The 274,299-nt window shown below is 48.3% G+C and overlaps 10 protein-coding genes across 26 annotated transcripts; 4 read left to right on the plus strand and 6 right to left on the minus strand.

Moving 5' to 3' along the window:
• Window positions 1–631: 631 nt before the first annotated feature.
• On the plus strand, window positions 632–34,329 carry MNT (MAX network transcriptional repressor). Its single transcript, XM_071448194.1, has 6 exons — window positions 632–823; window positions 9,256–9,817; window positions 11,927–11,968; window positions 12,646–12,757; window positions 25,906–26,098; window positions 27,618–34,329. The coding sequence occupies exons 1-6, from the start codon at window positions 751–753 to the stop codon at window positions 28,322–28,324; spliced, it is 1,689 nt and encodes a 562-aa protein (XP_071304295.1). The 5' UTR covers window positions 632–750; the 3' UTR covers window positions 28,325–34,329.
• A 1,531-nt stretch (window positions 34,330–35,860) lies between these two features.
• On the minus strand, window positions 35,861–73,704 carry SGSM2 (small G protein signaling modulator 2). Of its 6 annotated transcripts, none has more exons than XM_071448188.1 (24): window positions 73,561–73,704; window positions 66,948–67,023; window positions 56,702–56,864; window positions 54,783–54,944; window positions 53,207–53,274; window positions 52,581–52,726; window positions 52,103–52,237; window positions 51,540–51,664; window positions 51,177–51,244; window positions 50,658–50,818; window positions 50,033–50,162; window positions 48,535–48,669; window positions 45,857–46,007; window positions 45,238–45,302; window positions 44,731–44,876; window positions 44,179–44,307; window positions 41,492–41,674; window positions 40,832–41,185; window positions 40,051–40,175; window positions 39,546–39,628; window positions 38,965–39,074; window positions 38,443–38,539; window positions 37,597–37,764; window positions 35,861–37,300 (listed from the first exon to the last, which is right to left on the minus strand). In XM_071448188.1, exons 1-24 carry the CDS (start codon window positions 73,615–73,617, stop codon window positions 37,212–37,214), a joined length of 3,126 nt encoding a protein of 1,041 aa, XP_071304289.1. In that variant the 5' UTR covers window positions 73,618–73,704; the 3' UTR covers window positions 35,861–37,211. The 6 variants fall into 6 exon arrangements, with proteins under 6 accessions (XP_071304289.1, XP_071304290.1, XP_071304291.1 ...); XM_071448189.1 differs by having other exon boundaries at window positions 48,535–48,645; window positions 50,658–50,821; XM_071448190.1 differs by having other exon boundaries at window positions 37,597–37,671; window positions 50,658–50,821.
• A 326-nt stretch (window positions 73,705–74,030) lies between these two features.
• On the minus strand, window positions 74,031–83,849 carry TNFAIP1 (TNF alpha induced protein 1). Its single transcript, XM_071448200.1, has 7 exons — window positions 83,735–83,849; window positions 82,034–82,542; window positions 80,411–80,580; window positions 79,680–79,769; window positions 79,541–79,593; window positions 78,757–78,952; window positions 74,031–78,397 (listed from the first exon to the last, which is right to left on the minus strand). Exons 2-7 carry the CDS (start codon window positions 82,248–82,250, stop codon window positions 78,179–78,181), a joined length of 945 nt encoding a protein of 314 aa, XP_071304301.1. The 5' UTR covers window positions 82,251–82,542; window positions 83,735–83,849; the 3' UTR covers window positions 74,031–78,178.
• Window positions 83,850–83,920: 71 nt separating this feature from the next.
• IFT20 (intraflagellar transport 20) lies at window positions 83,921–85,876 on the plus strand. The gene is made up of 4 exons (XM_071448202.1): window positions 83,921–84,053; window positions 84,272–84,357; window positions 84,915–85,018; window positions 85,444–85,876. Exons 1-4 carry the CDS (start codon window positions 83,927–83,929, stop codon window positions 85,523–85,525), a joined length of 399 nt encoding a protein of 132 aa, XP_071304303.1. The 5' UTR covers window positions 83,921–83,926; the 3' UTR covers window positions 85,526–85,876.
• Window positions 85,877–86,530: 654 nt separating this feature from the next.
• On the minus strand, window positions 86,531–89,471 carry TMEM97 (transmembrane protein 97). Its single transcript, XM_071448201.1, has 3 exons — window positions 89,313–89,471; window positions 88,017–88,161; window positions 86,531–87,491 (listed from the first exon to the last, which is right to left on the minus strand). Exons 1-3 carry the CDS (start codon window positions 89,430–89,432, stop codon window positions 87,241–87,243), a joined length of 516 nt encoding a protein of 171 aa, XP_071304302.1. The 5' UTR covers window positions 89,433–89,471; the 3' UTR covers window positions 86,531–87,240.
• A 453-nt stretch (window positions 89,472–89,924) lies between these two features.
• NLK (nemo like kinase) lies at window positions 89,925–126,762 on the minus strand. Of its 5 annotated transcripts, XM_071448198.1 has the most exons (13): window positions 126,328–126,474; window positions 125,494–125,948; window positions 124,925–125,360; window positions 104,918–105,047; window positions 103,809–103,864; window positions 98,910–99,016; window positions 98,155–98,240; window positions 97,077–97,286; window positions 96,615–96,716; window positions 94,062–94,148; window positions 92,846–93,044; window positions 92,216–92,309; window positions 89,925–91,630 (listed from the first exon to the last, which is right to left on the minus strand). In XM_071448198.1, exons 3-13 carry the CDS (start codon window positions 125,347–125,349, stop codon window positions 91,576–91,578), a joined length of 1,551 nt encoding a protein of 516 aa, XP_071304299.1. In that variant the 5' UTR covers window positions 125,350–125,360; window positions 125,494–125,948; window positions 126,328–126,474; the 3' UTR covers window positions 89,925–91,575. The 5 variants fall into 5 exon arrangements, with proteins under 5 accessions (XP_071304299.1, XP_071304298.1, XP_071304297.1 ...); XM_071448197.1 differs by lacking the exon at window positions 126,328–126,474 and adding an exon at window positions 126,643–126,762 and having other exon boundaries at window positions 124,925–125,948; XM_071448196.1 differs by lacking the exon at window positions 126,328–126,474 and adding an exon at window positions 126,603–126,691 and having other exon boundaries at window positions 124,925–125,948.
• Window positions 126,763–126,894: 132 nt separating this feature from the next.
• On the plus strand, window positions 126,895–152,107 carry LYRM9 (LYR motif containing 9). Of its 6 annotated transcripts, none has more exons than XM_071448206.1 (5): window positions 126,895–127,023; window positions 137,624–137,696; window positions 149,475–149,730; window positions 150,312–150,404; window positions 151,426–152,107. In XM_071448206.1, exons 3-5 carry the CDS (start codon window positions 149,605–149,607, stop codon window positions 151,441–151,443), a joined length of 237 nt encoding a protein of 78 aa, XP_071304307.1. In that variant the 5' UTR covers window positions 126,895–127,023; window positions 137,624–137,696; window positions 149,475–149,604; the 3' UTR covers window positions 151,444–152,107. The 6 variants fall into 6 exon arrangements, with proteins under 6 accessions (XP_071304307.1, XP_071304311.1, XP_071304305.1 ...); XM_071448210.1 differs by having other exon boundaries at window positions 149,483–149,730; XM_071448204.1 differs by having other exon boundaries at window positions 149,589–149,730.
• A 102-nt stretch (window positions 152,108–152,209) lies between these two features.
• On the plus strand, window positions 152,210–182,659 carry NOS2 (nitric oxide synthase 2). Of its 2 annotated transcripts, none has more exons than XM_071448185.1 (27): window positions 152,210–165,424; window positions 166,633–166,809; window positions 167,448–167,544; window positions 168,124–168,246; window positions 168,337–168,485; window positions 169,920–170,082; window positions 170,475–170,566; window positions 170,939–171,080; window positions 171,465–171,604; window positions 172,154–172,328; window positions 172,666–172,767; window positions 173,348–173,542; window positions 173,893–173,975; window positions 174,266–174,410; window positions 174,642–174,746; window positions 174,912–174,961; window positions 175,054–175,228; window positions 175,680–175,812; window positions 176,199–176,277; window positions 176,722–176,900; window positions 177,527–177,690; window positions 178,454–178,664; window positions 179,001–179,088; window positions 179,473–179,594; window positions 179,919–180,067; window positions 180,769–180,963; window positions 181,873–182,659. In XM_071448185.1, exons 2-27 carry the CDS (start codon window positions 166,703–166,705, stop codon window positions 181,951–181,953), a joined length of 3,444 nt encoding a protein of 1,147 aa, XP_071304286.1. In that variant the 5' UTR covers window positions 152,210–165,424; window positions 166,633–166,702; the 3' UTR covers window positions 181,954–182,659. The 2 variants fall into 2 exon arrangements, with proteins under 2 accessions (XP_071304286.1, XP_071304287.1); XM_071448186.1 differs by having other exon boundaries at window positions 152,210–165,326.
• Window positions 182,660–187,428: 4,769 nt separating this feature from the next.
• On the minus strand, window positions 187,429–234,392 carry KSR1 (kinase suppressor of ras 1). 2 transcript variants are annotated; one of them, XM_071447501.1, is made up of 20 exons: window positions 234,033–234,392; window positions 208,324–208,464; window positions 200,688–200,835; window positions 199,403–199,799; window positions 199,175–199,179; window positions 197,354–197,414; window positions 196,336–196,419; window positions 195,698–195,759; window positions 195,483–195,589; window positions 195,029–195,197; window positions 193,838–193,879; window positions 193,242–193,296; window positions 192,534–192,579; window positions 192,046–192,425; window positions 191,864–191,960; window positions 191,482–191,615; window positions 190,946–191,077; window positions 190,534–190,669; window positions 190,072–190,205; window positions 187,429–187,709 (listed from the first exon to the last, which is right to left on the minus strand). In XM_071447501.1, the coding sequence occupies exons 1-20, from the start codon at window positions 234,255–234,257 to the stop codon at window positions 187,631–187,633; spliced, it is 2,634 nt and encodes an 877-aa protein (XP_071303602.1). In that variant the 5' UTR covers window positions 234,258–234,392; the 3' UTR covers window positions 187,429–187,630. The 2 variants fall into 2 exon arrangements, with proteins under 2 accessions (XP_071303602.1, XP_071303601.1); XM_071447500.1 differs by lacking the exons at window positions 193,838–193,879; window positions 199,175–199,179; window positions 199,403–199,799; ... (1 more) ...; window positions 208,324–208,464; window positions 234,033–234,392 and having other exon boundaries at window positions 197,354–199,025.
• A 20,697-nt stretch (window positions 234,393–255,089) lies between these two features.
• On the minus strand, window positions 255,090–263,241 carry WSB1 (WD repeat and SOCS box containing 1). Its single transcript, XM_071447678.1, has 9 exons — window positions 263,003–263,241; window positions 262,335–262,503; window positions 261,191–261,459; window positions 260,196–260,327; window positions 259,673–259,773; window positions 257,381–257,553; window positions 256,972–257,085; window positions 256,695–256,802; window positions 255,090–256,205 (listed from the first exon to the last, which is right to left on the minus strand). The coding sequence occupies exons 1-9, from the start codon at window positions 263,040–263,042 to the stop codon at window positions 256,046–256,048; spliced, it is 1,266 nt and encodes a 421-aa protein (XP_071303779.1). The 5' UTR covers window positions 263,043–263,241; the 3' UTR covers window positions 255,090–256,045.
• Window positions 263,242–274,299: the final 11,058 nt, after the last annotated feature.

Genomic DNA, 274,299 nt, shown 5'->3' on the forward strand with positions numbered 1-274,299 from the left:
AGCCACGCGTGCCCGCAGCCGGTGACCGAGGGCAGCTCGGGGAGGGACGGGACACGACCGGGGAGCGCTGCGGGGCACAGCGGGGGCGGGGGGCCCGGATAGCAGAGCGGCCGCTGCCGGGCGGGTTTGTTTGGCGCGGTTCCGCCGGTCCGGGCCCGGTGTGCGCGGGGCAGCCCCGCCGGAGGCGCGGGGCCCGCACGTGCGCGGGGCGCGGCGGGCGCGGCCCCTTTAAGGCGCGCGGCGGCGCGGGGCGCCCATGTGGAGGGCAGCACGCGTGTTGTGCTGCGCGCCCATTGGCCCGAGCGCGCTGACAGCGCGCCCCGGGCCGCGAGCGCACTGCGGGGGGAGCGCCGCCCGCAAAACGCGGCGCCCGGATCGCGCCGCCGCCGGACCGGACCGGCCGCCGCCGCGTCTCGCGCCCCGCGCCCGCTCCGGGGCCGGCCCGGGTGGCGCCCGCCCCGCGCGACCGGCGGGGCTGCGGGTCCGTGCCCGCGCGTCCCCGGCCCGGGCCGGCCGCCGCGTCCCCGCGCGTCCCGTCCCGTCCGGGCGGCGCCCCGAATTCCACTCCACGTCTTGGCGCCGCCCGCCGCGTAGTAGCGGGGCCGCGCCAGCGCCCGCCTGTTGTGTTTCTGTTGCCACCCGCCATCTTGTCGCCAGCGCTGCGGCCGGCGGGGCGAGCCCGGGGCGGCGCGGGCGGGGCGGGCCCGCGCTCCGGGCGGCGGCGGCGGCGACGGCGGCCGGGCCCGCGCCATGAGCATCGAGACGCTGCTGGAGGCGGCGCGGTTCCTGGAGTGGCAGGCGCAGCAGCAGCAGACCGCACGTGGTGAGTGACCGTCCGCCCGCGCCTCGCGGGGCCGCGCCTGACAGCCGCGGCCGGCCGGGGCTACCCGGGCACTGGCACTAGGGAGGGGCGGGGGGGCCCCGGCGCGGGCTTTGCGCTGCCGGGGGCATCCGGCCCAGGGAAACTCGGGGCGGGCGGGGCAGTGTCAGGGCACGGGGGGGATTCGGGGACGGCGCGGCGGGGGCTCCGTGCGGGCGGGGCTGCCCCGGGCCGGGCCCCGCTCCCGCCGGGGGCGCCGCCGCCCCCGCCCCGCGCGCTGCGTGTCCCCGGCCGGCGGGAGGGCGGGGCCTGGCGCGTCACCGGCTCGGCCCCGCCCGCCACCACGTGCGCGCGGCCCCGCCCCGCGCGGCCCCTCCGGGGGCTGCGGGGCCCGCCCGGGGCGGCGGGAGGGGACGGGGGAACCCCGGAGGGGACCGGGGAACCCCGCGGGGCCGCCCCCGCACCGCCCGCTGCTTCGCACCGCCCGCGCCCCGCGCCGCCGCTACGGCGGCCCCGGCCCTCCGGGAGCGGCGATCTGTGCCCCGGGGCCGCGCAGCAGCGGCGGGCGCGGCGGGGCTGCCGCCCGCGCGTGGCTGCGGGACAGCGGCGCCGGCCCCGCTCCCGCGGCGCCCCCGGCGCGGGGACTCGGGCGGAGCTGCGGGAGCGGCGCTTTGTGCCGCCGCCCATTGTGTCGGTGATGAGTCACGCAGCAGACGGGGATGCGGTGCTGAGGGGCCGCGCAGGGCCGGGAGCATTCCGAGCGCGGAGCACAGCCCAGGCTGTGCAGATGGCAGGGGCTGCCCGGTCCGCGCTCCCCGCCGGCTGGGTTACAGCTCCGGTGCTGCTTCCCAGCCCTTGACAGTCTCCTTGCCACCGCCAGCCTGTGGTGGTCCCGGCTCCGGGCTTACAGGTGGGGGCCGTGCTCAGGGTGCAGCAGTAAAACACCCAGGGCTCAACCTCTGCAGGTTTGGGTTTGTCTTCTGCTGCTGGGAGACAGCTCCCGCTGCCAATCCCGCTGCCAATCCCGCTGCCAATCCCGCTGCCAATCCCGCTGCCCCACGCTGCGGGAGCATCTTGTGAGTGGGTTCAACAAGCTGTGCTCTGGGTTACAGAGGAGCAGGAGGGACCTGCCTTGTTGTGCTGGACAGCTTCTGAGGCAGGATTTACTGCTGAGCAGGGTATATGGGCAGGGTAACACAGCAAAGAAAAGACAGCCTGCAGGCTTCTCAGCTCCAGGAGCAGTTCACAGGGATGTGTGGGGATGCGGTGTCACACAAAGCCACCACGAGCATGCCCCGGGCTCTGGCTGCTGCTGGGGGGCACAGACACGTAAGGGCTGGGCTGGGTGCAGGGCCAGCAGCGTCAGTGCAAACGTGGCCACTTCAGGGAAGTCTGAGCACCAGGAAGACTCTGGCAGAGAGGGAGGAGCCCTGCAGTGACCTTTGGGTGGCAGGAAGATTTCAGGGGAGAGCACAAGCACAGGAGCAGCTGGGAAGCACTAGGAAGTAATAAGTAAGAACAGTAAAACTGGGTTGGCCTCTTTGCCTTGTGTTCTTCCTCTCCTCCCCCTTGAAATCTTGTGTTCTGCAAAGTGTTATGGTCTGTTATACCCCCAGTTACACTGTGGAACTCCAGGGGTCCAGTATGGCCTGAAAATCAATCAGTTTGGGGAACAGCATTAAAAAGTATATACTGCACTCATCCAAGGGCTGCTGGGTCTGCAGCTGACAGCAGTGCCTGCTGCTGCTGCTGCTGTAACCCTCTTGCTGTAAGCATGTGCCTCCCAGGCATGTAACACTCGTTTACATGGGCCCAGACTCACAGCCTGGGGTCATCAGCTTTCAAATCTTTCTCTCTCTGTTGTGTGCAAGCTCCAGAGACATTTGACTTGAATTAGAGGGTGCTGATTGCTTTGAATTTAGATTAATCCAGGAATGTTCCATGATCTAAGAAAAACAAATTTCTTTATAATTGAAAGTAACTGATACTTGTTTTCCTAGGGTTTTTCCCATAGATGCTCATCTTGCGATGCTGCACAGTTCATTCACACCATTCCTTTCCTGAGTGATGCCTGTGCAGGCAGTGACCCTGCAGCAAGCACAGTTCTGGGCTTTTCCATCTCACCTCCCTGCCATTTGGGCACGCTGAATCGCCTGGGAGTGATAATGGTGTGTGGTGGTCAGGAAGGTTTCCTTTGGCTGTGGTGCCACTTTCCTTTTGCCAGTGGGTGAGGAGGAGAACCTGCTCAGACCCTGTGCCCGTGGCTGGGCAGTGGCTCAGTGCTGTGCTCTGCGTGGTTTCTCACTGTTGTCTTTCAACAGATCTCATCACTATAATGTTGGGGTGCATCTCCAGAAACCTTGTGGGGCTTTTTGCCCACCACTGGCTTCTGTCTCACTGGGGTGCTGTGTGGCTCAGCCTCGGCCTCGCTGGCTGCCACAGGCAGCACACCCACCTGGGGTTCTGTCGGGGAGGTTAAAGCACCTCCCAACACACAGTGTGAGTTTATCTGTTTCCAGAGGCTTGCAGGAGAGCTGCACTGCAGTTCTGAGGACAACAGTGCCATAGTGACATAGTGACAATTAGACTTTGACTTCAGGAAGAGCCTTGCTCTGTGACACAGCAATGTCTGAATCTCGGGGGTGGCAAGGATAATTGTTGTGGGATTCCAGGCATAACTGCCTTGGTGCAGCCAGTTCAGGTGATAGTGGTGACTCCCTGTTTTGATGGGCAGATACCCATCAAAATTGATTCTTCTTTCTCTTTCAAGTATGGAGATAGTGTTCTAAAGGGTAATCTGCACATTTCCATTCATTTCCTTGAGAAGGAAGCTGGCTAGAGTGAGCAGCCTGTGGAGGCAAGGCCTGGTGCAGCCCTGGGATGAAGGTGCAGCAGTGAGCCCTTGTTCTCGTCACAGGATCGAGGAATGTTACCTGGAGCAAACACGCTTACCTAACAGGCTGGCTGTTATCTGCCAGATCCAGTTTTGCCATGACTCACTGAACTCATTTCACCTGTCTGTGCTCCCTTGCTGGCTGTGTGACACACGAGCTGTAGACTCAAGGCAGGCTGCAGAGCTCTTGCCAGCAGTGGATGAAGTGGGGTCTCAGAGTTTCTTCTGAGGGCATATCTTTGGGCTTTTTGGTCTGTTTTAAGGATACACAGTCTGTTTCTAATACTGTTTATTAAGTCAGTTCATGTTTACTGTTCTTTTCCAACCTGTACATTTAAGGCACGTCATGGTTCACTGTTCCTGTAGTGTGTGCCTCTGTCCCTGGGCCAGAGGCAGGGACAGCAGCGTCCTCATGTGCGTGGGAGTGGGTGGGTTGGGTCCTGCCTGTCAGCCATGGCACTTTTTGCTCTGAACTGTGACACAGAAGCTGTTCAGGTGACAGAAATACATGCTTTTTATCAGAGTGCATTATTTTGTCTCCTTGTCTCTTAAAAACGCTGATGCCCGGGGGAGAAGCACAGGCCCATCCTGTGTAGGACAGCTCACCTGCTTGGCTGCCAAGGTGCAGCTCCTTGGATGGTGGAGCAGGGTCAGCATGTGCTGTTGATGCCCACATGGCCTGTCAGAGCCAGTGCTTTCTTGCACTTCATCCCAAATACCATGGAAGGGTACAACAGGAGCTGTGCATCCCTCCGGCCCACCAAGGTGTGATGCTGCAGCTGTGACAGTGGCACGCTTGGCATCCTGGTGACATGATAGTCCTGGGGTTTCTCTAGAGTTGAGACTCTCCATGATGGTTTTGTTTTTTTAGCAATCTTGATCTGTTTTCCTTTGTAGTGCTGCTAAATCCTCACCCTTTGTTTCTTTCTTCTGTCCACAAAGAGTTAGTTGTAACTAAAATGCAGCTAAAATTACTCTAGAGCTGATTCAGGGTTTCATTTAATCACTGGAATAGCTTATTAAAGCTATTGTAAATGTAAATTATCTGTAGAGAGTGGAGAAGCTGTTTTTAGAAATGTCTGCCAGGTATTTATTTAGTTATTGTTGATTGTTCTTCTGGTTGAGAAGGTGGAGATCTGAGTATTGCAGTTGTTAGCAGTGAATGGTGACCCAGTCTGCAGACGAGGTGTGAGCCTGTGACAGCAGTGGCAGTGCAGCAGCATCGCTCGGCAGGGAGGGTCTCAGGTAGGGGTGGGGGTCTCTGAACCCCTGAAACTGACCCCAGCTAGGCTGTCCTAGCTCTTGCTTCTCTGTGGTGTATTGTGAACTTCTGAGTTCCAATCGTGCAGCATTTCAGGTTCCTTTGTGAGCAGTGTGCTCCTGAAATGCAGTTCAGTTGGTGTTTGAGGTGCTATGAGGCCCGGTGTGTGTGGGGAGGAGAGGAGTGGGCCCGTTCGGTGTCAGCTGCAGTGTGAACGCAGCACTGGGAGCAGCAGTGGCCACTGGCCCTGTGGAAGTGTCACCGGGGGCCTGGCAGCCAGCTCTGCACTGAGGGCATGGCCAGGAGCCCAGAGGGCTTTGGGAAATGGTGCCATGTCTTGGGTCTGCTGTGGTACCAGTGGAGAAACAACAGTGCCAAGGGCTGGGCACCAAACTGCCAAATTTTAGCTAAGATGGGAGAGAAAAGTGGGGCTTGTGCTGTTGTCAACCAAAATTCAGAAGGAGTCAGAAAAGTGTCTTGATTTTAAAGGGTTCTCAGTCCTGTAGGCTTGTTCCTAGGCCTGGAAGTGCCTGTGGCTGTGTGCTGCAGCCTCTGGTGTCAGCAGCATTTGCTGTGACTCAGAGCTTGCTTGGCTGATGCTGAGCTTTGCTGGGCTCCAGTTCTGCTGACTGTTCTTATCTCCCCCTTCCTGGTTCTCCCCTGCAGAGCCAGGAACTTGCAGAAACACAATCTAACCTCCAGGCTCCAGCCTGCCCTTCCTCTTGGCATGACTTGTCCCCCCCAGGGCAGCCTTTGGAGTAGTAAATACCTGGAGACTCTTCAGTACGCAGCACTTTCCTGGTAGGAGCCTGCAGTGACTCCTGCAGGTGACACTGCTGCGTATCCAGAGTGAGTGACACCCAAGGCACTCCTCTCCAGGGCTGTAGCAGTTCAAGGGATGCAGGATAAGTTCCCAGAAGCGTTGAATGATTCAGAAAAACACTTCAGACCATTCAGAAAACAGCACCACCGAACTGCCTCACTGTTCCTGGAGTGAGAGATGTTCTCCACTGAGCACGCACAGAGGTGGGATGCTGGGCTATGCAAAGGCAGACACTGTTGATAAACTCTGGGTACTGATGGTGTCCCTAGTGAAAGGTGGGAGCACTCAAAGGGCTCTGGCATCCCTCAGAGCCTGCTCCTCCAGCAAGGCTGCGGGAGGCTGGGGCCATGGCCTGGCTGCTGCAGGCCCACTCTGCCAGCCCGAGGGCTCTACCCGCTGCTCCTGGCTGGCCTGGCAGCAGGGCTCTGACAGATGGGTGGCATTTCCAGGGCAGCCAAAAGGGGCGAGATATATTTAAACACAGCAGATTATTAGGTAACAAAGAGTGCCTGGTGCTGTGTACTCAGACCATCGAGGCCCTAAATAGCACCAGACCAGTGGTCAGGGGTGCTGACCCTGTTTCTGTGTCCTCCCAGGACAGGATTTGCTGTTCTGTCCCGTGGCTGCCCATGTTGCTGTCACTGCCGGGGTGGTGTGGCCAGGGACCTGAGGTACCTGCTCTCACCATGTGAACCTGCTGGCAAGTGGGGTGGTGTGGCCAGGGTGGGATTCCAGGACCCCTCGTGCTTGGGCTGTGGTTGAGATCCCGTGGGAGTTTTCAGGACTGGTTCACTCCCATGGTTTGTTCTGTCCTCAGTCCCCTTGTTAAGAGTGTGAAGAACTAGTGGAAATTGCACATAACTTTGAGGTGCACCTTTGGATTCAGCTATCCTCTTGGCCGAGGGGATGCCCTGAGCCTTGGCTGCTTTCTGTGTATGGGCTTGCAGGAGATCCTGTGCTGGGTGTGCCACGGGGGAGGGAATGAGCCTTGCATGTGTCTGGCATGTGCCACGCAGCGCACAACATGGTGATCACACCTCCTTGATCTGTATCTGTGACCAAACGTGGGTGAGCCTCCTTCACATGAGAAAATACAGAGCTTGGGGGAGCTTTCTTCAAAGAGCATCTTTGGTTTGTGTGCAGGGTGTGAGTGCAAAGCGAGCAGGAGACAGACCTTCACCACCCAGTGGGAGGGTTTCTGTCCAGGGAGGTGGCTCAGGGCCCTCCAGTCCTTTTGCTGAGGCTGGGAGCATGGGTCCTACCCTGCCTGTGGGTAACTCAGACCCAAGAGGACAGTGGCTCTTCAGTGTTAGATCCTGGCTAAAAAAATCCTTGAAATAAACTCTTTAGCTCAAGGGAGCAACACCAAAGGCCTTGCTGGCAGGTTGTCAGCAGCCCGAGGGCTGCACCTGCTTCCAGAGACATTTACATAAATACTTGTGATCAGTAATGACTGCTTTAACCTTGCTTGGCTGTTCTCTCCCTTCCCCACGAGTGTAGCTGGTTGCAGGAGTTCCAGGCCGGCTCCTGCTCCCGTGCTGCCCTGGGTGCAGATCTCAGGTGTCCTGGCTGGGAGCTCTGCTCTGCTGTGGCTGTGTCACCTCCAGCAGCCCGGCAGGTCCTGCTGTGCTCTCCAGGCACTGCCCCAGCTCCGCACTGGTGACTCCTTTGCTCTGAGTGTGCCTGGCCAGCGGTGCCGGCCAGCCTGCGGCCGCTCTCTGTCCCCGGGGCCGGACGTGCTCAGGGAGCACCGTGAGTCAGCAGGTCCTCGGGGCTGGGTTTCCTCATGCACCCTGTGCCAGGGCCATTGCATTGGCTCTGGCTGCGAACCAGCAGCAAAGTGGAGCAAGAGACCTGCAGACAAAGGGCTTTTCTTTATTAGTTATTAATGTCGTTGAACTGAAACACCCCGAAATTGTTGGTAGCTGAGATTTGTGTTTGCATCAGGGGATTCCTGATGGGGTTTTTGCCACCCTGCGCTGCTTCGCTTCTTCCTTTAAGGAACTGTTGATAATACCCTGAAATATTTTGAGAAAATACAGAGAAATGCAACTTTAAGGCTCAGCTGCTGCTTAAGCAACCTCCCTCCTATTTTGGAGTCAGTCAGATCGTTTGCTCACTCACCCTACTTGTGCTGCAGAAGTTGAAAGCAAACTGTGGATTTGAGTCTCGGGCAGCCCTGGGAAGAGTGCTGTATGGATGTGAAACCCTTCCTGATGACAGAATTTCACATGGTGCTTTTGTGACTGCTGCAGGGTCAGAGGCTGGGGCTGCAGCCCCGAGCCAGAGCTCGGTCCAGAGGGTGGTTTGTCCAGGTGTGGGTTCAGGACCGTGTTTACCTTGGCAGCTGGCTGCTTGAGCTGGCTCATGCTCTCCAGGGGAGGTTGGGCTGTGTTTGGGCTGCTACTGCAGCTGAACTTCAGTAAATTGTGTCAACTGGATCTGGGTCGGTGTTGCTGTGCGGTCACACGTACCAAAGGGCATTCAGAATCGGGAGTAAGAGTTTTGTTGCCTTTTTTGCTCTCTGTAGTTTTTGCACCATACCCTTCAAAATCAAAAGATGGAATAGAAAGTATCCCAGTAGTGTCAGGGCCCCTCGGGGGTGGCCAGCTGGGCAGCTCTGTGCCTGGTGGGGCCCTGTTCCCTTGTTACGTCAATACAGATTGTCTTGAAGATCACTGGGGGATTGAAAATAACCTGGTCATTCCAGGCGGCAGCATACATGCTCTTCTCTCTAATTTCCTAAATACATGTTCTGACTTCGGTGTTTCAGTCGAGCCAGAGCTTCTCCTGGGAGAGGCTCTGTTGGGATGTTTCTTAGAGCTTCCTCTGAATTACCTGATTTTGGTGACTATATAAGACAGAACACCCAACTGTCCATGTCCTTCCCCTAATCCCTCCCTTGATAAATTAAGGTTTTATTTTCCATATATTTGTATATTACTGTGCAGAGGTTGCTGCACCACCTTTCGTTGCAGCTCCTCAGAGGTTGTCAGGAGCGGGATCTGCTGAGCCTCACGGATGGTGGGTTTGGAGATATTTGATTAAGGCTGCGCAATGTCTAGATGCCAGGGCCACTGGCGCCACAGGACTTGTATAAATAAATTTTGTTTGTGCCATGTTCACGCAATTAAAGCCAGAGCCCTGGATTGCGTTTGATGAGGTTTATTTTGCTAGTCGGGCCACATAGATTTCATTTACTTTGTCTGGTGTTCTGGAAACATATAGGAACATACACACATCAAAGCCAAGTTTAAGAGCTTGATTAAAATCCACAGCAGTAAAGAGGTGCCCTGATGTGTTTGTATCAGTGCAGTGTCCATTGAGCTGGGGTTCACTCGGGATAGTATAAAACCCAGGGTATTTTAACTTAGAGATCCTGCCCCGTGCTGTTTGTAGGCCGCTCTCAGGGAAGGTCAGGGAAGCGCCATTGCTCACTGTGGGTGTTTCTCTTTCAGAGGAGAATGAGAAGCATGAGAAGCTCTGCCTGGAGAGGGAGCAGGAGCAGAAGAAGGCGGGCAAGGCCAGCGTGCCACGGGCCAACAGCACCCTGTCCCCAGAGGAGCCCCGGAGCGAACTGCTGGTGCCCATCTCGCCCCCGGGCGCAGTGCCCCTGCCGCCGCCGCCCCTGGCAGCTCCCATTTCAGTCATTCCCATCCCCGTGGTCACCAGCTCCCCCCAGCAAGCCGCGCAGACCGCCCTGTCGCCGCCGCTGGTGCAGCGCCACCAGCCCCTCGTAAGCACTCCCAGTGTCCCCAAGGAAGCGCCCTCGGTGGCACCGGTGATCCAGCGGCCGCCGGGGCCGCACCTGCCGGACGGGAAGGCGGCCACGCCGCCCTCGGGCAGCCCCAAGCAGCTGCCGCACTACACGGCGCCCGTGCTGGCCATCTCCCAGCACCATGTGGTGCCGCAGCCCATCCAGCCCCTGCAGCACCCGGCAGCGCCCGCGCCCCTCGGCGCCCTCAAGCTGGCGCCGGCCGACGACATGAAACCCATCGAGCTCAAGAAGAGAATTGGAGGGTGAGTGCACCGTGTGTCCAGGGGGGACAGCCAAAGCTGCATCCCTCTGGAGCGGCTCCTGCTTGTGCAAAGTGTTGTTGGATCAGAAATGCCAAGACCTGTGGATGTTTAATGTCTTCGAATTGCTGAGAGCAGGGTTTTTTAGCTTGATGGGGTTTTATTTCCCTCCCTCACTCCATACTGTAAGATTTTGTGTAAGGATTTTTTTTTTGCAGGCCAGAACTGTGTTAGGAAGCAAATCCCAGCCCTGCATGTCTGATCTCAAGTGGTATCTCGTGTTATGTTTGGCAAAAGATCACTGCTTGTACTGGTCAGGGAAATCAAAGTGCACTGCTGCTTGTGGGAGCTTTCTTGAAAACTGGAATGGGATCTGGGAGATGTTATTCTGAGGACAGAGATCACCAGTTTCTCAGTGCTGTAAGTGCTAAGGGCCTCCTGCTTGCTCAGAATCTTGCAGCTGGAAGCGGCTGAAGACTATGTAGTCTGCCCTACCCTCTGACAGGACTTGTGGCTCTGATGTTGCTCCGGGTTAGTGTTTTTCTGGCTTGTTCTTAAGGACTTTGGCTGGTGGAGACCCTGCCTTCTCTGTAGGTGGTTGTTTCCAGACCACAGTATCCCAGTAGGGAGTCTGGTATTACTGCTTGTGGACTGGGAGAACAAACCATTCCCTTCTTTGCAGCAGTTTTACCTGTTTCCTTTGGCCCCTCAATTTTCCTGCAGCATAAGTGACCTGGATCTGTGCAGTCTTCCCTCCTGGCTGTGCTGTCTGGGCCCCTGTTCTGGCTGCCTGCAGCAAGGGGATGTCTCCTGGCAGTGGTGTTAGAGATGGTGGGTGAATGCCATGGGGACTGGTGGAGATGTATAGTGGACAGAAAAAAGGTTTATTAGGATGTACAGATCCCAAAATGCATAGAAACAGTGAAAGTAATGCAGATAGGAGTTTGTGAAGATAAAGGCTTCAGTAAAATGCCAGTGTAGTTCCTCTAAGCAGATTGAGATCTTCAGAGCCTGTCTGCTGCTGGAAGGGTCTGTTGGTCTGTGCACTAATGGAGAGAGCCCATCACTGAGGTTGTGTGGGTTCAGGAGCTGTGGAGGAGGTTTCTGCTGGCACATGGTGCCAGGGCAGGCTGCACAGGTTTGGCTGCCTGGGCTGTGGGCAGTGGGGTGGCTGCAAGTGCACCCACAAGCTGCTGCTGTGCTGCCAGACTGAGCTTTGCCCTGGGAGGTGGGGGGCTGTGGTGCCAGTGTGGAGCACAGCATCACCACTGTCTCTCCCCAGAAATGCTCCATAAGCACAGAAAAGATATCTTTTTCAGCCTGTAAATGTTTCACGGGGAAATGCTGTCAAATATTGGTGACAATTTATTAAATATTATTACCTCAATGTCCTGTACCATAATATAATTACTTTGCACAGTGTATGAAAGATTCTTGAAATCTCCACATCTGCTAATGTACCTTATCACTGAAAAACTGAGCTGAAAAACTGAGATAACATGAATTTGTTTGGCTTTTCCTAAAAATATTCCTCTGATTCAGAGAGTGTGTGGACTCCAACCCCAAAACCAGAAACTCATGCTGGTTTTTTCTTCAGCAGTGACTGGAGAATCCCTGTATTGCTTCATTCCATGTTTATCCTCATCTGTGTTGTTTCATGCACAGTAAAAATCCAAAGTTGGAAGTGTCTGCTCAATCCCATACGCTTGAATATGGAACTGCACAAACCTTGTCCCACTGGAGTGTAGGCATAGATCAGAACCAGGTCAGAATCTGGGCTCTCTGGGTCTGTACAAATACTTAAAATCCATACTTGGTGTCTTTCCCTGTTGGTAGTAGCCATGTGTGCACATATACACACACATCACACCTGTTTGTATCTTCTGTGCACTGTGTGCACAATGCTTGGTTCCTCTGATGCATGTGTAAAGTGTGGAGTTCATCTTGAAACAATGTAGGCAGGAATATATATGTACTTAATGTTAAACCAGTAATACATGAACACTTCTGCTGCTTTTGCATCTTGACATACAGACACTGCTGCAGGCACAGGTGCAAGGCAGGAGTTTTCAACCTGACACTGAGCTGATCTTTGTTCTGTTTGGGTTACAGGGTTGGGACCAGGGAAGTACATAATAAATTGGAGAAGAACAGGTGCGTAGAAAGCCAGGGGTTTGGGTTTTTTAATCGTAATTCCCCTCCTTTTTTTGGTCTATTGTCTGTCAATATTTGTTTGGCTTTGGCGGGTTTTTGTTTGTTTGCTTGCTTGTTTTTTAAACAGATAACCTGAATAAAATTCTTAGTGACTATTACTGAATCTTGCAGTATTGCTTGGCTTTCTTATAGCTTAATTCTGCATTTCTTGCTTCCCAATATGTTCTGTTTAACTGCACCATTGCATCCCAACCACCCTGATCCTGCAAAGCAGTAGCAGTGCATAACAGTGTGACTCTTTTGATTTAAAAAGAGTAAAATACCCCAAATGAGGGGTCAGTGTACAGTGTGAATACAGAATAAACATCAGTTTCTGACCCAAGACTCTACAAGCCTGACTAGCTAAATTGGAAGTATGGTGACAGTGAAAGTACCAGCACAGTGAGATGAGATATTTTATTTAAGGCTGCACGGTGTTCCTAACAAAGCTGGGGTAGAGCCCAGGCACAGCCCTGCTGGGTGAGCTGGCTCAGCTGTGACAGGCTGTGCTGGGGGGGGCTGCTATGCACAGGTGTAGGTGCTTTGCTGGATTAAGGCCCCAATTAAGCTCTCCCCTCCGTGGAATTGATTCCTGCTGTGTCTCCTGGCAGCTGACGACCCACCTGTGTTTTCTTTAGACGTGCTCATTTGAAAGAGTGCTTTGAGACATTAAAGCGCAACATCCCCAACGTGGATGACAAGAAGACCTCAAACCTCAGCGTCCTCAGGAGTGCCTTGCGATACATCCAGGTACGTGCAGCGCTCGTGGCGCTGGGCAGAGCCCAGAGCTGACTTGGGGTGCACAGAAACTCCCCCTCTGGGGGTTCTGGGTTAGCCCCACATCATCCTTGTCTGAAGTGGTGATGGCAGGGAGCAGATAATTCACGTGATCTTAGAGACCCAGGCTGAGTGAACTTCAGTTGTTTCCTTTTGGGCCCAGGTGAATTTTAATATGTATGGTTTGGGGAGGTTTTCTGTTTGCTTAACCAAAAGACAGATTTCGGTAAAGATTTGGTATGTCTCAAAATTTTGATGAGGGGGACATGTGAGTACAAGTCATTTGCTTGGAGGCAAGGAAAGCTGAGAATCTGAGGCTGCAGCAAGAGGCTGTAGGTGGATGGGGCACCACCAGGAGTGAATCTGGGAGAAAGCACGGGCGAAAATCAGTTGTGTTTGTAGCTGGAGGGAAATAAGTGTTAGTGTTTGCTTGTTTAATGTTTGGGAAAGTGGTTAATGGTAGCACAAAAGAAATTGTTGTAGATGTCCCCTGTGAATGTGAAATCAGTAGTATGTAAGGCAGTTAAAATTCATTTGGAAACTGGAAGAGTTGCTGCAATTACAATGCAAATAGAGACCTAGTACACCTTGTACATTTTGACTGGAATAAAAGGTGCTGAGGATTGATCACAATGGTCTTTTCCACAGTAAAATGTAATCTTTTCTCACTTTGTTTCCATTTTTCCTCAGCCACTCTCAAACACCATTTCCCTCTGGTGTTCCGAATTGATTATTCACTTCAGCTTTGCTTTGGAGAGTCAGTAATGCCTCAGAGTAGTTCAGCCCTCCTCTTAGTTTTCACCAGCAGCTTCCCTCGGAGAGACTTTGGTTGGGGCAAATTCTGACTGTACCCATCCACTCTCTGTGTTGCTCAAAAAAGTGGTTTTTGGGGGTGTGGTTGTACTGAGGCCTAATGGGCTTTAGAGAAGATCTGAGCCTTTCTTTGGGTTTTGGCAGGCTGATGTTGTAGTTTGCAGGAGGAACCTCTCTGACGGCCAGTGTGGGGTGCACAGTCCTGGCCAGGACTGCCTGGCTGTGGCTGTCCGTCGGTCGGTGCGCAGTCTGTCCGTCGGTCGGTGCGCAGTCTGTCCGTCGGTCGGTGCGCAGTCTGTCCGTCGGTCGGTGCACAGTCTGTCCGTCGGTCGGTGTGCAGTCTGTCCGTGGCTGTCGGTCGGTGCGCAGTCTGTCCTGGCTGTGGCTGTCCGTCGGTCGGTGTGCAGTCTGTCCTGGCTGTCCGTCGGTCAGTGTGCAGTCTGTCCATGTCTGTCCGTCGGTCGGTGTGCAGTCTGTCCTGGCTGTCTGTCGGTCGGTGTGCAGTCTGTCCTGGCTGTCCATCGGTCAGTGTGCAGTCTGTCTGTCGGTCGGTGTGCAGTCTGTCCTGGCTGTCTGTCGGTCACTGTGCAGTCTGTCTGTCGGTCACTGTGCAGTCTGTCCTGGCTGTCTGTCGGTCACTGTGCAGTCTGTCCTGGCTGTCTGTCGGTCGGTGTGCAGTCTGTCTGTCGGTCGGTGTGCAGTCTGTCTGTCGGTCGGTGTGCAGTCTGTCCTGGCTGTCTGTCGGTCGGTGTGCAGTCTGTCTGTCGGTCGGTGTGCAGTCTGTCGGTCGGTCGGTGTGCAGTCTGTCCTGGCTGTCTGTCACTCAGCCGGGTGCTCCCACAGCCGGTTCTCTCCGGGCGTGGCAGGGAAGGTCACGCTGCCCTCGGGCCGTACCAGCGTTTGCCTCCACGTGTGTGGGGAGCACATGGCGAGCACACGGCCCTGCTGCTGTGGTGTGAGCTGGCACTGACCCGGCCCCCAGGCAGGGCTGGCCGGCTGCCCACGGGCGGTGACGTTGTGTAAGGTTGTGTAACCTCCTCGCCGCATCGCCTTCTCCTCCTCATCCTCTCTGGCAGCTGCTCAGGGAGTATCCCGGGCACTGTTTTCCTTGGCAGCACCAAAGCCGTGGGTCTGTGATTCAGTCACAGGATTCAATTGTGCTAAAAACCCAGATTACTAGAAATCTGATTTGAAATTTCAGCATTCAGAAACAAAACTTGTCTTTTAAATTTTTTTTTTACTGCAGTTTGAATTCAGGTTTGATCTGTTTCAACATAACTAACATCTATCAGTGTGGGGATGGCCGCCAATCATGTGCCAGGCTCCATGTGTTTCACTCACAGGCTCAGTTTTTCCCTTGAAAAGAGAACAGGGCAATTGTACAAAGGAGATTTAAAAGTAAAAGCTCTTACTCTCAGGATAGCAAAGTAGTTTTTCACTAAAGGGAAAAAAAAAAGCTCAGGAAACTCAAACTCAGATGAGCCTCGCAGGGGAGGGGTACAGCACCAGCCAAAGCTGCACGGCGGCTGTTCTGCTCCTGCAGGCACTGTGACAGTACACTGATTGTTGCAGCCTCTCTTCCTACAGAATCCTTCCTTCCCCCCTTCCCAGCTGGAACTTCTTAGAAACAGACTGTTTGTTTCCTTGGCTGGATTTAAATATTTGTATCTGCATCAAATCAGATAAGTTAGAAAGTTAAATTCTGAACTTCCCATAGAGCTGTCATTTTAATTTATCCTTGGACCTGGGCTTGTGCTCTGCTACAGTAAATTAGAATTTGCAATTAGGCACACTGTTGCACAAAGGAAATGGGGCCCAACGCAGCTGGAAGTTAATAATCCCTTTAGCTGGTGATTCAGCCTGAGGCAGTGTGGGCTGTTGTGCTGCAGCTCTCAGCTGAGGAGGGTGTCCTGTGGGTCCAGCAGCACGGTGGGCTCCAGACCCTGGCACACAGCTGCAGCCAAGTCTGTTTTATGTGGGCCACCTCGGCTCTTGGTCTTCACTTTGCTGCCTGCACAACCTGAGTGGAAATGTGGAGACCTCTGGGAAGTTTGTAAGGTGCATGGAGCGATGTGGAAAAAAACTACAGTGAGAATAAAATGCTGTTTGCTTTGAGAGAGCAGTGCCCTGTCCCCTGGCTGTGTCCTGAGCAGTGTCCCAGCAGAGGACAGGCCTGTCCTCCCCGGAGCCCCTCTGGCTGTGCCCATGCCAGGAGGGCAGCAGGGAGTGCCCAGCCTGGTACATGTCAGATGTGGCTCACAGCCCGTGCAGCTGGGCTGGCTTTTGCCCTCTCAGGAGGATTCCTGCCCCCTGGGAAATGGAATCATCTTTGGAAGCTAACTGAAGCCCTGAAGCAAGGCTGCTACTCCGTGTTCTCAAACTGTGCCTGTCACTGGGGCACCTGAGCACCCTCCAGTTTTGGGGGTTATTTTCTGCTGTACATGTGGTGTCAGATGACATCCAGGTGATTTGCTCACCAGGTGACACTGGGACAACTGGCACACAGCCCAGCCCAACCCATCAGTCTTCAGTTGTGCTGCAGGTCCTGCTTGCTGGCCAGTTTCCCCAGTACAGTTGAAACGCTGACTAAATAACAAGGTGCTTTCAAAGTCTGAGATGCAGCTGAGCTTCCCAGGGCATGCAAAACACAAAGAGCAAAAGTCTTTGGAAGGTGTGGAAGCAAGGCACTGCTGTGATCCCAGCCCCTGCACGTGCTGCTCGGCTGTGGCAGAGGCACTGGGGGCTGCTGTGGTGGCAGATGGGCCTGGTCCTGCAGAGCAGTTTTGGCTCTCTTTGTGAAATAGACTTTGCTTACTGATTCACAGAAGTCCTCTGGCAGCCCTGCTTGTAGTGTTAGAGACAAAACGTAGCTGTAGTGAACTAAGGATTTCTAGTATGGCCAGTTTGTCATTATTACCTTGGGAAAGGGCAGGAAGGATGAAATTTCCTTATGCCTTACCTGTGCTCACTAGTGTTGCTAATCATTTATGGTGTTGAAGTTGTTTATCCTCACGTCATCTCCCTCGTCTTCTCAAACTGCCTGCACTAACAGTTGTGTCCCTAAGAGAGATACAGTTTCCTGTTCATGCCAACAGTAATCAACAGATTTGACTCCCTTCGGGGTAGAATGAATCCAGAGTACTATCCAAGGATGCCTTAGTGCATGTAAAAATCCTTTGTGAAGCCCTTTTTAAGCTGATCTTGTGGACATGTGAACAGACCAGATACTGGTTTTACATTGGTTAAATTTTCCTTTTAAGATTCACAGCATCTCTTTGTCTTCTAGTTTGTTTTATTTATCGGTCACTTCACTGGTGCCTGAGCACAGTCATTCATCCCTGTCTGTGTAGAGAACCAGAGCAAGGCCAGTGAATTTTTGGGTGCCATAGCAGTGCCTGATTTGGGCGTTGATGGGTGCAGAGGGCCCTGCAGCTGTGCCAGCTCCTGGTGCAGGGAGGTGCTGGACTGCAGACACAAACCACAGGTCTGACAATGGTTGTGACTAAAGACCAGAACTCATTTACATTCAGGCACTGTTGTGACTAGATTATTGATCAAAATGCATAAACCAAACTGTGCTGCTGAATCCTGTTAAGTTCCCCACCTCGACGAGGATGGCTGTAACTGTTATTTTTAATTCTGTGCCAGCTGTGAGGTGAATAGACTCATCTTCTGTAAAACTTGTCTAGTAAGAGTGGGGTCCATCAGTACCTGCCATGCCTCCCACACGTGAGCAGTGTTCAGATGCCAAGCTGTGCTGCTTCATGGTGTTTACCTGACCTGATCCGCTGATTCTATCTTGTCTAATTAGCCTGAATCTCAGTGTCAGTAATGAAGGCCTGCAGCATCCATGGGCTGTGGCCATGCAATGTGGTGTCATCTGTAGATTTCAGAAAGTGACAAGAAATAAGACCTTAAAAAAACCCACTGTTTAATTCCCTGCTGTTCCTCCAGCTGCAGCAGGACCTGTCTGTAGGGAGGCTCATCCAGGGAGCCATCAGGGCATTTTTATTTGCAGGATTGGCCACAAAACATGTCCTGTAATAGTGATTAAAAATGTCCAGCATTTGGAACTTGTTGAGTAATTTGAGCTGTTTCTTAACCATTGCCAAGAGGGATAGTGATTTTTTTTAAAGTATCTCAGTCATTACTTGTACATGAGAATTTGGAAAGGGTGAATGGAATTATAAATCTGTCAGTGTGTTTGTAATTGTCAGAGAATCCACACCTGTTCCACTGCTGTCATTTAAGTAGTAGTTTAAGAAGCACTCGGGGTTGTAAAAACCAAACCAGCCTGTAAGGGGACTGCAGCCCAGGGTTTGGGAATGCTGCTGCATGGTAGCTGGTGTGTTTGGGGGCTGTTGCTTGTTCTGGTTGCCACCTGCTGTGGGAGCTGGCATGGGAGGAGAGACAGCGCGTGGGCCCTAACGAGAGTAGGGATAATTACAGCGTGGTTGCATGGGCTCTATTTTATGTGTGACGTTGCAGGAGTCGCCTGTCTTTGAAACACAGCAAAAGCCCCAAACAAAGCAAAGGCAGCCCCTCAGCCCAGCAGAGGAGCTGCAGCGAGGGCAGCAGGGGCATGTGGGTGCCACGGCACGGAGGGCAGCTGTGCCAACAGCAGGGCAGCCCCACTCTCCTGCACAGACAGAGGTTTGCACCCAGGCACAGCTCTGCCTCATGGCCTCACGCAGGTGCTGGAGTGGGTTTGCCTTTAACAGCCGGGTTTGTGTCCTCCCACTGCCACCGCGGCCCTGCCAGCGAGGGAGAAGGATGGAGAGCAATCCTCTGGTGACCCAGATCTGCTCTGTGGGCCGTGGGTGGAGCTGCTGGGGTGTGAGTAAGTGGCACTGACCTCCTTAGGTGCATGGGGAAACAGGAAGGAGAGGTGGTGCGGAGGATGGCGCATCTCTGAGTCACCGGCCCTCGGACCTGCTGCTGTGCTGTGGGGGAGTGCTGCTGTCAGAGCCCTTGGCTCCTGGCACCAGCATCACCTGCCAGAACTATTCTGGGAGAAGCCCTCACTTCCCTGCTCCCTGGACAGGGTCCCTTCAGGTGTGCAGCTTACCTGTGCCGTGTGCCTGTTGGCTGAGCCAGGGTGTAGGAATGGGAACAAAGGGAGGGCTGCGCCCAGGACCCATCCAAAACTCTGCCTTGGCTCCTGCAGCAGCTGCTCAGATCTGCCTGCAAGGAAAATACAGAAGCACTGCAGCAAGTGGATGTAGGGATAAAGTGTCTGCTCAGAAATCTCCTCCTCACGCCTGGCAGACAGCTCTGGCTGTGGCTCCAAGGCATAAACCCGCCTGTTGCCCTCTGGAGCTGCTGTCCATGCATCATCACAAAGGCTTGGGAAGAGCTTTGGGGTCCTGCATCCAGCAGTCGTGTTGTTAATAATAATAATAATAATCCCTTCTTGAGATGCAGCATGCTTCATTTCGGTTTGCAGAAAATGATGACACTTAATCTCAAAAGCATATTTCCCACAATTCTTTTTCATTTCAATTTTTTTTAAAATTTAGATGTGCAGAATTAAATTTGAAATTAAAAATTATCAAGTTTTAATTTCTCAAGTTATTTTAATTTTTTTGGGATCATTTTCTAAATAACAAACACACCATGGTATTTCAGGGTCTTTGGGGCTTCTGGAATCCACTGGAATCATTAGAAATATCTCATTTGTTTCCTGAACAACAGAGACTGGTTAAAAAATAAAAATAGGAAAAGCAAAAGACATGGCCAAACTGAACACCAAGTGATTGCAAATCATACTTCAGTTATTGTAAAATTGAATTTCTTGTGTCCTTGGGAGTCATATCAAGGCATTAAACCACATCTGCTTACCTGGTGACAGCCAGCATGGGGCCAGTAACTGGCCTGGGGATGGCTCTGCTTTTCCTTGCTTTGCTGTACTGTGGGTTCCAGTTGGTTACTGCCTTTTTGTTTTGCTTTTTGGGGGTTTTTTTGGTGGTTTGTTCGTTGTTTATTTTCTTCTGAATTTATTTTTTGTCTTCCTGATTTGGATCATTCCTGCTCTCTGCCCCAGTGACTGTTTGTACTTTGTCCAGAGTGCGGTGCTTCAGGAGGCTGACTCTGACAGGTCGGTGCAAACAGCCACGTTCCAGCCTAGTTTTGATCACAGATTAAGGCCTGATGTCTTTTTTTATCAGGAGCCTGAAGTGCAGTTATCAGTGCGAAATGATAAATGTAAATACCAATGCATGTTCTCGTTTTCCATGATTGCTCCAGGCGTATTTCCTATTCTTGGAAGTATTTCTGTCTAGAAGTTCATCCCTACGCCTGCAGCCAGGTTGAGCAGTGGTGGGTGGTGCCCACCCTGCTGGGACCTGCTGAAAGGTGGGTCCAGCCTGTGCAGTGAGGATGGGCTCCTTGCCTCTAGTCCCTGTGCTCGTGGGGCTGAGGTCACCTCCCAGGACACAGCAGCTCTCCTTGGCTGCTGTCCTCGTCCTGGGCTCGGCCACTGGGAGTGCTGGGTCACGAGGCTGCTGGCAAACACCCACGGCCTGGCTGTCGGTGCAGGGCTCGCACTCACGGGGAGCCAGGGGCTGTCTCTGCTTCACCTTGCAGGCTTTACTCTGGTTTAGCTCCTGGTGTGAAGTTTGAGTTTGAAATCTTGAGAGGCTGAAGCTGGGGCACGAGCACTGGGAGCCTGAAGTCCTTGTGCTGTGGCTGCCCCCATTTGCACACAGTCCCCTGGGGACCGGTCATGGTGAGACCCTCGCCCCGCTCTCCGGCGCTGAGCACAGTCTGTTAACATCTCAGGGCTTTGGGTCAAGCCCCTTGTGATTTTAGCTTGCGTTTGGGGAAAGCAGGACTGTGGTCCTGTGCTGGGCGGGGGCTCCTGAGGCACGGGCTGCAGTGGGGTGTGGCTGTGGGTGCTGGCAGTGCCCGTAGTGCTGACATGCTCTGTGGTGGTGCCCTGGTGCCCCACCTGTGCTTTGCTGTCAGTGGTACCGGGCCAGCACATCCGGCATCACTGCGGGATCTCATCTCTGAGAGCCGGCAGAATGAAGCAGTTGCCATGGAAACCATGGCTTTGGTTCCCGTGGCAACCAGCCGGGGTTCACACACGGCTGCTTCTTGCAGACAGAGGGGCTGGTCGGCACCGGCGGGCAGGGACGGGGTCTGGCGGGTGCTGGCACCTTGGAGGGTGCAGGGGTGGCTGCAGAGGCTGGGGACGCCGGCCTGGTGCCGGGGGAGCTGGCTCCTCACCTTGCCAGCCCCGCAGGCCCTGCTCCTTGGCAGCAGGTCGGGTGGGCTTGGGGCAAGCGCTCGGTGTCGGTGCTGTGCCGTGAACAAACTGCTTGTGGCAGCTGAGCAACACAGACAAATTAGCACCATTCGAATCAGGAATGCCCAGAGTTCATAGGAGTGATGGAAAATCCCCAGATCCTACAGGTGAGTGCCTTGGCCAGTGGAGTTTTGGCAGCTGGGGCTGTTTGGGTTCCATTTGGGACTCTGTGGGAGCAGCTTGTTCCCCAGCATCCCTCTGGTCCTGGTTGGAACATTTTTGGAGTCAGGCTGGTGGATTCTTGCTCCTGCTGTGAATCTCCTGCACTATGGCAGTCCCAGCAAGAATAAGATCCTTAGGATGTAGGTTTTTCTCCATTACATATAGGAATCAAAGCTCTGTGCAGCAGTGGAGAGCCTGACCAGCTGGTCTGGTCTGTGCTGGAGGTCCTGCAGCTCAGTGGCAACTGAGGAGCCCCTGGCTCAGCATGTCCCTTTCTCTGGCACCAGGTGTGATCCCCAGAGCAGAGAGTTAAAGATTATCTGGCTCAAAATTGCAAATCACTCTCCTGATTGCTTATTGATGAGGTATTTTCAATCAGCAAATGTTACAGAAGAAAAGAGCTGAAATATGCTTTGGAAAACTCATAATTGAAAGTGTGTTTTTAAACGGCTAATAAAATGTTTATGAGGGGAGCTGTGTAATAAGGCCTTTTAAACCTCTCCAATGCCAGCCACAGGGCCAGCAGCATTCCTGAGGCAGGTGCAGGGAAGGCGTTGGGGGCTTTATTTCTGTCTTGACAGGAGAGTGAGCAATTTAATTACAGACGGCTATAAAATGGAAAATTCTTTGCAGTGACAAATGACTGTTGCTATACAAGGAGAGCAGGAGTTGGTGTATGGTTTGTTTACCAAATGATGACAGGGAGATGCACACAAGGACCAAAGAGTGGCTGCAAACCAGCCAGGATAGTGGGCACAAAGTGGGGAAGAGTTACCAGTGGAATTGTGTCAGGCCTTTGCTGTCACTGCAGTCATCTGGTCTCGCTTCAATAATCCAGGTGCACAAAGGCTGCCAAGGAGCTGACAGGTACAGGAGGAGAATCAGATACTCTAGGGGAGAAAAAGCAAACCCACATGTGGATTTTAATTTGGTTGCTGGTGTTTAAATAAAAGATGAAGGGACTCACCACTGCCCTTGTGTCCTTGTCACAGCTTCCACCTGCTCATGGAGCAGCCCCTGCTGTGCCCGTGGAGTGCTGCCTGCCAGGGAGGGCCAGGCCCTTGCTCTGCTGCAGAGGGCTCACTCAGCTTAAGCTCAGCAGAACTGAGAGTGTTCAGAGAGGAACATATCTGCTTTCACCAGAGCCAGCAGTTGATTTGCAAAATTTACCAAGCATCAAAAGCCATAGATGGATTCACAAGAGTATGAGGAAATCCATTATTTCTTCCTGGGGTAGCTCAGCTTCCCCCTTGGCATGGCCAGGGCCTACTCTTTTAAGTGATGATCATGTGGAATTTATTTTAAGGGTGAAAAATAAAAGAGTTCTGAAGTCATAGCTTCTGTAGGTTCCTCACACTGCAGTGTAACAGTTGCCTGGGCAACCAGGGTTCCCAGTTGCTTAACAGGAAAAAAAGAAATGCTGCAATGATGGAGATGCAGACGTAAGAAGGAGGGTCTGTGCTGGAGCCTGGTGCTTACAAAGAGCAGTCTGGGATGGGGTGGCCTCAGTGAGAGGCCACCCCCAGCTTTGGGCTGCCCTCTGCAAACAGAACAGAGCTTGAGGGCCATGCCTGGCCTTCCTGGGACCAGCCCAGCCTGGCCTCTCCCTGAGGAAGTGGGAAAACAGAAATGCAGGTAACTTCAGTGATTTTTCTGCTGTGGAGAAACAGGATCAGTATTTCATGAGCCAGGTTAAGTGTGTGTCCTTCAGGATCTTGGCAAGCACCTTAACTGTCCTCCCAGGTGCCAGCACCAGATGTGAACCCTTGTCATGGTCCTTCCCAGTGGCTCTGGAGGTGGGTCAGGTGGCAGCTCCTGCCCTGCAGCTCACCCAGGCCTCTGCCTTACTGAAATTTCAAAGGAAAGGTGGTTAGGCATTTGTATGAATTTGTTTTATCAAAATTTTATTCTCAATTACTGTGTTGTTTGTAGTTTTAGGATCCCCTCTTCCCTTCTCAGTGCTACCATTACATTCCCATTCTGTTGGAAAATTGCAAAGGCTTGGGTCTGGGGAAAAGTGTCTGTGTGGTTATATGTCATTTTAAAGCATCTGGTTTTGTATTGCATGGGATCCATGGTGATAGTGCTGACAGAAACTCCTGTTTTGGAAAAACATCCTGGGGATCAGTGGGAGTCTCTGAAGGTTTTGATGTGCCAGGGCAGGTCAGTGACCGCAGTCCCAATGACTCAGGGCTGGCTGTCACTGTGGACTTTGTGTTGACTGACGGGAAATCCTGGCACCTGATGTGGGCAGGATGACTTGCAGAAAATAATCTGCCAGGAGGCAGGTGCCAGGAGCTGTGTGTGCCCGCAGGAGAGCCACGGAGGCACAGGGGTCCCTGCTCCCTGTCCCTCCACGGGTGCTCCTTTCTGCAGTGGGGCCAGGGCTGTTCTTGCTCCAAGGCTCAGCTCCCAGTGCAGGGCACACTCCCAGTCCCTGCAGAGCCTGGGAGGGGACTGCACCCAGGTGTACCTGCAGAGAGTGGGCAGTGCTGGGGGAGGAGCTCAGAGGAGAGGGAAGAGGGCTCCAGTTAATCCCGCCCAGTTCATTATTAGGCCAGAGCAGCTCAGCCTGGAGATGCATCTTTACCAAGTGAGCTCTGGTGAATTGCATCCCAGAATAGGTTTTGAAAGATTACGTGTGCCTCCAGCCCATCTGCTGCTCCAGCCTCCCCAGCAGCTCAGCTCCCCTTGGAGAGCACCCAGCCGTGCTGCAGCCCTGGGAGGAGATGCAGACCCAGCAAGGGGCTGCCGGGAGCTGGCGCCCAGTCAGGAGCTGGGACTGCTGGCACTGAGGGAGGCAGGGCCCACAGGGCTGGGCTTGGAGCAGTGCCATGTCCCAAGGCCTGTGGAGTGCCTGCAGAGTGACACAGTGAACTCCTGGCGCTCTTGGCTGGGAGACTCGTCCTGTGCTTGCTAAGGGTTTGCCTGCCTTCCCGGTAATTAAAAGTTTGTAACTAATTACCAGCTGCCCTGCTCATACTTTGCAGTAGTGCTTTCCCCCGGTGCTGGGAGTCTCCTCTGGCAGCAGGGAGTGAAGCCAGATCTGTTTGAATATGCGTGTGCTGTGCCCGCTGCGGGGATTTCTGCCTGCTCCTCTCCTGTCCTCTCGTGCCCTGTGTGGAGAGCAGCTTTGGGGAGATGCTGCAGAGAGGGACTGGGCTCATGTTTGCACAGCAGGTTTAGTCTCAGCCTTTCTTCTACTTGCCTCTTTCCTGATGACATAGTGAGGGGAAGACATTCAGACAAGTTGCATGCAAGTCTTGCGTGTTTAAACCTGATCCAGGAGTATGCACCTTCCTCATCATCTTCCCTCCATCACTCCCTGTCTCACCCACACCCCTTTGCAAGGCAATCAGAGCACACACAGCACATGACTTTTCTGGGTCAGGCAAAATGCTTTGGCTGCACTCAACAGGAAACAAACTTTAAAACTAGCCTGTGGATTTGGGCCTCAGCCACATGGGAATCTCTGGGCTACAGGTCAGGGCTGGTGCAGAGCCAGGATTCCAGGAGTCCCCATCCTTCCTTTCTGGCTGTCCCCATGGCTACTTCCCTGCCGTGGGCTGCTGGGCTTGCCCAGGACATGGTGTTGGTCTCTCTGCTGCCTGTTCGGCTTGAAAAGCAACAGGAGAGAATGAACTGCCCCCTTTGCCTGAAAACCCTCTGTTTTGAGGAGCTTTTAGCTGATCTGGAGGGAGAGGAGCTGTCTCCATTGATGCACCTGCAGTGGTTGTGCCCTGCTAACATACATTGTTTGGCTCTTTTAAAAATACTTCCTTTATTGCTGTTACTGGGACAAAGGTAGCGGCAGGAGCTGCCCTAATCTGCGTTGCCTTAGGCTGCATTAAAAGCTGGCTTTTAATGGCTTTAAGGTCCTTCCCAGCAAACCTGAGAGCTACAACACCAGCAGATCGATTGAAAGGCGTGAGGTCAGGCTCTGATTGTACTCATCCTGGAGAAACTGAGAGAAATAAAGAGATGTGTTATACCATGAGCCTGGTCCTCTGCCAGGTGTGGGGTTTGCTTTTGAGCTCAGTGCTTGCTAGCAGTGAGGGAACAGGAGCGTCCATGTGGGCTCTGTGTGGCTGGTATTTTCAGAAGTATGTGTGGGATTTAAATTCCCAGTGTTGAAACTTAACTTGAGAAAATGGAGAGTCTGTATGTGGTTTTACAGATTTCACCTAATTTTGTCTCTTATGCATATAGTAAGTGTGGCCCTGGGCTGAGGGACCAGGTCCCTGACTGTGCAGTGCTATACTGATTTAAAAACTCATAAAACAGGCCTTGGAATAGTAGGTCCCCCTTGGGGAGTGTGGTTTGTATTTCCCAGCAGTAATGCTGGGCAGTGTGGGGCATTTCTCTGTGTTGTGCTGACTGATGCAGCAGCTCCCCTGACCTTCCCAATGGATGTGGTGATTGCCAGCACCAAGGGGCATTAGCAGGAGAGGACAACAAACACCCTTCCTTCCTGTTTGACCTCAGGATTTCCCCGTGATGCAGGGGCTTGTACCTTCCACCATCTCCTCTAGGTCAGGAGCTCTTGCTCAGAAGCTCATCAGTACTTAGGCTTTTTCTTTCCTTCTAAGCATTTCCATTTTGAGGGCTTACCAGTTTTCCCTCAGCAGATGTTCAACCAGAGCAATACTTTATGTGCCAGCTCTTGTCCTTCCCTTTCTGCCCGCATTTGGTAGGTGTAAATGTACCTGAGCATGTTTTACACCAGCATAACTGGCAGTATGAAATAATGAGCTGTGGACATGGGAGTGACCAGATTAGTGTAGGTTATTCTTGTCTTTGTTCTCATGATATTTCTTTTTCTTTCCTTCGACTTCAGACTTTAAAGAGGAAGGAAAAAGAATACGAACACGAGATGGAGCGGCTGGCGAGGGAGAAGATCGCCACACAGCAGCGGCTGGCAGAACTGAAGAACGAGCTGAGCCAGTGGATGGATGTTTTGGAGATTGACAGAATTATTCGACAGACAGTTCAGCCAGAGGATGACCAGGCATCTACCTCGACAGCATCAGGTACCCATAACTGTTCTCTTTTTTTCGTAATTATCTTGGAATGTCATTGACACAGTTACATGGAGTGGTAGGGATCTTCATTCAGCAGCATCAGGGTTTCTTTGCATTCAGAATAAAGTAAAAGGTTTTGGAGTTTTTGTAATGATTGATGTTGCTAACAACACACGGCTGCTCATGTGAAGTAAACTGAAACTTGTGCATCAGTGTCAGGTAGATACAACGTGCAGGTTTGCACATCCAACCTGCTTGTGGAGATAAATCCTTGCTTTCCAAACTTAGCTCTTTTCTTGCACAGTTCTGCAGCCCTGCTCATTAGAAGTGGGCATCCTGGTGTATTTGTGTGGATGTGTGAGGGTGTTCAGCACATACAGAAGAAGGATTTGGTACAGGGAGGATCACCAGAGCATTTGGACAACTTGATGAGCCTTCACATTGCGTGAGGAGGATTCACAGTGAAGATGAAATGACACTAATGGATATCTGACATGCGGTTCCAGTGAGAGTTTCTGTGAGATAGGAGAATGCACGCTTCTCTCCACGCCAGGGATCTGCAGCAGGAAGAGTAGGCAGTCTGTGGATGTAGAGCTTTCCAGAGACACGGAGGCTGTAGCAGTGCAAAAGCATTCCCAGCAGTTCCTTCAAGTCAGCATTTGCTCCTGGCATGCCAGACAGATGATATGGCAGGTTCTGGGAAGGGAAGACCTGAGTTTGTTCAGGCTCATCACCTCTGATGGTAGGAGCAGCTCCCGGTGTAGTCTGATGGAAGTTGAGAGTCCCAGTGCTTTGTCCTTACAAGTGCCAGCTGTTCCCTCTGCAGTGGCCTCTGCTGAAAGTGACCACATCAAGCTGCTGCTTCCCAGAGCTTGAGAAGGGGAAGTGGCTTCCTGGTGTTCCTGCTGCTTCTGTGTCTCCTGAGATTTTTATTCTTTGCTGCATGGCTGGCACTAGAACAGGCAGTGCAGGGTGCCGGGCTTGTCTTCCTGATCCCAGGGCTTGTATGTTCCTGTTTTATGCTTCCTTAGTTCCTGGACTAGACAAGAGTCCATTTTCCAGAGCCAGATGAGAGACTTGCTGCCATGTTTCTTCATGGCAATTTCCTTCCTGCTCTGGGAGCAGAAGGAGTGGTGCCAATCAGTGGAACAACTGGCCAGGAAAGGAAACCCTGTTCCTCTTCCCAGAAGGAGCCCACTTCCGCCCAGACAGCTCAGCCAGGTGCTTTCTGTCAGCCTCTGCTCATGGTGCTCCCCTTGCTTGCCCAGTGAGACCTCTCAGCCTTTTGGGAGCACCCTGCTCTAGCTGGGTTTTTGAGCTGTCACACTTGCCTGGTCCTTGGCCCCCAGGCCATGAGGAGTGGGCTGTGCCATGCCATACCATACCGTGCCATTGTGCCACCAGCCTGTAGCTCAGTGATGCCTCCTGTACGTCTCTTCTGCTGATGCTGCCTTCTAGGGAAGCTCGTTGGTCCGGTTCGTGCTCTGCTTGCGTTGTTATGGGAGTTTCTTCCTTTCGTGTTTTCCAGAGGGTGAAGACAACATGGATGAAGATATGGAAGATGACAGGCCAGTGAACTCATTACCAAAACTCACCCAGCGCCAGCACCCAGAGCTGCTGAAAGCCGTCCCCCCCAGTGCTGCTCCCCCCCTGCCCACGGTCCTGCCCCCACACGTGTCCATCCAGCAGAAGCCCCACGCCCAGCCCTCCCTGCAAACACAGGCACTGGTCCCGCCGCAGGCGATCGTCCCCGCACAGACTCACATCGTGGCGGCCTCGACCGTGCAATCGACTGTTATCGCCCACACGGCCACCACCCACGCCTCGGTCATCCAGACTGTCAACCACGTCATTCAGGGGCCACAGACCAAGCACATTGCTCACATTGCACCTTCCACGTCCAGCCCCGTGCAACTCACCACTGCTGCTCAGCCCATCGGCCACATCACTGTGCACCCGGCCACCATCAACCACATGGCCCACCTGGGCCCACAGCTGCCCATCTACCCCCAGCCCGTGGCCGTCAGCCAGCCCGTGGTGAGCCACATCGCCCACACCATCTCGCACCAGCAAGTGAACGGCACGGCGGGCCTGGGCCAGCCGGCCGTGATGGCCAAGCCGGCCGTGGGAACCCAGGTTGTCCATCACCCGCAGCTGGTGGGCCAGACGGTCCTAAACCCCGTGACTATGGTGACCATGCCGTCGTTCCCGGTGAGCACGCTGAAGCTGGCCTAGAGGGGACGCTGCACGGCGAGGTCTTGTTGGGAACCTTTCCTAAGGAAACTCCGTACATTCCAACCACGCCCGGCCCGGCGGGAGGAGGCGCGGAACGCCCAGGGCAGGGCGGCGGGGCCGGGCTGTGCGGGTGCCCGGGCTGTGCGGGTGCCCAGGCTGCCCCCATGCCCAGGCTGCCCCCGTGCCCGGCCTGCCCCGGTGCCCGGCCTGCCCCAGCACCCAGCCTCCGCCGGGACGGGGCCGCGCCGCGCTCGGGGCCGCGCCGCTGAGAGACTTCAAAGACAGTTGTTCATGGTGATTTTTTTTCCTTTTATGTGTAATGAGTGAACTATGGATATGATGTTCTTAAGACTTTAATTTCGCCCTCTTATGTGTTGCTTCTTTGTAGAATAAAAATTGCTGATCTCTTTATTGAGACATTGCGTAGAATGGGAAAAAAAAATCATAGAAGTCTATATTTATATATATGTGTGTATGTGTGTGTATATATATATGTATATACATATATATATAAATATAACATTTGAAGGCCTTTTGTAAGGTTGATTATTTTGCAGGATTATGAGACAAAATTCATTTTTGGAGGAAGAAGCCAGAGTGTCCTCTCTAAACAAGAAACTATAAGATAGATGGTTTGGTGGACCAGAGTACAGTGACAAAAAACCCCCAACAACAAACCACGAGTCAAACCATGTTAAAGGTATTTCCCATCAATATATTACATTTCAAAAACCATCTAAAATCACTGTGACTTGTTATGGCATTTTAAGGAAATTCTCTGTCCTGTCTAATAAAAGGAAAAAGAATACACAACCAGACTTGATTTGTTGCCATTTTATAAATGACTTGATTTTATAGCTATGTCAAAAAAATACTGGTTTTTATTACTTTAATGATTGACAGTGCTTTGTTTGGATGTTTTTGGGGGAATTTGTATTTTGTCTGGCTTGGTTTGCTGATGCAATAATTGGTTTTGCAGATCTCTGTGCATGGCATGGCCCTGGTCAGGGTCCCTCCTGCCGGTCCAAGCTCCCCCAGGTTTCTTGGGTTTGTTGTTTGGCAGAGGCACACGCTTTGTGCTGGCAGCTTGCAGGGCGTTGCTGTGGCCTGGTGAGTGGAACCTGGGACAAGAAGACATAGAGAAATGAGGTAGATTTGCTGCATGGGTTAATGTTTGTTAGTTTGTTCTGTCCTTACCACGCTTTGGTGTGGGAGCTGGTGGGTTTGAAAGGGATAAAAGGGGATGTGGTTCCCTTCCAGAGCGCAGGCAGTTCAAGCAGCTTTGTTCCCTTTGACAGGGAAGCAGTCTCTCCTTATGCAGGATAAGGCTTTGCTGCAGGAGATCAGTGTGAGCTCATGTCTGACCGTGAGACGTGCACCAAAGAACCCTCATCCCTCAGGACCCTCCTGTTCCCCCTTGCCAGGGTTGGGGCAGACCTGTCTGAGGTCTGTGGCAGATCCCAGAGAGCCAGGAGAGGAGGAATGCTGTTGGGCTCTGCTGGTCTCTGCCAGCCTGCCCAGGAGGCTGCTTAGGGTGTGTTGTGCTGCTCTCTGGATGTTCTGGTCCTTGCACAGTGTGTGTAGCTATTGCTGTGAATGATCTCCATTCTGTCTTCCTCTCTTTTTAAAACAAATATTCCACAGTCCTTACTGCAGGCAAAATGCTGCTGTAGCCAGCAGCCCTTCCCCTAGGGCAGGATGGGAGGATGGTCCCACACCTGCCCAGGAGCTTTGGGAGAGGAGGAGGGGGTGGCTGAGCACCTCACAGCGCTGTGTCCTGTGTGGGGCTGGGGTCTCCTGCAGGAAAACAGCATCCATACTCTGCCCTAAAGACCTGTTGACTCTGGCAGGACTTCAGCCTGTTGGGGACTGGTGTGAGCAGTGTCAGGGATGTCATTGAGAACATCTGCCTGTTCTATACTGTCCCCAGATAAAACTGGTCTGGAGGCAGGAGAGGTGACTGCAGAGGTCAGGGGTGATTGTGCCTTCTGAGCAGGTGTCACTGGGAATTCTGTGAAGTCTGTTCATAAAGCCCCAGTTACCACTTGTTTTATTTTTCTTTCATGTATTCTTAAGTTCAGGAAGATCTTGGCTGTGCTTGCCAGCACAGCTCCTGCAGAATGGACAAACCTCGAAGGATTTCTTTTCATAGAACCCCATTTAAGCAGATCATTTGTTCTCATTCCAGTGCATCATTAACGCTGGGGGGTTCTCAGAATTGCCAGGACTTTGTTGTCCTCTGTCCCTGCAGGTGCTTTCCCAAGGAGGCCATTGTGTGCCAGTATTTGAGAGATAGGGTTGAGTATGGCTCAGTTTCTCCTCATCAGGAACTCCTCAACGCTGAGTATGTGCAACAGGGTCACTCCCTTCTCAGGAGGGAGTGGGGCTTTGCCCTCTGCAGCAGTGTCAGGAGGGGGAGGCCATGTGCTTCTGCCTTTTTTTACTGTTCCGACTCACAAAAGAGCCAATTCTCCTCATTGAAGGAGAAGGAGCCAGGTTGAGAATGTGCTCAGTGCAGGAGTGTTGGCTGAGCCCCAGGGAGATGAGCTTGCTGCTGGGTTACTGAGTGGCCTGTGCTGTCTGGACAGGGGTGCTGCTGCCCTCATCCTCTACTCCCTTATGGTTTGGAGCAAAGAGTGCCCCTGCCTTGCCTAGTCCTGTGTCTTGGCCAGTTTTTCTTTCCCCTTGGAATTGTGCCATGCAGTCTGTCTGTCTGATCCCCTTCATGGGTGTTGGCCTCCCCATTAGGAGCATCCCCCTTGGCCTGCCCAGGAGCTGCTCCAGATGTTGTGTGTACCCCTGTTCCCATCTGCGTTTTTCAGGGCTACCAGAAACATTCTGTGGGATTTTTCTTTTTGTTTTTTAAGTCAGCGAACTTCTCTCTATCTGTGGGAAGAAGAGCAGCCACAGCCCTTCCCTTTCCACCTCTGTTATTCCTGCTCAGAAACTTTGGATTTACACTGATGCTCTTAGAAATCCCATTCAGTACTGTATGACAAGGGGCACTTTAGGAATGTCTCTCCTCCTTTGATATATGTTTTCCCTATGGAGAAAGCTATATATAAATATATATGTACACTTGGGGATTCCTAAGATCTAATTTGTCCCCCAAAAAACCAATAAATATATGAAGTTTACAAGAAATCTCTTCTGTTGTTGAATAATATTAGTTATTGGTAACCATGCCACAGAAACAATAGAAAATGGGGTTTCTGCATAGTAGTTTGAGAGGGTTTTCTGTCCTGTCACACCTGGCTTGGAGCCTGTTGGTCAGTGGAGGTGGTTCTGCCGAGGGCACAGCAGCCCACACGCTCCATGTCCTGCTGCCAACAGCCAAATGGTGCTCAGGAGCTGGAGCTGTGCTTGGAGCTCAGGCAGCACGGCCGGGGGCGTTGGCAGCTGGGCAGATGTGTGGGCACTGTGTGGGCACGGAACCCCGCCATGGCCTCGGGGGAGCCTCGTGCTGGGCTGTGCCTGCCAGAGCCACTGCCAGCTCACCCGCCAGGGGGGCAGGCAGAGGGCAAAAACCCAAACTGCTGCTTTAAAATGATCCTCAAAAGAGCTCTTAACGCTGACACTTTAGATACAGGAATGTATTCCTGACCTCACCAGTAGAAATTTGCCAGATCTGTGTAGTTTATCTTAGGCAGGGAAGTGATCTGATTTCCCGTGTTCTCTGCAGTTGCTTGTGTGGGATCCAGAGGCAGTGGGTCGTGTGTCCCTGGGGACAGCTGGGGACCCACATTTCACATGGGGAAATAAGGCTGGAGCCAAGCTGCTGCTGTCGGGGTTTTTCTGCATGTGTGTGTGTACGTCCATCTGTCTGTCCGTGCTGGGGCCGAGTGTTGGATGTCAAGGCCAGACAGGCTCCAGTGTCACCACTGGGCCCCTGGCCACTGGCATGGCTGAGTTTTGGTTTCTTGAGCAGAGCTGGACAGAGGGGACGGCCCTTGCAGAGGCCTCTGCTCTCGAGGTGCCCACGGCATGTCCGGGGCGTTCATCATCCCACTGAGCCAGCTGCTGCCGCTGCTGTTGGGCTCCTTGTCTTTTTTTTTCTTTGTTTTATTTCAAAGTGGCCTTCTGTAACAAAAGAAACAAAAAAAATGCCTTTGGGTGGTTTAGGTGGAGGTGAGGTGTCGCTGCTGTGTCGGTGTCGGTGTGGTTGTCCGTGCGCACGCCTGGTAGATTCCTGTAGACATGCAATGCAAGGCTTATTGTGTCTGGTTTTTGTATGTAGCCTGTGTCTCTTTGGACTGGTTTGCATCCTGAGGGCGTTTTTTGCATTTAAAGAAAAAAAATGAGAACTGTTCCAGGTTGGGTGGGTACAAGGGGCTCTGGGGACCTCCCGTGTGCCAGGGGTCGGGGGGAAGGTGTCTTCTGCCCCTTGTGATGATGTGGTCAGGGCTTGTTTGGCCCCTTTGCTTTCTGTGATGGGTATCCAGTGTCCCCACTGTGTCTGTGGGGTGAGCAGCCTTGGCCAGATGAACCAGGTGACCTCGGCTTACCTGAGCAGGACTTAGGCTCAGCCTGTCTGGGTGTTCAGGCACTTGCTTAATTAGCTTAGTTAGATACGTGGCTGCTGCAGAGGGCTCCTGGAGCTGGAGTGGAGGTGGGCAGCTCTGAGCACTCACAGGTGAGGCTCCTCTGAGACTTGGCATGTTTTTTTCTGAACAGTTGTTCATTCCAGTCTTATTTTGATTCTAAAAGCTATGGGGGTGAGGAGATGAAAACCCTCATACTTATGGCCTGTTTTCCATCCCTTGTTATCATTTGGGACAGATTAAAATGGATTATAACACTGTCTTTAGGTTATTTCCTCCCTGAGTGAAACATCAGTTGTTAGAAGCAGATGTTTAGTTTTAAGGAAAATAGGCTGTGGGTAGAATCAGTCATGGCTTCTTTCTGTCCCTGTTATACAGAACTCGATAATCCAAACTTGAACTATTAAAATATCAGCCCGAGCCCAGCACTGGATGGTGCAGGCTTGGCAGAGGTTGTGTTTGGCTGTTCCCAGGCTGGCTCACTCCTTGCCTGAGGCTGCTGATGAGTGAAGGAAGACCCCATGGCCTCTGTCCCTGCACTGTTCGGGCAGGGACAGGGCTGTTCTCTGCTGGGATTTGGTGGGAATGGGCTGTGGGATGTCATGGTGCTCCTCATCAGGACGGCATGGCTGGTTCTGCTCTAGCTCTGGATGAGGCCCATTGATTCACCCATTCCTTGTGCTTTGAATAGGAACTTGAGTGTGAGGGAGCAGAAGTCACCAGCAGGGAAGTGCCCCAGACTCCCAGCCTGTCTCTGAGGCTGTCCCTGGCAGGCAGGCAGGGCCTCCCCAGGCTGTGCTGCTGTGGAGCTGCTGTGCCACAGCCCTGTGTGATGCCTTATGGATGCCTTAACAGCCTGAGCCAGGAGGGTGCTGGGGCTTGGCAGAGCCAGGGGCAGGGACTGACGGCGACCGCCCAACCATTTATTGGCTTCTGCTCAGCCCCAGCCTGGCCATACTGGGTGAGGAGCCGTGGTGGGAGCGGGGACCCCCTGCTCTGTCACTGCATGTGACCCCCCCTCCTGCCTAAAGCATTTATTTATTTCTTTAGTCTCGCTGTGCTCCCCGCGTTAGGAATGTGTCACTGGAGCTGCTGCCTGAGCCCAGTCGCTGCCATCGCTGGCCCGGAGCCCCCGTCCCTCCCTGCACCTCACAGGAGCCCCCGTGTCGCGCTCACCTGGGCAGGTGCAGTCTGTGTTTACAGTGAGGACGTGTCACTGTGTTACCAATTTACTGAAATACTGAATATTGACAAACTAGACTGTAAAGATTTTTATGTGTTTGGATACATCTGCTATGTGAAAAAGCAACTAATTTTGTACATATTGTATTTTTACTATTCAGCTGTACAATACTGGCTCTTCATGCTCCAGAATTTAGGTATCCAACATGAATGATATCCATGTAATAAGCACTTGCCTGAAATAAATATAAAACTGAAATAAACATGCACTGAAATTGGAAACAGGTTTCTGCATTTGCTTCCCTATGCTTTGCATGCAGCTCCCTCACTTTGTTTGTGATTTCCCAGTTGAAGAGTGAAGCCTTCCCTCCCTCCGGATCTGCGGGGCTGGAGCTCACCCAGAGCAGGCCCAGAGCTTCCCGAGGATCCAGCAGTGCTCTGCAGGGGAAAGCAAAGCCTTTGCAGCTTCAGCAATCTGTGAGAACCCAGCAAGTGGTGCCGTGTCCTGTGCCCTGTCCTGTGCCCTTCTCCTGCTGAGGAGCCCATCCCAGCCCTGCTGCAGGGCAGAGGGGCCCCAGCAGCCCCATCGAGGCCCAGCAGAGCAGCCTCGTGCCCAGGACCCTCCTGCTGGGCTCTCCCAGCCCTCCTGGGCAGCCCCACCGGGGTGTCTGTCCCTCCTGTGCCGTGGGCTGGGGCTGCCCAGGGCCAGCAGGGATGGGCTGAGCAGCGCAGCCGCACCTGCCTCACCTGGAACTCTCTCTCTCCTGCAGGTGCTGCTCCCTCTCCCTCGTCTCCAGCAGTGGATGTGACAGACGTGGATCCAGCACTGGGCAAGTCAAACCCCAGGGTGGTGTTGGGGCAGCAGGGCAGGGGGGGGGCTGGACCCCAGGTGGGCTTGGGCAGAGGGGCTGGGGGGCAGCACCAGGGTCTAAATAACTGCATTAAAAATTATTGAGGCTGTGCAAAGGACAGGGTGGGGACGTGTGGGAAGGACAGAGGGACAAGAGCCAGCTGTAACCCCAATTGTGGTGCTCAGGTGCCCTGCCCACCCCAGTGCCACCATGTAGACAGGTGACCGCAGAGGACACAAGGGCACTGGAAGTTTATTTAGGCCAACATGTCCTTGGATGCACTTCATAAAGGCCTGATCCTTGTTGATAGGGATAAATACCTGATTAGCAGCTGGAACAAGCAGTGTCTGAAGGAGAGCTGCACCCATGCCAGCACACAGAGGCCTTTGTTGGGCCCTTTTGTGGTGGAATGAGAAAATGATCTGTAACTCCCCAGGGACTCATCTCCAGGCAGGCCTATTTAGCCTAAAAACCTGGAACACTGCTGCAAAACCTGCAGCCAAGCAGCCAGGTGAGACTGAGGAGGGACCATCCCTGCTGCAGAGGAGACATAGCCAGAGGAGTTTAAGGGCTTTGAACAAGGACTGGGAGTGATGGAGGAGGATCTCTCCTGGAAGTCCAGCAGCTCAGCTGGATTCAATGAAGCTGCAGCACAATCAGGCCTAAAATTTCAGGATGAAACTCTTACTTTTTAACACTTGTGATAAGCTTATTTCTGTTCATGGCTGGGCTGGCTCAGGCTCAGCCAGTGGGTACATGAAAATTACCCTTAAAGTAATTTAAGGGACCTAGGGAGTCTACTTAATGGTGACCTATTTATTGCCTTGAGCACTACAGCCCGTGCAGCTCATCAGAGAAACATTAATTACATCTTGCCCTATCCTCCCAGACAGCCTCATCCCTGTTCTGTGGCTGGAATCACCTCTGGGGGAGAGAAATCGCTCCCAAAGAGCTCCATGGGATGCCTTGATGATAAGTATTTATTCATAAGTTACATTTAAACATAAATAATTGAGCAATAAAGAGAATAGTCTGCTCTCAACAAAAATAAATAATACACAACATTGATAAAATCCAATCAGACAGAATGTTCTAACAAATACAGCAAAGTTCACAGATTGGATTTGTGTGAAACAGCTGTACAGAACATTCCAAACATACCAGAGGAAAATAGTGCAGTATTATCTGTACATCCATCACTCCCTGGGCTCTGGGAGTTGGAGGTTTTTCTGACTCTTCTCATTCTTTTAAAAAATATTTTTCCAGTTTTCAAGGGGACAGACACAGGGCTGGGCAGGGGCTGGGGCACACAGAGGGCTCCACACCCGAGCAGGGGCTGCAGCAGCAACTCAGAGCCCCCCAGGAATTCCAGCTCCTTCACCTGGCAGGGGCTGGTGAGAGCAGAGCCTGGTCTGTGTCTGCAGCACCCCTGACAGCTCTGCAGGGCAGGGAGGAGGAGGAGTGTGCACTGAGGGCTCAGGAGGAGGCTGGGCACTGCCCCCTGCTCTCCGTGGCAGGGACAGCCATGGCCTGCACAGCCCAGGGAGCAGGGGCCTGGCTGTGGGCTGAACCTGCTCACCTGAGCAGCACAGGGCAGCGCCTGGCAGCTGGGAGTGGCCAAGGGTGAGTTTGCAAAGCAAAACAAAGGCAGGTCTGTGTGGGCCATGAAGAATGAGCAGTGAGAGCCAGTCAGCCAAGGCCAGACTGGTGTTTTAGCTCATGAGCTCATCACTGCCCCCATGAACTGTGGCATTTAGGTTAAGGCCATTCTCCCAGCCAGAAACCTTATCAGCTTTAATCACTGCTAAATACAAACCCAAATGTTTTAGCAACATGAGCTCAAACACATTCTCTTCCATGTTCAAGGCAAAGACAGTGAGGCAGGACCGTGCTCCTCCAAGGACCCAATCCAGGGCTTGCAACAGTGGGCCCAGCCTTGCCTCCACGGCAGCTTCTGGCAGAGCACACAAGGTGCATCCAGGCTTTACAGGTGCAGTAAGTCAAAACAGAAATGGTGCAGTTTGTCAAATTCCCCCTTTCAACACCGCAAAGATGTAGGCAGATGTCTTCTAGAGAGGGAAATAGAGAATGCAAAAAGGTTTTGTCTAGAAATACAAAGTCAGTGTAACAAGGACTATCAAACACCAACCTCATCTGGTGAAGGGAAAGTTTGGGTTTTAAAAGTCTGTTACTATCTCCTCACTATTTATTACATTTCATGGAAGATGCAATTAAAACACCATTTGGAATTACAGTGCAAGGAATGCTCCCTCCAGTGGCTCACACGAGGCCCCAGGCACGGCCTGTCCATGGTCACTTGTTCTCAATCAGTGTCTGCACTTTGTAGACAAGGTCTCTGGCTATCCTCAGGATCTCGGCAGCATCGTGGTGCTCAGCCATTTCTAAGAGACACAGACAAACATCTTAAACTCGCAGCACCACCTTCCTGCCCTGGCACTGATATTCATGTAGCATTAGCAATAATTAATTACTGTAACAAGCAGCAATCCCAGAACATTCCAGGGGGTTGGTTTTGGAGAATTAAAGAAGTGGATTAGTCCCTTGTGCTGCAGGACCTGGCATTGAGACTCAAAGCTTAAAATGATCATGAGTTTGTCACAACAAGAACTGCACCAGACAGTCCCAGGAAGGGAGAAGGAGCAAAAGTCTCATTACTTTTTATCAAAATGGCTCTTACCATTAAAAAACTTGATAATATCAGTGAAGTCCATGTTGTTATCACGGATAATCTCTCGATAAACTTCCACAAGTGCTAAGGCAATGAAAAGGACAAAATGTTCTGAAGAGATGTGCTTTGCTGCCCAAATAACTTCCCACACTGTAAATACATCCTCGTACAACAATTCTGAATGGGAATAAACATTACAAGAGCATCTGATTATTCAACTGACCATGTCCCTCCTCTCTCACCAATGTCTACAGGCCTCACTCAGACATGAACAGACCCTGGAGACTCCTCCTTTCCCTCTCCCCTCTCCTTCAGCCAGCTCCTGTCACTTGTGCACGTAGGGCACAGACCTGGCTTAAAGAACAATTCCCACAGCCCAGGAAGGAGCCCGAACCACGGGGACCATGTGAGAGCAGCACAGGAGGCCTGGGTGTTCTGCAGGGGGCCTGTCAGCACCAACCCTCTGTGGAGTGTGCTTGTGCAAGGGTCCTGGGACCAGGGCTGCTCCCTCACTCCAAGTACAGCAGCTCCTGAGCTACTGCTGAGCTGCTCCTTGTTACCACAAGGATGAGACAGGAGGTATCAAAGCTCACAGATGAGTAGGATCACCTTTTTGAGCAAACAGGCATTTGAACTGGGCAGGAACTTGGCTTCAATCACATCATCAGGAATTTGCACTCCCCTTTCTAAGCCTGGACTTGTTCCAATGCTGTTTCATCTCAGAGCTGCATTACCTTTCCTGGCTACAGACTCTGATCCCAGCAGCCACTCACCATCTTGACAGACACTCACATCAAAACACAGAGCTGCTACAGTTCTACACAACCCTAAACTACAGGCACAGAACATTATTACCTCTTTTAAAGTCAAGCAAGAACCAGCGATAGCAGAAGTAAAAATGAGTGTAATCTCCATTCTGGTGCATCAATTCAAAAAGTTCTGAGTCCAGAATCTAGAATGGAAAACATCAGCTGTCAGGATGTGGTCTGAAAGCAGCCAAGGTCCGAGGTGCTGGACTCCCTCTGCTCCTCATCCCGTGGCCAGAGCAGCTGCTCAGCACAGGAACAGCCCTTTGCTGTGTGTGCCAGGGCTATGACCTGGGTGCCCTGAGCTGGGGAGTCACAGTTCATCTTCACCATGACTTTAAAGGGCCAAGGAACAAGGTGAAGATCCTTCTGATTTCCAACAAGTGGCAAATGTCCATCTCTACCTCCACCCTGCTCTCAGGCTGTAACTCTACAAATCCACTCACAACTCCTCCTCCCCAGCTCTGAAGCCACACCTGAGCCCCTGGAGCCCCTTCACTGTGGCATGAGGTGAGTGCTGAGCCTCTGGCACAGCCTTGTCTTCCTTCAGATCCCCTCAGACCAGACTCACCTGGATGAGGGACCGCATGTTGGCAAAGTGTGTGTCCATAGCCCCTCCGTTGGGGAAGTTCTGGCTCATCCTCTTCATCAAGTGGCTGAAGCAGCTGTAGGCCAGCTGATCTGCAGGGACAAGGCAGACACTCAGTGCGGGTAATTGTGGGACTTCTTGAACCAAAATAATAGAACTGCAGGGCTTGGGAAAAACAGGGTCTTCCCCTTTGCTGTTCTCTGAATCCCAGAATTCAGATGAAAGAGAGGTTGGTTCCTGACTCTGGACCATTTTTACTAGTTATGTTTCAAAGATTCCAGCCTGCAGTTGACTTTTCAGCATCAGCAACTCCCAGAACACAGTAATTTTACTAACTTTGGTAAAATTTAATCTGGAAGTCAGTGAGTGACATGGCAGCCCCGAGACACTAATGTTGGCCATTTCAACAGCCACGGGTGGAGAAAACACAAATCAGGAGCTGTAGGTTTGATTTTGCTGGTGACCCAGCCCTGGTTAGTGCAGACAACTCCTTCTGAAACAGCATTTCTAAGGAAAGACCTCACTAAGGATACCAGCATGTCCCAAAGGAAAACCCTTCCTACCATTGTCAAGAATAACCATCAAAGGAGCCAGGAGGTCACACATGCCTTGGACATAACCAACTTCTAGGTGCTCCCAGACATAGCTGTGGAAAGAAGAAATCCTTGTATTGAAGGCTGATTCCATATGTGAGATCAAATCCTAAGCAGCTGCTGAAGGTGTGAGTCCCAGAACCTTCTGACTCTTCCCAGAGTATTTCACAGCCCTTTACTGTTTGCTGCCTGGATAAAGTAGCCCTCTGAGCTTGGAGGTATCATCTTGATCAGGAGAAACCCAAACCTCAGAGGACATTCAGAGAACAGTTCTCTAAAACAGGGTCTGTCACTTGAGAAATCTTCTCAAACCTGCATTCCAAACTTGGACCCATGCTCTAACCTGCCATCCTTCTGGCAAGTTGTTTTAAAGTCATTAGTGAGAATTCTTATTGACTGTTATTTGCATATTATTACAGTTTATAGATTAGCTTATGGATTGTGATGAAAGTAGTTGGGTTTACAAGCTCATTACCTGCACATGACATTTCGGAGCTTCTCCAGGTTCTCAGCAGTAAAATACCAATAATTCCGGTCACATCTCTGGACATCTTTATCAATTCTGTGCAAATTTAAGGCAACAGTGTCCAATAACTCTATCTAGAACAGAGAAGTTTTAGTTAGATCTGCCAAGTTTACAGCATTCCCAGGACTCTGTGCAAATTTGCTCTGAGAATCACCAAACCAGAAACAGTACAATTATACTCTGAGCAGATGAGGGCATCGAAATACTCAATTACTGTCAAAAATGCCAGGTAAAGCACATTTGTTTTCACTGGGAAATGTGCCAAACCTGTCTTATTTCCAAATGGCTATTTCCAGCTAAATAACTTCAGCAGAGAGAAGCAAAAACTATGCTGCTGGGTGACAGCAAGAGTAACAGAGGTGGTGGCATCTTGAATCTAGATTTAGGTTGTGGTTCAGTTTGACTAGATGGAGGCTTTAGCTTGATTTAAATAACATTAGAATCTTACAAGCAGTTCATTGTCCACACTCCCAGGCACTGGAAAGTTCTAACTGCTACAGATGTACCACACTGATTGTCTTGTCCTCCTACTTAAAAAAAACCACCCAAATATTTCCACTCTAGCTCAAAATCCAGATGAAAAGATTTGGATGGAAAAATCCTCAGTTCTCATCCCACCCGCTGTAGTTCTAGTTTGGGACTCTCTCTCATGAAGTCCTATCTGAAAAGTACCAGTGTTTGCTAAAAAGGCACTGCTGTGCAGAGGTGATGGTGCTTCATTGTGACCTACTGTGTAGGACGCGGCGCAGACCGAGGCCACATCCACCAAATAATCCTGGGAGCCCAGCTGGGAGCCCGGCTGCTCCTCCGGGACAGAGTCCTGCGGCTGCAGCAGCCCCGGCTGCGCTCTCTGCCCGGTGCTGCCCCCCTCGCCCTCCTCCTCGGGCCCATCCTCGAAGGAGCCGCCCTGGCCGTCGTCGATGCTGGACAGGACCCCCGAGGCCACCGAGTAGTTCCTGGACGAGGGCAGCCCCGAGTCGGGAGAGTCGAACTCGGCGGCCGCGGGCGGCGCCGTCAGCGCGGGCTCCTCCTGCCCCTTGGGGTCCTGCTCCGCCGGGTCTGTTTCATCCACAGAAATAAACACCTGCAAAACCAAACACACGCCTCAACATGTGCTCCGTGCTGGCTCGGACGAACGGAGCTGAAAGGAGGAGGTCTGCAGAGCTGTTCCTCTGCTGGGAGGGGATCTGCCTTCCTAGGTGAGCCTTAGAGCCCCTTAGGCACGTCCTGCTTCACAACAGCTGTAGGCTGCCCAAAATTCAGACCTGCCCTTCACTCTAATGTGGGCACACCACAGCTCCAATCTCTGCCCAGGATTCAGGAGCTGTGCTAACCTCTGCAAATGCTGAGCACTGCCCACCCCAGAGGCGAGTGGGCAGGGAGTACCTACATCATTGCTGATGGTGGAGTCCCTGTGGATGAGCCGCTGGACGTGGCTGTCAATGCTGCTGCCCGATGAAAACTTGGCCAGCGTGGCTGAGTGCGACTCCTTCTCTCGCTGCTTCACTATGACCTCGCAGGCCTTCCACTCAGCCATCACCTTCTGGTACCTCAGAGCAATGTCTGCGTCCACCTGCAGACAGACACACGGCCTGAGACACTGCCCTCCTTGCCAGAAGGCACTGGCACTGGCAGGAAACAGGAGGGACAGCTCTAAGGCAGCTGCAGGGTCTCACACTGAAAGCCCAAAGGGTGCTGAGGCCCTCTTGCTGCAGCAGCACATCCCTGTGACTGGAGAGGAGTACTCAGGTGTTGGGTATTAAATGCAGGGAATTAATAACACTGTAGGCACCAGAAAGGGTCTATATAAGCAGGTGTATACACTATCAACAGCACTGTGCCACTGTGACAGTGACCCAGGACAAAACAAAAGATGTCATGTGAAACCTCACACAGAGGTCAGATGCAGTCTATGGAGAAAGCACTGCCTCTACCTGCATTATCCCTAATTCTATCACACCTCCTTCCAACTCCTCTGTTCTCCCTCCAACGTAGCCCTTGTGAAGAATTCCAGGTCACAGGTTCATAGACACCAGCCTGTACAGAGTCAGATGCCGGGAGAAACTCTGGATCCCAGCTCCCACAGCCCGTCCTGTGGCTGCACTGTGCATGGCCAAATCTATCCACACTGGGCACCACAGGAATAAACCAGATCTTTGTCACTGCTGGCTTTCTCTTTTAAAAGACAGCCACAGAAAGCCCCTTGAGCTATTAAGGGACATGTAGCAATTTTACTGCTCTGTCACTTGTCAAGAGCTGAAGAGAAAGCACAATTGTGAGCTGGCTGAGCTGCTACCCAAGCGTTGCTGCTAAGAGCTGCAGGCTCTTTGTCACTTGAGGTAGCTGTCGAGTCATAAATCATAAAATACAGCAGTTAGTGGAGGGCTGGAGGACAGCCACATCTGGGAGTGCAAAAATACCATCAGAAGACAAAGATGATAAATCACCTGCAATGACTTCAGTTTAGGACACAATGAGTTTCCTGTACGTGCAGGTGTTATGACTGTTTTCATGTCTCTCATTTAACAGACTCCTACATTCAGTGTAAACTAGGTCTCCAACAACCCATTCCTCTGAGGAGGCAGCTATTACTTGTGTTTACTACTGGCGTGAGTAGCTCCTTACAATTCCAGGTAAGTTTGGAGTACCCCTGGGTTAGAAGGGTACACACTCAGGGAGAAAAATCTTCTGTAGGAGCCTGTGTTCTGCAGATCAGATATTTTCTGTCTTGTAACATCTCTGTATGAATTTACTGTAATTCCTATCATAGAGACTCCAGTATTTATCTCTTCTTGCCAAATCTCCTATGTTCTAGCTGTACAAATGCACGTGCCCTTTGGAGATGGGGCTAGCATCCATGAGAGATGGCTTCACATCTCCCACTCAAAACTAAGCATCTGCATCCTCTTGTTCATTTCCAGACAGACCTTTTATTTCTACACGTGGATCATAAATCTAATAGTTCATATACTTGTGGAGATCAGAGACAGCAAAATGCAGTCTATGCAAGAAACCTCCAATATCCTTGCCTTTCTTGAAAATCTGAGATCAAAAAAAGAATGGAGCACTGCTCAGTAGAACATTCCTGATGTACACACTACAGCCAGAAAATCTATAATAAACCTCTACTAAGATGACTGGATTCAGGGGGGACAGTCTGGACTGTGACCCAGTTTGAACAGTGAAGGGCTCTGTTTCTCCATCTGTGTTCAGAACTGGCTTTTAAAGATTATTGTGAGTAAAACAACTCAAACTGCCACACCAATGTTGGTTTAGTGCCCCATTTGCAAGACACTGATTTGTCCATGGCAAGGCTCGAGGTCAGGCTGTCCTTCTGCTCTGCAGGTGCTCACAGGGATATAAATTACCCCTTGGCATATAAAGTAATTGGGAGTTAGCAAATGCCAAATGTTTTGATATATAAACCCCTCCTTATCAATTTAATCCAGAACAGAATCAGCTACTGCATGAGTGCTACCTCCCTGGTAATAACACTAACTGAAAAGCTGATTAATGTGTTAATTATATTCCAGGCCAAATCTCATTACTGTTCCATCCAGTTCAGCCAATCTTTGGGTGATGTCACAAAAGCAATGTTTTACCACCATACAATAACTCCAGAGGGTCCATCTGGGCTGTTCCCAGCTCCAGAAATGTCCATGCATGCAGATGCAGCACCATGGAGAAAAGGTAGTTATTTCAAGGAGCAGTCTGAAGTATAATTCAGCTAACACACCATATAAAAGAGGGGTGAGTAGAATTCCCATCCAAATGTCAATGTCTCCCCATTGTATAAGTGACAAATCTGTGCACACAGGGTGTGCTCAGGGCATGTGCCTGCCACAGACAGAGCTGAATGCAGGTTCCCTGACTGAAAGAAAGAGAGAACTCTCATTTAGTGGCATTCAGACATTAAAACACAGTATCAAAACCCCTCTGCTAGCATGTGCTACTAATGTTTTCAGTAGTGTTTTTCCCTTGGGAATATAACAAAGTAATAAAGACCAACAGTTGCTATTCAGAAAACAAAATCTACTCTGCAAATGTAACTCAGATTCCACGGAAGCTATGGCTTACCTGGTCCATCTCCTTCTTGGCCATGCCAAATTTGTAGTGACCTAACAAGAATGGCCACACTTCCTTTCGAATCTCATGCTGGACCCCACCATAATAGACTCTTCTTAGTAATTCCAGTTCCTTGTAGTTCTGCAGTGGCCAGGAGAAAGAGGTGTTGAAGGCAATACATCAGTATTTAACTCAGGTACACTCAGAGACACTTCACACTGAGTACGGAGACAGTGAAATACATGCAGGACACTAAATAAATTCTGCAGCTTGAGCCTTTAGGATCTTAGCTGAAATCCAGCCTAATATAGGTTGTCATGCCTTCCATAAAAAAAATCTAAATTTGAATAGATCAGTTGCTTTGATAATAATTTATATCTTTGCCATCATCAGAGAAGCAAAGGAGAGAAGAGACGGCAAGAACTGACTCTCTCTGACGAGTTGAGAAGTGCCCCTGGGGTTGAAGACCTTCAATATTTCGAGGGGCCCAGTGCAGGGGATGATGTCCTGCCCAGCGCAGCAGCGCGGGGAGCCCGTGCACGCGCGCTGGGGACTGTCACTGACCTTCCTGTCCTTCTGGTACTTGCTCCAGAGCTCCTTGGTGAGGCCGGCGGCGGCGCAGGCGGGGCGGTCGGGGGGCACGATGCTGTGGTTGACCAGCGCCGAGAGGTGCGTGCGCACCGTGGACAGGTGCCGGCAGTGTGCCAGCCCTGCGGACACCGAGGGACAGCTCAGCCACGGGGCCGGCCCAGGGACGGCCCTGCCTGGGCTGAGCTCGCTCTGCACCGTGTCACAGTGAGCAGTTACAGCAGAGCCAAAGGCTGAACAGATGGACACGGACCACAACATCCACGTCGTGGTTCCGCTGCCCTGTAAAACTGTGTTCTGTCTCCACTGGGCATCATTCCTCACACTGCCAGCAGCAAACCCCACAAATACTGAAACCCACTGCAGCTACATCCACCCTACTGCCCTGAATTTAGGGGCAGACTGCTTTCTAAGCCAAACATCCCGTGTTGTTTAGATAAACATATGGATACCACATGGGCCAGATACAGAAGCTGCACTTACATCCATAAAAGGCTCTGGAAATGATCTGCCTCTTCATGCTTTCACACAACATCTTTAGGGGAGTTCTGTGGAGAGGCACCAACAGAATAAGAGCAGGTTGTGAAGACAGAGAGCATCAAGAATTTCATGCTGATCCCTGTGTCCTACACACAGCAATTTCTTCTCTGCACCAAGATTTATTTAGTTAAAGGACACAGTAATAACAAACTCCAGTTATTAAAGCATTTCCCCCCCACAACCTTTTGGCCCCAGACAGATTTCCCCCTGGCACACACAGCCACAATTGCTGTAGGTGCACTGTAGAGGTCTGTGTCAAATGGAACTGTTGCCCTTCATTCAGTCATGAATGACTTGTTAAAGATAACGTTCCCAGAGCTGAAGTATTTTACACTAGACAAAAGAACTAGATGAATTTTTTCTATCAAAATGTGGCTTGAGCACAGTTTAATAGGTTAGTTCTAATAAACTAAACTTTTTGCTGCCTAACTTCATCTTTTTATATTAGAAACTACTTGAAAATTGTTACTCTTTGTCTTGAGTGCTGCAACCACTCAAACCTTCCTGCTTTTAGCTGTGGCATGCACACAGTGCCCAGGTAAGTTCTGCCCAGCCTGCTCACCTGTCGTGGATGCAGGTGCAGCAGCTGGGAATGTCGTAGGGAGAGCTGCCCATGGAACAGGAGATACAGGAGGAGCCCTGGCTGCAGTGCTCCAGCTGCCACGACAGCAGGTTTGCCCCAAAGCCTTGCATCTCTATCATCTCACTGGTGTCTGTGGAAAAACCAAACAAGACAGAAGGACATCAGCCTCTTCCATTCTCTCCCCCTCCTCCTTCTGTGCATCCTGATGGTTCATGCTTCACTCCTCAACAGGCTCTGAGCCTTGGTTCCAGAAACAGGAGAGCAGCATCCTCAGAATCACTGCTCTGGACCTGCAGCATGCTGTGCAGGGTCCCTTCCCAGGAAGCCAAACCCCTTCACCATTTGCCCCTCTCTTGCCCATGCACATCCCAATTCATGTTTCAAGAGAATAGAGAAAAGGGTGCCGCAGTAACAACTAAACTGGTTCTTGTGTAATATTATGGAAATGTTATTTATGGCCAGAAGAGATAGTCTAGCCCAACCTTCTATTTAAATCAGGTCTCAGAATTTCATTTTGCAGTTCCTGGAATCAGCCATAGAACTGCTGGTCCAGCCAGAGTGAAAGCTGGAGCATGAAAGAAATGAAGGCAAACGGAGTCAGTTACTTTCAGAAGATGCTTCTTTCCCCCTCAGAACCAGACCCTAAAACACTTAGCACAGAAGGACAGTTCCAGTCCTGCCAATGTCCACACTATATTTATAAAAGGATACTCTCTGCAGGAGTATGTGATCCAACTGTACAATGCAGCTTCCCGAGTTATCCCTGCTCTACCAAATCTATTTGCTTTTTTAACCAGTTTCAGAAAGGCAACTCAAAAAATCAGCAGCTCCCTTCAGAGAGCTTGGCTTCAGCTCTTCAGCCTTCCCAGCTGGCATTTGAACTCGTGGGGTTTTTGGTTTATAATAAATAACTGGCCTTTCAGCTCACCCATGATTAAAATTAAGGCAAATACAATAATGTATGTCATAAAGTATGCCACTAAATTAACATTTACAAGCAAAATCCAGTCCCCTGGGCCGTGCTTTTAAAACAGATATTTGTTGAGTGGTGGGGAGGGGCAATTCCAAACCATCTCATGCATTTTAAATCAAGGTAGCACAAAGCATTTTAGGAGTGCCTATTAGAAAGTGGGCAGAGGTGAGGGAGGAGTGGAGTAAACCCATTTGTTAACAGAAAAAGCACAGGCTCATGCGGAAGCAGTCATGTGTGTTTCATTTCACAAAACAAAGTGTGATGCAAAAATGCTCTTCACCTTAATTCTTCAGGAAGGAGCTGAACGACCCAGTCTTTATTGCAGCTTCTTATTGGGTTCAAATAAAAACCACTGGATAAACATTTTTAGATCATTAGTTTTTGCCTCCCCTCTGTAGACAGGAAAATTGGGTTTTTCATTTCTAATTTTTTATTCTGTTTATTAGAGAAACAAGGAAAGAACCCCACAGAACCTAAAGATTCAGATGAAAGGTACCTGAATTAGTGAAGAATTAGAGTGAACAGCATCTTTTATTCAATTGTAGTGGTGTTATCTGTAACTTCAGCTACATGCAAAAGTCAAGCATGTTGCAAAATGTCAAAGCAGATGGCTGGCAAACCTGCTACAACAGTGTTGTCATTATGGGATGGGGCTGCTGGAGAGACAGCAGCCCAGACAGGCTATTCCCAGGCACATCCCTAACTCTACCAATCCCCTTCAAGATTAAATAACCAAAAGCAGACACCTGACAGCCATTCTAGTGGGATAACTTACATGTTCTATAAACTGACTAAAAACTAAGTTGTGTTCCTTATGGTTAATGTATATGTGGCAATTAAATGTCTTCCTTCCCATTTTTGCCCATATCCAGGCACAGTCAGTTGGGACACACTGAAACTTCCTAAAACAGTCTTTTATCAAGGCAACACTATTTTTGGAACTTCTTTCCATCTATGCCTTCCAAGAACTCTTTATTAACTTGGGCTGGGCTTTATCAATTTCCAGGGGCTGCTCCCTTGGGATAAGTGTGTGGGCAGCCTAGAAGAATTGAGGCTCTCCTTGGACACCTGTTCATACCCTGTCTAACCCAGAACTTCAGCACTGTACAGAGATGCAGGGCAATTACTGTCTCTTGCAGTCAGTCCCACCAGTCCAGGCTGTAAGAGAAAGCAAGGACTTCTCAGAATTCAGAGCTAAACTACTGGATGCCAAATGCACACACATCTTGAGAATACCAACTTAAATAATATGAAGAAATAGATGACAAATTTGTGGAGGGGTGGTGGAGCTCACAGCTGATGCTCTGAAGCCCACCCAGCCTATGGATGCGAGTGGAATGAAAGCACTGACCCCAGACAGGCACTGCATCTCCACACAGCCTTCTCTGCACACTCTGCTCCCTCAGCTGTCACACTCCCTCCTTCCCCCCTGAGAACCTGCTCTAGTATCCAGCCCGGATGGAGGTGGGGCAGGAAGCCCCCTGGGAGAGGAGGTTTGCTGCTCAGCAGCACACACACCCAGGGACAGGGAGGATGCTGTTCCCAGTCCCCACAGGCTGTGAGCCCACTCCCAGCCTCTCTGCACATCCCATGTCCTTCCCTGCAATAATGCCAACACTGTTGTATGCATCAGTGGAAGGAGCTGCAAGAGAGCTCTGGGACACAGGGGGAGGAGGATAAAAACCTTTCATCCTATTAGGAGCTGTGAGGTTCCGAGAGCAGATCATTGATAGCATTGCGTGTAGCTTATCTTCCTCCTCCTCATCATCGTCAACAGAGGTAGAGCGGCTGGCAGCTAAGTGGTGGTAGTTAATAGTTACTGCTCAAAGAAAATAGTGAAAGAGGAGCATAAGAAGAAAGAACTCAGTGCTGTGGGAAAGCTCAAAGGACATGGTCAGCAAAGACAACGGACCTGAATCCTGCCCTCTGCTCGAGGGCACAGCTCTGTAAATGGCTGTGAAAACTGAGTTTCTTACAGAAACAAAGCATGCTCCACCAAACCAGGCCAGCCTTTGAGTGTCACAGGCTGTGAGAGCACATGTGGCACACCACGGCAAGGGACAAAGATCCCAGTGCCAGCCTGCAGCAGCTGAGTATGCTTTTGAGCAAAGCTCCACAGGAATTCTAGGCTCCAGCTAGCTTCTCTCCTTCCCTGTGCCCTAGCAGTGCTGTGGCCCCTACTCTGAAACCTGTGCCAGACGCATCTGGACAGCCAAGGTCACTCCCAGCTGTGTGTGGCTCCGCAGACAGGCAGAGTTCCTGCTGGCACAGCACCTGCAGCTCCTGCCCCACGAGCCCCAGGCCCTGCAGCCCTCCCTCCGCCAGGCACAGGCACAGGGTGCTCTGCTGCTGTGTGCCAGACTCACCAGTGCCAGCCCAGGAGCCCTGACAAAGCCCAGCCAGCACTGGGGTCAGGGTCAGGAGGCTGCAGAGGAGACTCCTGCTTTCTCAGCTGCACTAAGTCCCAGTGTGAGCAGTAACTCCAAATCCCCTGTAAACTTTAGGGTCTGATCTTCCCAGGGAGTTCTTGCTTCTTTGCCAGGGGAATAAAACTGAATGTGCTGTTTGAGAACTAGCTTAAATGCCTTCTTGCATGTAAGGAATTTGTATTCACTGATGACATGAGGTGGTTTGGTGCTTGGGAATTCAGTTCTTTTCCTTGGAAGGGCCTTTATCCATTGTTCAGTCTGTGCTTCCAAGCCAGGAAAACTTAGCCCAGGGAGTTCTTGGGGTACTTTTAAGGGTTTATGGTTGAGGGGTTTTTTTCCTAATAACAACATTATGAGCAAGCATTGTGGCCAGTAAAAATATCCTCACTTCAGGAGCAAAACTGTTCTTGGCTAGTCAAGCAATCTTTTTTGTTTCAGTCTCAGTTTGCAAGCCCAGGGGAGTATTTTGAAAACTTGCTCTGTAAAACACAGAGTAAATACAAGATTCCCCACCTCAACTCCATTTCCACTAAGATAGCAAGTCTCACTGCATTAAGGAAACCTAAGTTGTACCTGTTGATCACAATTATCTCTCAGTGAAATTTATTAGAGGTTTGGTTTTTTTCCCCCTTACAAAAATGTGGCTTGTCACGTGCAGGTACTTCCCAGGATATTACTTCAAGATTTTCTCAGATGCTTGATTTGGTTTCTCATTTGTTTTTTTTTCAAACAAAGCAGAACAGAGGCACTTACTGTTATCATGCTTGTGTCCAGGATAAATAATTCTGAAGACATAATCTGTGGATGTGTCCTCAGCTGGCATCTCCTCCAGGTCCACTGATTTGTTGCTGTTCCGTTTTCGAAGCTTTGGAAACACCTTGCCCTAGAGAAAATAATAATTCCATACATTCAGCTATGAGTGACTAACAGAGTGCAACAAACTAAGTACTACAGTCCTTTGGCATCCTTCATCTCCAAACTTTCAATGTTGGGAGGAGGTGAGGGAGAAAACAGTGGAGTCATATACAGGTGGTGGTTGTTATGGGGTACTTAATACTATTTTTCTGTGTGCTGCAAATCAGCCTTTTCTTGTAATCTCTGGGAGCTGGGCACCCCAAGCCTCTGGCAGCAGCTCTGTCCAGTCCATTGTGAATCTCACTTCTATTGTGTGGGTTTGTATCTTGATGCAATGGCAGATTCCAACTCATTGCTCAATGGGGTAATGAAGGTGTGAACAATTTTTAAGGACCACGTGTATAAGAAGCAGACTGGACTGAATGGAGTTGTGTCCTACTTTACCATAAAGCAGTTTGAAGTCAGTGCCTGACCCGTGGAGCAGAGATACCAACAGCAGCCTCACCCAAGAGCTCAGCAGTACCTTGCCCTGCTGGGACCAGAGCGGGGGCTCCAGCTGGCCCCGGGGCAGGAGCCCATTCTCCAGGCAGGACAGGAAGGCAAGCAGGTGCCCTCCCTGGGGGAAGTGCAGCGGAGGCCTCTGGGTCCCATCCTGGCTCACCAGCACCAATGTCCATCTGCTTTCTGCTGCAAGGAGGACAAGGGGAGTCCACACTGTTACATCAGAGCCTCAGTTTTCTGCTCTTACCTTCTAAGTAAATTTTATTTGGGATCATGTCTAAGTAAATAAATAAACCTTTGTAAGGCACAGTGTGATCTAAGGCTGATATCAGCCCTTCAGTCCTAACAAAACTCAAGATACAAGCAAACTATGAAAGCCTTATACAGTTGTCATCCTCTATCAGCTGGGACTGGAGATTTTAACACTCATTCCCACATGGCCAGAACTAGTCAGAGGTGTTCCTGACACTGAGGGAGGAAAAGCAATCATTCAAGTGGCTCTCCTGTATTTTTAAGGAATATGCTTAAGGGTTATGCTTACGTTGCTGGTGGCAGTGGATGCAGACGATCTGGCTCAGTGGCACAATCAATGCGTAGTCCCAGTAAACACTAAAAAGGAAGGAAAATGCAGGAAACATTGTTTTTTCCATATTCAGGAATGCTTGCAGTTCCAAGCACCTGATAGAAAGAACTCTGCTAAGTTAATAACTGCTTATTAAATTTGGTCAGTGAAAGTAAACTATTAGTCAAGTAAAAGGCAAAGGAAAGCTAGTTTCTCCACACTGGATATTCTGGCACCAGGTTTGTACAACCTCTGCTTCCCTCTTCCCCTCCCTTTCCTCTTTCCTGGTGCCCCCCAGCAGGTTACACAGTTCTTCCCATCTTTCCTGAATGCAATGAGTACCTTTTCTCCAGTTCTGAATCTCCAAGGGTTCCATTCATCAGCTGGTTTGGAGTCCATTTCAATGTCAAACTATCTGCTGATTGATGAAGGGAGAGATATCCAGGAATTGCCTCCAAGTCATCTTTCTGTTCACAGAAGCAACAAACAGACAACCCAGGTGACTCAAGTGCACAAAATATCTGCATGAAATACATGCTTCAGTCTTTCTGTGCCATGCAAGTTCCACAGCTGCAGTATCTGGGAAGTGTGGAGGGAAACCCTAACAGCAGAAGTACTGGCATACAATATTGCTACTAGCAAGAGGGGAAAAACCATGACACAGTCAGCTGGTTTATGAAACACAGTCCAGTATGTTTGCTCCTGCCTACAGCCCACTGCTCACTTACAGTGGTCAGGCAGTGAAAGCATTTGTGATGTGTCAAATCTACCCCAGCCCTGGAGAGCCAAGCAGAAGGCAGCTCTGTGCTGAGAACGGAACACAGCGAGCCCTCGCCAGGTCAGAGCTCTACCCCAGCTCCAGCCCTGCCTGCCCCAGTGCCAGCCCCAAGAGCTGCTGCACTCACCGGCTGCACCAGGACGTTGTTCTTGCCGTAGAGAAGGTGGGTCCTGGAGTTCTGGTGCAGGGACTCCACGTACTCCCGTGCCGAGGCAGCGAAGCGATCTTCTGACGTGCTGCCGCTGGAGTGGCGCTTGCGGATCTGCACGCACAGCAGGCAGGTCAGCCAGGGCACAGGCAGCAGGGCAACTCCTGTGCAGCCAGGGGCTTGGCAGAGAAACTCAGCCCTCATCACAGCACCTCAGAATTTCTTGTGAACTACCCGGTCAGATCACAACTGTCAAATGCCACAGAATTTAGTGCTGGGTCTCAGACCTTTCTACGTACAGATAAAGAGGGCACTGTGGCCCAAATGGAGTTCTAATCTGTGATAAAGCTCCACTACAGAAGAAAGGCTGTTCCAGATTCAGGTCCCTCCCTCACGGGGCTGTTTTTATTCCCAGCCCATGCCCTGGCTCAGGGACAGGCACAGAGCAAATACCTACTCCCAGGGCTGGGCGCTTGGAGGGCGAGTCCTGGCGGCCGTGCGCGCCGTGGATGCGGTGCCGCTGCACCAGCTCGTCGGCCGAAGGGTCGGTCCAGTAGTGGTCAGCTGTCTTCAGCTTGGTGTACTCCAGAGCACACGGTCCAACTAGGAGCAGAGACCAAGGGAGGAACCCTCTGAGTCTGTTCAGAGACACACTCACTGCTATCCTGCTGGCTGAGCACGGAAGGTGAGATTTCCTTCTCAAACCAAGTGAATAATAATGCTCACTGGTGCCAGGGGATCAGCCCACAATACAGACAATATAATAATGTATCACTCCCATTATCCAGGGCTGTGTAAGAGTATTCCTGTAGGACACAGTACCCTGCCACAGCAGCATTAGCAATTAAAAACAGCCAGCAAGCATTCAGTAAAAATCCATTCCCATTCTGCTTTCTAATCCCACCCGATGATCAGTCTCTTCTGGTCTTGTAAGGAACAAAACATCTTCACTGTAGCTCTGTTATAAATAGTTAACTACATACAAGATACAAAATTCACCTCTTGTAACACTGTTATAATGCAAAATGCTTTAAGAAACAATTTACTTTCTTCAGCATAAAAAGTAACTTTGCAAGAACTCACCTAGCAGAGAAGCCAGTATTGGGCCACAAACAGGATCTGCCAGTAAAGCTTCCTTTTCATAGTATTTACTACGAATAAAAGATCAGAGCTCAGTTAAAAACAGTAGTTAGTATGAACCATTTCAAAGCTTGGCTTTAGCTACAGGTCTAACACAATGGGCCTCTTGATATGCTCATTCTCTCTCATCTATTTTCCAGCTGAGCTCAGAGAGGCAGGAGCTTGCCTTGTGCTCAGTGTGTTTACCCAGTATATTTGATTTGGGGCTTTGGGCAGAATTGCAATATGGGAACAAACAATAGTTCTCTGCAAGCAATTTTGCCCATTTTCCACAGAGACAAAACAATCCACACATTCTTAAACATGCCTTCTATCTGTGAGGAATCATCTTGAAACACTGTGAAGAACTATGAACTACTACATTGCTCTTGCAGTGACCCCAAAGTCTTGCCATTGCAGCAGGCAAAGCTGCTTTACAAAACCACACAGCCAAAAAATCCAAACACCCACAGTTCTGGAATGCCACTGTCCTCTGTGGTCTGTTCACTAGATGGGGCTCAAACTCTAAAGCACCTGCTCCTCCTCCAGGACAGAACAGCTGAGGGATGTGAACATGGAGCATTTGAGCAGTAATGACACAAAAATGCATGGTAACAAGCCTTATGAAAAGGTTTGTTTTATTCACCAAGTCAGGTTCTCAAAATCACACACTTGCAATGAAGGATCTGATCCTAACTCATCCGAACGGATGGGGAAGGCAGTGAGGTGATGGAACAACTGAGAGCAAACTCCCCTGATGTGTCTCCTGCAGATTATGTGGAAAAGAAATTAAAACCCCTTGTACCCATGTATCTGCAGACACTGAGGCAGCGGGCTAAAATGCTTTCATTAACTGTGTCTCTGGGACATGGCCAACCCTCCCTCTGTCTCTTCTGCACACAGCTCATAAAATCCAAGCTGGCATTACATATCCCAGAGCAACAGTTTGCTTGAACAGCACAAAGACCTTTCTTCCATTCTCTTGCTTTTAGTGGCAAGATACATCATGAAAGCAAAGCTGATGACAAGGAAAACAGTAACACAAACTTGGAAAATACTGTGAAAGTAAGCTGCTTTGCCCTTAGCTCTCATCCTTGTTCAGACCCATTGGCTTTGGATGAACAAGAATGTGTTGCCAGTGCAGAACGACAAGAGCACCCTGCCAGCAAACTTCCCTTGTGGGACCACACCAAGCTTTAGGGTCCTTTCCTTTCTCTTTTTATGGGAGACTGTCCTCAGTGTGCCCCATCAAGTCTTCTGTATCATGCCCATTACAATACGGGCACCTGATATACTTGAAGTTACATTTGTAGCTGATTTCTGGAAAGCTGAATGCCTGTTCATGTTTTTTTGTAAGCCTGAAACACTGTCAGTGATGAAAAGCTAAAGTACAAGTTTTCTAAATGCCTATGTAACCGGTTTCATCTTACCAGAAGCCTGCATCACAGGGGTTTGCCAAAGACTTTTGATGAAATCCCTTGCTGCAGACACCTAAATGCAGCAATCCAACAAAGCCCTGTGCTTCTGCTGCTTTCCTTACCTGCAGTTATCAACAATGTACTGCACAATCTTGTCCAGCACCTTCTCAATCAAGGCTGTTCGAACCCAGATGTGCTTGATAGCCTGAGGTGTCAGGACAGGTGTTTTGCTTGTGGTTGATCCCTGCCTTTTGAGGGGTTCCTGCCCATTTGGCTGATTTTTCCTGCAAAAGGTGATAAAATAAAAGTAGTCAGAATTTGCACAGCTGCACCATCCAGTGAAACCCATCCTCCTGCATCAGGTAACACAGTGCAGCTGCAGGAGAAAGGTGGCTGCAAAGCACAGGGGCACCTGCCTTGGCTTTCCACACACTGCCCTGGGCTGAGGGGAACAGGAACCCCCTCAATGTCTTTTCCAAAAACCTCCCCCTTAAAATAGAAGAAGATTCCATTTTGCCTCAATGAGGAAAGAAACCCTGACATCTTCAGGTCCTTTGCCAGCACTTGAGTCCCCTTTCAAGAAACTGTTCAGTTAGACAGAGTTAATCCATTTGTTTGGGGCGGTTTGGGTGAGATCTGTAATCACCCCTGCACTGACAGGGTCCCAAGTCCTACAGCAGGCCACGACAGCACCCCTACAGGCCAGGAAGACACCACTGACACCAGAACAATTTGGATGTTTAGCTGCATCCCAAACAGGGGTTTTCTTAAGCCACAGCCTCAGGAACAGTTGGGCTGTTACAGCCCTTCTGCCTCATTTCATACATCCAGCAGAGCGAGTCCACCCCCTGCAGTATTTCCCAGTAGTATCTTTTCTGTGTGTATTTTCTACAGCACTTAAATTTTGTGGCTGTTAATAGCTGAAAAACACACAAAATTTGTCCAAGAGAAACCACAGAATTTAAGTTCATTTGCTCCTCTCGGTTAGAGGATACAGCCAAAGTTCTCTTGTGGTTAGAAGGGTGTTTGTGTGGGCTCTTAACCAAGAGAGAGGCTGGTGAATTTTCAGTAGAAAGCATCCTTCTTCCCAACATTTAAAAAACTAAACTTAATAAAATCCCTGTCTGCATCAGTAGGCCCAATTAAAAATATATCAAAAATAGGTACATATCTGTCAAAAACTACATAACAAAGTCTGATAATTATAAGTCTAATAAAGATTAATGTCAGAAAATTACACAGAAATATAAGTGCTAATTTAAATAATTGTCAGTAATGAAAGACAAGCTCTCTCACAAAGCCCTTCTTTACAGCAAATTGCTCAGAAGCTAAAAGTTCCTACAGTGTAAAAAGAGCTCTCAGGGCTCAGCAGTGCCTACAAACAGAATTAAAAATGCTCTTGTCCTGAGCTTATAGGACAAGACACTCATGCACTGTGATTTCATCTACAGAACAACATGGAAAATTTTAACTTTGGTACTCACCACCAGCAAGAAGTCTAAGACTTTCAGTAACCTCAAGTCCTTGACTCCAGGATTCTGTTGTGCTTAAGTCCAGTCTGTACTGAACAGCTTTCCTATACCATCCTTCTTCCCATCACTCTTTGTATCCATTAATTTAACTGTCTCTGCTATGATACCTAGAAATTTGCTCCTGGTTTGGGAGGAGCATGCCAAAACAGCTTTTCCAGTATGTCTGTTCTTGAGTTCCTCCTTCCACCCCCTCCCATCCCACCAACAGTCCAAGCTGGTCCACCATCCCCAGACTGTGAGCCCTCTCTGCAATCACCAGTAATTAGTCACTTCTGTTGCTGTGTGTGGGCTGAATGTGCTCCTCTGCTGTACTGAGACACAAAATGAAACACCAAAGCCTCAGTTCCCCACGTCTGTCCCTTTGCACTGCCAGCTTGATCAAACACCAACACCTACAGGTGCTGACAAGACAAAGCTGCATCACCTGAGCCAAGCCCTGTGCCCTCACAGGCAGTCTGTGTCCAGCATCCCCTGCATCGACCTGGCTGACAGACAGAGCTCAGCCTCACCTGCTCTCTACCTGCTGCTGCAGCTCCTGCACCTTCTTGCACACGTCCCCAGCTATGGCACAGGTCTTGCCCACCTTGGTGAAGAGCGCGGCCACCTTGTCGGTGCGCAGGAAGCCGGCAGCCCTGCGCTTCAGCATGTGCAGCAGGCACGCCTCCACCACACCTGTGGAACAGACACAGCGTTATGGTCAGCTGCCTTCTGCCTCCCAGCGGCCAGCACAGCCTGCTCACTGCCCCGGGCAGGGGTGGGTCAAGAGCAGAGCTGGGGGACAGACAGACAGACAAACACCAGCTCAGAATCAGATGATGGCAGCGTGCGTATCATCTGCTACTACAAGCGCCTTGTAAAGTACAGATAATGGCAGTATATCATGAACTGGAACCTCTGAGTGTTTTCACCCCACTTTACATGTGCCACACAGAACCCCACTAACATTCCCTGATGGCCACCACTGAAACACTGCAGTGCACTATGCAATAGTGCAGCAGAAATCTATCCAGCTCTCTGTAACCTGCTGCAGGGCAAGGAAATGAGAAATACAAATTAAAACAATCACAACAAATCTAAACAAAAAAGTAAGCCTTCCCTGTCTATCAGTTTCTGAAGTGAGACTGCAGATGACTCACAGAGTCATACAAAGGGATGAAGAACAGACCAGTTCATTCACAAGCAAGGGGAAAGACCCAGCTCTGTGTGCCAGGTGTGTGCCCAGGCAGGGCAGCCTTCACAGGGCTCTGGGTGCAGCACTGCACAGGGCTCTCCTGTGCTGGGTGGCAGCAGGCAGCCCATGGGGACAGGTAGCTCCCCACCTTAAATACTGGTGACAGTAACACATGGCACTCCATCTGCTCTGACACAGTGGCTCTTTTTGAGAAAAGGCAGCATTTTGTTGCACTTTATGCCCAACACGGTCAGGTGCTGAGCATTTCCTGAAGACTCCTCTCCTTATTGTACTTGAAGGCTCCAAATCCCATAACACCTGAAAGCCTGCATCTGAAATAGACCTGTCCTCACTGTTCGGGCCCTGAAAGCTAACCCGAGTCGCAGGCCGGCTGAGGTCACACAGAAACACCTCCTGCTGAACCCTGAGGAGCCCCAGCCCAGGGCACAGCACAATGGGGCAATGCCTCTGGCATGCTCCTGTTGGCTCAGGACAGCAGCGATGGCTCAGACACAGACAGCGAGCAGCAGCTCTGATGCTGCTTCCCATGCTGGGGGCACTTCCAGCCTGCCTCAGAAACCATCCACCCTCCAGGCACAGCAGCCTGTGCACGGCACTGGTCCCTGGGAGGAGGAGCAGGGCACATCCCTGAGTGACCCCTCTGTGCCATCAGAAATGTCCCCTGAGCTCAGGACACTCGTGGGTGGCACAGGCAGAGCCCATGGTCTGACAGGAAAAGGAGCCTGGTACTGATGCCATCTCTGAGTGGAACCAGGCTGGTTCATTCCCCAGCCAGGGGAAGGAGCATCCCTGCAGGAACACCCCTGGTGCCATCTCTGAGTGGAACCAGGCTGGTTCCCCTGCCAGGGGAAGGAGCATCCCTGCAGGAATGCCCATGGTGTTGATGCCATCTCTGAGTGGAACCAGGCTGGTTCCCCTGCCAGGGGAAGGAGCATCCCTGCAGGAACACCCGCGGCGCTGCGGGGGACAGCAGTGATGACAGCACAGCCAAGTTCTGCACAGCACGGTCTAGCTCCTGTCTAGCAACCATCACAACAGCTCTTAACCCAGCAACTGTTGTGCTCTGTCTTTCAATTAGAAATAAAGAAAAAAGAAAAGCAGCTTTCCAGATGCCTGGAGCAATGCAGCAATTTGATTCCAAATCTTAGATGAAGCAACCTGCCTTTAAAAATAACTGCAAAGAAGTGCATTGCTGTTGCTTAGGAAACAGACTCTCTTCCCACCTTCACCACTTTTTTTTTTTTTATTTCTTTAAAACAATAAAATATTAATGAAACAAATTTGGTGAAAAGCATAGCAGGCACAGCTTTAATTATTAATAAATGCTGCAGCTGCCCCTGAGGGCAATTTCCCCTGTGACTGTCCCTAGAGCCCCAATATTTAATTATTCCATTGTGACATTTCTCATCACAAGAACTTGGGTAAGATCAGTCCCCAGCTGCTATAATGCACACATAGGGGTCATCTGCAACGGGCGAGACACTGGAATTTGCTGCTGGATTGCCTCAAAATGTATTTTCCACAGGACAAGAGATTAACACATGTCCACTTCTATGTGTAAGGAGCCCTTGGATTGGGGGGCAGGTTACAGCCCAGCCTGTGTGACCCTCAGGTCACTTCATTCTCCTACACTTCAACCCCAGAGTGAGACTACCAGCACTGGCTGGCAGCACTCTTCTCTCCAGGCTCCTTTCTACAAGAATTATTCCAGAACAGCTGGAATACATTCACATCTGACTTGATCTGAATGTGCTTGCAAATACACCGTGGCTGTTACCCACTTAGACTACAAAACAGGCAAGCAGGGCAGCACATCTTGCGGCACAGATGCCATCCCATTCCAGCCCAGGGGACCGTGTGGATGCCACCCTGGTGGCACAGGACAGCAGCGAGGGATCCCTCCCATCCAGCAGGAGAATGGCACAGCACTGCAGGAGGGAGCAGCTCCTGGCAGAGCCCCCAGGGCTTCCCTTTGGCTCCGTGTCCAAGGCAGGCACTGATCTCACTGCACCTTGCCAGCATCGCCCACGGCCAGGCTTAGTCAGAGAGGAAACCTCACACATCCTGAACAAACTGGCAGAGCAGGCACCTCCCGCTGCAGAACCTTTCCAAAGACATGAGAGGACCTTGGCTGTGGTGCTTTTTGACAAACCAAGCCCAGGTGATCCCGGGAGTTACAAACTGCACAGCTCACTCTGCTGCCTAAAGAGACAACACAAACTATTTCAGGGGTTATACTACAAGAACCTTTGGGACAGGGAAATGGGGTTATTTACCCATTTCTGGGAAAAGGAACCATTGTTCCCTTTTTGGAATCTGACACTCTAAGAAGATCTAAAAATAGATGATTCAGCTGTTCCTGGAGCAACTGCTAACATCAGCAAGGCATCACTGGGTGGTTTTGTGTACACACAGGTAGTTGTATAAATGTACACACGCTTTTGGCCACAGGCATGTGTGCACAGGTAAGGAACTACTGCACAGCCCAGTGTGACCCCAGCCTGCCTACTGCCACTCTACCTGCAACAAACACATACAAAAACCAACCAGATAAAAAGGCAGCAACTCATCACACACAGTGGAAGAGCAGCTCTGCACTGGGGATAAATCAGCACAGCTCAGGTAATTCTCTTGTATGGTTCAGCTGACAGCAGCCATCTAAAAATTCATTAACTCCGGACAGTTTTGAGGAACATTCTCTGCAGTATTCACTGCTGAATTTAATTGAGTGCAGATATATTATTGATTTACAGTTCAAATAATCACAGTGCCCACCAGGCTTCAGGAAATGTCACTTTTTTATGACTACACCACAGCTACTTCTTCCAGGGTCAGGTGAACAGGTTTGGTTTTGTCCTTTTTTGGCTCTATGAAAATTCTGACATGACTTAATGGACTGTGAAATGAAAGTTCTGGGGCTGGAAGGGTGGTGAGCAGAGAAAAGAAGGCCTGTGGAAGGATTATTTATGGGGTGTACTTAGCAGATGAGATTTTCCTTAGACAGGAAGAAATACTGCAGCTAAATACCTTGTTTTCATGGAAACTGTGCACAGGGAATTGAATTCACGAGGCTGAAGAAATTAAAAACAAGTGAAAAGAGGAGGATGATAAAGAAGCCATCAGATGCTCATGATCTCCAGCTGCTATTGCTTTATCCTAATCACAGACCTGCCCAGTTTGAAACCAGTTTTCCTGCCCAGTTCCAGCCTGCTGTGTCACTGGGAGATGCTGGTACCCGGGTGCAAAGGGCTGCAGAGGAACACCCAAACCTGCCCCTGTGCCCCTGCACTCAACCTGCTTCTGTGGGGCTGTGCCACAGAACATCCCATGTTCAATAACTCCCTCGAAAATAGTAATTTTAAAAGTATCTAAATGGACAATTCCCAGTTCTAAAGGGGCTGGGAAACTTTGGGGCTGAAATTTGGTGACTGCTCCTCTTTAAAACTGTGATCATTAAGCTTCAAGGATCTCAGCAACCTTCAGAGAACAGAAGTGTTTTCATTAAACACTGTTTAGGGCAAATCAAAATTACGAAGTTTCTCTAAATATTGAAAATTATCCAATTTGATGACCAGGATCAAAGCAAAATATTTAGCAGAGTTCTCTAAAAAGCACAAGAGATTTTATTTCACTTCTCAAGCTAAAAACACATGCAGTTCAGAAACTGTTTCATTTCACATCTGAGCTAATATTCACTCTGGTTTTTTCCTCCCCACCACAGCACACCACTCATTAATTCAAGCATCATCTTTGGAGCACAATCAAAAACCTTCTAAATGTGCATGAAAAAATATTTGCTTCCCCCCAGTTATGATCATCTCTGGTACACTCTCTGGGTAATGTGTTTATCAAGTGAGGTAGAATCTCTGTAAACTATTTTTTAAGCATTATTCATCATTGAAAATGTTTGTTTCCCAAATAGGAGCAGTAATACAGGGAGACTTGTGTTTTGTTTGTGAGTGATCTGCATTTCCATAGCTGATAATCTTCATTTTTTTTAAATATCAATGTCAAGGGTAGAAAGCCAAAAGAATTAGGATGATAAACTGTCAGGTTGGGCAGTGGTTATTTACATCTGTTTCTACAGAAGTTGCATTTCTGTGAGCTAAGGAAAAAAGAGAGAAAACTGAATTCTTTGTTTTCTGTCAAATCTGAATATGGTGCTATTTAGAAGCCTCAAGGCAATCAGCTAAAAATCCCAAAGCATAAGGCAGCTCTTCCTAATGGGGTTGGTTTTCAGAAGAATTGGAATGCTGTCACTCCAGCTGAAAGTGATGGGAACAAAATTGTGTTGTCTTTCAAACACAATTAACTTTGTGCAAAAATGGGATAACAAGTCATCCTGAGGAAGGAATTAACCCTGGGCCATTAGCAGTGAGACTAAACCAACACTGCTGGGCATTCCTGCAGCTCAGGCTCCAACCATCCCAAATGACCCTGGGTATCTGCCCTCCAGGAGTCACCAGCCATATTCATGTTCCAAGGACTCCTGGTTTTCCACTGCCAGTGTGGATGGAGACTGACTGATCCCTCACCTCAGCTGAAGCTCTTTGATTGTGCTCCTACAGACGTGCAAGGCCCCAAAATTTCACACCTTATCAGATCTCAACTACAGGGCTCCAGAAAATGCAGCCACACAAGTGCTCTCCTACTGCCTCCCCCTCCAGAATGAATGGAGTGCTCATCTGCTGGAAGTAACTGTTGAACTGTTCCACACAAAGTCCAATCTTAGTGTTTTGCACATTCATTAACAACAATCCTGTCATACACTGGATTGGCTCTGAACTGTGAAGAGGACCCAAGAGCCACTCTGATTCCCAGATCACACCAGTCCTTTTGCTGTGAACAGATACTCAGTGACACAGACCTATTTCAAATAACAATTCCCTCTACTTATTTTTGAAGAAGGAAGCATCTTACACTGATGATTATCCAAGTGTAGATGCCCCAGGGCTCTGTGAAAGGAAGCTGCAAGGATGGATACGGGGGGCCCACACATCAGATCTGGAGTGTGGAATTACAGCCTGAAGCACAGACATCTCAGGAGCACTTGTGGGTGAGAGCTGTCCTTGCTCTGTTTCTGAGAACAATAAATGCTCACGCAGTCCTGATGTACACAGACACTGCAGGAGAGCAGAAGCACCAGCATAAGACACAAATGCCAGCTCAGGAGTGCTTCACAAAAGCAGCCATGGAGTCAGGCTCCAACCTGCCACAGCCTGGCACAAGTCAAGGCTGTGTTTGAGTCTCTGAGTGAAGGAAACACAGGAAGCTGAAAGAGCTGCTGTACAACTTACAGGAGCACCCAGGAGAAACTGCATGAGAAGAGGCAGCACCACAGCACTCCCCTACCACCTGGCACATGGTGCTTCTAGACCTGGAGGCCACCACACAGAAGGATGGACCCTGCAGAGCTGACCAAGGGCACTCACAGCACTGCAGGGCTCCTGCATGGACCTGTCTGTGCATGGACCTCCTCAGCCGCCACGTCCAGAACCACCAAAGGGTTCACACTCTTTCAGACAAGACCTGACTGGCACCAGGGCAAGCCAGCACTTGGCTGTGCTCAGGCAAGTGTCCCTTCTCTCTGGGTGGCAGATGTCTGCTCAAAGGCCTCAGGCCACCTCTCTGATGCATTATTCACACAGAGAAAGCACCAAGGACTGCTTACTAATGGGAATTCATTACCTCCCAAGCTCCCCCGGGCAGGCACCACATCCTTCTTTTGTTTGAAGGGCTGCACATATGACTAAACACAGTCACAGACCCCATACAAACACCTTCAGTTAATATCCAGATCCAGCTCTGCAGTCAAGCCCTGTCACCTTTCCCAGTGCATGACTGGACAGATCGTGATGTGGTTTTGTTCTTCTTTTTTTTAAGATCTGTGTTATTTAAACACACCATTACCTAGAAAAAAACCCCGTCATTTTCATCAGTTAATAAGAGAAGAAAAGCAATACACATAATGGGGATGGAAAAAGAAAAAATTGAGGTTAATGCAGCTAAATCAATGGGACTGGTTCATCCCCTAGGGCTGAGCCAGCCCAGCTTCCTCAGCTCCTCCGGGAGAGGCTCCCTGCTCCTCTTCTCTGCACCTGGAATTGCAGGCTCTGCAGCAAAGATCCTCAACAGATCTATCAGCACAGAGCAGTAATGTAACACCCAGAAACAGCAAATTTTCTCCTTGGGTTCAAAAGGGGAAAAGCATTTCTGGTCTGTAAGTCTGGTCTAGACACAGTTTTAGAACATATTTGGAAGGCAAAGATTATTCAATGACACTGAAGGAAAGGAAAACCAAATACCTCCGATTGTCTTTGAAGTGAAGAACTGTAACCAGTTAGTAACTGAAGATGGGAAGAAACAGCACATGCCAAGTATCCAAAGTATACCAAAAAAGCTCCAAAGCATCAAGAAAACAAAAAGAAGATGGGGATTTTTTTGTTTTCTTTGATAGAAGAGCCTCAACGTGTTACAGGATTTGAGCTCAGATTCAGGAACAGGAAAGGACCTGCCACAACCCACCCACAGCTGCACAGCTCTGGTGCATCCCCCAGGAACAGCAGTGGAATTCCCCAGCTCCCTCCTCGCCCTCACATCCCAAGGGACACGTGCAATGCCATCCTCAGGCAAGGTTTACAAGAAGCCCCAAGCACAACATTAAATACCATTCTGCAGCTCGAATCAGAACTGGCCTTTTCTGTTCAGCCACAAAGGGATTTTGCACATTTTAATTAATGGGTTTAATTACTGGTAGCAGGTTTATTATTCAGGCCAAAAAAAGCTTTTCGTGCAGTTCATCTCTTCCTTAATTTGAACTGAAATCTCATTGAAAAGTCAAATTCTGCATGTTTAATAGTGCCCAAGTTACTATTTTTACTCACATTTACTACTAACCTTTCCCAAAACCATAGTAAGTATATTCCCTCTGCCAAGCTGGCATGCTGGATTTATTTAAATAACATATATTTTGATTGTGACACACACTAACTCTCCATAACCCACCTGAATTCTATGGTGATTAGTTTACAGCATGGGGAATTCAGGATTATTTAATTTAATATACTCCAAGTATTATCCTAAGAGAGCAAACTACTAAGACTCATTTCAAAGTAGATATTGGAAATGTAGAGATCATCTGGGTAACCATGTCTGAGGCATTCATGAATAAACCCTGTTTGCAGTATGAAGCTGACTTAAACAAGTTTTTTAATTGCTTCAAGCAGCGTGTTACTGTCAGACTAAAGGTGGGCAGCCACACAGAAAAGGCTCAGCAAACTGCAGGCAGCTTTTGGACAAACACTGTAGGCGTAATGTGCTGCACTGGAAACCCTGTAAATACACTTGAGGTGAGTGCAGAAACAGAGATGCTTGCTTTGCCTTCCCCTTCCCCTCAGAACTGCAGAAGGGGGCAAGGGCTGGTGCAGCTGCAGGGCAGAAGGGCAGGAGGAGCTGGGGCAGAGAGAGGAGCTGAGGGCAGAAGGGCAGGAGGAGCTGGGGCAGAGAGAGGAGCTGAGGGCAGAAGGGCAGGAGGAGCTGGGGCAGAGAGAGGAGCTCAGGGCAGGCTGGGCAGGAGGAGCTGGGGCAGAGAGAGGAGCTGAGGGCAGAAGGGCAGGAGGAGCTGGGGCAGAGAGAGGAGCTCAGGGCAGAAGGGCAGGAGGAGCTGCCCTGGCCCTGGTGCAGAGCTCCACCAGCTCCACGTCAGTGCAGCTGCCGTTCCCAAGGAAACATCTCCCAGAGCCCGGCTGCAATCGGCCACAGCAGCCCCCAGCAGAAGCTGCTCCTTGGCCACAGCCAGCCCCCAGCAGAAGCTGCTCCTTGGCCACAGCCAGCCCCCAGCAGAAGCTGCTCCCCAGCCACAGCCAGCCCCCAGCAGAAGCTGCTCCCCAGCCACAGCCAGCCCCCAACAGAAGCTGCTCCCCAGCCACAGCCAGCCCCCAACAGAAGCTGCTCCCCAGCCACAGCCAGCCCCCAGCAGAAGCTGCTCCTTGGCCACAGCCAGCCCCCAGCAGAAGCTGCTCCTTGGCCACAGCCAGCCCCCAGCAGAAGCTGCTCCTTGGCCACAGCCAGCCCCCAGCAGAAGCTGCTCCTCAGCCACAGCCAGCCCCCAGCAGAAGCTGCTCCCCGGCCACAGCCAGCCCCCAGCAGAAGCTGCTCCAAACACCCTCAGCGCTGCACTGTGCCCTGGGGCTGGCCACACGGCCCAGGTTTGCTCCAGAGCAAACCTAGCCCAAAGGAATTCAGAAGTGATGTGTCCCACAGTGGCACACATCAGCCACGGGCCTATGGAGCTGCTGTGGCTCTGAACCAGAGCCAGATCTCCTGGAGAGCAGAGGGGATGACAGAGCCCTGGGATGTAATTTAAGTTGGTTACACACCGGGTTGGGAACAAATACAGAATCTCCTGCACTCACTGCTTCTCCACAAGGATGAAAACATGGACACTGCTCTCCTTCTCCCAGAGCACCCAGGCAGGGAGCATGGACTGGAGCAGAGTCCTTGTGGTTACAAATCCCTCCTGCTGGATGGATGAGCACAGGCACCATTCCTGTAGGGCAGCAAGGGTGGCACAGAGCTGGAGCATCTCCCAGGACAAGGAGCACATGACATTTAATTGGCACCTTCAGCCATCTAGGACCTAGGGCAGCTACAACCTGTTCAGCTACTGATGCAGAGAGACCCTGAAATCAGCCATCAGGTATTTAAGAGGCTCTTGCTAAACTCAGCCTAGCAGGAGAGTAAAATGATTCACAAGAATTCTATATTTATAATGAAGATTCACCAAAAATGACTCATGTACTGAACCAATCTAATTTTAAATAGAAGGGAAAAACCTCTTGAAGAGTCACACGAAACTGGAGTGGGGGAGGGAGGAGAACTGTACACACAGGAGAGCACCAGCCAGGAGCTGTTAGCCAAATCTGCTGGAAGGGATTTCTCCATTCAATCAGCCAAAGGAAAAACAGAACATTCAGCTTCACCTTCTTCTGGTTTAGAGTTAATCAAGGCCTCCATTCAAAGCAGCAGCAGGCTGGAGTCCTGCTTCAGGACAGGCAGGATTGCTGGGCAATAATGAGGCGGCTGAGTGCAGAGTCATTAGTTCTTCAGACCATGAAGAATTAGAACAAAACCAACTGGAATCACAGTAGGAGGACGAGAGAAGTATGAAGACTTTAAAGTATTCCTAATTTTGGCCAAGCAGAGTCTAACAGAAAGAGCTGCCACCCCACCACCTGTAACACCAACAATGCAGCACAGCTTCCAGGACAGGATTCCAGGACCAGAGAGCAGGCAGACCACACTGGGAGCTCCCTGGAACACACAGCCAGCCTCCAGCAAAGCCACCTGTCATCTTGGCTGGGTGCGTGGACAATGACATTTTACTAAGAGTTACTTTACAATTTGTAATGTAAACACACATGTAGCAAATACAGAGGTGAAATGGGCCTGAACACCATGATTTCTAGTATCTAAATCCCTGCATTTACCTCTGACAGCAGAGAAAATAAATGTCTAGAGGAAAAGTAAGGTTAGGTAGCATTAGCTCTTGGCGTGACATTTACCACATAAGGCGATGATGTGACTGCTGTCTTCATGTACAAATTTCCGGGTGACAGCTTCTTCCATGATCTGCTTTACCTGAAATGAATAGAGAGAAATGATTGCACGATACCAACAAAACCAGCACAGCACTTGGGAGTTTCAGTTTCAACCACAGCTTGCCCCTTCCCCCTCATCAACAGACAACTCCCTCACATCACATTTTGCAGGGAAGAATGGATTTAAGGAGGGAAGCACAAACAAACCTAAGGGGCCTATAACAGCATGAGGAAACCTCTGGCAGAACAAGGACAGGTCTGTTAGGGGTGTGCCCCCATAGAAGGCAGATTTCAGTGTGCCCACAGTACCCACCAGAGAACTTCTCCAGCATAACTTTTGAAGAGCTGTGAAAGACTTTTTGTATGATTCATCCTTGGCCTTCACAGTCTCTTCTGCTCATGAAACCAGCTTGTGTAGCTATGTCCCATTTCCACTTGTGCCATTCTGCTCCTTTTCAAGCAAAAGCATCCCTGAGCAACACGGGCACACATTCCCAGAGAGGTTTAGGGCCACTTTCCCCCTGCCTGGGAAACAGGGAGCACGCCACAGCAATTACAAATGATGCCTTCGAAGCTCTGCTGCACCAGACAGTGTACAAAATTATTACAGTACCTACAGAGAAGGCAGCGCCTTCAGTTTTCACTTCAAGACACGATTTAGCAATTGTAGCAAATAAAACTACACTTATCACACTTTTTAATGATTTAAAACAAAGTTCCTTTCCGGTTTCAGGGTTCAAGATGTGTCAAGCTCCAGAGGGAAATCATTGCAAACTACTGACTTTCAAAAATTAAAGAAGAAACAGACAATTCTTACAATGAGGCTCTTGGCAAGGGGCTGTAGTCACCCTCCATTCATCTGCCAGTGATTTCTCCCCAATGGCTTCCTCAGCCTGACACCACATGAAACCTCACTGGTTTCCAGCTCATCACCAACTCATTTATCAGACACTCATTTCCTCCTGGCCGTGGAGAGCTCGCTCTCTTCTGTGTACAAATTAACCATAATTTTTGACTTCTCTCATTTGTGAGCTACAATTACAGGGTTATGACACTCTGACTAAACATATGCCAATTCACTTTCAATACATGAAAGTAAGTGCTACCATGGCAGAAGACTCAACCAGACACTCCCTTTTTCCAGCATTCAGAGCTAACTGGGTACCACTCATGGCACTGACAGGTCCCAAGGTTTTGGGCTTTTCCCCTTGGTGCTGGACCAGGAGAACTGCAGGTGCAGTGCTCCACTGACAGCTGGGCTCTGCAGCTGCCTGTGGAGGTGCCTTCTCCGGTTTGAAGGGCGTCCTCCTCCAGCAAGACCATCTGTGAGACCAATTCTGGATGCTGTAATTAAACATCCCCTCCCCCAGAAATCCTCCTGGGGCCTCTGTGCCCACTCCTACACCCCCAGCCCGGCTGGCAGCAGGCTGCAGCTCTGGCACTTGCTGCACGAGCCTTCCAACACGTGGCATTTGCCTCGCTCCAAATTCTGGATCAAGTGGATCCTCCAGAATTTGTGCTCCTTATCAAACAGGAGCCCTCTGAGTCGCAAAGAAAACCCTGGAGGGGAAAAAGGAAGCATCTAAGAGGTTTTGAAAGGAGAACGTGTTTTAGAGCTGAGGATTTCAAAACAAGTCGTTTGCACTCTATAAAACCTGGCTCCTGCTCACACCTGAGGCCTGACAATATAAACTTTGAGCCAGGCAATTTGGGTTTTTTCCTGTGGCTTTTCTGACATGGCTGTTAGGACCTCACAGTGAAGCAGCTGGAGGTGGAGGAGTAGGAGGGGATCAAGGGAGAAGCAGAGGTGTGAGGAGGTCTCGTGAACGGGCACTCCCATCTGGATTATCCTGTGTGCTCAGCAATCCCTTTGGCACAGTTTCATTCACCCAAGGAAAGGGCTGATGTACTACTGGCAAAAAGCAATGAGTGCCACTGGGCTGAGGGCAGACAGAGTCTGTCCTGGTGCAGCAGTCACCACGCTGGCAGGGCCACAGCAGCCTGAGCACACACAACTCAACATCACAGACATCACTCCAGGACTGCACACCATGAAATCAGTCTCAGCATCCCAGAGAACATCAACTTGAATTCACATCCTAACAACAGGAAGGAAGAGGAGTAGTTTCAATGAGCAAGAGCTCAAGTGCTCAGCAGCCAATTCATTGCTACACACATTTCCCAGGCACACCCCAATCAGCTCAGTATGTTATTTAGATCCCCATCAACTAAAATTTTAAGTGTATAAAAACTGAGAAAGAAAAGTGATTCAGATTCAATAATCAACCCTACTTTTCTAGAGCAGCACCATCCAGTGTCTTTGAGGAGACTTTAAACCCCAGACTCCAGAGCTAAGGACACAGAGCAGGCTCTCTGTGTGTTCCCCACTGCCAGCAGATGCCAAGGAAGCTCCCTGCATTTTCTGGAGAGTGACTGAATGTTATTAGAAAACATTTTTAAGGCATAGACAAGGATATGAGAAGATTCAAAAGCTGGAATGCAATGTTCTTCAATCCCACGTCATCCCTCACTGCCACATAATTCATGGATGCTCCAGGCAAGGAGTTAAAGCAAGTGTTTCTGATCAAATGGAACACAAGCTTTTTGTTTGCTTGTTTCCTTAATTCCCTTGCAATATTGCACAGCTCTTCATAGGGAATTCTGCTGCTTTGTCTGTTCTTAGGAGGCACTTGACAATGGAGCTTTTTGAGCACAAGCCTCCACACACACCCACTGGCAGCTACCAGCAGACCTGCCCAAACTGCAAATGAATCTCTTTAACAGAAACATCCCCACCTGCCCCCACAAGGAAGGGATGGAGGGCAGCCCCCAGAGCCTGCAGAGGAGCCTGTGCAGGTGGGAGGCAGTGCTGGGGCCAGCTGTGACACCGGCTCAGGTCCAGCCTTGGAAACATCATCCACCCTCTGTGCCTCCCCTGCAGAACTCAGGAGCCACTCACCCTAGCCAGGCTCTCATCTGGACCTGCCTGGTGGCACAGAGAGGCACATGTGTCACTCAGTGCCACTGTCCCTGAACCAGCTGCAGCCCTGGGAACACCTGCTCGCCCTGGAACAGGTGCCAGGCTCTGGGGACACACCTCTGCCACCCCTGACAGCAGGGACAGGAAAGCTCTGCCCAGCCAGGTAAAGATGTCCGTGCCTGAGGAGTACAGAAGATCCTGGTGGCAGCATTATACAGGTAAAGCAAAGCAAACTCCTCAAAGAGAAGCTGCTCAGCATGTGCAGCATCTTCCAATGGATCACTGCTCTTTCTCCCACATCCTACAAGGGCTAAAACTTTCAGAAGCAGTCAAATACAACCCATACCATAATACATGGATTATTTATTAAGTTTCATTCAAGAAATACACAAGAGAAATGCCTTTATGTTTAATTTTTTTTAAATTTTATTTAAGGAAACTTTAAAAATGGTAAAGAAGAATGCTCATAACATACCACAATAACCAGGAACACAGTTGAAGCCTACAGCATTTTTTCCTTAAAGGAAAAAACCTAATGTCCACCATCCATACCTTCTTCAGCTTGGGCAGCTTCTGCTCACCTTCTTTATTGACAGCTCCTACTGCACTGACTCCTTACTCGTGATTTCTGTCTGCCAGTGTAATAAAAGCTGTTCAATAACTATTGCACTTCTGCTCAGAAGCCCTTACATTTCAGCTGCAAGTTGAGCAATTGAGCTTCTGAAGTGCCCTGAAATCGTTCAGGGTAGAACTGCTAAGGTTATTGTTATCCTGTTTGTTTCACAGCTAGAAAGTACTGTTTAAATCCAGAAATGGCAAAACCCTCCATTTCAGGAGGCAAAAGGAAATGGCCAGAGAAAAAAGCCTGTTTTATGAGTCTGCTTGTCACAACAGATTTTCCTGCAGAGAGAGATAAATGCTTGAAACGTGAACTTCCAAGCGGCCTCAGCATGAATCCCAGCAGTTACATTTTCAAAACACATTACATGTCTTCCTTTCTGTGAGAGCCAACAAAATACATTCCCTACTAATGGGAAAGTCCATCTGAGGAAAAGCAAACAGCATTAAATTTCCCAAAGGAAAAATGCAGAAGTTTTAGCTGAGTGAGACTGAGGCAAAATAAAACTTTGCACCAAATTACTTTGGAGATAACTGTTCTATACTTTGCAAAGACAACTGAATTTTACCAGGCTTGGTGGGACAGCCCACAGAAAGAATCCACTGCCTATGAACTCCTTTCACTATTGAAGTTATGGGAAAATCACTCAACAGGAAATAAGAGTCTGGGTTTAAAGGACAAGGAAAGGGGACCAGGGCTCTGAGAACAGACATGGACACGGAGTCAGGTTTTCCCAGCAGGCAGGCAGAGGTGGCTGTATGAAGTCACACATGATAAAAAATGAGGTTGAAAATTCTATTGGAGAAAGTTACATACAGTCATTAAGGGCAGCATTATCCGGTGGGCAGTTACCAGTGGCTCGTGTTCAATTTCTGCCTCTTTGTCAATTGAAGACAAATAAAATCTCCATCTCAGGGTCTCCAACTGTGACCTGAGCCAGACAGGGGCCCTTCCACAGGTCTGTGAGGGCACAGGTGAGGGGTGTTACCTCAACCTGCTTATAATCAACAAAGGCTCTCATGGTTACTTTAGACTGGAAAGCTCTGGCCAACCCACTCTAAGTGCTCTGAAAGAGCATTGGTGAAGACTTGGAAGAAGGAAAAAACAAACCAGAGACAAAACAAAAATGTAGATGACACAGAAGGTACAAATAACACTTTCAAGCATTATTCAAGTCATTTAAAAACCAGAGTCCAATTAAAAACATTTTAGAGACTTTAAAAACAAATTAGCCTCAGATTTTTTAATTACACACCACTACTTCTCCTCAGCTTGAGCTGGCTTGGGTTATGAAAATCCATTTCACTTTCCATCTCATGCATTAGCACAAGATTGCAATGTTCACACTTGGAAAACATTTATCAGATTTATTTATATATTTAAGCATCACTCAGGAGAGCAAGCACACCCACTTCTAAATAAAACCTTGCACTGCCTCAGCTCAGAGGTTCTGGTTCAAGCAGAAATTTCTAATCGAAGTGGCACGTTCGTGGCAGCATTCAGCAGGTACCACCTGCCCAGAGCCAGCTGCTGGGACGCAGTCCTGCTGCTCCCCATAGAGACTGTCCTTGTGTCTGTCCCTGCTCTGCCCCTGCCACGCTCCCCACCACACCTGATGTGTTCTGATTCCAGCATTAATGAGTACCAGGACACGGCAGTTGGGCTCAGGAACCTTGGCCACAACAACTTTAGATCTGAACTTTGACGGCTCCTGCTGCTTCCCCAGCAGTGAACTGCAGAGGGGAAGGAGCAGGAGGGCAGGTACCTGTTAAAAAAACTTGTTACTGCTGTGAGGGATGAGCATTACACCTCCGCTTCACGGCTGTGTAATAACCGGCAGCTACACACGCAGCTCACCACAGCCAGTGCCACGAACCCGCAAAATCCGATATGGGCGCATGGGGAGAGGTGGCCGCAGGGAGCCCCCGCTGGAACGCGCCCATGGCCCTTGGACACCACCGGCACCTCCTCCCGCCCCGGCAGGAGCCCTGCTCTGCGGCAGGAGCTGCTCCAGCGCGACACCGTCCATCCATCCATCCATCCATCCATCCATCCATCCATCCATCCATCCGTCCGTCCATCCATCCATCCATCCGTCCGTCCGTCCTGCCGAGCCCCGGGCAAGGAGCACCTCCCGACAGGTACGGAGCGGTGCCGGACACGGAGCGGTGCCGGGCAATGCCGGGCACGGAGCGGTGCCGGGCACGGAGCCGTGCCGAGCACCGCCCGCCAGGTATGGAGCGGTGCCGGGTACGGAGCCGTGCCGGGTACGGAGCCGTGCCGGGTACGGAGCCGTGCCGAGCACCGCCGCGCAGCCCAGGAGCGCCGTGCGAGGAGAAGCGGCGCCGGCCCGGCCGCGAGTGTGACCGAACACCTCCGGTCAGGTGCAGGGCTGGGCTCTTCGTGTACACACGGCTCTGGCTGCCCCAGCCCGGCAATGTCACACAGGTGTGTGCAGAACAACCACCCAAATTAACCCTTCCCTGTGGCACAGGTGCTCTGGCATTGGGAGTCAGCTCGGCTCATCCACGGGCACCTTAGAAATACCTTTCTTACCTCCGATTTCCCCCCCTTCTCCTCTAAAGCTCCCAGTTAAGGAAAAAGTCATAAAAAACGAGTGCTGCGGGAAACACAAACGCCGGGAAAGGGAGCGGGAGCCGATGTCAGCCTCCTGCCGCGGCACAAGTCCGCGAGCGGCATCCCGGCTCCAGGTGCGCCCGGGGTACGAGCACCGAGGTTCCCGAAGCCGCACCGCCCGCAGCCCCGCCGGGGCACAGCCGCGTCCTCGGCGCCAGCCCGGACGGGCGCCGAGGCACCGGGAGCGGCACCGGGAGCGGCATCGGCCCCGGCCCCGGCCCCGGCCCGGGCCTCAGGGCGTTCCCCACGCGGCGCGCGCTGCGACCCGCGGCCCCCCGGGGCCGGACCCTGGAGCTCTGCCCGCCGCACAGCCCCGGGGCCTCCCCCGCCGCCGCCCTCACCTCCTTCTTCACGTTCCACAGCAGCTTGTCCTTCACGGCGTCCGCCGAGCAGCTCATGTTGGCGGGCCCGGGGCGCTCACAGCTCCCGACCCGGGCCCGCCGCCATCTTCACCGCGGCGTGACGTCAGCGGGCGGGGCGGGGGCGCAGCCCGGCCGCGGGGGGGCGCTGTGCGCGGGGAGAGAGGCGCGCGCGGAGCCGGGGGGACAAGGGGGGGACAAGGGGGGGACAAGGGGGGGACAAGGGGGGGACAAGGGGGGGACAAGGGGGGGACAAGGGGGGGACAAGGGGGGGACAAGGGGGGGACAAGGGGGGGACAAGGAGCAGGTGGGACACAGATCCCCCGCTCTGCTGCTGGCCCCGCTCCAGGAGCTCCAGCCCCAAATCCTCGGTGGGGATCGCATCGGCCACACGGAACTGAAGTTCCACAGACCCACACTACCAATAAAAAGTAATGATGTTGGAGAAAAAATCACAGAAGACAAAATATAACACTTTATTAAAAATTAGTGTTCTATTTCCTTTTAATGCACTGGTGAAACACTTTAATCAACAGATAATTGATTAATTACTGCTGTAACTAGGTTCTTTTTCTGTAAAACTGACCCTTAAAAGTTAGACATGAAAATAAAACAAAGACTGAATCTCTATGAAAATAACTTGATCACAGAATGTCAATTTAAACAAGATCAGCAATCATATTTGTTATCCTCTGGATATAAAATATCATAGAAATCCAAAAGAATCCTTTACTCTCAATAAACAAATTAAGTGTCAGCCACCCTGTGAGGTAGGGGAGGGTCTTACTCGTTCCATGGGATGAGGAGAAGTGCCACACATGCAGAAAACAGAGCCTGTCCCTGAGGGAGGGCAGGGCTGGAACAGGACTCTGTCCCACAGCACGGGGAAGGTGGCTGCGAGGTGAATGCCAAGGATTGTCACAGAACACAGCCTCGTTGTGCAAGGCAGGGGCTGCTGGGCAGACCCATCCAGTTCAGGTGTATCCCCAGTACTGCCTGGAGAGAATTCTGTCTGAAAATGAAAAACCTCGAGAAGAACAAAATCAAACCAAGCCACAGTAAGCAATGCCCGTTCAAATGCAGCTCTCAGTGACAGCACAGCCCCTCCAGCACCCTCCCTGTCCATCACTTGTTTTCTGTTTTAACCAGCAAGTGCAAAAGATCAAAGTCACTGGAGTGGAACACTGCAGCAGGATAAATGTCTCCTGTCCAAAAACCAGCATGTCAAGGTGAAGGTTAAGCCGTGCCTTTTGTCTGGGCGCTGAGCAGCAGGGGGAGCTGAGCCCTGCAGAGCTGCCCCTCTGCCCCGAGCCAGGGCTCCTTCCCTCCCTGCAGAGGGCCCAGGGCTGGCAGGGCACAGCACTGCAGCCCTCGGGCACAGGGCTGGGCACGGCTGGCACCCAGAGGCTCCAACTCGCTCCCTCAGTCAGGGCACTGCTGCATGCACAGGGCTTTGACTAAATCGAGGAGTGAAGAGACAGTGAGTCCCGTAAGAATGACAGCTGATGTAGCTACAATTCACACCCTACAAGCGGGGCAAAAAGGCTCTTTTTTCTCCCAAAGGCTACTCCAAATTCCTGTTAATGCACCCACTGGTGATGGTCCGGGTGGAAGCCAGTACAAGTCTCCACTTGCAGACAAACACATACAATTAGAAACCTGTATTGTCTTAATATGTGCTTAATTTGAGTAGAGATCCTTGGAGAGCTCACTGCAAACCCACCAATGCTGCCTTTAGACTGCATCACCCTGCTCCCTGCTGCTGCTTCTGCATACACTGGCTGTAATCTCATGTTCTAGAATGCCTAGAACACTCCTGTCACAATAATTAATAGCCTTCAGTTACGTGAAGACTGATTAAGGTGAGAATACAAAGCATGTGTCACATCTCAGCTCCAGTAGTCGAAGTGAGCAGAACCTGGTGGGACAGAGACTGGAGCAGGGCATGATTTCGGGGCAAGGCAGACTCAGTGACACCCCGTGCTGGAGCAGCTCCAGACAAGCAGGGCTCAGGGGAGCCTGCAGTGAAATGAAAGGATATCTGCACGTATTTCAAACCTGTACACAGCTGCTGACAGTTCCTACTGATCCACATTCCACAAACACCAAGAAGATCCTTCACGCTTGGTAAAAGATTCTCACAACCCAGATGGTTCTCATAACTGTTTGCTTCCCGGGTTAATTAATCTAAATTCAAATCAGAAATTAATACTACTTGTTGGCTGTGGGAAATAAGGAAAGGAAAACTAAACCAAAACACGGGCTTTTCTCTGCTTCTTACAGTGTAACAATTCACGAGTTGGGTCCATTTTGTTAATGAATCCTGCGAGTACAGAAAGCCTCTGGAGTAGCACAGGGATCTGACATTCTCTTTCACACATTCCTTCCCACACCTGTCCTCCCCAGAAAAAATAAAAGCAAATATGACATTTTTCTGCTTATAACATCATTTAAACACAGTTTTGCAAGGCGATCAGCATCACTTACTTAATGCTGTTAACATTCACTACGATAGTAACAAGAAAAAAATAATATAAATCATTTTCCAAGAAACAGAAGTGCCATGTGTTTTTCAAATGGCATCAGCCTTTGTTACAAGACAGAAAAAGCACAAGATAATAACTCGAATCTATTAAATGCAGCACAAAGACCCCATCACTGCAGCCTCTGCTGGTGCCTTCTAATTAAATAGCATCAGTGGAGGGAAAAAAATTTAAAAATCCGCATCACACTCTAGCAGAATTAGAGAGAAATACCAGAAAAATCTTTGTTGAAACTAAATCTCAACAGCTGTATTTTCCCTGGCACAACAGAATAACCAGCAGGAAAACAAAAACTTACAGAAAGAAGTATAAAAGAGATTGCTAGGATTATTAGAGATTTCAAGAGGCCTTTCACAAGAAGGCAGGTGCATCCCTGTGCAATGCTGCTTCCTGAATGTGAGGAGAATGAAGTGAATCCTGCCACGTGTAGAGGCAAGAAAAGTCTGTTAGTGTTTTCTTACTAACCCACAATATTTTAATTTTCAAAAACCTAAATGAGTGCAAATAATTTTTTGTTCCCTCCCCTGCTTCTATTACTCCCAAACCATCTAGATCTCAATTCTCCTTAGAAACTCCCTGCAGTAATTTGGGATCATTTTGTTGTCAGGGTTTTGCAATAATTTTCTTTAAATTTTACAGGTGGATTTGGCACTGGTCAGAGCAGTTCAGGACTGACCACTGTGGAATCTGGAGCTTCGTGACCAAGTATGATATGGGAACACAAAGGCAGCTGTGGAATATATCCAAAATATCCCTGGCTCCAGTGAGCAGCCAGCAGGAATTACCATGACAGTGGCAATACTGCTACCTACACTCAAACATACAAGCAAATGTTTAAAAATACAACAATGGCTTTTCATACTGAACTTGAAACTGTTTCCAGAAAATTTCCAGAAATTTCCAAATTTTCAGAGCAGACTTGACACCCACCTCCTGAAGTGCCCTGTACAATCAGCACCCAGCCAAGCACTCAGAATAAAAGTGATTATTTCAGTTTAAAATCCAGTATAAGTCACCTCTCTCCTGTGCCCAAAGCCTCTCGCAGCTCCATGCTAGAACAGTATTTTCACAGCTGTTTTTCCTCTTCAAATTCTACCCTCTAGAAGGGATTCAGGACCCAGAACTTGAATTCACATGTTCTAGCCTTAGAAAACACTGTTTAGCCTGTACTTCTCCAGCCACTGCAATTTTTCCCCTGCTGCTTGAGAAATTTAACATCAAATAGCACTTTTAGGCCACAGGAGGAATGTAAAAACCAATTCCCCAGATTGCCCTTGTTTATATAAACAGGATTTCACAGTGACAAGCTTCAACCAGAGCCACAATCTGCTCAAGTTTGCTTACTTCAGGTTTCTTCCCTCACCATACTCATTTCCCCCTCTCCCAGGACAAGTCATTATCTACACATTTACATTTTCAGAGAATTCCATTTTTCACATGGAGCGGCTGATGGCTTGATTCTCACCACTTTGGAAGAGCTTGCCTTGGAATCAATGAGTTTTAAGGACACTGTCCTGGAACACAAACCTTTGCAGGTGTTCTGGGGACAGGGGTGGGAGAGCACAGGTGCAGCTGACTGGCCAGCCAAACGTTTCTCCTGGGGGTTATCCCGTGTAGGGTCTGCCAAGAGCAGCCACATTCAAGTTCTCTCTTCAGTCTCTTGATTTAACAACTGCAAGTTCCATTACACAAGGCCCTGAAAGGAGAGCTGTCTGGAAAGAGCTTTTCAAACCATCCCACCTGACTCAGGAAGAGCAGTGCTGCTCACGGCAAGGGGGGAACCGGCAAATTGTTAGATAGGAAAGAGCAACCACAAACCGAGAACCAGCGCTCCACATCCCCCTCCCAGCAGGAGGAGGGGCCAGCCTGCAGGTAAAGCACAAGGTGCACGACTCACACCTCAGTTCCCCAAGGCCTCGGCCTTTAGTGCTGCTCTGTGCACACAGATCCCCGCTGCCCTTCCAGGGGGCCAGGGCGCCCTGTGAGGATGGCTGTCCAGGGGACCCCCCCCTGCCAGGGACAGGAGGGCAGCTGCAGCTGCTGCAGGCCCAGCCCCGCTAGTGGCCGAGCTGGCGGTCATCGTAGGTGCTGTACCTCTTGACGTGGATGCGGCGCACGCGCTCGCGCAGCTCCAGGCCCTCCTCATCCTCGCTGTGCGAGGCCTGGCTGCGGCTGCGGCTCGTGGCCTCCAGCAGGGAGTTGTCTGGGACTCGGGGTGTCTCGTACAGCAGGACGTTCAGTGTCTCCTCATAGATCCGCGCCTCAGGGAACTCAACCTGCCAAACACAGCACGTGTGCTGTTCCTCAGCCAGCCGGGATAGCAACTGCAGCACACACCCGCACGCGAGCCGTAAACCCACACATCATAAAGAGTAAAAAATTTCTGGTGGAGGGCTACTCCCACCAGTTCACCTCCCTCACCTGATCTTTTACATTGCTCTAGAAGGGAATACAGTATCTCAGTTTCTTAACATTGGACCCTGGTAACCTCAGCTGCACTACTGCAAATTCAAAGGTAACCCCTGAAGTTAGAGAAGCTCTGCAGACTCTGCAGAGCTAATCACAAGCTAATCACAACCTGAAGCTAATCACAACCCTTTGTATCCCACAGCACGGGCAGGTGAAGCTCCATTACCTTGGTTTGCTTCTTCTCGGTGGCGTAGACGATGGAGGTGCAGCACACCTCGGCCAGCTTGCGGCCCTGCCCGTAGAAGGACCAGCAGCAGATCTCGTCCCCGATGACGTCCTTGATGAACAGCACTCTGCCGTTGAACCGCAGGGACAGCTTGTCAAACAGCTCAATGTTCTTCAGCAGGTTGTCATCAGAGTTACTGAAACACAGCAATAAAAGCAGGAACAGGGCTTTTCATGCAGCCATCTCTGCCTGTTCCACCAGCTTTCAGCACTGATCCAACTGCAGAATACAAATAAGTAGTGACTCACTGCCGCATGCTGCCAAGAAAAGAGGGGTAATAGCCCATTTCAGATACAAATACACTGCTCTGACCCCATGAGCAAACACAGCAGCCTTTAGAGTCAACTTACACAATTAATAAGGACAGCACAATGTCCCAAACCATTACATGAACTATCCATGCTCAAGATGATCAAACCCCACTTCACTGAAGTTCTCTGGCTTGATGACAGCAGAAGTCCAGAGTCAGTGTGTGCTGGAAGGCCATGTGCTCTGCATCCTGCACACCACAGACACACTGCCAGCATGAATACGTTATTTAAAAACCTAAGTTTTACTGACAGACATGCAATGTAAGGCCCTACTTACTTTTCAAAGCAAGATAGTTGTCAAAACCCAAAACAAACCAAAAGAAGTGAAGTTAGATCATTCATCATCATCTTCCACTCCCACGGTCAAAAAGCAACTTTTCCACTGAAGTGAGGGGAAAAAAGAAGGGACATACCTGGTGTAGGAGTATTTATTGTTGCTTCTATTATACAGCAGTTTAACAACAGGCTGTTGGGAGCGAGAGGAAAGAAGAATAGGTAAGTTCTGTGTTTCAATACACTTAGCATAAATCCACAGTTGAAAAGAGCAGTTACTTTCATTGATGACTCTATCAGTCTCTCCTCTTCTTTTGGAGAGGTGATAATAGGGATGCTGCACACAGGTTCATACAAGTCTTTCTTGTCCTGTTTTAATGAAAGAAGAAAGAGAGGAAATAAGAAAGGAATGCTAAAGCTGACGTTGCTGCTGCTGCCTCCCTCAGCCCCTCCAGCCATGTTCCCAAACGCTGTGATGCACAGGAAAAGAGCTGGGTTGCTACAGTAACCACACAGCTTACCTTGATCTGCAACCCAGAATCACAGCACAGATTTCTTATCCCCGGAAGGCAGCCGTAATTGAAATATTGGGATGCAGGTGGATGTCCTCAGCTATAGCCAGGACAAGGTCTAGTCATACTTGGTTTGAGTGGGTTTAATATTACATCCTTTCTTGAAGAAAAGGATAGGAGGAGTCTGCAGTAGTTTTAATCAACTCAAACCACTGCACAGATGAGCATCAGCCACTGTGAACTGAGCACCTGGCAGAACAGGATGTCACCAACATGAGCCAGCCCTCAGGGACACAGAGCAAAACCCAAGTGTGGGCAGGACAGGCCGTGTCCCCAGATCCCTCACCACCTATTTACTAACTCATATTTTAAAAATGCCTTGCACATCTCAAACTTGGTGCCATCTCTAAGGCCATGAAATAATCTCTCAAGTTGTCTTAAGTAAATTTTATAAGCAAAACAGCCATGAAACACTTCACAGGATACTTCTGCTCTTACCTGCAGGGCTGCTTGGCACATGTCCACTAAGCCCTGGATGAGATAGTATTTGGCTTCTGCCATCAAGGCTTTGATCTCCTGCCTGTGTTTTGGAAGTGCAATCGTGTCATCTCTGAGATAGTTTAAAATTGTTCCAAAGTGCTTCCCACAACGGTCTATAAGGATCCAGCCTGAAAAAGAGCCAACACATTTCAGTCACCTCAACACAAGAGGCAAGAAAAAGCTCCCTGGAGAGGTTAAACAGCACTGAGGTCTCCTGACACTGCTCAGGACACTTCTCCCATTTCACCCAGTGGAAGTCTCTACTGCCTTTGAGCAAACTGAAGCTGGTTCTGAACAGAACCTGACAGTGGAGCCCCTTTGGTATTGCCCAGATGTTCCCGCTGCTTCCCAGCACCCCAAAAGCAAAGCCCCAACCTAAAAACACTCAGCTTCCAGCACAATGCACTGAGATTGCTGCAGGAACCCAGCTGCAGGGCTACACTGTGATGCTGGGCAGTCAGAAACTTCTGAGAGCCAAGGAAGGACTAGAAGAGAGAATTCACCAACGACTGCAACAAGTAGATATGGATAAGTTCCGTGGCCTAATAAGGAGGAGTTGGCAATTCTCCAAACACATCTGCTGCTGCTGTTTGGAGTTAAAAAGAGAGAGAAATGTTCTGAAGATGCTAAAAGGCAGATCAGCCCAGAAAACCCAGTGTGAGGGAAAAGCTGTTCTAGTCCCCAAAGAGGAGCAAAGAACAGGACAGACAGATCAGGAGGAAGCACAGAGGGGATGAAGCAGAGGAAACAGTAGCAAATGGACAAATTCTTGCAATTTTACAAAATCCCTGAAGTCACATTCTCTAAGGAAACAGGATGTCTGATTGCTGCCAAACAATAGCAGTGTAGGATGCACGCACACACAAGGCTTAGTATGGTGCCAAACCCTTTCCCATAATGTGGAAGACAGGAAAAAAATGTTATTTTGGAATCTAGGTACAGAAAACAACCTAGGAAAGTACGCTAAACTCCTGCTGGACTCTCCAGCTGGAGCTATCAGAACATGACTCTCATTTTCCATCCAGGCTGAGGCTCTTATACAAAATTGCTTGTTCTGCCCTTTATAATGTATCAGGGATTTAAAATATCCTGTGTCCAGCTGGAGATGACACACTGCCTGACTGATCCCTAAATGCTGCCATGGTACCATGAGCCACAACTGAAACATGCTGCTCAGGAAAAGGGAAAAAAAAAAATTCAACAAAGCAAGGCAGGCTATTCTGAGCCTCAAAGCTGAAAACTGCACGTCCCTCCTTGCGTGCGTGGTTTGAATAATGCCACTGCTTGATGTGACAGAAATGACAACCCACAGACTGTCTGTTCAGTCTTTACAACACCAACACCAACCTGCTCACCAGCTGTGAGCACAGGAAAGAGGACCAGTCCTTCCCCAGTTCATTTGAGTAACAAAACCAGGTATTTTTGTAAAGCCAAAGGATTGCTAGCACCAACAGGACTTGGCTGCCTAATGCTCCCAGTTATTTTTGGCATATATCATTCTCTACACCCTTAACGGAGTAAAACCACCACCAAACCCCAGCTGTTTTACAAAACTGTCAGCAATGAAAGCCACACCCTTACCTTCCTTGTCGGTGAGCACCTCCATCCTGCCGCTGAACATGGCCTTGAGCATGGTGTCGTGCCTGGTGAGCACCTGCACCGTGGTGTAGTACAGGGAGCCCCCGACGTTGAGCCGCACGTACTTGTTCCCCAGGCCGCCGCCCTTCAGCCCGCCGGCCTTGGGCTTGTGTCCCGCGGCCGGGCACAGGGCGCTGCCCAGGCACGTGTCCCCCGACATGGCCTTCTGCAGGTAGATGACCACCCTGCAGCGCGTGGGCCGGGCCGGCCCCGCCGTGGTGCCGCCCTCACGCCTCAGCCCGCCAGGACGGCGGGGCAGGGGCCGGCATCACCCGCGGGTCAGCACGGCCGGGGGCCAGCACAGTGAAGGGCCAGCACGGTGTGGGGCCAGCACGGTGTGGGGCCAGGGGTCAGTGAAGGGCCAGCACGGCGAGGGGCCAGGGGTCAGCACACGGAGCGCGGTCAGTACACGGAGCCCCACGGCCACTCCACACACAGACGAGAATGTCACTCTGCGGAAGAGACACCTCCTAAGGACACAACTACACACATCCTGACGAAACACGATTTAACCATTTTTCAGACAATTGATGCAGCCAGTGCTGTGTCACACTTCTGAGGCACGTGAAACTCTCCTGACTTCCTGTTGTCGGATCTCCAGCCAACACCGCAAACAACACCCGGCAGGAGGGCCCGGCTCACACTCTGCTGGAATTCAGCTCCCCCTCGGCCTCCCAGCAGAGCCCAACTCTCTCTGAGCCCAGCTGAAATGCCCTGAAGAGCTTCCTGCACCTCCTTCAGCTGGGGTGTGTGTGCATCCCCCTGAGTGCTGACTTTAAACTGGAGACACAAATGTCTCTTCAAATGCCTCAACACTGAAAAGATGGATCACAAGGTTCTATTTTCTGGTAACTCCTTTCATTCAAAACTCTCCTGCATCCATCCTGGAGCCCTGACCAGTGAACGTACTTCTAATTTGAAAACAAAATAAACAAGACTCCCCACCACGTACACCACTGTTTGTCACTGATGCCCTGCCTTGTTTTAAACACTCAAAATCCCCTTTTAGAACAGTGGCGTGTTTGTAACAGCAGCCAGACCGAACCCGTGAGGAGACAGGAATCCAGCCTGTCCGACCGAGCTCCTCAGAAGGGTTCGCGGTCAGTTCCGTCCCCCCAGGCAGTTTCTCACTGCTCGGACCGAGGAACGAAGCTAAACACGAGCAAAGAAGCTAAACCCCCTGCCCAGCCAGCGCAGGCAGGAGCCAGCACAACTCCTGTAGGTGGCCACGGAGGAGCTCTGAGGCCTCTGCTGAAAACAGCCAGAGATCTTTAATTACCCCTTTTGACACGACCGAAAGCTCCCCACATCCCTTCCCGTCCCTTCCTGCCCCGCGTGGGAGGCAGGACGGGCTGCGGAACAATGGCTCCGCAACGGGACCCGCCCCGGCCCAGCACCGCCGGGACAAGGAGCGACCCGAACGGCCCGGGGGAACGTGAGGTACACGGGCAGAACGGGAGCCGGCCCCGCGCGGGTCACACCGAGCGGCCCGCGGGCCCTGCCCGGCCCTGCCCCGGCCCCGCTCCGCCCGAGCCCCCCGGACAGGCTCCGTCCGCCCCGGCCGCGGGGCAAGCGAGCAGAGGCGGCGCGGCGCGGCCCGGCCCCGCTCACGGCCCCGCGCACCGCCCGGCCTCTCTCACTCACCCGCCGCCGCCGCCCCTCAGCCCCGGCCCGCCCGGGAGCCGCCGGCCCGGAAGAGTTTCCCCGGCTCCCGGCGGGCGCAGCGCTGGCGGAGGCGGGGCCGGGCCGGGCGGTGCCGCAGGAGCCCGAGCCCGGCAGTGCCGGCTGAGGCCGCGCTCCGTTCCGCTCGGTTTGGCTCGGCTCGCTGCCCCGGCGATGGCGCAGGCGGCGCTGGGCGCGGCGGGGCTGCACTTTGACGAGCTGAACAAGCTGCGGGTGCTGGAGCCCGAGGTGGCGGCGCAGACGGCGCAGCTCCGCGAGCAGTGCCGGGCCTTCGTGGACAGTGAGTGCCGCGGGCCGCGCCGGGCACCGGGCACCGGGCACCGGGCAGCTCAGGCTTCTCCCGCCCCTTTCATCTGATTCCGCCCGAATCCTAAAACCTTCCTGTTTACTGTAAACGCTAAACGTACAGCTGCGTCTAAAAACTACACGGCAAAGCAGGAGCATTCGATCTCTTTAGGGAAGTTGTGGGTATCACTTGACGATTTTTTTTCTTTACAGAAACAGCAGAATTTCAGAACATAGTGGGCAGCTTGATTGAGCTCGTTGACCAACTGGCCAAAGCTGTAGAAAGTGAGAAGATGAAGGTACTGTGCAGTAAATTCTTCGCTTCTCGTGTGCACTGTCCTGTGTGGGGCCTCTCTATCCCTCCCTCCCTTTACAGCAGAAGCAACGATTCTCTGTCAGCATCCTGCTGGCCTTCCCCTGGGATAAACTGGGCCTTTAAAATTGATATCAGTGATAATATTAATCAATAATAATGAATTAATGAAACTTATGAGTGTCACATTGCTCACACATGCACCAGTCCTGCTTTCCCTGCTTGTCTTTATTTCTGCACAGAAACAGAACGTGTGCTTTTTAATCACTCCATCTTGGTAGAATTTGTCCTCCAGAGGCAGGAGAGGCCTCTGGTAGCCTGAGCTTGTCTGGCTGTTGGGCCAGTTTGTGTGTCAGAGGAGTCACTGACTTTGTTCCTCGAGTTTGGGGAACACCAAACTCCCACCCACCCCTCAGGAGCACAGCATCTCACCCTCTGTTATTGCTGGCATGGCTGAAATGTGCCATAGTCAACCTGCTGGGAGGGAAGGGGCTAAAGGAGTTAACCAAAACCCCTCCACACCTCCCTGCCCTGTCCTGCCAGGCCATCGGGGCACGGAACCTGCTGAAGTCGATTGCAAAGCAGAGAGAGGCTCAGGAGCAGCAGCTCCAGGCTTTGATAGCTGAGAAGAAGATGCAGCTGGAAAGGTGAGTTTTGTGTTCGGTGCTCTGGGGTGTTGTGCAGGCTGGGAAGGCTCAGGGTGGACACAGGGCTGACTGCCTGTGCTGTGGGACCCTTGGCTGGTTCAGACCAGCCCCACCTGCATCAAAGGTGTGTCCTGAGCACATGGGAACAATTCCACAGGCCTGGAGTTACCTTCAGGCCCTGCAGTGACCCAGGGAAGGTTCATCCCTGAGGCCTTCAGGGCTGAACAGAGGCAGCACGGGCCGGGGCAGTGCAGAACTCTGACAGCTGTCTCAGCCTCGTGTCTGGCTGATAAAGAGCTGCTCTGTGTGACTCAGGCACCTGCTGCTTGCAGTGACTCACACAGGCAGCCCAGCTGCCCTCCCAGCTCCCGGGGCTGCTCTGACCCCCTCACACGGGGCCCTGGACCCTCTGTTTTGTCTCGCAGGTACCGGATCGAGTACGAGACCCTCTGCAAAATCGAAGCGGACCAGAACGAATTCATCGACCAGTTCATCTTCCAGAAATAGAGGGTTTTAAGATAAAAACCAGCTCACATGGAAACTTGACCATTCCAGAATCTTGAGAATTTCAGAAATATGCAATTTCCACTGTGCAGGAGTGCAGATGGTTTGTACAATGGAGGGGCTGTACCTCACTTTGAGTGTACCATGGCAATAAGAAGGGCTGATGGCTCACAGCTGCACAGACTGTTCTGGCCTTTGATTTTATACCAGTTTTGTACAGTCAGTAGTTCTAATTCAAATTCCAGTTGAATTAATGCTACTGGTGCTTTGTTGTGTTGCTTTTTGAAGTCTACAGCTCTTTCATAGAAATCAGAAAATAAATTATTGTTCTCAGACTGTCTGGCTGTACCAGAATTAGTTGCTCCTTCTCTGTTATTTTTCAATGTAAAGGTTTACACACAAGCAGCAGTATTGGATCTACATCTGCCTATGGTACTTTTTCTATAGAATTATTAAAAAAAAGACAGAAATGTATGATATCCAGAATGGACCGATTACAGATACAGAAAAGCAGAAACTACATGAGAATTAAGAACTTTGAACTGTTCCTGAGGAATGTCCATTCAGGACTGTTGTAATATGAGAGCTGAATCCTTTTATGGGCATTATTAGGATGGAACACCAGACTGATGAGGGAAACCATTCTGAGTGTCAGTGACACCAGGAGTGCACCAACTGTAAACTACAAACACAAGTGTGAACTTGAGCCTCGTGTTGGAAGTGCAAACATGCATTTTGTGTATGTGTACAGCACTTCAGTACGGAAACGCTGCCCTTTCCAAAGCCTGGGGAAGGCTTCAGCTTTACACAGTGAATAAAACCTGCCAGCAGTGCCTGGGCAGCTTCACGGGGCCCGTCACCTCACCAGGCTCCAGATGAAAACCAACCCCAACCACACAACTTCTACCTGTAGCTGTAACTTACGCATGGATTTACTCTGTGAACTCTCCACCATCTCGTGGTCACTGCAAGCTCCTTCAGCCACTCCCTGAAGAAGACTGAATGCAGTTTAATGCGTTTAGTTATTTATTTCCATACCAGAAATGATTTTGGGGAAGAAAGAAATTTCCAACTCCTTGGTTACAATTCCCGAAGTACTTCAGAATCCTCTGGGCAGTACTCCTGGTTGTCAAGGGTAACTTTAAGCATTCATGAATCCAGATTTTGGCACATTAATCATTGATCAGACATTTATAATTAATCAAAATGAAGCAGAGCAAAGGCAGTGGAAATTTTAAAGGAAGGGGCAAGGAAGTTAAGAATCATGATATGATTTGGAATGCTTCAAAAGAACAGCTTTGCAAATCGGTGTGTAATGGGTTAGGGATTCTTCAGAATATGTGGTTGGAAGACAGATTTCCTACTTGAGTGGTTTCCAAACAGTCATCTTGGGAAAAGGGACCTTGGAAGAACAGTATCAGCTGCAGAGTGTGAGTGAGTGTGTGTGTGTGTGTCCCCTCACAGAGTTACACATCAAAGGGTTAAAAGACCATTTTCCTGGGAGAGAGGCCTTGCACAGACCCGACCCCTGGCTGGCCCAGGCCCCTGCCAGAGCTGTGTGTGGTCGAAGCAGGGCTGTGCACTCCAACCAATTCCATTTTTCCTTGCAGCAGCCAGTGCAGCCAACACGAGGGAGACGTTTGTCCCAGAGGACTCCGGCAGCGCAGGGTCGGAACCAGATGCAGCACAGGTGTGGTGTGTACGACCTCCAGAGCCAGCTACTTCCTTTTCCTCTTCTCCACGTGTTTGTAGTGGGGGTTGCAGAGCATGGTGAACAGCAGCAGCAGAGGGATCAGCAGGTAGGGCAGGTAGATGGAGAGCAGCGCCAGGCGCTCGCGCAGCGTCTGAGGCCCCGCGTGCTCCGCCTTGGAGAAGTCGTGGAACAGGATGTGGGCCAGGATGGCAAACAGAGTGGTGGCCACGTGGGTGGAGTAGATAATGGCAGGAGTCCTGATCCATCTGCAGCCACCTGTACAGAAGCAAAAAGAAAACAATATTTAAGTATTTTGAAACAACCGGAATTCCGAGTGACAGAACACTGCTGCCTCTCTGCCAGGGTAAGCCATCACTCAGATGGAATAGGGAGCAGAAAAAACCCTCAGTACTAGTAGGAACCAAGGAAATTTCTCTCCCCTGATGGCAATTTAGAACAAAGGGGTGATCCTGAAAGATCTAAAGTAACAAAATGAGTACACGGGCTTGACCCAGACCTTTAGCTGGCCTGGAAATTAGCCAGATGTCAAATGCTGATGGTGGTTACACAAATGGCTGCACCTGACAAGGGCCTGTAGTTACAAGGTTTTGTTTCTGACAAACTTCATTCTGTGCTGCTTTCTCAGGTAGAACACTCGTGTGGGCCCTAGCAGCCCAGCCCTCCACAGTACCTCCCTGAAACCCCCTAATCATGATACAGAAACATTCTCTGCTGCACAGCAGCAGCTGTCCTGCAAAAATGCCCCCAGGACATGCCCTGGATCACCCTGGTTCCCCCCACCTTTCAGGAAGGCGTAGGCAGCGATGGGGAAGAAGGGCAGCTGGAGAAAGGCTTCGCAGTAGATGAACGCCTTGAACCACTCTGGGGGCTGCAGCATCAGGGGGTCCCTGAAGGAAGTTGCATACTGCTGCAACAGGTCTGTCAGCTGAAAAAACCCAAAACAACAGTCAGTCACTGAGCATCCACCAGAGCAGGGCAGAGCTCCTGGTTCTCTATGGGATGAAGCCACCAGGCTGTGAGCACCTGCTCCTGAGCAGGGCTGGGGCTGCTGCAGGGGAACAGCTCAGCACCAGGATTTGGGCTCAGGCAGTTGCAATTAGTTTCTGACAGAAATGTAAACTCCAGCACAGCTTTACATTGGACTTTGAACAGAGAGATATGCATTGAGATCTGCTGGTTAACTATTAATTGGAAATGGTTCCTATACTGGAGTAATCTTACAGGCAGTTCCGATGGTAAAAACCAAATCACCAGTTGTAAAGCTCAAACAGGAGGTGACACCCTGATGATGAGGGCTGAACTAATTATCTGCCATCCAACAGTTATTTTAATTGATTTTATGATGTTCATTGTCTTCTGTGATTTTGTTCAAAACCCAGCAAACCAGAGATTTTTACGAATAAATTCATTAATTTGGCATGCCTGCTCCTGCTGCGGCAACAATTCCCTGTTGCATTTTTGGCAGGGATTTGGGGATAGCCCGGGATCGGAGAATGCCCGGGGCCGCAGGAGCCACGTCCGGGGCACGTTGCGCGGGCCCCGCGCTGCCGCAGCCTCCGGCCGCTGGTGCCGAGCGCGACAGCGAGGGGACAGCGAGGCCATGGCCTTTCCATGGCCACGGAAAGGATGTCCTTGGGCAGTTGTGAAACAGCCACAGCCCGCTCTGGGCAGAGGAACATCCCCACCGCCCGCTCCGGGGCGAGCAGTGACCCGCACCAGTTCCCGGGGCCTCCGGGGGACACAGAGCGGCCGCCACATCCCCGCCACAGCTCTGGGCAGCAGCATCGGCCACAGCCGCCGGACGCGCGGGCCAAGCATCCCTCTCCCATTCCCACTCCCGTTCCCATTCCCGCTCCTCCCCAATGAATGACCCGGCTGTGACTCATCCCGTGGCACCAGCACCGCTTCTCTCCCAGACGCTCCTTCACGCTCTCGCTGCAGTTTCGCTCCCCCTCTCCCCCCCCGATGTCTCCACACACGAGATTCGGCGCAGGCCGCCCCCGGCCCCATCAAACCGGCGGGAGCCCCTCACGCATCGGCGGAACGAGCCCCGGCCCGGCCCCCGGCCCCACTCACGGCCCGCGGCGCGATCCCGGCGGGCAGCAGCGGCTGGAGGTCGATGAGAGCCGTGATCGGGATGTGCGAGATGAAATAGAGGGCGAAGAGCCGCTCCCGCCACCGCGGAGCCGCCGCCATCGCCGCGCTGGCCCCGCCCCCCGATGGCCCCGCCCCCCCGCGCCCGGCGGCGGCCACGTCCCGCGGCACGGCCCCGCCCGGCGGCCACACCCTGTCCTGGCCCCGCCCCGGCCACACCCTGTCCTGGGCCCGCCCAGCGGCCACACCCTGCCCTGGCCCCGCCCCCGGCCTTTTCCCCATTTCCCCGTTCTTTGCCCCTGCTCCCCCTCTTTCCCCGGGTGCCGGCAGCCGCGCCCCCGCCAGCCCGGCTCTTGGCCCCCTCGGTCCCGCACCTCGGCCCCGCCGTTTCTCCCCCGCACGCGTGGACCCGGAGCTCCAGAGCCCAGGAACGCCCGCGTCCCGTGAGAGCCCGGCCCGCACCGCAGGGCTCCGGTTCCGCCGGGCCCCGCTCGCAGCCACGGCTGCAGGAGCCGCCCGGAGCCGGGAGCGGCGCCTCCCGCCCCGCTACAGCCCAGAGGAGAGCGGGCAGGAACGAACGACACCACCGCCGCATTTTCAAATGTCACATTTAATGTTTTCACCACTGTACTCCAAATCTACATTTTACAAAGTGACCAGCAAGTGTGCCACATTAACTGACCAACCTCTGAGATTTTACCTTTCATACCAGTGTCTTCTGGGGCTCGATAATTAAACACGTTTCTCATTCAAGTGAATTGAAATGCTTCAGTTGGTTTTATTCTCAGGAGCCTCATAAAAAACAAAGATATTGCACCATCTTTGTTCAGTTATTCAATGTTTGTCTCTTTCACAGCAAATAATTACTTCATTGAAGTTAAAACTTCCAAACATAACTTACTAATAGTCTCCAATTCCAGCTCAGATCACTCTTGTTGAAAATACTCTGCTAAATACAGATAACTTACAATAACTTTAACAGTTAATTGTCCATAACAAACACCATGGTTTCTCTCCAGACCAAGGCTCAAATTTTAAGACCACCTTTTAGTATTCCTTTGTACAGGTGAAAAACAGTCTTCAATTTTCTAGTCTTGTTTTAAATACAAAAGTTGGAAGGGACATTCAAGTTTCAAGTCTCCACACTAAACTTAAAAAAAAAAAAATCATGTGGAGGTAAACAAACCAAGTTGTATACTCCAGGAGGTAGAGGCCTTCAATTTGTGTTCATATATACATATGCACAGAATTCAGTGTTCCAACAGAAAAAGAATTAGCCAAAAAGTAATAAAAGTTATTTACTACTGTGACATTTCAAGACTTCCACAGCTCTGCCTAAAGACACGAACACAATTAACAGAATTCCCTATGTGCTTTTTTTTTGTCCTTTTCTTTTTTTTTCTCTCAACTGTCCAGTGCAGGAAAAAGTTCTCACAAAATTTCACAGACCTAAAATGTGCAAGCTAGTTTCTCTCTATACAGCAATGATGTCAGGGATCTCTGAAATTAGCCCATAAATGGAATTATTTACACACATAGAAGATGCATGCTGGGGGTTTTATGTAAGAAAGAGCAGAAAAACTTCTAATAAAAATAGATTAAATATATATATATATTTATACTGGGTAAGGAAACAGAAGTTTAGTCTCTCCTAGTCACAAACTCATTCTCTCTACTCACAACATTTGATTTTAGAACAGCACACATCACCATCACAGCTCTAGTGAGAAGCTATTTATAGGGTTGGGCATCAGGGGACGTGGCCACTTCCCATGGCCACGGCCACCCAGAGGGACTTCATGATTGGTCGCAGTCAAGTTTTCTGTATTCCTTAGTTTTAGAAAACCCAAAATCTTCAGGAATGGCTCAATATCAAAATGTATGTCTGTTTGTACAATCTCACTTCAATTAAAAAAAAAAGGGAAAAAAGGGAAAAAAAAAAGGAAAAAACCTCCCCGAATTTGGTTCAATTCTGTTTGTTCTGAGCTGAGCCATCACAGCTGCACTAGAATTCATAAAACACGTGCAACTCTGGGTAAAATATTTTCTTCTAAAAGCACAACCACTTTACAAGATTAAAAGTCTAGTACATTTCTAAGTATTATTCATATTGTACAAGTAGTGGTTGTTAATTTAAAACTTCATTAGTAAAATTACAGTACAAGCATGATTAACCTCCAGAATTGCAAATCCCAGGCTCCAGTGGAAAGCTACATTACATCTTCAGTAGTACGGGGCGCTCGGGTCACTCCCACACCAGCGGCGACGGCGGCATCTCGGAGGGCTGGGCGACCGTGGAGCTGCACAGGCACAGACACAGGCACAGACAGACAGACAGACACAGGCACAGACAGACACAGACAGACACAGACAGACAGACACAGACACAGACACAGAACTGCTCAGTGCAGGGCCCAGGGACACAGCTCAGTGCCCACTGCAGGCCCAGGGACACAGCTCAGTGCCCACTGCAGGCCCAGGGACACAGCTCACAGCCCAGGGGGACCAAAGCCCCCAGTACCAAACCCCAAACCCAACCCGAGCCACCAGCACCCACAGCAAATATTCCTTTATCTGTGCATTTCCACCCCTCAGTCCCTCCTTTCAATGCCTTCACCCTGCAGCTCCACAACCAAAACTCAACTTGCCAACCTTCCCAATTCCAGTTTAGGTCTGACTTCTGTTCTTTTGCACAAAACGTTACTTGAAACTTTTTTTGCATGTTTTACTTAAAATTCTAGAAGAATTTATAAATACAGTTCACAAGGGTTTTATCTATGGGCCCTTCCTAGCTCAGGAACTGAAAACATAAAACATTCTGGCTGTGTGAATTCTGTACCACTAATAAATGGGAATTAATATCAGATGTGATTACATACAGTTACCTAATAAAGCTCTTAAAAGCAGCAGACTGAGGGTTGATGCAGAGAGGCACTCTGTTTCCTTTCTGCTGTTCCAAAATGAACTGATGAATTATTTCTGTACACAGGAGAAAAATACAAAACAACACAGCATTAACACTTCTGGCTTCAGTAAAATGCAATGTCAACTGGAGGGAAAGAGAACTTCCCTTATTGAGAGTACATTTTAGGGAGGATAGAAGAGCTCCAGCTTCCCTAAATCTGACTGCTCAGCTTCAGCTCCAGGCTGCAGGACAGCTGTGGAGGTCACACCTCACAGCCCCAAACGGCCACACTGTGATTTCCCCTTCATCCAGAGCCATCCTTCAGCAAAAGGATGAGGAACAGGGATGGGCACTGCTGAGGTCTGAAACCCACAGATTTCTGCAGGTCAGCTCACGCTTGTGCCACTGCCTTATCTCAGAACACTTACAATTCTGTTCTTTTGGTGAAAAGAAATTATTTCCAGTGTCTACTACGGAAAAATACCTAAAAGAAACCAGCACCGGGGTCACTGTGTGGATGCAGAGCACAAATCCCAACTCCCTCCCAGCTCCACCCCATGTCCCCCTGCTGCAGGGGACAACTGCACATGCAAGGTTAACTCCTGCTCACCTTTAACCTGCCGAACAGAACTGAGGTTCTTCTCAAAAGTGTCATCGAATTTGGGATTAGTGATGGGTTCAAAATCACTGGTATAAACTCTGCCAGTCGAAGTGGAGAAACAACACTTGCACATGCAGGTGTGGTACCGCAAGCGGCCCTCGTCCAGGTAGGGGTGAGCTAAGGCATCCTTAGCAGATATCCTTTTGGACTGGGAGCAGCATGGGAGGGAAGAGAGCAGGCGTGAGGTCAGGAACTACTCATCACTTCATCCTCAGGGCTGAACAGACCCGCGGTGGTGTGGAGGGAGCTGCCACTAGAGGGGAGCTGAGGCTCACAAACCAGCCTGGGTGGCACCGACCCGGCTCAGCCACCGCGGCACACAGCTCTTAGGAACTTGCCTTTCAAAGGCTTTTTTCTACAGATAACCTTACAGCTGTGACTCCTGCAATAAATCAAAACAAGCTGGGAAAGACAGCATTCTAACTGTTGAGGGAGTCAGAAAGGAATTTTTGTTTTTTAAGTGTGGAAGTTATGGTTTAACATTTCCATGGTTCTGCTCAGCAAAGCAATCTTAAGGTTTAAAAAAAATACACTCCAAAGGCAGTGCTTCTAAATGCTTCATCAACCCCCAGCCTCCTCCTTTGCACTGCAGTCACTCTGTTTTACATTTGCGATACTGGGGGGGTTCTGTGGGAATGAAATAGTTAAGATTATCAATTGCAATATCATATTTTCTTGTGACAATTCTCTACAATGTCCCAAGAAACAAAATCAAAAATCCACAGCAGCACATTTTTATTAGAAAAACAGATGCTCAGTGGAAAAACGATCCTGTTCTGTGATTGGGGATGCAGGAGGAATTTTTTGTGTGTTGCAAGACCAGGAACACCCCCGTGTCCCTAATTAGAACTGCATCAAAGTAGCTGATGTTCTGCTACCTACACCCAGCTCGGAAAAGAGCATGAGTCATGCACAGCCTCATCCTTCCCACTGCCAGGCTTCCTTCCCAGGACCACTCGGTTTGAAACCTGAAACCCCCATTCCAGGGGGAATTGATCAGCCAATTATACAATATTTTTACTTTTTTCATGGACCAGAAGTACTGCAATGCCATGTAGAAGGAAACCAGCTAAAGCACTCCTTGACTTACAACATTCATTTAAGCATCAGACAACAAAAACCGTTCAAAGCAGAAGCATTAGAGGTGATTTTCAGTGCTACTTACTGGATCAAAGACCAACATCCTGCAAAGGAGATGAACTGCTTCATGTGTAGCTTGACTGGAGAGTGTATATAGGACAGGAAGGGATGGCTGTAGGGGGAATGGGAGGAAGAGAAGCACAGAGTGTCCTGTCAGATCCATCAGCAGGAGAACCCCGTTCCCGCACGCGCTATTCCAGGCAGCAAGGACAAACTCCTTGTTACAGGGGACAAGTGGTACCTAACGCCTTCCAGCATGACAATAATCACCACTGCAAAACCCAGCCACTGTAATAAAGGTCCAATTGATCACTGCTCCCCTCAGTTCAGGTGTAATCCCTGGAAAAACCTGCTTTTCTTTCTGTATTTTTCTCTACAGACACCACTCCCAGCTGTAGCTGCTCCAGGGTTGGATTAACTCCATCATTTCCAGTAGTTCCTTTTTTAATCTCAATCCATGCCAAATTATGGATTACTTTGCTTTTCCTTGCCCAGGCAATCCACAGCTGACTGACAGTGACCAACAGGGACAGTGACAGAAGGACTGTACTGGATGTCAGGGTTGCTGTAAATTTCCCAGTATAAACAAAAATTACACCTCTAGAGTGACATCAGTTGAAGTTAACCCTGAAGTGCCACCCAGAGCCCTGAGCACTCCCCAGCCTTGGTTTCTCAGGGCAGGCTATGGAATATAAAGCTGCAGTGCTTGGTAACTCTCCTCCTCCTGGCCTGCTCTCCCACAGCAGAGGGATCACAGCAGGCAGGGGATGGACCCCACACGTTTTCCTTTGGGAAGGGGGTCAGCAGGAACAGGGACAGCTCGCTCACCCTGGGGCTGCCAGGGACAAAATTCACTTGAACTTTTAAATACCAAACTGACAAAGTCTACAGAGTATGTAAATACCCATTTTGCCAGCACACAGTGGGGTAGGGGGGGTTTAATCAGAAACTTCTGGCATTAATCTATTTTTGCACAGAGCAGCAAAATGCCTCACCCCTCTCTCCCACTGCGCTCACCTACGGCGAGTAAAAATAGTTGGTGTGACAAAGCAATCGCCCGTTTCTAACTTGGGCTTCTCTCCCTGTTAGTCTAATTAGGAAACCAGCAACGTTTAACCACTTACAACCAGCAAAAGCTCCATTTCAGAATATGAAAAGCCAGAAATCTGCACTCCAACATGAAGTGTGCTTCAAGTTGGAAACAAAAATACCAATCATCACCTGAATGCTCTATATCCCTGGTCTCCAAGGTGCAACGAGCACACCAGCTCCCAGGGCACTCCAGGGAGAATGGACATTGTTTTCCCCAACACACACATAACTAACTCTTAGAGTGTATTTCTTACAACTTTGTGGGTACAGGACATTAAATCTGTAGTGGAAACTTTTTCTACCATTTCACCTCGCTAGCTTTTTAGGATTCTCATCCTGTGGGTCATGAGACACTGGCTTTAGGAGTCACAACTCTTCTAGCACACAACAGCAGAAAAATAAACTTAACTTAAAACTGGCAGAGAAAATCTGAAGGAAATCCTTCTGTTATTAATGCTCAAATTAAAAAATCCTGTCATGAAATGGAACAGCGACAACTTTATGTAGTGGATCCAAAGTGCCAGGGTGGCAGAGCTCCCACATGTCAATAATAAAGCAGAATATACATGCAATGCTCATTTCTATGGTAACTACTATTGTAGTGAGCAGACGTGAGAAATTACTTCAACATGCAGAAAATAATGATGCAAACTTAACTACTGGAGCAAGTACAGGCCAATAATTTTGTTAATTTTGCTAGCAATCATAAAAATGACCCTATTGGAGAGCCACAGAGCCTTAGCCCTGCACTAGAGATGCCTGCACAAGCATTTCTTTGTATCTGTTAACACTACATTGCATTTGCCCTTTTTATTGCCCAGTCAGCACAATGACTCCATCCTGCCTTTTTCCTTTGGTTTGGTGTCTTTTTCCAAGCTAACTTTTACTCCAGTTGTGTTGAATGCTGTATCTCAGCTTTCAGCCTCTCACTGGGCCTTCCTGAGCAGCTCAGGTCTGAGCTCAGGTGTGCAGGGACCCTCTGGCCTTGGGGTGCTGGAGGTTCTGCCCTTGGCTCTGGGCAGGGGGTGAATTCCAGCTCTAACACTGCTGAGCCTGGCAGTGCAGCAGCCCTCCAGGGCTTTATGAATTATACTGTCAATTTTAATTTATGTCTCTTGCCAGTACTAACACTTAAATTTAACATCTTCATTCAAAGTAGGTATCAAAACACTGCTGCCTCAGAAAGGGACTTTTACCTGGGTCATCAAGTCCAACAATCCCCCAGGGCAGAAGCTACAACTGCCCCTGACTGGTGAAAAGCCCCCTTGTCTCCACAGCAGGTGGAGTCAGCACAGATCAGCCCCCATCCCAAGCACCACAACCCCCTGTGCCCAACTCAGCCCCGAGCGCAGGCACGGACAGCTCTGAGAGCAAACAGCCAGGCCGGGGTTCTTGACCAACAGGCCATGGGCATTCAGCCAGGATGGGAAAGCCTGGCCCTGCCCCTGCCTCTGGGGCTGTGTGGCTGCAGGCAGCCCTGCAGTACCTGTTTATGAGGACCCCTGAGTATGTGTGCCTTGGCGCCTTCACAAGCCGTCCTCATCGCCTCCAGCGACGGCGTGCCCAGCAGGTCTGTGATCAGATCCAGCTGCACAGAGCACACGGGACACAGCTCAGACACGGGGCTTCTCTCCACTGGAGCAGCAGATTCCCCACTACCACAAATCAACATCCTGTCCCCGTCCCCTGGGAGCAGAGCCTGACCCCCCTGGCCGTCCCCTCCTGGCAGGAGCTGTGCAGAGCCAGGGGGTCCCCCCTGAGCCTCCTTTGCTCCAGGCTGAGCCCCTGCCCAGCTCCCTCAGGAGTTCTCCAGCCCTTTCCCAGCTCTGCTGCCTCCCCTGGACTCTGCAGCCCCTCCCTGTGTCCCCTGAGGTGCAGCTCTGCCTGCAGGGGCAGGGGCAGCAGGAAGGCTGGCAGGGAGAGGTGAGGTGGATATATCCAGAGGTACCTGCTGGATGGGACTCTGTGCCTGGAACAATATCCTTCTGCCAAGCAACTCTGCAAAGATGCAGCCAACAGACCAGATGTCGATGGCATTGCTGTAGTGGCGGCTGCCCATCAGGATCTCCGGAGCACGGTAATACTGAGTGACAACTTCCTGAGTCATGTGCCGGGATTCGTCTAACTCTTCCACCCTGGCCAATCCAAAATCACAAATCTAAATTGAGAAGGTAAATAAGAAAATTAAAACAACCAAAACACCTTCTGCGTTTCAAGTAGGCAACCTTCTGGGAAGGAGGCAGGGGATCCCCAACCAGCATTTAAATACATCAGATAATCTGCTGTAGCTGCATAAGCCAGGGGAGAGGGGATAGGAGGAAATCGTGTTGCTTTGCTCCACAGCCATTTAGACTTCCTACAATTTGATTTGAAATCACAGTACATTTTAAGTTGGCATTACAATATTTATAATCTGAAAGATTAAAAAGCTTTGCACTACAAAAAACCCAACCTCTGGGTACAGAGTATTTCAACTCAAACAAACTTCACTCGCTCATGACATGTCTCAAAATACTAAAGATTCATCTCTACTCATTTGGGCTTGGAGAATTGTTAAAAATGTCTTGAACCACAAGGGTTAAGAAAACTGACCAAACTTTGCCAATTAGAATTCTCAGCAAATCCCTGTAAAGAACACAGAATTTTTGTGTTTGGCAGAGCTGTACAACACACCTCAGTGCTCCAAAATTCCAAATGCCCAAGGTTAATGGAAGTGCCTTGGGCATTTGGTGTCATCTTCCCCTGAGGAGCACAGGGACACTGAGAACCCCCTGCCCCTCCCAGGCACAGGACATCCCACCCCAGCCAAACTCAGGAATTCTCTCTCTCTGGCCTTCAGAGATGTGGGGAGAGGCAGGGAGAAAAGGGGGAAAGACAGATGCTTGCTCCAATTCTACTTTTTAAAAATTCTGCAGGATTTTCTTCCATTTACATGGACTTTCAGGGGAAGTGTTCACACTGAATGTTTTTTGTTTACAAATTAACAACATAGACACACAAACATCTTCAATAAATGTAAGCAGCACCTTAAGGACACAGTTGCTGTTCACGAGTAGGTTCCCTGGTTTAATGTCTCGATGTAAAATGCCAGCAGAATGTAGATATTTCAGACCTGAAATGTTAAAGAAAATTTAATTTTTTTTTCTCTCTTTTAGAAGAAGTTCAAGGTTGACAACATTTTCCCAAAAGATCTGGCAACTCCTGATCAGCAAAGGCTTTGCCTGTGCCTCTGTTTTAAAATGAGTAACTCCCAGCCACTAGTGCACACTCAGTCACTTAATGACAGGGTAAAATTATGGAGTATATAAAATAGGCAGAAAAAGGAATTTAGCAGTCTTTTTATAAAAACCCCCCTCCCCCCAGAAACCCAACAAACAACAAATCAAAAGCAAAGCATCATCCCTCTGATTATGGCATGGATACTCTGCTAATCCCCACACTGGAATTTTCAGATGCCTCTTCCTGCTCTGTTTTTCAGTAACAATTTTTGCCTTGAGGGGATATAATTACACATATTTACCCATCTGGTTCAGTCTAAGTGTCCTTTTTGTTCCATGATTCTAAAAGCATGACTTTTCTTTCCCTGACAATGCTTTAAGGCAGCAGGGGTGCCATGCTCTTGTAGCTACAATAATTCAAGCTTGGTATTTATTCAAATATGAAATTAAAAGAAGTTCCTACAGGAAGCTTATTCAAGATAAGAATGTCTTGAGAATAAACATTAAGGAAAAAAATACTTCTACTACACAATTTTCATTAAATTTAGAGGAAGAAAAATTACCTCTTAAAATCTGGTAAAGAAAAACTTTGACATGATCCGAGCTGAGAGGCTGAGGAGAGACGATAATTTTATGGAGGTCACTCTGCATCAACTCAGTGACAACATATCTGCAGTTCAGTGGTTAAGGAAAAGCACAACAGGCACAGAATCTCTTGAAACATTCACTAACTCCTACTTACTTGAGCTCTTACAGGTCAGAACTATTGAGTTAAAGAGAAGAAAGCTGCTCTAGAGGTCAAATTCTTACAGGAATGAAAATAAAAAACAGCTTGTGAAAGAAAACGGATTAGTCCATGAGAGTTTGCATGAAGGTAGTTGTACAAAGTTACTGGAAGGCAAATTACCAGTGAGACTGAGGGGAGGTGGCTCCAGAGGGGCCTGTGTGTGCTCAGGGGGGTTCCAAAGCAGTGAAATAGGGTGAAAGCTGCACCCTATAGGATGGAGACCATCCTGACAATGTCCTGGCTGTGGGGCAACAATGACAGACAGAGAAATCATTCCAATAAATACTGAGGGAAATACAGGCATCAATTAAAAACATCACTGCTTTAAAAGCTTAGTTTAGCAGTCACATTTGAAACAGAATTCTGCTATTATCACATTTGTGGCTGAAGGAGGTAAAACACATTTGCCTCATGTTAACTGATACAGCCAGGTATTGAACGCTCATTTTCCTTCATCTCTACCCAGTCAATGCTCTGCTTTCATCTGTTGCTCTACAAACCCTCTCCAGCTAAATCCCTGTTGGCCAAAGGGTTCATCTGCCAACAGAACACCACACAAAAACTCATTTTATAAATTAAATATCTCCAACTTTTTGAGGAAAAAAATATTAAAATTGCATTCATAAAGAATTCATAAAGAAAAAAACCCAACCCTGCAGCACCATAATTTGTAGTCCTCTAATTTTTCTTTTCCTTTAGCAAAGACCCTTTTAAATATTTATACCAGACTTTTAAAATCTGCAGTTTACCTTATACCTGCAACAAATCTTTACATTCAATTTAATGCAAAATACTTTTAAAAACCCAAAAGCATTACTCTGCACTTTATTACGATAAGATTTTTGTTTTGCTACGCCACAAATCCCCCTAAATCTCAATCCCGAGCATAATGTCTCCCAGATGTCTCAACTAGTTGCCATGCCAACTAAAGCAGCTTAAATTAAATGAGGGCCTGAAATGGCACCTGCACCACGGCAGGTCTGGGGCGCATTAAATCAAGCCCTTGACAGGCTCAGAGGTGCCATTAACCCCAGCAGCAGCAGCAGCAGCAGCAGCAGCCGCCATCTGATCATTGTCTCTGCTAACTGAGCCAGGGCTGGCGGCAGCAGGGTCTGCCGTGACCCACGGGCCCCTGCGGCTGCTGGGACCCTGCCTGCAGCAGCCACTGCTGGGGACACGGAGCCAAGGGCCCCAAGGCCGGGGATGGCAGCCCCTGCTCGCACAGGTACCTCAGTCTGCCCTTGTCAGCGCCACGGCGGGACCCTGCCTGCAGCAGCCACTGCTGGGGACACGGAGCCAAGGGCCCCAAGCCTGGGGATGGCAGCCCCTGCTCGCACAGGTACCTCAGTCTGCCCTTGTCAGTGCCACCGTGGGACCCTGCCTGCAGCAGCCACTGCTGGGGACACGGAGCCAAGGGCCCCAAGGCCGGGGACGGCAGCCCCTGCTCGCACAGGTACCTCAGTCTGCCCTTGTCAGTGCCACCGTGGGACCCTGCCTGCAGCAGCCACTGCTGGGGACACGGAGCCAAGGGCCCCAAGGCCGGGGACGGCAGCCCCTGCTCGCACAGGTACCTCAGTCTGCCCTTGTCAGTGCCACCGCAGGCCCGGCCGCGGGGCGGCCGCTGGCGCTGAGCACGGCACTGCTCCCGCAGAGAAATTGCTCCTGACAGCAGTAATTAGTTAAGTAGCTGTATAAAATTAGATCTACAAATGTACCAATTTGCCTCAGAGTAATTATCAAAGCAAATGCGCGGCACAAAAGAACTCGGCTTGCTCTGCTGGCTGGGACCTGCTGAGTTGGTGAATTTTATAAAGCGACAGATGAATGTTAGGAAGGGATGTGTGCCCTGGGTGATGTGGCACCCTCATTGTGGCTTGGACTTGGTCTCTGCACCTCTCAAACCCCAGTTCTGTGGCTCAGAGTGACCGGGGCAGTCCCTGCCCAGCTGGTTTGGGTGCTGGCCCAGAGGAACTGGCTCCAGCGATGGATCAGAGGAAAACCCTGTCCCAGGGTGGGCATGCGCTGCTGGTCCAGCAGGGCTGGCACTGCCCTCACTGCCTGCAGCAGCCCCTCACCTTGCTCCTCTCCACCCTGCAGACACCAGGATCTACCCCAGAACCCACCAGAACACAGCTCTTCCATCTCTCTGTGCATTTACTGCACGTCTTTGCTTTTACTGCTATTCAAACCTTTCCCAGACCCCACCCCTGGAAAGTGGTGGCTTTTCAGCAGCTTCTGATACCCACTTTAATGGACAAAGTTTTCAAAAAGTTACTACAGAAACTTTGGATGGTTCTTAAAGGAGAACATCCGTGGATCTGCAGTTACTGAATTCAGTATTACAGTCAGCTGTGGAAAAATGTTGTAATTGGAAAAAAGGGCTATCAATCATTCATTTTTGCACTAGGTGATATTGGCAAAAACATCAATACCTGTAAGATTCAATGTGGCCACAAAGATTTTCAACCAAAAGCCTCATTATTAATTCAAATTATATCAATCTGAGTGTTTGCCAGGAATTTCATCCTAAACAAAAATCTCACTAGATTAAAATTCCTTTATTCATCACCGGTTTCCTTAGAAATCTTTTAATTTACCATTAAAATGTAAAGGTGGTTTTATAATTAGTTCTCTTTAAAAAATACACTCTGCAATTCCTACGAAACACTGAATAATTGAAATGAACTCTACCAGCTCATTTGCAACACATCATTCATATCATTTTAGTCATTCTTTTATTACATTTCTTTCCCCAAAAAGGGCACTACAACTCTTTGGAAAGAACAAAGGAAATCACTCAATACCAACTGGAGCCCTTTAGGCTTTTATCACTGCTCAATATGTCCTACTGCAAAAATGGAACAACCCTATGATCTCACTGGGAACTCTACCAGTGGACCAACAAAAGAAGTTTTCACACCTACACCCCCCAAAATCTTTACCTGATCTTTTTCAAACCAATCTCTAGTAAGTTCTCTTTACACTACAGTAAGCAGAAACACATGCAATTAAAAATGGGTATATAAATCAAAACATTTACTAACTCATTCTTTTAAGGAATGTAAGGGTCCTAAGTGCACTTAGTGTAATTATTTCAAAAGAAAGGACAAAGAAGATTACACATAATCTTCTGTTGTCAATATTAGAGTCAAGAAATTAACAAAAATATTAAAAAAGGCAGCTCTATAGAACACAACTCAGAATGACTTAAAGTCAGTTAGCCATGAAGGAAACTAACATTTTGGTTTTATATTCAAAACTTGGCAGTAGCTAAGCTCATAAAAATAAGCTTATCCCATTTAAATATTCTTGATTGTACAATTACACGGAAGGAGTAATCCTTAACCTAGATCTGATTTATAACTCATATGACTTGTTCTAAATGAGGGCATTGAACTAGTGCACATAACCAAAATCCAGTTTCTGAAGACTACTTATATGCTCTTCACGTGAAAGAAATATCAAAGCAGAATTTTAAAGCTTTACCTAAACTCATATGAAAAAGCCCCAGTACAGCACAGCAATATTTTCAACTAAATGTGTTTCTCCACCAGCAAGTTGTGCTGTACTTTGGTTAAAACTACCACGTTGATTACACCTACTTTCTTCACCAATCAATCCAAGGTATTACATAAATAGATCAAACCATACTTCAAAAGTTCAGGTTACCTAAAAATAATGACAATTTCCCACCCATTAACTGTAAAGTGGGTCATACAAAAAAGCAGCTTAGACCCACCAGCACCAAAACCCAACCTGCCCAAGTCTAACCACAGGAGTGGCAAAGAACTTCTCCTGCCATGAGAGTCAGAGCCCTCCCAGCTCAGGGATTCACTTTTCAGTACTCCAGAAAGCAGAAATTCCCTCCTTCACAACCAGAAGACAGCCCAAGCCAAGTTAGAAAAGGAAAACAACCAAACCAAAACATGACCCTCATGTGAAGTTTTTCCCTCAAATTCACTGCCAGAACCCAGTTCCCCACAGGCAGCTGGTACCTGTGCTGCATCAGTGACACAGAACGTTTGTGGGACACAGCTCTGGGCAGTGGGCTCTGCACCAGGACAGAGCTGACTAAGGAAAGCCACAGCCCTGCCAGTGCCCTGAAACCTCTCTGGTAACTCAGGCTTCAAAGCCTGTGAAGGCAGAACTCTCTGAAACCACCACAGAGTCTTTTAAAATACAAATACCTGAAAGGAGATTAATTACTGGATAGTTTTCAGAAAAATGTTCTGGGGGGATCCCCGTGAGCAGCAGCAGCTGCAGCAGGGCCTGCTGGTCAGTCCCACACTCCCTGCACACCCTGGCCCAGTGCAATCACAGCTCAGCTCAGTCCTGCACCACCCACCCCAAAGCTCAGCTCAGCCCTGCACCATCCCAAAGCTCAGCTCAGTCGTGCACCATCCACCCCAAAGCTCAGCTCAGTCCTGCAGCATCCCAAAGCTCAGCTCAGTCCTGCACCATCCCAAAGCTCAGCTCAGCCCTGCACCATCCCACCCCAGCCCCACCTCACAGCTCTGGATGCTACAGGTTCACTCCTGGAAATAAAACTGTCCACATGCAGGCTCGAGGCTTCTGTGGTTCCATTTCATAGATTACACCACACACTGGCAGCTTCTAAGCTAATGAAAATCACATCTACCTCAATTAAGATGTTCTATTTTTATATTTAGGATACATTTCTTCAAAATAGTCGATGTGTGGAGGCTGGAGGATGTCGAGGGCAGAGAGTACCTAGGAAACACCACACAAGGTGAAGGTCTATTCCAGAACAAATCCCTTTCAAAAAGACAGACTGCACATTTCTCACATGGCTTCATTTGATTCTATCCCACAGACAGACCAATGTTCTGTCTCACCAGGTATGTAAATTTAATAACCCACCATGTCAGACATTCTGTACATTCAATGTCTCTCTCTTTTCTAACTGAAGGCATTTTTTCCAGCTGTTTGAGTAGTAGTTTGAAAGCACAAATTTATCTATCCAATAAAAAGTGGTTTCTTTACAATATATATGAACATAGAATCTTTGAAAGAAATAATTCCAGAAAAAGAAATGTAAAAGCAGAAGATATTACACTTTGTTCTGCCTTTAGTCTTTCAGAGTTTTGTGATTCACTGCTTCCACATGGGAATTGAAAACCCCAAATTTGTTCCCATTCTGAATAAGCAGTTCAGTGGTACAAAAAGCAAAAAGTAAAAAAGGTAGAAAAAAGCAAAAACACAGAAAAGCAGCAGCAGAGAATTCCCATCCTCTCACAGAGAAAGACACTCCTTGGTGTGGTCATTTGGATACTATCCTGGGAAGGTTCATGACATTTGGGTGAAGCACCCAAACTTCAGATGCACTTCAAACTTCATAGGTCAACCCAAATAGTGTTTAAATGTTTTAACTTAAGCTGACTGATTTTACCTAAAGCAGGTTTGGGAGAGGACCAGCAAAGGGGACAGCACCATGGAGCACAGAACAGCTCAGGAGGAACAGGGTCCAGCTGACACAGCTCTGTGCAGCCTGACATTTATTCACCTGAAGCCTGAAATAAGGCTGGGCAGAAGTGTACCCACTGTGTGTTTGCAAACACCTTGGAGGGGAAATGATGAGTATCCTTAGACTCTTGACAGTTTCATTTTTATAGTGTCTGCAACAGTAATATCTGAGTTTCTAGAAAATCTGATCACTGAAAAGCATTTTAGATATTCTGTAACAAAACACACTTCTGTTCCAGAGAGCTCCATTTTACATTTAAGTTTTCTCAAAGATTTCAAGATTACTTTGAATTTACTTACATTGTCATGCTTAAAAAAACACAACATCTTCAACTCCCGGAAGACCCTTTTACAAGAGACCAAATTTTGGAAGACGTTGGGCATCTTTTTGAGTGCAACTCTCTTTCCATCTCGTGGATCTGTTACTGACCTACAGAAAGAAAGATAAAGAACATCACATACTCCTGTTAGACAGTTTGCTAAAGAAGAAAATAATATTTTAAAGTTTTTTATTGTTCTCAGCTCAGTGAGTCAAAACAAAGTGAAGCCAATTCTAGGGAGAAGAGCACTAATGTGAGGGCACTGAGCAGTGTCCTGCAGAGCCTGTGTCCCACAGATGTGACCATTCTGTGGATGGAGCACACACCAGCCCAGCAGTGCCACACATACAGCTCATGGTGACATCAACACCTGCAGTGGATGTCAGGACAAACATCCTCTTCACCTCCCAAAAATGCCTCATTAAAATGCTCTCAGTTACCCAGATCAGATTTTATCAGCTCTATCGCTCACTTCTTCCTCTCCAAAGAGGGTAAAAGATCTAATAATCCTGTTCTGACAGAACACTGGCAAGTGTAAGACTATTTATTGGTTTGTCACCAAATCACATCTGGAGAAGCAACAGCACGTGGTATCCAGGTTTGCACAAGTGTAAAACAGGCATGATACTGGTCCTTCTCCCACACAACTTAAGGAATGCAAGTATAGTAGCTCAGGAATTATAAGGTGCTTTGCACATGGCAAGTATTTTAATTTAAAATAATTGGATTCTGAAAATAGAATTTTATAATGAGAACCATAAAACTAGAGCAAGGAGATTATGGTGCCTCAATTCCCAATCCCAGTTTTTAAGGTGAGTTTCTCAAACTACAGAATAGAGTATATGCATATTTTTACTGGGATGACCAAAATAACTTCAATCTCAATGCAGTGTTGAACCCACAGAAGAATCCACATCCAGCTATGCAGGCCTGGTGTGGCTGCTCTGCTCCTCCAAATGTCTCCATACAATAACCATTCCTTTGGGTGAACAGTCCTTTGCTGGTCTCTCATAGAGGGAGGAGTTCAGTGGGGTTGCTGTGCCATTCCCATTTATGACCAGTTTCCTTTTTCTTTTAAACAACCCCCTTTCACAAACAAGTGATGATCCCCTGCAGCATCCACCTGGAAAGCAATTCCTCTGCTCTTTCCCCCTCAGCAGCAGCAATGCCAGCCTGCCCCTCACCTCCCTGCCTTGGGTTGGGAGCTCTGTGCTGCTCACCAGCAATTTCACTTCAAGGGGCAGCACAAAACTAACAATCCAAGTTCTGAACATCAGAACTGTCAGGCCTGCATTCCAAAGAACAGAAACAAGAAAGGAAGAAAGGCAACAGCCTGTCTGAAAACCTGGTATTTACAGCATCCAAAAAAAGATGCTGAAAATGTTGCTTTGTGTTTGTGTACAGTACCTACTTTGATACTAGTAAAATAATTATTTATAGCAGTATGCTATCGGGTCACATATCCCCAGGAGAAACTAGAAAAGCAGGAAGATCTCCTAGGAGCTAATTGAGAGAACAGCTAGAAAGGCAGCTTTACTTACTGCTGCTCTCAGAAGAACACATTTGAATTCCCTGCCCTGCTTTGTGAGGACATTCCAGCACGGGTGAATCCCGCAGCAAAGGGCCCAGCAGGCAGGAGCCATCCATCACAAGGCACTACTGAAGCCTCAAAGGGTCCACTTACCAACCACCAACTGCAGCTGGGATAAAGAGATCACAGACCGAGATTCAAACCCAAAATAACCTAGCAAAAATTTATATATAGGTATGGGGCAAACAATAAGTGATTGAATCTTGTGGCAAGGCAGCGAGCTGAGCTCCAACCACGCCTTTGGGAGTGACACTGAGCAGGGACCCTGAGCTGGGGGATCCAGCACTGAGCACTGAGGGTGCAGCCAGCCCCAACGCCAGCCCTGCAGGGACACACGGCTGGGACAAAGGGCCAGGGCATCCTGGGGGCAGAGCACAACCACAGCAGCCGAGGGGCAGCAGCAGAGCAGCCCTGGGGCCAGCACGGGGATGGGATGCATCCCCTGAACTGCAGCGGGTGCCCTGTAGTGGCAGCAGGGCCACGCTCCTGCCACCAGAAACCCTTCTGTTCTGCTGATTATACATAATGTATGTATGTCTTGCTAGATTTAAGAACTACATAAAAAGCTTTTAAAATAGTCTGACATAAAACACATAAAGAAAACGATACTTTACAGAACCTGCACCTTCTATTTACTTTGCAAGCTAATCACACCAGAAATAATACAATTTTAAAAAGTAATAGGACTACAGAAGAGATTAATGACACAACCCAGACCTCTAGTTAAAATGTTTTCAAAGACAATCCTTATCTCAAAGAATCCTTGCAGGCATTCAGCCGTTTCAATTACGCATTATAAGCCTTTAGCAACTCTCTGCCATGTTGATGGCAAGTTTTCAAGGTGGAGTCTATGCCAACAGTGACTTTTTCTCTCCCTGAATCCAGGTCAAGGCATACACATTGTTCTGTAGTTTCAACTGGTAGAAAAACAAGTTTGTGACTGCTCCGTGCAATTATTACACAGGAGCAAGATAATGAAAGAATGTTCTTGGGGTGGTGTGGGAAACTGCTGGTGGAGTTTGTTCTATCATGGAAACAAACCTTCCTTCACATTTATAGAGAATATCTATAAATTTACATCAGGACTTACCAGAAGGGAGGGAATTTAATAGGATTACTCTGCAAGTTTTTCTTATTAGTCAGTGAACTTTCTTCCTCAGTTGCTTGGCTCTTAATCACACAGGCTTTTCCAGCAAGCCTTACTTTGAGATATGTAAGTGGCCTGGTCCCACAAGCATTTCAGCTGCTCACCCAGGCATGTTTGATGTACCACTTGAAAACAAACAGCACAGCTCATACTCAAGGGCATGTGATCCCAATATGCCACTTTTTCAGCACACAGTATCGCAATCAATCACATCTTGGCATATTTCAAAATATACTTGAGCATGGGATGATATTAAAAATCCCTTAGAAAAGCTCACAAACCCACAAGATTCCCAAGACTGAAGTGGAAGGGCAGGGAGAGGCTGTGCACTTATCAAATCTCTTATCTGGGAAATGCTTGATTGAGTACATAAAATTTGCACACAGGCACAGGCCATGAGACCAGGCCCTGCTCTCTGCAAAGTCACTGCCAGGCACTGAGCCCGACCAAAATGTGACAAAAACTGATCCACAACATTCAATGGACTGTTGGGTAGCAGAGGGGAGAGGTGAGGAAAATAAGGACATAAGCGTGAAATCCTCAAGAAAACAAACCAATATATATATGTGGATTTAGCAACAGATGTCTTACTGAAGGAAAAAAATAAATGCATGCACAGTGGCTGAGTTTTTACGCAAAGCAGCTGCTTTAGCAATTTACCATTATAAAGATTCAAACACCAGGGAGACAGGCCAAAGGTGATGTTCCAGGCCCTGCAGTGACCTTGCCTACTGTCAGCAGTGTTTTCTCCCCTCACAGACTGCAGTCCGTGTCCCACACTGCTCCTGACCCGCACACAAAACTTGTTCTGAAGCCCTGTGACAATTCCTAATGGAAGTTAAATTATTCACATGCTAAATGGCTCTGTCTAGCTTTAGTAGCTGAAAGTCAGTTTTCCAGCCCAAAGCTGCGAGCCAGGCGCTCCTGCCCCGGGCAGGGGCTGCTGCAGCCCGGGCTGGCCCCAAACAGCTGTGCTGGCATGGTGACACGGCCAGCAGGGAACAGCCCCAGACAAAGGCAGGACAGACAGACGCTTGTTCAGGAACAATGGCAGCCCAGGCATGTGTCAGAGAGCATCTCAGTCAGTCACACTGCCTCTGCCAAGTGAATAAGGAGAGGGAGAGGTGGGATTATTCTCTTTTTGAGGGCTCTTGGGTAACACATGAACTGCTTCTCTAGAGGTGCCTCACCCCAGCAGTGAATGCAGAGAACCAGCAGAGCCTCCTCGTAGATAACCAGATTCCTGATCTGAGGACCCCAATTTTCTAATTTCATGAGTCTTTTCTCCCAGTGTGTTGCAGCCAGGGCCTGCTGAGTGCCACAGCCCCCTGTGCACCCTGTCCTGCCAGCAGGGTGACCTGGGCTCCCCTCCAGCAGTGCTGGGAGAGGGATCATCAGGAGCAAGGTTTTGTTTTGGCTGGATTTCTCACAACAAGAGAGTTTTAGCACACACACTCATGCAATTAGCATGGCATTATAATGGGTTTTACCCTCTGGCTGTACATGCATTGTCTGAAAGATGCAAAAGCTGATACAATCTCGTTTAAAGGAGATATTCATAGTCATTTCAGCTATAATTTTTAAAAGAAAAGCCACCCACAGATTCATTAGGAAAAGGAGGAAAATATTAGAGCAGAGCAGTGCTCAGTCCTCTTCACTTTACTGCCATGACCAGAGCTCTCTGGAAGGCTGCTCTGAACTTGCAGCATGAGGCCTGTCCCCAGGAAGGAGCAATGAAACTGGAAATAGGAGCCCTGACAGGCACAGCAGCAGGGAGGCTGAAGGAGGAGCACAAGCCAGGGAAGCACAGGGAATCCCAGGATGACGCCAGGGAGTGAGAACTGCACTGACCAGAGGAGGGTCCTGCAGCCACCCACCAGCCAGAGACACAGCTCAGAGAGGAAGCACACCAACCATTCCCTGTTAAACCACACCATTGCCTGTGAAACCACACCATTCCCTGTGAAACCACACCATTGCCTGTGAAACCACACCATTCCCTGTGAAACCACACCATTCCCCGTTAAACCACACCATTCCCTGTGAAACCACACCATTCCCCGTTAAACCACACCATTCCCCGTTAAACCACACCATTCCCCGTTAAACCACACCATTCCCCGTTAAACCACACCATTCCCCGTTAAACCACACCATTCCCCGTTAAACCACACCATTCCCCGTTAAGCCACACCATTCCCCGTTAAGCCACACCATTGCCTGTGAAACCACACCATTCCCTGTGAAACCACACCATTCCCCGTTAAGCCACACCATTGCCTGTTAAACCACACCATTCCCCGTTAAACCACACCATTCCCCGTTAAACCACACCATTCCCCGTTATCCCACCTGTGAGTTACATTAAACACCTGCTCACCCCGAGGAATTCAGCAGGGCCCACAAGACACACTGACATGTGTGGCCACCTATTCACATCAGCAGTTTGGGGACTTAAAAAATATTCCAAAACTTGCCATAAATCATTGCCTACAAAAAGTCCCAGTAGCTGCAGCACAGAAGAGTCTGAAACACTGAGGCAGAGTTGTTAGTGACAGCAGAATTTTTAGAACACGAGCACAGAAAAATAAGGTTTCATTGTTAAAAGACATTATCAAAAAGAACAGCTGTTATTTTTCGAGCTATTTAAGCACTGGATGTGCTGTTGATTTTCAGGTCACTATTGCTCTGTAGCAGCCTCCAGCTGGCAATACTTCAAAGATCCTAAAATGAAATATTTACAGTGGGTAAAAAAAAAAAGACAAACTTTGAGAGATATGATATGAAAGCAAACTGCAAAAAGATAGCTAAGGAGATGCTACTGAGCAAAACTTGGATTTCACTTGGATTGAACTTTGAGGCAGAGAAGCCAAGTCACAGAGTTCCCTGTTTCACCCATCCCTGGGGATCAGCTGACACAACTGAGCGCCTGACAAGGAGCCATGGGCTGATATGGATTGACAAAAGCTGGGTGAAGGTGTTCACAGACAAAAGTAAAAACTGCTTACACTTTTAGACATCTGGGACCTAAAAAAATATACTCCACCTGCTAAATATTTTCTTAATATTTTGGCTAGTAAAGTAGGTTTTGCATGCAGGAATCTGCATGTGAACAACAATTTGTGTTTGTTGGAAAGGCACTGAACAGAAAATAAGTTACTTAAGAAGATTACACAAAAAGACAATTTAATTAACTGACTACCAATGCGCATTCTCAGCATTTCATTAAGTTTTCTCAACATTCTCCATGGAATACTGTAAAGTAATCAAAAAATACCCAAAGGCACTTCAAGGAAACCTGTAAGTTATTCCAAATAGCAAAGTCTTTCTAACACATATCCTCAGGAGCTGGTCTTTTAAGTGGTATGGGATCTGCTCAGGGAAAGAAGTGGCTGAATGCAAGCTAACAGATTTCATGTAGAACTTTTCATGAGCCTGAAGAAAACATCCAGATCTCATTTCCACTTACAGGTATTTTAGGGGAAAGGGTTAAGCAACTTCAAAGGTGTGCTTTACTCCCTCCTGCTAAATGCAGACCTCTCCAGAGCTCCTTTTCCAGCCATCCATGTCCAAAAAAAGCCTTTTAACGTTGGTTCTAATCACACCCTCCAGCATGTGTGCCATTATCACTTATTCTTTACAAATCAGAGCTAAAAGCAAAACTGATTACTGCAAGAAATCTGTCTCCTTGAACAAAAAGTGATTCAGAGTATCTTACTTAAAAGAAAGGAGTGAAAATTAAAGGGATACTGTTATGGCTAATATCTTTAAAAATGTTTAATTTGTCTTCCTTCATGGAAGCTTAAAATTGAAACTGCTTTCCAAATCAAATTTATTTTCCCACTTATACAAAATTTTTTGAGTCTGCTTCAGACCTTTTTATTCACTTCTCAACTGCCTATATGAACCACAGCTACAATAAATTACTACACTACACATGACATTTATTCGGATAATGTTTAATTTATTTATTTTTTTTTTTTTCAGCCAGTGGCATAGCTCTGGATGTGATGTCCACAGATAAATAACACTCCCAATAAACACATAGAGCTCCATGTATTTTTACTTTCTTTCTTCTTTATTTTTAAAGCTTTTACCACTATAACATGCACATTCCTGCCCCAATTCACTGACCTCTATTCCCATTCCCACCAGCCAACCAAGAAAAGCCCAGATGAGAAACCTTCCTCTCCACGTCCAACAAGGCTGCAGGCCTTGGCACAGTTCCTGGAGTGTTCCTGCACCTCCAGAGCAAAGTAGGTTAATAAGGTCTCTGGTCATATCCTCGCTTCCTGCAATAACCACCCAGCAGCTCTCCCTGCACCTCTCCCCAGGCCAGGACAGAACAAACCACAGCAAACGGCACCTGAGCTCCTTTGTGCACAGCAATCCCTGTGAAGCAGCTCAGCACCTCATCCCCATCAATACCTCAACACTTCCTCTCCCAGGGGAAACCTGTCCTGTTCCAGCCAGTCCATCTTTCACCACAATCATGTTTCCTCACACAGGAGAAAACCAGAAGAGGATTCAAACCAAAGTGTACAAGAAATATTTGAAACTCAGTACTTCAAAGTAATTACACTGCAGTGTTCCCTGCAAATATCTCCACCAGGGAGATATTTGTACCTGTTGGTTAAGGATTTAGCCTCAGGACTTTGATGTATTTATATATAAATACACAAATAAGTAGGTATATATGTATGAGGCTGAGGGTACCTTTTAATTTTATGAATTACTGCTATTTATATTAATGTCCCCAAATTCTGTAGTGATTATAAATACATGAACATTCATCAAGATTTTTAGCTGGAAGAGCCAAATCTTATTTACTGACCTTTCAAGTTTCAACTTACTCCGCCCATTCCTTATTCAAAGGAATTCTGTATTCTACAATAGTACAGAACACAGAATTGAAACTCAGAATGCTTCGTAGCTGACACTTTCTCTTCCATTCTCTTTACCAGAAATTATTTTAGATAACAGTGTTTTATTTGTCTTGCATAGGCATGGATGTTAGAATCACCAAACTTTAAAATATTACTTTAAATACACACCAAGCCTATAAGATGCTGTAATTCCCAAGCCCAACACTTCACAACAGCCAAAGTAAACACTGAGCAGAGACATCTCAATTGCTCTGCTGCTGAACAAACCAAAGAGCTGAGAGCCAAAGGAGCAGCACATCTGACATGAGCTGTGCAGCTTTTCCCATTGTGGCAGCTCAGGATCCCCCTTTAGGCTATGTGACAATGGTGGCAAAGGCCCAGCCACATTATAAGCTGTGTCCTTGTAGCTGTGCACAAAGCATTTCACATCAGCTTCTCTAAGGCTTCCTCTGCACGTTTTACTCACGTAAATTATTGCAAACTGCTGCCATTTTTTTCTATGTAAAGATTTCTATGTGCTCAACCCTGCCCAGTCATTCCTTCTCTGAATTACTGTAGGAACAGAAAGGACATGTCAAAACACAAGTGTGAAATAAATAAATTCATAACCTCTACCATCCAAAAGTCTATAACGTGTCTCAGATGGGGTATTTTTGGAACATGAAAGAAGTGCTTTATATTTTATTACATGTTAATGAAGATTTAAGAAAGACCCATAGCCTTGCAAAAAAGAAGGAAAAAAAAGGTAAAAATCAGTCTTCTATTTATTGCCAGGGCATTTAAAGACACATCAGTCTCCCATTACCATGGGCCAGTGAAGTGAATGATCCTCTGTCACATACCATCAAGTCTCACGGTGCTGTAAAAATTCCACCTATTTCCTTGACAGTCTCAATTACACTGGAGCCGTAACCACTCCTTTTCAATAGATTCCAAAGGCAATTTCAGAAATCCAGAGACATTGGAGTGACACACTGAAGTGGAGAGGTGAACAGCACCTTTGAGTGAACAGCCTGCTGAGAGTGGGACGAGACTGCTCAAAATTCTTCCCTGTCTGCAACAGCAGAACTGTAGCTGATGAATGTCTGTGAGAGGTCGTTTGGCGACTGTTCAAATGTCTGAAATACTGTAAAATTGGCAAAATCTAAATTTTCAGGTAAGCCAGCCAACCCTGTTCATGTCTTGGTGCCAGGGCCAGGGGACCTGTACCAGGTGCTGGAGGCAGCACAGCTCCAGTAATCCTCAGCCCTTTCCCCCTCCTAAAACTCACCCACAAAATGTCATCTTACAGAACTGTTTAAAATATTACCAGATCTTCAAGGAAAGTGTGTCTCTCCCTCTTCCCACTAGAAGAAAACCAGCCTGAATTGTTATAAACCAAATTAACCTATGTGCTACAATGCAGTTGGTTTGGTTTCACATCTCCATCCACAGAAACACCAAGGTCTGACCTGCAGGACTCCCTTTTGACCTCCTCCTTTCACAGCTGTATTTAGCTTCCAGTGATCTCCATGAACTGACAGGAAAATCCTAATATATGTTTCTCTATTCTGTGTCTGTCAAAAACCTTGTGATAACAGATGGAATCACTACCATGGGTGCAATTCCAGGGGAATGAAATTAATGACTCTAAAATACTTCAAACTCAAAATTTAAACAATAGTTCAGGATGAAATAAAATTATTACAGAAGAATTCCCTTTACTGGGTCATTTGGTAAGTGACAAAATCTCCTTGGGAACAACTGTGGGAGTGATGATATATACATTTAATATTCAAATTACCAAACACCTGTCAGTTCTCAATGTTTCAGATGAGGTTTCACATGAGTAAACAGTAGCTTAAAAATGATAAGGTGACATGCCCAAGACAGAGATCAGAAAAAAAGCCACAAGTAGGTCAAAGCTGGTCCTGATTCTGTCAACATTCACCTACTTTTCCTCAACTGCTTCAGAAAACAATAAGCAATCCAAACCAAAGGAACATACATGCTTTGTTTCTTCAGCAGGGGCAGAAGGGAAGCTCAGCTCAGCTTACAGGCTTGGGTGAGGATGTGAATGCCCTGCTGGTAAAAGCACGGTGCAAGTCCTTGATCCTGACTTTTCAAGTGCAATCAATGAACAAATATGCTCAGAAAAGCACTCTGATACCTTGAGGTATCTACAATAATTGAAAAACCAAATCAAATGTACTTTCGACTTCATAATTAAAATCTGCTTTTAGTTAAGCTCTTAGGTAGAACTCTTACTGTCTTCAATTAAATCAAGTGATCCATGGTAAAACAGATTTTCTAAAATACATTTTTGCCTCTCAGAGTGGCTGTAGGACATTCTCTTTTAGAACAGTGGTGCACAAAGACTGGCAGAGTGCAGGATCTGGGCTGGTCTTTAGTCACTGACACAGAAGGATTCCCCAGCCCACACAGACACTCCCCTCTCCACACAGTCCGGATCTACAAGGAGAAGATAAAATTCTTTCTCTGCCAAATCATAAATGGCAATTTTCAATGGCTTTTAAACTTAAACATAGCAGGTCTTAATGTCACATCCTTTTGTTCCAGCTCATCATGTGAATATTCACTGGTGAAGCAGCACTGGACAGAGCACTAATGATGCAGGCCACTGTCCCTTTAAATTAACTGCAATTAATACGTGGGAGCTTCTGCCCCCAACAATTTGAATTTAGACATAAGAATAAAGTAGATGCTAATCATTACTCACTGCCATTTCACTTTAAAAGCTGGGTATTATTTTTATACTAGCCTTGGTTGGTTCTGTGTTTGGTAGTTGGTTTTTTCTTTCATTTCCATATGCTGAACTACAGGAAAACAAAAAGCACTAAACCCCACTGGTCTTTACCTGTACATCTTGTTAACAACAGCGGCTCTGAGAACAATGACTTAGAAGACACATGCCCCTGACAAAACTATTGGCAGATCTCCATTTCTGGGTCCATTCCTACCTGTCCTTGCAATTGAGATTCGAGCTGTGATTTGAAACATGCGAATTGATTGGGAGACTCCCCATTTCTGCTCAAAACCAGGAACAGTATCTCAATTCCCCTAGCGTTGTTTTGACTGTCTTTATTCTGTTTTTTCCAAGAGCTGAGAGCAGGCCTGAGCTGCGCCCCTGGTGCTGGGCACCCCTGCACACAGCCCACGTGTGACCTTGGGCAGAGCTGCTCTGTGCAGGCTCACGTGAGGAGCACACGGCTCCCTGTGTGACCCACAGCCCTTCCTCCAGCCACAACCACGACAAAAACAGTCCCTCTGCTCCAGCATCACACCCACCAGCTACAAAGCAGCAGCAAGGAGGCCTGGTCTCCTCTTCAAACACAACACGGACAACACGGGCGAGCCAGAGAGCACTGAGAGGCTCAGGAAATTCTTTTCTTCATTTTACCAAAAACCCTAGCCTAGGAATTGATAAAATTAAGAAAGATGGATGGCAAGCAGCCCAGAAATAATAATGCCTTCTCTTCCTTGTCCTGAAAAGAAATCCTCCTTCCAAAGACTGCTCTGAGCGAGCCAAGCAGAACTTACAGAAACATCCAAAGAGAAGTTATACTGCAAGATGAGAACAGCCTTTAAACAATGCTTTTGTGCTGTCACTATGCAATCTCTGAGGGGAAAAAGCTCTAATTGAGGCTTTCAAATGGTCTCACATGGGCTGCCAAGGGCCTTTAAAAACGCAGGCAGGAGGAAGCCAAGCAGGTCCCAGTTAAAAGGCAGAGACACACTTGTGCTCAGAAGCCAGTGACCTGCAGCTCTACTCCAGACAGGAGTGCCCTGCATCAATCAAGGGCTTCAGAATGGGCTGGGAGAGAACTTTTTCTGTATTTCCTGTAGTATACCTTAACCCATTAGGAACCAAAAGCGCAAAGGCTGAATAGAATGGCTCTGAGAGAAAGCCAGAGCACGTGGCAGGCCCCCCTCCCTCACCCAGAGCCAGCACACACTGCAGCAGCTGTGCACAGGAGGAACGCTGCTCCTTGCTGAAACCTGCTACTGCCCCATGGAGCAAGGTTTGCCATTCATAGACAAATACTCTTCCATAGTTACATGAATTGATATCAAACAATAGTGCATTACCTGCAATAGCCAACTCCACACACAGCCAAGGAGAAGGCAGAGTCAGTCACTCTTCAGAAAAAGCATAATAAACTATCTCAAACCCTGAGTAAGTACTTGGCCACCAGCTCAACACCATCCCCAGCTTCACTGGTCCCATTGAGCAAAGGCTCTACCCTGACACCACAAAACTCAGCAAACCCTAAGAGCACCTCCTGGTGGTACCCGGAAAATGGAGACAAACTGCAACGAACCAGGAGCAGCTTGGGGATCAGCACCATCCAAAACGACACGGAAACTGAAACACCAGCTCCTCTGGTGAGCAATTCTGGGGTTTTTTGCAACTATTAAAATGTGTTTTCATGTAACAGAGAAGGGAGGAAAGAAAATCCTCCTCTGAAGTCCAAGGATTACAGTTCCCAGTATATTTCACTTTTCCACAAAATTTCCTGTAAGAGTTTTTGAACAGAATGCTCTGAAAAACCATTTCTTTCTTCTAATCCCACATAAGTACCATCATATTATGTTCTAAGAAAATTTAAAGAAATAAGAGAATATGTATTTTACACAATGATTCTGCTATAACCATTCTGATGTTATATCCAACAGCATTAAGAGCATAAAAATTCCACTCACACACAAATGCTTCCAAGCCTTTATGGAAAAACATCACATCAGGAAATTAAAGAATGATACTACCAGGACACACTGATTCTGCCACAGCCCTCAAGATTAAAGCTCAAATTCTTACTAAGCATTTTTAAAGACTGTACATGGCCATGTTCCAGAGCTGTAGCCATGGAAGTTGTTTCATATCAAGGCTGGTGTGAGTCTGCCTTCATTTATCCGTCACGATTGCATAAGAAAAGATGATGCAGCTTTAAATACTGAAATGAAGTCCAGATTATTCTGGTAGGTTAGGTGTATTGTTCTGGTGCATTCTGAGCAGCATTTTGGTACCTGGCTGTCCTCCCCTGCAGCTTTCTGCCCTCCTGTCCCCACACCAGCCTGACCAGCACCACGTGCACTCACTTCACACACCTGAGTTCACCTGAACACGACTGGCATTTTTCCACAATTACTGAAACCCCCCCAGGCAATTTGTAGCAAAACCAGGGAACTGTGAACCCAGAAAACTGAGCTGACAGTTTTGTTGATCGAGGCTCTCAGCAGACTTACCATACACAACTGAACCTTACAAGCATCAGCACCTCAGTGATTTCAAGGCATTTGTGACCATGGGCAAGTTGGGGATTTCCCCAAACAAGACTCAGTTCTGTGATCCACATGCTGGAATCACAAGTGTTCACCCAGTGGCACCCACAGGCTGCAGCCCATCCATGTGCCCACAGGACACCCTAAGGAAGGCCACGTGTTCTATAGAGGAGATGACTTTGCTCTTTTCCAGGTTCCTCCTGCAGTGCACTATGGATGGAGCTCCAGTGATTTCCACAGGGAAATGTTATTTATTTTCTACTATTTACCCCTCATCTCCAAACACTACTGTTTTCATTTAAGCATGCTGCTGGTAAGCTGCACTTCATACCAAGCACCACAGACAATGGCAGAAAATGAGAAAAATTGGCAGAAGTGATGAAAAAGTCAGAAAAGACAGTGGGGAAATAAAAATTAAATAAAATATATGACCTATGTTTTAAAACAAAGTACTGCTACAACAACATTTGTTTTTATAACCCCTCTTAGACAGGTGATGGCTGTGGTTTGTACCACCTGTAGCTACCACCCATTCAGTGCCCATCCCATCCACTTTTTCCCTGTTACTGCTGATTATGAACAAATACTATCATCAATAAACAAAGCACTGATCCCAGAAGTCTCTATCCTTTTCACACATGTTTGCACTGCCTGCCATCTGCCACTTTGATTTAAGCATCTCCCACCTTACTCAGGGGTCTACTTTTACAAAACAGGTGCAGTAGTTACTCTGACTACCAATAAACCAAAACTTACAGCATCTACTGCGAGGTTTTCTAGCACTTAAAACTCTTTGTGGATTTTAACACACCTTTTAAAAAACATCACCAATTATATTAATGAACACAAATTCCATTTAAGCAAACTCGACACACCTTTGAGCCAGCTTTTCTCACAAGAACAGCTGCACATTATCCACTCCAGACCAGGAGGCAGAACTTTCCAGAGGATTAAAGATACATGAGACCCAGATACAACCATTACAAGTCATCAAAAAACACTTCAAACATATCCCCAAGGCTTCCTCCACTTCACCTGCCCAAAGCTGTTCTTCCTATGCCATTGTTCCCTGAGAAATGGAGCAGCCCAGTCACACCCAGCAGCCTCTCCCCAGACCCTTTCATGGCCTTTATCTCCTGCTCTGGGGGATCCCACACTTTGGGTTGCACCCTCACACCTTCACCCCCCCAAAACACCAACAGCTCTGCTTGGGATTAGGGAATTCAACAACTTAAATATCCCTTAAAAAGAGATGAAAGAGTCGGGGGGAGAGAGAAAAGAACATCTGAAATATGTCTTCTGGAAAATCAATATTAGACTGCAGATCCAGTCACAAGCTGTAACATTTGCAGAATTCAGAGGAAGAAAGAAAAAACACTGAATGCTACCAGGATCTAACTGGATTATCAGCATCCAGTCCTGTGTGGATACAAACAACATCAAGGTCTGCAGGTGCTGCAAAGCAACTTGCATTTCAAGTGACCTCTGAAACGCTGACCTTGGCATAATTTACAGTGAACTAATTTATCCCAAATGGTCCTTGCCCAACTTTGAGAAAAAAAAATGTTATTCACATTCCTTCTTTCTTGCATCATGTTACAAGACAATAATGAACAACTCATATATTACTTGGATAGAATTTCACCTAATCCAACGTCTAATTTGAACGCAAGGAGTTATTATATCATTTTCATTTAATTCACTCCATTTGGGAAACAGTCATTTAAATGTTAACAGAATTTTTCTTTTCAGGAAATCTGAAAAAAAGCCCCAAATACTCAAACACATAAACTTTGCAAAATTTCCCATATAGAAAAACCTGAATAAGGTCATTGTTCTACTACATTTCTTCACAAATAAGGTCAGAATCCAATTTAGATAAAGCAATCCTATAAAAAAATTACTGACATAGGGATCTAAGATCATCACCTGCAGCTCCTTCCATTGTGATGGTGAATGTGAAACCCCATCCCCACTCTGCTCCGTGCCCACTGCCAGTGCTGCCTCCTTTGCCTTAGGCATCCTCCTGGTTCCCTCCAATAATGGGATAAAAATGACTCTGCCTCCTTCTTATGAAATCAGTGTCTATCTGCATCAGACAACAGCAGAACTCACTGAAGTAGAACACAAAGAGCGGGAAACTCGTGGTCCAGGCCTGGCCCCTCAGAGCTGGGGGAAGGCTTGGGGAGACAAATCCCCCAGTGCCATCAGCCCTTCTGTGCCCCTGCTCTGTGCCCTGGGCATGGGCCTGGAGACAAACACCCCAGTGCCATCAGCCCTTCTGTGCCCCTGCTCTGTGCCCTGGTGCCATGGGGCTGGAGCTCCCCAGTGCCATCAGCCCTTCTGTGCCCCTGCTCTGTGCCCTGGTGCCATGGGGCTGGAGCTCCCCAGTGCCATCAGCCCTTCTGTGCCCCTGCTCTGTGCCCTGGGCATGGGCCTGGAGACAAACACCCCAGTGCCATCAGCCCTTCTGTGCCCCTGCTCTGTGCCCTGGTGCCATGGGGCTGGAGCTCCCCAGTGCCATCAGCCCTTCTGTGCCCCTGCTCTGTGCCCTGGGCACGGTTCTGGAGCTCCCCAGTGCCATCAGCCCTTGTGTGCCCCTGCTCTGTGCCCTGGTGCCATGGGGCTGGAGACAAACCCCCCAGTGCCATCAGCCCTTCTGTGCCCCTGCTCTGTGCCCTGGGCACGGTTCTGGAGCTCCCCTGGGCCCCAGGGACCGAGCCCCTCGTGCACCCAGCTCTCTCCTGTGGCGTGGGTGAGCAGCAGCACAGCACCAGCGCTGCTCAGCAGGAACAAAACAGTCACTTCAGACTAACACAAAATGGTCAAAGCTAACCACTGTCCACCTGTTCATTAGCAGAGGATACTTCCTGATGGTCAAGTACTGTCTTCTGGCAGGTGAGGTTTGAGGGACTGGACAAAGATTATACAGACAGCTTCAACTTCAGAAAAAACCTCTCCCATCAAAAGTCCTGTTGAATTCATAAAAGAAATGTCTATAGTTCAGCTTTTGCTAAACTTTTCTCACTTTCCAGCCTAGGCATCATTAATAGTATTAACTATGCCAAACATCATTGTGGTTTTCAGCAGTGTCAGATAGCAGAAGGGGAACTTCTCCTGCCACTTCTCAGACTTCTCTGAACCCATAACACCTTCTTTTCCTTAATATACATTCTGGCAATTTTGTCCCAGACACATTATCCCCACTGCATCCTTGCTCAGCAGGACACACTCCTTTAAAGGAGAGGGAGATTATCAGTTTATCCTGGGAACGTCTTTCCTGCTGCTGTGCTTAGTATCAGTGCTGGGATAAAACCCTCTTAAAATAGTTCCAGGGTCCAGGCAACAATCCATTGTATGCAATATTCTTTTGGGTTTTATGGAGCAATGACTTTGGCATTTTCAGGCCTTTGCAGGCCAGCAATGAACAGTAGATTAAGGCTAAATTATTTCTGCCCTTAGAGTTATGACAGCCTGAACATGATGTCCTGTCTCAACACCAACAGCCAAACTGTTTAGAACACTGTACTGTCATGTGACCTCCTGAATAAAAAGGATTAGAAGCAAGTACTTTAACCCCCACACACAATTTCAAATGGGGTAAATCGGGAATTTAAAAAATATTAATTCAAATACTTTCTTCTATTGTCACTTGTAACAGCTTTCCCACTGAGATGCATTTTAACATGGATTTGACATTATTAAGAGAGATTGCTTGGTTCCACAGTTTTTGATGAACAACAATAATTTTTCTAAATTAAGAGACACAAGGAAGACAAGCAGAATTCCCCCACACCTTACATTCCTATCCCACTGGAGTAGATCTATCCCAGCCAACAGGACATTTCCACATTTCAGCAGCAGTGTAACCACCATGAACCAGCAGCAAGAGTTGTCGTTCCCTATCTCCCTCCTGCAGCTGCAGAGCCTCTTCACCAGCTCAGGAACCCTGCATGGAAACAGCACCAGCACCTCTTGCAGAGGGACTGAGGCTTCACCCCTCACTGCAAACCTACCAGCCTTGGCAGGTTCAATCGATACATTTTTTTAATTATCATTATTATTATTTTTTTAGGAATCCCACCAGATGGCAGCAGCATGTCTCCCCAGCAAAACTGGGAGCACTTCTCCAAAGGACAGCTCCTCATTCTTGGAACAGACACAAGACTTCCCAAACTCAGCCCTACTCAGTCTGAACCACAGGACACAGACAGAGCTTGTCGCTGACATTAAAATCTGGATTTTTTCAGCACTATAGGAACATGAGAGCAGGGAACACTCCAAGAGCAAATCACTCTGCTTTTGGCAAATGAGGAACACGACTGGGTTTGCATCAATTCACCAAACCAGAGCGTGGGGAAACAAACCTGCGGGACCTGGGGAAAGTCCCTGCACACCTGCCCCTGCTCAGCAACACCCTCCCAGCCGCAGGGCAGCAGGCAGAGCAGCTGCTGTGCCAGGACAGCCGATTTCCACAGCAGAGGTGCCCAGCTGAGCGAGGACACGGCCTGTGCGCACAGACCCCTGCAGCAGCAGCACCCGCCCGCAGGGGTTAATAACCAAAGTGCTGAAGCACCAGGCTTTGGCTCTTCACGAGTGAGAAACTCCAGCAGCACATCAGCCACCCCGAAACATCATCGAGCAGCAGACAAATGAACTAATGACAAATGCTAATTCAACTGCCAAGAGAAAATCTCTCTCGGTGAGGTAACGGGAAGTGCAACGCCACACGCTGATCTCTCACTGAACTGAGCTCAGGTCAGCTGTGCCTCCCCAACAAAGCAGTGACACACCAGAGCACAAGATGAAAGACTTCTGCAAATACCCCAACTGTCTATGCAATAACATCCATTTCCCTCAGAAGCACGCATAAAAACTTTTCAGTTACCTATTAGCACAAATAATGCTCAGACAAGGTACTGAGAAACAACAAATCCTCCTTCCAAAGTCACTCAGGCTTTGTGAACCCAGTGTCACGCCTGAACCCAAGTGCACATCGCTCATGTCCAAGTCACCTCAAACTATAAATACTCAAGTCAGTGTTTACTTTATCTCACATAGCTAAAATTCAATTACATGGGCATTCTGCCACATTTTGAATGAAACTAAAATTCAGTTTAATTACTGCTTACAGACTCCTAAATTGAGTCTGCACTCACCAGCAGAAGTTAACGTGGAATGCCAAAAGCTAAGCAGTGACCACTGAATTCAAACACACGTGAGCAAAGAGGAACTCACTCCCACCAATGACATCCTGAGCCAGTGCAGCCGGAGGGATCCCAGCTCCCAGCTTCTGCTTTTAGCTGACACCCTCCCCCTTTGTTGTTTTCTCTTTCCCAAGCTGTTGTAAGCTCCAAGCAGAGCTGTAGTTGCAGCTCTGCAGGCACAGTCCCTCAGGGGCAGGTCCTGCGGGCGGCCGCAGGTGCGCAGCCCAGGGCTCAGGATGGGCAGATGCTTTTGGCACTGCCTTTCCTACCTGATGTCAGTCAGACCCTTCCCTCTACTCCTCCTTTCTCCCCCTAGCACCCTTAATGATATTATATTTAAATATGCAAGCGTGACCTTTCATTCTACTGAATACTGTGGAAGCAGATCTCTCTCTGCACCTTGTTTTTTGGTGAACAGAACTGGGAAAATAAAGACCTGGAAAATGCAGAGGCAAACAAAACACCAGTAAAAAGGGCTGATCTTACATAACGACATGAATTTAAGCAAAGACCTTAACAAATTAAGTTATAAAACTCCATACTTTTAAAAAATATACAAACTGATGGAAATACCTTCAGATAATTTTTTTAAGCAGATTCCTTGTCAGTTTTCATTCTTTTACACCCACTTTTTAATGCTGTAACACAGCCAGAGCACGGCAGTGCTGACTGCACAACAGCTCCCCTCCGACAGGGAGAACTCGGCGTTTAAATTAACTCCCCAGCTCTGAGGGAAGGCACACGAGAGCAACCACAGCACTGACCTGCACCTCGCTCCTGCAGCTCCCTCGGCCTCCTCAGAAAGCACCATTTGCTACCAGCACTGGGCTGGTGACGCGTGGCCACCCTGAAGGGCTGGGCTGCAGGCAGAAGGGGTTCTGCTCTCCTGAGGCCTGCCCTGCTGAGCCCTCTGCCTCTGCCTGGCACACACCGTGACCCGGCCACTCCTCCCACTGAAGCTGCAGCTCGGCCACTGCCTAAGGCAAAACTCCTGGGGCACCCCAGAGGCTGGGCTGGGAACGCTGCAGAGGGCTGGGACACCACACACAGCTGCAAACTTTGCATTCGTGCTGCAGGAAGTGCACTGCAACACGCCTGCTCTCCAAACAACCCCCTGCCAGCCTTCATGCTTCCCAGCACAGCTCCGAATAGGGCATGCTGACAAACATTTATATACAAATATATATATATATACACTGCTGCCAGCTTTGTGTCAGCGCTCCTGAAGGGCACTAATTACATACATGGCTCTAAGGTAGTCACAAAATACATTAGGAGAGATTCCACTCTGCTGACAGACTCCTCTGAAACGCGGCTGGGGGATAAAAGGGCCGGAGGCAGAGCTACAGTGAGGCAGGAAATCCCATTTCCATTTTTGAGAGGGGAGCAAAGTTCAGCTGTGCTGTTTTAGGTAGCACACAGCACTACCGCAGGTCAAACCGCCGTGAGACAAAGATCTTGACAGGTGACTGCACAAGGAAGACATTTTCATACGCTTTTCATTTCTGACTCTTAAGCCAGGTCAAAATGAATATTCTAATGCTCATTTGTTAACCTGAAATTTTAGGAAGCACGGCTTAGCTGCACGGATGCACGCTCTAATTAAAGGTACAGAAAGGGCATAAACAAGCTGTATTGTCTCAGAAGAGAACGGCAGGGTGGGCTGTTAGTCAGAGGTGGCTCCTCACCACCGGGAACCTCGTTCTGCCAACGCAAACAAGCGAAGCAACTTTCTAAGAACGGAGAAGAACCAGCAAAAAAGCTCTTAGTAAGCAGCTCTCTTGTATTCTGATTCAAATGACAAAAACAAGGATGAGTTATGACCAGGTAAAGAATGACAAGGAGGTATCGGTTCACTTTTGTCTCTACTCACCAGACAACACCAAAGGCTCCGTATCCGATGGGTCTGTCCGGCTCAATGTCCAGTTGCTGCTGTGGATGTTGTGAGTGCTGATGATGGTGCGCTTTGACTGCAGCAGCTGCTGCAGCCTGTACCTGAGCTGGGGCTGCTGCAGCCGGTCCGGGGGCCTGGCCCGGGGCCGGGGATGGGAAGTACGGCTGCTGCTGCCCTGGGTTCAACATCGCGGCGGCGGCGGCCGCGGCTGCGGCGGCCGCAGCGGCCGAGGAGGCATGCTGCTGCACGGGGTGCACCGCGGCCGCCGAGCCGGCGTGCAGGTGGTGCTGAGCATGGTGGTGGTGATGGAGGTGAGGAGGAGGGAGGTGAGGAAGGTGGTGGTGATGGTGGTGGTGGTGACCTGCTGCTGCCGCAGACGTACCGCCATTGTAAGCCGCCATCATTTTTGCGTTGGCTGTTGTGCCACAAAGAGACATTCAAAAAAATGCCCTTTGATTGGATAACAACTGGGTCAAGCTGTCATTTGGCCATAAAAATTAAATCTGCTACACTTTAAAAGAAGTTGGGTTTCATCATACACGGCCCACCTTTAAAAACATGGAGCTCCACTGGCCTTATCTCCTCGCGAAGCCAAACAACTCGGGGAGTCTCTTCATGTGTGCGGGCGCCAACCCCTTCCCCAGCATCCAGCCGGGCTTGGCTACTCCAACTCCATCCTTGGGCAGCTGGGGTGGGGCCGGGGTGGGTTTTTTCCTTCACTTTTGGTAATTTTTGTTGTTTTTCTTGTTATAAAAATTAAACACCGTGATCAATCCCCCTTCCCTCCGGAGGGAGGGCTCGGAGCCTCTGCCCTGAACACCCCGCGAGGGCTGGCCGGCCTAGCCCTGCCATTCCCACACCCTCTCCATGTGTCCCCCGAACCTCCCTGAGCCCGGGCACCTCCTACATCGCTCCCTCCTTCCAGACACCTGCTCCCTCCTTCCAGGCACCTGCTCCCTCACAGCAGCCACAACTCGGGAGTTTGCAACTTTTCCTTGAAGGCCTGAAACACACACAAGGACCCAGAGAAAGTGAAGGGGGGGGCGCAGGGCGAGGAGAAGGGGGCGAGGGGGCTAAAAGAAGATCAAAACAGAAAGAGGAAGGGAAGGGCCGGGCCAGGACAGGGATCGCGGGGGGGGGCGAAGGAAGGGGAAAAGTGGCGAATGAATGACGGGGCGGCGCGGGGCCGGGAAGGGGGCGCGGGGCAGGACGCAGCGGCCCCTGACAGCGCGACCCGCGGCGGGGCGGGGCCGGCCGGGCCGGGGGGGTCGGGCCGGGGGTGGAGGGCAGGGGGCCCGCGGTGCGGGCGGCAGGAGGGTCTGGGGGCGGCCCCGGGTCCCCGCCCCGCCCGGCCCCGGCCCCGGCCCCGGCCCCGCTCTCACCTGGTCCCGCCGCCCCGCGCCGCGCCGCGGGCACGCGCTTCCCCCCCCCTGCGGGGCGCGCGCCCGACGCCGCCCGCAGCCAATCGCGCCCGGCCCGCTGGGCTGCGCGAGAGCCGCCCCCGACCAATCACCGCGCGGCGCCCGGCGCGCCCCGCCCACCGCGCGCGGCCGTGCAGAGTCCCCCCCACGGCGCGGCCCCGCCCCCGTGACCCCGCCGGCCAATCACCGCGCGCCGCCGCGCCCGGAGCCGCCGAGACCCCGCGAGATTCCCTCACCTCACACAACCCTCACCCCGGGCGGCCCCGCCTCCCTCACCTTCCTGCCACTCACAGCGGGCCGCCGGCCAATGGACTCTGCTCCTGAGCCAAGTCCCGCCCCCGGGACCCGCTTTTCGCCCAATCGCAGCCGCCCATCCAATCCAATTAGCCAATGAAGAGAAACGAAAGCCCGAAAAGAGGTTACTGGGCCAATGGCACTGGGAGGCGGGCGGCGGCGTGACCGACGGCTTTCCTCACCAGTGGTCGGAGCCGGTGGGCGGTGAAGGAGCCGCCGCTCCACAAATCACGGAGCGCGGCGCCGCGTGACGGATGAGGAAGCGGCCGTTGCGCCTGCCCACAGGCGGCAGGCGGCCAATGGGCGGAGGAGCTCTGCTGACGGGCGGCGGACGGGGCCAATAGCGGCCCGGGGCGGGGTGAGGTAAGGACGCGGCGCGCGCGAGGTCACTGTGGGCGCTGAGGGGGCGGCGGGAAGCGGAGCGCGAGCCGCCGTGAGGGCGGGCTGCGGGTCCAGCCGGGTCCCGCTGGGTCCCGCTGTCCTGGTGCCCTCCACTGCCCGGCCCTAGTGCCCGCCAGCGGCTCCTCTGTGCCCTCTTTGCTCCCGCCCGGGTCACGGTGCCCTCGTCTCTCGCTGGCTGCAGGCCGAGCCCGCTCCGTCCCGCCGGGGCCGGTCCCGCAGCACGGGCGGCCGACGGGGGCTGCCCGCGAAGGGTGTGAGGGTCTGTGGGGCTTTGGGGCCTGTTTTTCAGTCTCTAAGGACCGGAGAGTGGCGAATGCGGGGCGGGCAGCGGGGCCCCTGGGCTGTGGCAGCCCGTGGTGGCACCTTGTCACGCCGCGCGTGAGCTCCCCTTGGCAGGAAAGGGAATTAAAGCGCTAATGAGGGTGTAGATGCTCCCAGCAGCGCGGCCGTGGCCCATTGCCCGAGGCAGTCCCTGCGAGGCGCCCTTCAGTGTGCTCAGAACACGCTCAGGGTGTTCACACTGCGAGGTACGTGTTAACCAGGACAGAAATATTCTTTGGTGGTTCTAGTTCCCTCACGCTATGACTGGTTCCCTCACGCTATGAATCTGCATGCCTGGGGACTGCAGTGTCTTTGCGTAAGGCATCAGTGTTCCCTAAAACACAGGGGTGGGTAAAAACTCGACAGTTTTAACACCTTCCATTTTCTCATGTGAATATTAATCATATCTGATTAATAGTTTTACCTCAGAAAAACTCTCCCAGGTTACTGCAGCCTTTCCCATGGTGGTAGAGTTAAATTACCGTGAGGGTGATAAAAAGGTTCCTTCAAGTGACTGAACTGAGCAGTTCAGAGGCAGTCAGGGACTGAGGGGAGGGAGCTGACAGCCTCTCCTTCGCTGCCCCTGTCTCCTGTCTGGGCAGAACAGAGCCCAGCAGAGCTGTGCCAGGACAGCTGCAGTGCTGAGGTGTTACCAGCAGGTCCCTGAAGGTGCAGTCCTGTCACCCGTCCTTTCTGTTTGTCTCTGAAAACTGGACAGCATCGGGCTCCTCTGCGGGGAGAGGGAGTGTAAACGTGACAGCCTGTTGTGATTCCCGAAACCTCAGTGCAAAATCTTTGCAAGAATGGGTTTGATACCTTGGGGATACTTTATAACCATGGGGTTTGGTATTTTTTGCCTGCTCTTTGAGAATGTAATCAAGAAAAGTCTTGCAGGACTGAAGATGAGTTCCTTTGTTAAAACTATCCCTGTTACATTTGGAAATACGGTTACTCCTAGTCCAGTCTGGAATTATATCAGAGTTTTGCTGTCGTATCACCATTTTAAAAATAGAGACTGCACTTAAGAAAAAAAAGCAAGCAAATTTTGGTTTACCGCCATTTTATATCACCTGTTGGAAGAAGAGACAGAATACTTATTTAGAGCTCACATTTGTAGCTATCTGGTTGAGGTTTCTGTGGGAGCTGGTAACAAGCTGGGTCCGAATAGAGCGCACCCCAAAGGTTCTCCTGCTTTCTGCTTCCCCTCGGGCTCTGGGGGTGTGGTGTGGGGGAGAAGGAAGGAAGTGGGTACAAAAGGCCATAGAGCTGTGTTGGCTTTTAAAACTCTCCCACACATTTTCATTATGGACTTTTCTATTTCTTCTGCAAAACCTTTCAAGTAGTAAAGGGAGCAGTGGCCTAATAATCCTTGTATGGGAAGCTGGGTTCTCAGTGTATTTGCAGGTCAGTGTCTCAGTGCCATTATTCAAGTCTGAGCACACAGTGTCACCTTAACTGTTTCTTCAGTTAGGTACTTTACTGGGTAAATAAGTGTCTTGCCTTAGAAGTACCCTGAAAGTGTTGTTAGATGCTGTCATGGTGGTGGATTCTCAGCAGCAGCAGTGCAGGGTTTGCAGTCCTGGCACTGGCACGTGTTTCCTGACAGTCCTTGACCAGATCACTCCAAACCACACTCCCCAGCTTCCATCTGTAGATGTTGGTAAAATCTAGGACCCGGTGTATTGATTTCAGATGCACTGAATGCTGCAGCCATGTTGTTGTGTGCGCCCTTGGCAGCTGCAGCAGCCCCCTCAGTGAGGTGAAGCCTGGCGAGGGATGCACTTATCTTGGTGCCCACATGGAGCTCTGTCAGGTGCCAGCGTTGGGTGGCCCACCCTGCCCGGTGTATCTGCCTTGCACACTGCATTCATAAACGCTTCCAGCTGGTGTCCCTGGCCTCTGTCACACTGTGAAACTTAAGAGCTCTCAGTTCAACTGCTTTTAGGCTGTTCATGCTCTGAAAGTTAAGGAGGACAAGATCAAGTTGATTCATAGGGAACCAAGTAAGGAAAAAGCAGAAGGGTAGTAAGGAAAACATGAAACCTGCCAAGTGCTCACCTAATAGACCCTTTGTTTCCTCAGCAGAGGTTTGTTACTGCGTGTAGAAGTCAATACTGTGCATCAGAAACACAGGGCTCACACTTGTTCATTTCTGAAAATCCACAGCTTCAAGTTTAGTCTTTTCTGACTCTTGAGAGATTTATTTTGCTCTGAGATTTGACACTCGGTTTGCAGGGGTATAATCTCTTTGACAGTGCTCTGCATACTGGCAAGGAATGGTAGACACTTTGTAATCAGCTAGTCCTGTTTCTTTAATACTCCTCAGCAGTGTTTTAACCTTAAAATTCTATACAAAAGATTGTATCATCTTGAACAGTATAAAATGTAATTGTCCAGTTCCAGACATAACTTGTCAGCATTTTTTTCTTGTCCCACATGAACTAGCTGTGAAAACAGGACTTGAAATATTAGAATAAGTCTTTTGATCATGTGTTGTGTATGAATGTCCTTCAGCATTTAGGCACGTAGGGGTTTTGTGAACCTTTAATGCGGAAAAAAATAACATTAAGTGGAACAAAGCATAATAAAATGCACAGATTTGTCTCTGATCCACAAAAGGGGTGCTCTGAGCTGCACTATTGATAATTTATCATGTGGGTGTTTGACAAGCCCACACATACCCTGATATAACACTCTGCAGATACAGTCCTCAGTGTTCTGTAACACCCTGGCAATATTTAATTCATAAATCCTGATGCTGGAGCCCTTAAGGTGTCAGAGACATGGTGCTCATGCCTGTGAATCTGAGCAGGTTTGGTTAGTCAGATAAATACCACGCTCCAAATAAACTGTGATCCTAACTTGCCACAAAATAAGCATATACACAAAATATCATGGGATTAAAATTGCTGTTAATCGAGTATGTTAGCCCTTTTCTTTGCAAGGAATAATTTTCCAGAGTTTTTATCTTTAAAACCTTTTATCCATGAAACTGGAAAATAATAAATTCCTCCATTAATAAAATTCAGAGAGGAGCAGGGGAAGGAATATTTTGGTTTAGCTTTGATTTGTATAAAGGTTTCTGTCTTAACTTTTGAAAGGATGGCAATATTCCTTCATCTAGGTGGAGGGCAGGATCTGCTTGTCTTGTGAATGAGGGACAAATCCTTGCCCTGCTTAGGGCAACATTTCAATAAGATAGAGGGAGCAGAATGGAGTAATCAACCGAGCAGGTGACCCGTGGTGAGGCTGTCGGTCAGGCCAACAGGCAGGGTGACTCCTTCGAGCAGCACTGGGGAAGGTGGCACTGCCTTGGACAGCAGTGAAGTGATGGCATGGTGCTTCCTGCAGCAGGGCAGCATGATGTGCCTGGGATGGGGCAGGGGACAGCTGCTGTGAGTGACAGGTGGTGTCATCCAAGACTGAGCTTCTCCTGATGCTGGATATCAGACTCTACGGGTACTGTGTTGCCTCCCTGGCCCATCAGCCCCTCTGGCTCCTGCAGAGCAGTTTGTTGTGGTGGGATCACAGCCCTGCCCCAAGTCTGTCCAGTGTGCTCCATCTACAGACATGATGGTCAAGACTGGCACTGCAGCTTGAAATCCTCCCTAAAATGTCACCTCCTAAACACTGAGCTTGTGCTCTGCAGAGCTTTCTAACCAGAGTGTTTTGTTTAGAGAGTTCTGAAGGACTTACTGAGTTCTTTGCTGACTGCAGCATTTAATGAACTTGGCTTTAACTGGGAATGCTCAGGGGCTTACAGTTGGTTTGTAATAATTAGTCATTTACAAACTTAAGCCTGATTGTTTAGTCCCTTCCTAAGCACCAGTTGCAGGAGGCAGAGGGGACATCTTTATCCCCTGCTGCTTTCTGGAGAAAGTGTCAGTTCTGTGGTTCTCTCTGTTCTATATTTCTTTGCACCAGAAATGACCCTGCTGCTCTTTGTCGACAGTGTTTCCTTTTATCCCTCTCCTGGCAGCTGCTCTTGCTCCATTCTGATGTTGGAACAGCAAATGAATTCCCTCTGAAGCAAATGTCAAGCCAGTAAAGATGTTGAAGCAGCAAGAAAATCGTCTCTGTCTCTGAAGACGGAATTGGAGACCTTTGTGAATGAGATGTTCTTAAAATAGCTCCACAGTGTGTTATCTTCCCTAGAAGGTGCAGAATTGAAAGCATCACCACAAGGCACTTATCCTTGTGCGAGCAGCATCCCTAAATGATGGGTGTTGGAGAGGGGAGAGAAGCAGGCTACTTCCTTTTCCTCCTCTCCAGGCGAAAAATGATGCATGATTTTAATCTCTGTGTGATGGTACATTTATGTTTTTTCCAAGAGTTGCATCGCTGTTTGCTGCTTGTTTAAATATGTCACATGTTGATTGGCCTTGTTCTCCATGATCCACTGTTTCTGGAGTAAACTGGTAGCTGAAACAATGCCAAGCCACAAGTTGAGTAGAGGTGCTCTGAATTACCCTGTCTAAGGTTCAGAGTGGCTGTGGCCCCTGTGGAGAGCACAGATTCTCAGCTGGTGGGGTGTGCCACAGCCTGGGTAGGCTGAACTCAGCATTGAGTCACATCATGCACTTCAGTTCCTGTCTCAATTCAAACCTGCTGTCCAAGGAAGATGGCAGCTTTGGAAATCTTCCCTTCCATGGAGCTTTGGAGTCACTGGTTCAGGTGATGGAAGCTCTGTGGTCAGACAGAAAAGAGGCATTGGTTGTACATGGAGAATTTGGTTTGTTTGGGAGCTCTTGCTGAGATTTTTCCCCCCTCAGCTAGTTTGGGCTGTTTGGTTCCCTGACAGCCTCAGGAGAGCAGTGGGCCCAGCAGCAGGGGTGGCGTGACCTGCTGGGCTGTGACATCCCATTGTCCCTGAGGACAGCGCAGGGCTCCACGTCCTGACGTCCCACAGCTTGATCAGCCAGTGCTCCACAGGTTGCAGGTACATTTTGAGAATTCATTGTTGTGTTGTTGCTTCATAATCCTGTCCTTGAAACCTGACGTTTTTAAGAAAGTATATCTTGCATAAGTGCACTTGGGAACAAAAAATGGGGGCTGCACATGTGACATGCACATGAACTGTTGTTATTTTGTTTATCGAAAAAATTGTTGATGTAATTAATGGAATTGAGGGTTTGGGCAGTAAAATTAATCCAGAAAAAGTCTGATACAACCTTTTGCCAGAATCATGAATAGAATCTTCTACATGCCTGTGAATATCTGAATACTTCTATTTTTCTTCAACTTGGTGGAAGGGGAATTGATAAGTAAAAATACTAGATGCAAAAATTAAATCACTAATTGAAGAACAGGGCTTTTTATAGCAGTTTCATAATTATATTCATAACATAAGTTTAACTAGGAGAAATGTTAAAATTTTGACATCTTCAGTTTTTCATCTTTTGTGTGAAGGAATAATTAGCTGTACTCATACAAACATAATTTTCAGAGGTTTCTCAGTTGTCTTAAGACTCTTCATGTTTTTCCTAGTCCTGTTTTTTTGACATGATAATATCTCTTTAAGGGCTTTCTTTACCAGATCAATTCCTTTCCTACCAGGAGAACTAAAGCTTTTCAGCTGTCTGTCCAATTTATCCTTCTGGACTAAATTTCTCATCTTGAGATAACCAGCAGCAATTCTCCCCTCAGGAGATTTGTATCAATTAGTTCTGCATCACTAATTCCTGTGGTATTGGGGGACCAGTGGGTCGTAAGGAAGCTGCTCTGTGAACAGTTATGGCTGTTGGGGGTTTCTCTTGACTTTTTTTGTTGGTGGGTGCCATCGCTGGAGTCTTGCTCGTGCTGGCCCTGTCCTTGCCGGCGAGGCCGGGCACTGCTTCACTGCAGAGGGCTGCAGGGCTGAACTGGGCTCTGCTGCCAGGTGGATTCAGGGCGTGTGAGCTCTGTGTGCTCTCTGGCTGCAGCAGTGGCCCATGGCCACCCCTGGTGTCACCTCACACGGCCAGGTGGGAAGTCACTGCCACTGTTGATAATGGGAGTGGCAGATGCAGTCTGGCAGGAAACAGGTTAGTGTGCAGCTGGAATGCAAGCCAGGCTTCCCCTAATCCCTCCCTTAGCCACAGAAAGGTGGCTTTAATCTATTTGTTCTGCATTTGGTTGTTTTTTCAGCACTGATCTATCTGCAAATGCCATTGCACTGTTAGTCTGTTTCTATCCGTTTGCCATTAGCAGATGTGCCGGGACATGAGGCTGTTTTCAGGCACTCAAGTCTAATCCCAGCAATGCTGTAGGATCTTGGGAATTGCTCTGCATTTATACAGAAGTAAATGATGTATAATATGTCATTTTTAAGAACCTGCTACCAGCAATTTTAAGATTTTGTTAGACAGCTGATTTTCTTTTTGCTGATGTTTTAGACAAAACTAATTTGATAGGATTATTAGAGGAGGAAAATTAAAAGGACAGAATCATCCAGGAAGCTCATTAAAATGGAAACTCTGAAAAAACTGGGTAATTGGGCATTGATTCTGTCCTCCCCCCTCACTTTATGAGCAGTATTGTATTAAAAGTAACATGTCTGCAGGATGATGCTTCAACATCTGTTACTGCTGAAACAAAATGATTTGCTTGTTATTTCCTCTCTATATTCTCCCAACATCTGCATGTGTAGATCTATCCTGTATATTTTTATCCCATCTAACACAGCTCCTTTCCAGGGACCAGGCATCAAAGGGAGCAGGATGCTCCCTGTGTTTGGAGGGGGATTCTGCACTGCCGCTCGCTTGCATTAGCTCTTGGGTGACTGGCTGGGAAATGAATCATGTGAGCGAGGAGCCAGGGCTGCTCGGGAAGGCCAGGCACAGGTTTGGTGCTCTGAGCTGTGTTTATGTGGAACAAAGAAGTTCACAGGCTGTCGGCTGTCTGCCTCCTGAAATATCACATTATGTGATTAAACCCATGCAAATAATTGTCCTTATTTTCTGTTCTCAGAATATTTGCAGGGAAATCACATTTTTTAAAAAGCATTTCGCTCTGAAGATGCTTGATAATTGTGCTGGGATTTAGATTTTTTTTTCTTTATAGGCTGATTCAATAAATTGATTCTAAATCTAGCTTGCTGAATGTTTGCTATTTTCAATCACTCTGGCTGTGATTATTATGATAGTAAGCAATACACTTTCTTTGGTTTAAGTTTTGGATATTTGCTAAAATATACATAGTTGCATGTGCCAATCTTAAAATTCAGTTTGTTTACAAGTGTGATAGTTTTCTTTCTCTTCAGTATATGTACTATGAAAAATACAATTGCATAAAGGTTCCTAGCAAGGAAATAGAAAAAGCTGGGATATAGATTTGAAATAATATTGGGAAATATTTTCTGATCTCTAATAATTATGATGTTTGGTCTTCCAGACTTGAAAGTAAGCATGGGAAATTTAAGCATGATAAAGCACATGATTAAATCCATTCCTATCCAGCAAAATTCTTGAACTTGATTTGAAGCATGTGCATTAGTTATATTAATAACTCATAACTATTCCTTAAACCCAGCCAGTGTCAGACTGACTAAATATTAGAATTGCAAGGTAAATACTGCAGTAAATAAGATAAATATGGGTGCTGGCTTTGTCAGTGGTTTTGACTTCTACAGTCATTTTTATGGCACTTGAAATCAGAAAAGAATGGAAATTTCAACTAATTTTTTAATATGCTGAAATGTATTAAGTTACACAAAAGAATCTATATTATAGTAATCCTGCATATATACAGGGAAAGAGTACCCAGCGTGCATGGCAGATGGTTTCAAAGGAAATCCTCGAGAGCTAGGATTAAAAAGCAATTTTCAGCAAGTTTAAAATGGGTCTCCATATTTGGGTCACAGATATTAACTCTTTCATTGCAAACAAACGAGGGAGAAGTCTGGTCAGAGTGTTATGAAATGTTGCTCCCATAGAAGCTGACCAGCTCATGCTGGGGAGGAAAGGCGTGAGCAGGGCAGCTGATTGTGCCCCTGGGCCTGTTCTCACACCAGTGGGGAGCACAGGTGGGGCATACAGAGACAGGGATGTAATGCAGGAAATGGGATTCATCATTCCATGAACAAACATTGGCAGCCCTCTGAAAAATAATGTGTGTGTGGCTTTGATCTTTGCCCACCGAAACAAATTGCCATAAAGACAAACGGATAAATAAGTTTTAGCATGCTAGAAACAGCAGATTTATACCTGTTTACCTTCAGTAAATTATTACCAATCACTTTATTGAAGTGTAAAGACTTTACAGATAGCATTTCTTTTTTCCTTTTGGATATGGCCAGCATCTATGATACAGGATAAATAAGAAATTGAACAGCAATATTGTTGCTCCCTCATAGACAGGAATGAACACGGGCTCCCAAGTTTTGCTTGGAAGTATGTCTGTACATGGAAAGTAAGCCTGTTTTGCTCAAACATGTTTTAGAGGCACACTAGAGTTTTATTATCTGTTTCTAAAGGTTATATAAAATCAACATTATCATGCAGCCATTGTTCCAGGCTGCAGCTGTTTGGAGGTGGCATATGAAGATGCAGGAATCTTGTCACCAATCTGATGCACAGAAGGGATTGAGTGCAAGTCAGCTTTGCACTGGAGGATCACAAGAAGGCACTGGGCTTTTAGTAGATAAAAATAGGGCAGCAAGTTGGAGATTATTGGCTTTAACTAACTTATACCGGTTAGTAACTGTGTCAGGAGTGTAATTCACATTTACATCAGTGCTCTTTACACGCTTTGGCAGCACAAAGGAACCTCAAGTTTGACGTGAATTTTTCTTTAAAAGACACTTCCAAAGTGGAAATTCAAGTTCGACCTTAAGCACTGTTTATCGCTGAACAATGAAACAGAGCTACTGATACTGTTTTGTTGTGTTCCCAAAGCTCAGCTGGGTGTGTTTGAGTAGAATTGGAAAGCTTTCTGAGCCCAGGTGCTTGGTGCTCTGCTAAGTGAATTATAGAAGTAACTGCTGGTTTGAATATCAGCCTAAGGAGAAGTTAATTGTGTTGCTCTCTGGGTATTACATTGGCTATGAGTTAACAGAGGAGGACTGCGCTCTCAAAGGGTGTGGTGAAGGTCCTGGTGGGATAGTAACTGCAGGTGGATCTGCTAAGGGCTAATTAGCAATGTGTTCTGCTGCACTCAGCCAAGATCCTTAGCAGAGGTCCTCTGCTCTCACAAAGGAAAGTTTAGGTGATGGATGAAAATAAGGCAGCTTTTGGTGTTTAGTTCTTGTACCACAGCTAGGAAGTGTCAGTGGACTCAGGATGAGCTTTTAAAGTTGAATCTGTTCTTCTGGGTTCTTGTTTCACATTGCCATTACAGTAAGTCTGCCTGTGAGCATCTAGATATGGCCTTCAGAGGGCAAATATAAGTGCTGACATTAGATACCAAAACTTGAACATCCCAAGCTGTTGTCAATCATCATATGTCACCAAGTTGTGCTACTATTAAATACTTGGGGGGAAAAAATCATCTGTGGCAACAGCTGTCTTTGATCCATGTGTTTGTAAATGTGCTTGAGAGTTTTGCCTTAGATTTTTCAAAGACTCGTGTCTTTCAAAGGGAGGCAAAACACATCAGTTCAGAGTCTCTGTCGTTGTTATCTTCCAGGACTTTTGTTTTAAGTAGTTTTTGAAAATCTCTGTGACAGGATCTGAGATAAAACCTGATCCAGATGTCTTTGCATAGCCAGAGAAATCTGTTTGCTTGACTTCAACAAACTTAGGAGAGGTTCTAAATAAACAAATTAGTGTTGGCTTTCGAGAATGAGTTGCTTTGCTTTACTCACTGTACAGTCGTGTATTTGAGAAAAAGCAGTTTCTTGTGTGCCATCTGTTGTTGCCTGGGTCCAAAGCAGTTTTTTGTATGCAGAATACTGTAAATTCATGGTACAGAGTTCTGAGTGTGAGAAACTGTGTCTCTTTAAAGGAGGTAAATGCTTTCTTACCTCCAGCAGCTCTTATCAGGAAATATTGATGGGTCAGTTGTCCTCAGTTAGAATTTCTCTCTACTTAAACCTTTTTGTAGGGTATATTTTTGTAAGCTTTTCAGAGTAGATGACTGAAAGCAATAGCCTGTTCTTGTTAAAGCCATACATTGATGTCTGATGTAACTGGTCAGACAAAAGTGAAAGCTCCCATAGGGATAAATTGAGCTGTGGATGGGCTTCTCAGCACTTCTTTATTAATGGCACTTCAAGTAGTGAGTTGAAGAGAAACAGATAATGAAAATTGATTCTTCTCTGCAGGTCTCTTGCTTACTTTTGGACTTGGACAGGCCTAATCTGTGAAGATAATTAAAGTTCCTCTACTGTGGATGCTGTAAGTGAATTTTTCGTTGTGTGTCTTGTATCTGGTTGAGAATATGCACCTAAAGTATCAGCATTGACCAAAATATCATGTAGAGAGGCTAGAGGGCTGAAAAACCGTGTAAATGTTCTCCTTGGCAGTGACACAGGGTGGTGGCCCTGGCCATCAGCATGGCAGTTGAGTTCCAGGTGCCATGATAACATAGTGGGACGTTTCCAATACCTTTTACTATTCAATAGACTGCTCCCAGAGGAGGCCTGCCCGCTTTAAAACCTGTCCCTGTGGCAGCAGAGTCCTTGGAGCATCTGGGACAATGCCCTCCCTAGAGCAGGGAATGGGCTGCAGCTGACACTGCAGGAAGGCACAGGACGTGGAGGAGGCTGGGAACAGAATGCCATGGCTTTGACCTTGTTGCTGCATCCCTTTGGGATCCATAGGGCACAGCTCTCTGGGGGTTAATTGTCACAAGTGGGGGAATGACACGTTTCTGATTTCTGAGAGAGTGTCTTTAAAACATCTGATGTTCTTCCACCAATGAAAGCATGCAAAGAGCTCTTCAGATCCCCATTTTCTCCCCAAAGCTGTGGGAACAATTTTCTGGCTTGTAGAACAAAGAAGTTGGAACAGATGACACGGCCAACATCTGCACCTGGCTCACGGAGGAAGCGAATATTTGGCATAGAAGCTGAGCTCCCTTCTGCCAAGAGAGCCGTGCCCATGCAGTTGTTCAGGGATGAAGATGGCAAAATGTCTTCTCCTTATTGACTCACCAAAGCAATTTTATTGGTCTGTCAGAGTAAAAAAATTCTTGGGAAGGAAAATATCTTTACTTTTAAATATCGGAGTTTAGTCAATGGTTAATCAAATGCTGTCTAACCAGCCCTGTTAAGATTTTGATGGTGTATCACTTCAGTTCCGATGGCAGACACATCACATATGGGTTGCCATTTTGATGGCTTTGAATGGTAATCTGACCCATAAAAACTGAAGCATAATATGCAAACTGATTTTTTTCTGGCCTGCCCTGTTCTTGGTGCCATCTGTGTTAGGATGGAAACGAGCCTGCTCAAAACGTGGGCTGCCGGTTTTGAGCTGATCACAGATGGGTTTGAAAGAATAGCCTTGTGTGCACAAGGAGAGGGAAGATGCTCCTGAGCAGGAAGTTTCACTTGAAACCATATTATGTCTACTAAATCCTGTGGCCTGTGGAACAGCTACCAGAGCTTTCCCTGAATTCTTCATATGGATTAAGTAAACTAAATTTACCTTCTAAATATCAAGAAAACCCCCACAACTTCTAAATATCACTCTTCTTCCACTACTGTGTTCTACTGCTGTCATCAATAATGGAGCAGAGTACAGAAAGCTGACATTGCCTGACCCTGTCGGGTGTTTGCTATGCATCTGTTCAGCAAAACTGGACACAGTAAATTATTTCATGAGTTTTGTAGGTGAATTTTAATCTGTAGTGTGAATCCTGTTGAACTTACAGGATTCATGCTGCTGTTCCTGGACTTCTGTCTTTGACAATTATTAAAAGTCTGTGTTGTGAGTGAAGGTGAGCACCTGTCCTGAGTACCTCTGCTGTTTCATCTCAGATCAAAAATTCAGATATTTAAGTGCCTAATTCTTACTGTGGTCAATGAGATCTTGGTTTTCCTCTCATGTTGAGAGAGCCTGTGCTCTAAAGTTAGAGACTGACTGGCCTTGTCTTACGTGGAACCACAAGTGTCCTGGTACTATTTATAATCCAAAGAAACACATGAAATGATTTTCACTGGTTAGGAATATGGTGTACAGAACTCTGATTTCTGTTTTTACTCTCTTTAAATCAATGACATTGTTTGAGTGACCGTTTCTTTGTCAGAAAGGAAGCCTGTAGAAGGCGGCACTCATTGATGAGTTTCATGGTCGTGACACACTTGAACATCCCTCTCAAGACATCTTGAAGCCTTTTATTTCCAGGCTAAATAAACACCAATTTCAGCAATGTCTCATCTACTCCCTTTAATTACTGCTGCTGAGAGAAAGTTTCTGCCAATGCAAATGTGCTATTTTGTCATGTCACATCAAATTGCATCAGCCTTATATTTAGGAACAAAAAGAGGGGGAGGCTGAGACAGGATGTGGCTACAAATGGAACCAAAGGGTTTTCTTAAATACAGGCTGAAAATAGACAATCGAGGCAGTGATGCTTTTTCAAGCAAAAATCCATGAAAGGGAAAATGAAGGCTGTGACGGCAGAGCAGGGCTGGGGGCGGGCAGAGGGAGTTCTGGGGAGGCGGGTGCTGCCGGGGAGGGGCTGCTGAGCTCCTGGCTCTCGCACACACCCCTGTGTGTCAGATGGGCACCAGGTGCATCTGGGCTGTGTGAGCCCACTGCTCGCTCCTGTGTGCTGGCTGCACGAGGAGAGCTGTGCTCCCCTCCAGCCTGTGCCTGCCCTTTCCCCAGGATGTGTCCCCATGCAGCAATAACAGCTCTCTACATGAAAGAGATTGCAGGAAAGAGGCATAGACAAAATATGAGTGGCTGTCCAGAGAAGTGTTGGAGCCTTTGAAAAGTCCCTCACACCACTTTAAAATGTGGTGTCTCTACAGAAATAATATTTTTTAAAACTTATTCTTTAGAAAACATTAGCATCTTCCCCATGGAAAACGCTTTTTGCCCCCTTAGTATTGGGCACAAAAGGATCTGTTGAAATCAAATACATAAATTATGGATGTAATGGAGCTTGCTTTGAACTGATGAGTCTGATCAGAGCCTGGTGGCAATTAAATCGAGTTCTGAAAGATCAGCTGTGTTTGAGAACCAGCAGAACTCAGGGAGGAAGTGATCTGGGGGCGTGTGAGCAGCACCTACTTAGCAAATTGGAAAAATATTATTCATTTCTTACATCTAAGCACTTGGAAACTCTCCTCAGAAGGAATTGGTGATGATAGAGGTAATATTTTTATTCTTGTCACCAAGGATAATAAAAATGCAGTAGAAGCTTGGAAACTTCTGTATTTACAGCATTGTGACAGGGGTAAGTCAAGCAGCATTTCAGGCTGAAGCCAGAGAGCAAAGGCACCCAGGTCTCCTTGGCTGGATTTCACTGGTGCTGCAGGACTGTAAAACGTTAAATAGAGTGATGCTGCCAGTTGTTAAATTCCTTACAACAGGCAGGGACTACCCGTAGTGCTACATCCGTGCACACAGTGCCCCTGGAGGGGAAGAAAGCAGGGAAAGTTCACCTGGGGCTTTCCAGCCCACCTGCAGCGTGTGGGGTCTGTGTGGGGCTGCACAGGGACAGGGACAGCCCTGGGGCTGTGTCCTGCTGGGGTGGACAGGGACAGCCCTGGGGCTGTGTCACAGGACAGGGACAGCCCTGGGGCTGTGTCCTGCTGGGGTGCACATGGGGGGACAGGGACAGCGCTGGGGCTGTGTCACAGGACAGGGACAGCCCTGGGGCTGTGTCCTGCTGGGGTGCACATGGGGGGACAGGGACAGCCCTGGGGCTGTGTCACAGGACAGGGACAGCCCTGGGGCTGTGTCCTGCTGGGGTGCACATGGGGGGACAGGGACAGCCCTGGGGCTGTGTCACAGGACAGGGACAGCCCTGGGGCTGTGTCACGGGACAGGGACAGCCCCGGGGCTGTGTCCTGCTGGGGTGCACATGGGGGGACAGGGACAGCCCCGGGGCTGTGTCACAGGACAGGGACAGCCCCGGGGCTGTGTCACAGGACAGGGACAGCCCCCAGGCTCTGTCCTGCCCGGCTGCTCTGCCCTGGCTGGGCTCAGGCTGAAGGCTCTGTGTGACCCTGAAACAGGCCTGGGGTGCTCCCGCAGGCTGAGGCAGCCGGGCACACGCCTGAGACGTTCTGGTGCTGCTTCCAGCGATAATTGGCGTAGAAATCTTTGCATTTCATTGTCATTTAACCCACCTCCCAAGACTTAACCACATCTGATTTTTGCTTCCACTGACATTTTCTTTTCTTTTTAAACACATAAGCATTAAAAAACCGTCAGTAAAAATGTGTGTATTTTCATAGCAGGGAAGGCATTTCTGTAATACTATTTCAAACCAAATCACAGAAATATTAAATGGGGGAGGAAAAAGATAGATGTTTGGTTTTTATAGCTGAGGTTCTTTTGTTTTGAACTGAATAAGTCTGAAAATACTAGATAAAAACTGCAGATCAAATGAAAAGACTCCATAAGCAGCATCCTCCAGATTGTTCCTCAAAAAAAACACCCAACTGACAACAGTACAACAGAAAAGTGTTCTTAATTAACATCTTCAGTTAAAGGAGAAGCATTGTGGATCTCTTAAATGTATTATTAAATCTTCATTGTTTAGGTAATTGGATGGGGACAGACACTTGTGCTGAGTGCTATGTCAAATTCGTCAGGGCCTGCTGTAATTCTAGTGCACTTGCTGGATTTCACAGCTATTTGTCTGGGTACGGGGGTAATTTGGAGGGTTGAGTGAAGCCAGATGACTGTAATGAACTCATTTTGTGTCTTTGACTCAGTTTGGGGGAAAAAAATATGCTATTAATAGGGTATTTTGTATTGTTAGGACTTCTGTTCTTCGTGTCTCTCAAAGTTTCTCTGGGTCGCTGTCTTTGCTTCATCACCAATAATTATATCAAATTAGTTCAGCATAATTGAGTTAATTATTAGCACTGGAGGTTACCACCAGGACTTCAATTGAACCAAAGCTTTTATCCCCCTTTTCCTGAGGTTTCACCAAATGTAAACAGACCAGAATCATGGGTGAAACCTAAGGCAGCTCCATTTCCATCAAATGCTTTTGCCACTCAGAATTGTCCTGCCATGCTCATTCACTCAGATGAGTATTGATAAATGGAAAGGGAAAAGAGTTCTCTCTCACCCCCTTCATCTCTGCCAGAGCTCTAAATTAGTGCAGTTACTCAATAGAGCTCTAAATTAGTGTGGTTACTCAATAGAGGTGGTGTGTTGTGTGTGATCAGTGAAGAGCAAGCCCTGTACCACCGAGAGCAAATGTCCTGGGGGTTCTGGGGGATGTCTGTACTCATGAGAGCTCCTCACTGCCCACATCTTCCTTTTCCTCAGATTGCCTTTGAGCTAGACTAGACCTTGGAGAATGACAATGAAGTTTTGGGGAAACTTGAGCTGTGGCTTTAAGAGCTCAGAAGTGTCCCAAAGACATGGCAGGATCTGCCCCTGATTAGCTGTTGGTATGGAAACAATCCCTGATTAGTGAGCTGGGCCAATCCCCCTAAGAGGCTAAAGGCTCCCAGACTTACATGTCCTGTAATACTGCTGCTTATAAACACTGCTCCAGGAACGTGGATTTTGCTCAGGATGTGGTGGGTCAAATTCATCCCTGGTTTAATTCCACCACAGACAGGGTTTATGCCAGGAAAGGGGTTGGCTCGGATTATTACTGTGATTGAGAGTGAAGGATTGGCAGATGCTAAATTTCAGCAGGTGTGGATTTGGAATAATAGACATTGAGTTGTTCCTGACACTGCTGTGAAGGGCAATGTGAGCTGGGAAGGACAACTCCAGCATGAGGTGTAGATCCCAGGGCAGGGCACAGGCCCCATTGTCACCATCCAGGACTATGTGCACAGCCAGGGCTGGAAGGGCTGTGCTGGGGGGAGCAGGAAAAGGAGAGGTCACACTGCACAGGGTTTATTCAGCTTGTAACCTGAGCGGGATGTTTGCAACTCTTGTACTTCCCTAAGAAGAGCTCTTTCTGCACTGACAGCTCCTTGATTTACTGTCTTGACTTTTCCTTGAAAAAATTATAAAGTTGAATTGCATGAGCAAACTAAGCATGTGTTAAAGAATAATGGTAAAATAAACTTTAACCAATTTCAGTCCTTCCTGAACATTGAGAAGCCACTAAAAAACCTTATGTGAGACTTACTATTCTTCCCATGCTTGTCTGAGCCATAGTCCATAGAGTTAATGTGGTCATTAATCTGACAGCACGGTTTTGCCCTTCAAAGGCACTTCCATGCCTTATGCTGCCAGCTGGGTATCTGTCTGTCAAGAACAGTTGTGGCAGCTTATTTGGTGCCCAGTTGGATGCTTCAGAAGGTGATACAACCTCAGCCAGAAAGCTGTTGCACTAACTGACATGAAGTAGTTGGGAGAATCACAATTGCTGAACTGGAACTAAGCATTGGATCATTTCAAAATAGAATATTTACAAGAAAGGAATGAACAGGCGGTTTTGGCTTAAAGTTGATAACTCAATTCCTATTCAAGCATGATCCCAGAGGTAAATATGTACAGATTTGGCCACTGTGAACAAAATTAATTTTGTTCAGTTGAACTGAGCAATTCAGAGCTGAGAAGAAAAAGTTCTTTTGAGACTGTGCCTTTCAGAATTTCCCTTAAGCCAGGAGAATCATTTCAGGAGAAAAAAGTGGAGAAGTTTGAATTGCACCTAAACCAGGAAGGTTCCTGTCCTCACTAGTGAGTATGCACCAAAGAATGTTACTCTAATTAGTCTGATCATGCTTATTAATTATACAGAACAAGGTAATCTGGCCTCAGCATGGGCAGCATGTTTCCTCACTGGTGTAGGATTACAAAAGCCTGCGTGTTTTATTTGCAGTAGTGCATGTCTGTGCTGTGTGATACCAAACCAGGCTGTAAGGTAAGACATCTGCCCTGTGGCTTTGGTTAATTTATACAAGTAGTCATTATGCCCAGCTCTAGCACTCTCTGTCATTCTCAAGTTTTATCAATTACAATTCTATATTTTGTATTTATATTATATTTATAATTTATTATGTTTTATATTTTTAAACTGGTGACATTGTTGAACAGCATTAGGTTCTGATGCTGTAGAACTGCATGAAGGGTGTCCAAGCAGTGGTGATTCCTTGTCAACAAAGAGATCTTCAGGATGTGTCATTTTCCAGTTCTTAACTCTTCGTGTGCTCTACAAATGTTGTGTAAAGCAAACTTTACACCGCAGGGCTGTGCCCCCCAAATTGTTCTGCAGAGCCACCTGACATTGCTTCTGCCTCGTGCATCAATCAAAGCATAGAGGGCAGAGGAGCAGAAATAGCAGTGGACAGGCCTGGCTGCCATCACTCATGCAGGGGACTGTGCAGCTCATGTTTAGAAAGGACAAAACCCCAACAATGGCCAGCCCCGGCTTGTCAGAAGCGATCGCATCAGAGGCACGATCTCAATGAGAGCCAGCGAGACGTGGCTGCTGGAAGTGACTGCAGCATTGTCCGTGCTCACCCACACGGCAGGGCTGGGGCTGCAGGGAGCTGGGGCTGCGGGCCGGGGCTGCAGGGCTGGGGCTGCAGGGCCGGGGCTGCAGGGAGCTGGGGCTGCAGGGAGCTGGGGCTGCAGGGAGCTGGGGCTGCAGGGCTGGGGCTGCAGGGAGCTGGGGCTGCAGGGAGCTGGGGCTGCAGGGAGCTGGGGCTGCAGGGCCGGGGCTGCAGGGAGCTGGGGCTGCAGGGAGCTGGGGCTGCAGGGAGCTGGGGCTGCAGGGCTGGGGCTGCAGGGAGCTGGGGCTGCAGGGAGCTGGGGCTGCAGGGCTGGGGCTGCAGGGCTGGGGCTGCAGGGAGCTGGGGCTGCAGGGAGCTGGGGCTGCAGGGCTGGGGCTGCAGGGCTGGGGCTGCAGGGCACTGGGGCTGCAGGGAGCTGGGGCTGCAGGGCACTGGGGCTGCAGGGCCGGGGCTGCAGGGCTGGGGCTGCAGGGAGCTGGGGCTGCAGGGCTGGGGCTGCAGGGCGCTGGGGCTGCAGGGCTGGGGCTGCAGGGCACTGGGGCTGCAGGGAGCTGGGGCTGCAGGGCACTGGGGCTGCAGGGCCGGGGCTGCAGGGCTGGGGCTGCAGGGAGCTGGGGCTGCAGGGCGCTGGGGCTGCAGGGCTGGGGCTGCAGGGAGCTGGGGCTGCAGGGCGCTGGGGCTGCAGGGCTGGGGCTGCAGGGAGCTGGGGCTGCAGGGCTGGGGCTGCAGGGAGCTGGGGCTGCAGGGCTGGGGCTGCAGGGCACTGGGGCTGCAGGGAGCTGGGGCTGCAGGGCACTGGGGCTGCAGGGCCGGGGCTGCAGGGCTGGGGCTGCAGGGAGCTGGGGCTGCAGGGCGCTGGGGCTGCAGGGCTGGGGCTGCAGGGAGCTGGGGCTGCAGGGCTGGGGCTGCAGGGAGCTGGGGCTGCAGGGCTGGGGCTGCAGGGCTGGGGCTGCAGGGAGCTGGGGCTGCAGGGAGCTGGGGCTGCAGGGCTGGGGCTGCAGGGAGCTGGGGCTGCAGGGAGCTGGGGCTCTCAGTGCCTGTGAGCAGGCAGGGGCTCATGGACAGACAGACCTTGGCTGCTTTGCCTGGGGCAGCAGAGCCCCTCACACTGCCCTGGACGTGCCAGGCACTCCCGTGACCCACTGGGGACTGAGGGGAGGTGTGCCAGTGTCATGGGCAGCTGTGGCCCAGCGTGGGGAGTTCTGCCCCTGCTGCAGGCACTCGGGGCTGGACTCACAGGCCTGAATCTGGGAAACCTGCAAGGGAGGACAGATGTGACCAAGGAGGAAGAACCTTTGGGTAGCAGCAGTTCACTTGGGTGCCTTCCTGGACTGATGTCACAACATGAACTAAGATGTTTTGTGGTTAAAGAGGTTTCTAAAAGGCTTCAAATTTCTTGGTTATTTTGGCATTCTTATTTTTTCTGAGATCATTAAATTTGACAAGGATGGGGAATCGTAAATTCCTGAGTTAAGACTTCTGAGAGTGTAATACTTCAAGTAGTAAAACACATCTCTAGCCTGCATACTGGGGAAAGAGAGGGCTGAGCAGGAAGGAGGAGCCAACCTGTAAACAGCAATAGCTCAGGTAACTCTTGCAGTCCTTTAATTAACACTTCTAGTCTCTGGAGCCCAGCTTTGGTGGCTGTTTAACTAGTTTGGAGGGATTGGGATCATGACTGTTGAACTGTGGGGATTTTCTTGAAAAACACTCACAATAGCAGGAAAAAAAAGTAAACTGAAAGCAGTGGCATAGTGTCATCTTAGCTTCATCAGGGTTCTGCTGTGCACGGGGTCAATTGCCAAACCTGCTAATGCAGAGTGAAGATTAATTGGCTTTGGTCAGCCTTTGCTTCACCATCTGAATATCATTATCAGGAATATAAATGATTATGCAATGCAGAGAAATGCCACAATAGTCTCAGTGTCTCCTTTTATACTTGTCTCTTTGTGAACAGGGCTTTATCTAAATGCAAATGTGATTTCAGCCTTCTGATTAGGACATTATACAGTCATCCATTCCAGAAAAGCACAATTAGCGGATTATTTTACTTCTGACTCAACAGTTCTTGGTGTAGATAGTTTGTTTGTTGTGCTGTGCACGATATTTAAGTTATCAGAGGGAGATTTACATTATTAGTCAGGATTATAGCCAGATTTTATGAGGTTGAGGTTTTTGTGTGGCAGATAAAACTGGTAACATTTGTGGGATTGGAGGGGAGATGTTTTCAGAACAAAAGGCAACAGTGCAGATTCTTACTGTGCTTCATTGTCCTCTTTGTGCCAAGGAAGGGGCAAATCACAGCAGAGGCTGTGCAGATTCTCCAGTGCATCGGGGTGCACAAGAGCACAGGGTAGCATTACCTGTTGTCAGGGTCTAGTCCCTGTTGAGGTGTGCTTGTACAGGGCACCAGCATCTTAGAACGCAACAATGGGCAGCTCATGAGATTATTTATTATTAAACAGCCACTTTAAAAACAGCCGTGAAGTTTCCCATGTGCTGTGGTAGATTTCCAGTGAAGTTTTCACTGGATGAAGTTACATCCTAAGAAAAACAGATCTTTTGTGATAAACTTCCCTGTGAAGCTTGCCCATATCACAGCATTTGAAGCATTTTTGGAGCTGTCAATCTGTCAGAACTCAGGTGGTTTGGTTTTTTAATTTGAATATGAGAGCCCCATAGGAATTTAAGTTTGATAATAGATGGGGTGAAGATTTCCATCTTCAAACCTTTTAGAAAGTCCAGTATTTATGAAAGGCGAAGGATGAAAAAAATTCATCCGTGCAAATGTATTTGTCACACAATTTGAATTCAACAGCTCATCATTTTCCTATGAAAAATTACTGCAGTGGAAAATTCCTAATTATCTATGGTGAAACATTTTCAATTCCATTGATCAGCTTCATCTTTCCATATCCATATGTTTCCATGACTGGTTCCTTCCTCTCTCCCAGAGCTGCTTTTCTGTGTGCTGGAGCAAGCTGCCCTGGACAGTCCCAGCACATGAGGGATCTTTGCATTTGTGACAGGAAATCTATTGCACCACTTAGGTTTAATTAGAGCACAGTGACATATGATGAGTTTACACTTCAAAGCCTAGAAACAACTTCACAAATTGGCTCTAGTCCCAAAGTGTATTTTGGGATCTGTATTGAATTTTGGGATGTTTCACTGTATTAAGTGGGAATATGTGAAATGCAGGGTTGAGTTCTTAGGGTCAGTGGAATTATACAAATTCTTACCAGCCAAGAATATACACCCAAATACACGCACAAAAACGCATGTAAAGTTAAATTTGGGTACAGATCAATTTTAATCCAACTACATATTCCAGTTTTCTGTTTTGGATGATAAAAACTTCTCTCTCATGGAGAGAAGGGCAGGGAATAATTCAGTCTATGTTAGGAGTCACATTTTGGAGTTGCTTGTCTTTCTGCTGCTTGAAGGGAAATCAGGGATCTCTCAGCCGACTGTTGGGCGTGTAATCACCTCCCCTACTTGAATGCCAAAGTGAAATTAATCCAAACCAAAAATGCATGGAGTTGATGCCCAGCATAGGTTTCACTGCAAAGGGAAAAGGATATTTTACAGAGAAAAACATTGGAAGAAAACAAGAGAGGAATGTGTTGAAGCTTGGTGGTATTTGGATCCCATTATGATGGGCATTTATAGGTGCACAGGGAGGAGATTTTCCCCACTGCAACAAGATTTAGTCTGTGCAAATGTACAGCCAGGCATGTAATAGCTGTCGTGGTGTACTCTGAAATACATTGGGCTAAAGGACTTGAATTACTTACGAAAGAGGAAAAAATTATTTCAAATAATGAGTAGGTATCATAATGGGTGCTAAAACAATGGCATGCACCTACTTCATTATTCAGTTGTTTATTTATTATCTCTATTCTTAAGAGTAATGATGTAAAAAGTGCCTTTTTCCAAATGTTAATTTAGTTCTTTGCAGATGGCAACCATCTGTTAAATGACAAGGCATTTACAGTCTTTGATTAGCACTTTATAGGACTTGGATGGACTTACTGTTACGACATGTAAATATAGTTATGGAAGTGAAACTTGGTAAATTTGTTCTTTTCCTGTTGCTATTACCAATACATGTAAAATCTCAAACCTAACAATGTTTCTTTCTGTCTTCTCCTATGTTTATCTGTGTTGTTTCCATCTGAAGCCTTGAAATTCTTGACAGAATGACAAAATAGGAAATATTGTTAAATTCCAGCACCATTTGTAGCCATTATGAGCATCCTCATTCTAAAAAGACACCATGTGGATGAACTCCTGGGGACAAGGGAGGCACTGGCAGTTTGAAGGACTTGAGGGATCCTGGCTGTGGGATGTGATACAGGTTTGGGTACTCACCGAAAGTCACCCTGGCAGTCCTTGTAAAGCACCGTGGCTCACGTGGCTGTTCCCATCACCGAGTGATCCTCAGGAGTGAGCTCTGCACTTTGTGCTTTACTCCCTTGAGCAGGGACAGCCAACCCCCGTCTGTCCATAACCTCAGCAAGTTCTCATTCATTTCCTGTTGGGGTTTATTCTAAAGTTTTGCAGGTTCTGCTGCCGAGCCTCAGTCTGCCGGGCCTGTTCTCGCTGTCGGTTTATTTCCGTGCTGTCGGTGACGCTCACGGTGTCGTGCTTCGTTCTCCGTGTGTTGCAGAGCCGCGGGCCCGGCCATGTCCCCGCTGCCGGAGGCGGAGCTGGTGCGCAGCTCGGTGCAGCTGTACCGGTACCTGCTGCGCTGCTGCCGCCGCCTGCCCCCGGGGCCCGTCCGGCAGCACTACCGCCACGCCATCCGCCAGGTGCGTCCGGGCTCTTCTGCCGCCGAGCCAACAGAAAGGGCCCTCCTGCGGCCTGGGGACCGGAGTGCACCTCAGGGCTATAGTGGGAGCGAGTGAGGGACCGTTTCTTTTTTGGTTGCTTTGAATCTGAAACCTATTTCTCTTGGCTTTCATCTCTAATTCTTGTGCTAGTCAAGACAGTGAACAGTCATTACTTACTCCATAAACACATATTTTATGGTGAAGCCTACCGGTTGCATGTCAGTCATTTATATATCCCCCCCCCAATGGCTGTTCATATTCTATACTTCATATGGAGGTAATTTCATGCCTTTGATCATACTTGTTGTCCTCTTTCTAGTTTTAACGTACCAGACAATTTCAGTTGTTCTGAATTTAAGTTCTCTGGGGTTTTTGTTGTTGATGTATGAAAGGAGTAGAATACTTAACAGAAAATTCCATACGGCCAGGTGTTACAATGTGTAGTTTTACCTTTTTAGACCATCCGTTTATTTGCAACAAATATTTTTCTGAGATTTCAATGCTATCTTTATTTTGACAACTGTTGTGTTGACAAGTCAATGACACTTGGAATGTTGCAGAGTTTCAAAGTCCATGCTGATGAAGATGATCCTGTGCGAATCCAGCAGATCATTAAAAGAGCCATTGAGGATGCTGACTGGGTGATGAATAAAGTAAGTGCTTGGGACTGTCTGCATTTTGGTTTCAGAACAAAGAAGAAAACATTGGAAAGCAAGTTCTGAATAGCGAATTGTTGTCCTGGATGTTGAAGTGTCTGGGTGAAAGGAAATACCCAGCCAGGAGGGATCTGTGATTTGTGATTGACGCTTTTTGTCTGAAAATTCTCTTAGTCAGCATAAACCAATGGTGGGTTTTTTTCAGAACCAGTAACAATTTAGGTTGGTCTCTGTGTAAGTCTTTTTTTCCATGTAGAATTCTATTAATTATCAGCAGTGGTGGCTAGTATCACTGTTGTAGGAGAAAAAATTAAAATACAGCATTTTGCAAGCCATATCTTGCTATGCATCATCTGCTTTCCTAACAGCATCTATCCTCAGACAATTTACATGAACTTCCAGAACTACTGTTGCTTTTCCTTGGACCTTGCCCATGGCTGCAGAGATCAGGGATGGACCACACGTGGCAACGCGGTGGTGCTGGGCTCCCCTGTGCACAGTTGTCACCCAGTGGATCTGCCCCTGTGCTGTCAGACTGGCTTCTCAGATGAAGGAATGAGAATGGTTTCCATTAGACAGCTGAGAGTCACCTGTGCTTCCTGGGATTTCAGTCTGGCTGGGGAGTGTGATACCTTAACATGGCGTATAATGAAACAAGTCAAAAGTTCAACTTTCTCTCTGAATATCTGTGATTTCATTTACTAAGTGACTGTTAAGTCCTTCTCTCTGCCAGTCCATGAAATCCAAATGAGAATTGTTACAGGAGCAAACACAGATTAATCCCAGATTATGATATTTTAGCAGTAACCAAATCCCAGCAGGTACAATCTAGTCAATAACTGTGCCTGATTTATTGTTCTATACTGCAAAGGGAAAGCCTACCAAATTTCAATCTAACCTAAAGAAAATGGACATAAATTGATGTGGATCATGAAGAAGAGTTGCAAATCGTTGTATGAACTTTTACTTAGTTATGTGCCTTTTCCCACAAAAAAAATTCTTTTTTTTTTTTTTTCAGTATAAAGACCAGAAGTAGAAGAGGAAGGATGAAACCAGGGAAGACATTGGTAAACATCCTTAGAGGACTTGCAGTCAAGTGCAGTATTATATTAGAATTATTGCCTGAAGTTTTGTGTTGGATAATATAAATACAATAATTTATATTTCACTGGGATGTCATGAAGCTAAATTAATATTTCTGAAGAAATTTAATTTTGTAAATTGCTTTGTATAATCACGTACTTCTAAGTTAAATCCCAAGCTTGCCTAACATTTGAGTAACTTATTCCATTATACTGTTAGGCCTGGCTCAACGCTAGCAGTGTGTGATAACGCTTGTTGTGCAGGTTCTTTGGGGACAAGGTGCCCCTGCATCACTCACCGTGGATTTGGGGACTGAGCGTTTCATCCTCTGTGTGTGGGACACTGGTTATGGCTGGCACTCTGCTGGGTCACATCGGCCTCTGCTGGGACAGTTGGTGTTGGAGTGCTGCCAGGTGGGGTCAGTGCCAGCTGAGTGGGGTCAGTGCCCACCGAATGGGGTCAGTGCCAGCTGAGTGGGGTCAGTGCCCACCGAATGGGGTCAGTGCCAGCTGAGTGGGGTCAGTGCCCATTCCGCCGGGTCTGTGTCATGTGCGATGCTCTGCAGCTCAGAGGCATCACCAGGCTTTGTAGCACATAATAAATGTCCTTTAAACATTTATTGTGTGGGGGGTCCGTGTCCTTGTGGAGCAGCCCGCCCCGCAGTGCCGGGCTGTGTTTGCCAGGGAGGGCAGCGGGGCACAGGCCCGGGCTGTGTTTGCCAGGGAGGGCAGCGGGGCACAGGCCCGGGCTGTGCCCGCAGTGCCGGGCTGTGTTTGCCAGGGAGGGCAGCGGGGCACAGGCCCGGGCTGTGCCCGCAGTGCCCGCGCTGCAGTTGCGGAGGGCTGCCGGCAGGTGGCGGTGCCGCCCGGCGCCGCTGTCCGAGGGCGGGCCGGGGCCGGGCGGGGCCGGGCGGGGCCGGGCGGGGCAGGGATGAGCTCCGGGCTCGCCAGAGGCGAGGGGAGTTTGGCAAGGCTGCCCCAGAAATGGGGCTGCCACTGAAATCCACAACGTATTCTATCAAAAAAATTCCTTTTCTCTGCTAACCCTCCTCTCCTGAAATTCCTGCTCTCTGTTACACTTCCCTCTGCCATCGCCAGTACTGTTCCTCTCTCTGTTCCTGTGTATTTCACGTCACCCTTATGCACCTTTAACTTTTGTTGTCTTTGTTTTACCTATTCCTTAATGCTGTTCTCATCTTGTCTCTTTACCCCTCTTATTTCTCCTCCTCAAGTCCTTTTCTGCACCAGATGATACTCAGTATTATTCTGGAGCCCGCCTTCTGCTTAACTTCAGATAAAGCAGGAAGGTGATGGGCTTTCTCAACAGAGTAGGTGTTTCTCCATGTGAGGAAAGCCACTTGTCTTTCTACCTAGGTACATTTTTTTTTTAATTGCAGCCATTTTGGTTTAAACTTTCAAAATAATTTTGTGCAAGGTAGAGCACAGAAAGCTTCAACCTTGGCAGTTGACAAGGAATATCCAGTATGATCTTGAACACTAATAAAAAAGCTCTAGCATTTTTGGTAGAAGCTCTCTGAATGTGCTGCTTCTGATCAAGACCAGCAAACAGGTGACCTGTGCTGTTCTCCAGGTCTGTTCTGTGTGTGTGGTCTATAGCACAGAGATGCACTGAGTTTTGTATCATTGCAATGGTGATTAAAAACTCTCAGACTTAGTGGGATTAACAGTGTATGGAAGCATGGCAGTTTCCTGAACTTTAAAAGTGGAGTGATCACACCCCTCTATGGCTTTAATTGACTTCTGATAGTGTGAGATGTAGTATTTTGTTCAAAAAATTACAAAAAGTATAATTGCATGTGTTTAAATTATTCTTACATGCCTGTTATTTAATTTATGGCTAGTTCAAGAGGGAAAGGACCATGGAGCTGGAAGGTACAGCTATGGCTTGTCTGGAGCTCCAGATGTCTGAGGTGCCAGCTGGGATTTGGGAGCATCAGACCAAAGGTATGGTAGATGTAATTGCTATGGAGGACAAGGATCTGTGAATTTTAGGGTTTGGAAAGTGATAGAGCATTCAATTCTCAGTAGGGTACAGACGGGGAGCGTGGTTGGTGAGGCAGGAGACATCATCACTAAATATTTTGATAGTAGTGATTCAGCTGGAGGCATGAGGAGAAGTCTGAAGGACTTTTGTACAAACTTAATCCGGTTTTCAAAGTAAAAAGGCTTTTAATAGAGTCAAAGATAACTTTATTTACTCAATATGCAAGTAATTTTCCTGCTGGTGAGGAGATATGATGCTAACAGCTATTTACTTCCTTGTAATAGTAACCCCAGTACTTCAGACATGTTTCTGTAATGACTGGACTGAAGAGTCTTTCAGCTGCAGAGCTGAGGCTTTTATGTTTTCAGCACATTATACAAATTCCATTCTCCAGCAGCATAATTTGAGACCAAAGATGTTATAGTAACCCAGATGTAGATGAGAACTCTGAAAGGGGTTTTGGGCAGAGCTTCAGTACTTTCGACCAAAATTACTGTTCCAAAAACTTCTGCTCAGAAGTCATTTGACCCTGGAGTTGTCCAGATTTATCACTCACTGACCTGCCTGACCTGAGAGTTACAGTGAGTTCTCTTCAGCTGTGCTTGAGCAGCTCTCTGCCCCTCTGCCCCCCAGCCCTGCTGGGCCTGAAGAGCTGTTCCCTAATCCCTTGGTGCTGCTGTGCTGGCAATTACTGCCCACAGAGACAAAGGTACAGTCACAGGCAGCATCCTCCCGGGTTCTGCTGTGGCAACTGGGGAGAAAATAGCAACCCCAAGTACACTGGTGCACCTGTGTTCCCAATTTCAGTCCTCCAGAATCTCTGACCATAAAGATGGTGGGTAAATGAGGCTGTGTTGTGTTCTGTAATTATTTTTGAAGAGTTTAAAAAACTCATGGTGCTCACGAGGCTGCTGACAGAGCAAGGGATAATGTGACTAAAAGGAAAGAAGTGTATTCATAGGCTTCAGTTTCTTTTACTGCAATGAGGAACCCATTTCTGTGCCAGTTCTGGTAAGTGATGAGCCATTGATAGGTGATTGCAGTAACCCCAAAACACTGCCAAAACCACTTTTGCAGCTAGTTCCAGTAGGATCTTGAGTCCATAACTTCTCCTGGGTACTCCACAGTTAGGAGTTGAGTGAAGTTAACAGTTCAAATGTTATGTGCAGGCAATTCTTGATTAAGGTGGTGAGGGTTTCACTGGAGGCTTGTTATGCAAGGGAAGGACAAACATTACAACAAGGAAAGACAGTGGGAGACTTCTGATTAATAAAGTGATATCATGCTTTACATTCTTGAAGTATAGAGAATTAATAATTTAAATCACTTCACAGACTTACCATCATCCAGTCTATGCCAGAACCAGCACTGGTGCTATACTTTTTGTTTTGTGTATACACAGCCTTGGAAACCTAAAGCTGAAATTGTGTGTGAATAATCTGGACATTACAAATATGAAAGTACCATGTCAAAAAATGGAGCAGTAGCAGTAGGTTGGTCAATGTATTTTTAGTGTTTAAGTCCACAGAGAAATGGTAAAGACCACTTTGGTTATGACCAGCCTTGGAGCCTCATGAAGAAGCTTCCTGTGTAGTGCAAATCTTTCCCTTTTATTTATTTTTGTAATTCATTTATTCATTTCAGGTTTTGGTACGGATGAGATTGTAAATTCCTGGTTTATGTAATATCCAGGATAGCATTCCACCCTTTATGTGGCCAGAGACAAATACACTTCTGATCACATTCTTGTGTCAGAAGTGTTACTGATTTCCATTCACACTCTCCACCAAAGTAAATTGAGCCCGGTGGGTACTGAATAGAATATTTCCAACCCAGGCCAGGCCTTGCTTAGCACCATTTGTCAGTAATGAAATATTCTTTAAATCATTCTTTAGCACTTTGTAAACTTCCTCACGTGGTGGGTTATGTCACAGGCATTGCCTTTTGTTTAGGGACACTTGAGCATGAGGACTTGATGCTAAACAAAAATCTCTCCTCCGTGGTGTTTGGCTCATTTTCAAATGTCATAAGGAAGTAATCTTTACTGTGATGCTATAAAGAAGAGGAATGCACGCCATTTCTGGGAGAGACAAATAATATTCTCTCATATCTTCTTTAGAGGAAAGTTTCTTATTTGTAAAAGCTTTTAACGTGGCATTATAAATTGTGCCTTCATATAAAACTTTGATAAGCTGCAAACTGAACAGGAAACACATCTTTGAGTCTTAAATACTCAATATCATGATATCTGTTCATTGTGAGAATCCCTGACCTTACACTGTAAGGATGAGCTGTTAGAGCTTTATGCTCCACAATGTCATGTCCCTCAGTGTCACCCCAAAGACAGGGATGGTTTGGGGTGAGCAGTGTCTTGGCCAGAGCAGTCCAAAGCAAGCCCCTGACCCACAGCACTGCTGGACACAGAGCTGCACTGCCCACTTGGTCTGTCCCTGTCCTGCAGCATTGCCTGCTGCTCAGAGCTGATCTGCCTCTGCTGGAGCACGAGCCAGCTGGTGCATCTTTCAACTTTTCTATTATTTGATTAATTTATCTTATACTTCTGTCAAGCCAAGTTTTATGAAATAGTGTTAACTGAAGTATCCACCAGTCATCAAGTACTCCTTTCAGCTTGTGATTAAGCAGGGCAGACACATTACTTTAAAAAAACCCTGTTCTTTGAGGACTATTTTCTGTTTTCCTCATAATTGTGTTTGATATTTAAAATAGGTTTTTAAAAGTTTAGAAGCAGAGGGAGGCATCTGTCACTTGCACCTTAGAGCTAAAGGGTGTTTGTGTTTGTCACTGGGGAGAGGTCCCTGGCATTGCTCACTTGGAGAGTCCAAGGAGGAAAGTTCTGGGACTGCTGTTTGCTGCCCTCACCTGTGGACACTGAACTTACCCCTTCTGTAACTATCAACCTGGGTGACTTTTCCCCCAGAAGAATCTGCCTTCATGTTCTGCAGGAATCCATTCTGAAAAGGATTCATTTGATTTTTGTTTTTGAATCAGCAGCTTCTGAGCCAGCTTGGTTTGGGTGCTTCCAGAATCATTCAGGCAAAAGACTTCCCAGCCCATGGAGTCCAAGCTGTGCCCAATCCCCACCTTGTCCCCAGCCCAGAGCACTGGGTGCCACATCCAGCCCTTCCTTGGGCACCTCCAGGGATGGGCACTGCAAACCTCCCTGGGCAGCCCCTGCCAATGCTTGACAGCCCTTTCTGTGAAGAAACTCCTTCTGCTGTCCAACCTGCACCTCCCCTGGCACAGCTCGAGGCTGTATCACTAGCCCATATAAAATATTTTCTTTCAGCTGCAGCTGCACAACTTCAGACTGAGTGGCCTCATTACCTTTGGGCTTCCTTCTGCTGGGGTTCAGCATCATCTGTTCAAAAAACATTGCACTTAATATCTTTTTAGTGTTACACCTTATATTTTGCACCATCTCTGGTATTCATTCTTGTTGAGAGGAGTTTAAAACTGCTGGTGTTTTGATTAATATTCTCCCCTTCTACAGAATGGATTTTAAAAGATGCAAAATTGACAATAAATTCTTGTGGCCGATGAGGTTGACTTACATTCTGCATTAAATAAAATCACACAAGATCTGGGATTTTCTCAGTCTTGCTTCAATTTCTTAGCAGTCATTTCATCTACAGAAAGTAGTCTGTGTCTCAGCTAGTGTGAAACAAGGAACAAGGAAAACTGAAAATGTGAAACAGAAATTAGTCTGGAAAATATTGTGTCATGATGGTGGGCACAGGCAAAGGTTGTATATTTTGGAGCCACCTTCCTTATACTGAGTCAGTGTGGGGAGTGACTCTTCATGCTTAAAAATAGAGTATTTTGGTTTCCACAATTGCAACTGCAACGGCTGCTTTCTCTTTTATTTTCTGTTTTTCCCTCCCATTTCTAGAGGTCACAGAAATGGTGTGTTAAACCACAGTTTACAGTACAGAATGCAGACACCTGTTGAGTCTTGGAACTTTCTCTCCCCCAAGAGCTCTGTTGAGTTTGTCCTTTTCCTAGCTGGAAGCATCTCACAGAATACATTGCAGCTTTCTGGCCAAGATTTCAAAAGTAATTCTCCGATTGCCTTTGAGGTGCTTAACTCAGGAGACCTTTAAAAGGCACACAGCAGCTCTCAGACAGGTTGAGACTCAGGGGACAAACAGCAGGAAATTGCTTATCTCCACTAGCATGGCTCTGAGGTGGGGGGTACTGACATGGTAATGATCATTTTACAACTATTTCAGAAATATGGTTTAAAAATACCGAGCTCTCCAAATCCTGCTCCCAGCTGACAGAACAGAGCCTGCAGGATGTCACAGTGACACTATGCCAGGTCTGGTTATTTCTAATTGATTAAATGCAGTGAAAAGGCATCCAGGGTTTATTATGAAATTTGAGATAGAGAGCCAGTCCCTGCACTCTAACTTCATTATCCTCATAAGCAAAGGTGCAGATTTTATAGCTGGTAATTATACAAAGAATATACACAATATGCAGGGTATTTAGCATAAAAAGTAACTTGAATGCAATCCATGTCTGGTTGAGAGAGGAACAGAACCACAAACCCTTTGATGTAACAATGAGGCTTTGAAAGGAATAGATTGGGTACAGTACTGAACCTGTAATCTGCTCACTTTATTGCACTATATGGGGAGGGCCTTATTTATTTACTACATAAAAAGTGTTTTCAATTTTATAAGTATCTGAAAGAAATCACAGCTCATAATTATGTAGCTTTGCTCCACAGAACTCTGTAACACTTGTAAGAACCTCTGGAATTCATAGGGACTGTCTGTTAAATGGGAGACACCAATCCTGCCTTCCTTCTCTATCAGATTCTGTCTTGGTCTGTACTAACAGAGGCAGTCTGGATATTGCTTATCAGGATGTTTACTTTCCATGCTGTTCTTGGCTTCTGAGCTGAAGCCACTGGAATCAAAAGCAAAGGCTCCCATGTACACTCCATGACTTCAGTAGTGTTCACCATCTTAAACCATTTCACACTACCTGGAATACTCAGAGGAGTGGCCTGTGCTCAATCATGGTTACCAGAATTAAAAGTGAAACAGTTTTGTTTTTTCAATTTTACAAAACATAGTGTTTGCAGTGGCCTGGGTGGACAAGTTCAAGAGGTGGGTGTGGTGCTGAAGGCAAATATATTCTCCATAAATCAGCTTGGAATCTGGGCCCAAAAGCATCACTTGATGTGAGGGAAAGGCAGAAAGAATTCTGAAGTTTTTTTGTCCAGTAATTAGTTGCTTTCTTTTCCCATGCTTATATGCTCTTTTGGAAAAATAAATATTAAAAATTCTGCTACTGCCTTTAGTGCTGAAGAACTGCCTTCCTTTTTTCTTGTTTTCAACTTTATCACTGTTAAATCCAGCAGTCTGTTTAAAAATGAGCTGATGGTTTGCTGGGCAGTGGTTTATACTGTGCTTATTTGTTTGTCTCACCACTGGCCTGGGTCCTTCCTTCTCCACGGTGCATTCAATTTGCTGGTTAGCCAGGGATGGGGTGATGTGTTTCCTGCAGAATTATCATCCACTGGGTAAGAACTTATTACAAGAGCCTGCCAAAACCATACACAGCTCTCATTTCTTACATCCTTTTCAAAAGGTGGCAGAGACTTGAGAAGTCACCTTTTCTGCAATGGTCATTCTACCAAATGAAGATATTAACTGCGAGGATTTCTCTGTTATGAATGTGGAGTCATTGCAGTCATCTGTCTTTCACACATGCAGCTTTGCTCTTCCATTAAAAACAAGTGGGACTTCAAAAGCAAAACCATGGGAGAAAATCGGGATCAGAGATGTTACGTTGAACAAGGACTTTGACACTTCATGGAAAAACAGAAACTGTTGGTCCTCAAAAACACTACTGGGAAGAGCAGTGGTATGTTCTTTGGGAGAATTCTCAGATTGCAATTAAGTCTTGGAAGCTGGTACATGAGAAGAAAGAAGGAAATGTCATGGTGGTGTTCAGCTTCTACTGGTCAGAGAGGTCTCTTGAGCTGCCCAACCTAATGGACAGTGTTGTAAGTCACAGGAAATTCCCCTTTATTTTCCCTTCTGCCAGGTTTCAGATTACTAATCAAAAGTAATCATCATAAAAACAAGGTGATGCAAGAACATGGTTTTGACCAAAAAAGGTGCTATTTCTGCCCTGTAAATAACATACACACTCTACATCAGCTCCTCTTGCTTTGGAGGCTGTGGTCCAAATACCCCTCGCTGCAAGAGTTGGGTGAAACATTTAGACTGAATGAAGTAATTGTTTTGCATCTTATCCTTTCAGAAATTAAATCAAAAGCTGTTATGGCTAATAATAGCACCTGCTAATTAATCTGTAACAATCCTTTGATGTGTGTACTAGGAGAGTTTATTATAGATTAACCCCTGTGACTTAACCCACTCCATAAAGCCATCACTTTCTAGAACCTGACCTTGCCAACACATATTCCTCCACATTTCTTTTTTATATTTTCAGTAAGTGACTTTTCAAGCTCCCAAGTGGTGTCCCCCATTCCAAATGTAGCTTCAAAGACCATCCTCTCTGTCACTGTGGCCAACAATGAGTTGTCTCAATCAGCAGCATGTTTTTTCACTGAATGAAAGCTAAGCTAGATGGGGTGTCCCTAGCCTGGAATTCCTATGGAAGGAGAGAAGGAAAAGCAGCACCATTGGAGTATCTGCATCCTTCACTGGTGAGCTACTGAGTCCAGTCTGGGCCTCCAGTGCACAGAGTGAATCCAGTGGAGGTGGTTGGGGCACGGTACTGCCTCATGAGGAGAGGCTGGAGGAACAGGAGAGGAGGAGCAGCCTTCCAGTGGCCTTCAGATCACTGAGGAGATGGAGCCAGGCTCTTTGCAGGGCTGGGAAGATGAGAACCAATTGAGCTGGACTTGCAGCTCCAAATCAATGAAAACTGACTAAAAATACTCTGAAGAATGTGCCATGGAAATTGTCCTTTTCAGTCGGGGAAGGTAGATGGCTGCTAGAGAAGGAGCTGTAAGCTCACAGCCCACACCCTCTGGCACCACTTCCCTGTCGGGAAGGGCAGAGGGGAGGCAATTTCACTCTCATGGAAAGTTTTGAAAATGTGATGTAATTCATGCAGACACTGAAAGTCATGCAGGCATAGGCAGGACTGGCCCAACTGTAGTGCTTAGCAAGGAGTCCTTAAAAACAACTGAGGTAGTAAAACAGTGAGTATAGATAAAGCAGAGCCATATAATTACCTGAGAAAACCCCTGTCTCCATGCAGGAAACATGGAAAGCGGGTCAGCACGCTTTGGTTTGTGTAGACTAAGGTACACTGTCCAAAGTGTGACACCTGAATGTGCAGAAACAACTGAGTAGATAAAGGCAGGTGTAAGGAAAAGAGACCCAGAGGTCACCAATAAACAGAAGCACATACATTTTACTGAAGTTGTTCCAGCAGTGCTGTGTGTTCTGGAGTAAAACACCAAAGTTTTTAGATTCAGAACTCAAATTACTTCTATATTTCAATATTCTGTTCTTCATTTTGGCCCAGAAATTTATGGGTTGTTTTTCCAAAACCAGTTCTTAAATCTCTTCTGTTACCTGTCCTTGGTTAGAGATTCTGCTGGCCTCAGCCAGTGCTCTGTGACTGAAATTGGAGTTTCTTCTTCAGACCATGATTTTGCTAAAGAAGACATTTGCAACTTTGTAGTTCACCGTTATTTTTAAATCATAAAATTCTTTTTGCACTTAGTAATCTCACAGTAATTTTTTTTTCCTGTTCTGCTGTGAAAAGCATGGATTGCAGGAGCAGAAGTACCAAACACTGTTCTATACTTTTTGCAGATCCACATGCCAGCTTTCCTTATGCTCCAAACAGGGACATCTTCAGTGTAGTGAAATGATGGCCAGGAGTGCAGGACACAGAGCCTAGCGTGTGGCAGCCACATGCAGGACACCAAGGTTTAGGCCCAGTCAACTGTTCATTGCTTTTGCTCTTTTCTTGCTGCAGTTTTGTCTTTGCTGCTGCAGCTGTGGCTGAGGATCTCAGGGGTGAGTCAGGAGTGTCAGCAATCACTTCTGCCCGAGCCAACGTGCAGCCAGGCACAACAAAGTCTGGCTATTGACTGCCTTTGGTCCTCCCTCACTTCCTCATCCCTGGGAGTTTTGGAGAGGTGACTGATGAGGGAATTCTGTTCTTTCTGCATGTCTGAGTTTGGCCTAACTGACAGCCAGCAGACAGGAAGGGATGGGTTTACTGGCACATCTCTGCAAATTTAGCACTCTCCTTAACTTTCATTTTCGCCCTCAGATGGTCAGACTGGGAAATTTTCCACCCTGCCCTGCCATCATTTGACAGTCAATCTTCCACTGGAGAGCAGGGCATGGTAAACAAAACATTGCACTTTCCACACTAAACTGCTGCTTTAAACATACCTTAAATCTGCAGAAACTGAAAAACAGTCCAGACCGGGCTGGGATCCTACTTTTATTTGCATGTTTTCAAGTACCAAGGCCTGGATCTTTTATTTTGCTTTTGGCAGAGTCATTATCCCTACTTTATCAGGAACATTTTGAAATAATAAAGAAGCCAATGAAGAAGGGGCTATAGTTACTGGTGAATATCTTAAAGTCCTTAAAGGAATAGTCAGCAATCAGAACACAAACAAAAAAAACCCCAGAGTTGCCATTGCAAAGTCTGGGGGAAGATTCAAACCAAACAAATTTTCTTTGGGGAATGAAAAACCAAACCAGTGTAAAAGAAGATGACTGACAGTAGTCAATGAGAGGAGACATTTGGGAACAGCAATAGTTATTATTGTTATTAACTGTGTCTTTGTCAGAAACCACCAGATGTGAGAGTAGCTCTAACAAATCTGAGATGCTGAGTGCTTACAGGGGTTGCAGTACTGCATTTATTGTGCTGTCACATGGAGCACTGCTGCAGAGATATCTCAGACAATAGTTACATTAGTTAGGAAAAGAGAGTCAGAAGGAGTTCACTAATGACCTATGAAATGTTGGGACAGTTGAACATCTCCCTGGGTTTCCATGAGGTTGGGAAGATCAGCCCTCCTTGTCATCAACTTTGCCTCGGTGTCGTGGTTCTTTGAAGACTCAAAATGCCCTGATCTCAGAGGAGCAACCTTGCAACCAGAGCTTGATTTGTAAATGTTTTCAGGAATATGACTGCTTGAGCTCATGCAGAATCTTGCAGATATGATGTATATTATAATATCAGACACAGAATGTGACTCACTTGGAAGGAGATTGCAGAGAGCTGATTGTTGAGGCTGCAAACCATCAGACACTCAGAAAGAAAACAAAATTTAAGTCAAGATGACAGCATTGAATAGGTCAAAGTCTGCTCTGAAAGGGCAGCTCTTTCATCAAAGTTAATGCAAGGAAAGCAACCAGTTTTTTCACTCTGATATGGCAGAGGAAGAAGTGTTTGTTCAAATGGGCAGAATTGGTTTTCTGAAGGAAAAACCTTCCAAGCCCTGTAGAATATTTGTAGAAGGAGTTCCCAGTGAGCTTGTTTAGTTAATCTCTGATCTACCTGAGGATTGAATGGTTCTCTGTTGTTCTTACTATATAGAGGGAGTTTTATTATTCATTTCAAGTGAGTAAAAAATCAGGTCCTGTTTGAGCAACTGGAGTGATTAAGCAGTTCCCTGAATGGCTGTACCTGAGCCAATCCTTTTAACAATTATCCTAAGGAAAGATGCTTCTCCTCCTCTGGTCATCCCAAATCTGATTTTTCATATCCAAGCCCTACCTGACCTTTCCTAGATTTCAGCAGTTCCAAGCCCAGGGAAGTAAGGAGGGTGAATACTAAAAGCTTAGAACCCACTGAATTCGAATAAACTTCTAAGATATGTTCTCTCTTCCAGTACTAAACATTAAGATTCCCCATGTTCTGTAGAAGAAAGAGGTTAATAAGAAAGGAAAGGATGAAAAGAGAATTTTTTAAACCCTGTTACAAGGTAGCAAATGCAAAAGAAGAATGTAAAGGCAGAATTTTCTGGCATGGCATTGAGTGGCACAGTTCTCACACATCGTTTCTGCCTGCTGATTACATCTGCCTGATGACTGGGATATTTTAAACAAAGGGATTCACCTGCTAATTCTGGTGAGAAGAAAGTCACCACATTAAAGAAAAATCCAGCTGTGAAAATTCATGAGCAGTGGATGCTAAGCAGAACAGGCTTGATAAAGCCAAGCAGATGAATGCTCAAAAAGCTCAGGTCTGTTTATCAGGAGGTTCATCTCTAGCAATCCTGGATGGGATGCATTCAGGGGATCTCGTGCATGAACACGTGTGCATAGCACTTGTTTTGCCTCTAGAAATGCTTTACACAATCATCTAATATTCATTTTCAAATAGAGAAGCTAGACACAGAGAAGAAAACACCTTGCCCAAGCTTGCCCAGTAAAAGAGTGACAGATGAGAAAAGAACATACATTTCCTCATTTCTCTGGCTGCCTTATGCCTCCTTTCTGTAGATCTTTGGTCAGCAACTGTAAATCTTTCCCTAGTTATCAATGTACCTCATTTGATTCACATTATTCAGCAGATTTATTAGTCATCTTTAATTTGTAAACAGTTGCCTTAAAGTAGCCATAGATAATATCAGAAACAAATAAGACAGGTCAAAATCCTTGTTGGGGCACTATCTGGCACCAGACTCGTGGGCTGCAGGTGCCTGCCAGCCCTGGGCACTGCTGCCAGCCCTGTCCTGAGGGGGCTCTGCCTTCCAGACTGCAGGGAGAAGCCTGGTTCTGTAAAAGGTCCATGTCCACGTGTTGTCTGAGATTGAAAATCAGCTCATCCCATCTTCCTCATCCAGCTGTCCCTCTGGTATTCCCACAGAGCATGGTGGGAATGCTTTGTACTTCAGGAAGTTGCAGTTTCCTTCCAATATTCCCAATACTTTGGAAAAGTGCCAAGGGACAAATCTCACAGGCAGCAACAGGCAGAACAGGGAGCTCTGGAGAGCAAGAAATTCTACAAATACTCTATTGAGAAAGATCCTTTAAAACTTGATAAAAAGTAAGGAAGTATGTGGAGGTGAAACTTAAAATACCTGTCCTTAGTTCTAAGCACACGGTTAAATGCTTTCCTGGCCTGTACTGTAAAACTCTACAGCTCTTTACATTTCTCTTGAAGTTGCTCGCTCTCTTCCTACAGCCATGGGTGCTGTACAGGAGGGTGCCTGGAGACTGGCCACACAGGGATAAGAGCTGTAAGAAGCCCTTCAGCATTTATTTCTTTTAATTTTAACGCGGTGTGCAAGGCTGCAAACAGTGTTTGGTGTGATACCCTGCCCTCTCCAGGAGCGCCAGCAGGAGGGAAGGCTGCAGCACACGGAGGGAAGGGATGCTGAGAGCTGCCTCCCTCCTCAGCCCGGTTGTGTAACGCTGCTCACACAGCAGCACACACCCTGCACTTCTCCAAGTGGACAGGACAGGAGTCAGGGGAATCCCCCATTGCACTATCCCTGTCCAGCCTTGCTCAGAGCTATTTTGCATAGATGCTCTGCACTATAAAATGCTTTTGCCTCCTGGGAGGGATACAGAGCCTGAGCTGGAAGGCAAGGAGCTCTGAGAGAGAGGAGTCTCTCCTGGCAGGGCTGGGACACCTCTCACAAAGCACGGTAAGAAGCACCGTGTCCAGGTGCTGTTCTGTCATTCATTTACTGCCTCTCACAGGCAAAGTAATTATATGGCAAACTGTATCTTTTTTTCTCTGTTAGGAGCAAAGTGTCAGACTCGGTCTCCTGCTCTAGTTCCAAGCTGTCCAGCTGCTCTGAAAACTTTGTCCCTCCTTTCTGCTGATTTAAAGGTTTGTGCATGTAACTGGTAACACTGGCAGTGTACCCACAGAACCCACGAGGCTGGACACAAAGCAGCTTCTTGCTCTGAGTGCCAGTGAAGGGAAATGTGAGTCTGCTCTCCTTCTTTTTGTTTTTTCTTATTTTTTCTTTTTGCTATTATCTTTCTTTTTTCATGTTATTATTTTTCATCTTTTTCCTCCTTATGCTCCTTTTCTTCCTTTTCTCCTTTTTCTCCCTGTGTATTTTTTTTATGTTTGTGTGAGGTTCCCCCTTTTTTTCTTTCTTTCCTTCTTTGTTTCTTTCTTTTCTTCCCCCTCTCCATTTCTTCTCTTTTCCCCCTGTATTTTACAAAATTGTATAGGCATCTCACTACATTTTTTATTACAGAAAAATAATTTAGATTTTTTTTTCCTATTTTGTAACTGCAGAGAAATGCTTATTCCACATTATTTCTCTCACCTGGAGAGGTGAGAGACAATCCTAACACCTTGCAGTTTCTGCACACAGTTGGATGGATTTCTCTTCTTGTGTGACTTTATAGCAGACAGTATCCTCAGAGCCCAGCATAAGTTTAACTGTTATTGTAAAAGTAATATAAATATCAAAATAAGACAATTTACAAAAGGAATATGTGACAATGTCTGTTTTCTCCTTTGTCTCTAACTTCTTGAAAACATCAGGTTTTGATTTCTGTTATGAACCAGATTCAAATGCTGAGGCTAATTGTCTCTAACCCTGCAATTTACTGGTTTGATCTTTCTCTTCTGTCACACCTTCCCTAGCACAAAATCCATCTTATGTTCAGAAATGAGCAGAAAATGTCTGTTAAAATGAATAGCATAAACTTTGTACACCCTCATGTAAATGCTATGTGTTACATTGAAATAAGTGCTACAGATCTTAGAAGCTACAGACTTCAGCCTCTCAGAATCCTGTTTGTCTCTGGCAGGTGGGTACACTGCAACATGGTGAGGTTCATATATGAGCAAGATTTTTTCATTTCTGTGTGATTAACACAGCAACACTTCACATCCCTTTTCTAAGCTTGTGGTCTGCTCTGACACCAATATTTGCTGCTTTACACGACCAGGGGTCAGGTGAAATTCTCTTGCCAGTCTTTTAGATTAGTGCATGGCTGTACATTACACTGGCAGTGTGTTAGTTTTAGTATCACTATCCTAAGAATCGAGCCATTTTCATTTTAAACACAGGATGTTAGATCAGATCAGTTAGGCTGGCAAGTTTCTGAAAGATGCAAAAGGGAGCTGCCCTCTTGGGTAAAAACTGACCTTGTTGGTTTTTTTATGTCCTTAGAAGTGTTCCCACATCACACAAAACAAGGTTTCAGCGCAGTGAAGTAAAACCACCAAAAAAACCACACGAAATGCTGTGCCCGTGGCAGTTTGTGTTCAAATCTCATGCTGCCAAGAGCCAGTACCCCAGGGAGAAGGACATCAACAACAACGTGGAGAAAAATAGGAAGATCCATGGGTAAGATCCTGGTTTTAATGGTTTCACAGTTTATCTTTGATTGGAAAAGGGAAGATATTAAGTGGTTTGGGTCCTGGAGAAACCCATAATGTGTTTCCAAAATACTGATATTAACCAAAGAACTGTGGGTCTCTGGATGGTGTAACTTGGTAATGAACATTAAACACTTGTGTCAAACAGTCATTGAGGATATAAATCATCTTGCTTTCTCTTTCATAGTCTTAAATTTATTTGGTGTGCTAACATGGTTTCGTGTATTCTAAGTCTCAGGAGGTGTGTATGCTACAAAAATAGCAAAGTGATTATTTATTCTGCAATTAAGTTGGTGAAGTAGTTCTGTGATGCAGTTCATACCCAACACTTGTATACAATAAGTTGCACATGCAGCTTAAATTTCTCAGTCTTCAGGGTGTTACTTATTTCAGGTTTCATACCCTGCCTTCCTTCCTTTCCTTCCACACAGAGCTCTGGGAAGGGGTTACTGTGGCTTTACTGCTGATTCCTGCCCACTGCCACTGCTGGGTTATGGCTCAGTTCATATTTCAGAGACAGCACTGAGCATCTCCTGCTGATGCTGAAAGCAAAGCCTGACATAAAGAACGTTGCCTTGTGCTGACTTTTCTTTCTCTCTATTGAAGCTCAGAAAAGGATGATGCCAAATTGCACAATCCCAGCAAGAAGCAGATGGAGAGGCTGCCTATCATAACTTCAGCAAAGCCCAGTGAGGGAGGAGAGGTCTGTTCCCAGCATTGTTTGATGGTAACAGTTCACATGAGTGGTGCTTGCTGCTCACAACTGCTCCACCTTCTCCTGAGAGGTCTGACTGTGGTTGCAGGAGGTTGGGACTGCTGGGACATCTTTGGGTGAAAGTTCTTTTCTGCAAGAACAGAGCATTGATAAGATTCTAAGGAAGAGGTGACCCCACGGGGACTGGGATGCCTGATTCCTTTATATACCTTTGCAAATCTTTAGTAACAAACCTGTCCTGTCTCTAAAATTAGTTCATTGTTTTCCTGAGACTGTGACTATAATGCTCAAAGATACTCAGAGGACTTTCTGAAATTATAAAGGTATTTGCAGTGGCAGACCCTCTTTGATTAGTACAAAAATACTTTTTTCCTTCATTTCACATCAAACTGTAGATTAGCTCAGTAGTTTTGTAGTCAAATAATCATGTTGGAGCAGATCACATTTATATCTAGTTTCTTAAATTTAAACTGAAATATTTTGATGTTAACATTAAATCTAAAATGAAACTGAAAGATATTCAATAGGTCTGAAGACAGTATGCATTTTTATCTGTTCTCTGCCCAGAATCTCCCTTTAAATGACATCAAAGTTTCAAACCAAATATCAGGATGTCCAAGACATGTTAGAGTAAGAAACTTGGAAAATGGATCCAGCTTTCTGGACACACTACACCTGACTGCAAAAGAGGTAAAATATGGAAATATGAACAGGAAGTTTTCATAAATTTTAAAATACGCAGAGTGCAACATTGTTTTTTGACATTTGATTGTTTTTCAGGTTATCAATTGCCAGACCAAAGCCTGCCAAGGGTCACTCATGACCCCAAAGGGCCTGGTGAGAGGTACCAGAGATGGGCCAGTTCCACCAGAGGATCTTTTACCTCAGGCAAGAGACTTCCTCAAGCAATATTACAGTTCATTTAAAGAGTAAGTCAGCTTGATTTTTGGCTACCTCTACCTACCTCTCTGTGAGCCTCCAGGAGGGTTTGGTTTCTTCACAGCTCTTGGTAACTGTCCTGTTACACAGCATGCATTGAAAAATATATAAGGACTGTTAAAAATGCCAGATAAAACTATCATTGCACTTCATGTGCTCCATCTGTCAATCCAAGTTCTTGGGAACACAGGGAAGGACTCTGGACCATGCAATCCTCAGCTCCATCCCTTTGGAGTGTGCTACATTCCAGGACATTGAGGACTCTGCCAGCATTACCTTCTGTTTTCTTGGGATTAGCTGCACTCAGATCAGTCTCAGTGTGGATAATGCCTTTTGTTTGTGCTGTCCCAAGTATCTTTTCTCTGTGTTCTTCTCAAGGCTTTGGCCAAAGATTGGAAGGCCAGTGTTGCTTCTCAGCCTTGCTCTGTGCTATCGGCATAGGCTCACTGGGCATTCTGGGAGGGGTTTGTGTTTTCACAAACACAGCCATGGTGCAGAGGCATCTTGTGGCAGGAAATGCTGGAACAGCTGCTTGATGTCCAAGGGCTTGCAGTGACATTCCACATGATGAGCTTTCAAGCAACAGTTCAGTGTTTGCTCATCCCATTAGAAAACATTATCAAACTTTCAAAGGGACTCAGCCACATAATGGCCACTTCTTTAGACACTTTGAACTCCTTTCAAATCTTTCTTCCCTCTGAATCTTTCTGAAAGTCCCTGTCTTACACACAGGCTGTCCTCACCAGCCTATATTGCATTTGCATATCCCTGTGTCTCTGCTCATGGCTGTTTGATCACATTGATTTACACTATCTCATATGCTTGCCCTTGATCTTTCATCTTGCTGAAAATGTGAAAACTCTCAGACAGTGCAGGCTATTTTCATTCTGTCTGTAAGACAACAAAACAATTTTTGTCTCTGCTGTGATAAATATTTCTAATGTTTTGACTTCACTCTCTGTTATCAAACTCAAGAATTTTAGAGTTGGTTTCCCTGACAAAGGAATTGCTCAGCACTTCCCTTAGGAATGAAAATCCTACTTTACTCAGAAGAGCTGTGGCCTTGTAAACACAATGGATCTTTGAGAGAACAGTCACTCTCAGCCTACATGTGCCCTGAAATTCACCTGTTCTCTGGTTTTTATTTCCTTGTGATTTTTTTCAAATTTATCTAGAAAATCCAAATTTAAACCAAAAACTTACACAGAATAGCTTGTGGCCAATCTGTGCATGTATTGGGTGGTGAAAGGGTGGTACCACCACTAAAATTTCTAATATGTTAGTTTCTTCATGTGGCCAATAAGCTCTGTCCTTGCACTCCATAAGGACAAGTCTTAAATTCTGAAGCCAAAATATAAAGAGAATGTCTGCACTTTGAATGAAATTCTCATTGTTTCTTTTCATTGCTGTTTCCTGTTCAAAAGGCCAAAAATCAAAGAACAGCTGGCTCGGCTGGAAGCAGTGACCAAGGAGATAGAAACAACAGGAACCTACCACCTGACAAAGGATGAGCTGACCTTTGCTGCCAAGCAGGCCTGGAGGAATGCGCCCAGGTGCATCGGGAGAATCCAGTGGTCCAACCTGCAGGTGAGCTGTGGATCCACACCTGAGCTGTAGCCAAGTAGTCCTTGCTGTGACTCAGAAGAATGGCCTTGCCTTTGCTAGAACATGTCACTGTTTCGATGCAGGAGGACTCCCTCCTGTCCATATCAGGAGATTGCTTTCTTTGTAGTTCTCTGCTTCGTGGCTGAATGAAAATGTGTAGCAGTGTGAGTGTGGGAACCAGGTGTGTCATGGAACCAGGTACATGTTTTGGTCCTTTGTGGATTGTTATGGGTGAAAATGATGCATATAAGAACTATAAAAATGAACCTTTCCTAGTGGAGCCACAATCTTTCCTTAAGTGCATAGGAAAAATAACAACTTTGCATAACTGTTTCAAAATTAGTCTTCTTTACATTTCTATTGGAAACACACAGGTGTTTGATGCACGGGACTGTAAAACAGCCAAGGAAATGTTTGAGCATATCTGTCATCACATTCAGTATGCCACAAACAATGGCAATATAAGGTAGGTCTCTAATTTTAATTTTAAACAACAGCAATTTTAACCAACAAAAATTATATCCAGATCTGGCATCAAAAACCATGAAATAGTTTATCTAAACATTTTGACAACTTGTCTCTGCTCTTAATTTTCCTAGTACTTATATTTTCCTCTCATGTGTTCCATCAACCATCTTGAAAATTTATAACTTTAATGGCTGATGTTACAAAACCTTTTGCAATTCCTTGGAAAAGAGATGACTTGAAGATTTGGGGAGGTGGGTAAAGAGGACAAATGATTTTATTTCTACTGATGTTCATTCTGGAAATGTAAAGCATTTTCTGCTGGTCCCAGTTTCTGTGTGCAGAGTGAGGATGTGTCTGTATGTCCGGGCAGGTCAGCCATCACGGTGTTCCCGCCCCGGACAGACGGGCAGCACGATTTCCGCGTGTGGAACAGCCAGCTGATCCGCTACGCCGGCTACCCCATGCCAGATGGCTCTGTCCTGGGGGACCCTGCCACTGTGGACTTCACTCAGGTACAGCTCCAAACTCACCACCACAGTGCTTCCCATCTTGGCTAACCCACCTCCCTGGGGCTCCCTCCTTGCGCCTTTATGCAGAGGGGTAGGGAGGTGAGGACTGAATGGGATGGTCTGCCCCACAAGTTCCAGGCTGGAACAATAATTCCCTACAGTTCTGATACAAAAGTGCTGCCCTCCATCTCAGAACAGGGTGAGCTAATATTGTCAGGGGACACAACCAGCACTTCATCAGCATGGCTCCACATTGTTTGAATGGCAAAGACAACCTTTTTCACTTAGAATTTACCTCAGCAGATTTCAGAGGGTTAAAATTCTTTTGTCTTCAGATCTGGAGGGGAAACCTGAAAAGAACACAAAATGTGCTTTCTGTATTTGCAGTTGTGCATCGAGCTTGGGTGGAAGCCGAAATATGGCCGCTTTGATGTACTTCCACTTGTTCTCCAAGCAAATGGCCAAGACCCAGAAATATTTGAATTACCTCCAGAAATTGTCCTCCAAGTGCCAATGGAGCATCCAAAGTAAGCACACAGGATTTAGATAATTGCATTTTTGCCTCTGCCTCACCTTGGCAGGTTATTGGGCTGCGCCTGTGGCAGTTGTTTTATGAGTTCTTTGTCAGGATGAAACGATGGTAAATCATCCTGAAAGATAAAATGCCTGTTAGAACAATGAAATGAGATTTAAATTAAGGAAGCAAATGACCATTTTGTTGGAAAGCTTTTTTCCCAATCTACATTTCAATTATATTCAGAATTTTAAAAATCCTTATTTCTTATGCTGGTGTAATACACATGTAACACTGCACTCATAACAGGGTTTATTGCCTTTCTCTCATTGCTTTTTTCTTCCTGTTTGTTTTGGGACTGGCCTGCAGACTGCAGAACTCTGTGATATGGTTCTGCAGTTCCTGTAGCTGGTGATTCCCAAACACTGCAATAAAAACTGGTGTGAGTTTCTGCAGACCCTGGCCCAGGGGTTCCTCCTAGAACTGGTACTCTTTATCTTCCTGGGCTTTCCTGGTTTTCAAGGAAGAGACACGCAAATAATGCAAGCTGCTTGTTGGGCAGGTACGAGTGGTTTAAGGAGCTGGAGCTGAAGTGGTACGCGCTGCCCGCGGTGGCCAGCATGCTGCTGGAGGCGGGAGGGCTGGAGTTCACCGCGTGCCCTTTCAACGGCTGGTACATGGGCACCGAGATCGGGGTGCGCGACTTGTGCGACGCGCAGCGCTACAACGTCCTGAAGGTGACTCTGCAGGCAGCGGGGCTGGCCTGCCGGGGAGGGAAGGGGCAGGAAGCTTGGGAAAAGAGACACTACCAGTGTTCACTGCGATGGGAGAGAACCACTTCCTGCTTTGTGAAGCTGGAACATCCTCAAGGACCAGAACTCCAAAATTCCAGTTGACCTTTAATCTCAGGTGTTTCTGCTGCCATCACTTTCCCCAGCATGAGAATGACTCTTTCCCCTTCTTCTTCTGCACAACTTTTTCCTGATACAAAGCTGATGAGATTGACAAATCATGGGGTCTCAGTTCCATATAGTAAATTTGCTTTTCCCTTTTGTCTCTCTTTATCTCATGTAGGAGGTAGGGAGGAGAATGGGACTGGAAACCAACAAACTGTCATCATTATGGAAGGACCGAGCTGTTGTAGAGATCAATGTGGCTGTGCTTCACAGCTTCCAGGTAAGTCACTGAGTGTGGGATCTGGACAGACACTGAACACTCACTGTCCCTTTTTCCTCTCACTCAATGGAGATGGCATTATGATTCCAATAGAGTTATTCTTGATTTTCACCCGAGAAAGTGGAGGAATCCATATTTCCTCACAGGTAAAGGCAGAAGAGAAAGAAGCAAAGAAAGTTAAGGGAAAGATTTTCCATCCTTTTAACACATTTATCTGTTTCAAAACCTGTGTAAAGCCATTGGATTAATATATTTTAGTCTCAATTCAAGTTTAACATATCATGACAATATGAAAAGTGGGTAAAAGTGAGTCAGAGGCTTTGCAACATGCACTCCCAGTGCTGCAGAGGTAAAATGCTGATGTTAAAGAAAAGATCTAAGAGTTCTTAATCAAAGGCCCGCGCCTCAATCTGTATCTTTACAGTAACTGCTGATAGTATTTATTTCCCATAAATACTCCCTTTACTCTGAGTAAAGTCCGTGAAATATTGACCAAAGCAAGAGGATTACTTTAGCTACCCCGGGTAGAAGGGCAGAATAGGGTTTTTAATGCATGTTTTTCTTTGTGCCATTGTTCTAGAAACAGAATGTGACCATCATGGATCACCACTCGGCCTCCGAGTCCTTCCTGAAGTACATGCAGAGCGAGTACCGCGCGCGGGGCGGCTGCCCGGCCGACTGGGTGTGGATTGTGCCTCCCATGTCAGGCAGCATAACCCCCGTCTTCCACCAGGAGATGTTGAACTATGTCCTCACTCCCTTCTATTACTATCAGGTACACATCATCAAAAAGAAAAACCGACTCTAGCAGACAACCTCAGCAGTGCAGATGCGATATGGGACCTGAGGGAGTCTGGGTGCCAAGCCCTGGTTCATGAAAGTTCACTAGACAGATTCAGAAGTAGCAGACAGGAGCTATTTTACGTGGGAGGTGCTGTTAGTTCTGTTGAATTCTCTGGCTTTAAGTAAAATGCAGTTTAATGCAACAGAGACTGATACCATAATATTTTTACTCAGTGGATTGTATATACAGGTTCTATTTAATCTAGCCCCTTAAAGATACACAAATTGTTTATTTACCATTTTGCATTCCTTCCCTAAAGCATAACTTCTTTTTCTTTAAAGGTGGATGCATGGAAAACACATGTGTGGCATGATGAGACCCGGAGGCCAAGGAAAAAAGAAATAAAGTTTAGCATCTTGGCAAAGTAAGTTGTTCAAATAAGATTCTTCATGCTTTGTCCAACTATTCTATTCTTGTAATGTTTCTGCTCTACTTCTTTAAAAAACATTTTTATAGTTAGGACCATTGAGTGGTTTGAATGATAGCCTTACCTGTCCACCCTGAGGTAACATTCCTATCTAAGGTTCTTGCTCAGCTTCTGAACGATCTTCCAAAGAAAAGCCATGCTCAAGCTCAGTCTTTCCTAGCTTGTTTGTGAATCAACCTGAATTAGTGTAGCTCCATTAAAAGTTGTGTGTGATTGTTCTTCCCCAGGGCTGTGCTCTTTGCATCCTCGCTCATGCGAGGGGCAGTGGCCACCAGGGCCAAGGTCACCGTGATCTACGCGACAGAGACGGGCAAGTCGGAGACCCTCGCCAACAACCTGTGCAGCCTGTTCAGCTGTGCCTTCAGCACCAAGGTGAGCAGTACGAATCAGACACACCTCGTGGAGACAGGAGTTTGGCTTCTGCAGGCTTGTCCATTCTCCAAACCTGTGTTTGGAATGTTCTGTAAGTCTGAGCTGGACTAGAACTTTGATTTAGTGTTCACTTAGCATAATGCCGTGTGAGTTTGGTCAGCAGTCATCTGAGATATCTAAGGCTAGTTCTTATGTCTGCTAGCAATGTCTCATGAGCTTTATTCCTTCCAGATCCTGTGCATGGATGAGTACAATATTTGTGACCTGGAAAATGAAACACTTCTTTTAGTGGTTACTAGCACTTTTGGAAATGGAGATTCTCCGGGTAACGGAAAGGTAAAGTTCACCTCAGAAGTGTGTATGAGACTCAGCTCAAAGGCCAAAGACAAACCTTTCATTTATCTCATTTCCTTCAGAGGTTTCAGATCAGAGTATTCTGTCTTAAATCAGAGTATTTTTCTAACCTTGAGTATTTTTCTAACCTTAAGTATTTTTATGCAGGCCTTGAAGGACTCCTTGCTCAGACTGAAACTGCTGAGAAATAAAATTAGGTAAAAATACTTTGTTGTTTGGTTTGCATGCGATTGAGTCCTTTAGCACTCCATATGGCAGGACACAGCAATCTTCTTTTCATCTCCTGCAGGTATGCTGTGTTTGGTCTGGGGTCCAGCATGTACCCAGAGTTCTGTGCCTTTGCTCATGCCATTGACCAAAAACTGGCCCAGCTCGGGGCTTCCCAGCTCACTCCAGTGGGTGAAGGGGATGAGCTCAATGGGCAAGAAGAAGCGTTCCGCAGCTGGGCAGTCAGTGCTTTCAAGGTGAATATAGAAATACAGCTCATATTCTACTCACTCAGCCATTCACTTCAGTTCAGTTCCCATAAAACTGAGGGAAAATGAAGGAAACCAAACATCTGAATTTATATCTGAATTTGGAACTCCCCTCTTCTCTACTGCTTGCCTAACAAGGAGAGGGAAGTGGGTCCCTTTTCTATTACTTTTTAATATCCACACAAAATTGTGTGAACCCTTTTGGATAATGGAATGCTCAGTATGAACAAGTTTAGCATCAAACATATTTTGCAGTAGATCTTTTTTGGCAATACTGTTATAGAAGTGGAACCTTACTGTGAACTCACTGAACCCACACACCAGAGGCACTAAAAACCAGCAATCTGTGAAACTGATAGCTCCTTATTAGGATTATGACAATGCTAAGAATCATTTTTTTACTGTGAATAGCCTTTATTTTTGTGGGTTTTTTATCTAGGCTGCCTGTGACATTTTTAACGTCCGTGGGAGACACAGTATTCAGTTGCCTGAGATCTACACCTCTGAGGAAAGCTGGGACCCTACCAGTTACAGAGTAGTGCATGACTCCCAGCCCATGGACCTGGCTAAAGGTATTGCTCCCACCTTCCCTTCCCTCTGCCTTTGCTGCTTCAGAGGGGCTGCACTGTGAAGGTTTCTCAGAAGTGCTCTTGGCCCTGCTGGATGCTAGAATGCATCTAATGAAGTACATGGTCAGATTTAAAAAGACACTGGTTCACATTGTGTAAGTTACCTTTTCCAGCACAGTAACACTGGAACTATCACACATTTGTACAGCCCCAGAGGAACAAAAGCTGAGATGAGCTGCTTTTAGTCAGGGAATGGGGCACACACAGCTGACTGGTGGTTGGTCACCTAGGGCAAGCGTGGTTCAGTTCTCCTCTGCGTATTATTTGAAGGCATTTTAAACAAACCTAATCACAAGGTTACCAAGAGTCATTTCTTATTTTCTCACCAGCTCTTGCAAACATTCATGCCAAGGATGTAATTCCCATGAAGCTGAAATTCAGGCAGAATCTTCAAAGTTCAAAGTCCAGGTATGCCACCTCATTCTTTTGAATATTGCAATACTACATTTTACTAAATCTTAAACATCTGAAGTGCCTGGTTATAAACATCTTCTCCCTGCCGTTATTACAAAAGATACTGGATTTTTGTACTGTCCTTAGTAGAAGCATGTGAGCTGTGCAGCCTGCAGTGGGACAGCACTTCCACTGGCTGATTCCAGGCATGTTTATTCTGTACTGGACAGAGCAGGCAGAACTTCAGCACCCAGTTTGTTTGGATACAAGTACTTCACATGCCTCGACTCTGATTTGTTTAAGTCTCTGTGAAGCCCTAAGCTGGTCTGGTATTTGGTAATGAGCACAAGGGAGCCCTTGCCAAGAGCCACTGCAGATTTATTCCTTTCCTGTGCAATCCAAGGGAAATCCTGTCAATGTAACCAAGATCTGTCTCATTTCTCTTTCTTTGCTATGCAGTCGTGTCACCATTCTGGTTAAGCTTCACTGTGAGACTAAGCAGGAAGTGCACTACCTTCCTGGGGAGCACATTGGGATTTTCCCAGGCAACCAGGCAGAATTAGTCCATGGCATCATTGCCCATGTCAAGGATGCCCCTCCAGCTGGTCAGACCATCAGGCTTGAAACCTGCATTGATGGTAAGTTGAGTCTCTTTAGACAAAACAACAGAGAATGTTGGACAGATTCCTTTAAAATTCCTAAGAATTTTTGCTGACTGAATTTGTTCTGTGATCTTTTTCTCAAGTTTCAATCGGATTTTGTTGCTGCTTTTTAGTTATTCTTAAAATTCTTGGTTCTGATTTTGCCCTTTCTGGAAAAACCATGACTTCACCAGGGTTTGCAGAGGTACCCGAGGTGACACTGTAATTCAGTTGCTGAATTGGCCATTGACTGCAATTAAATTAATCAGCAGTTTGCTTATTGCTACATGTAAATACCCTAAAATAGACATATATGTCCTGCACATCTTTCCCATATTAGTAGGAACAATCATAGGATTGTGGAACACAGAAAGATGGTTTCCCCAAATGAAAAACTCTGCCTTTCCAAGTGGTGTTTTGTTGTCATGAAGTTTTCCGTGTCAGATCCTCCCCTTACAAAACATTGAAAACCTCACAATAACCTCTTTCAGAAGGGCCCTGTGCTCTGGACCTGCTGCACCCTCACCTGAAGGGGTATTTTGAAGGACACTGAGTTTTGCAAAGCCCTACAGCAGTCAAATGCCACAGGTGTTGCTAAGTCCTTTTCTTTCCCTCATTTCCAGGTGGGTACTGGGCAAGTCACAAAAAGATTCCAGCCTGCACACTGCCTGAGGCTTTGACATACCTGCTCGATATCACTACTCCACCCTCCCAACAACTGCTAAAGAAACTCTCCCAGCTGGTGACAGCAGAAGGAGACAAGCAGAGGCTGGAGGTGCTGTGTCAGGTGAGCCTCAGGGCTGGAGTTTTGTTTGCCCTACTGTCCACTGGGCCCTCTGATGCCCTTTGACTCTGTAGCAGAAGCTTAAGAATTTTTGTAGTGATGGATTTTTATGCCTCTGTTAGATATTCTGTGGTCTTAGAAAGCCAGCCACAGTGAGAGAAGGAGGGGTCTGAGGCTCAGCTTGGGTGTGGGAGCCAGCATCTGATGTTTCCTGTGTGGTTCTGGGTGGGTCACTTGCCTGCCTGGTTCTCTTGCCTCGCGGTGGTTTCTGATGAGACATCCCTGAAGACCTCACCTTACACTTGGCATGTGGAGGAGCTGCAGGGGAGCTGGTAGAGGTTTTTGTCAGAGAATTTGCTACCCTGAGAGTCAAGGGATGTGGCTTTAGTAAGGTGTGGTGAGTGCTGGCTCCTCCTACCAGCTTCAGGGAGGCACGGGAGGGGTCAGGACCTGGGACTACACAATTTCATGGATGTGCCATGACAGGGAGCTGAGAAATCAATTCTACTTCAGTTTCTGCATCCTCACTGAGAGAGCAGGTGTCTAAGAACATTGTAGTGGGGTTCCAAACTTCTGTGTTCAAAATTAAATTATTTCTTAGGAAACCCCAGTCCTGACAAAGTTTTGAGAACTCTTTGTTGATTTACCTGAATATTTAATTGACTGTAAAGCAGGAATCTTATTTATAAGTGATGTTTCAAATACGCCCGCTCTCCTGAACTCAGCATGACCTGGTAATGTTGTGGTGATGCCCTTTGGCTTGTAGAACACAGAGGAATACAATAAATGGAAGTTTTACAACAGCCCAAACATCCTGGAGGTCCTGGAGGAGTTCCCCTCTGCTGAGGTCTCCACAGCTTTCCTGCTGACTCAGCTGCCTCTTCTGAAGCCCAGGTACTATTCTGTCAGCTCCTCCTGTGACATGACAGCCAGAGAGATTCATCTGACAGTTGCAGTTGTAAACTACAGGACAAGAGGTAATGAACCGTTGTTTTCATCTCTCTCTTAATTAAATGGTATTTAGACTACATTGTGGTTCAGGGGAAAAAACCTGTCTGCCATACAGCATGAAGCATATCTGTAATAAAAAATTTGTGTTGTCATACCTGCAGAATAGTATCTGCAGAGCAGGTGCTCCTCCTGGGCCAAGATTTGCTAAAATCCTGCACCATCATCAGTGTATCCATGTTTTATAAATCATTACGAGACATACATTTATTTTAAAGCTATAATTTTAAGTATAAAGAATGCTTTTTTAAAAACAGAGGGCTTTTGGGTGCTATCAGAGGTGTTCTGCCTTGCTCTGCTTTTAGATGGAGAAGGGCCTTTGCACCATGGAGTCTGCAGCACGTGGCTGAACACAATAGAGCTCAATGAAACCATTCCCTGCTTCATCCGCAGGTAAAAAAAACAAATAACAGCAGCTCCTAATTCAGCTTTTCAGTGGGTTTTCCTTTGGATATTTTCAAGTGATTGATGAGTTGAAGTTGGAACAGCTGGGTCTGAGAAGAGAGGGAATTCCCTGTCTTCCAGAGATTTGATCTTTTACCATGCCTTTCATTTAGTAAAATTACACATCATTAGAAAATTTTGAAATAATTTTATTCCTATGACCCCATTCTCCACTGCAGAGCAAGGAAAGGGGAGGGAACAAGGAGCACCCAGTTCAGCCCCGCTGCTGCTTTCACACTGGGGACTTGGGCTGTGCTGCTCAGTCATTCAAGCAACTGAGCATGAGTTTCGGTCAGAGACCAGTTACCTAATTAACATATTCTTGCCTTTTAGTGCTAATGAGTTCCACCTCCCCGAGGACCCAGCCAAGCCCTGCATTCTGATCGGCTCGGGCACGGGCATTGCTCCCTTCAGGAGCTTCTGGCTGCAGCGCCTCTATGACCTGGAGCACAGAGGTACCTGCAGGGCCCTGGGGCAGGGCTGGCTCAGGGACACCCCCAGCCCTGCAGACACCCCCAGCCCTGCAGGGACTGACACCCCCAGCCCTGCAGCCATGGGCTCTGCAGCCACCAACACCCCCAAAGGTCAGCCCAGAGCCCCTGCAGGGATCAGCACCTCAGGCTCATCGGGCACTGCACTGGCACAGCCAGTCCATCCCCCAGGGACCATTCCCATGGGCAGGGGTCCTTTGGGGACCAGGAGGGCACAGCCTGTGTGCCAGTCCTGTGTGCCAGTGGCTGCCCAGGCACTCAGACTGCCGCTGTCCCTGCGGGTTTCAGGGCTGAGAGGAGGGGACATGACCTTGCTGTTCGGCTGCCGGCAGCCAGACCTGGATCACATCTACAGGGAGGAGACTGAGGAGATGGAGAGGAGGGGAGTCCTGAGAGATGTCTACACAGCTTACTCCAGACTGCCTGGCCAAGAGAAGGTAAGGCTGGTTCCTTTGTTCTTTAAGGGTTAACGCCTCCAGAATCATCCCTCAAGTTTAGATCTGGACTCTTTTTGTTCTTAAAAAAATGTTAGCATTTTGCTTCAGTGTATTGTGAGCAGGTTTGAGATTCTTCAAATGAAGGAAAATCTCCCTGTGCACTCCAGCACAAGCAAGCTGTGCTATAAATTGCTATAAATATAACCCCTCACTGCCATAGAGAGGTATATCCAGTGCAAACAGCCTTTGGAACTAGAACTGGAACATTTTCAGAAACCTTGTATTTTGCAGGATTTGATTAGCCCATGAGTTAGAAATGAGTAGGCACTGGCCATTTTTCCCCATTTCAATGATACAGTGACCATGGAAATTAATTTTACGTAGAAGAATCTTGACTGGGAAAAAACCACAACAGAATAAAAGTTATCCTCTTTTTAGCTCTCCTGGCAGTTAGGAGACTTTGGCATGTACAAGAGTTTTTGTCTGCTCAAGTTTGATCAAGAGACAGGCCCCAGCTTCCAAATCTGGGCTAGTAAAGGGCAACCTGAAGATATTTTTCACCTTTGCTGTGGTGCAGGACAGAGCTGGAGCAGACAGGGCACTCGGAGCCTTGGTGCTCAGACCCACGATGGACTCTGAAGAGCCGGCAGCCAGAGCAGCGTTTCAGAAGCCGGGTGTGCTGATGGTTTCTGTGTTCGCAGGTCTACGTCCAGGACATCCTGCAGAGGCAGCTGGAGGCCCGCGTGTGCGAGGTGCTGCACGGGCAGCAGGGCCACGTCTACGTGTGCGGGGACGTGCGCATGGCGCGGGACGTGGCCGCGGCGCTGCGGGCGCTGCTCGCCCGGGCCCTGCGCCTCAGCCCGCAGCAGGCGGACGAGTACTGCCAGCAGCTCAAGGTAGCTCGCATCGCCGGCCGGTCCCTGCAGCGGGTGGGCACGGCCAGGCTCGGGTGCTGTGCCTGCCGTGAGCGCCTGTGTGTGCAGGCACAGGGACCGGGCTCTGAGGGACACACAGAGCCTGGGAGCGCCTGTGAGTGCAGGCACAGGGACCGGGCTCTGGGGGACACACAGAGCCTGGGAGCGCCTGTGTGTGCAGGCACAGGGACCGGGCTCTGGGGGACACACAGAGCCTGGGAGCGCCTGTGAGTGCAGGCACAGGGACCGGGCTCTGGGGGACACACAGAGCCTGGGAGCGCCTGTGAGTGCAGGCACAGGGACCGGGCTCTGGGGGAGCAGCCTGGGAGCGCCTGTGAGTGCAGGCACAGGGACCGGGCTCTGGGGGACACACAGAGCCTGGGAGCTCCTGTGAGTGCAGGCACAGGGACCGGGCTCTGGGGGACACACAGAGCCTGGGAGCGCCTGTGTGTGCAGGCACAGGGACAGGGCTCTGGGGGAGCAGCCTGGTGCCCCTGGGACTGCCAGCGCGGCTTCTGTTCGGACAGGGTGAGAGAGGGACTCTGCTCTTGCACGGGGGGTCCTGGGGATCAGCTTTGCAGGGTGTTGGGAACACCAGGAATTTGAGGTTTTATTGTACCAACAGAGAAAAAGTGAGTTCAGGAATTTTGTGGGCCCATCACTAAGATCCCCGTGCCTGGGGCTGCTGCTTTTTCAGACCCTCTTGTTATCAGAACTCGTCCTGGTGCATTTGTGCCCCGGATTCAGGCAGCTCCCTTTCACTGGCAGTAACAAAATCTACAATCACAGAACCAGTGCTACAAATGCAAAAGGCCTTTTAGTTACTGAACTGATGGATAAGGAGTAGCTGGCACATTTCATTCATCTCTTGGGTGTCCTTTCTTTTTGCAGAGCCAAAAGCGATACCATGAAGACATATTTGGGGCTGTGTTCCCACATGAAGTCAAAAGAGCTTTGCAACCCACCAGCTGAAGAACAAATCCACTTGTGTTTTAGACAATACTTGCACATTTGTTGTTATTTTCAAAAAACAAAGAGTCAAATCCTCCTCCTTATACTTGTTCAATCATGCACGGGTATAGGATTGTAGGATTTGACTCTTAAACCTCAGCCTTAATTAAGTAAAATATTAAATTTAACTTTTATTGCTATTTATTCTGACATTTTAATACATTACCTGAATAGTGAAAATGCAAATTATTTTTTTAATACCATCTATGCTAGTGTAATCTGGTGGTTTTTATACATACAAGGAAAATCTACAGTTTTGTACTAAGTTAACTAGAGCCGAAATCTTTTTTTAAAATGTACTGTTTATCGTTGTGACCTTATTTATATCAGATTGGTTTACTTGCATATTATCTTCACTTGAAAGCAAGTGAATGCATGGTTGTGTTGCTGGCCACGTGCCTGGATCTGGAGCAATGTTTGCAAATGAAATAATCGTGTGCTGGTCCCCAGGTGGCACCACCTGCTGCACCCACCTCCGATGAGTCTGCTCAGCAGGTAGCAGTGGGCAGTTCTGCTTTGTGGACTCAGGTACCTGAGCATCAGCTGTTGTTGTTACAGAGCCTATAGCAGGAAGGTTCCAAAAATTCCAAAGCACTTTGTACATTTGAATTCTATGCTCTGCTTTACTTGATTTGTTTGTAATAAATCTGTCTTTATACTCACACAAGCATGTGGATCAGTGAACCTCTTCTTGCTCTTGGCTCCAGCCTGCAAAGGCAGAGGTAACAAACAGCTCCCAGGCTGTGGTGAGGTGGGTTTGGCTCCTGCCTGAGCCAAGGGCATCTCCAGCAGTTACTGTCTGCCTAGCAGCAGTTTTGCACCTTTGTTACTGCCAGCCAAGTGTGAGTTTGCACCAGGGACTGACACTGGCTTCAAACTGCCCTCATTCTATTTGGACTTGGGCCCTTTCTAGGTGTTGCAGTTACATCAGAAAGCGTTCCTTCTCTGAAATTACCAGGACTATTTGAGCATATTAAAAAGGTGAGATTTTCCTGCCATCCCTCATCTCTAGGAGCTGGAATTGATGAAGGCAGAGTTGAGACTCTAAAGCAGTTCTGTGTGTGAACAGTGTGTTTGACACGTGCTTCAGGACAGCCCTTAGGGCCTGGAACTGGGCTGGGTTACTGAGGTGGTTGTGCACCTTGCTGGGCTGGGACTGGACTGGGAGTTACAGATCAACACTTTCTGAGGCAATCAGTGGCTTGTTTCACTTACATTTAAGCCAAATTTATATGGCTTTGAGGGAATGCAGCATCCAGAGCAGGCTGTGTGCCAGGCACTGAGGTGCAGACAGACCTTGCTCACAGCCTCATTCTGTACCTGGTTTTGGGTGCTGGTAAAAGCCCAGGAGCTGGGCTGAACTGGGGCAGCTGGGAGAGGCTGGGCTGGCAGCACAGGAGCACTGCTGGCTGCCCTCCACCCCTGAGTGCACAGGGCTTTGGGGAGCACTCTGACATTGGGATATACTTGGAACCTGATTTTCATAACACTATTGACTGAAGGAAAAGGAAAGGAATGTGTGGACAGAGTCCATGAGTGCAGGGAGATGTGAGAAGGTTGGGCCCTGCATCAGGGAAATGCAGGAAAGCTGGGGGCTCATTAGGGACACCTGAGGCTCACAAGGAACACCTGAGGCTCACAAGGGACACCTGAGGCTCATTAGGGACAGCTGAGGCTCACAAGGAACACCTGAGGCTCATTAGGGACAGCTGAGGCTCATTAGGGACAGCTGAGGCTCGTTAGGAACAGCTGAGGCTCACAAGGTCTGTGGGGCAGGGTCTGGCAGTGTTGGGGTGATGTGTGAGGCTGTGGAGCTCTGAGCCCTGGGGACAGTGAGGCCAGGTAAGTGAAAAGCTTTTTCTTCTCCTTGGTGTTGTGGCAATGCTGTGTCACACTGTCCGTGTGCAGAGGGGTTCTGCTGCCCAGTAACCCTGCTGGGAGCCAGGGCTGGAGCCAATGCCGCGGCTGGGAGGAGCGGGCTGATCCCTGAGGCTGAGGCCCGATGTGCTGTGTCAGATCCTGCTGCACTCAGTTCATTTGTAGCCCGAGCTGTGCTTTGTGAGTTGTTATTTGGTGCCTCCTTTGAGTGAACCCCCATTTCTGTGCTGCTCTGGGATGTTTTGCTATCGAGCACCCAGCTGGGCTGGCGAAATGTTCCTGTCGGGTGTGGGGGTTTTGGATGACATTGAGTGCTGCAGTGCAGCTGCCAGGGGCTGGAAATGCTCCCTTTGTGCTGGGCTGGTCTCTGGCGGGGGGTGTGTGCTGGCTGCTCCTGTTCCTGTTTGCTGAGGCTCTCCCAGGGCAAAGGGACCCCGATGTTGGTGCTTCCTGGGGCAGTTCTGGGGTACAGCTCTGAGCAGGGAAACATCAAACTGCTCCAGTCACAGCCAGGGCAGAGCCTTTGTGCTTGGGGACTGGAGTCTGTGTGGTTTGGTTTGTTAAATGAAACATCTCTGCCCTTAAAATATAATTGAGAATTAAATTTATTATTTCTTATTCTTTATAAAAGACAACAAAGCTCAACTTATCTTAAGCTTTTTATTGTTTGCATGTGAGGTGTAGATAAGATAGATGAGATGTAAGACTGTGCTTTTATGATGCCCTGGCCCATTCCTGGCAGGATGGCACAAAGCTGCCGTTGTTCCCAGCACAAAGCTGCTGGCAGCAGCAGAACCTTCCTGGGATTAATTAACACCCGATAATTGCCCTGCAGTGTGGAGGGCTGGGTCTGTCTGGCAGAGCTCTGCCCCACTGCAGGTGGTGGCAAAGGACAGAGAAGGTGCTGGGGGGCCCGGAATGGCCTCAAGTGCTGCTCTTGGGAAGGAAGCAGCTTCTTAAACAGTTCAGTGCTTCGAGAAAACTCCGTGGGGGTTTTATTACCCATTCCATAATGTGACTCATCATATCTGGGAGGGAAAACTTTGTAATTGCAGGGGGAGATCACCCGGTGTCCCTCAGGGAATGGGCAGGGAGCAGAGGGGGTGGAGGAGCTGCTGTGCTGGGGTCTCTGTGGGAATCTGCTCCTGTTGTGGTTCAGTTACGAGTCAGTGGAGGGAGAGGTCAAACCAGGACTCAGTAACACTTGCTTGATCCAGACCAAAGATTTATTCACTGAAAAGATTCCTACATATCCAGAATTCCAGTAGCATGGAGTGCACTCTTTTTTTTTTTTTTCCTGGTTGCATAAACTAATACAGAAACTGTTGTTAATTCTAACAATTTGTAATTAATTTAATAGCAATTCTGGAAGACACTCAGTTCATAGAAAATATAAAAAAAAATTTGTACTGTACAAAGTTTACATCACATTTGAAAAGAAAACGTGTCCATGTTCACCATGTAACGACCATTTACATTCACTACTGACATGTGGCTCCTGTAGCAGCATTGCACAGCATTGTCACATTGACAGCTCCACGGGGCAGGACGTGTGACACAAACACAACCCAGGGACAGCTTGGTGTGCGGGGCTGGGGCAGCTCCGTGGCCCCAAGCTCTGTGCCCAGAGCCCTGCTGGGCTCGGCTGGGTGCCCCTGGCTGACCAGAATAAAAACACCCACAGAGGCTGGCCAGAATAAAAACACCCACAGAGGCTGACCAGAACAGAACCACTCACTGAGGCTGGCCAGAACAGAACCACTCACTGAGGCTGGCCAAAACAGAACCACTCACTGAGGCTGGCCAGAACAGAACCACTCACTGAGGCTGGCCAGAACAGAACCAGCCCACAGACACTGCCAGCCTCTCCTGTGGCTGTGCTGGGGCACAGGATGAGCTTCGTGTTCAAGGGCAGTTTCTGGGTGTCCCACAGAGCACCCAGGTCAGGCTGGATCCCAATCCCCTGTTAAGGGCAGGCTATGAACAAGCCCCTGTGCCAGGACTGGGCACATCCCACAGTGCCCAACACCCTGAGCCAGGGCATGGCAGGACACAAAGGGCTTCACAGCCAGGGCCTGCCCTGCACGGGAGGGACCAAGGGCCAGTCTGGGGCTGCAAGGAGCCAGGGCCCGTGCACAGCCAGGCCACTGATCCCACACAGAACATTCTGGGTGTCCCAGCTCCCAGGGCCTGCTTTATGCACCCAAAAGCTGAGTGAGGAGCACCCCGAGGCCGCTGCTGCCCTGAGCCAAGGGCTGGTCTGCACCCAGCAGCAGCTCCTGCCCTTCCCTCCCTAAGGCAGGGTTCCAGCCAAGGGCAGCACCTTTCTTCCCTGCTTTGGGTTTGTGCTGGGCTGCTCTTAATTAAGCAGCACTTGGAGGAAAACAACTTCTGCTTCAGGCTGCTGACACACCATTAGTGAGAACAGCAGAGCCTGAGGGGGACAGGGATCAGGACAGCACTGCAGTGCCCAACCATGCCAAACACATTTTGTTTGATCTGAGACACATCTAAAAAGTCTTTGTCAACACTTGTAAGAGGCTCCAGCAGACTTGCACACAGGACTGAGGCTCTCTGCTCAACAGAACTCAGGTCTTGTGCCACTTAGTTCCTCACACAAGGCAGCCAAACTGAGGGCTGGTGCTTTGCCTGCTCAGAGATCCAGGAGCTCCCCTGAATCTCAGGGATGGGAAAGGGGAGCCTCTGGTAACGGGGCCTGCAGTTCATTTCCAAGGGGGATGATGCCTCTGTCACCTCCATAACCTCCACACTGTGCACTCAAGGAGGGAGTGGGTTTTGGTTTTAAAACTAACCTCTGAAACAAATCTGAGGTCAGGGGCTGGGGTCAGGCAGAACCTCCAGGCCCAGATATTGCCTTCTTGGTTACAAGATTTGTTATTCTTAAAGGTTTCTTTCCTCAAAGCAACAGCTTTGGTCCTATGTTTCTCAAAGAAAGAACTTGCAAGCTCAAACGTGGCCAACTGTGGGCAGTGGCAACACTCTGTGTTGTGTGTGTGCAGGGACACTGCAGCTCTGTGCATCAGGGCCTTAGTTAATGCATTATTTAGGGACAGCTTTTCCCTTGTCCTGTTTCTCTTGCCTTTCCCTGCACTCAAACTTGTGTCTGAACCAAAAGAAAAACTTGGTCCCTGTGCAGAGCTGTGACAACTCATGAGTTTATTTTTTAAGGCCAGCAATTCTTCATTCCTCTGGGATTGTGTGAGAAGGAGCAGGTTTTAGTGTGAGTTCTGTGGAGAAGAGCACTTGAGTCACTGAGAGCCAGCCCCCATGGCCAGACACTCCACCTGCAGCAGCTCTGTTCTGCTGTAGCCCAGGTCAGGGTGGAACAATGGGTGGTGAGGGCAATGCCAGGGCAGCAGGCTGGGCTCTGCCTTCAGCAGAGAGCTGACCCTGGAAGGCAACGCCTGCAGGAGCCACGTCCTGTTCCACTGCCGGGACCCCGCTCTGAGGGCAGAGAGTGGCTCCTACCGACCACAGACACGAGGAGGAACAGGAACAGCTCAGCTCCTTCTCAGTGCTGTTTGAGAATGGCTGTACTTCAACTTGATTCACTGTTTATTATGTTTAAAAAAATACAGTTCACACAAAAGTATCATGTAAACATTGTTAAATAGCTGCTGGTGCTCAGGCAGGACCCGGGGCTGAGCTGATGCTCCTGCAGCCTCGGCGGGGAGCAGCCAGGGAGGGTTTCTGGTGCTGTGTGGGAGCAGGCAGCCAGCATGGTCACAATGACACCGGCCTACAGCTTTGGGTTACTCGGCTCCAGGATTCCCAAGCCAAATCTTTCAAAACGCAGGACAACTTTGCTACTGTTAATGCTGCAGAGAGTGGGGAGGGAGAGGAGAAGGGAGGGGGAAACAGTTACTGATGATTCATCTTACAAAGCTACTGCCCTATCACAGGAGCTGCAATGAGCTTGGTTCTGCTCTGCATCACTTCAGTTCACCCAAGAGATCCTCAAGTAATTCAGCAGCAAACACATGAAGTTATTCATGCAAACATTATCAGTGGGAAGAGACTGCACAATCTGATTTGCCCAAGGGGGAGGAGTAGGAAGTTTTCCCAGGTCTCTACCGTGGGTAGAAGCCTGACACTGGTTTTCAGTGGGCACTTGCTTCTCTTGAAGTAGAAGGGAAGGAAAAACTGACATAATTTTCTTTGTAAGAGAAAGGGGAGTTTTGACACAGTACAGGAACAGGCTAAGAAACCTCAACAGAACAAACTCAAACCCATTTGCTCCTCCTCAGGCTCTACAAACATATAAAGGGGTCTCTCCCCTTGCTCTCACGCTGCTGGCAGAGCCAGAAGCACTTTCAGCTCAGAGCTTTCCTGAGGAGGCTCAGGGAATGATGTGGGAGCTTGTCCTCAGGCAGCAGAAACCCTCTTGGAGTGTGCTCTCCCCTGTCCCTGTCCTCTCCCCTCCAAACCAGTGCAGACAGACCTTTTCTAGAAGGCACATGTTTGCTGTGGTAGCTGTGACTCTGCCAAGGCCCTACATTGAGTCCTCCTGCTGCCCAGCGATGTAAACAGAAGCAAACTGTAACATTCCAAGGCCTGGATCTGCAAGGGGAGGAGCTGGAGGCTGCTCTTGCTTTCCCCCTCTTTTCCACAGCTTTAGCTGATCCCAGCTGACCCACGTGGACCTGCCCCGGACACTGCCCCAGCCTGGTTCTCAGTGGGCACAGGACCCTCAGCTGCTCCAAGCAGAGCAAGGACCATCCCTCCTTCCACTCAGGAACTGACCCTGGCTGCAGCGCTGGCTCTGTGCCTGAGGGAGAAGCGGCCCGGCCTCAGCCCCTGCTGGTTTGCAGCGCAAGGGCTGTGACAGTGTCCCTGTGACTGCAGGCACAGGCTGCAGCCCAAGGAGCAGCCCCAGAGGGGCTCAGGAGGACACACAGAGGTGCAGCAGTGTGGGGACAGCCCTGAGCTGCAGCAGGACAGGCACCCTGCCCTGGTGTGCACCTGCTCGGGCACAGGGGCCCCGTGCCCTGCCCAGAGGAGTCGCAGCTGCCGTGGCACAGGAGCCCGGTGTTAGCCAGGAGGGTCTCGCAGACAGGAGTGGTTATTGAAGCTACAGCCCACACCAAGCCAAAGGCAGAGAGGAGAATCGGGTAAAGTGTTGATTATGTCCGTGGGTTAATTTCCTGGTTTGTTTTTGCTTTTTTAATGGAAGGTGATTGTCCAAGTTGCCGGTTAGGATACGACACATGGAAGCATGCAAGGTGGAGCCCGTTATTGCACCAGTAGCTACAACCTACAAAGAAATATGGGAGGGAAGGGAAAAAGACACCATGAGAGTTAGTTTTCAGTTATTTAAAGCAAGCCCTTGAGAACTACACAGTGTACAGCTTTGACCAGGCTGCAGCAGGGGTTAGTGCAGTGTGTGAAAGGATCTGGGTGAGGTGGGGGAGCTCCACTCCTCAGTGCATGTTCTTTGTGTGAGGGTGAGCCCAGAGCCTGGGGGAAGCTTTCTGCAGTTTAAAGTTGTTGGACACCACTGGTGTGTCAGGGATCCAGTACAAATGGGGGGGAAATTGCACAGGAGAAGTGACAGAATTTTCAACCAAAACTCCAAAGCCCCCACACCAAGCAGAGACCAAACTGCCATGACAGTTCCTGTGTCAAGAGTTTGGGTGGTTCTGATCAGGTGTTGCAGGAAGAGAGTGAAGGATTATAGGAAGGGAAGGGGTGGGTTAAACATCAGAACAAAGAGAAAGTAAATACGAGCAGTTGAGGAGATGAAGAGAAACACTGAGCCAAGGACATGGTGAATGGGCACGGGCACAGATGAGTCTGTGGCCTCAGACCCACACAGTCTGAACCACTTCAGAGAGAAACAGTTCCTGGGTCCTTCCCTTGCCCAGGCAGTGCCTGCCATTACCATCACTGGGGAAGTTCTGGCCGCTCTGGGCTCAGTGGGGCCCTTCCCAATGCTGTTGTGGATATTCTCTGACACAAACAGGGCAATCAGTCAGCTGCTGGAGAGAGGTGAATACGGTGAAGTAGGAAACTGTCTGAGGCTCATGGCTCAGTCACATCATTTCCCAGGAACTAGAGAAGCAGAGGAGCAGCGCTCCCACCCTGTCCGGTCTGCCAGCCCCAGGAAAGCAAACAAAGCTCAGAAATGACCAGTTAGCAAATTGCATGGCATCAGTGCTGTGACCAGCAGCAGGTACTCACTCAGCAGACTTCCAGAAGTGCCCTGGGTGGGAGAGCCGGCGGTTCAGTTTTGGCAGTTTTTCAAGCATTTCCATGAGGACAGTGAAGCTGGGCCTCTCGCTGAGGTCAAAGGCCCAGCAGGCCGAGAGGATTTCCTGCAGAGGACAGTGGTGACTCATTATCTTCGTTCATGGGTCAACTGTGCAGACCAGAGAACTGTCTGAGCACTGGGATATGTGTGAACCCAGGCAGACGCTGCTCACAGAGGGCCTGGACGCTGTCAGAGCCCAAGAGTGTCCCGTGCTGGGGACGTTCACTTCTGCACCACATTTACAGGCACAGGCTTAACCCGGTCTCCCATTCTCATCTGATCTCTTTCCTGCCCTTCCTCTTTCGAGTTCTGAGTATAGTAACTCTCTTGAAGCAGCCCCTCTGTCCCTGACAAGCAGCTGTGTGAGGGGCTCCTGCAGCTCAGGTACTTACATTGACCTCTTTGCCCAGGCTGACAGTGGCAAGCACTTGTCTCACTCCCTCGCCGCTGCCGATCTGCCAGATGAGAGCCTCTGCAGGCTGGCTCCGGAAGGGCCACTCCCGTGCCTGCAGCTCGTACCACACGGTCCTGCAATGCCAACACACGTGTCAGGCCTCTGCCTGCTCCTGACAGACAAAGTGCCCGATGCTGGCACTGTTCCAGCTGCTTCAGCTGAGCTCTGGGAGGTGTCTAAGGCTGTGCAGCAAACCCCTTCCACCCATGACTTTTGGAATAGGTGAGGAAAATGTGTCCCAGCTGGAATCCTGAGTCTGAGAGAAGGGGAGGCCCTGACTGGAAGGCTTAGGCCAGTAGCCAGTCTCACTTAGCAAGCTCTTGTGGCACTCCTGGGTGTTCCTTTCTTACCCAAAGGCATAGATATCTGCAGCTTTGGAGAAAGGCAGCTTGTCTTCATCTTTCCCTGGGGCCATCTCACGGACAATCTCAGGGGCCAGGTAGCACAACCAGTCATGAGGCAGCTTCAGCTCATTCTCCCTCCTGAGTCCGAAAGAAAGAAGCGGGACTAAAACATTGGTGTGGAGGCCATATCTGTGCTGCACCTGATGCTTTGGCTTTATTTACTCCAATGCTTTTGCTGATGTTTTGTTTCTAATTTTCTTGCCATGTTAACAAATAAGCACATGTCAGCCTGACACTCACAGCTCCTTCCTGGCCTTAAGGTCTTGTTTGTTCTGTGCTCTGAGGCTCAATCCAAACTCTCTAGCTGTGCTACTGCAACTGTAGGAAGAACTCTGCTAAAAAGGAAAACAAAGCAAACATGCACAATGCAAACTGAGTGTGTACTAAACCAATGGATGCTTTTTGTGCACTGCAGGAAATGTTTCCCTATGTGACCATTTGTAATTCCAGAGCTGGAACCAAGCACTGAAACCTCCACTTACCTTCCTTCCTGAACCACACCCGAAATTCCAAATAATCCAAAGTCGGTGATCACAACTTTGCCATTGTCATAGAAGACATTTTTGGATTTCAGATCTTTGTGTACAATCCCCTTTGCGTGGAGATACCCCATGCCCTGGGAAACACAGCAGAGATGGAAATGTTTTTGGGGTTTATTATTTCCAAGCATACTCTGCTTTCTAACATATTTCCCCTTCCTAACTCCAGTGTCAGGGATTAGTTGTAACTGGGGGCAGGGCCCCTGTGGGACTTGTGCAGGAAGGTGTGGGGAGAGGCTGAGGGAGCAGCTCCCAGTCCTGTGTGCAGCTCTGAGCTCTGGCTGAGGCCCTACCCAGTGCTTCCCTTGGCATAACAAGCTCTTACCTTAATGATCTCCTGTGCTATCTGCCTGGTTTTGTTGATGTCCAGGGAGATCTTGGGGTCCCTCACAAAGGAGTGCAGCGTCCTTCCTTTGCAGAAGCTACAGGAAATGTTTATATATGAGAACATTAGCTAGCTCTACAATACATATCCAGTAGAACCAATAGAAAGATCTCTCTCCCTACCTGGTAATGATTGCTAGGTGAGGGGGGTTCATGCAGGCTCCCATGAACAGCACCACGTTCTCATGCCGGGTCTGCCTGTAGTTCATCACCTCCTTCTTGAAGAGCTTGAGGTGATCCTGGTTGTTGCCGTCGATCTCCAGCAGCCTGATGGCCACCTCCCCGTGCCACTTGCCCTTGTAGACCTTGCCCCAGCGGCCCTGGCCGATGGGGTCCCCCAGCTGGATCTGCTCGAAGGGGATGTCCCACTCCTGCAGGTACACGCTGGTCTGGCTGGGTTTGCGGTAGATCATCCCCTGCAGGTGCGGCCGCCGGTTGGGCAAATCTTCCACCTCATCCTCATCGTCCTCGGGCTCCGACTTACCCGCCTCTGCTTCCTCCACCTGTGCCCAGCAAGGGAAGGGAGAGGGGTGCTCACAGTCCCCCGGGCTGGCAGAGCAGCCCAGCAGCACAGGCTGCTCCAGAGACTCCGGGGCAAACCACAAACCCACCTGTGCTTCCCGTGCGCCTCCGCCCGTGCCCGGCTGCTGGGCAGCGCTGCAACAGAAACAGGGAGGACATCACTGGGGAAGGGGGCCTGTGCTGCCATTAGGGAGCAGAAGAAGCCAATACAGAACAGATCCTGACAGTTGCAGAAGCAGAGAAAAACACAATTCCTGCTCCATATAAAAGAGAAGGACTCTAAGCTCACTTTGGCAAATGAGGGACAAAGATTGGAAGTGGTTCTTGATAATTAAGTGGCAGGAATTGATTTGGCAGTGGCGTGGCTCTGTTATTACACTGTGTTCCAGGAATAGATGTCCCATTCCTACCCCTGAAACACCTGCAGTGGAGCAGCTGGCAATGCAGGCTGGAAGCTTTTCCATGCCCTGCAACTGGGATCCTGAAAGAGCTGTTTGCTTGCAGCTCAGTGGGCCGTGCCCTTCAAGTTACAGAACTCCAACTTCTGTTTCATCTGACCCTTCACACAACCAGGACAAGATATTAAAGGCTTGGACTCCTTAGTGAGCCATTTAGAGTTAAGTGTCATATTCAGCTTTATAAAACTGGCAATACCAGCACCACCCTCACTGACCAAAGTTACCCTGGGAGTTCTTGGGTGTTAAATCTGGTTTTGGCCATAACACAGCACTTCTGGGCTGGCTTGAGGATTACCAGGTAAATGCTGTGCAAATGAAAAGATTTAAAACTCTACTTACTTAGTGTCTGCAGCAGTTTCTGGAAGCTGTGCTGTTTGTGCAGGACTGGGAATTTCTGGGAAAGTAGAAACAGTTATGATACATCTTCTACACTTCAATCTCCTATAGACTGCAAGTTTTAACACTGCAATAGCAACTACTTGCTTCTTGTTTAGGAATTATTAACTCAACCACAGACAAAGTGATTTTATTCTTTTACTGATTTAAAACTATGCTCATCTCTCCTATGCCTGCATGTTGGCTGAGCCCAGTCCTCTTCCATTTCCCCCACCTATCTGTGAAGTCCTTTTGGCCAGGCACAGAGCCATAAAAGTGAATCTTTAGAAAGGAGGAACATGGATGTGAATAGAATCCCACAGCAGGAAACAAATGTTCTACAGCTAAATATTCAAAGTTCCATCTCAATACATAAATCAAGTCACTACCTCGGATTAGGGGAGAGAGGCCTGAGTACACTGAGATAAGAGAAAGGCTGGATTGTTTTAGACAGGTTTTTTAAAGCAGAATGATTGTTCTTGGGCAGCATGCAGAGGTTTACAAACAAGTTATGTTTTGGCAGTAGAAGTTGGTTAGTAGAATTAAAACAATCAACTCACCTGGGAAGACAAACTGTTGTCTATGCTGAAGGTAGTAGGCAGCTTTTAATTAATTGGGGTTTTGTAAAAAAGGAACAGCGAAAAAAATACCAGGAGAAAAAAAACAAAACAACACAAACAAGTTAGAGGATCATCAGTGAGTGCCTCATATGCATACAATGAATTAGCCCCAGGTCACTGCTGGGAACAGATTAGTGGATTATCAGCCTGCTGGGGGGGATTTCAGCACATGCATTTTGGGAGGGCCCTGACAGATGACAGGTATCACACACAAGCTGTGCCACCTCTCTCAAACAGCCCTGTGGGCAAAGGGGGAGCCCAGGAATGTGCAAGGCAGGCCCACATCAGGTGTGATGTGATGTGCTCTGTGTCTTAGCTTTGCAGAGGTGCCCCCACAGAAGCTGAAGCTCATGAACCATCTGCCTTTTTTTATTTTTTCAGTGAATCTGAGCAGTTTGTCCCAATGCAAAGTAGCTGCAGTGGAATCCTCACACTGAACTGCCTCTGGTCCTTTTTAGCAGGCTCAAACAGCAACTTGAATTCACAGGTCAGAAGCTGATGCAAAATTCAGCAGTGTTGAAGGCCAGGTATAGTAGCTACTGAGCACCATATGACTTCAGGTCAAAGGAATTGCATTTATTCTCACTGTTTAGATCTTTGCCCTTGTCAGAGATACTTGCCCCTCTCAGCTCTGGTTAAAGCTGCACACTGGGGCTCTCAATCCATAGGGCATGAAGGGTAAACCTCTCTCTACCAGTTATGCTTGACAGTGGTTTAAAAGTTGGTGTTGATTGTGGGTTATATTTTGGAAGGGTCTGATAAAGTAATTCATTCCAGCTCTCACTTTTACAGCCTGCTCCACCAAGCACCTCCCTCCTGACTGAAAGCCCCTAGTGAGCACTCATTGCAGGCAGCATGCATTGTACAGCACAAAGGGGAAAGGAGGAGAAAAAAATAGCTCTTTTCTTCAGTCCTTTTCCCAAAAGGAAAAGGAGAAACATTCCTCAATAATCTGTTCCCTGCAAAGATATCTTGCTGATACCCTTTAAAAGTTTTAAGGAAGACGTTTTCATTTTATCAGATAATAAGAAACACTTTCACACCTTGTTTAAGGCACAACCATGTACTCAGAAACCCACAAGTGCCTCTGAATTCTGGTCAGCCTCTGCAGAGTCTGCAGGGAGGAGTTACCTGGGAAGTTGAACCGCCCGTCCCTCTGGCCCATGGGGGATGCGTTGGGGGGCGGCGTCGCACTGGGAGGGTTGGAAGACTGGAAAGGTGCTGGAGAAGAGGGAGTGGATGAGGTTGTGGAGGAAGGATTACTGCTGGAGTCCAGGTGGTTTATTGCTGGTGGATGCTCCTGCAAAGAGGGAAAGCCACTCGTGAGAGAGCAATAAAGAGAAAGGAGGAGTTCCCCTGGGCCTGCTGCACAACAGACAGAGGGAACTTGTTCCTCCCCAGGCTTGATCGTGGCATTGCTGTGCTGAGTAAGCACCTGGAGCTCTGCACAACCCCTGTTTTACAGGGACAAAATGTCTCATATCCAAGCCTTGCAAGGTGAAAGCTCTCACTCCAAGCAGTGAGATCCAACCTCTCCCTGCTGCAGCTCCCCAGGGACTCTGGACATGCCCCAGCCACCTCGTACCTTTTTAGTTAGTGCTTTGGGGAGAGTTCCAAACTGGGGTTCTGTGGGTCTGTCTACTGGATTATTGATATCAGATGGGACAGACTCCGTTCTTCTTATTTTTGTTACTGAAAAACAGTTTGAAGAAGGGAGAGAAACAGCTTTAATGAGACTTTTTATTGTTTCTATACCATCAATTACATTGAAGTCCCAAGAATTTGTAGAAAATTACTTACTGGGAAGGAAGGATATTCTACAAGCAGGTGCCTCTTTAGTACATTTGTTGTGACATTTTAATCTGAAAGATAACCATTACATGTTAAATAGCAACTTGTTCTTTCCCAAAAAGAGGAAGCCTACCCTTAATTTGTAATTCTTATGCTAATCTCAGAAGGAGTTCTGGAATGCTCAGCCCCAGAGCAGCAGGCATTCATTCGTATGGAGAATTCTATTATTCAGCCTAATGAAACCACAAACATATCTTAGCATCTGATTTATTTTTAATAGAGTTACTTTCACTGACTCTCAGCCAGCAACCATGAAATAGTGAAATCTCAGTCCTCTGGACTAACAAGCCTGAGAGAGAAACAAAAATTAATATCCTGGCTGTTATTTAGGGATCCAGCTCCCACTACAAGATTTGCCCAGGATGAGGTAGGAAGCCTGTGGCAAGGAAACTAATTTAGTTCATTCATGTGTCAGGCTGCCACCTTCAAGTGTGAGTTGTGCCAGGAGCATCCCTTTGCCAGGTCAGAAGGACTGAAAAAAGGATGCCACTGCCAAAAGTGCATCACATCAAGAGCCAGGAGTTACTGCAGGCTGTGGTGAGTCCAGCTCCAGGCTGTTCTGAAGGAGACCATCCCCGTGTGCTCACCTGCAGTACTTACACTTCACCCCGAACATCATGCTCTTCTGGCACACTTGGCAAATCTGAGATAACCAGGACTTTGTAGAGAACCTACCAGAGACAAGAGAGGGAAAACTGACGTTAGCTGGTGTCTGAGGGAAAATGAGCATTTGTAGGTAGCTGAACTTGACAGCTGAGACACCCAACCCGACTGCAAACCCATCTCAGAGTCCTGTGCCACCATGGCCCTGCCTGGGCTGCTCCCCTGTGAGCTACAGCCAGCCCCAATCCCTGCTCACCTGTGAGCTACAGCCAGCCCCAGTCCCTGCTCCCCTGTGAGCTACAGCCAGCCCCAGTCACTGCTCACCTGTGAGCTACAGCCAGCCCCAGTCCCTGCTCCCCTGTGAGGCACAGCCAGCCCCAGTCACTGCTCCCCTGTGAGGCACAGCCAGCCCCAGTCCCTGCTCCCCTGTGAGGCACAGCCAGCCCCAGTCCCTGCTCACCTGTGAGGCACAGCCAGCCCCAGTCCCTGCTCACCTGTGAGGCACAGCCAGCCCCAGTGCCTGCTCCCCTGTGAGCTACAGCCAGCCCCAGTCCCTGCTCCCCTGTGAGGCACAGCCAGCCCCAGTCACTGCTCCCCTGTGAGGCACAGCCAGCCCCAGTCCCTGCTCCCCTGTGAGCTACAGCCAGCCCCAGTCCCTGCTCACCTGTGAGGCACAGCCAGCCCCAGTCCCTGCTCACCTGTGAGGCACAGCCAGCCCCAGTGCCTGCTCCCCTGTGAGCTACAGCCAGCCCCAGTCCCTGCTCCCCTGTGAGCTACAGCCAGCCCCAGTGCCTGCTCCCCTGTGAGGCACAGCCAGCCCCAGTCCCTGCTCCCTGTGAGGCACAGCCAGCCCCAGTCCCTGCTCCCCTGTGAGGCACAGCCAGCCCCAGTCCCTGCTCCCTGTGAGGCACAGCCAGCCCCAGTCCCTGCTCACCTGTGAGGCACAGCCAGCCCCAGTCCCTGCTCACCTGTGAGCTACAGCCAGCCCCAGTCCCTGCTCACCTGTGAGTCACAGCCAAGCCAAAGTCTCTTCGTACCGTCTGGGGGGATCCCTGGGGGAGCTCTGATGGAGAACAAGAGCAGGGTTTAGGGAAGCATTGCTGACATGTGCTCCCCACCCTGCACAGAAACTGAGCAGTCACTGCCCAGGTCAGCACCTCCAGCCATGAGGAGTCACAGGAACACAGCTCAGACTGATTTGCCCCCTGTGAAATTGCTCTTGTATTTGTTTCCATATGATTGGATAAATCATGATGTTTTACATTTAGAGATTACAGAAGTCCATCTGATCAGGTCTAAGCCATTCTTAAAGTGGAAAGTCAGACTTTACTCCTAACTGGTTTACTCCCAATTGGTTTACCACAAATGCCATCACCCAGTTTTCCTGCAGTGTCAGTAGATTTCAGAATATTCTATTTCACTGAAAATTACCTCCATTTTCTAGACAGGGTCAGCATGACCCAGAAGAATGAAAACATACATGTGAGCTCACCTAACTTTCTGCTAAGTGCAGAAAGTAAGATATAGACTTCCAAATGCCAAACCAGCATGCCAGTGGTTAGAGCACACAACTTCCTGAAAACTCTCCAATACTCAGAATTCTGGCATTATTTCCTGAACAAAATCTACAGAAATATTGCACATCTGAGGCAAACCCCAATGTGCAAGTGTCAGCACAGCAGCAGGGCTGGCTCAGAGCCAGTCTCCTCATTTGACCATAGATGGCACCACAGTCTTTTTTATCATTAGTCCAGGGAGCTCTGAGAGGCATCTGTGATCCTCAGCCTCTTGGAAAAGGCTGGAATGGCTAGCTGCTGTTCCTAGAAATGCTGCTGGCCTGGTGTGGCCATCCACAATCCCAGCACAGCAGTAAAGAAGGCTGTGAACATCGGGTCAGATGTTAAATCCTCACTGAATGAATATCAACCAGGCTGGGATTGTGCAGGACTCACCAGAGCCCACAGCAGACACCTCACCCCAGCCAATCGGTCTGCATGAAAAGGAGCACCACAATCCTTGATTTCTGTTTGAGTTTATTCTAATGCCTTTTTCATTTCTCACAGCAATTATCTCGCTCTCCCCAGGGAAATGCTCAGATTTCTGCTGGCAGTTTCATTTTACAATCTTTCTATTTCTGAAAGTAATTCCTGAGATTTTTGTTTTAGAGGGCATTAGCTTTATGTGCAGTGCTTGGACTTTCATACTTGTTTTTAATACTCAGATACTTCTGGACACTTTCCAAGCTGCTCCAATCTCTCTCCATGAGCTTCCAAGGTTACAGGTGGTGTCTGGGACACACCTCAGGGATGGCCAGAACTCCCAGTGGCCCTGGAGAAACCCAGCCCTGCTCCTGCCAGCTATCACCCACATGAACAGACTCCTCAGCACACAGGGAACACCCCACATTCCAGCACATGCTGCAGCTTCCTCAGAAAGCTGCACACAAGTGTCTGAACTTCACTGCAGAAACACTGGGCAATGCATATCCAAAGCCACTGAATGGTTAGGTGTGAAATTCCTGTACCAAGAGGCATCTGTGCCAGCTGTCTGAGGTCATAGATAAGCACCCCCTGGCTTTAACCCTTGAAACATCAGTATTCCTTTGCCTTGCTTGTGTCATCCTAGAAAATACCAGGTGCAACCAAGTAAAACCCTGTGGTTCTGTGGCAGACCAAGCTCCTGCTCAGTTAACAGAAGCTCTGGGACAGGAGGGCCCGTGGAGAACCTCCAGAGGCTGCCCAGGGATGGCCACCAGGGAGCTGACAAGCATGGGTTCTTCTCTCTCAGCAAGGCACTGCAGACACCCCTGTGAGAATCTCTTACCGAACCTAGAAAGAAGAAAAGATATATTTTTTTAGGCACTGATACTCCTGTGACAGGTACAGCCTTTGCTAGAGCAGGAACTGCTGCCTGCAGCGTGTGCTGCCAGGTTTACAGGCACCTCTGGCTTTGCACAGGTTCCTGAGGCTGCTGCATTGCCAATATTTTCCTGCCTACCTAGGGCAGCCTTTGGCAGGGAGAGCCCCAGCTCCAGCCTGGGAGGAGACTTACTTTATTGGCGGAACTTCGTCGATCCTGTTGCCCAGCTGGGACTCGTGGGACTTGCTCCTGGTGAGGGTGGGGAAGTTGGGCAGCAGCTGGAACACCTTGCGGCAGGGGGGCGGCGGCGTCCGCGGCGGCTTCAGGCGGTGCCGGCGCTTGGGCTGCGGCGTGGCCGGGGGGGTGACGGTGATGCTGTGCGGGGTCCGGGGCCTGCCCCCGGGCAGCACCAGCGGCTCCAGCAGCGTCTCTGCCGAGGGACAGGGCTCGCAGGGCGGGGCGGCGGGCGCGGGGCGCTGCTGGCTGCCCTTGGCCGGGGCGCACGGGGAGCTGGCGGGGTCCGGCTGCGAGCAGGAGCTGTCGCGGCGCTCGGGGAGGGCCAGCGGCACATCGTCCCTCGGCTCCCCTCCTGCCCGACGGAGCAGCGTTAGTGCCGGCCCGCAGCCAGCCCAGCCCGGGCTGCTCGGGGCTCCGGGCAGGGCTCTGGGTGCCCGTGGCACCTGGCAATCATCGCCCCTGAGCCTCAGCAGGGCCCCAGGCTGAGAAAACTCAGCACAGAGCCTGAGCTGAGCTTTTGAGAGACATAGATCTGGGTTCCTAAAAATGACATTTCTTTCTAAAAGGTGCACACCGTAACTCCTGAGCAATGGCTGGTTTATACAGTGTGGATGGGAAATATTTGACAGCCTGGGACAAGAAAGATTAGAAAAAAGGAAACATAAGACTGAGCTGTTTGCTGATTTTTTCCATTAACTAATCTTTACCATTTGCAAATGGATGAACTGTCATAATACCAACAGGAAACATCACCTTTCAGTGACAGATTGATAACTGCTACAAAGAAAGATGTGGTGCATGTGAGTCCCAGTCTGCTGGGAGAGGCTCTTGTACAAACAGATTGTACAGTGCCTGTGGAAGTGCTAGGGGAAGGTTTCTCTCTGAGCTGGCAGTATTTGGGAAAGGCATCACCTAGAAGGAATCTGGTTGTATTTAAATAAGTCAAGGATGTGTATACTGACCCATGGAGAATGAACTGGAGCATTAGACACAACTCTGACAGAAAGGGTTAATAAGGATATAATCTACTGAGTAGGAGAGGATTCTACATACATTTATTTCCATTTCTTTATCTGACTCGATGTCCAAACCCAACCCAGCTGACAGCTCTAGATAGGTTTGATCAGTGCACATCCCAGAGCCATATGCTGGTCACAGAACATCCCCAGAGTGTCTGCAAGGCAGCAGATGGGGCTGGGCTGGGGAACACCGTGCCCCAGGAGAACAAGGCAGTGTGTACCTGACTCCGTCACCTTCCGCAGGCAGCTCAGGGCCCCGTTGAGCCTGGAGCACTCCTCGTCTCTGGCTCCACATCTCTTCATTGTTTCTTTCACCTTTGACTCGTTCATTTCTAGTAAGGCATCCAGGGTCAGCTCCTCTGGTATTCTCTGCAGGAAAGCAAGAGAGCCCCTTTCTGTTGCTCTGTGTACAAGCAGCAGTGTCACCTGTCGGGTGCTGTGAGCAGTGGCACTGCCTGGGCTGACTCATGGCTCACTCCTTTGGGCAGTGCCCACAGCTGCTCTCTCCCCTGCCTGGGGTGGGATGTGCTCTGCACCTCCAGGACTGGTCATCCTCTGCTATTTCACACAGGATTACAGGGGACCAAAATACTCCTCCCCTTGTGGAAAATTTTAGCAAAGCTACTAATGAAACTTAACTTTCTCATTAAAAATAGGGTCAGAAATAAAACAGGTCTAAAACCTGAAAAAGAGTCAGATAAGGATGTTTGGCTTTTCAGGACTGAAGTGAACAGCAGAAACAGTGAGGAAAATTACTTCTTTATTAGAACAAAAAAGAAACGTTTTGACAAAGATAGCGGCCTCCTCCTCAAGCAGTTTTTCCTTCATCAGAGAACCAGCCTTACCCATATCCTGCCTGGAGAGATATCTGGGCAGAACTCCTTCTACATCTTAATACACCAAAGCCCCACAGTGATAAGGCTCAGATCAGGCAGACACAAAAGATACAAGAGCCTGGAAAACACAAAATGATCTGGTATTTCCTGACACAGAACTGAGCTGTGTTTCTCTCTCCTCCCCCATTCAAATGTTTCCAGTGTAAGTCTGCAGCAATTGTGGTTAATAAACAAAACCAGGATACTTAGCCCAGTTACCCAGGAATTTCCCTGTAAAGTTCTGCCTAAACAAACCTCCCTGTTGCCTATTCTCACAATGAGATCACAAATTTCACAATATTTGGCCTTTATCCTAAAGTTTCGACTCCTGGAATCAAACTATATAAAAGGCTTTGAACTTTATTTGAAGGGGAAACTCAAAAGTGTGTGTCACTGCTTGGTGAAACAAAAAGCTTGGAATCCTCTAGTCCTTAAACCCCACTTCTGACCCAGAAGCAGACGTGAATGTGCTGAATGTCCTTTAACAATTGCATCTTTCTTAAGCCAGCCTCTGGCTTTGAGAGCTGACACAGCACTTTCAGCTGTGACAGTGCCCAACTGCCCCAACTTTTGGAGCTCTGTAGGTGGCAACACAAAAAGTTTCCAATTTTAGTTACTGTGGCATGGAGCAAACAAAAAGAATAAATTAAGAAAGGGCAGAAGTCTAAGAAACACATCCTGTATCTTCTGTCACATGCCCTGAACTGGATGGAACACAAAACACAGCTGAGTCAAGGGAGGCCAGGAATTTAAATGAGCAGTAAGCATGAAGCAGAGCCAGAGTTCAATGAAGTTTGGGTAGACTTTCTTCCTTTTTCCCTGTAACTAATCTTTATAACAAATAATAACAAAAGAATAACAAAAGCACAGACATCACAACTGATGCTGGGCATTATTCATTTTTCTGCACACCTGCACCACCATGATGCAGGACATAGGACTGCCCCCTCCCTTTGAAGGACACAATCTCTCTGTGCCCAGAGCTGACTGATGATGGTCCCCAGCTCTGCACCCCCAGCTCAGCTCTCACACAAGGCCCAGTCCCCCTGAAGGGACTGCACCCATACACAAAGCCCAAGCTCCTCTTCTGCTCAGTAGTTTAATTTTAGAAAGACAGAACAGCAAGTTGTAGGAAAGTAGAAAGTACAGAAAAGGAGATTATATTTAAACAGTCCCAATGACCTTGAGCTGGGAGAGCTCAGACTTTCTGAACCTGCTGCCAGCCCCCATGACACGCGACAAAAGAAATAAGCCTTCAGAGAGGGGGAGGGAGGGGAAGTAAGAGGCTTTCTTTAAACAGCCACTCATGTGCTGCACATATGTGGTGGCTTAATATAAAACTGGTCAACCTGATCCCTGTAAGACTGGCCTGCTCTGCCTCGGTGTGTGTCACCCCAGGCAGTGTGACAGTGAGGAGGGTCACTAGTTCAGGGTGGCTCTCAAACGGGTTCTGCTGCTGCCCTGGCTCTGGGGGGAGAAGGGCCCCTGCTCAGGGGCTCTGGGCCCTTGCACAGGGGTTATTCCAACTCTTCACCACTCAGGGTGAGACATGTGGGTCCAGCTGACCTCTCTTTACCTACTTTCTCAGTGGGTGCTGAGGCCTTTTTTAAAAACAGCTTTAAAAATGCAGATTAAAGGCTTGCATTAGACCAAGCTCAACACCACCTCTCTGGGCACACCTTGTCTTGACAGGGAGAGCTGCAAGATATTCAGACAGTACTCTACTAATAAGGTCAGGTTTAAAAACAGAGAAAAAGCAGAAGATAGAATCTGCTTTCAATCTTCAGCACCTCATAACTGCCAGCAAAATCTAAAGCCTAACCATGCACTGCTCAGCAGAAGGGATGCTAAAAAGTCCAAAGCAGGAAATGATTCCTCCCTACAACAGGTAAGAGGACTTCTCCCTGAAGCCCTCCTGCTTATCAGACACAGACTGCACTTCATGGTGCACATGTCTAAAGAGAGAAAAGTGAGTAGCAGTGCATGCAAGGAGCCATCCAAGGGTCAGTCTCAATTAGTCCGGGTGAAGAGTTCACAACAGTCTTTAATCTTGTCTAGTGTCCAACTTAAATCCCTGAAACATGGCAAAAATGCTGGTATCTAACACAGTGCAGGGGTTATTTTTGGTAAAGATTCCACCCTGCAGATAAGCCTACATAGCTAATGCTGCTGCAGGCACTCTGCAAAATCAGCCTGACCTGCTCCTCGACCCAGTAGCCACAGCTCTTCCTGTAGAGCTGGACAGTTGTCAAGGCCCCAAATGCCTCCTCTTAAATCAATACATTCCCTCTCCAATCATCCTCCCATGAAGCAGCAGATGCTAGAAGAGAAAGCCCATTACATAAGGTGCTTAAATTCCCACTGATAGCTCTAAGCAAAGCATGTAAAGATGCTCTTAAGAACATCTTGTGCCTGCTAGTTGTTATTTTGCAGTGTTTTTCTGGTGCCCAGCAATGAAGGTACTGAAAAATTGCTGTATTATTAAATTCCTGGAGATTTTATGGGCATTCTGGAAAGCCTCTCAATTGCAATTTCCGGCCTGCATTGAGCTGTAAGCATAAACAGGCCACAGTTCCACCATACATCACCCTCCTCACTGTTCCACCTCCCAGCAGAGGCTGGAGGGCAGCTGACAGGCTCAGGCACTGTGTCTGGCTGGCTCTTTGGGGACAGGAGAGCTGCTGTCACTACTCTTCTGTGGCAGACAGGTGCAGCAGTTGCAGATCCCTCGGGCTGACCTCAAGGCATGAAGGGTTCACAGTGCCCAAAGCTGCAAGGGGCACCTGGAGCCCTTGGCAGGGAAGGGGAGCCCTGGCAGTGGTAGAGACTTTCTTCCAGGAGCTGGTTACACTGGGCAGGGCCTTCAGCTGGAGCACTGAAGGAATTTTATAGCTCTAGGAAGCCTGCAGGACAGAATTAATTTGCATACACACAATTAGCACATCCAGGATCTCTGCTATCTGGCTGGCCAGCCAGAGCTCCTGCTGCCAGACCCATGGAAATCCCCAGGAGCCAGCCACGGTCCTCATGGCCTGTTCATGCAGATATGCTGACAGAAAAAGATGAGAGGATACAGCTGGGGAAACCTGATAGGCGTAGGCAGATCTGCCTCCTCTATCCCCCATCCAAAGGATGCACTCACAAAAACCCCTCCCAGCTCCTCCAGTGACAGACCTGCTGTGAGCTGGGGCCACCCTGTGCTAACAGAACCCTCTGCCCCGGGCTCACAGCAGCAGCCCCAGGCCTGGCTCACCCTTGGCAGGGGCATTTTCACAGGGGCAGCACAAGGCTCTGGGCAGACAATTCCTGCTCAAGGCATGAGCCCCTCCTGCTCTGCTCCTGCCCTTGCCTTGCTCAGCTCTGCAGCTCCTTGGCATCAATGCTGCCTGGGGATGGGCTTCACAGGCAGGCAGGAGGTATCCCAGAAAAGGGCACAAGGGTACAACTGGGACTCAGACTGTTCCCAAAAGGAACAGCCTCAAAGCAGCCCCAACCACAGCCCTGTTCCACCTGCTCCCAGTCTCCCTGGTGACACAGCCCTGCTGATGGCCAGAGCCCGGGGCAGGATGTGCCCCTCCCTGTGCAGGACAGTTATCCACTCTAAAAACAGCTTTCCAAGCTTGACTGACTGGCACCCCTGCTCCAGAGCCAGCAGGGCCGGTCCAGACATGCTTCAGAAGATGATAAGAAGATGACTCTGTTCTTAAGTTAGTTTTTAAGACAGTGACAAGTTACATGTGGGAACAAATACAATAGTTATGTTGCTGGGAAGCACAGTGATAAAGGCAGAGAAAATCACTTTCTGGGCTGAAGAAAATAAGCCAAAAGAATTTTTTTAGTCTCTTCTATTTGGCAGACATACTCCAAGCTCAGAACCCAGTAAATAGCTCTGCAAGAGACTTCTTCCACCAGCTCAAGAGTGGAGAGAGCACTGTTCCCATCCTCCTTCTCTCCCATTGCCCTCCCAATTCCTGACTCCAACTCCCAAGGCAAGCAGGACAATCCAGATCAATGTATTTTTCTAGGACCGTTTTCAGAGCAACTTTTATCCACTCAAGATGATTACATAGCATGAGCACACCTTCTGTCTGTAAGGCTCCTTGCCCTATCTTTTCTAGATCTCAGTTCAAGAACCTCTTTGCTCACTTTCGTCACACCATATTTAACCATATATACATCATTTTTGGCATTAAACTACACATGCAATTGGTCTCTAGAATTAATCCATCTCTAGAACTGATCAGATTCTAGAACTCCTAAGCAAAAACAAGGACTCCAGCATTCCCTAGAAAAACACTTAAACAGCAAGTTAGAGCACCACATTAGCCCAGCTCCAAAGCAGAGCCTGCTGCCACTTTCTACGATAAAAATCTGTCTGGCAACTGATTAGAGGAACAGCAACAAAGGCCCAGAAATAGCACAGGCTGGGCTGGGGGCTCCCAGTTCCCTTACCCCTCTGGAAGGAGCTGAGTATTGCCAAGGAGGATGCCAGGCTGGGCTGGCAGTGCCCACCTACCTGCAGGCCCGCGAGGTCGGCGCAGCCCAGCCCTCGCACCCGGCGCAGCGTCACCGCCTCGCCGCTGTCTGTGCTCTCAGCAGCCCTAGCTGTTGCCCAGTGCCATAGACACTGCATTGTTATTGCTGTAATCTCCTCCAACACTAAAGGACTTTACAGGCAGTCATTATTCTCGTTTTAAATATAGGTTTTCAAAGAAATAAAGGAGCCCAGCAATTATAATCACCAGAGCTTTCGAGCTTCACAATGTCTAGAGCAAGTCACTGAGCAAAAATAGTTTTCACTCAGGAGCAGAGGAGTCAACAGATATTCTAAATTGGAGCTGCTGCTCTATTTCTGACAGGAGAGCCTGGGAGCTTCTGTGCTTCCCTGCATGGCAGCTTTATTTGGGAGAGGACTGGGGGGAGCGAGGGGAGGGGAGGGGAGACAGAGAAACAGAGCATTGTTCCTCTCACCGCCGAGCTAAAGAGCTCCTACAATTGGGCTGCTTTTCAACAGCGTTATGTCACAGATTAGCACAGTCTTGAAAACATTCCCTCCAGTAGCACTAGAAATGCAAAGGGAATCAGAACCATTTTAAAAAGCAAAAACCCCATCAGCCCAGGCCTTTCTCCTGGTTTATCCCTGACAGGCAGCAGAGCCCTCCACTGCCCCTCCTCCTGTGCCAGACCTCCTGTTCTGTTCAGCTCTCAGAGGTGCCCAGGGCAGGGCTCTGAGGCAGCTCTTCTGAGACTCCACAGGTACTTGGCAACCTCTCCAACTAGTTTCAGAGCCTAAAAGGCACAAGAAGAGAGGGCTGTTCTACAATGTGACCACACTGTGACACTTGTGCAGTTTTCCTCCTCTCTGCACCATTTTTTGGAAGCCTTCAGAAGCAAACCCAGCATGCCTATTTCCATTTTACAGCAAGCTAACAGTATCTGAGAGATGGGAAGCTGTTCCCCAGAGCACAGAGCCAGAACCACTCGAGGGTTCCCATTTTCACAGCAGGACCTGCTCACCCCTGTCTGCAAAGGCTCCTCCCCATCCTGTCACAGGCAGTGTGCACGAAGCAGGACACCACTCTAGGTTTTGTAATAACTAACCTATTAAAGCTCCTTCTGTCAGTGATTTCCATTTTGAAAGCTTTCAGCTGAAATGCAGTTCAATGTGCTGTATGAAATCTAAACAACAGCAGGAATGATCCCATGATACCTGAGACATTTCTGAAAGGTAACTCATCCCAGACAGCTCAGCACTGTGCTGATGTCAGTGTCCAACACCAACAGTGGCTGCATGGCTATTTTTGAGCAGTGAAATAACAGGACCAAAAAAAAAATCCACTGCAAGAGCAGAGCACTTAGTTTATTAGCCCAGCTATTTCCACTTCTCCCAGCTCACAGCATGTTCCAGCATGCCTACTCAGAAATTATTTTAATGACCCACAGGGTGTTGCAGTTCTGCTGTCCAGCTAATACAAGTGCTACAGAAGCTGCCTGCAGCTGCATGAAATGGATGCAGAACCCTTAAAAGATAACCATACATTTGGAATCCCAGAGGAATTTCAGTGCTTTGTACACTTCTTACAGTTCTGTCCCAGAAGGAACAGAGCTCATTCGATTGGACACTGCTTGGGACAGGGCAGCAAGAGAGCACAAATCAAAATAATACAGATCTGGGAAATTCTTTCTGCCTTAGACCAAACCCGAATTTGTTCACCTTCCTGAATTAGCAGGATGTAGCAGATTTGAACTGTCCACCTCCCTCCTCCCTTTCCTTCACCTCTACCCCCCTCCTTTTTGTAGGCATCACAAAGGATTTATAAAAGAGCTACAAAGACATTCTTTTAGACTCAGGCAATTCCAGTAACCTTAGAAACCAACACTAGCTGGGAGCCTGGCAGTTTGGCCACAGCAACAGGCTGCTTTTGTCCTCTCATTGCCACTGCTGCACCTTAGGCTGTGCCACCCAAAACCTCGCTGGGCTGGAAGGCAGCACCAGCACCATGTTCAAAATGAACAGTAGGAAATAAAAGGAACAACTTGGTCCTGAACCCATACTGTTTAACTAAGAGACCACTTAGTTACATCAGAACCAAGCTGGAATAACTTCTATGAAAATTTGTGGAATTTTTCACCCAGGCAGATTGCTGCTGAGGTCAAAGAAAAATTGTGGTTGTTTAGCGATCAAAGGAAACGGAATGAGAACATTGTGACCTGGCCTGCAGAGGCAGAAATGGGAAAAAGAATAGAAAAAGCCTTTTCTGCCTTAACTGTCAGTGAACTGAGCTCTACGTGTGTGTGTGTGAGACTGTAACACTGGTCCTGTTTTGGCCCATGCTGGACACAGAACACAGTGCAGCACGGTGCTGTTAGTGTCAGAAAGGCAGTGAGTGACTAAGTCCTGCCGTGGCTCTCAGAGCCACAGGCAGCTGGGAATGCACTGAAGGGACAGGAGGGCGCTGTGAGGGCTGTGTCCCCTCCTTACCTGCACCACCTCCTTCCTGACGTTGACGATGTCCAGCCAGTCGTTGAAGCGGGGGTAGCTGTTGAGCTCGGCGGTGCGGTCGCTCAGGGGCACGCTCAGCTTGCACTGCCGCTGCCGGTGGATGTAGTCAATCAGCTTCACCTGGGGACCAGAACACAGACTCTGAGCTTCCTGGGCACGGGCTGACCTTCCCAGGCTGTGCTTGTACACGGGGTGTGCTGGCTTGGGAGCAGGGCCCTTACATGACACAGGAGTGACATCCTCCCACGAGCTCTGGGGAAATCCACGCAGTGCATTTCCCTCACACTGAGCATCTTTGCTCTTCAGCATTCCAGCAGAAGGCAGGACCTGCTCTAAACCCCCATCAACAGCAGTTCTGAGGCAGGAATAGCCAAAGTACCCAAAGACTCTGAGGCCTGTTATCTGATGGGCATTTCTATTACAAAATCAACATTAAAACCAGCTAACTTAAAAGAACAAAAATTCAGGCAGTTGGACTAGATGATTTCTGCACATCTTCTATTCTAAAGTTTTATTCCAAAGCTTTTATCTCCTGACCATCTCATGGCAAATGCACTACACAGAATTCTTCACTTAAGGCACAAAAGAATAAAACAGCAAAAAGGAGTATTGTTTGTGCCTTATGTTTGCTTATCAAAAAGAAAATACTCTCCAAAGATTGCTCACTGTGTCACACATTCCCATGAGGCAGGCTTAAGCTTCAAAACCTTCCTAACAAAACAATGCCTCAAAGCAAGTTAGTTGATCCATGATTTATAAACCAAAACATGTTCTTAGTCAACAAATTTTACATCTGGGACATGATCAGACTGAAAATGTAAAGGAAAAAACAAACATGGATTCTTTGACCATCATGTGTCTCCTCTCACAGTTCAAGTGTTTTCCTGTGAAGTTAGTTGAGAGCATGTTTTATGAGCAATCTATTCCTTACAACTATCAGCTATAACAAGTTTGTCGCTGCCCACACACCAAATTCTGACAGCAGTGCCATGCAGTCTGAGATTTATCAAGAAGTGTGTGAATACTGAAGTGATTCCAATTCCTGTAATGCCCAGAGCAATGCAAAGCACTGCCATTCCAAGGAGAGGCAATCCAGGACTGCCATGTCCTAGAAACTCAGCTACCCTTTGCATTCTCACCTTGACCACCCCTGCTGAAACCAGAGGAGCCTTTTCACCACAACCTCCCAGCAGGGCTTTGGAGCACCAGCCCTACAATGAACTGGAAATCCCAACCACTCGTTCTCAGTACCTCTTTTTATATAAAGGGGCTGACAGCACTTCCTTTTTTCCACCCCTGCTCAGCTTCCTCTGGCCAGAGCAGGGCAGGGCAGGGCCAGCCTTGGGAGAGACTGGGCTGTGGGCTCAGCAGTGCCTGGGCCCCAGTGGCTGCCACGCTGCTGCTGTGTGCCAGGCAAAGCCCAGGGGCTCTGTGCCCGCCCTGTGTGCCATGTGCTGGGCCCTGTGTGACCCAGGGCTGCTGCTGCTGTGCTCTGGCTGCCCTCTCTGCACCAGCCCCTCAGCCCTGCCCTGCCCTGAGCTCCCCTGATTCTGGAGCAGGGGAGCTGGGATCCTCCAGGAGCTGGGATCCTCCAGGAGCTGGGATACTCCAGGAGCCGGGATCCTCCAGGAGCTGGGATACTCCAGGAGCCGGGATCCTCCAGGAGCTGGGATCCTCCAGGCAGCTGGGATCCTGCAGGAGCTGGGATCCTCCAGGAGCTGGGATCCTCCAGGAGCTGGGATCCTCCAGGCAGCTGGGATCCTCCAGGACACGGGATCCTCCAGGAGCCGGGATCCTCCAGGAGCCGGGATCCTCCAGGAGCTGGGATCCTCCAGGAGCTGGGATCCTCCAGGAGCTGGGATCCTGCAGGAGCTGGGATCCTCCAGGAGCCGGGATCCTCCAGGAGCTGGGATCCTGCAGGAGCTGGGATCCTCCAGGAGTCGGGATCCTCCAGGAGCCGGGATCCTCCAGGAGCCGGGATCCTCCAGGAGCTGGTATCCTCCAGGAGCTGGGATCCTCCAGGAGCCGGGATCCTCCAGGAGCTGGGATCCTCCAGGAGCTGGGATCCTCCAGGAGCCGGGATCCTCCAGGAGCTGGGATCCTCCAGGAGCCGGGATCCTCCAGGAGCTGGGATCCTCCAGGACATGGGATCCTGCAGGCAGCTGGGATCCTGCAGGCAGCTGGGATCCTGCAGGAGCTGGAATCCTCCAGGAGCCGGGATCCTCCAGGAGCCGGGATCCTCCAGGAGCTGGGATCCTCCAGGAGCTGGGATCCTGCAGGAGCTGGGATCCTCCAGGAGCTGGGATCCTGCAGGAGCTGGGATCCTCCAGGCAGCTGGGATCCTGCAGGCAGCCCTGTGCACTCTGGGGCAAACACGTGTCACGGGCTGCCTCAGTGCTGACCTTCTGCTTCCTTACTGCCACACGTCCTTTCCCACAGCAGCCTGTCCACAGGGCTCTCCTGTTCACTGCCATGTCAGAAAGGAGCTTGCAGGTGCTGTCCCAAGGATTTTCCTGCTCGGAGCTTGGTTTAAATTTTCTTTCTTCTCAGTGTCCTTTTCCCCTCTATGGACACTGACACTGGGATGAGTAGATGGGCAAGGGCCCCTCAGGACAGGCAGAAAGAAGAGGATGCAGGAAGTTTGTAGACTCAACAGCCCCTGGTATGCCAAAAATCAGCTTACACAAATGAGAAACAGCTTCCCAACTGTGCAACAGCTATGTCATGGAAAAGAGAAGGAAGACAGAAATCACCCAAGCCTTGTCTCTTTGCAGAGGCCACTGGAGGGAAGGGCCAATGACGATTTGTGTTCTGATATACAAACTGCAGCCACAACATCCAGCCCCAGGCAAACAGCTCAGCGAGTTTGTGAGCCTGTCCATGGAATTCCCAGGGCACTGCAGGATGTAGCTGCTGCTGCCCCTGGCTCACCTCACCCTTCCCCATTGCTGGGAACGCCTCAGGGTTGCAGAGCACCTAGGGACAGAGGCAAGATTGCACAGTGATTTTGGAACTGGTACAGCCAGCCCTGATGGGCCTGTGTCTAAAGCAGCAGCTTGGCTCTGCAGTCTGACTGTAATCTGTTATTTTAGTGTAGGATCTCCCATCAGGCAAGATTTATTTTTCCTGGAAGAAGGATGAGCTATCAGCATACTCTGTAAACCAGAGCTCCACGCTTCATTATATGGAACACTAATTACAGGCAAATGGCCTAAAAGTAGCACACGATCCAGAATAAAGCAGGGAACTGCAGGCATTGGAGGTGTCAGAATCTGTTCTAAAAACCACAGTGGAAGGAAAGGAGGGCTTAGCATCTATTTATAAATGAAAATCACAAATTATGTAAAAGAAACGATACAGAAAGTGTGTGCCCCACGTTATCCCCTTCCAGCGTGCAGTGTCACGAGGACAGCACGCTGCTCGAGGCAGGATATGGCTGAGGCACAGCCACTGCTTCTGCACTCCTCACAGAAGTTCTCCTGGCCAGCCTCAGAGTAACTCCAGAAGCATCACATGAGGAAGAGAACAGAGCTGGGCTGCACTCCTGGCTCTGCCACTGACTGATCTGTCTGACCAGGAGCAAATGCACTCATCCCTCCCCTTCTCCCTGCACACAGCTCTGCCTGCTCATCCTGCAGGAACTCCCTGGAGCAGGCACTGGACTCAGCTGGTTTGGTACTGCTTAAAAAAATACTGGTTTGAGAATTTCCCCTGCCCAGGTGTCATCCATAGCACAAACTCCTTTGCTGGAATGGAACGAATTCTCCAAAATGGATAAGCACAGGTCTGAGTGTCTCAGAGGGCCAAAGCTGGTTTTTCCCGGATAACTCTTTCGCTTTTACTCCTCAAGTCCAAATTTGTTTTCCCCTAGTCCTATAAATAGTGTATTTGCATTCTTGTCCCAGCCTACATACACCACGCTTCTCCCCTAGGATGAATTTCATTTTGTTGTTTCCTGCCCAGACTTTTTACTAAACTACATGGTTTGGCTTTAATAGCTGAGCTGTTGCAAAACCCTTTTCTGAGAATATAATAAAATTTCTGGGTTCAGTGACGCACATAAAAACCCACAACCAGCACACAGGTCTCCAACCACAAACTAGACTGAGAGATAAAGCCAATAGTAGCTACTCACTGCCTGCTTGCTAAATGGCACGTCCTACTCATCACAAATGATGATCACAAAGCCCCACACCAGAAGCAGCAATATTCCAACTGCCTTGATCCCACAGAGATGGGAAAGGGCAAGAACAGAGACAGGATCCAGAGCAGCTGGAGCACATCACTGCCTCCAGGGCAGAGCCCTGCTGCTCTGCCTGGTGCAGCTGATGGCCAGGACACCAGTCCTCACTGCTCTGAGAAGGGCCCGTGCTGCCAGGTGCTCCTGGATGCATCTTCATCTCCTTACAGGGCCTTTAAAAGATCCCTTTACAGCACAGATGAGAAGCAGGTCCAAGAAGTTTAGGAGAAAACTGTCAAGCTTGTACTTTTTTATTTATTTCTGCAAAATAAACAGCAGATCTCTTGAGATGCAAGTCTGCCCATATCCATGACCTCCAGCCAACAGCTGGGACTTTAGAGGACGATAAACAAAAAGCAAATGCCCACAAGTTTTTCAGCTGCACTTCTGCAGACATGGCACAGAAAGGCATCTGAAAAACCAGATCACAGACACTGGGGTGGAGAATTCAGGAGATACTAACCAGATAAATCAAGTTTCATGCATTTGGGCATCAACTCTCCCCAAGCTTCTTGTTGATTATGTTTTATTTGTGTTTAGAAAAATGGCATCTTGTTCCAGAGTCACTAAAAGGCAATAAACTTAGACCTATTGCAGCTTCTGCACTTGGTCAAAACCCAGTCTGAATCCAATGCACTTGATCCAAATAAACATGGAAAAAGGAGCATAGGCTAGAAGACTCCCCATTTTTCTGAAGCCTTCTGTGGCTTAGTTTCATGCTTTTAATCTGCTTATCTTGAAATACCCTATAAATGCAGCAAAAATAGTAATTTTCAACTCACAAAAAAAAAGGGAAACCATGGCAGAGAATGGAAATTATAAATGAAACAACTTGGGGACAGGCAGAGGGAGGACTCTGCTATACCAAGGTGCCAGCCAAGATTTCTTCAGAATATCAACAGTTGGAGACCAAGTTTGATTCAATCATACGTTTCACAACCAAATGCCATGTTTTCACACTTCCACAAAACTTATAATCTGCTCAGTGAAGCCTGCAACTTTTCTTGTTGACTTGAAACATACGCAATGTTTAGAAGAGGAGTTTTGCAATACCCAAAACAAACAACTGTCATGATTTAATCAACAAATCAAGCACATGGTCAAAAGCAGATCCTATTGCTCCTGTGCCCGGAGATGAAATCTCAGGGAGCCTGGCAGCACTGGAGGAGACAATAAACATGAGCTCACACGGAAACTTCCAAGGCTGCAACCAAGTCCTGCCCTGCAATTTACCCAGCTGATGGCTGAGGCTTTAAAGGGATCAGATCGATGTATGGCCCAGCTCTTGCATGTGGTTAAGAGAAATGCAAATCATCTATCTTGCCTCAGACAGGAATTAATCAGGAAGGAACTGCTCTATTAACCTCCTGCCAAGAGCCAGCCCAGAGGGCAGGGAGCACTCCCTGAAGCACCCAGCAGCTCCTGGTGCAGCAGGACACTGCACTGGCCAGACCAGGAGCACAGCGTGAGGGATGCTCTGCATTTCTGCCTCCTCAAACAAAGACAAAACTTCTGAGCTGGAGTTTATCTGCACGGGGCCCTGGGGAAGGTCAGATGAGTCATCTGAAGGCATCCAGTGAAAGTGGATTCCCTTCACACCTTTTGCTGACTCTTATCTATTCTCCCCAGTGCCATTATATACACAAACGCTATGTCAGACCAAAAAAACCTTCTAGGCCACCTGAGCACTGAAGAGAACATAAAAAGGTCAGAATTGGACTTACCAAATTTGTCTCTGAAGTCATGCTTGGCAACCATGTGAGAAACTGATAAAGATCTCACCAGCTATGGGAGAGCAGCAGCATGTGAGGATGCTTCAGGGCACTTCCTCAAAGTTATCCAGTTTAAAGTGAAAAAAGGGTACAGCGGGGTTGATCCATGCAAGGGAAAGAGCTAGGATGTCACTGTTATACAGCACAGATGTGGGGCAGAGCCTGGGCTCTGTGGAGCTCAGAAAGCCCCTGTGCAGGTGCCCACAAAGGCTCAGCTCTGCCGGGGTCTGCAGGCACAGGACAGGCTTCTCCCAACAACCCAGCTGTGCCCGCAGCTCTGCCCACAGAGCGCTGAGCTGCTCCTTTGTGAGCTCAGGCTCTCAGCAGCTGACTCATCTGAGTGCCCCCAGCTATCTGATGGTTATCAGCATCTGATCACAGCATCACCAGCACCAACTGCAGCCTCAGAAATTCTCATTTCCCCCTCTGTTCAGAGAACTCCTCCTTGTGCCTGTAGGTATAAAGATACCTGATGGCAGTGTGAAGTGTTCCCTTTCTAGTACAGGGAGAATTGAACCACTGCCTGGTTTTGACTGGTTTAGAACCAAATCTGCTTGCTTAAACTGAGAGAGTGGGTCTGTACCCTTTTCACATGACATATGCTCAATTTGCAGTGAAATCTGATCCAAACCTGTTCATAGAACACTTCGTTCAGCCACAGAGAAAACCATCCTTCCCATCTGTGCTTCCATTAGGAGCAGTCACATAATGCAGGATTCAGCTGGAGAGTCCCACAATCTCACAAATTTCCAAACTACCTTGAGATCAGCATGAAATTCGAGAAGCTCTTTCCAAGGCAAGCAGAGGATCTGCACAGGACCCAAAGTACAAGGACGAGAAGCAAAACACTTCATTTCAAGGAATGATTTGTATCCTAAAAAATTAGGTCACTCCATTTGTCACCCACATGGCTTTGCCCTCAAAACCAATAGAACTGAAGCTACTAAAGGATAATATTGTGACCTGTATTTTCACCAGCCACGCATGGTAAAATAGGTATCAGAGAAAATATTACAGAGGAATAACTGGCAGCAAAGTCATTTGCTTTATTTGAGGTGCCATCTGAGAAATGAAAGGGCTCACTTACTTACACGTCAGCCTCTGACCTGCAGCCTGTGGAATTCATTCTGTACTTGAACCCAGCTGACTCATTCAGCAAGAAGCCTGGCAGTGAGCACGACACCTGTCCAGAATGGGAGGCCTGGTTTCTGTAGCTTTAGCTGTGCTGAAACGGTAGCAGAGCTCTTGCTCTCTTGGGTGCATTTGCTATCCCCCCTGCCCTGGTCACACAGGTGCAGTCACAGGCTCCAGGTCTGGGGGTGACCACTGTGCTGGGCCACGGGCACAATGCCCTTGAAAAAGAGTGGCTGCACAACGGTGACACTGCTTTGAATGCCACAAACACCTCGGGAACATCAATGCACTCAAAGGACCCCATGCAGTAGCACCTTGTTAAAAACAAGAAAGAGGAAGAAGGATTAAAATAATTTGCACAAAGTGAAGGAGCAGCTCTGAAAAGGGGCCATGAAAGCTCTCTCAGGGCTCTGCTCTAACCAGTGGCTCCCAGCAGCAGGGACTCTGAAAAGCAGAAGGTGCCAGAAGGATGCCAGGGATGGAACAAGCCCCCAGGGAGCAACCCCACCACGGAGCACTGGTGCCAGCCCTGCTGCTCCTGCAGGACCCAGCTGTGCTGCTCAGGGACTTTGGGCTCATTTGTAAAAGAAAAGGAAATAGTTTCTCAATGCATTGCTAAACAAACCCTGCAAAACAGGACCCAGCACAAGGCAGCAGGAAAATGTGCAGGCAAGGTGTGGGGAGAAGCCTTAGGAGAAACTGGTAAATACAAGCACAGAGAGGTAGAGGGGTAGGGGGAGATGGAACACCAGATGGATGGATTTTCCTTTGAACCCTCAGTCATGCCTGAGGCTGACACAATAGCCACTGCCCAAACACTACAGTATGTTATTTCTGCTTTGTCAAATGATGCAGACAGCATCATTTCTGGGTCACTTGGAGGCCACATACCACTCCTTTTCTTCTCCACTCTTCTCTTTTTCACAATCCCAGCAAGTGAGGCTGTAAACATTCAGTTGAGGCCTTCCCAGCTAAGAGTGGGAGGATGAAACTGCACAATCAAGTAGTTCCCTGAGCCTCATAACATAATTCTCTTCAAAGATTTCGTCCCAGCGAGGCATCCGAGCCTAATGCAGCTACAGGAACAGTGCTCTGCTTAAAGATCAGAGATTTCACACCCACTGAACACTAAAAATGAAAGCCCTCCCCCTTCCTTTGCAACCCGAGGACACACAAGTGTAACAGAATGACTGAGAGCGTTCTGCAAGACTAAGAACTGTACTTGCCATTTGCTGAGCACAGCCCTGCTGCTGCCACATCAGATCTGCAGCTCTGCTCCTCTCAGCTCACAGCTCCCTGCACCCAGCGGCTCCTTCCCCTCAGCCACGCTTCATCTGGCTTAGCTGTGCCTCCATAGGGAGCACAGCAACCTCCTGCTGCCCGCCTCTCCTGCAGGCCATTGTTATTTCACACTGCCCGCAGACTGTGCAGGCATCCCATCCCTCACGGAGCCGGTGCAGGGCCATTGAGCAGGCCAGTGGATCTACCCTGCTGGGAGGAACACCACACAGGCTTCTCCAGGTAGTGCAGGTAAACAAGTACCTGTCCAACCCTGTGGAGTCCTACAGAGGCAAATGCAGACCAAACATAACATTAATACTCTGCCTCTCTCTATAATTTTTCAGTATCTTGGCAAACCCACTGGATCTCTCCTCCCATTAAGAAAACAATTACCCCCCACCCCTGTGGGCTTTCCAACGACTGCAGCAGAAGGCAGCAAGTGACAGGGAGAAAAACTATGGAAGGCTCAGAATCTGAAAAGGAAGCACCAGGCCATGCTCTGGGGATAGCTGTGTTACAGCCCTCGGATCTCTCTGTAAAATTCAAAACTTAGAAGTGCCTGTAAAGAGAATATCCTCCATAGTTTTTATGATGGCACTAATCATTCTCACACATCTCTGAAAGAACTCTCAGGTATATTTATTTGGCTGATGGTTCAGGAAGTAGAAATAAAGACACCAACAAGCTGTGCATGTGTAAACTTAGAGCCTAAATAAAGGCGAGTTTACAGCAGACAATATGAAGCCAGACATTTCCTTCAGCAAGGTCAGGAAGAGAATGACTAATTGTGGATCCCCGTCATATTCCTGCACTTCCCTTTCCTCACTGCAAGCCTCATTCTGCAGGTCCTGAGCACCCCGAGCTGGCACAGACAGTGAGCTCCAAGGCAAACACTTGGATGAGGTCTGAACACTCCCCAGGACAGAACTGAGAGGGCTTGGAAGGAATCAAGCTCCTTCAATGGAGCATTTAGGTGTCCCTAATCCCAAAGGGTTTTTCCCATTTTTCTTCCCCTGCCTTCACAGCGATCTTCCTTTTGTCTTACACATTTCTTTTTCTGTAGCCTCAATAAAATACAAGCACAAACCTCCAGTCTCTACCATTCCCTCACCTGGCTGGGGAATGAGATTAGCAGTTTGTTCTCAGGCTTATTAGCACACCAAGGGAAGGAAACAAAAACACAACAAAATCAAATCCTCTGCTTGTTTGACTCAATTATTCCCCAGACTGCTGCCGGGCTGGGCTCTGGGGAAGAGGCTTACACAGAGAAGTGTTAAATCTCTGCAGGAGCAGGCTGCAGGTCTTGGAGCTGAAGACGTTCTGTCTCTGCACCCTGGGAAATCTCGGCTAAGAAACTGTATTCTCTGAAATGCTCCCAATTATTGGGTTTCTGCTAGAAAGAATTGAGCTATTTTGGCAAGGACTGGGGGTCACATTTCTCTTTTCACAGACAGTGAGTGAGAAAGCTGCCATGGCTCACTGCTCACATTTTGTTTTTCAAAAAATCGCCTCGGGGCTCTCTCTTACTGGTTCACATTTGCCCGTAGCAACCATGAGGGGTTTCTATCATTAGTTAAATATAAATACAGGATTTAGAGTGCAGACACCTCAACCCAGATTGCCAACCCCGAAAAGAACATTTTTTTCTTATGACCCCGAGACTTTCACCCAAACCATGTTGTGCCCACTTAAAAAGTAGAGCAAAATACAGGTGATGACCCAGTAATAGTTGTATGAGGAAAAACACAAAGGGGATTGATCAGCAGCAATTGGCCATACACCAGACAGTTCTGCAACAGCTACCTGGCATCATACAGCAGCCTGGAAAGATTTTAATCAACACTTGAAAAAAGATCACAGATACAAAGATAACAAGCTCCAAGCTCACCATCTTTCAGGCAGGTACAATATCCATTGCTTTTGTGAATTTCCACAGAAACTTCACACACCACATTTGTCTCCGCACCTAAGCAGAACAGGAGGTTGGGGTTGGGGCTGCTTTTCCTTTGGTTTTGTTCATTTAAGAGAAAGGTATTGTGACAGTTGGCTAAAACCAAGTTTCTCATTTTCAAAGCATTCTATGGAAGCAAATTAAAGTTCTCAAAACATATTCTTCTAATAAAAATCGGCATTAAATGTACAATGGAAGAAAACGTGCCAGTTCAGAATCAGAGTTTAAGCATTTTGCTTGTGTGTCCAAAAATTATTCTATGCAGAATTTGTGAAAAATCTGAGCCTGACATTTTTGCTCCAGTTGGGGGTTGGAAAAAGGCCTTTAGAGCAGAGCAAAGTTCTCACACTTGCCATCACTTCCACAATTCAGAAAAAAATCCAGAGCATCAGCCTGTAAGAAACATTCGAAAACAGTACTTATACACTCGTATACTTTCATTCCATTTCTCTTTTCACACTCTACAGGCTCTTTAGGAAATACCCTTCAGAAAACTTCTTCATCACCCCTTTGCATTCCTTGTGCTGAGTTACATCTCCTTTGTCCTAAAGTATGTCCTTGGATTATGTGCTGAGGAGAAGCTGAGCAGGCTCTGGGTTCAGGGTTTCCACTGCCCCTGCTCAGCCCAGAGGAGGGACTCACTGTGCTGAGCCACATCGACCAGAAACCCCAGACTGCTGAGGAGAAAAGAAAAAGCCATTGTACAGCCTGTGTGCTAGTCTGTCATGGAAATACTCTCCTCCCAAGGAGCAGGGGAAACACAAAGGGATTTTGTGTTGTATTTCTCTGCCTGCCAGCAGACAGCTCTGAGTGCTGGATGCAAATTCATGCCACAGGAGTTGAGATTTTTCACTGCAGCCAAGCAGCTCTGCATCATTATACAGAGATCACTCATGGTTTGTCCGACTCCATTTCCAGTATTTCACCTTGATCTCTCCAACAGGAACATGGATAAGTTAGGCATTACTGAAAATCCTGGATCCTGAGGATGCTGTAGAAAGCTGCAATGCCACACCTATACAGTGGCAGACTCTAAATGCCACTGCTACTCTGCTACACCTCCTGCCAGGTGTGCTGTAAAACCCTACTGGGAGTAACTTTCTAGCACTCCTCCAGAATACCAGTGAAGGCCTACAAATGGCTAAGGCATCCAGCAGATCTGCAGACAGCTTCTTACCTGTCTCACAGGCACAAAGTCAATGCCCACACTCAGCTTTCCTAATACTTGGCTTGATCCAAAACAGAGCACAAGCTGTCCTTCCACAGCTCAGTCGCTCTGAGGATTTCCACAAATGCAAAACTTACAGCGCTCAGCCATCACAGGAGGAGCAAACAAAATAGCAGAATTCCCTAAGTATCAGCAGTCTTGCTTTAGAATCAGCTTCTGAAGCCAAAAATGTCTTGAACAAAAAGAAAAAAAACCTTTTTACCTCCATCCTTCCTTCATAGATAGTCTTATTTCTCTTTTGTGTTTTGGTAAAGGAGATTTATAAATTCAACTAGATTGTTTACAGTATAATCTTGAAAGTGCAAATAATCAGCAGCACATTATTATTAGCTTTCCAGCTGTGATCTCATTCAAAGAACACTGAAGTTATCTGAAACTTCCAGATGCCCTGATTTCCCCGAATGCTGGACAAGGTCCTGCCCGTGCTGCCTGTTACCCCAGCAGTGCAGCTGAGCCTAGTGCTGGGTTAGGTTACAGACACAGGCATTGGGGAGCTCAACAGAAGCAGTCTGGCTGCCCAGGCCCTGGAGCCCATTTCCATGGCCTGCCTGCAAAGCCCCTGCATGTCCAGTCTTGCCTCTTCAGCACAGCCACTGCCAATCATTTCCTTCAGCTGCAAAGAGAAAGGGAGAGGACTGAGCACAGTAACCCAGAAATAGGAAGCTGTAGCATTACTCACTACCTGGAGGACTTGCCTGCTCTTCCTTTTCAATTACTCAGCAGATGTTCTTAAATCAGTGACTGGGTTTCTGCGTGCACCTGCCAAGGCCCAGTTTCGCAGGACACGCAGGCACCCACTGAGCTCAGCCAGGCACGTCCTGCTCCCGTCCCGAGCTCCCGTCCCGAGCTCCTGTCCCGAGCTCCCGTCCCGAGCTCCCCGCGCGGCCACGGGGGTTCCCAGCCACCGAGCTGCTCCTCGGGGCTGCTGCGATACAAAAGGGCAAATCTACCCCCATGAAGGAAAATGCTGCTTCCAAAAAAAGCCACGGTTCTTAAAAATTCCAGTTTGCCACATACACTACAGTTCCCCGTGCCAAGGCTCCGTGTTCTGTTCTCATGATGAGACTCAGGAAGGGGAGTTTGCTTCAAGTATTAATGCAGAGTTGGGGGCTTCTGTCTTGTCTGGGGTATTTTGTCTTCTTGCAGAGAAAACAGAGTAGGGACACGGCTGAAAAAAATGTGCATTTAAAAAAAAACTCAACTATAGGAAATTGCTTAACTGGAATGTGGCAACTTGCCACATTCTCTCTTTTAAAACTGCAAAACAGCTTTATTTTAACAAGCTGCTATGAGATTGTACTTTGGGATTGTGAGGAAGAACAAAATACACTAAACTCCACTCTGTTCAAAATGCTTTGAACCTATAACCCAAGATTTTAAGAGGGAAAAAGAAAAGCTTTGCTATGTTCTGCCATGCAGTGGGCTCGGAGATTTTCAGTTTGCTCACCAATTATCAAGAATGCTCCCAGAGTGCTGTGTACAGGCACTGAGACACAAAATACAGGACTGGAAAAGCTGTGAGTGTAACTGAGATTCAGCTGCCAGGTTAACCGGGTCCCCCACAGCTCAGCTCTAGGAGAGCTAAACTCCTAAAACAGTTCAAAAGTGCAATGGTGTCAGTGGGCTGTCTGAGCTTTATCTTCCCTCCAGGACTGGTGATGCCATTTGCCAGTGAGTCTGGGGCCAGCTCTCCTTCCTTCTCAGCAAACCAACGTTCTCACCAGCACCTGTCCAAAGGCCCCTCTCCCTGCAGTTCCACATCCTCGGTTAGCCCTCCTGCTCTCTGTGGAACAGGAGCATCACAGTCCCAGACAAACCTCTGCGCAGATCCTTTCTGAAAGCCCAGGACCACCCCACTGATGGAGGCAGTACAATTGCAGTGAGAATGAAGGGTTACTTAAAGAAGTTTGGGTTAAATGTGGGCTGTGGGGAAAGGCTGTGAGACAGAAGATGCTGTTGCAGAGAGGTTTTATTTATGGCCCTTTCCCCGGTTTTGTTTTGAAGTTACTGGGATGAGCTGTGTGTTCTACTCTGCTCAAAGTTGCTGGTCAGTTGTTGGGTGTCTTTGACTGTTCAGTGAGGTTTTGTACTGGACTAGTTCTTCCTTCCTACTCCTCTGCTACTCTGCAGGGCCACGGGCAGAGCGAGCGAGGCAACAGGAAGAGCAGGAGTGTAGGAGTCACCTCTACAGAGACAGAGCAGGATGTGACCTCTGCTCCCTAAAGAGGGCACAAATCCTCATATCCAAGCTGGTCTCTCTCTAAAGGAAAGCCTATAGCAAGGACCAAGTGAAGCTGTTAATCTTGAGTCAGAAATTAAATGTAATTGTATCATAGGTGCTTTGTAGGAGGAACTTAATTATTAACTGCAAAGAAGTCAAATTATTGACTATTCGGATGGATGCTTGCTAAACTAAGCTTAAACACTCTAGTACTTGATGGAACTTCAATTCTCACAAACTTTTATCTCACAAAGTGCTGGTGCTGCTCCTACATGAAAGCATCCAGCTCCTGCAGCCTTGGAGCTCTGCTCAGGAGGACAGAGCTCTGGAAACCTGCGTGACCTGTTTGTCCAGCCCAGAGGCTCCCCTTCCCCACCGGCTGTGCAGCCCTAGTGCACTGTGAATTGAACAGCCTCTGACCCCAGCTGGCTCCATGAGCCGCCTGAGCCAGGGCAGCACAAACTCAGCTGAACAGGCAATGACAGCCAGCCACCACAAGTTAGTCTCAGCTGCACATACAGATACTGAGCTGTGCAAAGAGTCCTTCCAGCCTCAAATCTTAACAGAAGGCTGCTGTATTAGCGTGCAGCAAAGGACAGTTGAGGGAGGCTTTACTGCTACTAACTTGGTGCTCCCATCCTGGCTGTAGTTGCACACGGATTGCTGCTGCTGGGTGTGCACAAACACCAGGCATGGATCCCCAATACTACAATCTCATACTCTGAGGGTAATGATTCACCTAGTACCTTTAATCTCCAGTCTCTCTAAGAGACCGTGGCAGTAACTTCTGAACTGCCTTCAAAGCTATCCTAGATCCTGTCTAGGAAGGGCTTCTGTAGGATCCTGGATAATGAGGAAAAAGGCATTGCAGTTAAGATGACCAGCTCAAAAGACAAAAACAGGGAGCTCCCACTGCTGCTTTAGAGCTTAGTCCTCCATGTATATCTTTTTCTACTTCAAAAAGGGACCCTACTTAGTCCAGTATAGATGAGTGCTGAACCAGCTTCTTACAGTGCCTCAGCTCCTGCTTGCTCTTCCTGTTTAGCTGAAAGCCTTGTGTATGAAGCTAAGTAAAACTGACCTAGAGGTTGTTTATGTTTTCAAAGGGTATATGGTCTGTGCTGGAAATGAGTACCTCGATCCAGCCTGACTCCCTACTACAATAATAACTGGAAATGAACTCTGGACTATCAGTTCCCAACCACTCTGGGTTAGATCACGTTGCACAAGGAATATCCCAGCCTGGGGGAGGGGAAGGCTCTCAGTGACACGGAGCAGCACCTTCGGCTACAAAGGCTCTCCCAGCAGCTGCACAAGGCTTGGGACCAGGGATGGTCCAAATGGAACCAACAAACAGCAACGGCAGACACAGAGAGGAAAACACCTGTGGGTTCCACACAGCTGAAAGGAGAGGAACCACTATAAAGCCAACTACTGTACAGTGTCACCTGAACGTGAACCTTGAGACTCGACGGTAACCTGTCAGGTGTGTGCTCCAGATATCCAACCCAGATAAGCAATGCTAAGGCTCCCTTTGTCTCCCAGCCAGGCCATCTGCAGCAGCAATGGGAGAATTACAGGGCAATAAAGGTGCAGTTGATTCCCTTCTTATCCCAACTTCCACAATGTCCTGGCACAAACACTGAATAAAATCAGGACTAGAAGCACTTTCTCTGAAATGCGTCTGCCCTTGCTACTTGCCAAGAGAAGTTAGAAAAGCCTCTCATGAATAGGCCGACTGCTTTCAGTTCCTCTCAGCGAGACTGTAACTGCTCAGCTTTCACTTGCCAACATTAAAAACTCCCTCCTCGTCTCTGGTCATTCTAGCGAATGAGGAAGGATCAAAGCATGGGTTGAGTGTAGGCAGCGTCTCTCTTATTGCAGAGGGAACTGCAGAGTACACAACTTCTCACCCTATTGTCCTTCTGAGGAGCCTGTGAAGCATGCTGACACATCCAGGATTTCAACACTATTAAATTGTAAATTAGTCTTGTCCTTCACAAAAGGCTCATGACACACAATGATCTCCAACGAGCTACGATGACCTGCTAAATTCTCTATTGGTCTCTTGGGGGTTTCCAGGACCTCCCTGTACATCATTCCCTAAAGCCAAACAGCTGCACTGACCCACTGAAAGAACGCCTGGATTGGACAATGGTAGGGGTCGCTTTCCTACATACAGTTCTTGATTGCCAGCTGTACTAGTTCACTATCAGCCCCAGGAAAAGGTCCAAACACTTAAAAATTCAGAGAAGGAGCTTAAGAGTAATGGGACTTTAAGGCATTCCTGTAATCATTTCAGTGGCAGAGATTTCAGAGATAGATGTGAGCAAATTAAATCTTCATACAAACACTGAATATTATTTAGGCCGTGGGTAGCAGCACTTGCATGTTAAGGATGAGACCATCATATAATAATTTCTTGCCACATACATGGCTCAAAAGGGAGAAGAACAATTAAGTGTGGGTTCTGGATGCCAAGAGAGAGCTGAACAGTTATTGCTGTAAATTTCCAGGTGTACTTGTATGGATGGCAGCCTCATGCTAGGGCTGTCTCATGCAGAATAATGGGAGCTGAACTGGCAAAAGAGCAATGTTGCTGAAACATGCATTCAACAAGATGAAAATTGAAAGGTTATCTTGTAACTGTAGAATTTCTACCAAGAGTCAGGTGAAAGAAGGCACAGAAAGAATCCTTCTGTGTTCTAAAAATACCCCCTTTCTCAGTTGGTTATCCTTTGCTATGAGAGTGTTGTTTTTTAGTCCCTTGCTCATTCAAAACGCACTTTAGAGACCAATTCTGAAGACAGTGCAACAGTACTTTATGTTTAAATAGCTGGAGCTTCAAGTGGGGTCAAGGCCATGCTGTTTAAGGTATGCAGCCTTGAAAGGCACTTACAAAAGAACTGAGCCAGCAGAGACTAGAGCTAAATTCAGCTCTTACCCTAGTTTTAAACTGCTTCAGCTCCTTTGTTTTCAGTGCAGTCACATTCAATTGCTGCTCCTGTAAAGGAAAGTGGGCTCACATAACCTGACATTCATCTGATGTCAACTGGACAACCCCAAGGAACATAAGTGGGGTTCTTGGTCAAAGCCAGCTCTACTCTTTGCTACAGATGTCACTTACATGATACCTTCAGCAGACCAAGTGTTCCATCAAGTGATACGGCTGTAAATAATTCACCAGCAACCCCATAACACTTGATTAAAACCTACTGAAAGAAGATCTAATTAAATTGTCCTTTAAAGAACAGACATGGTATGACGACTGTGTGAAGGGCAGATGGCAGGCAGAAGCTCATTGGAACATGAGAAAATCATTTGGAGGACAGTACTTGGTAGGCAATACTGTAAGCTTTGCAAGGCTGTTGGCTGTAGAGCTGTGTATCTGCTGTGCTGTGAAATATGTGTCTTATTGATTAAATAATAGCTGGACAATACGTTATAGGAATGTAACAGCTACCTTGCTGGAAATGATATGTGCTTTGAGATAAAGCACTACAGCTCACAGAGGCTTTTCCATGTCTTTCACCTTCTGAGGAATAAAAGAGCTTTATTTCATACCTCAAATCCAAGAAGAAATATGAACATAAAACTCACATCAGAGAGTCAAGTATAAATCTGATGTACCCCAAAGTTCAAATGTGCTATCACCCAGTTCAAGTTTTGCATGAAAATAAGAATTTACTGAAGAAAACACAGAGTTTTGTCCTCTGTATAATGAAGTCCATCCCAGTTGGGGGAAGAGAATCTACTGCTCAGAGACAGGCTTTCCAAGTAATTAAATGTGATCCTGGTGCAGCTACCTGAGATCAAAGCAAAGCTGTGCCATGGCAGCCACCCTGACCTCCCAGCAGCTACGGGCTGTTTGCAGTCAGTCATCTTGGAGGAACAGCTCCCCAAATTCTTTTTCCCAAATAAATGAGTGTTTCTTACTGATAAATTTCAAAATCCCCCATGCATCAGGGCGGCTCTCCAACTTCCCCCCTGTTCTCTCTCCCAGAGTTTGAGGTTAGATAAATCTCAGAGGCACAGCTACTTGCATGAAGAGGCTGAAGGCTCAGCACTTAGAAGAACTCTTAAAGAATTCGAGCAATGCAGGGACTTGCAGAGCTCACTGATGCTGTTCCCACACCACTGAGGCTCAGTGAGGGAAGCTGACAGACCGTGCTGCTAACCAGCCCTATAAAATACAGCCTGAATGTGGAGCCTTTATTCTTTGCAGTATAAAGGGGCCATGCCTGCAGTGGCAGCGAGCTCACTCCAGGCTCCTCGTGTCAGGAACACAGGAAGACTGAAAGGGCTGAGCCAGCCTATTCATGTGGAGGATCCACGAGGAGTGAAAGGGAGAGGCAGGGATCACACCATGCATTTCCTCACGTGTTTCCCCTTCCCCTCTGCACCTTGGTTTTACAGCTGCAGGAAAGATCAAGGCAGAGGTGTGAAAATTGCTGAGTCAGGCCATGTCTGGGGGGCCTCAGAGAGGCTGTCACAGCACCAGGGCCAGAGGACAAAACCTTGTGCTGAGGCAGAGCTGAGCAGACACTGCAGGGTGGGGACAGGCAGGACACGGCCACTGCAGGCACAGGCAGGAGGCACTGGCAGCAGGACACAGAGCCCTGCCTAGGAAAGATGAAGAACCAGAAGCATTTTGCATTAAGAGAACTGTGGAAAGTTTCAGTTTTGCTCATAAAGACAAAAAGCCTGAAGTCTTTTGCTTGGCAGACTAAGAACAGTTTTTAAGGAGACATCTAAAAAAGTCCAGAAGCTTTAAAAAACAGAATCTCCCTACTTCAGCTTATTTCAGAGGAGCTATGTAACTGTATTTCAAAGCAGTATGTAATCCTCTAGCTTACTCTAGAAATAAAAGGGAAAAACTGCTCTGGAAGAAGAAAAATATTGCTAGAAAATTGGTAGGAGCCAGGTATGGAGAGGTTCTCTAAGAGCACTGTAGGCAGCATAAGGGGCATGGACACACATCTCCCCATGACTGCACCTACTGACAAACCCACCACCTCCTCCAGCAGTGTCATTTACTGCTGATGGCCAAAAATCAATGAGCAGTTCTCAATCTGTAAAACCTACTAATTATTTCTTCTCTTCAGTTTATAACTAAAACCTCACACTGGAACCTACAGGCCTCAACAATAACCCATACACAACAACGAGGAGCTCAAGACTTCCCTTTCCAAATTTAGGTTGCTTCAAACAGAAGTGAAAGTTCTTTGATAAATCAACAAACCCACGTTTTAGAAGCACGTAAGGGGAGCAGAACTGGACAGGAAGGTACTAAACTCATTGCAAAAAGCTTCTGAAGATTTCCAAGGCCTCAACCCTGAGGCTCCTGGCTGCATGCTGAACACTGGGGTCAATGACCTGTTCTGGCAGCATCAGATCAGACCAGATCAGAGCCTGGATCTGCTGCATCCCAGCAGCATTCCTCAGTGCCACGTTAATTACTGCTCTAAAGAGAGCTCACAGGCTCTGCTATTAGAGCTCTTCATGAGGGGTAACTACTAATCATCCTATCAGGGGCACTCCATACCCCAACCAAAGTGTGATTCCTGACTCTGCTGCTGAAGTGTCCTGTGACCCTTCCCTGCTTCCCCAAGATGCACACAGAACCAGCTGGATGTTCTCACTGGGCATAAGAGGAACGAGAGAGCTGGCCTCTGCTCACTTTAGAACATATACACAAATGACAACTGTATTTTACCTTTAAAGACAGATTTTGAACATCTTGAGCTCAGGTGTGTAAGTCCAATGAGATTTGGATCTTCATTCTGCCTCCAGCCCCAAGAGCTCAGACTTCAGCCCTCTGTGCTGCACTTAGAGCAGGATAAACACCAGACAGCCATGATCAGCCTGGGCTGTGATTCCCTCAAACCCCAAGAGCAGGGCCTAAGAAAGGCTTGAGATTGCACCTCAGGAATGCTCCAGGGTTCATTTTAAACAGGTCATGCAGAAAGCAGGTTTCCAAGGAGGCCAGGAAGCCGAGCACAGAACAGGTGACTGTCACCTAGCACAGGTGCAAGTGAACACCACAGCTGCAGCAGTGATTACCTCATGTCCTTGGAGGTGTGCAGAGAGCAGGACTGGCTGGGACACGCCTCTGGGATCTGTGGGTGCCACAGGAGCTCTGTGCAGCTCTAGCTTAAGGCAAAAGGCCTCTCTGACCGCCTGTAAACTCTGGTGCTTCCCAACTGTGCTCCCACAAGCAAGGCAGAGTTTATCTGGTTCAGCTGGGGACTGATCCTGTCCTAGATTCCAGGGGCTATGCCAATGAGGACTGGTGCTAAGCCAGAATGCCAAACTGTTTCCTAATAATGTGCTAGTCTGACTAGGTGCAGATTCCCACCAAGAAACAGGAATGCCCACGACACTTCCATGCACAACTGCTCTCAAGTCATGTGCTGGAAGAACACCTCGTTTCTTTTGGAGCAGGTGTGTTTCCAGATTCAGAGAGCTGCTGTTCCCTATATTTGCCTGCTGTGGCAACTCTGTGCTGCTGCTAGTGTCAACTGTGTGGGATTGCTCCACAGGAGTGAGAAATGAGCAGGGAGGGGAGTCTGAGAGCTGGCTGAGTCAGGATCACCCATACATCACTCTGTGCCTTTCACCACAGCAGTAATCCAGCCAATACCTTCTCCAACCCCCTAACAGTGGAGATAGCCAGGCTTGCTTTCAGCACCACTTTCCTTTTACTAAGGAGAAAAAAAAAAAAAAAGTAATCCCTCTAAGCTGAAAATGAGGGTAAGAAATATTAATCTTAAAAGAAAGGTGAGGGTTTATCCCTCAAGCATCTGATAGATTACACACTTAGTTGGAAATATTGTAACAGACACTATTCCTTAAATAATTTGGTATGTCACCTGACTTCTTTGTTAAGTGTTCCTATTTATGACCAAAGCAGGTGATAAATTTGTGTACCCAGTGCTGACTCATTGCTGCACATCTGTCTCTAGCATGCAGCTGGAACACTGTTTGGGGCTTTCCTTGGGTGAAATGCAGTTCACAGCATTGGAAACGGGGTAGCAGCCCAAGGCCTGTGCAGGTGGGATCTGGGCAAGCTTGGTCACAGCCAGGAGTTCAGCTGGACACAGCTGGGGCCCAGCTTGGCTTTGTCCCTGATTAGATCAGTTTTGTGTCAGAGGTTGTATGCAGAGAGCGAGGCCAGTGTGGCACCACAGGCTGTGGGTTCTGTGGCTGTGTGCAGGCACAGACAGACAGACAGGCAGAGCTCCCAGCCAGGCTCTGCTGGGCTCCTGCCCCGCAGCTGCAGGGCTGCAGGAGGGTGAGCAGGAATAATGCTGTGTTACCAGTGACCACACAGGCAGCCCTAGAAAGGCAAAGGCAGCACAGAGCCTTACTCTGACACTTCCTTCCTTGTTTCCCAGTCAGTGCACCATGGAACCCAACACAAGGCAAGGAGTACACAGAGCCTGACAGAAAAGTGAAGAGTCTCTTGTCCTGTCTTCATACTGATGACAACCTGCTCACCAGAGCTTGTCCTGGTAACTCCAGGTAGGTGAAAACACTGCTGCCGAGTTTGTGTGTCAACATTTACATAAAATCAGTGGTAAGAGGTGTGCTAAATTCCATTATGATATGGAAATTCTGATCATAACTGTCACAAAGGAAAGATGATGTCTGCAGACTACATAATAATATATGGTCTTCCCTTCTTCCAACTCAAATAGAATCTCTGTTGAAGACTATCTTGTACAGTAAGTGCACAAATTTTAGAAAGGAGAAAGAGTCCTAAAAAAACAAAAGACACTTTAAGAAAAACAAATGTGTTGCATATATGCAAAAAGTAAGATGAAGTAAGAGACTTTCTTCTTCTCTTACATAAGACCTGCTGGGAAAGGAAGTCTTTTCAGCTGAACAAAGCTCATAAACATGTGGCTACAGGTTGCAGTTTGGCCTGAAAAATTCACTACTCCCACTGCTTCCAATTTACAAACTCAGTTGTCCTTCCCTTATGCATGCCCAACTTCCAATTTGCAAGTGTGGACTATTACAATCCTTCTTCCTCTTCTCTCATGCCTCCCCCCATTTTCAAATAGTTTGCTTCTGTTCAGAGATTGCTTGGTAAGATAAGCCTTTTCTAGACAAATTGCCAAATGAATTGAGATAATGCCAAAGCAAGTTCAAACAGATTTACTGCACAGGTACCATTCAGCCACTGAACTAGTGATTTGTGGAGACTAGACCGAGTTATTTGTGAGACAGCCCAGCTGGAGTCAGGCTTTCTGACCTGGTGCTTGGTTTGCTGAAGGTGTCAAACAGAAGACATCCCCGAGGAAGAGGCCAAACTGATCTTTGCACACAGGCCCAGGAGTGTCTCTATCACAGATCTAGTCTGGCCAGAGAGCCAGGGCATTTTCCCAAAGAGCAGGCAGACCTCAGAATGTGTGCACTGCCTCACCCCGACACTCCCACCATAACCAGTCTGGAGGCAGCTGCCACGCCAGAGCCACTGCAGTCAGCTCTTGTGAGGCAAGAGCCCAGCTAGAAAGAAAATCCATCTGCAGTCTAAATCCACTCCAGGTCTCGCTGTGCAGCCTTCCTCCCTCATCTTCGCTGCAGTCAAAACTGGGGGATGCTGGGGGAAGGTGTCCCCCTTGGTCTGGGACTCCCACAGCTCACCAAAGCAGCTGTTTCCAGCTGAGAAACCACAGGAACCTTTCCTGCTGCCAGCACCTGTGACTGTTCTCCTGCTCACCTCCAGCACACTGCCTTGAGCTGCAGTTGGAAGTTGGATGTGCTTCACCACAGATGTCTAGTCCCACCAGCAGTTTCCCAGCCAGGGAAATGAATCCAGAAAGATGCTGCCTTCATAAAGAAATACAGCTAAAAATAATATGCTTCTAACTTTGCAAAACCAATTTAAGTCATACAAGGGATTAGTGTAAGGACAGAGGTAAAGACTGACAGAGCTATTTCTTTCCAAGGATGCTTGGAAGCACACTGGATGCTCACTACATGGCAACACTTTTTGCTTTTACATATGGGTTAAAATTACCATTATTTTCCATTTCAGTTTTGTAGTCAACTTGAGAAGTGAGTAAACACGCTAGGACAGAACTGAAAGCACAGGCCAGCACTGGGTAAAAAGAAAAACACTCAAGCACTTATTGGGCAGAAGATATAAAGCTTAAAAAAACCCAGAGCTTGTGGCATCAAAGAACCCAGTCTGCTAATAACCAAACTAACAGAACCTACTTTCCACTACAGGGAAACTCCCTGCCCTTCTAAGAAATGGCCTTCCTACCCTGAAACAGGGTCAGCTCATACAACATATTACACTCAACACATCCTTTGCAAGCAATTCCCACAGCCCTTTCTTTCCTCTCCTTCCTGTATCTCAGTTTTCCCTGAACTCTTCTGAGCCACCGTGAGTGCTTAACTGTACCTGCCAAGGTCCAGTTTGAAATCCTTATCTACCGTGTTTTATTTTGAGAGCACCTTACAAGCAAGAGGAATGAGGAAGGAACTAAAACATTGCAGTAAATGGGGAGGGAACTAAGCTTGAGCCCGAGTGCTCTCGGTGAGGTTGGTGTTCTTTACCTGGCAACTACACGTCACTACACAGTTTATCAGTTATATTAATGGAACTAAGTTTTCACAATTCTTTTTCCTCTGAAGTCTTTGCAGAAGGAAAGCCCTGTGAGAGTTCAGCCCCAGCCTAGACAAGCTCTCAGTTCAGGACTAGTAATATGTATAGTACAGATGTGGATGTACAGTACAGATGTGGCTCACAGCACTGCACCACCAGCAGACACTAATCATGACCTGCAGAGCCATTTGGTGACTTGTGGAGGCCACCAGGGAAGCACAGCAGGCCCTGGAGAACTCCGAGCTCCCAGCTGCACTCTGGACTCTCCAGGAGCTCCCTGCAGGAGCAGAGCTCATGTCTGTGCTGGCACGACCCCACAGGCACAGGCACACTGCCTCAGTGGCACTGCTGCACAGCAATCAGGAACTCCACTGGTACCTGAGACAGCTCTGGGCCCACCTCCCTCGGGGGCACCACAAGCAATGACAGCCTGGGGGAGCAAACACAGCCCCTGAGCTCCTGCAGTCTGGCTCTGTGACTGCAGCCTGGCACAGTCAAGCACAAGACTCAGGCTATGCCTGACATGTATTTTGGTACAGGCAACCCAACAGTGCAAAGAACACGGAGTCTGTACCCATGCCCACAGCTCCATGTGTGGGCAGAGATCCAGCATTTGGTTGGACTCCCAGAGAAATCACATACTGGACTGTACATCGAAGAGATTTTCTTCTGAACATAAATTCTATGCTCATTGGTGAATGTGGCACACATTTGTTTAAACAGATAAACGCTGAAGAGGATTGTGTGCACACACTCAACAACTATCACTAGAAACAGCTTTCATTGCTTTAAGAAGAGCCTCAAGATCATAAAAGGCCTTTATACCTTGTGAATAAGGTTTTCTTTTAGACAGGTCCACAAGCAAAATAGTGATGATCATTTCCCAAAATGATGGGATTGACATTGTTTGGGCATCAAAAAGACCCTCCAGCAGGGCTGCCAAAAGGCTATACCAGTATTGTTTCACGGAGAATAGCCTTTGGGATGCTATTTGGAGGTGACAGGAGGAAGAACAACACTATAAATTTTTGGGGAAAAAGAACTAACCAAAACAAAACACCCCACAAAACAAACCAACCAACCAACCAAAATCACAAAAAAAGTCAGACAAAAAATAAAGGAAGAATGATAGATTTCCAGGAGACTGTGCCAAAAGCTACCTACCACCTATTGTTTCATGGTTTTCTTCCCAACCTTCATTTCTCATGTGATGGATTTTTCTGCATGTAGATTTATTACAGTTACAGTGTTATGATGATCCTTTCTTCCTAAAAAGCCTAACGCTCTATTTAGCTCCACTGTCTCCAGTAGCAGGTAGAGAAGAGGAGCATTAGCATTTACATCAAACTTAAATCAAAGAAGGGAACAGGAGGGGATTGATTCCTTAAAGCAAAACTACCTGCCAAGAAGGTAAAAGGAAATGTTATTTAAGTTTCTAAAGGTCAAATTAACTAAGGAAAAATACATCCTACGTACTTATACAGACTTTTATACAGATCCAGCTCTTCTTTGAGAGCACCACAGCAGCGCATGTTTTGTGTTTGAAGAATTTCATATAATCTTTCTACACAGCGGAACGTCTCTCCAGCCCGGTCCATGATGCTGTTTGAGCCACAGCAACAGAGGGAAAAGGAGGATCAGATTAGATCAGTGAAACTGAGCCAGGGATAGAGAGACAGGCCTGGAGCAGAGGGCAGGAAGCATCAGCAGCAAATACCAAGGACCTGAGGCAAAGGGGAGTTTTCCCAACACGCCAGGCCAGCGGTGTGGGGACACACCTCCTCTCAGCGAGCCCGGAGTCACCTTTGCTCCGCGCCTCACATCGCATCCCGCTCCACAGGGACACGGGAGCCCGGCCCAGGCCCCGGGGCGCGGCAGGGCGGCCGCACGCTGCCTCACGGAGCTGCCGGCACCCGCCCGACAGCCCGGGGCACCCGAGGGGCTGCCCCGCACCTGTCCGCGCTCCGCCGGCACCGCGCTCCGCTCCGCGGCTTCCCCGGGCGGGGGGCCCCGCGCCGGGAGCGCCGAGCCCGCTGACAGCTCCGCGGCGGGGCCGGGGCGCCGCTGTCCCCGCCAACAGCGCTCGGCCCGCGGGAGAAGGAGCGGGCGCGGCGCGGCCCCGGTGCCGAGGGGACAGGGCGGCGGGCAGCGGCAGGCCCCGGCCGCAGCCCGGCCATGCGGGGCAGAGGCGGCAGCGCGGCCCCGCTGCGGCGCCCACGGCTGCCAGCCCGCGCCGTACCTCCAGCGTGCGGATCTCCTGCTGCGTGAGGTCGTTGGACGCGGCACACTTGGTGCGGAGCCCGCGCAGGTTGGAGAGCGAGATGTCGATGAGGTCCTGCAGCAGCCCGCACTGCTGCAGCGTGGTCCTCACGGCCGGCAAGCCCCGCGGCCCCGCCGCCTCGCCGCCGCTCCGCTCCTTCCTCTCCAGCATGCCGGCGGCTCGCAGGGCAGCCGCTCTATCCATCCCTCGGCATCAGGGAGGCCGGGAGGCGAGGCGGCGGCGGGGGAGCGGCGGAGGGAGGGAGGAAAGGAGGGAGGGAGGCGGACGGGAGGCGGCCCGGCCCGGCTCGGCCCGCCCCGCTGCGCTCTCCGGGCAATCACCGCGCGGTACATGCGCGGCCGCCGGGCTCCGCAAGCGCGCCCGCTCCGCCCCTGCCACCGCCCTCAGAGCCCGCCGCCGCCCCGCGGCGCTCTCCTCAGCGCGTCCGTCACCCTACAGCGCGTCCCTCAGCCCTCAGCGTATCCCTCAGCCCTCAGCGTATCCCTCAGCCCTCATTTCCCGCCTCACCCCTCAGTGCCCGCCTCACCCCTCAGCGCGTCCCTCAGCCCTCATTTCCCGCCTCACCCCTCAGCGCATCCCTCAGCCCTCATTTCCCGCCTCAGCCATCAGCGCGTCCCCGACCCCTCAGCACGTCCCTCAGCCCTCAGTGCCCGCCGTGTTCCTCAGCCCTCATTTCCCGCCTCACCCCTCAGCATATCCCTCAGCCCTCATTTCCCGCCTCACCCCTCAGCGCGTCCCTCAGCCCTCATTTCTCGCCTCGCCCCTCAGTTCCCGCTTCGCTGTCTCCCTCCGCTCTCCGCGCCCGCCTCAGCCCCTCAGCCTTCCCTCAGGTATGTCAGGCCTCGCAGCTCGCTCCGAGGAGCCCGCAATCGGCTCCGCTCCCCTCGGCGCCCCTGGAGGAAGCAGGGCCGGGGCAAGGGCGGCCTGCCCAGCCCAGGGGAGGTGTGAGCGGGCATTAGGATAAACGGGTTTTAGTGAATATAAGCTTTGCGGTAGGTGTGTGGGTTCATCCCTATCATGAGTAGAAGGGAACTTCATGATGTCCTTGTGGAATTGCTGTGGTTTCAGTTTTCACAATGGAGACGTGAGAAATATAGTCCAGGTAACTGCATTACATTTGGTTTCATATCCAGCCTGTCTGATGGACTTGCACAGAGCTGAGCTTGCACAGTGCAGGAACCACTCATCTCCCGATTATTAGAATTGGGACGGTTCATCTGACATGAGGGATCCAGGGAGGCAGTTAGGTTGTACCTTACTGACAGAAGAAGACAGCCTCCTTAATTTGCACTAAATTGATACCAGGTTTTAAAAGCTTAAATGACATCTGAGCCACATGTGGCAATACAGAAGGGAGATTCCTGAAAAAAAAAACAAAAACTGAATTTAGGACATGAGGCAGTGGAGCAGGGCAAAGCAGCTGACACTGAGCTGTTTTTCTCATGGTTAAATAAATACTGGTATCCACATTAGTTTGTGTGGATTTGCATCAAGTAGTGTGGCATATGCTGTTTAGTAATTTTCTTAAGAATGTGGGTCAGGTTAAGTATTTGATTTCATTGTCATTATTCACATGCTGTAAATTTCATACGCAATAAGGGCTTTGCTGGATTAGGGTTTAATTAGTTTGCCATCTGATGAGTCTGTGGTTTTGGGAAAGTAACTTTGCTTATTACCTCCATATTTCTGACCTTTATCTACCTGAAAAAGCCTTTATCTACCCTGTCTGCGCTCAGGAGCACTGGAGATTTAGTACTGGAAATTTTTATTTCTAGGACTCTGACAGGTTGAAATCCTCAAATTCAGGTGACTGTGGAACTCGGGAATGTTATTACCAGGATATTGTTCTCGTAGACATTCTCTGCTGTGTACCCACCTGAGAATATCCATTTGCTTACAGACAAGAGGCCGAGCATGTTGCATAAGAAAGCAACCTAGGAAACTTGTGGGCCGTGCATCACAGGATACTTGGCATTCCCTGCAGTGTTTGTGTGCTGGGAGTGCCGGCCTCATTAGCCGGCTGCCATCCGTGGGCAGCATTCCAGTCCCAGCGCACAGGGCTGCCCTTGGGCCTGCGGGAAGAATGTGCTGACTAAACACAGCGTCCATCCCTGCTCAGCATCGCTCAGCATCGCCGGCTGTGGGGCTGGCGCCTTCCCCGGAGCCCGGGCTGCTCTTCCACCACAGACCTTGGGTGCAGTCCTGGTAGTTTAAGTTGTGTGGAACCACAGCTTTCTGTCTATAAGGAGATGGGGTAAAAGCACTGCTTATCTGAGGGTTTGAAAAGAGAAATACCATGGCTGGGACATGCTAGAAGGACTGTGTGAGCACACTGAATGAGCTCTTTTCCCAGAGATTTCAGGAAATTACATATTTCGTGTTGTACTTTACACATTTATTGATGCACCTGTTAGGATTTTTCTTTTAATGTACAGTTTATGTAGTGTGGACATAAGAACTGTATTCTCTAGACTAAAACAACTGTTTTTTTCTTGAATTGAGTGAACCGTACCCACATTGTCAACTTCATTGTACAGTGGTCTTTTTTGCCACCGTGTCACAAAACAATAGTTTTGAAAACAACAATAACATGTGGAATGCCTGAACTGGATTGGAGAAAACTTACAAGTCCTTGGTTAAGCCACTGGCCTAAGGATTGAGGGGATTTCTCTTCCCTACTGCTCCATCTCTCTTGCCCACACAGATCAGGTTCTAGATACCTCAATAAAGCCCAAATCTTGCTAAGCACCCCTGGAAATCCTGGATCATAGCAATGGTCCTGGACTCAGTAAAATAAGCTCACTGGGGAAAAATACATTTTTTTTGTTCCTGGAGAAAGAAAAGCACTGATGCATTTCACAGGCTGCCTGTATGAAAAGCCTCTATTACCTTTTTAGCTATCTTGCCCCAAATTCATTCAGCTATCACAACACTGAATTTAGATGATGAGACTGAATTGCTCTATTTGATGTGTTTAACACATAATAGAGACCTGTTTTAAGAAAATGCAGTGTTGGGATTTGAAGAGCTGAAATGTTAGGTATTTCAGATAAAAGAGGCCTTTATTACCGGTGATTTTCCCCTCAAAGGCTTCCTCCTACACAGCCATAGGAGTATTCCTCTCCCGGCACAGCACAGGAATACACAGTAGCTCTGGCATGCTCCTCTGCTGGGAAGCTGAGAAACTTAAGGCCTATTTTTAGACATGCTGCTGGATATTCTTGTTAGGATATACAGAGAAAGTGAGGATGGTGAGATGGTGTTCCCAGAACAAATCCTCACCATGCCCCAGTTTAGATATCTCCATGGCTTGCAACTGAGCCAAACCAGTTCACACAAGTATAAGATATGACCTTCACCTTTAGGAAAAGTTTTAGTCTAAGTCCGCTTCTTCCATGGATTTTTCCTGCTCAGCTGTCTGTGCCAAATGGCACAGTCAAATGCAAGGGATGGACCAGCAAATCCACAGGTTTGGCAGTGGTGGATCCCAGTGAGTCAGGGATAGATACAGGAGACTGAACTGTGTGCTGATAGTAATGGAGGACAAGATGTGAAAATTAAACACTACTCCTTTTCTTAAAAATAATTTTCATGGATGGGGAAAACAGTTGTGTTTAGGCAATCTTGAAGGAATTTCTGCCCCACAAGTGGAAGGCACAAGAAACTGCCGTGTATCTTCACTCAGTGTTTTCTGTGGACAGGTGTCACGGTTTAACCCCAGCTGGCAGCTAAGCACCACCAACCCCCTGCTCACTTCCCCTTCAACAGAAGGAGACTTTGAGATGGGACTGGGAGGAGGAGGACTGAAGTGATGTGTTCATCTTTCCTTCTGGAGTCACGTGAGTAAACAAGCATTGCAGCTGTTACAGCAACCAGAAACTTTCTAGCTTTAGAGAACATAAGAATTTTCGTTGTCTATAAAACAAATAAAACCCCCAACATTTATTTTTAGAGTAATCTCATGGGTTTTGCAGTCTTTCTTTAGCATCAGCTGTGTTGCAATAGTGCTGCCTTTTTGTCTGCTATTTATCACCAGTAAAATAAACTGTTTGGGCAGGAAGAGTCTTTTACTCCCTGCTTGCACAGCAACGCCTGAATCTCAGCGAGAAGCCTCTGAGCTCTGCTGTAATATAAATACTCAATAATTACAGGCCCAGAGGCTTTAGCCCCCACCCCCCTTGGAGCCCTGCCAGCCCGTGGGGTTTGTTCTAGCAGCAGACGTGCCAACAGTGAAAAGTGACAAATTTTGTTGGCGAAAGAAATTCATAGGTCTAACAAGGATAAGAAACACCCGCCTTTAGAAACAGAGGCTTATGTCTCTCCAAGGATATACACACCCTGGATTGACTCATGCTGGCATAATCCCCTTGTGCAATTTGTATATTGGCATTAGATATGTGTGTGAGGCAAAAAGGCAAATATTTGGTTAATGAAACAACACAGGGATAATAAAAAATAATTAGGCAGCTTTACCTCTCAGAACAAGGCAGCAGGTGAGCTGCTGCTCTTCCCCTCCAACAGGCATATCCCTGCAAGCAGAGCTTCCTGATGTTTGTTTTATTTGCAGCAAAATAACTTGTTGATTTTGTTAAATGCTCTCAGAGTAAAAATAAGTGATAAATAATTAAATAAATCAAGTCCAGTAGCGCGCAGTCTGGTGAGGGAGGGGGTATGTACTGTGGTGGAAAAAGCAGGCTCATATTCCACAAGAGAGCTTTGTCAAGTGTATTGCATAAGGAGATTACAGGCCCGAGTCTGAACCAGGCCGAAGGTTTTAGTTGTGTTTGTCATTAGCACGCTGTGAACTGCAGCACAACAGCCCCTCTTTCATCTGGGTGAGAAAAGGCTCCAGGTCCATCATTATGATTCTGGAGCTGGGACTCCACATGGCTATTAGCTTCATTCCCCAGAGCCCTCTCTTGGTGTTTAAATAATGGCAGGAGCTGGGCGGGTTAATCATCTGCTGCCACTCTTCCGTGCTGGGATCCGTTTGATGTTTGATGTGACAGCCCTCTGGGAGGGAGGGAGGGCCCCGGGCCCAGGCTCTGCTCTGCAGCCCCGCTGAGGCTGAGGCTGAGCTTGTCCTGCGCTCGGGCTCTGCCAACCCAGTTGTGTTGATTAGCAAAATGAGAACAAACTCCTCCCACCCCCGTGCCCTGTGCCTGTCGGCAGCTCTGAATCAATGCCAGTTTTTCTGGTGAAAGGAAAAAAAACCCAACTTCTCCTGATGCAGCCACTTCTGCGTGGAGATTTTACCAGCAGCTCTCGTCCTGCTCTGTGGGAGGCCTCCTTTCCAGTTCTGCAACCCTTCCTCCGCAGCTGTGTGTGCAGTGCCTCACAAGTGGGGTGACCACAGCCATTTCTCAAGCACTACATTATGTCTCTCATTACATACCTAGCAGGAATGCTGTCCTGGGATCATCAAGGTCTGCTGGATAATCCACATCCCTTTCCATGGGAGGAGCAGCACCACAAAGACCACTAGATCCAATATCCACATTCTTCCCAAGATCCACCTGCACGTTTGATGTAGCTGTATCCCTCTGCTGTGCATGATGGGACCTGGGAGGATCTATTGCCATCTTCCACCTGGGAAACATCCAGAAAATACCTTTTTGTGAAGGATTCTGGTGCATGTCTTGTAGCTCTCAGTTATGTAGTGGTCCCTGGGGAGAGCTTGCATGCACTGACAGCTCTGTTTTAGAAGAGCTGCAAGAACTCTGCCATAGATAAAATGGAAGGAGCTGAGTTCTACAGGTTTCTAAACATGGAGACACTGTAAAAGAGGCTGGGCCAAATGATACGAGTGGAGGGACTGCCCTGATGCATCTGAGGGGCATTGCCTGTGGCATTCCTTCATTGGAGATGGAATTCTGTGTGCAACTGCCTGTGTGTTCTGCTGTTCCTCCTGGCCTCACAGCCTGATCCTGCTCTACTGAGTCAGGCTCTTGGAAACCAGGTCTGTGAAAAGCCTGCAGATGGTCTAAAGAGAGCTTACAACATTCTGAAGAATATTTAGAAATGTAAACCTGTCTGCTGCAAAAAAAATGGCTCAGCAGGAAGTCCTTAGAGTATGATAATAGCAAGGACATTTCATGCAACTATCAATCATTCTCACTCTTGATGAGTTGAGAATTAATCTGCAGAAGGAAAAACAAACACAGATCTTTTGTTCCTTCCAATTCAAAGTCCTTTGAAATCAGTGTCTTCCCAGCCAGTAAGTTTTGGATTAAGTCCTTGTTCCACCCTCCTTTCCCCTATCCCTACAGTACCATGAAAATTCAGGCTGTTTCTCTTTACTTCCTTCCTCTTCATAAAATGTCTAATAATCAGCCATCTGGTGTCCAAGATGCCTTGAGTATTAGGGCATTTCCTTTATCCAGGGGAGGCTTGTGAGCAGGAAGATAAATGTGTCCATGACCCATCCCTGCTGTGTGCTGATTACAGTCTGGCAGTTTTTCTTTGTTCACAGTGATTACAGTAGTGCTAAGTTGTTTAGGGGAGAAACATATTTAAAGGGAAAATCTTGGTTTCTGATCTACTAGATTTCATGGCATTACTTAATTATGCTTAATGAGAATTCTGTAGAACAGTATAATACTTGTAATATATGTTAAAGACAGAGTGGGATTTTGAAGGGAAGATGCAAAATGAGATTTATAGAAAACACTGTGTATCCTAAAGAACTGCAGTCTGGATTCATTCTCATTTTAATTCTGTCTCTCAGTGGCACCCTATTTTTCAGAACTAGCTAAAAACTTAACCCCTTCCTTTGATTTTGTATTCCAGAGACCACAGCTGCAAGACAAGCTGTGCTCAGAGCTCTGTTCAAGTCAGTGTCAGTTCCTGGGAACAAGGGTCCTGTGTGCCATGCTGTGTAAAACTGGGTCAGGTCTCAAGGTAGCCAATGGCTTGAAATTCAGGTTTAGGAGGAAAATACTGAAGGGCACAGAGAAACTGTGACTGAGCATCCACTGGACAATTGCAGTTTTTTAAAACAAAGCCTGGAGGGACAGAGCAAGTCAGACTACAAAGAAAACAAAAACAGCAGGGAGAAGCTGCAGTCTTAGCTCTGAAGTTAAAAAAACCTACCCCCTATTATTCTGTGACAATTTGTAGGCCAAATTCATGACATAAAGGAGGTTTGTGTCTTGATTTGTGAGCCCTTGAGAGCTGCAAATTTTTGTTGCCTTGACTGTGGTGGTGCAAAGATGCCAGCAAGGTTCTGTTTGTATTCCCAGAATGGTGCTCCCATCCCATTAGGGTGTGGACAGTCACTAGACATTTGTACCAGGAGTCTTCCCTTGATGGTGTGTTTATAAATAGTGAACGATTCTGGTCCAGCTGGAGTTTGTCAGGTGAAAGAGACATAAAAAGAGATGTCCTTAAAATACCTTTAGGCTGTTTCTGTACACCTTGGTTCTCAGCAAAGAAATATTTCTGACTTACTTTTTTCTGTTGAAAGTCACCTCACCTTTAAGGGCACGTACTGTCCTAATCCCTGCTTGAACTCTGTGTGCAGTTCAGGCTGTGGATTACGGCACTCATACAATACATAAGCTATTTAGTGCACCCATTAATTAACCAGTCAATAGCACCCATAGCGTGAGTGTGAGGAGTGTGGCAGCCCAAACTTTCTGTGCAGGACTGTGCAAATCTTCCTTTAAATGGGGCTCAGAGCTTCGTGCATGTGCTTAACTTCTCACAGAGGAGATAGATGCTGCCCAAAGTACCCACCAAGAGCAAACTCACAAGCAGATAAACCTTTTCCTGATGATGCCAGAGAAAATAGTGAGCCACACACTTGCAGTCTACTCAAACACAGTAAAAGTCTTTATCAAATCAAATGGGCATAAGTTGTAACTTTAACTGTTGGCTTGAGTTTCTCATTTTGAAAGGAGAAACTGTCAGTAACTGCCAGCATGCTGGGGCTCAGCTGCCCCAGTTCTGCACGAGTGCACACCCTGATCTTGCTGAGAGTGTCTGAGGAGAGAATGGTCTTGGCTGTCATCATTTGAATTCAGTCTCCTGATTTTCTGCTCACTCTTCTTCCTCAGTTTCCATCACAGTCATTGACTTTCTCAATAGCACCATCTCTGGAAATAGTTTGCACCGGAAGCAAGATAAGAGAACTTGAATGCTGGCAGGAGCTGAGCCAAAGTTTTGAAAAATTCTGGCTCTTACCCCACAGCACCAGATAGGAAACCTTCTGCATTCATGGTGGACAAAATGGACAGGAAAGGACAAAGTAAACCCTTACCACTTTCCCTCATACTTGAGTTTAGTTTTCCCTGATGCAGGAGCTTGTATGTTTTACCCCTGCTCTGAGTGCAAAATGGGAGAATTCAGCAGCTAAGGAATGTCCCTGGCTGCTGCTCCTGCCATGCAAAGGGTGCAGGTCCCACTGGTTCTGAGGGGGAATATGGCCTGACAAGACCATAGTGCTTGATCATAATAAGGACAGAGGGCTCAGTGCAGGAAAGTGGTTGTATTCAGAATGTTGCATAAGCACAGAGTTAGTTTGAAGTCCATATCCATACTTTAGTGCATTATTTCAGAAACCATTTCAAGGCAGGGAATGATGACCCTGTGGCTGAGACACTGAGACTGGACCAGTCTGGTTCAGTTCCTGGCTCTTTTACAAAGTGTAGCCATGGGCAAATCATCTCATCTGTCTGCCTCCCCCCTGGACCAGAGATGAGAATGTTTCCTCTGTCTGACATGTCTGTTTAAACCATGGAGAGCACGGAGGAATTAAACTCAGAAGATGAAAGGGGTCGATGTGATCCACATCTGTGCTTCCCAGAACCCTTTTCAAAAGGTCAGATTTTGCCCATTACAGTGGGCATAATAAAACATGAATCCGTGGGTTTAGTGGAGTTACTCCAGATATTCACTGAGTTTAGTGAAGTCAGAACTTAGAATACTGGACTTTAACAATCATTGTGGTGATCCTTTGATGAGGCTGTGGTCAGAGCTATTTGATAGAATGCTTCCAGCTCCTATCCATGAACCCCCTTTGCAAACTCCTCCACATTCAAGAGCCTTGTTCAATTGTATTGCCTGTCTCTTACCAAAACATGAAACAAGACATCTCTCCTCAAACCATAAACACTGTAATTTACCCCCAAAAATTCACATTTAAAATAGGAAATCAGAAATATCAAACCCACAAACATCCAAGTATTTTCATGAAGGATAATCAGGATGTTAAGAGTTGCTAATAATTTTATGTAGATGTTCAAGCTATGAAGGAACCTATGTGGTCCTTTTTCCATTCTGCATTTCTGTTAAAAAGTGAGACATCTGTAGAATTTTAGCAGTTGTTGGTTGTCCTAGATGTCATGCTGTTCACCTGTGCTGTGAGCTGGGAATTTTAGCTCAGCCAATGCTCCCCGTGCTCCCTCCACATCCTGACCCCTCTGGCACCCTTCAAACCGGGAAAGTTCCACCGGCACCAGTTCTTAGAGGAATTTGCCCAGCTGGGCTCATCAGCCGAGGCCCATGTGGCAAACAGCGGGGCTGCAGGTGCCTTTGTGCTCCCATCTTCCCTCGGCCACAGGGCAGAGCTGTTGGGAGTCCCCGGCGGGGTTTGGCCCTGCCCTCTCAGAGAACTCCCAGCCCAGCGGGACGGTGCAGCCGGCAGCGCTAACGCTCGGTGAGCTCCCAGGATTGCATCGTTCAGTGCTGCCTGCTCCCTCTCCTCGCACAGTGGGGCTCGGATATTGGCTGCACGGGAGGTCAGCTTGTGCTAGGAGAGCAAACTGCTGCTTGGCTTGGTGCAGCAGTGCGGGAGGGCTGGCAATAGCCTCTGACAGGAGACATTTTGCCTTGTTAAGTGCTGTTACTGTGATGTGGTCAAAGCGTTTTGACCCAGCTTTAGTGGGCCAGGCTTAATGCGCTTCTTTTCCCACACAGTGATGTGTAGAGGGACTAATCCAGATTGGCTTCTGATTGCATTAGTGCCAGAGAGCTCCCAGTCCAAACCAGTGACTGTCCTGGGGCACGGGGAGTGCAGGTAGGGGTGGGCTGTGCTCTCAGCATGGAGCTGGGCACACAGAGTTCTGCTCCACATGCTGTGCTGGCTGCCTGTAGGAAAGTACTGGGTACAGCAAGGCAGCTCGTGTGAGTCCCTAATAAAGTATTTATTTATTTCAAACAAATGTCATAGAAGGGTAAAGGTATTAGTGATAATTAAATCCCTGCCCGATCAGGGAAAATAATCTTACAATGGAAGTGCCAAGCTGTGGTATGAACTCATTGCTGATTAGACACCACAGAAAGGTTCTCAGCAATGTCTTTCCTGTTAGAAATGCTTTGTTTGGAGCTTGTTAACTCAGCCAGGTTATCCAGGCTCTTGCAGTCAGCACAGTCTGACATTCCCAGACACAGTAGCTTTGCTCCCAGAGAATCAATTGGGAATTACAGAGGGGAAGGAAAAGTAAAGCTATGCATTAGCAGCTGAGCTGAGAAAAGAGCACAGAGGGTTGCATTTGGGCAAGTGAAAAATCCCCACGTGGACTGCAGTGTGCTGGGTGTGCCAGGGGCTTCTGTGCCTTCCAGAATATTCCCAAGGGTCCCAAGTGTACATGGGGTTTTTTTCCTAAATGGATGGAGTTAGAATGACACAGCCTTGCCTCCCTGGGGACACTAGAAAAGCAACCAAGAAGTGCCTAATTAAGGCATAATTTATTTTTCTCTTCTGCAGCAGTTATTGCTGTTCAGTTAGACAGATAAAGCAGCACATTAGGAAGGCACTTAAACTGTGCTGCCAGGGAAACCTGACTTTGGTTCTTGTTTCCTTTCTTCCTTCAATCCCACATACGGTATCCCTGCTGAGAGCAGACTGGTAGGAGCTTGTGAATAATGGAGAGGGGTAATACTGAGCAAAGTCATCCCAATGCACATCTGCTGCACACACTGTTTGTATTTAACCCTTTCTTTTTAACAGGTGCTTCTAAGGTATATGGATTGAGGTAGCTGCATGCATAGAAATTGAAAATATGCCACAAGAAGAAACAGTGAGACTACTAGGAGAGGTAGAAATAGTAAACACCTGCTAGGTTTGGATTTTTCCCCCAGGGTATCAATTTCTAGAATGAAGTGGTCACCCTAGACGGCCCCAGCAAGATGCAAGGCAGGGTTAGTGAGTGGTGCAGTAGCCTGGAACAAGGGTGGGCCCCTCAGAGACCAGTGCAGCTCAGGTGCCTCTTCCTGCATGTTAAAGAAGCAAAATCTACCATGTAGAACGATGAAGAAAAGAGGGCTCTGAGGAGAGGCTGTGCTGCCAAAGGCTGGGTTTGAGGCAGCATGCTGGGGAGAGGAGAGGAAGGCAGAACTGGCTGCCTCTCCTTGTGTGCCACATGTAGCTCTGGGCACATCTCACAGGTGATCCTTTGATCTCCTTGTAAACTGGGCTGATAGAACTTACCTAACTGTCTCTTTCACAACGTGTGGAGAAGGTTGGTTATTTTATTAGGGGTAATTTATCATGATGACTGCTATGTAGAGTACTTTTTGGAGGCAAGCCCTAGTGGGCAAGCTCCAAACTTGCCTGTAGACATGAGTGCTGTTCAAAGTCCTGCAGGACCTGGGAAAGGCAGGGAGGAATGTGTCTGCCTGAAGCTGTGGCAGAGCTGAAAGTGGACTGCAGCTGTTTTATCTGGGAAATGCTCTGTAAGGGTGGAATGATATAAGAAATTGTTGACCCTGAAAATCAGGAAACAGGCTGGACTGGCTCATCCCTCACGTGACTGGGCACTCCCTTCTGATAATTACCTGGGGCTGTGATAGCAAAGAACAGGAATGCAGGCAGGGTGTCACAGAAGGCTCTGGCCTGGGCTCTCCAGGTGTTTGCTGGATGGTCTCAACACCTCCCTGCTGCTCCTGAGAGCTGCAAAAACTGAGATGAAAGGCAGAGCATCGTGCTGCAACTCCAGCAGAAGCTTATCTGCACAGAAACAGTGCTTGTAGGTCAGCTCTTCATACCAGTTCTGTGATTGAAATTATTTGGCAAAGAGGAAAAAAACCAAGTGATTATACCCGTAAAATCCTCCTGACCCGGGCTGTGGAAGATGTGTCTCAGTTGGTGAGTTCTAATGGCCTCACCATGGAAGTGAGACTTGCAAGTTGAGGCTGGGAGTCCCAAGGGCAGCACAGATTCCCAAGCACTTGTGGAAGCAGTTGTGATCGCTGTACTTTCCCTCACACACAGAACAACCTCAGAGAGCTTATACATAAAGATAGGAGAAACAAAAAGCCGCTGGCAAAAAGAGACAACAAAAGCCTTCAGGAGACACTCTCTTATCTGCAGTTTGCACTCAAATAACCCCAAATGGCTGCTTATCTGTAGCAACAATGGAGTTCTGACCGATTTAAAAGTGGGAAAAATAAACCCCAACAACCCAGCCCTGGAGGGCTTATCGAGTTACTCTGATAACTGTTCTGCAGTGATGTCAGGAAGAGAGCAATGATGAGGTCATAGAGAAAATGCAGTGGTTTTCTGTCACTGGGAGTGAAGGATCGTCTTTGCTAAACTCAGGTGAAAATTTGAAATATTGACATGTTTGGGTTGTGCAGGGCTGAGATCTCAGCACTTGGAAATCACAGTAAAATGGTGACCAATATTCGCCCAGAATGGGGCTGTTTAAAGATGCTGGGATAAAGGAGTGTGAACAGTTCTGTAACAGGAGTTTCAGAACACATGCCAGCCCGCAGTGAAGGCTGCAAACAAGGAGCGCTGATGTTGGAGTAGTGCTTATTTCCTGTTCCTGTGGACTTCATCCAGTGCCTCAAAGTCTTGCAAAAGCTCCCAGCTGACTTTGTCTAAACCAGTGCTGTTTCTGCCCAAACCAAGGCGTGGTTTTTATGCCATTCTCCCCCAGTTACATGCAGAGCATGCTCCCATGAGCCAGGGAGGGACACAGACTCGCTGAATTTATCAAAAGCCGAAGGATATGGTCTCAGCATTTTATGTCACTTTTAGTGACATCCCCTGTGCCTTGAAGTGACACAAGAGGGGGAAAACAGCTGCCCAGGAACATTGTGCAATTCTGCATTTTCTCCCAGTCCGGGAAATTACTTAAGTAAGAAACGGAGCCGGTTGGGCCAATGTGTTTATTGCTACTTGTTTTGGCGTGCAGCCAGTACCCAGATGAAGCCGTTCCCCCGGGGCTGTAAATCCCTGCTCTCCTCCTGGCACAGCGGCCCCGGCCCTGGTGCCGCAGCAGCAGCAGCGGTGCCAGATGGTCCTGGGGTAACAGAGGGGGGCAGCCCCGGCAGGCTCGGGGGGCTCCCCCGGCAGGCTCGGGGTGCCCGTCACACACTGGGGGCTCCCCTGGCACTGCAGCCGGCCCTGGGCTGTCCCGGCTCTGTCCCTCGTCCCCCGCAGCCCGGCCTGCAGCCGCCCCTGCCCGGCGCTCTGGTGCCCTCTGCAGCCGCGGGGCTCCTGCGGGAGCTGCGGAGCATGGCAGGCAGTGCAAATGGTAATCCTGCCGGAGACAGCTGTTTTCCTTAGATTAACTTCACACGCCGCTGTTCCCCCGGCCCGAGCCGCCGGTCACAGCGAGAGAGAGAGGGAATCGTGCAGCCGCGGATGTGACTCCGGTAAACCAGCCCGGAGACAGATCCTTCTGCCAGATAAGGGACCTGCATGCTTTTGATGCACATCAATCAAAGGCAGTCCTGCAGAATAACAGCAGCACAACCACGCTGAGAGCCACCCCCCTGTGCTCCCTGTCCTCTTGCCCCTCGTGTCCGGGGCTGTTTCATGCACAAGGAACACTCACAGTGGGGACAAATGCAAGCTGCTCCCCTCACAGAGTCCTGCTTACACCAGCCTCTTGCATCTCCTGTGGGCCTATCATTTATGAACCTAAGTATTCTGCTCTTCATTGTGCTGTGCATTTAGTCATGGCTTTGCCCTGGGAGACTCAGATGTGGTCTGCCTCCCCACTGTTTGAATCACTAAGGAATATGGTTAGGGACAGATCCAGAATAAGAAAATTATTCTTGCCCCAAAACATTTAAAACCCATCCTTGTGTGTGTTATAAAATAGCAGAGGCGTGTATAATTTCTTAACAGACTCACTGCATAAATCTTTGTCAAGTCTGCTTTCTCTCACAGCCTGTGAGAGTGTTTCTGGTTTCTGGTTTTGGGCATGATGAAATTAAATAGATTCCTAGTGATTGAGAGCACCCTGAAGGGAATGGAACTTATCCTTCCACCTACCCAGTACAGCCCTGCAGAGAGCTGGGGAGTGAGCTCAGACCATCTCTACTACACAGAACAATGCCAATGAGATACTGGTTCAGATGGCTGTTTTGTGCAATTGGCTCCTATCCCTGGAGTCCTGTGCAGTAACATAGTCTCTCTGGGAAAACTGGTTTCAGGTCTTTCCCTTCCTTGTTTTCTTGTCGTTGAAGTTATTTCTATTTTAGATGCAGCTATTCTAAAATCATTGCTAATGTCCTGCATTGCAGTATCCCACTTTCCTCAAAGGTTCAGTTGCCAGTAGAAGTTGACTTTGATGTTGGTGGTGCAGCTTTGTCTGGAGCCCCTGTTGTGTAGGTCAGAGCATCTCTGTTCTGGAAAAGGAGCTCGTGGGGTGGCTGCTGCTTCAGCCCAGGTGTTGTGCGAGCTCAGAGGAAGAGGATGTTGGATCTCTTGGGCCCAGCTCAGCTCTTTGAAGTCACTTCAGGCTGGTGGCCAGCTGTCAGCCGTGCAAGGCTCTGCAGAGTCTGTTTGTAGCAGGCAGATTCAGCAGGCACAATGCACACTTGTCCTGTGCCCCCAGGCACTCCTGGCATCTCTCCTTTCCTGTGGAGCCAGAGCTTTGTGGGGACCCTGCAGCTAAAGCCCCTCTGTGTCAGTGCTGGGGGGTCCTGCTGGGGAGATTCCTCCTGAGGAGTGTTCTGAGCACTGCCTGAACAGGGCCTCTGCTGAGCCTTAGTCTGAGCACAGTGCTCCTGCTTCTGCCAGCCCGTGAAAAGAGCTCCTCTGGGTGCCTGCTGGATGCTGGGGGATGTGGAGCACACCCCCTTGGCTGGACCATGGCCTGTGCTGGGTCCAGCCCAAGCAGTGAGTGCTGGCAGGGGAGCACAGCAGCCTGCAAGGAGCTGGGTGTTTTATTGACAACTGAAACTTCAGGGCAGTTTTGCAATGCAAGAACACTGACCCTGCTTAGCCATGAGGAGATTGTGTGCCCTGTAATCCCTCATTGATCTGGATTACTTTTTTATTTAAAGAAACTGACCTCCAGTAGCCACAGCAGCTCTCTCTGGCCCAGCAAGCAAGTCCTGAGCACAAGAACAGAAACAAAAGTTCTAAGTAATAAAAAAAAATGGTGAAGACCACTATTGTGCCTCAATAAAAAGGCCAAGGAGAGCAGTGTCTTCCATAGGTCTTGACATTTTATTAGTAGATTAAGTAGTTTAGCTAATCTTCTTAATTCTTTTTCTGAATTAATAAATTAAGGGTTACCAAATACTCAGCACATTTGCTTAGAAAGAGGGCATCATTAAAATGCTGCCTTCTCTTTCCAGCAGGCAGCCTCATTTCTTTTGGAGAACCTCCATAATGGAGTTTTAGCCAAGCAAAGCTGTGCTTACATCTCTGGTGTGACACTCCATGTGTGACTCTGGGTAAGGTACCCAGCTCCTCTGTGTTTTAAATGTATTCCAGAACTTCTCCACCTCCCAAAGGTGTTCTGGTGTCAAAGCAGGTGATGCTCAGAAGTGTTATGAACAAGGCCATTAGGGTCATGACATGCAGGAGTAAATGCAAGGTAAGAATGTCCAAGGCACAGTTGTTCTGAAGCTGGAAGCCTCTGAAGTGGTCACTGGGAGCTTTATTGTGCTTGGGACAGTTTCAGAAAGCAATTCTTCATTACTTGCTCGAAGAGCAGTTTTCAACTCTTCCTTAAGGCAGGAATCAGTCTGGTCTTCCCAGAAGTGATGAGAATAAGCAGGTTTAGCTGGAACTCTGCTGACACTCCCCAGTGAAAGGACTCTGCAGTGCAGCCCCACCAAGAGCTGCAGGACAGTTCACAGGCCCAGGGAACCACGGCTGCAGATGTCAAGTGAGCAGCTCCAGAAGAGGAAACCCAGTGTTGATGGATGCCAGGGTGCAGCCACTGCTGTCACGCTCTGGTGACTCACACCAGTGCATCGAGACAGGCCTGGAAAGCCGAGCTAATTTGTCACTTCCTTCCTCTTCCTCTCCCAGGGCAGCAGTTCACAGGGGGCCCTCTGACCTTTAGCCTCTGAAGGGATGCGAGACTGAAGAGCTGACAGAGGTGTGTGTTCAGGGAAAGAAAGCATCAAAGGCTTACATTTATTTGCTTTTCTGGCACTCCTTGTGTTTCATGCATTGGCTCTTTTCTAATTAAGGCAGGAGAAACAAAAGAAGTCCGAGGTTTGTCTCCCAGCCTTGGCAGAACTCTTTCATGCTCAGTGCCGCTGTTTGCAGTGAACACTGAGGAGAGCAGAGCACCCTGATGGGACAGAAATTCCCACCCAGCTCATTTTCTGTCTCTAACGCTGACAAATTCGACCTGCAGCAGGAAGCAAGGCACCGATATGATGCAGCGTGGAGGTGCTGCAGGAATCTCCCCTCCAACCCGGGCCAAGCTGCGAATCCCTCTGCGGACACTGTCATGGGGGTCATTGCAGGCTGGAGGAGCCGCTTTGCTCCTCCCTGGCCTCCGGGTCTGCATTCGAGCAGGGCACGGGGAGCCAGCGGCGAGCGCCACGGCCGCGTGCCCGGAGGCGGGAGCCACCGGGACCGGGATCAGGATCGGGACCGGGACCGGGACCGGGATCGGAATCGGAATCGGAATCGGAATCGGGGCGGGGCGGGGCGGGGCGAATGCCCAGGTATGCAGAACTGCGCATGCCCAGGTGTGCAGAGCCGCCCGTGCCCAGGTGTGCAGAACTGCGCATACTCAGGTGTGCAGTGCCGCGCGTGCCCGGTGTGCAGAACCGTACGTGCCCGGGTGTGCAGAACTGCGCATACTGAGGTGTGCAGAACCGTACGTGCCCAGGTGTGCAGAACCGTACGTGCCCGGGTGCGCAGTGCCGCGCGTGCCCGGCAGAGGGCGCCGCACACCCGGCAGCCCGGAGCCCCTCCCGGGATTTGGGGCCGGTGAAGGATTTGGGGTTTGGGGAAGGGGTTTGGGTGTCCTCACCTTCCTGCCCTCCCAGGCCTTTCTCTCCAGGCAGCCAAACCAATTCCAGCTTTCCAGGAGGAAAGAACTGAACTAATTAGAGATCTTGTTCTCAAACATCTCTCTAGAAATAGAACAGAATTTTGCTCCTCTTGCTTTGAGAAGGGATTCAGCTCAGATCACTTTGCTCTGGAAATTGAATATTTAAGAGCATTGGTACTTGGTGTGAAACCACAAGACCAGAGTTTGAAAGAGCTTGAAGAGAGAAAATCGAGGCAGCAGCAGAACTGCATCTGTGCTGAATGAGGGCAAGCCTCTGGAGCAGGCCCTACACACTGACCATCAGGAACTGCATTCACATTTGACATTTGTTTGGAAAGCATGATAGGGCTGTGCCAAAGGGATTTTCTGACCACATCAGGGAGGAAAAGCAGATTCTGAGGTTGGCCACAGTTTTCTTTAGAATCCCTTTCTGTGCCTCATTTATTTACCTCTTAAGTGAGGGATTATGTTTTCTGTTCACATCTTTGTCTCTTGTCTGTTTAATTTAGGAGTTGTTTGGATTAGAGAGGCTTCTTTATTAAAGGCTTGGATGCTACTGTAGTGCACAAATGAAGATAATTTAAACATTTCCATGTTCCCATAAATACTCCAAATGTTATTATCCTTACATTTCTCCATAAATGCTACTGAGTTATGTTTTGTTTAAAGTGTGATTTAAGATAATTGGTGAGTCAGAATACTGGTTTGTTTCTGAATAATAAGTAGTTAATAATAGCTGCTGTTGAAGCCAAGAACTATTATAGATTCCAGAAAAAAATAGGCTAAAAAAAAACCCCTTCAACATCACATTTCTTATGAATTACTAGACGGAAGTGATACTAAAAAGAGGAAACCCTTGTCACCCCACCACGGTGCACAGAATGTCCTCCCAGGCAATGTATGAGGATCCCTGTCCAGGGGAGTTTCCTTGGGCAAAGAGCTCCATAGGAAAAGTGTCATTTCAGAAGTTCTCCATGCACACAGATGGACATCTTGGGTTCCAACAGAAGCTGCAACACTTGTGTTGGCCAAATGCCACCCTGGCAGCTCTTCATCAAACACAGAGCTGTGAGCAGGTCAGTCCACTTCCAGCTTCCCTACTGTCTCATGATCCAGTGGACACAGTCAATAAACCTGGGGATGCCAAGGGGCCTTTGCCCTTGCCCCAGGAGGTAAATGCTCTCCCAGTCACTGCCTACCCAGTGCAGTGTTGTCACTGTGCAAGCACTGAGCTTTTCCCAGGCTCCAGAGTAACCCCTGGCAGGGAGTTACACTGTGTGTGAGTTACACACAGACACAGCTGCATGGAGGCACTCACCCCCACATCGACCCACAGAGATAAACGTGTGTGGATCTCAAACTTCCCCAGCTTTATTGCAGGCCTTTGCTATGAGTATGCTTCATCAGAGCCTGCTCAGTTGTTGCTCAGATGATTGCCACGGTGGACTCTGTTTAATTCGATTTTTATTGTAATGTTGTGCTGGAGTAGAGTCAGCAGAGGATTCTCTAGGCAGCAGATGAAATTCATCTCTGAGAGCAGGGAGGCCAGAGGAATGGCAAAGTGCAGGCCAGATGCAGTGCTGATTTATCCAGTCACAGCAGCAGCATGCCACCCTAGTTCCTGTTGTTCTCAGAGCCTGCCAGCTGGAGGTGCTTCACTTGAGGATCAGAACTACCTGAACTCTGGGATCAGCGTGAAGGAAACCACGTGGCAAGTTCACACCTCCCTTGGAGGCCAGGTGGCCTTGGGGCTGTCACAGACCTGTTGAAGGCAGGGAGGGGCCTTTCTCAGCTGCTCCTTTTCCTCCCGTGCCAGTGACCTCACAGGAAAGAGCACAGCTCTCTGGACTGGGCAGCAGCAGTCACCTATCTCAGTCTTGTGACATGCCACATTGGGACCAAAGTTCTGCCCAAACTCTTCTCATTGCTGTTATCTGCAGTGGACCTTGGAAATTTTTTTTTCCTTTCCTCTGATGCAATTAAGATGAAGCAATATTTTAAGTCTTTCTTCTAGACTTGTTCCTTCTGCAGTGACCACAAGGAGCTGGTCATGATTAATAAATATCATCAAACACCCTAATGGCTCCTGGGCAGTTGCCCCAGAAGGTTTGAATTACACTGTTAATAATGTATACTGATAGATTCTTCCCCATCTAATTTCAGTTTAAGTTTTCCATCCTGGCCTTTATTCTGGTACAAGAGTTTTACTACAATTGCTGTTATATCAGGAAGCAGATTGAGATAGTCTTCCCAAAGAGGTGCTTGCCTTTGGAAGCAGGAGGGGAGAGGAACACCTGAAGAAGTGGGCAGAACTCTCCAATTCAATGGGAGAAGTTCCTCCCGTTAGTGTGCAGGGGCAGCAGGAGTTTGTGTAGGCTGAGAAGTGAACTCGGAGAGGGAGAGGGGTTATGATTTCTGTCAGGGAACCCCAGTACAGCAACTCTTATTAGAGCCCCCAGATAAATATTTTTCTCCTTGATGCAATAAAGCACTCAGCCAGCTGTAATAAAAGTGAGCATTCAGGAGCTTCTAATCTCACGTTAGAAATAAATCATATCTGCCCCGGAATTTCTGTTTGGAATTAGCTGGTTACACAAGGCATAACCTTGCTGATAACTACCAGTGTTATCATAACTTATCTGAAGTTTACTCTGGCTTTCTTTTGGTTCTAGTACATCAATAATTAGGGCTGTTCTGATCCAGCTCATTGCAGTGGGATTTGGGTGTGGAGCAGTGTTTATAAAACAAACTCATCCTCATGCAGAAGCCAGCATCCCACAGAAACCCTCTGCCTGCCTTACTCAGGTGGTTCTAATCTGAAATAATTACTTGGATAAACAGTTTCTGCCTGACACCTCTAGCAGATTTCCCATGGGATCTTACATAGCCTCTGTCCTTTATGAGACTATTGTAATATATAAGGAAAAGGTCACAGCATTCATCCACCCTATTTCTAAAGAGCTCCAATGGAAGTCCTCATCTAGCACTGAAACAACAAACCCCACACAATACTTAGCAGTGTTATTCACTCGTGATTCAACTGAAATGCCATATGTGAATGTGGAAAATAGAGTTTTCAGAGCATTCCAGAGAAAACTGGAGCTTCAGCCATCAGGAAGTTTCTCCATGGTGCCGTGCTTGGCTCGTTCCCTTTCCCCTGACAGTGGTTACTGAACTCCAGCTGGGAGGAGCCCTGTGCCTCACCCTGCTGAAGGGCCCAGCTTTGTGCTCTGCTCACAGCTGGGAACTGGGGGATCAGGCCTCACCTTGTGGTGTCCCACCATGGCAGGAAGAGGCTTGTAAACGTGGTACATTATTATAAATAGCCTCACTAATGAGGAAAGCTTGTGTACTTGGTCTAACACTACCATTTGTGTCCCAGGAGAAAGGTTAGAGCAAACAGAGGAGCTCCTGCAGGCAGAAGCAGCTTTCAGAGGTGGTGAAAGGGGGAGCTGGGATGTTGTTTCCTTCCTCCACTTCCATAAATTAGAGCTTTTGGTGAACACAGCCTGAGGGGACCCTTCCTAAGGCCCTCCTGCAAGAGCCCACACTGAAGTCCTACTTGCTGATCCAAGGCTGGAACTGTGATCTTGCAGAAACAGGCTCATGGCAAGCTCAGCTTTTAGCTCAGCTCATGAAGGTGCTTAAATAGGCAGATTTGCAGCTCACACATGCCTATAACACTGTCATGGCTTTAGAGAGCTCTGTAAGCATCTGTCTGGGAGCACAAACCAGGCCTCACCAGCTCAGCCTGGAACGCTGCAGCCAGACAGTGTTGATAAATCAGTCACCAGATGAGACACCAGAAAACTTTTATACAAGTTTTAATACAAAATTCAACAAAAATATATATAATCAGGCATTTTATGCAATGCATACATTCTTTATATCTGCAGGTACAGATAAATAACAGAAGGCAAAACCAAGTATTTTGCTTATCTTTGGCCATTAACCAATAATCACCCCCAAACAGATATTATAGGGTTAAAGGATAATAAACTGAGTCTGCAAATGTCTCTCATTACAGACACAGTATCAGGCAAAAATACAGTAGTCAGATTTTCAGAAATGTAAGGAAATAGTTCTCTAACACTGCCCAATACTGAAATTTCACCTGGTTTGCTGCTATGGAGCATAAGGCCTTCAGCTGACTCAGGCATGGTCCTGGGTTACCTCAGATGCACTGCACCCCTTTTAACCTCCTGCCCTTCCCCACACACTGCTCTCTACAAAGCTGTACCTCTCACAAATAAACTAGCACAAAGTCTGACCTGAGGGCAGCTTTCTGCACCCCAACCAATGTAGAGAAGGAAGCTTAACTGCTGTGTAAGTCAATAGTTTTCCTACCTCAGTGTGCCAGAACAGCTGTCCTTCCACTTACAGCTCAGATGCATCATGGCTCTACCAAAGCAATATATACATGAGACACATGAAAAATCATACAAGCAATTTTAAAGGTACACTGATAACATGTAGCAGCTTATGTCTATATATGTACATGTTTTCACAGTTACATTTTAGAAAATTGAGAACACCGGGAATACTTCTACTGTGTTTTCTATAAATAGTAAAAAAAATTACCTGTCAGGCATTTTGATAAAATAGTATTTAGGTTATCACTTTAAATAGCTCTTGAAAACCTGTAGAGTTTTAAGCTTAAAGGCTGTACAGTTTGAGGATTCTGTAAAGTGTTTGCAGCCAGTTTCAGCAGCTGGGCCACCTCCCAGTTGTTGGTTTCATTTGTTTGTTTTCCTCCCCAATAACTCAGATCTGGTAACAAAGGAACTCCACCACTTTGCCCGGGATAGGCAAGTTCTTGACCTGGCTGGTGGGCATCACCCTGCGGATGGCCATGCGACACAGGTGCTGCAGGCTGGACACCTGGCTCGGGGTTGCCCAGAAGTACAGGCTGCCATCCTGGGTCCTGCACAAAACCACAAAACCCTCCAGGTTATTCCACATGAACCAGCTCAGCCTGCTACCAACACACACACACACACACGACTAGGTAGGGGACTTGCTGGTGCTCAGTTCCAGCTGCTCCCGACCCTGCTTTACTCCAGTTCCTATTTTAAGTTATAGCAGCACAATAAGCAACTTGTCTATGCAAAGGGAGCAGATCTCCCAGCAGCTACTGCTGTGCCACCTAACACACAACAACTGCCCTCAGCTATCTGATGGGCTTCTTCCAATCCTCATGTTTTGGGTCTCTCACATATTTATTTTTAAAGATAAGAAACGAGTTTATCAGCTGATTGATTTTACTGCTATTCCAGGCATGTTTAAACAAACAGTACCAGTCAGAAGCACCAGGCAGCAAGTCACAACTGAAGATTTTCAGAACATTGAGCCACTGTTTTCAATCTCTTGTGTAACCTTCATATTTTAGAAAGGAAAAGAAGTCTATACTTGCCCTGCAGCCAGAACACTGCCATCAGTAGAGAAAGTACAGCAGAGTCCATTGTTCAGAGGTGCAACTTGTACAGGGTATTCTTCATCAATCCTCCAGAACCTCACCATTCTGAGGGGGAAGGACAACACAGGAAGTTATCAGAGTGGGTTTTTCAGTGTGCTTGGTGTTTTCTGTATGCTGCACAAGAAGCTAGTGCGGAGCACTGCAGTGACAGCGCTTGGAGGCTCCTGTGCCAGGGCAGAAGGCAGGAGGGCAGCAGCCCCGTGCCCACACTCACTTGTCATCGGCCAGGCTGGCCACGTGCAGCCCGTCGTGGCTGAAGCACACCGAGCGCACCCAGCGGTCGTTGGCGCCGCCCGCGAAGATCGGCGTGGGCGGGGGGAACAGGTGCCTGTGGACGGATGGACAGACACGCTCAGGGACAGGACACGGCCCCAGCCAGGACAGCAGAGCTCAGGCACTCCCAGACAAACGGCGCCAGGCCAGTTCCCTGCGGATTCAGCAGTGGGGACTGAACTGCTGCGTGCTCTTCGGTGTCATTCCAACCTTAAAATGCCAGCGCTGTAAACTGGCCCTCAGATGGAAGAACAACCTCCAGCCTCTGCTGCTTTAGGACTTCCAACAGCCACTGCTCATTTCCAAGTCCACTCTGGGAGACAGTTCCCAGATCTGAGTGCTTCACTTACCCAAATTCCCTAAGGATCACTCCAACGTGTGGATCCCAGACATAGACTCGAGTATCGTAAGATGCAGTAGCCAGTAACGCTCCATCAGGAGAGAACTCACAAGCTACCACATCATTGTGATGGCCTTCAAGTTTCCGTAGCATGCAGTATTTATCCATATCCCAGAGGAAAACCTGCAATTAAATCAGCTGATGTTATAGCTCTGGTCAGAGAGGCAGTGAAGCACTTAATTTGTTTTTTAAGTATAGCTAGTCTTATTTAGGATTACACTAAAATCAGGTATTATGAATTACTACAATTAAGAAATATGCTCAGTGTCATATTCAGATTAAAATCAAGGTTTTTTAAAAAATAATTAAAGCAGACATGCAAGTTCTAACTCAAATTTGTTAAATGTTATTAACAAAATAAGCCAAAATATAAGATAAAGGCAACACAATTTAACCATGTAGCTTACTGAAATTCATATATTACAAAACTATTTTATTAAAATATTCAGAAATAAATAGGGTTAAACTCTACAATCCCCTCTTTTCAGTAACTACCAAAATTTTAAGAAATATACAGACAGAAAATGTAAGGTTAACATATTGTTACTCCAGTGGCATCCCTTTGAGTTTAAGATCACTTGTTTACAATTGCTTGGATCACCAACGTCAGCCTAGGAAGAGAAACAGATACTGCAAGCAAAAAGAATTTTCACAGCCAAAAGTTATGTCTGTGGCAAAACAACAGGGAAGTCTAACCACATTATTAGAAAGAATTTAGTCATTTAAAATCAAGTCAACAGTTAAAAACAACATTAATATTACAATTTACCCAACTAATTGCACAGTGTATTGTAAGAATTCATGGAATATTACAGTATTTTACATGCAGTTGTATATTATATATTATCAAAATAAGGACTGTGCAGAATTACTTAATAGGAACTATCCATGTACTTCAGCATGGTTTTACAGGAATATAAGTCTTTAGCAAAAGCTATTGTGTCCCTCAAAGCACTCACTAGCAGCCTTGATTTTTCCCTTGACAGTTTTACTGCACAGGTTAAATTCTGACAACTTGGATAAATTTATGTTTGACCAAAACAAACTCAGCCTTAGTGCCTCCCATACCGCCTAACTCTGAACCATTTTACAATCAGTTATAAACACGTTCACTAATTTTTCCAAGGAGACCCCAACATTCTATAAAACTGGAAACTAAGTTTGAGGAGTCAGTGTGTTTCACTGCTGTGAAAATTATTAAAAAAAAAAAAACAAAAAACAAAAACAAAAAAAAAAAGCAAGCAAGCAAGCAGACAGTGGACATGGAGCAGCACCTGCGTACGTACAGGACCCCTTGCAGCCGAGGGCAAGGTTACTTCGTCCTACGGTACAGACGGTACAGCTCGCCGGGCTGGCGGCCAGAGCTGCCACTCTCTGCCCGCCAACACCACTGTGCTCCTCAGAGTGGTGCCAGCTTAACTCAATCACACCAATATTGCTGCCACCACCTGTGACAGGGAAAGCAAGAAGCTTATGGAAAACACACAGCCTCCAGACAGCAATGTACACATCCCCCTCTGCTCCACTAAGAGCCAAACCCCGAGCTCGGCTGTGCTCACCGCCGTGGACAATGCCTCTGAGCACTCCCCAGGAGTGATGGCCAGTGCCTCAGCTGGGCCTCTGAGCCTGCACCACACTGCCTACAGAGCCCCTGGAACCAGGCTGAACTTCCTTTCTGGTCTGCCCTGACTCTTCAGTGCCAAGAGGAGCTTATGGCATACATGCATTACCTGCACTGCTTTCAGTTCTCTAGCAGGGCATTAGGATGGAAGCAAAACCAGTGTGCTCCTCTTCCCTCTAACTCTTAGGTACTACTGCCATTGGTAGGGGAAAACAGGAGAAATGTTTTTGTTCAGCAGCAGAAGCCCTGACTGGCTCCAGCTTTGGGAAGTCTTTCTCATTGAGCACGAAATAGGAAGGACAAAATCAAAACCAAAATAGTTTTATGCATTAATCTAAGTATCTTTTAACACTGGCAGCTTTAGTGGTCTTTCTTTTATGCCATGACCCTGTGCAGACCTATTTCTCCACACTTACAGCCTCTTCAACTAAAAGCAGTGCAAGTTCCATTCACAAATCAGGGTCTCAATGCACCATTTGCCAGTTTAATTTCATGCACTTTCACATCATCATCAAACATTAGAAGTTCATGACACCGAGCACAAGCTTAATGTTACTTAGATTTAAAATGATTATGCACACAATTCAGGAGAATCAAGGAACAAGAAACTCTGACACATACTGCTTTACTAGCTCCAACAGAACAGAGGATGGAGGAGTCTGGAGAGAATGCACAGCCATACACCCAGTTCGGATGGCCTCTCAGCACCTTCATCATGTTTCCTAAACAGAAAGGCATTGCTGTAAGAATTGGTTAAGTATTACAAAATTCAGATGGGAAAGCTTTTCCAAGTTAGTTATTTCTTTGTCAAATTTTGTATTATTTTCCCAAAATACTTCTTGCAGAGTCATTCTACACAGAAATAAAACCCCTGGGATGCAGCCTCTACTTCCATGTCCCTATTCAGAAAGGCGACTTCATGCACTCTTAGCCCAAAACCTGCTTCTGCCTCCAGGGTTCAGTCAGATAAGGAATTCCAAGGGGCTGCAGAGTGAGTGACTAAACAATTCCCAGTGCACAGTGAGTGACTAACCGAACACGCAGTTTTTAAGCAATCCTGACCAAACTGAGTCTAGAGCAATAAAAGGGGTGAGTACATGGGTGCTTCTCTCAGCTATTGGAGCAGATAAAGCCCAGACATTACCATCATCTTTCAGGTCCCACACTCGCAGGGTTTTGTCTCTGGACGCAGACACGAGAATCAGGCTGCCATCGGGGGCGAAGGTTAAATCTCTGACAACCTCTGTGTGGTCCATCAGGTTAAGGAGGAGTTTTCCTGTTACATGAGAACACCACAATTTAACACGAAGGACTCCTGTACTTAGATCAAATGTTTTATGGATACAAGTACTGAATATAAAATTACTGCATGTAAAGACAATTTTCTTGGTAGAAATGCTCCCTACAATGAGCAGTACATGGATCTTTTCATTCTCCTGTATCAAGAGATAACTCCTGGAAAAGCTACAAAATCTATATAGTAGAACCTGAGAAATAAGGCAAGACTTGTCTTTTGATCAACATACCTGTTCCAAGCTTCAGTTTACAAGGACAGATTACTCAATAATCATTATTTTTCTTAATTGAGTTCTCTCCAACCGAGCAGCTGTGCTACCAGCAAAACTGAAAGTCCCTAAGTTCAGATTCAGTCTTTTTAAGTCATTCATTTTCTTTTTTAAAAAATTAAAGGTCCTTATCAACAAAAACCAGCAATTTCATGCTTTTAAAGCATGGTAAAACTAGGAAGACTGTTGAGTAAAGAACCAATGTATGTATGCACACATTTAATTATTTTGCATCTTCTATCTCTCACATCTCAAAGCATGACATGCCTCTCTTGTTCCTTTGGCAGTCTTTCATTACTTTTAGTTGCAGGAGCTCATGCTTTTTTAATATTTTCAATTTGTATTGAAGATTCAGTTGCCAGTTACAATTCTATAACCAATTCCTGGTGTGTACCAACAACATTATCACGGCAAGAAGTGTGAGCTGGCACCCGAGTGTGACAAGGAGCGTCTGGACAACGCTCTGAGGGACACGGCGGCAGTGCTGGGGTGTCCCGGGGCAGCCCAGGAGCGGGGCTGGGCGCTCCTCACGTGCCCCTGCAGCTCAGGGCACCCTCAGCTCCTCTGCACTCACCCGTGTACACATCCCAGATCTTGATGCGGCCGTTGTTGAGGCCGGTGGCGAGGAGCAGCTGGTCCTGCCCGAACTTGAAGCGGTGCCACTCGATGTTGACGCAGCGGCTCTGCTTCTCGGGCACCGAGGAGCCGAAGGCCAGGCTCCACACGATGTCCCCGCAGTCGATGACGTGCTCGCAGGGCTTGTTCTTCTGGCTGCCCTCGCTGCTCTGCCGCGGCAGCCGCGTGCCGGCCGCGTTCGCGCCATTCTTGGTGCCGTGCAGGAGGCTGAAACACAGCACCAAGCACGCTGCAGCACAAGCTACAGCCAAAAACAAACCCTTCTGCAGGGTCTGATGACACCTGGGAGCTGTGATGATGGACACCTCTGAGGCCCAAAACGGTGCATCGTTACTTTAAAATTATAAAAGTGACTTTTTCTGATAACTGAGAAAAATGACCAGCACCTAGAAACCTTCCAACACAAAATAATATTAATATCTGTATACAGTTTTACCTCTGTAGAGAGCAAGATACTAACTTAATCTAGTGCAAAATCCAACAGTTTTGAAGCATTTACAGAAAAATGAGCCACAAAATTTTCTAGGATTTTCTGCTAAAGAGTTACTGAGTGTCCAGCACATGGAAAACAATTAACCACCCCCAAAGGGGGGAAAAATGGGTCAGAGAAATGTAACCAGCTACAAAACTGCAGCGGCCAGCTACCAACTTCACTAACGTGCAACCTGCAAGTGTCAATAAAATGTGTGTTTTGGAACTCCACTTGCATTCGAACAAGGATGATAAGGAAAGAGGTCTGACTTTAAGTAAATTTCTAAAAGGTCAAGCCAAACAGCATTGTGATAGGAAGTGTAAAGGGCCAGCCAGATCTCCCCACGTCTCTAAATTCCCTTTTCATTCTAACTTCCTCTTATTTTAGAGTGTCTGAATTGATTAACAAGTCCCTCCTCCACAGGCTTTGTGAGGTTGCAATAGTTGTTCCTCTTGCTGGCCACATAGGAAGAGACAGAACAGCTGTTATTTTAAGGAATTCATTCCTCCCCAAGGTGTCAAAGCCCAAAAGACCAATACATGCGTTTTAATCGATCTGAAGCTATCTCCTGTTTTCCAGGTGCACCGAAAGCCATAGCGGTTTGTCTTACAAGTTGTTGAGGCACTGTGCCCAGGGGACCAGCTTCACTATGCGATGTCCCTGTGACCACGCCAGGTACGAGCCATCGGGAGCGAACGCGACCGTCCAGTTCTCCCTGCCGCACTTCTTGTCGAAGGGAGACGTGGGGGCCAGGAGCTCTCCTACCGTGCGCGACCGAGCTGGGGGCACAGAGGCGATCCGTGAGGGGAGGAGATCCGTGAGGGGAGGAGATCCGTGCAGCGCCTTGCGCCGGCTGCACGGGCACCCACCCGCGCGTCACCCCGCGGTTCCACGGCGATTGCCGCCATTGGGAGGGGGCCCGGTGTCACCGAATAACCCAGCGGGGCTGAGCCCCCGCAGGAGGACACGCGGTGCTGACCGAGCTGTGCGCGATGCCGCAGCCGGTACGGTACGGGCGATGCCGCCAGGCCCGCGCCTGCCCGTGGCCGCGAGAATGGGCCGGCGGCCGGGAACGGCTCCGTGTGCCGGCAAGGGCTCGTGTGCCAGGAACGGCTCCGTGTGCCGGAACGGGCTCCGTGTGCCGGGATCCCGCCCGTCACCCGCGGGCAGCCCCGAGCGCGCTGCTGTGCTGCGGGATGGGCTGAGCGCCCGCCCGCCCCCGCCCGAGCCCGGGCCCGGCCGCGCTGCCCCCGCCGAGTCCGCCCGCCCCCCTCTCACCGATGAGCTTCTCGTTGACACTCGGGGGAAAGCTGGCCATGGACGGGCGGCCTGAGGAGCTGCGGGACTGCCACGGAGCGGGACGGGCGGGCGCGGGCTGGGCAAGATGGCGGCGGCGGGCGGCAGGGCGGGGCGGGGAGCGGAGCGTTCGCGGGGGCCGGGTCGGGCTGCGGGGGAGCGGCTCTGCCCGCCCTGCTCGGCTCTGCCCACTCTGCTGTGCCTGCTCTGCCCAGCCCTGCTCGGCTCTGCCCGCCCTGCTCGGCTCTGCCCACTCTGCTCTGCCCGGCTCTGCCCGCCCTGTTCGGCTCTGCCCGCCCTGCTCGGCCGTGCCCTGCTCTGCTCTGCCCGGCCCTGCCCGCCCTGCTCGGCTCTACCGGCCCTGCTCGGCCGTGCCCTGCTCTGCTCTGCCCGGCCCTGCCCGGCCTCCCGGGACCCTGCCCTGCCCACCCGCAGCCGTTCGCGCTCCCGCCCCCGCTCCGCTGCCCGTCCCGGCCGCGCTGCTGTGCCCGGTGCGCAGCCCGACCCCGTCCTCCCGCCGTGCGCCTCTCTGGCTCAGGGGCTGGAGGAGTCTCCTACTCTGTAGTGTTATTTTCTATACGAGTGTAGTTCAGCTTTTAAATCCAGCAGCATCTGGTTTATGATAAAATTTTGCTGTTAATGAAGTTGTTCACAAGGAAGAGAAAGAGACCCTGAGAGCCCCTCATTCTCTGTGATTTTGTATTAACATCTCTATACATCCCTCTCTCCTTCCATTACCTCTTTTCTCTTTTTGCATATCTAAATTCTGCCCCTCTTCTCGACGAAGTGACTCTTCCTTGCTCTGTGTATGGACTTCAGAGAAGCATGCAGCAGGATAATTAACTGCAGATAATAACTGTGATTTCATTCCAAAGCAGTGGCCTCACTGGCAGGCGCATTGCAATAGCCATGGGATCAGCTATTCAGCTGTAGCAAGAGCCAGGAATTACCCCAGCGTGAGCAAGGCCAGCAAAGCAATTTTTTTTAAATTATGCAGTGATACAATGTCAAAGAAAGGAGCAGGGAGAAGTTCGGCATGTTCTTGGTGATGTGAGCGCTAGCACGGATTAGCGCTGGTTTGTATAAATTCCCCTAGCACATCCTAGCACTTGTTTGAAGCAGCTCAATCCTGTTCCTGCTCTGTCCGTCCCCCACTGCCCGCTGAGGGAAGAGCCCTGAGCAGCTCTCTGCAGCTAATCCCTGGACAACTCCTTGGAGCAAGGCAGACTTGAAGCCAGTGAATATTGTGAAATGCTGCTTGGAATTGCTCATGGGTTGTGGATGCTTGAGCCAGGCCAGCCCAGAGCTGAGCTGACTCACGGAAGGATTCTCTGGAGGGTTTGAGCTTCGCTCAGAGCCAGCACACGCTGCTGACCCTGGGGCTCTTACAGCCAGCAAACTGCAGCTTTGGCTTACTCAGCTTCACAGGGGTGTTACCACACTGCTGCCTTTCTCACTTCTTTTTCTCCAGTCCACATTTTGTGCGTTAGGGACACAAAGGCAGAAAGGGGTATGTAAAACCCCAGGGGTTTGCAAGCTTTTTAGGAATTGTTTGTTGTCACAGGCTGTCCTGGTAGCACCTTCTCTGTTTGGGAGGGACTGGAAGGGCTTGTCCTTGTGTCTGAAGACAGAGAGGGAGGGGTGAAAAGCTGTGCTCTGTCTGCAAGCTGCCAACTCATCTCCTCTGCTCAGTAAAATGTATCTGTCCGAAATGCAGTCTAAACTTGAGGAGATAAAGAAACCACACTTTCCTTCCTGGGGACTTGCTGTGTTTATTTTCCTGGCAAATGGTGTATGCAGGGTGATTTTTCAGCTCTTCCTGGGTGAGGTGTGGCTGTGGGATCCCGGGTGTCACACCCCAGGCAGTCACTGCCAGGGCCTGCAGCGGGTGGCTCAGGCTGATTTATGGCTTTTCCATTATCTTCCTTTAGGGATGCAGCTGCCAAGCCTCCACAGGGCTGCTCAGCTGGGAAACTCACAAACTTGGTGCCATCTTTCTCCATCAAGTCTTTGCTCACTGCAGTAAGCTTTCACAAGTGAAAGGGCTTTTGTCCTTTTTGCCTGTCCTGGAAATACCTTCAGGGTTCCAGGCTATGGAACTTCCCCCAGGCTGCTGGAGCAGCGGGATCTGCTGGTTTTACACTCCTGTATTCTGACATGGTGAATTCAGTTCTACACGTTTGCTTTGCTTTGTCTTCTCTTTTTCAGGCCCAAAAGTGATGTTTCTCCTCCTCACAGCTGTCATTCTATAAAGCACTCCTGGCAAATTAGTAACAGTTAGGTCCAGTCACAGTTAAATCCGAGGTAGCTCATCTGTGCAATAGTGCTTGCCATTAAAAATTATGCTATTTTTAGTCTACACTGTTAATTATTCACAAGCTCCTATTTGAGAACCTCTTGGGGATGGAAAAGTTCAGCCTCAGGGCATGGAAGCAGAAGAGAAGGTGAAAGGAAAACACAGAATGGAAGAAAGAAGGAGATGGCAAAGAACGTTGAGAAGAAAAAGGGCTCACAATGAAGTGGATGGTGAGCAGCAGAGGATTGAGACAGGAAAGTGCTGCCAGGAGCTGGACTTCAATAATCCTTGTGGGTTCCTTCCAGTTCAGGACATTCTGGGATTCTGTGATCCTGGGGAGGTCCAAGTGGCAGCTGTCCCCAAGCTGAAGGGTTAAAAACTCAACATGCAAGTAAAGCAACAGCCCAGCCCTGCAAGGAGCTGTGAGAGTGCATGGGACCTCGCACACGAGCCTTTGCCAGCTCTTGGTCTGTAAATACATTTTCAAAACTCTCAGTAGTTTTGGCCCTGAGTGTCTCCTGCCCCCCTTGTTGAGCTTGGTGCCCTGAGGTGCTGCTGGGCTGGCACCAAGCCCCCCTTGTGCAGCAGTGCCCTGAGGTGCTGCTGGCTGGCACCAAGCCCCCCTTGTTGAGCTTGGTGCCCTGAGGTGCTGCTGGGCTGGCACCAAGCCCCCCTTGTTGAGCTTGGTGCCCTGAGGTGCTGCTGGGCTGGCACCAAGCTGTTGCTCCATTTCCCGTCCATGCCTGCTGACTGCGAGCAGCATTGGCACCACCGTGGCCCTGGAGAGTTTCAGTCTAAACAGACAAGGCAAACAGCAGCTGGGAGGGGAACAGGGGGATGAGGCCACTTTCTCAGGGTCATCATGGAGCAGTCAGGAGCAGAACTGTGTGATTTTCCCACAGGCACCAGATAAGGCTGCCTCCCTTCCTGGAATTCTGGGCTGTCATTTCTCTCTCCCCTTGTGTCCATTGCTCTGTGATCTCTTTACCATTGCTTCTTGTGAAGAATTGTAGGTGATTCTAAATTGATGTATATCTGGTACTTAAGGGGTTAATTTCAAAGGTCTGCTGAAAGAGTGTGCAGTGGAAAAGTTGCACAGATGGAATATCAGACCATGGGAATTTTTTCTCTGGTTTTTTTGGTCTCGTTGGGATTTTACAATTTTTGGAGCATGTCTTTGGATATAATAAATAGAGCAGATGGCTCAGTGTATGTGGGGAATTCAGTGCTTCCATGATGAATAGCTGCACTGAAATAACAGAGACAGAAGTTTGGGGTTATTCCTTTTAGATTCAAAGCATCCCTTTTCTGTAAGCCAGCCATGGGAGCTGCTTGCAGAAATATCTCTGCTAAATTTACCCTCTGAGGGTACAAGAGGTCCTATCCCAGATGGCTGAAGTGACACTGAGAGTTTTGAGCTGTCCTAAACAAGGGCAGGGGCGAAGGAAGCTCTGCAAGTGCTGAGGAGCTCAGTTCTCCTGGGCCCATCAGGCATTGGCCAGAACAGGCTGGGATTGGGAAGCTGGTGTAAGAGCAGAGGAATTCAAAGCAGTCACATAACAAGTCAGAAAAAGGGCTGTGTCCTGGCCAGCTCTGAGTGTACAGATCACAAGACAGCAGAGAATGTTCTGAATTGTTCCAAACCCAAATGCTTTGGTGTTAATATGAAATATTTACCTTTTTTAAAAATATCTGACCCAAGGCAGAACTCTACAGTGGTTGCTGCTAACCTGGGGTGCAAGCAGTAATAAACTGCTGAACATGTTCACAATGGAATGGAAAGAATATTTTTGGCTGTTGGTTTTTTTGGGGGTTTTTTCAATGCTTTGGCATTGGACTATCAGGATTGCGCAAACAGAGGGAAAATCAATGGCATGGAGGGTGTAAATGTCAATAAATCATCTATAAATCCAATTTATAGAAAACCAAGCTGTGTTTAATAGGAAAAACAAATGGGATAGACTCCCTGCATTCTGTAGAGCAGCTCAATAAAATAACCAGGACAGAAGCAGTCAGCGTGTTGGGAATTGCAGGGCTGTGTGTGACAGCTTCTGCCTGGAAACAGCCGAGGCTGCATTCCTGCTGCGGGGAGTTGGGAAAGAGCAGGTTGCTCATAGATAAAGAGTGTTTGCTCACAGATCAAACAGCTCGAGATGGACCTGAGCTGGTGTTGAACTGAGCTTGAAAAGATTTGGGTGGCTTGTGTCCAGCCCTGTTGCTACAGGGAACACATGCAGAGGGCTGCAGAGGAGGTGCAGAATCCGAGAGAAATGGACATTCTTTGAAAGTGGAGGTTGGACAAGCAAATTTCTCCTGGTCCCCATTTGTGGGTTGTAAAAATGCTGTAAATGGGAGTAAGAGGAGAGAACACAGACCCTTCCCTTCTGTGGTACCCTGAGAAGGGTGGCTGTGCTTGCCCCGTGTGTGCAGTAAGGCTGGTGTCACCTTGGAGGGGACACCCCGTGCACAGACACACAGGAGGGGGCTGCCAGCAGAGCTGGCTGGGCTGTGCCTTTCAGTGGTGGCCTCTCCAGGTCTGGCTGAGCCCAGCTCTCTGTTCCTCACACTCCTGTGCAGTGCTGCTCTGCTCACAGCTTTCTGGGGCTGCAGAACACTCTGGGAACAGACACAGTTAAACTCCTACTGCAAAGGGAGCTGTGACCATGTGCATGTGCCTTAAGGGAGCACACCCCATTCCACAGGGTAAAGGAATAAGCCACAGCACCACAGACCCCTCTGTCTGGCTGCCTCACACCACACCACAGGCTGTGTTTCTTTATGTCTGTTCCTGAACAGCCGTGGGTGCAGAGGCTGTGCCTGTTGTGTGATTCACCTCCTGCATCACCTTTCTCTGCACTGCTCCTCTGGCTCTGATCAGCCAGCCAGGGTCACTCCAGTGAGCCTGAGAGCTCTTAAGGGAAGGCCCTGCCCTCTGCATTAACGTAATTGCAGGTTATTTGTGAGATTCCTTCCATGGCTTACTTCCTGAAGGTCTGGCGCAGAAATCCGGTTTTGTAATTTGAGCTCTAACGAGTGGCTGGATGTAATTATGGGCTCCATTATCCCAGCAGCCTCTGTAGCATGGAAAGTAAAAGCTCAGTGTTGCCACTAGTGCTGAAAATACAGCAGTTGGCAGCTAATAATTCCCTTGTGCAAGCAGTCTGTGGGCAGCGTGTACACAGGTAGGACCCAGGCTCTCTGGGTCTGTTTGTAAATGTTTCCCAAAAGAAGCTGATTTCTGGCTATACTCTCATTACAGCTCTCCTGAAGGCACAGATTGCACACAAAATGTGTAACAAGTAAGATTAATAGGTTCCCCACAAAAGCAAAGCAGGATTTGGGGGAGCATAATGAACCTTTCTGCCAGGTGTCATAAATGGGGGATGAGCTGGACCTATGGACACAGGGATCAGCTGCAGAATGAGGAACTCACGGCTGGCTGAACACTGGGAATGCTCTGGGAATGCTCTGGGAATGCTCTGGGAATGCTCTGGGAGTGCTCTGGTCACTGGGAAGAGGCTGCTGGGAACTAAAGACATGGATAGAGAGCACATTCCTGCCAGCCTGACATGTAAGGCAATCTGCAGCCGTGCTCCCACATGGCTCAATCCAGGGGCCCTTTTTTGGGCTGCATTCAATTCTGTTTGGCCATGACTCTGTCAAAAAAATGGTGAAATTTCCTTTTTTAATTTGAGATCCATATATGGAAGTAAAAGATGAATTGACCACTTGAATCCTGCCAGTCTAACACAAGAAAATATTTAAAATGCAATTCCATTGCACGATTTAGCTGGAGGAAGCTCGTGTGCTACCCAGGTGTAACCTTTTCCTTTCCTTTCCTCCCTTACTGAGCCTGGAAGCGTTGCCCTCTTGCCTCCTTTCTGTTGGAGCTGGCTTTTCCTGTCATGCTGCATACTCTGAGAGAGCTTGGCATTTTTCCCTGCCCTCTGCAGCTCTGGAATGCTTTCTTGCTGTTTCTTAATGCCTGTTTTGACTGCAAGTAAGGCAGAGGTGGTGCCTTTGTTTCACTGCTGCTTTGAAGTCACATGCTGATATTTGGGGAATCCGTGGACCTGCAGCACTGCAAAATCACACCCACAATGCACAACGAGTCCCAAAATGCAAAGCAGGTTAATGAGCCCTGTCAGGGTCAGGGTCAGGGGCAAGGAGAGTTATTAAATGGCCAGCACTGTGAATCTTCAACATTGTCATTGCCCTTGAGGCCAGAGAATTAAAAAAATAAATACAAGGACTGGATCTGTGTGTGGATATCAGCTGAGAGCTCAGCAGGACAGTGCAAATGTCACCATGGTGTTCACAAGAGCAGCATGGCCCTGGGGTAAGCTTTATCCCCAGTTTTCAGCTCCATTTGACAGCAGCTCAAAGACACCATGACCAAGGCCTCTGTGCTGCTCAGCATTATTTAGAAGCCCAGCAAAGCAGCACATGTTTTATCCAAAGGATATTGCCATGTACCATCCATCCAAACCTCTGGATATCTACTGCAAGCTTTTTTAAGGTTTTATTTTAGAAAAGCTTGTGTGGGCTTAAGCAGCAGTTGCAATTAAATAGGGCAGCATCAGCTAATGGCATGAGTCATGGGGAGGAAACTGAGCAGCATTTGGGGAAAACTCTTCAGTAACAAAGAGTCTTTATATTCATAAATTCATACAGGCTGACACAAGGCTTACACAGAGGTTGTTTAAGAAGCAGAAAATTCAATTCTGGTCTTGACATTTTCCCAATTCTTAAAGACTTACCTTTCCATCAGACAATTCCTTTTCCTCATCAGTCCCTCCCCTAAGCTGAGTACTTCAGAAGGCAGAGCAGGAGGAAAGGCCATGTCTGATGGCCAGGCTGCTCTGGTGGCTCTTCTCCCCAGTGCACTGCACCATGTTTAATGTGAGTTAAAATAAAGTCCAGGTGTGCCGTGTGTGAACCTGCAGGTCTTTGCTAAGCACTGACTCCACCTGTGCCAGCAATTCCCATTTCTGCCCCAGCCCCTCGGTCAGAGCTGAACTGGCAGGAGCGGTGCTGTGGTGCCTGCAAGGAAGGCCACGCCTGATGGATGTGCTGATGGTACTGAACCCAAATCCTGGCTCCCAGACTGTGTGATTGTGGTCTAAAATCAGCTGATCTGACTGAGAAATCATGCCACTGAACTGAATGGGGCTTGCACAGGCTTTTACACAGTGCCAGGGGGAAAAGTGTCAGGCCCAGTCCCCTATGGTGCAAACTGAGACTGGTTTTAATTCCGGGGGCCCCCAGGTGATGGGCATTCCCTGGGGCTCTTTGGGTGGGACTGCTCGGGTGTGAGCAGCCTTTGGGAGCTGATCAGCAGGCACTGGAAGGCTTTCTGGACACAAGTTTCATGTGATTTTAGGAGAATCCTGGGTTGCTTGCAGTGGGATCACTGTAGGATGCAGAGGAGACAGGCACTAAGAACAAGCTGAAAGCTCCTCTTGCTGGCCCTGTGGTGTGATAAACAAGAGAGGAAACAAAATGTCAGGCAGAGGAAGTGATAACCTCGAATTATCCTTTGGGGTAATGTTCTAATCTCGGCTGAACTGATTAGTCATCCAGGACAATTAAAATACTGCTTTACAATATTTAAGTAACTTAACCTCTGCAATGGCTGTCATATGTGGGGATGGCATTACTCACCAGGGAAGGGAAAAGTAGATACACAAAATGATCTCATTCTGCTGAAGTCTTTAGAACGTGAACACACACACTGGGAGCGACTGTGATCAAACAAACTTCAACTGGGACTCACAAAGAGCTTGTTTATAGCTCCCAGGCAAATGGGCAGACACTAACAGGGCTGTGTCCCTTTGCCGTGCAGGCATCAGCCTCCATTTCAGAAAATACCGTTCCATTAAGTGCAATTAGAATATCTGAGCTCAATAGACTGCTCCTTTTATCAGATCAAGTACCAGGGATTAAACTCCTGGTGTTTTGCATCCAAATGAGATGTCAACTAGAACAGAAATACTTGCTTTTAGAATTGGTTGTGTGAAACATCGTGCTACAGTTTGAATGATCCCTTGATGACTGGACTTTCCGAGATAGAAGTTCCAATGAGAGTATTTTGTACAGGATCCCCAAATAGTCAGATCATTTGCTGGCTCTGCTCTTGTTTAACAGATCCTGTGGCGGTCAGGGAGGAACTGGGAAGCAGAGAACACAAAGGAAGATCCGTGGTTTAAGAAAAGGTTTCTTCACGTGTTGCAGCATGTCCATCCACGCGTGCGGGGCGAGCCCGTGGCACTCAGGCAGAGCAGGGCCCCCAGCCCGGCGGCTCTCGCACGCAGCCCGGGCCGGGGCCGTTCCGCGGCCTCTAATGCCCTCTGATGGACGGACGGGTCACGGCTCCCTCCCTTACGCTCGGCCTTAAACCCGCGGGCTCCGGGGCTTTGGAGCTAGGAAGGTTAAGTCACCTCTTACTAAACCTTGGCAGGTCCTTTCCTTCCTCCCTTCCTTCCTCCTTTGCTTGGGTTTGTTTGTTTGGCTTCTCTCAAGAACAGGAGAGAAATATTTTTGGATGGCAGATTTGGCACGGTTCCCCCCTGTGACCCATCAGGAATGGGATCAAACCTGTGCCTCACAGAGGAATGCCTCCATAGTGGATGGGAGCTTCTGGACCAGAGCAGATAAATAGAAATTGAAAAGTATCACTCTGCATGTTTGAGCCACTGCTGGAATGTTTGGAAAATGCTGGTGAAAATGAGAAACTGGGATAGGAGGAATGGAGAGAAAAAAATCAAAGGATGAAACAGCCTTCAGGAAGTCAGAAGGAAAAAAGGTTAATAGAGAAATAATTTGAGTTGAAACACAAAATAGAGGAAAGCAGAAGATGTGAGAAAGGAAAAACAAATCCATATTCTCTGGCAAGAAGCCAAGTGTCACCTGCAAGAGCCAGTTCAGGTGTAATGCCAGAGAGGCCCAGATCTCCTGGGTACAGTGTGGGTGATGTTCAAGAAATTAACTGAATCTGAAAGGGTAAATGCACCAGAAAGAAAGGAAATGCTGCAGGGCTTCTGCCTTTGAAGGGGACTTTATTGGAGGTGGGGCTGTTAACTGATGGTGTGGACACAGGATCTGCACCTTCACTCCCCAGCAAGGACAGAGGGTGAGCTGAGAGCTCCCTGAGGTTTTCCTGCAGGCCTGGCCAGGTCATTTCCTATGCATGCCTCGACCTTCCCCTCTGCCTCCTCATCCTCTAGCTCAGGCAAAAAGCAGAAGTGCCAGAATACTTCCGAGTAAGTGATTCAAGGGGCGTTTTTGGCTGGATTGAAAACATCTGCGGCTGGAAATTTCACAAGGGGGACTCTTCCCATGTAGATAAATTTCCAACTCACACTTTAAGGCTTGGCTGTTCAGGCTTTCAGGCTTTAAAACTCTGCTGAGAGGGAATGGAGACATGGCAGGGACTTCCCTGTGCCAAGAGACTCCTACCACTAGTGCCACTTTGACAGCCACAATGGGAGAGTTTTAGTGAGGAAAAGCCATTGGCATTCACAGCAAAACCTGACAACACTCTGTGGATGCCTTAGGCTGCATTCCTTATTTTAGTTCACACGGAAGCTTAAGGAAGTGCATAAAAAAGCTCTTGCTAAAGTGTCCTTAAAAATCCACAAGCAGGAGGTTGTCAAGAGCTGCTGAAGAAATGATGCCACCCCTCAGAGTGTCAGGGGAACTTGGAAAGGTTCATTCTCCAACAATTCCCAGCTGGCTGCTGCAGGCTGTCCTGCCTCTGCCTGGGAGGGCACAACCAGGGTGGCTCTGGCACAAAATTAATAATAGAGCTGTTGGGGGGCTTGGGGACAACAGAATGGGTCTCCAGTCTAAATACTGGATCGAATTTTTCATGGACTTTGGGGGAACACTATGAGAATTTCCAACATAGCCATTCAACCCCTGTGTCTAAAATCTGGGAACACTACAGCAAATCTTTTTTGCTTTTAGATTTACTATGGGAAATGCACTGCCAGAAGCAGGAAGAAGCACTGTTTGTTTTGTTTGGTATGTTTTGAAGGGAAGAAATAGCCTGTCCTTTTCTACCTCAGTCAGGAGTTCCCAGGATGCTCCTCTCTTATCTAATCATATCATCCTGATTTCTTTCTGGCATTTTGGGACATGTTTTTCATAACCATATCAGTCAGCTGAAGCCCTTTCCTGCCCCTACATGAATTATTATTGTTTAGATTTTGGCAGAACGTAGAGATCCCTGTGAAGATTGTGGCTGGATTGCCTTCAGTGGAGATTATTCCTGCCTGGCTGCCGTGGGACACTGAGGGGTCAAATCAGAAACAGCTGGAAAAGGAGCCGTGACCAGGAGGGCCCAGTGGAGACCCGGCCCTCGGGTTTAATGTGAATTAAGAAACCTTCTGGGGAAAGGCTCTGCTCCACTGAACCCTTGGGGCTTTTGTGTTCATCTCTGCACCTTTGGTGTTGGTGTTTTGTGTTCTCTGCCTTTGCGCTACTCCCTGTGACAAAGCCTTATTCTTCAACCAATTAATTGGGGTTTTTCCCTTATATAAAATACTTGCAATTGATTTTTGTCTTTTTATAAAACATCTGCTCTTCAAAAATTTGCTGTCACCCAAATTCCTGGATTTGGTTCTGGAATGCAATGGAACTGCTTGTCCTATAAATCTAAATTACAGGATTTTTATTGCTGGTTATTTACAGGTAAAGTTAACACAGGATAAATTTGATATTGCTGTTGCTGGTAATAATTCCTATGTGCTATGATAACAGCAAGAGTCTCTGAGTCACATCAAGGCCCTGACTGAGTGAGGGGACAGAAATTCCGTTTGATTCTCCAGTTCTTCTGCCAATTTTAAATCCACTGTTCCAGAGCCCTCACCTCAAGCTGCATCTTTATTTATATCATCAGAATTTCAACGTGACTCTGGTATGAGAGAACATTATTTTGTGCTTCTGTCTACTCAGAAGGAAAACAAATTAACATTCCCAA

Source organism: Agelaius tricolor, unplaced genomic scaffold (genome assembly GCF_023055355.1).
Source record: "Agelaius tricolor isolate 1412-34295 unplaced genomic scaffold, bAgeTri1.0.p SCAF_25, whole genome shotgun sequence".
Classification (NCBI taxonomy): Eukaryota; Metazoa; Chordata; class Aves; order Passeriformes; family Icteridae; genus Agelaius; species Agelaius tricolor.

Excerpts from the sequence above, each read along its gene's own strand:
- IFT20 (XM_071448202.1), top strand. The coding sequence starts at position 83,927 with ATGGCGCAGGCGGCGCTGGGCGCGGCGGGGCTGCACTTTGACGAGCTG. Across the intron at positions 84,054-84,271 it reads GTGCCGGGCCTTCGTGGACA|AAACAGCAGAATTTCAGAAC; the intron begins GTGAGTGCCGCG and ends TTTTCTTTACAG. Across the intron at positions 85,019-85,443 it reads AAGAAGATGCAGCTGGAAAG|GTACCGGATCGAGTACGAGA; the intron begins GTGAGTTTTGTG and ends TTTGTCTCGCAG.
- LYRM9 (XM_071448204.1), top strand. Across the intron at positions 149,731-150,311 it reads ACCGCCACGCCATCCGCCAG|AGTTTCAAAGTCCATGCTGA; the intron begins GTGCGTCCGGGC and ends GGAATGTTGCAG.
- WSB1 (XM_071447678.1), bottom strand. The coding sequence starts at position 263,042 with ATGGCCAGCTTTCCCCCGAGTGTCAACGAGAAGCTCATCG. Across the intron at positions 259,774-260,195 it reads GTGGGACCTGAAAGATGATG|GAAACATGATGAAGGTGCTG; the intron begins GTAATGTCTGGG and ends CTTTCTGTTTAG. Across the intron at positions 257,086-257,380 it reads GTGATCCTTAGGGAATTTGG|GCACCTGTTCCCCCCGCCCA; the intron begins GTAAGTGAAGCA and ends ATCCGTCCACAG.
- TMEM97 (XM_071448201.1), bottom strand. The coding sequence starts at position 89,432 with ATGGCGGCGGCTCCGCGGTGGCGGGAGCGGCTCTTCGCCCTCTATTTC. Across the intron at positions 88,162-89,312 it reads CCGGGATCGCGCCGCGGGCC|CTGACAGACCTGTTGCAGCA; the intron begins GTGAGTGGGGCC and ends GGGTTTTTTCAG. Across the intron at positions 87,492-88,016 it reads TGCCTACGCCTTCCTGAAAG|GTGGCTGCAGATGGATCAGG; the intron begins GTGGGGGGAACC and ends GCTTCTGTACAG.
- MNT (XM_071448194.1), top strand. The coding sequence starts at position 751 with ATGAGCATCGAGACGCTGCTGGAGGCGGCGCGGTTCCTGGAGTGGCAG. Across the intron at positions 824-9,255 it reads GCAGCAGCAGACCGCACGTG|AGGAGAATGAGAAGCATGAG; the intron begins GTGAGTGACCGT and ends TTTCTCTTTCAG. Across the intron at positions 9,818-11,926 it reads CTCAAGAAGAGAATTGGAGG|GGTTGGGACCAGGGAAGTAC; the intron begins GTGAGTGCACCG and ends TTTGGGTTACAG.
- NLK (XM_071448197.1), bottom strand. The coding sequence starts at position 125,382 with ATGTCTCTTTGTGGCACAACAGCCAACGCAAAAATGATGGCGGCTTAC. Across the intron at positions 99,017-103,808 it reads ATCGACTATTTTGAAGAAAT|ATATGTTGTCACTGAGTTGA; the intron begins GTATCCTAAATA and ends ACTGAACTGCAG. Across the intron at positions 96,717-97,076 it reads CACAGAGTCCCATCCAGCAG|CTGGATCTGATCACAGACCT; the intron begins GTACCTCTGGAT and ends TGCTCTGTGCAG.
- KSR1 (XM_071447501.1), bottom strand. The coding sequence starts at position 234,257 with ATGGATAGAGCGGCTGCCCTGCGAGCCGCCGGCATGCTGGAGAGGAAG. Across the intron at positions 193,297-193,837 it reads ACAACAGTTTGTCTTCCCAG|AAATTCCCAGTCCTGCACAA; the intron begins GTGAGTTGATTG and ends CTACTTTCCCAG. Across the intron at positions 192,426-192,533 it reads GAGGCGCACGGGAAGCACAG|GTGGAGGAAGCAGAGGCGGG; the intron begins GTGGGTTTGTGG and ends TGCTGGGCACAG.
- NOS2 (XM_071448185.1), top strand. The coding sequence starts at position 166,703 with ATGCTGTGCCCGTGGCAGTTTGTGTTCAAATCTCATGCTGCCAAGAGC. Across the intron at positions 173,976-174,265 it reads AAGTTTAGCATCTTGGCAAA|GGCTGTGCTCTTTGCATCCT; the intron begins GTAAGTTGTTCA and ends GTTCTTCCCCAG. Across the intron at positions 176,278-176,721 it reads CTTCAAAGTTCAAAGTCCAG|TCGTGTCACCATTCTGGTTA; the intron begins GTATGCCACCTC and ends TTTGCTATGCAG.
- SGSM2 (XM_071448187.1), bottom strand. The coding sequence starts at position 73,617 with ATGAGCTGCTCGGCGGACGCCGTGAAGGACAAGCTGCTGTGGAACGTG. Across the intron at positions 50,822-51,176 it reads CATCCACTGCCACCAGCAAC|CAGAAAGCAGATGGACATTG; the intron begins GTAAGCATAACC and ends TCCTCCTTGCAG. Across the intron at positions 38,540-38,964 it reads ACATGCGGTCCCTCATCCAG|ATTCTGGACTCAGAACTTTT; the intron begins GTGAGTCTGGTC and ends TTTCCATTCTAG.
- TNFAIP1 (XM_071448200.1), bottom strand. The coding sequence starts at position 82,250 with ATGTCGGGGGACACGTGCCTGGGCAGCGCCCTGTGCCCGGCCGCGGGA. Across the intron at positions 80,581-82,033 it reads GGTGCTCACCGACAAGGAAG|GCTGGATCCTTATAGACCGT; the intron begins GTAAGGGTGTGG and ends GCTCTTTTTCAG. Across the intron at positions 78,398-78,756 it reads CCGAGAAGAAGCAAACCAAG|GTTGAGTTCCCTGAGGCGCG; the intron begins GTAATGGAGCTT and ends TGTGTTTGGCAG.